This window comes from Adiantum capillus-veneris, chromosome 27 (assembly GCF_014529385.1).
Source record: "Adiantum capillus-veneris isolate H3 chromosome 27, ASM1452938v2, whole genome shotgun sequence".
Classification (NCBI taxonomy): Eukaryota; Viridiplantae; Streptophyta; class Polypodiopsida; order Polypodiales; family Pteridaceae; genus Adiantum; species Adiantum capillus-veneris.
This window is the reverse complement of record NC_140957.1, coordinates 94,324,112-94,612,469: the sequence shown is the minus strand read 5'-3', so window position 1 is coordinate 94,612,469 and position 288,358 is coordinate 94,324,112. Positions and strand designations below refer to the sequence as shown.

At 44.3% G+C, this 288,358-nt stretch overlaps 1 protein-coding gene across 5 annotated transcripts; it reads right to left on the bottom strand.

Moving 5' to 3' along the window:
* Positions 1–68,843: 68,843 nt before the first annotated feature.
* Positions 68,844–188,069, bottom strand: LOC147422422 (ARM repeat superfamily protein). 5 transcript variants are annotated; one of them, XM_086502868.1, is made up of 25 exons: positions 187,609–188,063; positions 187,277–187,526; positions 136,486–136,553; positions 136,342–136,411; positions 135,627–135,962; positions 135,352–135,431; positions 135,213–135,264; positions 134,973–135,126; positions 134,816–134,903; positions 134,621–134,726; positions 134,450–134,534; positions 134,249–134,337; positions 73,222–73,395; positions 72,903–73,142; positions 72,602–72,697; positions 72,375–72,469; positions 72,206–72,269; positions 72,039–72,111; positions 71,884–71,954; positions 70,904–71,110; positions 70,747–70,820; positions 70,407–70,513; positions 70,219–70,337; positions 70,046–70,123; positions 68,844–69,492 (listed from the first exon to the last, which is right to left on the bottom strand). In XM_086502868.1, the coding sequence occupies exons 1-25, from the start codon at positions 187,797–187,799 to the stop codon at positions 69,157–69,159; spliced, it is 3,303 nt and encodes a 1,100-aa protein (XP_086358994.1). In that variant the 5' UTR covers positions 187,800–188,063; the 3' UTR covers positions 68,844–69,156. The 5 variants fall into 5 exon arrangements, 3 of the variants coding, with proteins under 3 accessions (XP_086358994.1, XP_086358996.1, XP_086358995.1); XM_086502870.1 differs by having other exon boundaries at positions 136,486–136,560; positions 187,277–187,522; positions 187,609–187,743; XM_086502869.1 differs by having other exon boundaries at positions 187,277–187,522; positions 187,609–187,743.
* Between the last annotated feature and the right edge of the window lie 100,289 nt (positions 188,070–288,358).

Genomic DNA, 288,358 nt, shown 5'->3' with positions numbered 1-288,358 from the left:
TATCTTGTCAAAGGGTTGTCACTTTTGTATGCGCCACATTGACGGGCGTAGAATCACCATGGATTGTGGCATCATGGGCAACTTTGACACAAGTGGTGATGAAGCCAGGTACTGTGGAACTATTGAAAGGATACTAAAGGTTAATTTTAAAACCTTTCATACCTTCACCTTCGAGTGCAAGTGGTTTGCAAATGTGTCTAGACGGCATGAGAATGGCCTCTACATGGTGGAGTCTAGTGTGCATCACACAGAAAGGTATGAGAATTTAGTTTTGGCACGCAATTGTGAGCAGGTGAGTGACTACCTTTTTATTCTTGTTTGCTTGTAACATTAGTTGTACCAATTTTACTCACTTTGAACTTCTCTTCTATAAATCATCTATATCCCAGCAATCCCATAATTCTCATAACACCTCGAGGAAGAACCATTTTTGCCACTAATGAAGTGGAGAACATCTTTGACTCTCTTTCACCTCCTACTTTGGATGACGGGGATAGAGGAGAGGGAGATCAATGATTCAAGTCTGACGGTCGCAAGTCTTAGCGAGGATGATTTTCATGATGATGATGATGATGATGAGATAGAGGATGATGATTTTGAAGATGATGAAGCCAATGCATTCACAAATGGAAATTCTATTTCTCTCTTTATTAATTTAAGAGCCATGGGCTTGGAATTTGTAATGCATGGGGTGACTAGAGCCTAGAATCCACCTCCCAACCTCCCAATATATAGGCAATGCTCCTAGCCTTTTGCCCTAGCCGGATTCCCTTGTCCACACTGCCTAGTCCGGCCCTTGACCCAGTCCATGACTCCCTAGCCTTGCCCTTGTCCTGACATTACTCCCCCCTTAAGGAAGAGTTTTGTCCTTAAAAACAAAAGTGGGAAACTTCTTCTTAAGAACACTAATGTTTTTCCAAGTGGAACATTCCTTAGGTCAATCTTTCCTCTTGATTAAAGCTTGTCGACGTACATGATGACGCGTACATAAATCATGATAGTCAAGAATTTGTTCAGGTTCATGCGGTAAGGTAGGAGGTTCAACAAAATCGACCAGAATCTATTGGCCAATGACATTGTCATCCCCATGTAACCGCTTACGCAAACGGCTTACATGAACACCGGATGAATACGAGAATGTGTAGGTAGCGATAGTTTGTAGGCACGATCACCCACTCTCTTGAGTATTTTGAAAGGCCCACAATATCGTGGAGATAATTTAGGTGTTGGCCCAGTTTTCAGAGTTTCTAAATGCTCTGGCACACGTAAAAATACTTCCTCCCCTTCCTCAAAGGTAACTTGCCGACGTTTCTCATCAGCGTACTTCTTATACCTATCCTGCGCTTGTCGGACGTTCTGACGAGCGAGTTTCAGCATATCCATGTGGTCTTGGAGAAAATCCTTAACCTGTTTGGAGTTTTTTGATTGCCAATCCCACCATAATAGGTGACCTAGGTTGAAAACCATACATGAGCATGAAAGGACTAAATCCAGTCGTGACATGCTTAGCACTATTGTAGCAAACTCAAGAAGAGGTAGATATTCTTCTTATTCTGTTTGTTTCTTGCTAACGTATGCACATAGAATATCCTCTAGCACTTGGTTAACTCGTTCAGTTTGACCATCCATTTCTGGATGATCGGCTGTACTGAGGTTGAGTTGTGTACCCAATCGTTTACACATAGCCCTCCAAAAATGTCTGTTAAACTTGGGATCACGATCATTGACAATGTCACAAATAACTTGACTAGTTTTGGAGTCTTAATTGTTGATTTGGTTGGAATAAACTTACATAGTTTAGTCAACCGGTCTACAACCACCCATACTGAGTCACAACCTCGTACAGTGGTTGGTAAACCCACAATAAAATCCATAGAGATACTTTCCTATTTACCATTGGGATTCTCCAAAGGATGTAAGAGTCCTCCTGCTTTCATGCGCTCTGCTTTGTTAACCTAACATTTTTGGCAATGCAAGACATAATCTTGGACAAAGCGATGTAAACCTGGCCAGTAAAACCATCGTCATACGAGAGCATAAGTCTTTTTAATACTTCGGCACCCTGCACTTGGACTCTCATGACATTCATAAAGAATTTGGTGCCGAATGTATGTGTCCGTTGGTACACAAACTTTCCCCTTGTGGAGTAGGTACCGATTGTCGGTGGTAAAATTCTTCCATCATTGTACTTCATCACTCGATAGAAGAGAACTGTGTGTGGAGGTTAATGATACACTACCATCAATGGAGTGAGAAGGATCCCTCATTTGTACATGGCTCCACACTTTGGAATATGCATCATCCTACTCATATTTTCCCTTTAGAGAATCCAAAAATTCACTACAAAGTTTCGTGAACTAGAGAGAATTTATCTCTGGCATACGACTAAGAGCGACAGCCACCACATTGTATCGTCCTTTACGATACCGGAGCTTGGCGTCATATTCCTGAAGAATCTCCGTCCACCTGGCTTTTCAAACCTTTAAATTGGTTTGTTGTGTAAACCATTTAATGCTTTCATGGTCAAACACAATCTCAAACTGAGAACCATACAAATAATGTCTCCATGTTTTCAAGGCAGGCACTATTGCATAGAGTTTGCGTTCATAAGCAAAGTAATTCTGTTGTGCTGAATCAAGCTTCTTGCTTTCAAATGCAATTGGCCGCCCTTCTTGTAGCAGGACTGCTCCAATAGCACGGTCACTGGCATCCGTTTCCAAAACGAATGGTTTCAAAGGATCTACAATAGCTAGTATTGGAGTTGTAGCTAATGCATCCTTGAGCGTATTAAAACTACGTTGTTGAGCGGGTCCCCACTAAAAAGCTTTGCCTTTGCCTTTCAGTTTGTCCGTCATGGGAGCAGCAATATTAGCATAGTTTTTAACGAACCTTCGATAAAAACCTGCAAATCTTAAAAAAGTATGTAACTCTTCTAGATTTTTAGGAGAAGGCCACTGCCAAATGGTATCCACTTTGGATTGATCCATGTGTAGCCCAATAGCCGAAATAACATGCCCAAGATAGTGAATTTCCTCCTTCAAAAAATCACACTTAGATTCCTTGGCATATAATTGATTTGTTCGTAACAATTCAAACACTTGCCTCAGATGCTATAAGTGTTCTTCTTCAGAAGCACTGTATACTAGAATGTCATCAAGAAAAATGATGACAAATTTGCCCAAGTACGGCTTCAAGACACCATCCATAAGTGTCATGAATGTTGTGGGCGCATTGGTTAACCCAAAAGGCATAACCAAAAACTCGTAGTGTCCAAACCTTGTTCGGAATGCAGTTTTGGGTATATCAGTAAGTCGAATACTTGGTGATAACTTGACCGCAAGTCTATTTTCGTAAAAATATGAGCATGAGTGAGCTTGTTGAACAACTCATCCACGCATGGCAATGGGTACTTGCTCTTAACAGTAACCTCATTTAAGCCACAATAGTCTATGCACATGCGCATACTATCGTAGTTTTTCTTCACTAATAGGATAGGAGAAACCCATGGTGAAGAACTGGGTTGGATAAACCCTTTGCTAAGATAGTCAGCAATCTAACGTTCCACCTCAGCAGCTTTAGAGTAACTCATGCGATAGGGTGGTTTACTGATTCGTTTACTGCCTGCAACCACATCGATGCTATGTTGCACCGATCGTGTCGGCGGTAGTCTTGATGGCAAATCATTAGGAAAAACATCATGAAATTCCTTCAATAAATTTTTTTAATCACTAGGAACCTTTGCTTGATGAGAAGTAGCCATTGGTGGAAGAGATGAGAGAAAAGCATGCGGCGTTGAGGAATTTTCAACAGATTCAATGTTAGAGAGAAAATGGGGCAATGAGTGACCCAAGAAAATTTGATCTATTTCATTATCAAAAAGGAGCTGCATAAGCTCAACTGTAGATATCAGTGGTGGTGAAGAAGGCACATCCTTCTCTCCTAACAACAATACATGTGCGCCATGGGATTCAAACATCAAGTTGTTGTGCTCATAGCTACGCTTCAGTGATGGTCCTAGGCTATGCAACCATTCCCTACCAAGCACCATGGCTGCCCTCTCCATGTTCATAACCTGAAAATCCAAGGATGTGGAGTAGCCTTGTACTTCCAACGGTACAACTCGGACTTGAGTAACCCAGATTTTGGCATCATATCCATTCATCGTTTCTACCTTGTAGCGGTGGGAACTCAGAGTTTGAGGCAATTTGAGTTTTTTCACCAATCCATAATTAAATGAAATTGTGAGTAGCACTGTCATCTACCAAGATGCACACCTTTGTGCCCTTGCAGAGATCCGTGCATATGTACTAACTCATGTGGTCCGAAGGTCTATTGCCACATGAAGGCTGTGAGACAGTATTCATACACCACCTCGATGTGTGTTACTTCAACTGTACATAGAATTGTGAGGAAGACTCAAGAGGCAGCAGTTGCACTATGTGCACTGCTTTCTCCTTTCCATGAGCAATAAATTTCCCCTTAGGACAATCCTTTTTGCCATGGCCGTTTCCCAAGAATTGAAAACATAACTTTTCCTTTTTTGCCTTATCAAAGTCCTCAGGAGAGAGAGGACCACGGGACCCCTTGAGTTTTTTAGCTGCTTCAGAATTGGCTACTATAAATTTCCTTTTATTATGCCCATACTGTGTGCGTGTATTACCATGTGTATTAGCAGGCACGTGATTATTATGTTATTTCTTTTCATCTGGATCATCATGATTGTGTGCTTTCACTATGGCCTCCTCAAGTGTTTTAGGGTCTTGAGTCTTGACGTGCTTCTTAAGCTCTGGCGTCAGACTGCGGATAAACCCACGTACTTGCTGAAAGGTGTCTAGTCCTTCCAACTTGAGGATAACATCTCGATAGTGAGAGATATATTCAAGTAATGATGGGTGTTGGTGCATGGAACACGTGTCCCAAGCCGTCCAATTCCGATCTGCCTCATTTGTAGGCAAGAATTCTTTGTGAAAAATAGCCTCAAAGGCTTCCTAACTATGTGGTACGATATTCTTCTCCTTGAGAGACATCCACCACTTGTAGGCCTTGCCTTCCAGAGTTAAGCTTGTTTGCAGTGCTCTGACTGCGTACGGGGTATGTCGTAAGGCGTGAATTCCATCCCACTTCACTGCATCCTTATTGAGATCTCGTTCTTCTCCCGTAAAAGTCGATGGTTTGGTGTCTTTCAACAACTCATCCACCTCCTTTGCAGTGAGAGTGTGCAAAGAATCTAGAGAATCTGAGGGACCTTGTCCATGATCAGAAGGGCCTTGCCCCTGAGTAGCAGTTTGCACATGCATGTGTGTGTCAACAGGGCCCTTGGCTTGCTGATGTGTAAGTTGTATCACTAATGTAGATAATTTAGTGACGTTTTCATTTAGAGATGCAAAATTTCCTTCCATTACTGATATTCATGTCTGAAGTGCACGAAATTCTTGAATATCAAGCAACTCATAAGCGTCATCACCTCTCGTAGCATCGCGGGCACCCTCCGTGAGAGCATCCGACCGCAAGCCATCATGGGAAGGATCAGGCGTATGATGCTCAAAATCAAAAGTCATGTTGATATCTATATCCATGGCAACACCATGCAATGGAAGGAATAGAAGGAAAAATACCTGGAATCGAAAAATAATCCCGTAGTCGTATGATGCACCACAACAGGTAATTAGCCGTGATAATTACGTTAGTGGTCCAAGCTTTAAGCAACCGGTATATTTGTTGGTAGTCCAAGCTTTAGTGAACCAGTAAATTCACCCGTTCAAGGGTACCGAGTAGATTTGTCGCAGGCGGCTTAAGGTTCCAAAGTATCTATTGATTTTGGACACTGAGGGGAAAATCATAATTTTTTTCACTTTAAGACTATTTTCAGCAAATAGACTACTTGTCCATGAATGTCGCGGCTTGTCGGATGAGATGTGATTTTGCTTGTACTCTCAAGTGAGGTCGACTGCATGTCGGGTGGGCATCGGCTGCATGTCAGGTGGGCAAGCACCCTAAGTCCAAAAAATTTGTCCAATTTTTGGAACTTAGGGCAAGCCAGTGTGAAAAAAAAACTCACTGTGCATAGCTATGGCGCTACAAGCTGCCGTCGACTGGACAAGGAGGATCTTAGCACCCGATGTGGTGCGCCACCGGGGTCGCCCAAGAGACGTGAAGTGGCCGTCGGGGCAGCGCGAGCCCATCAAGCTCAACAACAGCAGAGATGGTGGAGGTGAAGCTTGCTCCCTCTCTCAGCACAATCCCGCCTACACACGCTGCTTTGATGCAATTTTTTTGTTACTTAGCAGGCGACCATTCCCACCTCCAATTTCCTTCCCCCTCTAAGCTTGCATGTGCATGCTAAAAAAAGTAGAGGTCCACGACCCAGCCCACTTGCCTAGAATAGACCTTGCTCTTGATACCAGTGTAATGCATGGGGTGACCGCAGCCTAGAATCCACCTCCCAACCTCCCACTATATAGGCAATGCTCCGAGCCTTTTGCCCAAGCCGGATTCCCTTGTCCACACTGCCTAGTCCGGCCCTCGGCCCAGTCCATGACTCCCTGACCTTGCCCTTGTCCTGACAAAATTGTATGAGGATTCTTGTAGGGATCTTTTGGAAGATGAGTATACTTTAAGTTATGATTTTTTTTGGTCGTGTCATCCATTCATCTCTCTGGGCCCCCTCTTCCTCTCTCTAATTTTGTGAAGCATGCTAAATTATGTTAATCAAGTGATAGTGATTAGTTTAGTTGTAATCAAGTGTAATCCCACATAGCTAACTATTGTTCCATGTTTTCGTATCTTTTTTTTTTATAATACAAAAATTTCATATAGTGTTCTTTAATTTTTATTAAGAGGGAGGGAAACATCAAAATTTGAGGGGAAGGGAATGTGTAAGCCAAAATTTCAATGTTTATGCACTAAATTGGGCTTCAAAAGAAACGCGATAATTTTTTCGGCAATAACAGAGGTAACTTGCGTGGTAATAAGCACAGAAATAAACACGGTAATATTTGAAATGAACCCCCCTCCCCTCCGCGCCCTCCTCTCTCTTCCCTCTCCAATTGATTTTGGACCTTCTCTCTACAAAACGCGATAAAAGGTCGCGGGTAAACAAAAAGAGATTTTCATAGTGTCAGTATGCCAAAAGTGGTACACTTTAGAAAGCACTAAGAGTGCCTTGGGAGTTTATTTACCAAAATATTGTCTCTCAATGTAATAGTGGCAAGGAAATTTTGGATGCTTTAATGACGTGCTTGGCACTACTATGCTTAGCATTGCCTAGGTTGATATGCATGCCTAATGTGGTACCCAGATTAAGTTAAAGGTGGGTTTTCCCATCTGGAATACCTTCACTTCGAATATGTTGATGATGGATATTGCCAAGAGGTTATGGGATAGATATGTTATTCTATGAAAAGCTTTGGTCAATATATATGTTTAATGTGGTTCTTTTCATCCAAAATGTTATCACTTGGACTGCCTTGAATTTGGTACAAACTGGATGCAAAGGGAGGACCTCATTAGGAAGAGAATGGGGTCTAGGAGGCCTCTTTATTTGGCAGTTTAAGGAAGTTAAACCTTTAGTATTAAGAAACTAATCAAAGGACAAATTTTGAATTCAAATAGGCAAAACGGATAGTTTATTTGAATTCGAAGTTTCCCTTGAAATGGAATTTAAAATCTAGCAGGTAAAACCATATTCTGTAGCATATCTATGGACAGAGCTTGATGTGTAGATTGCAGATTTATGATCTCTGCTCAAATTGGAGATCATATGTGGAAGTTATGGAAGGTCAAAAATCATAAAATTGTCCACCTCCTTTTTGGGGGAAAAAGTGCATCCTTTGACCACTCTTACGCATCTCTTACACACCCACCCTTTTTGCACACATGGCGTGCACCTATTTGTCAAATTCTTTAATCAACTCCATAAGCTCGTGGCAAATAAAGAGGCCCTCCTACACCCCATTCTCTTCCTAATGTCTTCATGGTTTTGTTTATGCTTGCACCATGAAGGAGTATCGAGGAGATGGCTGGGCAATAGATTTTGGCAAAACATGTTGATCATACTATGCGTTGGTTGATCTATAAGTCAAGAAATTGTTTTTCCAAGTCACGACAATTGGGGCGTGTGAAGCAGGGCCAATCAAGGATTTCTTTTACTTGGTGAGTCAAAGGCTCTTTTTGCAGTATCTCAATGCAGAAGCCACCACGTGGCATTATATTCAAATTTTAAAAAAATAAAGCATTGATGCCATGAAAATCTATCAAAAAAACTTGATCGTGAAAAGCTACCAAGTGAATTAAATAAAAAAGCACTCTGCATAATTTTCTATTCGCAGATCATCAAGCTGGAGGGTACTTCGGATGCTTACTGACGTGATGAACACTCTCAAAGATTAGATATTTTGTGCGATCAGCCTAATGGCAGAGGTCTGTTCTAGTGCTACTGAAATAGAAGATATCAAATTTCAATCAATGATCAGTTGGCCTGATCTAGAGTCGAATCACAAAACTCATTGCTTTCATAGACCGTTCATCACATTTTTTTGTTGATGCTATTAGGCTGTTGGCAATGTAGATGATAGAAGGCAAAGAAATGAAACGAGTAAATGTCAAAGTCAACATGAGGATATAAAAGCTTAGGATCGATCACACTGAAGCTTAGGATGCAAAAACATACCATAGAGACCATGATCAACAACCACCTTGAGTCTGACAAACTCGAATATGCAAGTTGCATGCCTGCACAAACATGATCCTCGCTACAAATATCCCAAATGGGTACAACAAGGGAGGCTAATGGGGAACCACCAAAGGGAAGATCCAAAAAAATAAAATCAGCAGCCCATGCGACTGTTCTCCCACCACGCACGCACAAGGTCCCATCGAGGCGTGCACATCCCATGTGCTCATGAACACGAATCCATGCTGGATGTCAAACACCGGCCCTAAAATCAGCAGCAATGGCTATGTAGTCCCCATAAATGGCCATGCATCATGAGTCAGGCAATGAGGATAGAGAAGACAAGGGAATATCAACGATGTAGACAAAAGAAATGGTTTTCTTTGCAACAATCCTTCCAAGAGGTACTGCGATAGAAGAGGCTAAACAAAGTGACTTAACTCCAATAAATGAACGAAACAAACAATTGCATCACAAGTGAAAGCTCACCATGCTCTCGCTCCATGTTTTCATCCACCCTAGTCTCAACAATCACCTCATTTCCCTTGCGAGAAGTATTTGTAGCTTACAAAAAGCAAAAAAAACACAATATTACCAATACGTAAAACAAATAATTTTAGAAAAAAGAGAACCATACATCCACAATATTCTTAAGTCCTCCACAAAATTTGTGGCCCTATCAAAAATCCTTTGTAGAAGGCCCTCTCTACGAATCCAACTACATAACAAGGAAGATGAGAAAAAACTAAAATAATCACAAAAAACTAGCAACTCTACATCAAAGATTCTTGAAAGTCAAAAGAAACTTTACTCACATGCGATACACATGATCTCTTTTCTTTAAACCATAAGATGATCTAGTAATCTTGTCTGCCTCAAGCAAGGAAACCCATAACAATTTGCTCAAGGCAGGAGCATCATGCATAGCAATCAAGTTCAGTTTCTCAAGCGTAGCCCCACTATCAGGACCCACCCCATTTGAGTGTAAGAACTCAAACCATCCAATCCGGTCCAAGATTCGGATCAACAATATTTAGCAACTGCAGTTTTTTAGCAATGAATAGAAAACCAATTTTGAACAGCTATTACACTATGTGCAAAACACCCAAAACAAAAATAATTCAACCACCTTCCCAACGCGCTCTCCATATTTGAGTGCTAAATCATTCAATATTTTCTCCTCCTCTTTTATAAGTTCTTCATTTGTCATTGTGTGCCTAGCTTGCTCTATTCTTTGGCTCAATTCCTTGGACATTTGAACCTTCAACATATACTTAAAAATAAATAATTTGCAAAAACAAACACATACTCTTTGGCTCAATTACTTGGATATTTTATCCTTCAACACACAATTTAAAATATGTAATTTTCACAAAAAGAAAATATGAGATCGTTTCAAAAAATCAATCAAAAGACACTTACATCGTATAAGAGCTTTCCCAAGTATCGACGAGTAAGTGGATACCAAGGCTCCACACCCTTCGAGTATTTCTTACAGACTGCAACAATCAACTTTTGATCTTTTTCTAGTAGGCCCGTTACATAGGCTTCATGATCTGCTGCACAAATGTGGGAGCAGTTGACAAGCTCATCCCTAAGATGCATGACTACAAGAGCATGTGTATTCATGCTATTCCAAGGTCATATACAATATATACAAAGTCAATAACACAACATAGAAATTTTCAGCTAAAATATATAGAAAGTCATGAAACTTACAAATTCATTCTTTGCAAGCTACTAAGCAGAGCTATCTCTGGCACTCGAGTAGGATCAATAATTGTACAAAGCACACTACAATGTTTCTCTCAATCAATGGAGAATTTGTCTTTAATAGCAGCCATCCAAGCGACTGTTCTATGATTACCCTCCCAAACGTAGAACATTTTATTAGAGAGAACTTCAAGATTTGGTCTTGTAGAAAGCTCAATTTCAAACTCTTTATGTATATCAACCCATATTGGGTCCCATGAAGTAAGAAGGTCCTCTGCAAAAAAGATAAGCATAGGCAGAAAACCACACTCAACTACTATTTATGAGAACAACAAAAAACACCATAGAAACAGACAGTAGTAAAGACCAAAGCATAGAAATGAAATACCTGTCACATAAGATTCCTCCTTCTTGCAATTCCAAATTGAAACAATAAAAGCTTCTTTTTCTTGCATGTAGCCCTCCTTTGCAAAAGCAGCTTTCAATCCACGAACATCATCTCGTAAGCCTCTCACCCTTGCATAAGGGATCAATCGACATAAAGGAATTGGTGGATAATCAAAACAACTAAACATGCGAGTACATTGAAGAATATATTGTCCTCTATGCATGTAAAGTTTGTGCTCTTCCCCTATCTCAGTCTCTACCGCTACTTCATCTCTTACGACATTGATAGCCGTTTTTCGGCTTTCCATAATTGCCATAGTAAGCTACCTCACCCTATCAAATCACTCAGACATTTTGGTTATCCCTACCATTTCACTGTACATAGGCGTGTATAGTTAGGGGACTTTTCCCATATCTTCTTAAAAACCTCAGCTAGCTAGTCACTGAGCTAGTTGAGCCAAAAAAATAAATAAAATCAAAAAATAAAAAATATTATGGCCCATTTGTGTATAAATATTTCATTGTATATAGGGCCTAAATAAAATTATTTTTCATAATTATTTTGGTATTGATTTAAATATTTCTACCTATGGTGTGTTATTTATGCTATGTACATTGACTCACCATTACCATATTTTTTCTTGCCATTTTGCATACTCTTTATTCCATATAAAAATAATTTCATGCAAGCTTCTCTTATTTTTGGTGTAACTCCATCTCAACAAAAATCCAAAAAAACTAGTTTTATTTATGTGTATATTTTTTCACTATTGTGATTTTTCCTTCCTACATCTATTCTCTTTTACTCTCATAAATTAGAACACCAAAAATATTCATCTTTTTATGGTAGACTTATAATTAGAGAGATTTATTTTTCCCCCTTTATATTTTTTCCACCTATATTATTTATATTTGACATGTACATATTTTTTTAGACCTCTCAATATTTGATTTTCTTAGTTTTACTATTCACTTATATCATGATCTCAACAATATCTTCAATTATAGACCTACCAAATAAGGTCAAGGGTATGTGGCATGCATGTATGCACCATGGAGAGCTCACTCTTGGAGGTATTCAAAAGAATCATCCAAAGAAGAGCAACAAGGTCAAGTTTTGTGTTGTCTCTCTATTTCTCATCAAGCTTTGTGTGTATCTAGTCTTTAAGGCTAAGACTAAGTTGCTCAAGTTGATTTGTGCTCTTTACCTCTCTCTGGTGTGGTGAATGTTTGTGTTTGGTGTGTTTGGCTATCTTGCATTCCCCTCTCTTTGTGCGTTTGAGTACAAGGAGATATCACGTGCGTCCTAGTTCGCATCTACAACTAGGTGGTGTCCCTTTTCTTGTTTGGTTTCTGGCTGTGGATTGTTGTTGTCTCTGATTGTGCTTGTCCCAGCCCCAATTGAGCAGCACGGGAGCCTCGAAGGGTGTTTAGAGGCCGCTCTTCTTGTTGTACACCCCGGACCGCCTCAAATTGGTACCCCCACTGAGGATCCAACTTGTGTTTTTTTGTGAAGGCTCAACCTTTAGCATAATCAAGTAGCTTGCATGAATCACGAGAATTTGTATGATCCCTTCATTCCCATTGCAAGGCAAAAGGTACACATAATTGTTAGTACTAAGTTGCAATTTCAACGTGTAATTCGTAGAATTTTAGGTCCTCTTAGGTTGGCAGAGATAAACGCATCAGTAAATCCTTTTATTTTGCCTCTCATTAGGTACTACCTTAGTTTGGACCTCTATATTTTTGTTTTGTTTAAAGAATTAGGTCATGCATAGACCATGGATAATGGCCCAAGAATAGAGGTTTTCCCCTTTCATTTCACTCCACACATTAGAATAAACATTGCAATTAGTAGAAAAATTCATTTTCAACAACGTATAGTGTTCATGTTTGGTGCCCAAAGAGTAGGAGAAATTCTCGCATCACCAAACCCTGTCATCCTCCCTCTTATTGATTATCATAGGTCATTTGATGTGAATATTTTTATTTTGTTGTAGAATAGATTGCAATTTAGAAAACATTATTATGTAAATTTTTTAAGAAAGAAAAACAAAAACGTGTTGTCACTTTGAAACCGATTCAATGGAGGCCCAATGCCAAATGTCCGGATATCCTCTTTTCTTTGGAGAACCTGGAGAGGATGCAGAATTATTTTTAGCAAATTTCAAGATGTCTTGTCGTATCAATAGGATAGTAACTGATCAAGAATGTGTAGAGATGTTTGAGGTGGTCCTTAGGAAAGATGCTAGCACTTGGTTTGACTCTTTGCCTGAGGAAGTTAAAGGGAATTACACGGAAGTTGTGAATCATTTCAAGAGATATTTCTTTGATCCCCAAAACACTCAAAAGCTATGGCAAGACATTGTTTCTCATAAGCAAAAAGACTTAGATGACTACTACTTGTACAAGCAAGAGTTTCTAAGTCTTTGGGCTCTATGGATACGAAATGTTGCTAACCCTGGTGATGGTGCAGAGTTCCTAAAGAAGGAAAGGTTCATAGCCGGACTCTTTCCTGACCTTAAGATAAAAATTGAGGCGGGTGCACCTGCTACCTTTGATGTAGCTGAAACTAGGGCTGCTGAGAAATATAGGAAACTCAAGTGCTTAAGGGGGGAGGTTCCAATAGAAGCTCTTAGACCCAAAGGTAAGTCACAAGCATCAACATCTAGGAAAATTCCTGAGGTAACGGTGGAAGTGATTGAGAAGTTAAATGAATCTTTAAGCAGCTTGTCAATTCACCTTGCACAAGTTGTAGGTCCAAAGGGACAAGCAAAGAAGTCTGAAGAGCAAGATTCACGACCTAGGAGAGTCTTGCAATGTTGGAATTGCGGTGAGTCTGGACATGGGATGTATAATTGTCCTTGGCCCCGTGGGGAGCCAGGGAGACTAAACTTGAATTACCCAGTGATGAATGCAGGAGAAGCAACTAGTCAGCAACCACAGCTTCTACAAAGGCCAAACGGAGCAAGACCACCTCCACAAGGAGTGTAAGGAGTTCCACCTTTGCCAGACCCAAATGTGCATGTAGTAGAGGTGACAAACTCAAATGAAGTTGACATGGAAGAAAATGGCATTAAGCGTGGCCGAGGAAAAGGTAAAGAGAAAGAAGGTGTCACATCACAAAGTGACCATGGACGAGAAAAGAAGGCAAAGGAGACCAAGGAAGCTAAGAGGACTCGACGTCGTATCAATCTCCAAGACTTCCCTCTTGGACATGGTATGGCTCCATACAACCTATTGGAAGACATGAGAGGTAAGGGTCTTGATATCTCATGGCCTCAGTTTCTTGCATTATGCCCACAAGTTAGGAGGGATTTAACGAAGGCAGTTAGCACTAGGAGAAAGATAAAAGAGAGTGTTCCTGTTGTAAAAATTTCACATGCTGAAATGAATGAGGATATCACACATGTGCTAGATTGTTACATCAAAGGAAGATTGGTTAGGAAAGGTCTAGTGGATGGGGGTGCACAAATTTGCATCATGACAGAAGGACTCATGCAAAGACTAGGCATGCACATCCATGAGACACCTGAAATTAAAGTCAAAATGCCAAACAATAGCAAGGCTAGGTGCGTAGGCATTTGTAAAAATGTCTCTGTGGAGGCCTTTGGCATTAAGAAGGCAATGGATTTCTATGTCATGTCTACCAAAGGAAATGGTTACCCATTTATCCTAGGGAGACCATGGCTAATGAAAATGCGAGCTTTGCAGGATTGGGAGAGTGGAAAGCTAATTTGCAGAAATGACAATTATAAGAAGGTTGTCTTTGACATGAAGGAGCAACGCCAAGAGGAGCCCCATGAAGAATCATCTTAAAGTGAGACGGAGGAAGGCTGGACCGATAGCACTTCAGAAGGAGAAAGTAGCGGCAGCATTACTGAAGAGGAGTCTTCCATCGAAGTCATGGGGGTAAGGTTTAATCCAAACAACCAAGAGACCTCTTGCCCAGGTTTGGAAGAGGTAGGTTCCCAAGAGAACCAAAATGTGCAAGATGAAGGAATGTTAGAAGGTATGTTGTCTACAACACTTACAAAGGACAAAACAGAGGAGTTCAAATGTGTGCTAAGGAAATTTCCTAGGCTTTTTGCTAAAGACTACACCGATGTGCGTGGAATAGATGCTGTTCAACACAAAATTGAGTTGAAGCCAGAGGCCACACCTAAGGCTCAGAAGCTACGAAGGCTAGGAGTCATCAAGGAGCAGGCTTTACTCAAGGAGGTAAGAAAGCTTCTAGCAGCAGGTTTCATTTATCCAGTGGAGAATTCAGAGTGGGTCTCTCCCGTTGTTGTCACTCCTAAGAAAAATGGCAAGTGGAGGGTGTGTGTGGATTACCGTCCACTCAATGAGGCAACAAAAAGATATCACTTTCCCCTCCCATTTCAGGATGAGATACTAAATGAGGTAGCTGATCATGAGAAGTACACTGTGTGTGATGGCTACTCGGGTTACTTTCAAATAGGTATCGCATTAGAAGATCAGTTGAAAATAACCTTCATCACTCCTTGGGGTTGTTATGCTTTTAAAGTCATGCCATTTGGACTGACAAATGCTCTGCAACTTTCCAATGCTTCATGAACATGGTGTTTCAAGCATTCTTTGGAAAGTCCATTAGGGTTTTTATTGATGATTTTTGCATTTATAGCTCAAAATCATTGCATCTACAAAGGGTAGAAGAAGGTTTAAAGAAGCTCTACGACATGGGAGGTCAACTCAACCCCGACAAGTGTCACATAGGTGAGGATGAAGTGATCTTGCTTGGTCACAAGGTTTCCTATAAAGGCATTGAGGTGGATCCTTCAAAGGCAAAGGCTCTTATTGAGCTTCCATCACCCAAGAATCTCAAAGAGGTCATCTCATTCATTCAAAAGGTGAAGTATATGTCACGCTTTATTCACTTAGCTTCGGAGTTGCTTCATCCTTTGCAAAAGTTGACACAACAAGTAGAATTTGCATGGTCTTATGAGCTTGAAGAGTACTTTTGTAACATTAAAGTCATTTTGTCAGAGCTACCAATACTCATGCCTCCTTGTTGGGAGTACACATTCTTTGTTAGCTCTAGTGTTGGGAAGGAAACAATTGGTGCAGATTTATTACAACAAGATCCCCACAATACCAGGATGCGACCCATCTACTTTGCTAGTAGGGTCATGAATGCTTTGGAGAGGCTACACGGAGGCAGAACTCATGATGCTTTCTCTCATGTTTGCGGTGAGAAAGTTTAAATCCTACTTGCTACCAAAACCTTTTGTAATTCTCACTGCAAAAAATTTGTTTCCTTGGGTGTCATCTCAAATGAATCTTAGCACTAGGATCTCAAAGTAGGTTATGGAATTGCAAGAGTTCCAATACTCTTTCAAGGTAGAAGATAGTGTGCGTGCATAATTGGCAGGGATCCTTACTTATAGGGTACATGAGAAGGAGACTAAGTTGCCTGAAGTAAATACCCTACCATTGCCACCACCTAAAAGTATTCCTAATGCTTTTATCTTGTTCTTTGATGGAGCTTTTCGACGAGTCACAGGAAAAGCAGGGGGAGGGCTAGTATTGCTCAACCCAAGTGGAGAGGTGGTCATGAAAGAGAAGGTCAATCTACCAGGTTCAACTAGCAACAATGAAGCAGAATATGACACACTACTTCATGGTTTAAAGATATGCATTGGCCAAGGTATACAACGTCTCATGGTAAAAGGGGATGCACTTCTCATCGTGAAGCAAATTTTAGGCATTTGGGCATGCAAGAATGAAATCCTAAGGACAAAAGTTCATGTCATTCGTAGATTGTTTAATCAATTTGAAGAAGTGCAACTATATCATATTCCTAAGAAACAGAATGAAGATGCCGATTTACTTGCACAACAAGTAGTTACATGTGTTGAGAAAGAAGTGCAGGTCATCATGGTGGCAACAACTGTCAAGCAACCAAGATACCAGGGATTGGAGTCATTGACTCCCATTATTAGCTACATTTTGGAGGGTGAGTTTCCATAAGACTTCACGAAGGCTCAGAAGAGGAGACTCATGAAGAAGGCAAGCACGTATCTCTTCCTAGAAGGATCCCTCTACCAAAGAGGGACGGATCAAGTGTGCAGAAGAGTACCAACTATCAAGGAGATTCCAACCATTCTAAAAGGTTTGCATGAAGAGGCATGTGGTGGTCATTTTGCCCAAGAGTTAACTGTGAAGAAGATTTTGCTTGCGGGGTATGTTTGGCCAAGTCTGCATGTGGATGTCCAACATTGGTGTAAAAGTTGTCACAATTGTCAGGTAAATGGGAATAGAAGATTGGTGTATGGTCCAAAGCAAATCGTGCTTGCAAATGGACCCTTTGAAAAATGGGGCATTGATGCTATGGGTCCATTGCCTAGGACTAAAAATGGGAAATCGTATATCTTGGTGGCCATAGACTACATGAGGAGATGGGTAGAAGCACAAAGTGTGGCAAAGGTAAATGAGAGGACAGTGAGAAAATTTGTCTACATTCACATTTTTGTAGATTTGGCACACCTTTGCAGATTGTTTCTGATAATGGTCCAGGGTTTAGAAAGGGCTTGCTTACAGAAGTCTGTGAAGAACTTCACATTCTACATCGTCATAGTACACCCTACTATCCCCAATCCAATGGTCTGGTAGAAAAAGCTAATGGTGTCATTGCAGGCATCATTAGAAAGATGGTGAAAAACAAGACAAAGTTGTGGGATGACTTCTTGGATGGTGTCTTGTGGGCATATCGAACCACATATAGGGAAGCCACGGAGTTCACACCATTTCACTTGGTCTATGGTCAAGAGGCTTTACAACCAATTGAGCTCAACATTCCAACAATGCGACTTCATGGCAAAGCAGCACAAGATGATCAAGAAGCATGGATGGATCGACTTCTTACCTTAGCTGAGCTTGAGTGGAAAAGAGAAGCAACATACGAGTGCTACAAGAGGAAATCCACACAGACAAAGGAAAAGCTTGATAAGAAAATGAAGGACAAGGGCATCAATGAAGGAGATCTTGTGCTAAAGTATGACAATCGACTCGACAATCGTTTTGATGCCAAATTTGAAACTAGATGGCAAGGGCCATACATAGTTAAAAAGGCTTTCAATTCAAGTTACTATCAACTTATGGACTTGAATGGGAAAGAGCACTCCAGGAAGGTAAACGGGTATTGCTTGAAGCCTTATTTGAGTCGCCTTCTACCAAAGGATCTACCCATGATCTGTCAAAAGGCAGCTATCTCATGTAGGTATTGTTCCGTGAAGCATAAGTGTAACTCCAGCCAAAATTCTGAGGGGCTTTCCATAATTGCCATAGTAAGATACCTCACCCTATCAAATCACTCAGACATTTTGGTTATCCCTACCATTTCACTGTACATAGGCGTGTGTGAGTTAGGGGACTTTTCCCATATCTTCTTAAAAACCTCAGCTAGCTAGGCACTGAGCTAGTTGAGCCAAAAAAATAAATAAAATCAAAAAATAAAAAATATTATAGCCCATTTGTGTATAAATATTTCATTGTATATAGGGCCTAAATAAAAGTATTTTTCATAATTATTTTGGTATTTACTTAAATATTTCTACTTATGGTGTGTTATTTATGCTATGTACATTGACTCACCATTACCATATTTTTTCTTACCATTTTGCATACTTTTTATTCCATATAAAAAAAAATTCATGCAAGCTTCTCTAATTTTTTGTGTAACTCCATCTCAACAAAAATCCAAAAAAACTAGTTTTATTTATGTGTATATTTTTTTACTATTGTGATTTTTCCTTCCTACATCTATTCTCTTTTACTCTCATAAATTAGAACACCAAAAATATTCATCTTTTTATGGTAGACTTATAATTAGAGAGATTTATTTTGCCCCCTTTATATTTTTTCCACCTATATTATTTATATTTGACATGTACATATTTTTTTAGACCCCTCAATATTTGATTTTCTTAGTTTTACTATTCACTTATATCATGATCTCAACAATATCTTCAATTATAGACCTACCAAATAAGGTCAAGGGTATGTGGCATGCATGTATGCACCATGGAGAGCTCACTCTTGGAGGTATTCAAAAGAATCATCCAAAGAAGGACCTCACAAGGACCTTGTGCAGTGGAAAAAACAGTCGGTTTTGCTGAATTTTTAAAGATCACATGCTCCCCGAATTTGAAGAGGTGATACAAACAAAAGTTGTAGCTCGTGAGCTAAAATTTCACCTCAAATTTTTTTCATATTTTTTTGAGCTATGAGATGTGAGCTATGATTTTATTGGTGGACCCCAGTTTGCCCATGCTATGCAACCACACTCTCTCTTCCACTTTATCATTTTCCTCTTTCACACACACTCCTCCCTCTCCTTCCCACTCCCAAACCTGCAACTCCCATGTCCTAATTCACCCTCTTCACCATTGCCACATCTCTCACACCCCCATAGCCTTCATCCTCCATTTCTACACCCTATGTGTCCCCCTTTCTCTCTACATATATGTCCATATTACCATACTCTCTTCACCTTTGTAAAGAACTTCAAAAAATCAGCAAAAATCCAAAGATAGCCTCTGCAAATGAAGTCTTTTATCATGAATTTTCCAAGGTTTGAAATAACATAGCTTCATGGACACGCGGTGCTTCGCCATGCTGACTGCTTCTTCTTCCGGTGTTGTAAAGAGGTGAATGTCAACTTCTCCAAAGCTTCAACCTGTCTTTACAAGCTCATCCCTTCTCTAACTTTTCTCATCATATATCTCACCATTTGGTGAATGATTTTGTAAATATTTTTTTAGTGATAATTACTAACTACTAACCACTAACCTTATTGTAAAATGCACCCTCTACTAGAGTAGGCACTCCCAAATTATTCACTCAATCCCTCTCTCCTTTCATCCTCAATAATTCTCTTCCCTTGAGCCCACATCCATGTGACTCAAAGGACAAGAGAGACCCACCCTCATCAAAAATAAATAAAAATTTGCATAATCTTTTATTCCTTCAAATAAACTTGATTAGGCCTAATCCTAATCGGGGCTTCTAAAACCTATAAATAGAGCCCTTCTCTCCCTTGTAAATCATCACATGATCACACTACACCACACCATTCTCAACACATAACACACCACTCTTCAAGCCTAGTTGTGTAGAGTGTGTGCATTGTGAGGGCTCTATTCCATCACTACACATAGGTGCATGGAGAAGCTTGAAGTTAGTTATGCCATCTAGAGGAGTGGAGTGATATTATACTCTGCAATCACACTTGTAGCCTACTCTTGTCCATAAATAAGATTCATAGTTCTGGGTGCAATTGTATGCTGCAACTACGACTCTTCTCTCCAAATTGACTTGATAAGTTGGCTCATCAGGTGGTTGAAGGTATATTGTCCTTGAATTTGTTGTGCCATTTCATGCTTTGTGGTTTGAGGGCTTGTTGAATTGTTTGCCTAAAAGGTGAATTGTAAGAGGGTGCTCGGTGAGAGGGCTCCCATGACCCTAAGACAATTTGTGTATTGGCAACAAGGTCAAGTTTTGTGTTGTCTCTCTATTTCTCATCAAGCTTTGTGATTATCTAGTTTTTAAGGCTAAGACTGAGTTGCTCAAGGTTATTTGTGCTCTTTACCTCTCTCTGGCGTGGTGAATGTTTGTGTTTGGTGTGTGTGGCTATCTTGCATTCCCCTCTCTTTGTGCGTTTGAGTACAAGGAGATATCACGTGCGTCCTAGTTCGCATCTACAACTAGGTGGTGCCCCTTTTCTTGTTTGGTTTCTGGCTGTGGATTGTTGTTGTCTCTAATTGTGCTTTCCCCAGCCCTAATTGAGCAGCACAGGAGCCTCGAAGGGTGTTTAGAGGCCGCTCTTCTTGTTGCCCGCCCTGAACCGCCTCAACATAAGGCACTATTTGTAAACATGCCTCTTGTGGGGCAAGAGATTCATCAACTTTAATTATGGAGCCAAGCCCCAAGTCTTGACTTTGCATCTCCTCCTCCTATGTCTCCAAACCATCTGTCATATCTGTGACAGAGACTGCACCTATTTGATCACTGCTTTCTAAGATACTGGAATCTTGAGTTGAAGATTGTCGTCTCCCTCTGCAACCTCATCCACGAATTGAAGGACTTGCAAAACAAAACCAAAAACAATTTATTTACTTCACTAAAATTCCCTCTAGGCGTACATGCCGACGCGGATGCCTAGAGGAAATTCAAAAAATCAAAACTTATCTTATTGATCTCCACCTAAGCATCCATGTCGGCGTGGATTCCTAGAGGGGAGCTAACAATTTTAAAAAAAGCATGACCAATTCTAAAATTTATCTTGAGAAATTCCCTCTAGACATCCATGTCGGTGTGGATAGCTTGAGGTAGCTACCTGTAGACATTGTTGATATTCCCTTGTCTTCCCTTGTCTACAGGTAGTAAGACGACATGACTCCTTGTAGCCATCCACGCCGGTGTGGATAGCTACAGGTAGTTTACAAAGGTACCTAGTGGGAGGTTTTCGGGCCGAGGTAGACTCCCTTCTCCCCATGGTAGAGGCAATATCAAAGAATCCAAGCTTGGTTCTATTTGTGCTAATCGAACGGTGAGGTCTTGAGTGAGATTAATGAAGTTAGACAAGGATTAACTCATTCAGAGAGATCTTGAGAGAGATTACCTAATATTAACTAACACAGTAGGCCGGCCTCAGATGTCGCCATGTCAAGAAGCCTCAGTTGGCGCAAGTATGCCTCATATGGCAAGCAAGCATGAAAGGACGCAAGCAAGGAGCACAGGCGCGCAAGGAGCTCTGGCAAGTCAGACCGCAGGATTGCGCAACTGTTTGAAACGGCCTGAGAGAGGCACAGGAGATGCATTAAAAAAATACAGTAGGGGCCTATAGAGGGCCCCTTTCACATAATGAGACGATGTCTCAAATTTCCCACCACCACTAGACGGCCAATTGCAAATCACGTCGACTACAGTGCTGCCTCTGTTTCTGGCGCTAGTTTCTACCCCTACTATTTTCACCTTGTCACACTTGTTGGTTTCCATATCATCAGACCTCAACATGAATGCCTATTCCAATGGTGCAGATGGCCGCCATGAACTGACACACCCCCATCCCTCAAAGCTAATCTCTTGTTGCATGCTCTGTCTATCAATCCCCCCACAGTACTGTGGTGTAGCTCCTTTTAATTTCATTGGTGACCTCTCTAAAAACTCATTAGGCAACCACTCTTTTCAGCACACAAAAACTTGTCTTAGAATTTAATAAAGCAAAAACACTCAGCAGTGTGTAAACATTCTTAAATCTGGCATGGGATATTTAACTGGGTAGGTGAAGTTCGGTTGTCATTAATATGCTCGATTGACTGAAAATCGTAAAACTCAAAGAACTAAAAGCAGGCTCGTTTTTTCAGTGTTTTAAAAATTAAAAGCAAGCTCGTTTTTTTAGTGTTTTTAAAACTAAAAACATGTTCTTTTTTAGTGGTTTTAAAACTAAAAGCAGGCTCTTTTTTAAGCACTTTATATTTCATGTTGTGACTATATTATATAGTGAATTATTATTTCTAATATATATTTTATAAAACAGTAATTGTTGTTCTTGGAAACACAAACGTGCAATCCTCCTGGTGTCTTGTGGTTATGGCTATAATTTTAAGGATATCAATCTATTCTATTTACACCCACTGTATCAATCAGAACCATGCCACTACTTTTTGATATTCTTACCTTTTGCTAAACACACTATTAACCCATGGGGAGATGCATTACAGTTTTTGGTCCAGGGCATGGACAGAAGCTAGTGCTTATGTTTGATGCCAGAATTTATTCTTTGACAGTTGCTTCTTTGCAAGAACATTTTGAACTTCGTGATGCTAATTTCTGTCTCCGTCTACTAATATTATCTGGACCGCAAGTCAAGGTAGAAGCTACTATATCATCAGATGGTGAGCAAACTTTTATGCTTGATCATGAGCAACACCAGTTCTGCAAGGTGGATATGAGAAGTGAGGATCAGATTGATGCTGGCATTGGTAGAGTTTCTCAAGACATGAAAGACTAGAAAGTACCTCTCTCTGAGATCAATGCAAGTGTGATTGACATGATTAAGTGCATGCAATTGCAAAGCAATTTATATATTTCGCTCCATCAAGCCAAGAAAGTGGTCTGTATTGATGAGCTCCCAGCTCATTATGATGGGTATATTGCTTTTGAATTACCTCCAGCTAGTAATTCTTCAGGTATGAGTGGTATGGAGCAAAGACATGATAGTCACATGTGGGAAGAGTATGTCACTTGTAGCAGTGATAGTTTTAATGGCATTGTCAGATTTAGTAGATGCTCTAGGCATTTGCGCTGCATCAACATTGATTGTCCATTTTATTTGCACTCAAATATGTTCAATGAGTCTCAATGGCAAGGTCGGCTTGTTAAATCTAGTCCTAAAGGATTGATCTCTTCTCAGTATGGCACACTGGTATGCACTCATTGTGGACAAATTCCCAAATGTATCTATATGTCCTGCAGTTATTTACTAGTGCTTGCCTAGAGATAAGCATAATTGTACTAGTTGTGCTTTGCATCTTGGAGAACATAATCATCCATGTGTAGAAGGGAGGAGTCGGATGGTTGAAAGTCACATAGATGAAATGTTGCTTGATAATGCAAGTCGGGACCCTTTGGTGACTGCAAAACAATTGGAGCGGGCCACCACTCATGACCTTATCATGGAAAAGCTTATTGGAGCAGGTTCAACTGCAAGTGATATGATTGAAGATTTGGAATTTGTTGAATTCCTTGACAGTATGACTCCCCTTTCAAATAAAAGCAGAGTCGAACGAAGTTTGGAGTCTGCAAAAATATCAAAGAATATCACTTCAAAAGGTCTTGAGGCAGTACTTGACTAAAAGCAAGTGCAAATATCCTTTTTTCCATAGTATCCTTTTTCTAGGCTAATTGGGTGATAAAGTACAACCTCATGTATTTAAAATGTCAATTAAGGGACCGGACAGTGGAGTTGATTTGGTGAATTGCATGCGTCCTGGAGGTAATTTGGAGCAAATGTGGTCAGCGCATGTCTATGACCCTTATGTACGAGAGCTACTCACCATTGCAACTGCTGAGTTTAGCGTGGAAAATAAATATGCTCAGATCGAATTTTGGAAGATGCTGAACAATGTGGTTAAGCAACAGGGTTTTGATAATCCAGAGTTCAGGGGATTTATGGCAGATGAAGCCAGTGCCAATTGGATTGCTATGCCTAGTGTTTATTTTGGAGGAGCAAAGAAGTCTACTCCAAACAAAGAGAGATCATTTTTGTTTCATTGGGAGCAAAGTATGGTTTGACATACTGTCAAGTGCATCCATCCAGCATTTCAAGAGGAGCACAAGATTTTGTGTCGCAAGTGGAGAACTGCACCTACAGAGAATGCGGCTGAGCATTGTAAGGGAGAGCTTAGAATATTTTGGAAAACAGGAATGGCCATTGAAGGGGATATTGCTTCATTGTAAACATGGTTGGCTTGGTGGGATGTATGAGTGCCTCATTGGGGGGGAAGATTTGTATCACAAGATGCTACAGGTATCTTTTTCCCTAACACAAGCTTGTCTGAGTCAAAACATGCTAGTATGCGTGCCTCGGTTGGTTACAAGGATCACATAATTTTGTATGAGGCAGCATGTGCAGATATGGCTTTAGTTGTGCTTCAAAGTGTGAAATATAATGCCTACTTAAAAGGTGTTGGGAGCTCCACCGGTCTTGGCATTAAAGATTTGGCGGATCGCTTCATGAACCGACCTTCATCTACTTCCATGGCAACTGGAAAGAAACTAGTTAACCTCACACATTCTTCAATGCATGAAATGGATGTCAATAGTCTTGAAATGAATAGAAATATACTCCAAGAAAAGAGTATTAGAAAAAAGAGGCCAATTTTTGTTGATGCAAATACTGTCTTGGAGGAGGATAGCCACAGGCTAGAGTATGTTACAATGATAGTTTCAATTGGTGAGCTTCAGCACAAAAAAAAAAAGCTTCAAGGGATGTCCCATATCTCGAAGTAAATGTAGCAAAGTCTGTTTGGTCAATAAGGAGAACAGAACCTGGGCAAAAGATGACTTGTTTTGGTGTGGTGTCAAAAGATGGAGATCGATGTGGGCGTTTATTAATGAATGTTCAACGGATGCCAAAACAGGGGTGTCAGCTCCTTGTTTTTGGGGTCGCTCGAAATATCCTCCATCTGGTTCACAATTGGGAGGCCTTGTGGAAGGGTTCATTTAGTTTTGTAACTCCAATAATATGCACACCTGGAAGGTTCACAACATAGTTGAAGGGCCACCAGGTCCAGCTCCCAATGTTTGGGTGGTCACAGAGGGCACAAATTTGCAACCTGAAGAGGTAACACAATTGCAAGCCAATGGTTTTGTTTTGCAAGCATGAGTTACATCAGCATCAAGAATGCATGAAACAGTTCCATTGAACCAAAGAGTTGCTAGCAGCATCCGTCCCAAATTTAGAGATGAAAAGATCGTGAAATGGAGATCATGATTAACAAAGGAGTTTCATGGCAAGATTGAAGTGGGTAGAACCATGGCAGCAGAGTTGGTGCGAGAGGTCACTGTGGTTTGCAATAAAACACACGTTTTCTATGTTAATATTGTGGGGTCAAATGCAAAGGGAGTGACATACTTTGTGACAATGTCAGATTTTCGTGAATATACTTGCGAGGATTTTCAAAACCGAGAAAGCAAGCGCCTTGTGTATATGCCATGTAAGCACATTTATTTCATATTTCTGCAAGTACTTGGCCTTGACCCTCATGCTCATGAGTTCATGCATCAGGCGGCTTCAATGAAATTGGAGTTAGTCCAAGCACTTGGAGGTTCACGGGTGCTGATGCAGCCTTAAAGGCTTGTGGACCTTGCTATGGTTTTATAGAAGTAGTTTTTTCGGTGATATGTGCTTATGGCTATTAACTTTTGCCCCAAATATTCTAGTGCGGCAGTATTTTGTTTGTTGCACTCTCCATTTTGATTTGTAGATGCAATACACCTTTTTGGTTAATTTCAATGTTGATGGAAGGTTTTTGGCATGTGTTAGAGATACAACAATTTAAAATTATTTTTATAGTTAAAGAACCTAAGTAGGGAGTAAGTCTAACCACCAAGAATCCAAGATATTGTGGTGTTTTGTCGTGTAGGTAGCCGTGGTCGACTCTGCCTACGCGATCAAACCAATTGTGCCTCTCTCTCATCCGGCACCTCCTTATATTACCATCAAGCAGTTACAACCATAACATGTCTAACCACACTAGGTGGTCGGACTCTACCTACACAACCACACACCACAATATATACAACTAATATATTGCACAAGGATATAAAAAAACATTGTAAGTTTTGCAAAGTTTATGGTTTGCTTAATTTTGTGTTAAAAAAATTGTTAGTTTTGCTCGGTTTATGGTTTGCTAGATTTTATTGCCTCGGATTTTGGGATTCCCCTTCTTTCTCTCTCTCTCTCTCTCTCTCTCTCTCTCTCTCTCTCTCTCATCTCCTAGGCTACCATAAGTGAAATCTATCTCTCTCTTGCCCTTGCCCCCTCGAAATCAAACTCATTAAGCCATATGTGATATCCCTCTCTACTCGAACTCAAGATACGATAACCCAATCCGTAATCTGAGATCTCTCAGTTAGCTTGGTTTTCATGAATAAGCCAAAATTAATCATATCCTTCATATCTCTCTCTTGTCTACGTCAAGCAAACTCATTAGTTTGATTATAATTAAGCAATATTAAATTAGTCTCTTTCACCCTTGTCAAGCTCGAGCTCCATATCTAGATTCTCTTTCATCCTTGCCACTATTTTCAAAGTCTACATACATATTATGTTAATATCTCTAATAATGTTATGTTCTACTTTGTTATATCTTGATGACGTTATAGCAAGGATGATCCACGGCTAAATTCTCTTTCATCCTTGTCATTATTTTCAAAGTCTACATACATATTATGTTAATACCTCTGATAACATTATGCTCTACTTTGTTATATCTTGATGACGCCATAGCAAGGATGATCACCGCGGATATAGGTGTATTCAAGGACTTCGGAAAAAGTAGGTGAGATCATCAGCGCAAATAAATATTTACTGTTGTTTGAAGCCATAGCCAATCTCCGTTCATTGAGGGGCTCGAGCGCATATATGAGAGCTTATATATGCTTTGAGAAGACTCCAATATTATGATATGATTGGGAGTGAAACAATGGTTCCAAGTTGATATCACTACTGGAGCTAATAACCTTACCCATTGTTGTTTATAATCTAGGTAATTTCTAGTAATTGAGTTGACCAAACCTTGTACTAATTATATCAATTTTTGATGATATAGAGCGTATCTAGGTCTATATGGGCTTTCATCTCTTTGTTTTTTCTCCTTTTCCTCTACCACCTCTCACAGCTAGCTAGAGGCATTGTACCTTCCCAGTCCACCTTACGAACACATATCCCACATGAATGAATGCTAGCGATTAGATTGCTTAGGGGACGTAGGTCAGAACCAAGCAAAACGAAGCCTTGAACAATTCATGAGGGTCTCTATTCGCTTGGTTTTGGACCTCACTGCTGTGAGAACATGGGCTAATACCAAGCGAATTGGGGACTTGAAAAATTCATCAGGATCTCCATTCGCTTGGTTTTGACCGTCGCATGGTTATGACCGTCACTGCAGCAAACACTTGGGTCAATACCAAGCAAATCGAGGCTTGACAAATTCATGAGGGTCCCCATTGGCTTGGTTCTAACCCTCACTACCGCCAAGACATGGGTCAATACCAAGCAAACTAGGGACTTGGAAAATTCATCAAGGTCCCCATTCGCTTGGTTATGACCCTCACTGCCACAAAGACATGGGTCAATACCAAGCAAATAGGGGCCATCCAAATTTCATAAACCCCTATTCGCTCGTTTCTAACCCCAACAACATGACTAATAATGAACTTTAGATGAAGCACATAGCAATGTTGACAACCGAATCCATTGTGTTGACGTTAGAAAAATCGCGCAAGCATAAGAATCTTGTTGATCAAGGGTGAAAATGATGACCTCCTCTAACCTTTCGGACATATGAATTTGTGCACGGAGAGGTGCTGAACTGGTCAGAACTTGCAATTCCTCTTCGTTTTCTTTGTTGATTTTCTCTATAATATTCCAGTCTTCTAGGAGAGGATCTTGATCTGTGTTGGCTGGCCCTCGTGAAAAAGAGGCCCCTTGCTTTTCTTGAGCTATCTCTGGCTTTACTTGTGCTGGCTCCTTCTTGACTGCATCACGCTCCTCCCGGACTGGCTTAGTCTCCTCCCTAACTGAGGCTGGCTCCTCCCTTACCGGCCAAGGCCCCTTCTTGGCTGGCTCTTGGTCCTCCCTAACTGGCTCAATCTCCTCCCTAACCGGCTCAATCTCCTCCCTGACTGGCTTCGGCTCCTCCCTGGCTGGATCAGACTGTTGGAGTGGAGTTGTACCTGGCTCAGGTACTCGCTCAGGCTTGATATTTGCCGACCCATCTGTCTGGGCTGAGGAACGATAGTTCCTCTCGACCCGTGATCCGGTTCTTCTACTGCTTTCAGTCCTTCAAGGCTCTATCTGTCACGCACAAGGATGGAGAGGGGAGATGTTAAGAATATCCATGGTTCTACTGTCTCAGATAGATATGGGCTGAAGCAGTCCATCGTAGCAGAAATGTAGCCTCCATAGTATGTCAAAATCCTGCGGCATAATTGTGACGTGATGGGCATGGGCAACCAGGATATATCCATCATTGAATAATGCAACGAGGTAGTCTTATGCAATCTCCTGCATGGGTAGAAATGTATTGAGGGCCCATCGCATGACCACTCTCCAGTGCTCGCAAATCTCTCACACTACTTGCTGAAATGAAAGCCGTAGGATGGTCGGTTGCATGTGCCTTTGGATCCTTTGCAGCTCCTGTAGGACGCATCTGTGTCCCTCGTATCAACGTCTTCTTGCTTGGGCATGCAAGGACTCACATGTCTCTCTTCTAGGCATGGAACTTTCATGATCCATCCCTACGAATAGCATAAAAGAAAACTACACCACATTCTGAGCGCATGTCCCTTTCGTACAAGGGTCCCCAAGCAATGATGGTCAGTACCAAGCAAAAAAGAGCACCAAACACTGTTCTCCCACCCCTATTTGCTTGGGACTGAGCTCACAAAATAACACTGGACAAAAGTAGAATAGCATACCTCTTTAGTGTGTGTAGAGATGTGCATCACGAGGTCTTCTAGTTTGCTCTCTCTTGCTCTCCTAGGCATGTTCTTTTCACGAGCTATCTCTACAAACAACATAACTAAAAACAGCACCATATTTTGTGAGTGAATGTATCTTGCACAGAAGGGGCTCCAAGCGATGATGGTCAGTACCAAGCAAAGAGGAACCGAACACAGCTCTCTTGCTCCTAGTCGCTTGGTACTGACCTCACAAAAAGGAACTACACAAAAGTATAATGGCATACCTTAGCACTGTGTGAAAAGCTTTGCATCAACAAAGCGCTGCAGAACAGGACACCAAAAGAGGGATGGGAGCACTAGAGGCAAAAGAGGATGCGAAAAGTGGGTTGGGAGCACAAGCGGGGGTTTGCTCAATGCGTAGCACCGACGTAGGTATAGTTAAAATGGTAGGCAGGATGGGAGCAGTAGAGAGGCAGAAGAGGATGCGGAAAGAGGCAAAGGAGCACTCGTGCTTCTACTCTTTTCTCACTGCATGAACGCTCAATTCTTGCGGAAATAGAGTTAAAATGTTCGACAGAGGGTAACTACCTCTAAACTTAGAACCATGCACCTCTTTCATGAGAATCATTACTAATTTGATTGTGGTTGGTCGATCATATTGCATGAATATCTGAGCCCGTTTATTGCTCCCAAATTGGTTGTTCTTGTGAGCACAACCTACGTAATTTTTTGAGTTATCGTTTCGCATCAGAAACTCATCACTGTTGTAGTCGTAATCTCCATCTCTAGGAGAAACATATCGCCCTTGCATTTGCCTTTTCGATCTTGCACTGAGCGACCTCCAAAGATTTGAGTCTGTTCATCGCCCCCTTGTCTTTTCCTTTTCATGATCTTGCTCTCGATGACCTCCAAAGCTTTGAGGTTGTTACCTTCCGCATCACAATCCACCTCACACGATCTTGCTCTCGATCACCTCCAAAGCTTTGAGGATGTTACCTTTTGCATCACCATCCACCTCGGTGCCATTTGGTATTGCAAAGATGGGTTCTCTCTCTCTCTCTCTCTCTCTCTCTCTCTCTCTCTCTCTCTCTCCCCCCCCCGGTGGGTATAGGGCACCAAAGCCATTGCAACACCTCATGTGCTTGTGTTTCACCTATGTGCACATCAAAGCCACTGTGTCACGGGGTTAGGGCACAAGGGAAACAACACTTGAAGGGCCAAGAGGTGTTGTTAGGGTTAAATTAGAAGTTGCAACACCAAAATTGGCATAGTTACAAATCGTACCAATTATTTGAGACTCTCCATGCAAAGTTATGAGGTTCAAGGCATAGTTGGAATAATAACTCCTAGTGTGACCGTGCAAGGCTATGGTTGCTCATTTAATGCTATGTTTGGACATAGTGGTGAGTGGGCCTAGATGTCTGTTGCTGATAACCTTTAATACTATGTTTTGACCCATCTGTGCCGAATGGACATGGGTAGCGTGAGTTCTATTGACGTTATCACTTGGGGTCAGAACCAAGCAAATACGGGCCTTGGGGGATTCCTCAATCCCTTATCCGCTTGGTTTTGGCCCTCATAATGTGACGTGTGTTGAAAGGACATGGATAGAGTGTGAATTGTACTCACATAATCACATGGGTTAGAAGCAAGCCAATAGGGGCCATGGGGGATTATTTAGGCCCCTATTCGCCTGGTTCTAACACTCATCACATGACCTGTTATGACCTCCATACACGGGTTAGAACCAATTGAATAGGAGCCTTCGGGATTCCTCAAGTCCTTATTCGCCAGGTTCTGACCCATGTGATTATGTCGATACAATTTACGCTATATCCATGTCCTTTCAACACAAGTCATCATGAATTGTACTGACATAATCACATGGGTCAAAAGCAAGCGAGTAGGGTCCATGGGAAACTCGACACTCGACTATTCGATTGGTTCTGACACCAAATACTATTCAATGTATAATAGTAGTTTTGGCTTGCTTTTTCTTTCAAACATGTGAAACATAGTCCTACAAACAGATCATGTAGGGGAGGATACACATGAAGAAAAATTGTTCACGTTCTTATACAGCACCCGTGCTCATCACCGTTCACCAGAGCTATCAAGAATGTTTAATGCGTAGTTTTCTATCCAACGGATCATTGATTTCTCAATTGAGTATCTAAAAATGCATTTGCAAAAGTATGAAGAAGTCATTTGTGACAATTCCCTGACAATTGATGACATGAGATATGTGCACCCGACCAATCTTGACCCTAAGAAGCGTGCGACAAGGAGATTGAATCGTTGTCTAAAAATGTGTCTCTCCAATGCACTCCTTGTCCAAGACAGATGTCTAAGGCACTCTAAAAAGTGTCGCCTAGCGAAATTCAACCACGGGTTTGTCTGTTACTTGTACTTGTTGACGGATGGTGAGTTAGAGACTTCCCAGCATCAAATTTTGGTAGTTTCCCATTGGTGCCGGAGGATGCTTTTTTTCTTTGCAGATGTGTTGTGAAGAACGTGTAATTTCTGAACTCTTAAGAAGCTCCTTTTGCCTTGCTCTATGAATAAGTCATCTATAAGTCCATTGGTGTGACTCTAATAGCCTATTTGCTTTATCCTTTCCTCCCCCATGTCTGACATACTTAAGTAACTTCCTCTTGCCATGTAGTGGGTCTTTTCCATGCCTTGTGTGGACCATATTGACAATGAGCCGTATGTCTTGGCAAAATATGGACCATGGTTGAACAATATGTTATGCATTGGAATAAAACAAAATGGTGAGTAGAGTAGAGTTATAAATGGTGTGTGCATATGGAGCCCCCTGCCAGGTATGTCCACCCCACCCTGCCAGGTATGCCTTCTTCCATCCCACCAAGTCTGCTTGAAATGATGTGAGCTTACTTTCGTCCCAAGAATGCTGCTCAACATAGTGGAAACTTTTATCAAGTGATTTCCATACGTTTTGCCTTGTGATTTTGGATTGCCTCACCACCAACATTGTCTTTAACCACTGTGTAACGGGATAAGTGATGACTCATGAGGAGGAAAGGATGATGACGAAATTGAACTGCACAGACACCATATATGCTTCTACAACTAGGAGGTGTTGCACACCAACAATCAAGACCATGTATAGGACGTGCCTACCCAACACTATCGAATCCTCAAAAAGACCCATCAAGCTCTTTAGCAACTTCTAGTTCGTAGCCAGTATAAATATCTCCACCTTCTCGAGAGATTGAGTTCTTTTTGCTGAACTGTAGATAGCTGTCAAACTTCTCCAATTTTCCGATGCAAAGAGTCCCTTCTTGCAATGATACACCCACTTCATGGATCTTTTCTTTGTAGCATGCTCCATGTTCTTGATAATATACTCTTTTATATAGGAAACTCCGTCTATGTGGATCTACGCGTAATCCAAATCTTATCAACTTGTGCCTACAATTTTGGCACCACAACCAACACAAAATTCTTGATTGGAGCTTGTTTATCCACCCCCTCATCTTCCATAACCTACTCATATACTTTGGCAAATTGGATACATCTAGACCTTCAAACCACCCCAACTGCCTGGCTTCTCAAATTTGCACACCCATCCCTTTTAATGTGCCCTAATTCATCATCTTTTGATGGTATAAATTTTGTCGGTGCATAAGTGCAAAAAACTGTTGCAACACTTGCTGCATCCCATCAACTTGGACCGTAGACATGGCTGACTTCACCCACCTTGATTGGACTCATGCGTCTGGTTCACCATATTTGTCAAAGCTGTCTACTTTCCTAGGGAGACCATGTAGGCATTGGGCTTGTAGCTGTGGATGGAGATTAGCTTAGAACTAGGAACCAAGCATTTAGGTTGTAGATAGGGATAATTTAGTGCTAGTAATTGAGTATAATAAAGATTAGAGATTGATTGCAAGAGACGAGATAGCAATAGCAAGCAAGAAATTGAAATAGAAATTAGGCTTGTAATCACTACAAACTTTGGATTAATGATCTTACTAACCCAAATTACATTTCAATAGCAGATGCCAATGTTGGTATGCACCTTGATTTCAAACCCCCAAATCAAAGTTCTCTAACCCTTTTGGAAGTGACTGCTTGTAAATTCAGTTACATGTTTCATTTGCACATGCCAATGTTGGTATGCACCTTGATTTGAAACCCCCAAGTCAAACCCTTTTGGAAGTGATCGCTTGTGAATGAGGCCTTGCCTCTAGTTTATTTCTTGGGCTTCCTTGTTATTGATGATAAAAGTTTTAAATAAAACACGTAAATGAAAAACATGTCTCAATGAGGCTACAATGATGGTATCTGATTCTAAAATTGTAATGTGAGACAAATTGATCAATAGAATCATAAGGTATATATTGTACATACAATATGGAAACCAGGAGTTAGGCACACATGATGCAACCATTCCCCACACGGACATATGATGCAACCACTTCCCACACGAATTTACCAAACTGTAGTCCTCCATGATAGAAGCAGTAAGGTAAGCATTCAAAAACTTCTCATTTTAGTCACCAAGGCTTTTTGAAGGATACATCACTAATTGATACCAAGAAAAGAGAATCTTTTACTCCAAGAGGGGAGTCAAGTAATTTTTTCCAAAAGCACTCTTGAAGTATGACCAAGTCTTGGGAGCATAAGGTTTTGCTATAAGGGGAATCCGCCATTGCAAAGCATTTCTTTAAGAATCCTACAACTCGAGAGTGATGCCCGTTGTTAAGAACAACATCAAACTAGGGGAGAAACTACAATGGTCTCTCTTGAAAACCATTGCGTGTTGCACTTTACCGTTTTGGGGCGTGGCAACATGGGAGGTGGATAATTGGGAACGTAACCCAAATGCATGGGATCGGGCCCCAGAATAGGAGAATAAAATGGTTCAGGTGGTGGCTGGGGTGGGGGCGCCAAAGAAGAAGAAACTACTCCTTCAAAGTTATAGCCCTTTGTAATTCTCAAACAATGTCCACCAAATACTCTCAATCAAAGGAAATTGTTGCAAGAGTCTAAAAGAAAAAACCAAGACGGTTCTATGAAGTTCCATTGGTTGCCACTTCCTCAATCAAAGTTGGATTCATATTAACTTTTCCACTGAAAGTTATTGTTCCTCTTGTAAGAACAAGAAGATAGTTCAACTCTGATACCATTGTAATCATCTAACAATTAGATGACTCATCAAAACACATAAACCTGCAATCAAAAGACTCTAATAGAACAAAGATTATCTCACTGCAATCTGTACACTTCCATTTTGTAGACGACATGGGAGAGGCGTAGTTCCCCTCTAGAGAGGGTTGGCCATTAAGTTAAGTGGTATTTATTTACTTCTATCAAAAGAATTTTTATAGCTATGAGCAACCATAGAATGGTGATCTGTTTTACAAACGAGGCCCCGTCCTTAATTTTGGGCCATGAAAAGAAACTTACTCGTTAAAACAGTGCACACAAAACCTTTTGCTTTCAATAACTATACCCAGTAGGTGAAAGGTCATCTACTTTAGAAAACCAACACCCAAAATCAGCCCCAACATGAAATCTGCCACGTGTTGTACAATCCCACATTTTGCACCGTGATTTGCGACGCATTTCACATTGTCCAAAACTGAGACTTGAGTCCAATTTTCAATTGCATTTACTCACGAGGTATTGACCATCGAAACCTTACCGTACCTCATAAGTGTGCGAAAAGCCAAGGTTTTAAAAGGATAGATAAGCATAAAAGTTATCAATAGACCCCAATAATTTCCCCTTCTAAAATTATAAGAAGGCAAAGTGAAATATCCACCTCGCTATAAAGGGGAGGAAAGGAAAGGAGAGGGAGAGGAGCATAATTCTCTCTATGAAGACTTTCCATAACATATATCTCCATTAACATATATCAAAAGACAATATGATGAATACATTAGCAGACGTTGACCTTACTAGCACATTTTTTAAAATTTTCATGTTATGTCAATTGAAACTTAGTCTTTGATATTACAAGATCTATACCCTTTTCACATAAATCAACTCAAGTTTAGACATACACACATGCTACCGTGGCATTGAGAATGACCTCATAATACTTCTTGATCTATTTTTCTCTTATGGTGTTAGGATTATTTGAGGCTTAGGACTAAGGAGAATCCCATCAAGGTTTTCAAAACACTGCACAATGTGAAGACACACCAATGCATCAGTCTCAAGTTGTTGTACATTCTTGGTTTCAAGTAGGAAAGTACACGCTGATGCAGCCTAGAATCCAAGAGGTACAAGGGGATATGGCGATACTATTTGGTTCAGAGTGGGACTCAAAGACATAATAAGTAATGCAAGCAAGACACATGTGAATTGAATAAGAGTGCAAAACCTCAAGATATCTATTGCACTATGTTACTTCCCTCCAATGTATTTTGAGTTTGCCACTCGAGAGGGGGCTCCATATGCTCTGTTGTATGAGGATACCATGAAATATTTGAGCATTGGGGATGTATTGTTGAAAAGGGATCTTAATGCTCACACACGTGGTCGCCAATCAACGTTCTCCCGATACATAAAATTCAATGCTCCATGAGTTGCTCCAGATTACTTCGATTAGCCCAAGATAGAGAGGTAACGAATATGGCATGTATGTACTATCACTAGGTAGCGCATATGGGTTAGCTATTCTTCCTGGACTACCACAATGGCCAAGGACAAATGATTACACATGCTAGAATACTAAAAAGGGGGAGCAAGCATAGCGGACTATTTGTTTGTATTATCGAGCTTGATATTAGACATTCAAAGGCTTGAGATTTCATGCAAGCCAATTGGTATAGACAATGTAGATCATGCTATTTTGGCATTCATAGTGGCGTGCAAACTTTGACAACGGACAGAAATCACATTTACCTCGGTTCCCTTGATATGAATTACGGAGGGAACTTCACATGTATACAATGATATTGTTAGGGATGGGTTGACTCGAGTGGATTTACATGTACCATAAGATCACCAAAAACTTGGCAGAAATTTTGCATTGTTCACCAGCTTATGCTTTCTCCAACAGTGTGCCATCTACTACACAGCCACAATGTACCACCCACAAAATGGTTGGTATAATGATGAGTGTAGAGAGATACAACCATCCTCTTGACATGTATCTATGTTCTATGATGGCTAGAAGCATATGGAGACACCGTTGATCATGATGATATCATGTAGGATACGGGCAAAGACCTCAATTCGACACGAGCTTATTAGAGCAAAGATGGGTCCAAGGGCTATGGTGGTCCAGGCCTTGTTTCAGGAAATTCATTCCTCCACAAACTAAGGGAACTTCCTCGTGATGGATATCTGATATTCACGACTACCGCTAGCATCCTCCATGCAGCTAGTGGCATGGAGGATGACAGACACTGCTGGTATGTCCACAAGAAGACTTGGGTGAGCTTGCATTATATACATATTGATAGATTAGCCCCCTTTTGAGTACAATTTGGATTGCCCAACATATAGACCTAGTAGGTCGACATATGTGCCAAGCGCATGGAGTACTCCAAGGACCTGAAAATGAAACCTTCTTGAGAGCTTGCTGTTGCTATCCTCTTGACACACATAGACATCCTCTTGACACTTTTTGCTGACTTGCACAAAAGAAGAAGTGAAAGCGATTGGCTAAATGATAGGCAAAGATGTATAAGTTGTTCCTTGGGTAGGACAGTAAGGATGCGGATGAGGTTTCATGAAAGCAAACCACCAATACAAATTACCTCTCTTGATACACTTTATGATGTTCCAAACCAAGAGCTAATGTCCTCTTCATCAATCTCTAGGCCGACCCACTGAACTTTTTGCAGAAAACAGACGCCAAGCATGCTATATGGAGGCTAAACCATGGGAGAGCCCATGATCAGGGTGGTTTGGCGGTAGCGCGTTTTGCAGAGACCTGCGAGATATTGGCACAAGTCTTGCTCGCATATTCAACAGAACACTTTGTAAGGGATTTCGAATCAATAACAGGACATATCATATCATAATTGGCCATCTCTTTGACAAAATATATGACTCTATCATGGAGAAGGCATTGAGTAGTTGGGCAGAGATGTATGACGTAAGATTAGCTGGTCGGGCTGCTTTTAGAGTAAGTAAATCACATTACAGTATTTCATTACATTGAGGGCAATCATTGAGGAGAATCAAGCACGGAAGTTCTTGCTGCTTTGTAGACCTTCGCAAAGCATTTAGAGGAGAACCAATGGAGTCTGTCAGACAATATGTATATTTGGGGGTCACTTTCAAAGTGCCAAAGCTTTCTTGGGTAGAGACATTAGAGACTTGACTTGCACGAGCACACGCAGCACTCAGGTATTGGAGAGGCAATGTCACATATACAGTTCCATCAGCCACGCACCAAATTGAGGCTCTTTGATACGTTAGTTTTACCAACGCTCCTTTAGTGGGCACCTATTTGAAAACCAGGCCTATATCATACATGGAGGCAGCTGTTAGTTCTATGATGGCTAGAAGCATATGGAGACACCGCTGATCATGATGATATCATGTAGGATACGGGCAAACACCTCAATTCGACACAAGCTTATTAGAGCAAAGATGGGTCCAAGGGCTATGGTGGTCCAGGCCTTGTTTCAGGAAATTCATTCCTCCACAAACTAAGGGAACTTCCTCGTGATGGATATCTGATATTCACGACTACCGCTAGCATCCTCCATGCAGCGAGTGGCATGGAGGATGACAGACACTGCTGGTATGTCCACAAGAAGACTTGGGTGAGCTTGCATTATATACATATTGATAGATTAGCCCCCTTTTGAGTACAATTTGGATTGCCCAACATATAGACCTAGTAGGTCGACATCTGTGCCAAGCGCATGGAGTACTCCAAGGACCTGAAAATGAAACCTTCTTGAGAGCTTGCTGTTGCTATCCTCCCCCAACCCCCGATTCGGGCTGGTCCGTCTTCAACTCTCCTCCTTCGCCTTTGTTCCGTCTTCCTTTTCTTCCACAAGAGCAGACACACAGATGGAGGCTCCTAGTCCGCCCCAAAGGGACTCAAACAAAGCTCCCTCACCCGACCCTGCAGAGGCCACGTTCCAACTTGCTCTATCACCGACAAAGAAAGCGAGCCTTGCAACAGAGGCAGAGCACCTCCAAGCCACCTCTTATCATCTGCAAGATTATCGACACCCGGCCTAGCAGAGGAGAGATGCGCAATTTCCTTCACCCCACCTTGTTGCGGGGGTGGGAAAGATCATTGACGTACATCTCCTTGAGCGTGGTTACTATCAAATCAAATTCCAGGGACTGACCCAAAAGGAGAAGTCTGCACCAAAAGTGGCGTGCTCAGATAGGGCTGTCCCTCCCAAGGGAGATGGCTCATGGAAAAAGAACTGCCAAGGGATCTCCGAGCTGCTGAGGAGTGTCTTGTCTCCTGTGAGGGACATTCACAGATGATGGGAATTTTCCAACTACAGCTTCACATGTTTTCTTGGTATCACAAAGTGATGTCGTGGCATGCCCAACTAGAAAGAACTCGACAAGAAGACGAGGAACTGAACCCAGAAGATGTTCGAGGGGCCTAACGGGTTAGAGATTAGAAATCCCAACCATACCAACTTATGGAGCACCAGCCAAGGAGCCTAAAACATAAATAATCAAAAGCTCGAACCCTCACTAGGATTTCAAAAATTGCACTGACATGCTCACGTGGTAGGCTGTACAAATTTGTGTTTTGTGCTGGCTGGTTTGGACAGATTTTGGGGCAAGCTTTTGGGTGCAGATGCTTTTGGATTCAAGTGCTTTTAAAACTGAAGCTTTTGGGAATTCCTTGTACGGTAGTCTACTCTATTCTCACGCAGAGAAGCACCTAAGAAGTGGGTAAAATTCAAGAGAGTTTTCACGTTTGTCTCGATAACGGAAGAATATGAAGAACATGTCATCACGGCTTGGCATCATCTGAGAATGACTAAGAAAGACACTTTGGATGACTATTGCTAGAGGTTTTGGGATACCTATTTGCCAGTGTCCTCGTTTCAAAGGGTTTAGGGTTTAGGACCAGATTGAGCATTTTTGTTGTGGATTACAAAAAAGAGATTCGGCGTTATTGTCTGCAACAAAAATTTGACTCCATTTAGAGACTTACAAGACATGCCAAGCAAGGTTTTGGTATGCATGTCGATTCATTGACCTATCCTACGAACAAGCCAGTGTCCACTTGAACAGGACAAGAGTCTTCCAAGGAAGAGAAAGAACCAAGGGAACCGAACGAAAGTTCATCAAAAAATTCCAAAGAAGCAAGGGAATCAGCTGATAGTGCATCCAAGGGCTCTAACGAAGCAAGGGAATCAATTAATGGTTCATCAGAGCATTTCGAAGATTTAAATTGAGTTGCCAATGGACAAAGGAGGCCAGCAGGGCTACCAACAAGTCATAGGGCACAAGGAAAGAACAAAGGTAAGCTAGGTCCACCGGAAAAATTTGTTCAAGGGCACATTTTGGCTCTCCATGCAAAGTGGATGGGGGAGGAGAACATTGCAAATTCTCTTCAGTTTGAGCTATACCTCGAAGCTTTGGATTATTGGCAATGTCGATTCCGAAGTTATCATTAAATCAACAGGTTGAATTTGGTGCAGTGTGGACTACACAAGTGGGGAGCCACTCCACTCCTTTGTCACGGATCGCCTAGATTGAATAAAGCCACTAATTTCTCCTTGAGATTTTAAAGATACTGACAGGTTAACAATATTTCACCAAATGAATGTATAAAAAATTGTACATTGCATTGGAAATTTCCTTGATTGAATTGATGACACGTGCTCTTTCATGTGTGTATTGTTAGAGACATGTAGAGAAAGATGAAAGGTCTCCAGCATTTTATTTGATGAATGATTTGAACTTAATGCATCTAGACATCTCTTACAGGCCGGCAAGATCTGGATGTGATGGCTAAGTGAATGTGAAATGAATGAGATTCTAGTGCATCAAGGGTTCGATCTGGATGAGATGACTAGCTACTGTTGTGAGTGCATCAAGAGTTCCGAAAGGATAAGATGACTCCATAGGGATCTAGGTGCATCAAGAGTTCTCCACTGGATGAGATGGCTAGATTGAATGATTGAAACACTCTGTCTAAAGTAAACTAAGCGTTTGATTTTGTGAACGACATGCTCTATGAATGTATCGCCTTGCATGGATAGTCATGGTCATAGTTTGCTTGAAATGCGAAAAGAAAGGATATGAATCTGATAGTAGCAAGATTTAGAAGATCAAGATATCCGTGAAAAGATCAACACCGTCTGAATGTGATTGCTAAATGGTTACAATGATAATCATTTGTATTTGTATATGAGACCCTTGATAGAAATATGATTGATCAACGACTGATGTCTTTCTAGTAGTGTTGAATTTGTGAAAGTCTAGTGCATGGGTACATAGAGTCAGTGTCTATTGAAGATAGTTTGGCTATTGCAAGTGTAATTGAGGGTGATTACAATTCTTTCAAGAGGGGGAATGTCACAAAGTGATGACGTGTCGTGCCCAACTGGCAAGAAGTAGGCAAGAGGACAAGAGGAACTGAACCCAAAAGATGAGTTGAGGGGCCTAAGGGGTTAGGGCTTAAAATCCTATTCAACTTATGGAGCACCGCTCAAGGGGCTAAAACTTAATTAATCAAAAGCTTGGACCTCCATGTTTGTCTGCTTTAAATGGATTGGTAGCACAATATTCGGCACATTTGCTTAGATTAAATATAACATTCTATATAATTTTCTGTCATAATCCCTTCTCTTTGGGATTTCCGGAAACTGCGTTGGCATGCCACCGTGGCAGGCTGTACGGATTTCCGCGGTTTTCACTAGCTGTTTTGGGGTAGTTTTTGGCGCCAGCTTCTAGGTGCAGATGCTTTTGGATTCAGTGATTTTAGAATTGAAGCTTTTGGCCCTCAGCTTTTGGGCATCCCTTGTACGTTTATGTGTGCCCAGAGGGCCCCTCTTCTAGAGAGAATCAGGAAGCAAAGTCTCGGAGAGAGTTGGACCCTTGGGAGTTGAACTTTGCAAAGAGTAACAATAAAGAAATACCAAAAGGGGCACCAGTCTTTAGGGCCAATGTGTCTTGGTTCAGAGCTCCATCATGCCATGTTGACTCTCCTTTTCTCTCTTTCTCATCTTCAAGTTCAGTAATTTTGCAAGTTCTATTCGTGTGTTTCTAGTGATTTCTCGCTTGCAGTGTCCAAGCCTGTAACACTTGGCGACCCATCTCTCTCTCTCTCTCTCTCTCTCTCTCTCTCTCTCTCTCTCTCTCTCTCTCTCTCTCTCTCTGTGTGTGTGTGTGTGTGTGTGTGTGTGTGTGTGTGTGTGTGTGTGTGAGACTAAAGACGGAAGGGTAAACTGACTTTTAAATGCAATTCAAATACTCAAGAGAATTGGGGAGATAAGAGAGAAAGCTTGACACATCATTGGGACCAAAAGATGGGTTGGTCACCCCCATAAAGAGATTATGTTTATTACTAAGGGAGAATCTTTACAAGCACAAGAACGGGGCTAACGCCAGTCCTCTATTCTTTCTTGTTGTTTTGTTGCTTCTGACTGAGAGAGAGAAAGAACTACTCTCTAACTGCTAAGGGGATTTTTCCCGTCTCTTGTGAGATTTTGGAAGCTCTCACAAGCGAGAAACTATCTTCCACAAACCTTCTCGGAAGCTCTCAATTAAGAAAGTCTATCTTCCGCTAATTGGTCACCTTCGTACTTAGCCATTCTTGCAATAAACGCAAAGGAGAAACACGCAAAACGCACACATATGCTTGCTGTAATTTTCTGCACATAACTTGAAATTGTTACCTATGCACGTTCCAAGCCGAAAAGGAGATCTTTTTCACGATGTAATTGCACCAAACGTTACGTATACGTAGGGTAGGTAGAGAAGAATGAGATTCTATGAATACTTTGCTGAATTTCACCCTAATAGAGGTTATTAGAGGCTGAAAACAGAGAAAGTACAGCAGCTAGGCGTGAGAGAATGAGCGTCTCCTTCCACTTTTCGCGATGAATCTTCTTCCACAACAGCCTATGATCAAGAGAAACCTTGTTCTAGGTAATGGGAGCTCAAGGACTCCAAATACACCACAAGGGCTGATCCTCAAGCTTCACTAGAGAGCTTTGGTGCGTAGAGCACGCTCACAATAGGGGGGATAGGTGCACTGCTAACCTCCAAAACGGGAGAGGGGCTGCTCTTAAATAGATCGCATGAAGAGGGGGCACTAGGAATGAGAGAGAGAGAGAGAGAGAGAGAGAGAGAGAGAGAGAGAGAGAGAGAGAGAGAGATGAAATGTTAGATTAACGTCTTCGAAAGGCCAAAATGACCTATGAGACCAAAAAGTTACAATTGGTGAATTTGATACCATGTCTGAGTACAAAAAATATAAAGAACTAAAACTAAAACACTAAAACACTAAGGAAATGAATCTGAAGCTGATCCGGAACTGAAACGAGATAGAGGGAGGGGGGTGGTGGGTTCAAAGGAAATCTTTCATCGGTCGTTGTCGAATCTCATCGAGAGAGAGAGTGACTTTGCATGCGTAAGTGTGCCAAGTGGCACACACTTTATAAGTAAAAAACCATTTAGCTTTTGACTTTAAAAGTTCACTAGGCCATTGATAAATTGTGCAATTCACTCACAACTGGACATATGTATCCTACTTATGAAAACATCAGCTACTCCCCGACACAAAACTGTACCAGCATTGCCCCCGGCACAAATAGTTGAACTTAGTTTAATTAGGTTATCCTAAGGCCTTATTAAAAATAATATCGGCACTATTCTAAGGACCCCATCTCATTTCTGTGCCTGCACTTACGTGCGTAATTTTCTGAGCCTGAAATCTCAGGCTACTGTCTACCCCTTATTGAAGGCCCGATTTCCCAATCACTAGGGCTTCATGATTTTTTTCTACTAGGGTCCCCCTAAGGTGTTCTATGCCTCATTTCGAGCACACTTGAGACCCAAACTACTAGTTCTATTCTGATGTGCACACAACTAATTAAATAATTATTTTCTAGTAAATAAATTAATTATTTACAAAAACGAACATTCTCTCTCTCTCTCTCTCTCTCTCTCTCTCTCTCTCTCTCTCTCTCTCTCTCTCTCTCTCTCGGACAAAAGAGTGGGGCTTGGTATCCTCTTGTATTCTGTAATCAAAAGTACAAGCCCCAAGGCATTACATCAAACCGTAAGCATACACACATAACAGAACTGATAGTGAAAAAACCCCTAAGATATTCAATTATAGCAAACCATAGAGGAAACTATCAATGATGCAAAGTTACAAAAGATAGGTGATACAACAAGAGCTAGAAGCAAGGGAGTGAGGAAGAAAGTAGCAAAGAGTTGAAGCAAAAAAAGGCCACCGTGACATCGAGATGAGACTGAAAAATTCACCAAAGAATCTCCCATAGCCAACTCTAGATCTCTAAGGCCATAGACAACGATGCAACCCAGCAGAAGAGACATCACCGCCGCAAGAAATTACACCAAAAATCTGGGAGAGAGATAGCCTCTAACCATCCCTAGCAATGATCAACAGGGCTATAACATTCTTCAGCCTACAAGCAGAAGCCGTATTTGGTGCAAATCTTAAGGCGAGGCAAGAGCTGCCCAACACACCCACCAAACCAATTCCAAACCTAAATCACCCATCAAACAAGAGAAAAAAAACAAAAAGACCAAGCACTAAACAGGCATAACATTCAAACATACACGTGCACACACCTCGACCACAAGCACTCATGCAGAACGCAATCAAACCAAGCACATGCAAATCCACAAGCACAAGCGTCACACACAAAAGAAACAAGGGGCATAAAAGCAAGCGAGCTAAACAAACAGAAACCATGAGAAACAAAAAAAAAATACCTGCATAAGAACAACAAACAAAACGAAAGGAAAGAATCAATTGCAAGCGACATAGGTGACATAAGAGGGGAACAAATATCTCATGAAGGCGGCCAAGTAAGCACAAGCAGTTATGTAAACCTTCAGCGACCACCGTAGTTAAAAGTACGGTGGTTGCTTAAGGTAGGGATGCTTACACTTACCTTCTTGCAATGGCTTTTAGTGGGCCAGCATTTTCATTGAGGAGGGGAGCAGAGACTAGATTGACCAAAGCCCATGCAGCACTGGGTAGATTGGAAAGGATGTGTTCACAGGTTCAGTTTCAGGAGCCTCGGACGAAGCTCTAGCTCTTTGAGACTTTGGTGGCTTCTGCATTGCTTTATGGAGCTGAGATTTGGGGACCTTCATTGGATCATCACGGGAGGACAGACCGCAGTGATGGATGGGCGGACATGGAGAAGCCTCTGGTCTCTATGATCTCGCGGCTCATTAGAGCCAAGGCTTCAGACTTCAATACCACGTGCTATTGTCCGAGCAGAGCTAGCTGCCCCCCACTAGTGGTTGAGGCGCAAACAAGATTTGTCTCCTTCATACACCGCATGTGGGAACTTCCCAGAGACAGACATGCCCGCCTTGCACTGGAGTCCTCTCGACAGTTAGCCATGCAAGGAGATACAGCATGCTGGTATGGGGAGATGACATCATGGTTCTAGGCGCATGGGTTCAGCATAGACAAATTGCCTCCCTTTGTCACAAAAGTGATGACGTGGCTAAGGACAACAGAAACCCTAATTTCTGCCAGATACCGTAATTTCCGAAAATTTCAAAGGCGAAAAAAAAATTTAATATAAAAATGTTACAGTGGTATCAGAACACGGCCGATTTCTCTTCTACGGGAAATCCGATCCCCAATTTTTTTTCTACGGCACCTATGGCTTCACGGAAGGATCAATCGACTCCCTCTGCATCTGGAGATGCGGGCAGGGATCACAACGAAGATTCTGACAGAGAGTATGGCCCGCCTCGGCCTACTCAGGCGGAGCAAAGAGAGATGAAGCGTCGTCAATTAATCGGCGATGCAACAAAGATCATGCTCAGTTTTGCGAAGGATCCGAAATTGGCAAAATATATGAGCGAGACTTCTTTTCAGGAAGTGAGGGGACAGTGGCAGAAAACCACTACACCACCACTGAAACCATTCAGAGAAGGAATTACAAGAGGTGGTTGATGCACGGATTGCTCAGCTTTTGACACGCAAAAGAACGCCCAAAAGCACGGCAAAAAGCAGAAGAAAAGCATTGACTTCCCGGGATATTTGGGTCGTCAGTCGACATTTGACAAGGCAAAGAAACAGAAGAAGCGTGTTTGATTTGGAGTACCCAATTCTTCTTCTTCTTCTTCTTCTGACAATTCTTCTAGCTCTTCAGATTCGAACGAAGAAGACAGAAAAGGTAAAAAGAGAAGCAAGAAATGAAGCTTCGGAAAGGGCAAGAAAAAAGCAAAGAAGACTAAATCTAGCCCAGAGACTGACAGTTCTACTGAGGAATCGTCTATAAACAGCTCAAATTCCAATGATGGAAACTTCTATGCGAACAAGAAGAATTTTGACAAAGCCAACCAGTGTGACTTTCTCGAAGATAAAAGCAAGAAAGTCCGAGAGTTTAAAGAAGGTGGCCACTCGATCAAGTTTGATACTTTTCCAGGATACTTAGATGCTTCGAAGGCTTTGTCTTTTATACAGCAGTTTGACATTGCTTTCGCGGGAGGACGCTATTCAGAGCACTCCAAGATTCGGAGAGCTACCTCTTACCTTAAGGGGAATGCTCGTACTTGATGGTCCACGCTTCTTTTAAACAAGACTGCGCCAGTTAAATGGCTGAAATTCAAAAAGCTTTTTATTTCTTCTTGGTTGATGCAAGAATATGAATGAGATATACGAGCTGCTTGGAACCATCTTCGGATGACTAAGAAAGATACAATCAATACTTTTTGTGAAAGATTTTGGAACTCTTTTCTACCCGCCTCTTCATTCAAGAAGATCACGTTTAGAGAACAGATTGAGCGGTTCACCTTGGGTCTACCTACAGAGATCCGAGATCACTGCTTGGAGCAGAAGTCAGCTTCTATTTAGGAGTTGATGAGTCATGCAAAGCGGGGCTTTGCCATTCACTCTGGCAGTCTGACTTACCCACAGATGAGAACATAACACAACAAGCTGAATAGACTTCTGGGAATGAAAGTAGAAAGAAAAAGAGCAACCCAGAGAAAAAGGATGCATTACTCCTCAGGAGCGAGCTCGATTCATCAAAGAGGGGAAGTGCTTTGGACGCGGGGAGCCGAGACACATCTCCGCGAAGTGCCCTAAAAAGGCACAGAAAGAACAAAATGATAAGGACGATGACAAGCCTCAGAGTTCGAGAGTAGCTGAGGAACGTTGCAGAAAAGGCAGATAGAAAAGCAGAACTGGTACCAGATGGCGTGGGACCTGCACCGAATCTAATGAATGAAAGTACAAACTTTGCCGCTTTTCGGGCAAAGTGAAGGATCAAGAAGCTCTTTTGAGGCAGCCAAGGAAAAATTTCTTTTCACTTGGAATTGACCGCTCGATTTGGAATTACGCCCGACAGACTAACGCCACAGGCGGAGGTAGTTCGACTGGCACCCGGATGAGATGTTGCCATTACACCAAGCATTGGCAAACAATGATAGGGTTGTTCAGGACATGTGAGTGACGTTCTACTCAGGATCCCTTGGTACCACAAGAACTACGCTGTGGTTGACTACCGGGCCGAGAAAGCGACTTTGGTAAATGAAGGGCTCAGAGATTGTACTTGATGAACTTCAGTTTCTTACTCATTCTTTTGGGAGAGAACTGAACGATGGATAAAGGTTGAATATGTTTTGACCTGATCAAAAGAACGCCAAGATTTTTCTCCACACTCATGCCGATTGCTTTTCAGAGCGCATGAAGATCAGACCATTGACCTGATACCTGGAAGCACGCCACCGAACCGGCCACCTTACTGTGTGAACCGAGTACAGAATGAAAAGATTATGAACCCAATGGAAGACCTCTTGGAAAAGGGTCTTGTCCAACATAGTACTTCACCGTATTGCTCTCCACTGTTGTCGGATTTGAAGAAAGACGGATCTTGGAGAATGTGCATCGATTATAGCGCTCTCAACAAAATCACCATCAAGAACAGATTTCCGATTCCTAGGATCGATGATATACTCGACAAGTTACAAGGATCCTCCTCCTTTAGCACCATTGACTTGAACAGTGGATATCATCAGAGCCGAATCGCACCGGGAGATGTCTACAAGACAGCCTTTCAGAGGACTTTTGGGTTATTTGAGTTTTTGGTGATGCCTTTTGGCTTAACCAATGCTCCTGCGACATTTAACCGGATGATGGACAGGATTTTCCAAGAGCACAGGCTATTTGTTGGCACTTTCTTTGATGATATCATTGTTTTCTCCAAAAATGAAGCAGAACACAGAGATCATATGCTTTAGAGATACTTTTTTTTTGGGACACATTGTCTCAGCAAACAGGAGTGCAAATGGATCCGGCCAACGTAGACACTACCCGTGATTGGGCCGATTTGAAGAATGTCCATGAAGTTGAAAGCTTCTTGGGACTGTGTTCGTACTACAGACGGTTCATTCGAAAGTTTGACGAGGTTGCTTCCCCTTTGCATATCTTGATACAAAAAGGAGTCCCTTTCTCGTGGGGATCCACAGAGGTGACTGTCTTTCAAACATTGAAAGAGAAATTGACTACAGGACCAGATTTGACTTTGCTGGACTTGCACAAGTCATTTGAAGTATTTTGTGATGCTTATGGTCGTAGTCTGGGTGCCGTCTTGATGCAAAAAGGCCATGTCATTGCTTACGAGAGCCGATTGTTCTCTAGGCCGGAGATGACAGCACAGATTTATGAGAAAGAGCTTTTGGTGGTTATCCATGCTCTTACTCAGTGGCGGCGTTACCTAGTCGGAGCAGATTTTACTGTCTTTACAGACCATCACAGTTTGCGCTACTTCTTGCCACAGAAGCAGCTTTCGGAAAAGCAGATGCGGTGGGCGAATATCTTGTCACGGTTTCACTTCCAGATTGTCCATGTGCAAGGACAAAAGAATGTGGTGGCAGATGCTTTGTCTCGGAAGCCATTGGTTCTGGCTATTTCCGTGATACATCGTAGGACCTTCGAGGATATGGTCGATCAGTATGCCACAGATACAAATTTTGCAGATATTTTCACACGGATATGGGATGGGGAGACAGTAGCTGGATACTCCCTTCGGGAAGGCTACTTGATGAAAAAGACTATGTTGTGCGTTACACAGCTGTTGAGGAAAAAGGTTATGACTGAATGCCACTGTCCACCTTTTACGGGTCACCGCGGCATTGCTACCACCATGAAAGGGGTAGAGAGATACTTCTTTTGGCCAAGACTCAAAAAGGATGTGGAAGAGTTTGTGCGCAGTTGCTTAGTATGCCAGAAGATCAAGTTTGACAGGCATAAGGCACAGGAATTGTCACAACCTTTACCCATACCCGCCCGCCCTTAGGAAAATATTGAAATGGATTTCACTTTTTATCTCCCGACAACAGAGAATGATCACGATGATTTTCCGATTACATGGCACGTCTGAGACGATTGTCGCCGACAGAGACCCCATATTTATGAGTTTGTTTTGGAAGGCAATTTGGGAGAACATTGGCACGCAGTTGCAGTTCTCGTCATCGTTCCACTTGCAGACTGACGGACAATTTGAGATTGCCAATTCGGTGATTTTAGATTGATTGAAGTCTTATGTGTCGGATCAGAAGACTCAATGGGAAAAGAACTTACCTTTGGTGGAATTTGCCTACAGTAACACGATACACTCTTCGACGGGGAAGACGCCATGTGAGATTGTTGAAAGTGCTGCGAAGGTTCCATCCTTCTCGAGGACGAAAGATTAGATATTTGAAGCGGATGAATATTCGCGAGATTTGGATACGGCTTTTGCCAAGATTCCCGAGACTTTGCAGGAGTCTCAAGAACGACAGAAAAAGGCATCGGATCGCCATCGTCGCGACTTGAAACTGAAGGAGGATGATTGGGTGCTCTTACTTTTGAGAAGGCACGCCTAAGAAAGAAAAAGGGAAAGGAGAAGCTCTTTCCAAAGTTTAGTATGTGATACTACGGACCTTTCCAGATTACTGAAAAGATAAATGATGTCTCCTTCTGATTGAAACTGCCAGATACTTGGAGGATTCACAATGCATTCCATGTGAGTCTCTTGAAACCTGTTAAGGGTGATGTGCCTGATGATGGGGAGCCTGATGAGCAACCCGAAGTGGAAGAAAACGAGGAGATCCTTGTTTCTAAACAGATTTTGGCACATAAGGATACGAAGACTAAAGGTAAAGTCCGAAGGCGGTTCTTGGTTAAGTTCACGAACTTTCCTGCATTTAATGTGTGGATGGAGAAGGAGGACCTAGCAGACACTCCTCGGATCGTGAAACTTTACCTCGATGTTTTAGTTTAGCATAGTCTACTCCAAACGGAACCCAGAAATTCAGCTTGGCCGAAGATCTGGTGCAGTGGGATGCACAAGAGGGGAGTTACTCCGCTCCTTTGTCAACAGATGCCTTGATTTTGATACTAAAGTTACTGATGTCTCTTTGAGCTTCAGGGATACTGAGAGCTGACAGTATTCTGCTCGATGACTTTATGAAATGGAATCCCCGATAATGATACTGATTTGTTTCTTCACTTCTTTTGAGTGCAGGAACTGATAGACGAAATGACTGCAGCATTTTGGTCTGCTTGATCTCGAATAGACATGGTTGCAATAGGGGTTAGTCAATCGGACATCGATGAGGTCCCGATTGGACCTAGATGTGATTGTTAGCTACATTGCCGATAAATCATGGTCTAAGATCCGAATGAATGTTGAATGTCATGTGATGTCCTATGATGTCTGGTGATGTCCTGTGATGTCGTGTGATGTGACTGTCAATTTTGTACATGAGCTAGATGTGTGTTCCTAGTACGTAGGTACTAACAGTCAGTGTCTGCTAAGACGGTTTATGGCTTTTGTCGGTTTTGCAGGCGTAATCGCGGTCGATTACAATGCTTTCAAGAGGATGATATGTCACAAAGTGATGACGTGGCTACGGACAGCAGAAACCCTAATTTATGCCAGAAACCCTAAAATTCCTGCAAGCCCTAATTTCTGCCAGAGACCCTAATTTCCGGAAATCGCAAAGGCGGAAAAAAAAAATTTATAATATAAAATGTTACACCCTTCCAGTACTCACTGGATGCACCCTCTTTGACTCTTACACAATCCGAGATCACCAAGCTTTCTACAGAGAGCATCTTCTCCAGCTTATGGAGGATGGTTTTATGACAAGGCCCAAATACATGGACACCCACTCGTCTCATGGAATACGATGTGCTATTGGCCAGATATGCACATCTTCACACCAACCACGGATCGAGACTAGGAGATACAACGGAGTACCAACAGAGGCCAGGACATGCCCTCTGTGTGACATCAAGCCTGAGATAGAGTAGCACTACACATGCCATTGCCTCGTCTACTACGAGATACGAGCCCGCTTACACTGCTTGTTCGAGAGGTCTTTGGACAACTCTCCAAAGTCATGCGGTACGAGGATCAGACATGCTTTCGTTTGTCTTTGTTCGAGTTGCACAGACACAGAGCGAGCCTGATGAGAGGAGAGGCTAGCCAGTTTCAGAGACAGATCACACACTTCTTTAGAGCTGCCACTAGACACCCGGAGGAGTTACTACCACAGCAGAGCTCATCGCCTCACACTAGAGGCACACTCTTCAGGAGGGGTTATTCCACTTTAGATCATATTCTTACACTCAGAGCCATTATTGAGGAAAGAAGAGCAAGCGGGAGAAGAATGTAATGTTCCTTTATGGAATTTCGGAAAGCTTTTGATACAGTACCAAGAACCAGATTGATGCGCAGGATGCAAGAGTTAGGGGTCCCCAAAGAGATTATTTGGGGGATCATGGCCTTATACGGGTCACTGGTTATGTACGTACTCCAGAAGGGGATTCCGACATTGTTCATTCCACCGTTGGAGTAAAGCAGGGATGCCCACTGTCCCCTACTTTATTTGGTATGTACATAGATGAGGTATCAGATTACATTGATAGAGAGGGTGACAGAGGTGCTCAACTTGCAGGGTCATGGATCCCTTTGTTGTTGTATGTAGATGATATTGTATTGATAGCAGAATCACCAGATGGAAAGCAAAGGCAGCTAGATGCATTACATAAATTCGCGGAGGACAGTGGACTGTCGGTAAACTTGGGTAAAACCAAAGTTATGGTGTTTAGCACCACACCGCAGTGGGTTAGGAGATCGGCACCTACATTTGCATATGGCCAGGATATAGTAGAGTACACAGATGCACACACATACCTTGGTGTGGTATTTGCAGGACCGAAGTTTACTCTTAAGAAAGCAACGGATGCTAGATTATCCAGAGCCTCTGTGGCCTTGGGAGGGTTGGAGAGGATGTGTTCCACAAGTGCAGTTTCAGGGACCACGATACACTTTGGCTCTTTGATACTGTGGTGGCTTCGGCTATGCTTTATGGGGACCATCTGTGGATCAGGATAATTGGAAGTCAATGGAGAGACCTTTGGTATCTATGATTTCCCGAATGATTAGAGCCAAGGCCTCCGTACCACACGCGATTACCTGAGCGGAACTAGTTGCCCCTCCGATAGAAATTAAAGCTCTTACCAGATCAGTGTCCTTTATACATGGTTTGTGGGATACAAATAATTGCCGATATACTAGACTGGCCCTCGAATCCTCTCGACAATTAGCAATGAAAGGGGATACATCATGCTGGTATGCGCAACTGTCTTCGTGGTTTCAGAGACACGGGTTCAGTATGGAAAGATTACCCCCCTTCCAATACTCTCTTGAGGCTCCATCACTGGCGATTACACGAACGGAGATAAATATAATCATCCGTCAGGATCTTATACAGTTGGATACTAAGAGGACATGGGTAGACCCTACACAAGAATTGGGCACGAAAATGGCCGACTACAAAGAAAACTTCCTACACTATCTGAAGATGGATTTGTGATTCGCCCGAGCTACATAGATACCCACCTGTCTCATGGTTTGAGATGTGCTATTGGTCAGATTCGTACATCCTCACACCAGTTGGAAATTGAATTTGGCAGATTTAGGGGAATCCCACCTGAGAGCAAAATTTGCAAGTTATGCGGAATGGAGCCGGAGACAGAATTACACTACATATGCCACTGCACAGTATACTATCACATACGTGGGCATTTCCATTGCCTATTTAAAGAAGGCTTTGGACCCCTATATAGAGTCATGCAATACCAAGATCAAAGATCCTTAGGCTTGTACCTACTGGAACTACATCGGCACAAGGATAATCTAATGAGAAGACAAAGAGCACTACAACCTCAGAGGCAGATCACAGATTTCTTCGGATCGAGAGAAGTAGGAGTGGAAGGAGAAGCAAGAGGGCAGCAGCCAGCACAAATGCGTACCCACATTCATACCAAAGGCACCCTCACAGATAGGGCGATTGAGCTTAGGAAATCGAGACGACCACGATCGAGATGCAGAAGCACACTTCACCGGAGGAGACTACAACAAAGGACTAGAAGCATTCTAACTACACACCCAGAATGCTCCTAAGAAGTTTATTTAATACTTTCTATTTAGTTTTTTCACATTTATTTTCACACTTAGTACTTTAGTACTAAGGTACCCAGACATTGTAATAGATTCACCACTTTTGTATTAGTTTGGTCTCATAGGTCATTCTGGCCTTTTGAAGACGTTAATATAACATTTTATTTCATTTCATCATCTCTCTCTCTCTCTCTCTCTCTCTCTCTCTCTCTCTCTCTCTCTCTCTCTCTCTCTCTCTCTCTCTCTCTCTCTCTCTCTCTCTCTCTCTCTCTCTCTCTCTCTCTCTCTCTCTCTCTCTCTCTCTCTCTCTCTCTCATGGTGCAGCAGCGCGCGCTGCCTGAGCAGGTCATGTAGGGCTCGCGCAGGAAGTGCAGAGGCAGCAGAGCTAAAGGCTGAGGGCAGAGAGCGCGCAGGTCTGGTGCAACCATCACGTAAGGTGGGAAACTCTCTCTCAGCGCATGGGCAGCCCAGCAGGTCTGCACGTTTGGCACATGTAGATTCTCAACGCGTGGGCAACCAACTCAATAAGGCAAATTAAAGCAGCACGCAATATGTCTGGTGCAGCACCAGATACACAGGAGGAGGGTGACCTTTTCACCACTCCACCAAAAGCAAAGCATACCTTCCAACGAACAAGGCAACGAGAAGGTATCCTGTCACCAAGTCTGCTGAGAGCAAAAAAGGCCGCCAAGTTCAAAGACGAACACATGTACGAGAAGGTTCAGATCATGATTAGAGCGGAGATGAGTGCTCTGCGAGCAAATTTCGAGAAGGAGGTTTATAGTGTAATGGAAGCACACAAGGTCGACTTGTCCATAGCGTTTTTGGATTTCAGCAGCAAATTAAGACCGGCATTATTCACCTACAGTGTAGCAGATTCAGTCCGTAAAGACCATCAGTTTTCAGCCCTAAGAAACCTCATTTTTCAGCCAAGAAAACGCAGCCAAAACAGTCATTTTCAGCCACCGAAACAGTCCCGAAATTCAGCGATTAGAAGATCTCAGGTTTCAGCCATCGTCGTCGTCGTCGTCGTCGTCGTCGTCACCGTCATCCTCATCGGCATAGACCAAGTTGCATAGTCCATTGCATACGCATTGTACACCTTTGTGCAATCAAGACGTAGACCACTCTCAACCTCTCGGTGTCGTATCTCTTCTCTCTCCTTCTCTCAGTCTCATTCACTTGCACGCACAATATCCACTCACTTTGTTCGTGATCATAGCACTCTCCATAAGACGAAAATCTCTCTTTCCCTAAGAACTAAAAGGAACCTTGAGCAATAAAGATCACTAATCTTGAGAAAATACAACATTCATTCCGCTGCACCTACCATTGGTATCAGAGCTTTGGAAGTGTTCTGTATTACTCAAGGAAAGAACCACAAGAAGCACACTAATTTTTTTTTCCTTGTTGCGATCGCACGAACCCAAGTTTACTTGGGCGTGGTGATTCCTAATCGTGTTTTGTTGAAGAGTGACAGGAATCCCAAGAAAAAAGGGCTTGTCCAACCTCCCCTTGTGTCTCTTTTCACTCATTGAGAGCGGACCGTGCACTTAGCAGCCGGCCAATCGACGTGAGGTGGGAAAAAGCAACCTTGGTGTGAGCGCAAGGACGCCAAGGGGTGCGCCCACAGAAAAGGGTAGAACTCGGGTGAAGAGAAGATCCTTCTCCAACGCGATTTGCAAGCGAAAGAACACCTCAAGAACATCAAGAACTCAAGATTCTCACGAATCAAGGACCTCAAGAACCGCAAGAACCCAAGTTCCTCGTGGACTTAAGAACCCACAAAAACCCACGATTGCAGAATCATCATCACTCGAAGCGGAATGGATACTTCGCTTGGAGGTGATGAGCATCAAAGAGGCGAAGAAGACTTTTCCCCACCAGGAGGTTTTTCCGACCCTTCCCCATCTACGACACCGATTGCACTAACTCCTATGGAGGCTTTTGACAAGAGGATGATTGACAAGAAGTTAGAAGACAAAGCAAGAGAAGCCAAACGAAAATCAGAAATAGAGCGTGACCATGAAGAAAAGATGGCAGCCATAGAGCGTCAGTACCAAGAAAGAATGGCAGCCATAGCGCGTAAGAGCGAGCAAGCACGCTTGAAAGCCAAAGCAAGAGAAGCAGAAATGGATCGCAGACACGCAAAAGACAAAGCAGAAAGAAAAGCAATACAAGAACAGAGCGACCGACAAAACACAGAGTTTTGGCGACTCTATTCTCAAGTTCAGGCACAGATGCAAGAGATTTGGGGAAAGGAGACTGTCTCAGTCTCTTCTTCTCCCAAGCATGACACACAGGATTTGCATGATTGTGTGAAGCATGATGATGATTTGATTGACCATGATAAGCATGATGATTTGCATGACAAGCATGATGATTTGAATGATATTACTAAGCATGATGATTTGGATGTCAATGACAAGCATGATGATTTGCATGATCAAGATGTGATTTCTCACAAGCATGATGAGTTGCATGAAGATGATGTGATTGTTCACAAGGATGATGTGTTAGTGGATGCTTTTTCTAGCGAAGCTAACCTCGTTGTAGATTCGATAAATCACGAAGAATCGATCTTGGCTTTCGAGTCGGGGTCCACAGATCCCCCACAAGAAGATTCGATAGATCATGAAGGATCGATCTTGGCTCTCGAGCCTAGGTCAACAGAACCCCCTCAAAAAGAACCCACTCAAGAAGAACCCCTTTAGGAAGCACAGATCTTGGCTCTTGTGCCTAGGTCTCAAGAACCATCACAGGAAGTATTATATGTTCGCATGATTGATACGCACGCATTGTTCGAGTGTTTCATTCGTGACGGATTCCTGTATTTTAGTCAGCATCGTTATGTGATCCCTTTTTTTAGGCATGACATACTGTATGTTGAGCACGTTTCTCTCATGGATGAGCATGAATGTATGCGAATTGTTCATTAAAAGTCAAAAAGTATGTATGTCAGGAAATCACATTCCATGTTTCTTCCGTGGCATGACACAATTTCCGAAAGAGCACATGATACTGTGAGCACCAAGCATGGGCATTTCCATTGTGATTTGCCACAGTTGATTGATTTCGATCAAACAGAAAAGATTCGATCGCATTGTTTGCATGTGTTTGATGAACGGGTGGTCACTCCGTCTATTTGTTCATCTACATTGCATACAGAGTCTTTAGAGAAGACAAGATTTTTTTCCTTCACTTTACATGGAATGGGTATGTTCATGGTTTTGTGTTGAAGATGGTTTCAGGAATTTTCAGCCATGGAGATTCTTGAAGACGAAACAACCAGGACTCTAGACGAAGTTGAAGCAAGAAAAGAGATTCACAAGACTTTGTGTCGCTTTCGGCGGGCCCAAAGAAGCAAGCGTTGCAGACCTTTATGAAGTTCAAGTACCGCACGACCCACACAACAAAGTGGGCCGACGAAGAGTCCCTTCACGATTCCGAATGCTGTTGGCGATCTCCCTCGACGCCATACAATTCGGTACCAATACCTCACTTTGAAAAGGAGGGGACGTCACCTCACACATCCCAACCCTATGTGTCCGTGGCATAGTTACCAGGAACGGGAAACCGGAACGGGAACGCGGAACGGGAACACCGAACAAAATGCCATTCCCTGTTCTTTCCTTTCTACTCATTTTCATTGGCTATCCATCTTCGTTTTATTGAGTTATATCTATCTAAATAGATATAGATAGAATAGATATAGATAGATTTTTCTGTATATTTGTATATGTGTATGTATTGGACTATTCGACAACTAACTCTTCAAACCCAAATTTTTAAAGGAATTGAAGTTTCTTTGAGTTCTAATAAATGAAACGAGCTTTCTTTTTTTTTTCATTAGTTATCGCAACACTTCGGGAGCTAACGAGACTACTCTGGCAAAATTACATTCCCTCAATTCCCTTGCTACTGGACCAAAAATCCTAGATCCTCTAGGATTTCCTTCCTGGTTGATAATGACGGCCAAAGAGGCTTTCGACTTATTAACGTGGATGCCACGATTGAGAAACGGGGAACTTTGACTCTGTCAACGAATGCTTAGTTGTATTGTTGACATTATATAAAACCAATGAACCTTAATGATAACATTACCAATCTACCACTTATTCTTCATTTGGGTCAGGGCTCTGCTTACTATGTTTTTTCTTTGGATTCATCCGGAAATAATATTGTTATCCGTTAAATTGTTACAATTAAATGGGCTTGCTTGCAAAGAGACAACAAGACTATTTACCAAATGTCTTGGTTTTCCGACGACATCCAACGTGTTTGGTAAGGTAGGCATGCAAACTCTATCTTTCTTCTTCAAAGGCGTAAGCTTTCTTTGCCAGCCAACCGCTCTACTTCGTTTAAAGTGTGCTAACTACACTTTTTTATTATTATTACACAGACACTTAAGAATTAGTTACGCTAGAAGGTGCAAAATTAATTGGAGTAGGAGCGGCTACAATAGCCCTAGCAGGAGCAGCAGTAGGTATTGGAAACGTATTTAGTTCTTTGACAAGCCCTGTGGCATGAAATCTATCGTTAGCTAAATAATCATTTGGTTATGTTACTTTAGGCTTTGCCTTAACAGAAGCTATTGCCTTGTTTGCTTTGACGATGGCTTTTTCAATCTTATTTGTATCTTAAAAAAAGAAAACAAGATAAACATGAATAACCTCACTAAAAAAAGAAATCTTTTGAATAACCTCACCAGAAATCTCTCCTTTCTTTTGAATAACCTCACCATATATCTCTCCTTTATTTCTAAGAACCTCAACATATATCTCTCCTTTCTTTTTAATAACCTCACCATATATCTCTCCTTTCTTTCGTTGAGAAAGGTATTCTTGTTTGTTGCTCTTTTTTTAATTTTATTAAATCTAATTGGGCTTGGGTTTGCTGAAACAGCATACTATATGAATATGGGCGCTAGTAGTTCTTCAATAGTAACTCAAGCGTCTTCACAGTCACAGTTTATGCAACTAAAGGAGGAGGATTGCCGTTCAATCTTATTTGAAACTTGGCAAGATTGTGATAAAATACTAAAAACCTGCCAACAAGGCAGATTGCCCAGCGCTGAGAACGGTTATGAATTCGTTTCACAACTGCAGCCTGCGCAAATAAACAATCTAGTAAACTCTATCTCTGCCAAGTTAAACCCCTCCATAGTCAACGAAGCCACAATGCAGGAATGGGCTCAGATTTCGGTACAGTTTAAGGAGGCAAACTTCCGTCTGTTCACGTCGTTCCATAAGGACCTTATTCCTGGCTTGATGCTCATCTCTGGGGTATCTCTCCCTTTAAGCATGTCCCCGGAAGAGGGCATAGAACTCCTCTTGAAGGTCCCCTTCTCCCAGGAAGTGATAGCGCATTATGCCGCGCAAATAGTCTCCCAGGCGCAACCTTTGATTGACGTGTATAAAGCCCTGTTTGAGCTCTTGCCTTCGACTCCAGAAGTAGTTTTTGTTGAGCAAGACATGCCGCTGAATCCAGAAACAGAAATAACTGTTTCACAAGAGGAGGCGGATAAAATCCAAGCCGTTCATAATAAAGCCAGGGAGGCTGTCCAGATTTTCGTTAAGTTCCATAGGCTTAGAAGCCGGATTCGTAAAGGGACTGCCTTTAAACTTAAACGTAAACGTCGTGGTTAAAAAACCGTCTCACGGGCAGAGCGGACACCTTGGGGAGGGTAAAAACGTTTGAAACACGGAACGGGGATAGGGAACGGGAGCTTGGAATGGGAACGGGGAACGGAGACCTGAAAACGGCCATTCCCTGTTACTATAGTCCGTGGACAAGCTACACCACAGCAGGGTTCAGTCAGTTTAGATTAGCAGTGATCTGGCACTTTTGTGAGTCTATTCGTAGAGCGTGCATGCCCAGTCACTTACCATAGATGCATATCCTCCGGTTGCACACAGCATGATCATCGGAATTCCCATCAGAATCCATTAGCATCAGTTAAGGGAATTTTCCAGTGCATTTAGCCTATTTTCCTATTTTTGGTTATTTTAACTTATTATTTTTAAGTGACTTTCCTACAAAAGTAGGTAGGGCAATTTTGCTAAGTTAATATATAAGCAAACCCAAGTTAACACTTTCTGGCAGAAGAGGCAGCAGGAGCACCTTGCTCCACAGGCAAGCAACTTCTTAGCAAGACCAACTGCCACGACTACTCTGGTGTTTTCTCCACAGAAGACCTAGCGTTTTTGCATCAGATCAGCCTTGGCGATTTGTGCACAGGCCACCGAAACAGTCCCGAAATCCAGCGATTAGAAGATCTCAGATTTCAGCCATTGTCGTCGTCGTCGTCGTCGTCATCGTCATCGTCATCGTCATCGGCATAGACCAAGTTGCATAGTCCATTGCATACGCATTGTACACCTTTGTGCAATCAAGACATAGACCACTCTCGCCGACGAGAGTGGGGCCTTCGGAGGAGGGTTTTACAAACCATTGGGTGCCGTATCTCTTCTCTCCCCTTCTCTCAGTCTCATTCACTTGCACGCACAATATCCACTCACTTTGTTCATGATCATAGCACTCTCCATAAGACGGAAAGCTCTCTCTTTCCCTAAGAACTAAAAGGAACCTTGAGCAATAAAGATCACTAATCTTGAGAAAATACAACATTCAATCCACTGCACCTTACATGATTGGACACACTTTGGCGAGGTTGCATGCATCTATTATCGAGCATCACATCAGTAGATGGGCAGAGAGACAAGGCATACGGGCTTTAGGACAGGCAGGCTTCAGGAAGGGACTCTCTACTCTTGATCATATACTGACGCTCAGACCTATCATCGAGGAAGGTAGAGCACACGGCAGGAGGATCTACTGTAGCTTTGTGGATTTCCGCAAAGCCTTTGACACGGTCCCTAGAGCCAGGTTGATGCACAGATTACATGAGCTGGGTGTGCCCACAGAGCTGATTTGGGGGATTATGGCCCTGTACACGACAGTAGTGGGACAGGTACGCACTCCAGAGGGTATGTCTGGTCTAGTTCACTCCACCATTGGGGTGAAACAGGGATGCCCACTCTCCCCTACTCTCTTTGCGATGTACATTGATGAGGTTTCAGACTACATAGAGAGGGACGGTAGAAGCGGAGCACAGTTGGCGGGCAAATGGATTTCCTTGCTGTTATATGCGGATGATATTGTCTTGATTTCTGATTCTCCAGAGGGGATGCAGCGTCATCTGGATGCTTTACATAATTTTGCTCACGATAGTGGTATGTTTGTAAACCTTAGCAAGACTAAGGTTATGGTGTTTAACACCACACCACAGCGGGTCAGACGGTCAGCTCCTACATTTACTTATGGCCATCAACCAGTGGAGTATACAGATGCATACACATACCTGGGGGTGGTCTTTAGCGGCCCAGGGTTTTCTTTGAGGAGAGTAGCGGAGATGAGACTGACAAGAGCACATACAACTTTGGGGAGATTAGAGAGGATGTGTTCATAGATCCAATTTCAAGAACCTCGTACAAAGCTTTGGCTCTTCGATACCTTAGTGACCTCAACAATGCTATATGGAGTTCAGATATGGGGCCCTTATGTGGCTCATAGCAATCGCCCTAGTAGTACTGATGGGTGGAGATGCATGGAGAGACCTCTAGTTTCCATGATTTCGCGGATGATTAGAGCCAAAGCCTCAGTACCACATGAAATTATCCGCGCAGAGCTGGCTGCCCCCCCGCTAGTGGTAGAGGCACTCACTAGATTAGTCTCCTTTTTACATAGCATCTGGGAGCTCCCTAGAGACAAGTATGCACGTTTAGCACTGGAGTCTTCTCGGCAGCTAGCTTCACAGGGAGATACAACATGTTGGTATGCACATATGACCTCTTGGTTCCAGACTCATGGTTTTAGCATAGACAGGTACCACCCTTCCAGTATTCGCTGGATGCACCCTCCTTGTCCCTTACTCGGACAGAGGTTAGCAGACTCATCAGACAGGATGTGACTCAGCTGGATACCAGGAGGACTTGGATAGAGCCGACCCATGAGCTAGGCACGAAGATGTCTTTCTACAGGGAGCATCTTCTCCAGCTCACAGAGGACGGTTTTGTGACTAGACCTAGCTACATGGACACACACCTGTCATATGGCTTAGGATGTGCCATTAGTCAGATATGCACATCTTCTCATCAACTGGAGATTGAGGTGGGTAGATTTAGCAGAGTACCAACAGAGGCCAGGATCTGTCAGTTATGCCATTTGGAGCCAGAGACAGAGCTGCACTAAATATGCCATTGCCCAGTTTACTATGAGATACGAGGCCGTTTTCATTGCCTCTTTAGGGATGGTTTTGGGCCACTGTCTGGAGTTATGAGGTACCAGGCTCAGAGATGCCTTGGGCTATTCTTGCTAGAGCTGCGCGGACACAGAGAGAGCCTCTTGAGGAGATCAGATAGGGGGAGACAGTCCCAGAGGGAGATCGCTGATTTCTTTCGTGTAGAGATGCACCAGTCAGAGGAGCAGGATCCAGAGCAGCCTCCAAGACCTACCTGCACTAGAGGTATACTGATTGACAGGGCCATGGAGCTTGGGAGATCTAGACGCCCGCGATTGCGAGGATCATTACTGCATCGACGGAGGATTCATCAGAGGATCAGGATCCTTCTAGCACGATATGGGAGACGCCCAGCCAGAGTGCTTACAGGACATTGATGAGATTCGCCAGCGGCCGATGCTGGACATCTTGGGACCCTGATGTGCAGATGCTCCCTCACCCTCAGCTTCTTCATGTGCATGAGTTTGTAGCATTGGATTGTTGTACTGGCTAGAGAGTCTCTAGTCAATGCCCCCCCCCCCCCCCCCCCCCCCCCCCTTGTCATTACAGCTTTCACTCTAGTTTTTCTTTCATAGTTATCTCATCTTTTCAGTTCTACAGATAGTGTATCAGATACACCACTTTGTAACCGTGATGGTCTCATAGGTCATTTCGGCCTTTTGTAGACGTAAATATATCATTTCATTTCATCTCTCTCTCTCTCTCTCTCTCTCTCTCTCTCTCTCTCTCTCTCTCTCTCTCTCATGTCTATCCCCCCCCCCCCCCCCCCCCCTCTCCCCCTCATGCCGCTCGCTGCGTACCTGCCCTGCACCTGTTGCCACCCCTGCTCTCCTGCTTCCGCTACCCCCCCTGCTCCCACACGCTCCCTGCCCTGCCCTGCTCTCTCTCTCTCTCTCTCTCTCTCTCTCTCTCTCTCTCTCTCTCTCTCTCTCTGCCCCCCCCCCCCCCCTGTCTATCGCGCCCCCCCTCCTGCCTATCGCCCCCCCCTGTCGCGGGTTATTAATTTTTTCATTTATTTATTTTCAGCATTTAAAAAATCCTATCTATCGTCTATCGCTCCCCCCCCCCCCCCCCCCCCCCCCCCCCCCCCCTTCCCCCTTTAAATTTTCAAATCTCTCGCCTCCCCCTCCTAACTCTATCGCTCATCGCCCCCCCCCCCCCCCCCCCCCCCCCCCCCCCTCTCTCTCTCTCTCTCTCTCTCTCTCTCTCTCTCTCTCTCTCGCGGGACTGTAGCAGCAGCCCAGCCTCCCTCTTTTGGCGCGGCACCACAGCAAGAGCATCGACAGGACTTTAATCTCTCTCAGCGCGCCCATCTTTGAACACATGGCGGATTGCAATGACCGAGGAAGAGAAATTCAGTGTGGCAAAGACATCTTCACGGGCGGAGATGATAACAAGGACACAGAAAAAGGCAGACGAGGCTGAAAAATGGATTGAGGTCGCCAAGAAAGGGAATGGTCAAGAAACTCCTTGTACACCGACGCTTATCAACATGACTCTCGAAGAGGAACAAAGAAGGCGGATGCGAACATTGCATCTGAGAGTGACCGGTCTCAAGGACATAAACAATGTAGAGAAAGAGCCTAGAGGTCACAAGCCTTACATCCATGATGGGGATGGAGAAGCCTTTGCACACAAAGGCATGGAGGGTAGGTAATAAAAGTGATGGCATGGGAGAGTCTTCAAAGGGGAGAGCTCTCATACTACGCTTCCCCTCGTTGGAAGAGAAGAAGGAATTCTTGAGGAAGAGGCCTACTCTCAAAAAGACAGGTATTTTCCTCGGTGATGATCTGACTCTCTCACAGCTCGCACATATGAGAGAGGTAATGCCAGAGATTACAGCGGCAAGGGAGAAGGGAAAGATAGCCTTCTACAGAGATGGAAGGGTGGTGATTTTAGAGCGGCGTACTGCATGACAGTGCGAGACATATGGGACCACACTGAAGATGGCTACCTGGAATTGTAATGGGTCTATGAGATTGGACGTGGGTGCATTTGAGGAGAGTTTCAAAGACAAGGATATTGTGTTCTTCTCAGAGACTCATCAGGCCCCTGGACAGATAATGCCACATGTGGTGGGATACAGATGGGAAACAGCTCACAGGACAAATGCGAGATGAGCATGGGAGTAGAGGCTCAAGAGGAGTAGCACTGCTATTCAGAGAGGAACTACAACCATTACTGCATATTGTACGAAGAGATGATCATGCTAGATATATGTGGGTGAGACTGAGAGCTGACACAGGCCGGTTCCTATATATTGCCATATGTTACTTTCCTCCCAGTACATCAATGTATGCCACATCCAGAGGGCAGTCGCCTTTCTCTATCCTAGATGATGACATTTGGGAGTTCTCTAGGGAGGGTGATATCATTCTCCTAGGGGACTTCAATGCCCGAACGGGCAACTCGCAGACAGTCTTCTACGACACTTCAGATGAGATGCTTAAAGAGCTGGATGTGGGTGAGTTGGGACTTGACAGATGCTCAGATGACAGAGAGCAAACGGAGTATGGGAGATACCTCATGGAAATGACGACTACACATGGATTAGCCATACTTAATGGCTTACAGCGATTTCCTAGAGCAGCGGGTTTCACATGCTTTCCACATAGACATGGGGCCAGTACAGTGGATTATGTTATGACACAACCGAGCTTTGTCCCCTGCATTCAGGATTTCACAGTGGGAGCCAGGCCATTGGGCATAGCAGTAGATCATGCTCTCTTGACACTATCCATTAAATTTCAGTATAGTACAACCCAGACATCAGGAGGCAGGTCACACACCCGCTATACATTCACACCAGAGACTGATTTCGTTTATTCAGAGGAGATCTGGGACCGTCTATTGGAAGGCACGACTGGCACAAAGGGTACATGCCTCTCAGTGGAGGAGTGCACCACTCTATTGACTGAGACACTGCATGGGGCTACATCAGTGGCGTACCCACACACTCAGCCGGGCAAGAGACGACATTCTGGGAGCATGCCCCAGAATAGTTCGTATGATAAGGAGTGCAGAGAGATGAGAGCCCAACTTCAGAAGGATCTTCTTTTAGGAGTCATCATTTACAGACAGTCTCGGATTGCTTTCCGACGCCTTATGGGACGGAAGAAGCGAGCTTACCTAGCTCAGATGGAGCGAGACTTGTATCAGATGTTCTTGAGTAGGGACTCAGCAAAGGCATGGCGACTCTTCCATGAACACTCCCCTCCCCCAGTGATTACTTCACTTGAGGTGTGGGGCCAATATGCGACATCATTATATACGGTTCCTGGACAGGAACCCCTTCCAGACCCTACCAAGCCTTGCCCAGCTACAAGCACTTTCTTTACACCTGAGATGGTACAAAGGGCCATCGACAGGATGAAGACCAGGAAGGCATATGATCATGACGGTCTAGTAGCGGAGCACTTTATACATGTCAGGGATATGCTGATGGAGGTTCTCGCAGTGTTGTTCAATCGTGCCATGTGTGAGGAATTACCTCAGACTTGGAGGCTGTCTAATATTGTGCCTATCTTCAAGGTTGGTGACCCTACTGAGCCTGGGAACTACCGCACTATTATGGTTGGACACACATTGGCACAGTTGTATGCATCTATCCTGGAGCAACACTTGAGTAATTGGGCAGAGGGCGAGGGTGTACGAGCGAAGGGTCAAGCTGGCTTCAGGAGGGGTTTCTCCACTCTTGATCATATTCTGACACTTAGGGCCATCATTGAGGAGGGCAGAGCACATGGGAGACGGATCTATTGTAGCTTTGTGGATTTTCGTAAAGCATTTGACATGGTACCAAGAGCTCGATTGATGCGCAGATTACAGGAGATGGGGGTGCCCATAGAGGTGATTTGGGGGATTATGGCTTTGTACAGATCAGTGATGGGACATGTACGCACTCCGGAAGGGGTATCTGATTTAATTCACTCTACTATTGGAGTGAAACAGGGCTGCCCATTGTCTCCTACGCTATTTGGTATGTATGTTGATGAGGTGTCTGATTACATCGACAGAGAGGGTGACAAAGGTGCACAGCTGGCAGGGACGTGGATCCCATTGTTGCTTTATGCTGATGATATTGTGCTGATATCTGATTCACCAGAAGGTATGCAATGACAGTTGGATGCACTACACAGTTTTGCACAGGATAGTGGATTGTGTGTAAACCTAGGTAAAACCAAGGTTATGGTGTTTAACACCACACCCCAATGGGTCAAGAGATCAGTACCTACTTTCAAGTATGGTCAAAAGACTGTGGAGTATACAGATGCATACACTTACCTGGGGGTAGTCTTTACTGGGCCGAGATTTTCCTTGAAAAGAGCGGCAAAGACTAGACTAACCAGAGCTGGTGCAGCTCTGGGAGGAATGGAGAGGATGTGTTCGCAAGTTCAGTTCCAAGAACCCAGGACAAAGTTATGGCTCTTTGATACTCTGGTTGCCTCTACTATGTTATATGGGGTGCAGGTTTGGGGACCTTCGGTAGGCCAGGACGGTTGGAGGCATATGGAGAAGCCCCTGGTATCTACGATCTCTCGGCTGATTAGAGCCAAGGCTTCCATACCGCATGATATCATTCGAGCGGAATTAGCTGCTCCCCTTATAGTGATTGAGGCACTTCCTAGATTAGTCTCCTTTGTTCACAGTCTGTGGGATACTACCAGAGACAGATATGCTAGGGTGGCTTTAGAATCCTCCAGACAATTAGCTCTTAATGGGGATACATCATGCTAGTATGCACAGATGGCATCATGGTTTCATACACATGGTTTCACCATGGACAAGTTGCCTCCTTTTCAATACTCTCTACAGGCACCCTTGAGGTCTTTGACGCGGGTAGAGATTAATAGACTCATTCGTCAGGATCTGATTCAGCTGGACACGAGGACATAGATAGAGCCGATACAGGAGTTGGACACAAAGATAGCTTTCTATAGAGAGCATTTTCTCCACCTCACGGAGGATGGGTTTGTGATTGGACCTAGCTATATGGATAGGCATCTTTCTCATGGGGTCCGATGTGCCATTGGCCAGATACGCACGTCCTCACATCAGCTCGAGATTGAGACTGGCAGATTCAGAGGGACACCAGCAGATAGTAGGATATGCCGCTTATGCCATCTAGAGCCAGAGACAGAGGTACACTACATATGTCATTGCACAGTGTACTATGAGATACGAGGCCGTTTTCATTGTCTATTCAGAGAAGGTTTCGGGCCACTATCTAGGGTCATGAGTTATGAGGATCAGAGATGTCTTGGGCTATATCTACTTGAGCTACACAGACATAGAGAAACTTTACTGAGGAGAGCTTAAGAGAGACAACCCCAGAGACAGATCACAGATTTCTTTACACTAGATACTATACACCCAGAAGAACAGACAGAGGAGCAACCAACAGTAGAGAGGTCTACCCGCACTACTGGCATTCTAATAGACCGTGCATTGGAGCTAGGGAGATCTAAACGACCCCGATGGAAAAGAGGAGTTACACAGTTTCGAAGGAGGCTACAGCAAAGGATTCGAGCCATACTTTTTCGTCGTCCAGAGTGCAGATGAAGATGGATCTCTATGCAGATAGATTTCTACTTCCCTCCCAAATTGTCTACACATTGTATAGCTCAGTTCACACGATTCACGCCTTTCGCCTTTCACACCTATCTGCTTAGTTTAGGATTCCGCAGTATTTATATCTTGTTATCCCTAGTTTAATTTATTTTGTTAATCTGACTTGATATCAGATACACCGCATTGTAACTTCCTGGTCTCATAGGTCACTTTGGCCTTTTGAAGACGTTAATATAACATTTCATTTCATAACATCTCTCTCTCTCTCTCTCTCTCTCTCTCTCTCTCTCTCTCTCTCTCTCTCTCTCTCTCTCTCTCTCTCTCTCTCTCTCTCTCTCTCACACACACACACACACACACACACACACACACACACACACACACACACAATCCGAGATCACCAGGCTCATTCGCCAGGACTTGACTCAACTAGACACCAAGAGGACATGGATACAGCCAGTACAAGAGCTAGGCACGAAGATGGCTTTCTACAGAGAGCATCTCCTCCAGCTTATGGAGGATTCTTTTGTGACGAGGCCCAGATACATGGACACTCACCTGTCTCATGGGATACGATGTGCTATTGGCCAGATACGCACATCTTCACACCGGCTGCGGATCAAGACTGGGAGATACAGCGGAGTACTAGCAGAGGCCAGGACATGCCCCCTATGTGACATCAAGCCTGAGATAGAGTTGCACTACACATGCCACTGCCCCCTCTACTACCAGATACGAGACCGCTTCCATTGCTTGTTCAGAGAGGGCTTTGGACCATTCTCTTGAGTCATGAGGCACGAGGATCAGAGATGCGTGGGTTTGTTTTTGCTCGAGTTGCGCAGACACAGAGAGAGAGCCTGATGAGAGGAGACACTAGCCAGTCTCAGAGAGAGATCACAGACTTCTCTCTCTCAGCTGGCTTATATTATTGGAAGGCAATACAAAGATTATGATTGGGCTCGAAGGGCACAAGCGTGCTCACAAGCTAAAAGCTTGAAAACTGTGAAAAAGTATGGCAAGGGGAGGGTGAGTCCCGGCAGCCTCTCAAAGATCTACTCCTCTAAACAAGTAAATTCATCACTGCCAACAAAGGCCCATTAAGGCCCGCCATTAACAATCCGCGAGGGCAACTAGGTAGAAAATAAATGTGCAACTTTAGACAAGGATGAGTACCAAGAGACCAGGAGAGACCCAAGAACCCCATTGAGTAGATTCAACATGCCAAAGGAGCTCAAATCTGGAGCACACCCAAGAGGAACACTCATATTAGGGTTTCAAATTTGGGGTTTAGAGTTTCAGGTTTATGGTTTAGGGTTTAGGTATCCACTTTCTCAAGGTGGCTACTACACAACTAGAAGAGGAGTAAGTTCAATAAGGATAGAGAAGACAACAATGGAGCCATGCCAAGAGGACGTTTGTAGCAATGGACCCAAGAGAGACAAGACCATTGCAAAGAGAAAGACAAACAAACAAGAAAAACAAAGGAAACTGAAAACCAGAAATAAAGGAAAGGGAGCTGGCTATGCCACGCAAGGAATGTCAGTGTCCCCCAGGCCCAATCTGTCACACCCCACAAACCGAGATCCGCCCAACAAATAAAACAAAAAATTGTAAGCGATGGCAAAACAACACACAAGACATGGGAGCCCAGTCCCACGATGAATGGCATACACCTACAGGCAAGAGGCAGATTATAAGAAAAAAAAAGACCAAGAAATACTCATTCATCACAGCCCCACACACACACACACATCCAATATTCTCAAGAAGAGATTTTCAAAAAAAAAAAAAAGAGGATAAAAACACTTGGTGCAGGCGGCGGGGTGGGGGGGGGGGGGGGGGGGCGCTATAAATGGGACAAACTTATATAGGACAGTTGGAAGGTGATTTGCTAGACTCTACCCGATAGGGTTTAGGGACAAGGACTTGAGGGAGCCGCTTGGGAGATCTTAAGCCATATAGATGCCGGTAGTTTCACACTAGTTGATTAGAATCGTGCAAATATTTATCTTCAAAACATAGAATAATTTGTTGTATTGCTCACTAGTCTTGATTAAAAGATATCTCGATCAAATCTCACACCCTGGCTTAGATGTTTGAATATTATTCCCCTCTTACCAAAGTAACAACATATCAATCTGGCCCAATTGGGTCAGAATAAACTCCTTAATAGTGAATAGTTAGGGTAATCTAAAACTAAAGGCCAATATACTTCTTACACCCATGTCAGTATGGGGTAAAGTTGGCAATTAATAGAGGATACTTGACAATTAATAGTTCCGGAATTGTGAGGACCTACTCGCTTCACAAATAAATAAATTCAGTACATATTTAATGCAAAGAAACTCTAAAGAGAAGAAAATGCAAAAGGGAAGGTAAAGAAACAGAAGAACGCACATGCAATATGACAACCTAAACTCATGGCCAAATGTATCTGTTGCACCCATGTCAGTTTTGGGGTAAAATTTGACAATAAATTGGGTGTGCACGTACACATAGGAACATGCATGACACGGATGCACAATTTTTCTCAAAATGCTATTCTTTTACAGGTATACATGATATTGAGTGACCTCAAAGTGGAGTCATCCATAAGAAGAATGCTACAGACAGAGAGAGAAGAGTCAAGACCTTCTCCTGGGTGTGCATCCACCAGTCCTCACGTTTTTGCCCAGAGAAGGGCACCCATTAAGCTAACCAGATTGCTTCAGGAGTTGTTGAAATGGCCCTGCATGCTTCATTTGTTTCCCATATGTGTACATCTCTATAAGCTTCTCACAGACCCTACTTACAGATTCCTTTCTTTTGTGTAAAGTCTTCTCATTGGAAACCTGACTGTCTCTATCATTCAGAGCATACCATATCCTCTCTCGAGGCGGCCTTTCCTTGTGAATCCAGCATCTTGCTAAATGGCTGCTAGACGTCCCTTCATTCCCTTCATTTTCAATGCACTGACAACCACCATCGGCAACATTCTGTGAGGCCGACACTTGCGTCAACCTTAACCAATTCTCCAGAAAAGATTCCCGCTGTTTTTGCCAGAAATTAAAAGAGGTCAGCCCTTGAATACTTAGAATATGTATACCCCCCCTTGAATACTTGGAATATATAAACCCTCCCCCACCCCCCCCCCCCACCCCTCTCCCCCCCCAAAGAGAAACAAAAACAGAAATAACAAAAAATACCAAAAAACTCCTGAAATTTGTGGAGAATCCCGAAATACCCATCAAATTTCAAAAAAAAAAATCAAAATACCCTTCTATTGGATGGATTGCTCCAAGTTTTTGCACAGTTTATTCTTTTTGATAATAAAGATCTAACTTCAAGTGTCTTAGACGAATATTTTCACCAAGGTGCTTAAAAAACAAATAATGAAATTTTTCATCTTGAGAGCCCACAAAAACATTTGAATTCCTAGTTCTATAATCTTCTCTTGAGAGAGGACCAATCTTCCTATGAAGAATTGGAAAAAATAAATATTCGGAGATGTTTACAACATTAACATGGGGTATTTTGGGAATTTCCACAAAATTCAGGGGTACTTTGGCAATTTTTTATCAAAAAATAAAGAGCATAGAAGACCTTGATCAGAAAATCTTGAAGCAGTTCATAATCTCGGCACTCTGTCAATCCAAGTACATGAAGGCACGTGGTGGTGAGCTGCGATATGGTTGCTCACAGGTGAGAGTCCAAACATTTGAGCTATTTTCATACATGGCAAGGTTGAAGGTGTTCAGGATCATGATAGTAAATACCTGCTCACTTAACGCACTAGCGTATTTGAAAGTCGATGGATCAAACGCTTCACTTGAATTTGAAGCGTCAAGCGCAAGCACGAGGGCTTGAACCACATCAGAAAATGATTCGCCGTAGTCTGAAAGAAGGAAAACTATCAAAATTAACATTTTTGTAACGTGAAGCTCCACATTGGTACTGCTAATACCTCCTCGCATTTCTGGAACAGCTAATGCTGACGCTGCCTGTATACGAATTTTGAAGTTCTTCGAGTCTCTTAATAGTAGCAACAAAATGCTGTACACTGATGTTGACCTGCATGAATATCACCTATTCACACAAAAGGTCTCTTGGTTGCAAGTATTTGTAACTTTCATATATACGTGTGTATATGTATATATGTGTATATATATACGTGCGTGCGTGCGTGCGTGCGTGCGTGCGTGCGTGCGTGGGCGCGTGTGCGCGTGTGCGCGTGTGTGCGTGTGTGTGTGTGTGTGTGTGTGTGTGATGAGCCAACCAGTACATCCTATTGAGTGCAAGCTTACCAACCCATGTCAGATAAAAGGATAGATTTGTTTAGGAAGAGGTTACCCAGAGCATGGCAAACATTCCACTGAACCTGCAGGGGTAACAATTGCCTGTAAATATAAAACAACTGGTAGTGTACTTACATTTCAACAGTAAGAATATCCACTTCTAAACCTTAACATTTCCTGTTGTCACACAAGAAACCAAAGTCTGCACCACCCTTTCAAGCCAGGAGTATTTCTCAGAAGCTTTGAGATGCAGTTGTTCAGGATGGTGTGGGTTGATATCATGTGCCAGCCTTGTCAAGGTGCTTGTATTGTCTGAGTCAAACTTGATTACTCGGATGAGATTCCCAAGGGCTCTCACAGCATTTGCTCGAACCTGTAGAGATTTCAATTAAGGAAACAAGAGGCCAATGACTATCCAGTAGAGCTAGCAACAAAAAATAAAACTATCACAAGCCTACTAGTAGTTAGATTCAGACTAGGCAAAAACGGAGAAGTTGAACTGCTTTCCAGAAGCCCATGTTACTTCAAAGGCTGTCCTGCTCTTTAACACACAACAGAGTAAAAAAGTTTCTGCTAAGAAATACTTATCATGATTTGGGCACTTGCAATGGGAGAATTTCAGCTTCAGCAGACGTGTGGGTCAAAAGTGAACCTTTGAAGCTCTGGAGGGTTATAACTGACATTATGCATAGAACGACGCTCCCAACAGTCGACATAATGAGAAACAATCTCTAGTCATCTCACACCGACTGTTATGATAATGCGAAAGTTGGCATATATAATTGTCAACATGATTATAATTGAGCATGGATTTCTGGTCTGTCATGTCCATAGTTTCCTCCATAGCTGGATGATATAAGCACAGACCCGGATGATTATTCCACCCAAATCCAAATCTAGAAAATTGGGAAGTTTCACAGCACTTGAGAAACTGTGTGTGGAGCGCTACACAGTTTCAGCAATGTAAATCATTGCGAATGATAGTTTCAACAGTCTAACAAATCTCCCGAGTGTTGCATGTAGGAAAAGCAAGGAGAGCATGATTATTCATGTGAAGAGTACCAGGAAAACACACCCTCGAATACACCTTCGTTTTTTTACCTTAATAAGTTATGTCCAGAAGACACTCATTCATTTTCCACACACCTTATCATTATCTTTTGAAAGCCTCATCGCACATTCTGCCAAAGCTTTAAATGACAATGATATGGACACTCCTGTAGCACATAATGAAGAACATTAAGGTTTGTACAGTTTTGTTTTCTACAATAAGAAATCTTTGTTGAGTTTCATAAACTAACCATTGTTGCCCTCTGATGCACACCGCAATGCATCACACAAGTTTGCAAGCGCCCAGGAAGCAGTAATTCGTACCTAGAAGGGTATGGTAAGGACCTTGGTAGCATAAAAACTTTACATTGGGGATTTAGGGTAAAAAGGGTATTAATTGTGACTCCGACTGACATACCACAAGTGCTGAATCCCTCGTTGAGAACAGGATGAGATCCATAGCTGATGTCAAAAATTCAGTCCTGCAATTATACACAAGACTGAGGGAACAGAAACCTTGCAAAGTAGACCTAGAGTTTGAAACTGAGATAAAGAGAGTACAAGTGTCTCAGATTTGCTGCGGCTACCTAGTTGTCAATTTTGGAAAATTTACAAGAACGCCCAATGCTCGACATGATGTAGAACGAACAACCGAACTTTCATCTCTTCTAGCCACTTCAAGCTGCAAAGAGACGAAAGTAATGTATGGAAAAATCTCATGCTTCCTCAGAAAACTAAATGTTTCAAGACTTGACAGAAATAAATCGTACATAGCATTACTCTCAAGCGTTTTACAAGTAAAGATCAGGCTTACTACTGTAGAAATGATATAGCTTCTTTGTGACTCAGCCAAGTCACAAAATACAGAAAAAGTTAATCCTGCAAAGCACGTCATGGCCTCTGCACGGACCTGCTCAAAAGAAAAAGGTGTGTAAATTCCCAAACAGGACACGACAAAGAACAAGTTTTCTTGTCATGTTTCATTACATAGTAACCAATATAAAGGCGAACTTATTAAAGAGGAGGTCTTGATTGTAAACTTAACAATCCTATATGATTCGCAAGTCAACGAGAAAGTTGATGGAATACATGATATGCTTCAGATGATTCTTTACCAGTGCTGAAGAGTGTTGCAACAAAAGTGGCAAGTAATCTCGCAAGGATTCATGCCAACAAGTAACTTCCAACAGCTTCATTCTTGTGTCCAGTGCTTGTGCATTTTGACCAGCTACAGTTGGAGCCATATCGAGAATGTGCATTGCCTGTGATGCAAACAATGAATGATGGAACACATCATCCTGGGCATCATCTGTGAAGCTAGCCCCCGAAACTATTCGAAGAGACTCATTCAGTAACTGCAATAAAAAGTCACTCCAGCTATGAGGTGCTGATGCACCAAGAAACTGCAGGTGTATGGAAAAAAGTCCTGCATACCTTTGTGGCTGCAAGCACCACTTTTTCATCTGACTGATGAAAACCTTCACACCTTGGGTCACCTCCTATATATGGCATGGCGCTTGATTTCAATATCCCTTGTTTAATGGGGGAAATAAAACTCCAAAATCCCATCGCAATACATGGGTAATTATGTATAGCAAACTTTAGCGCCTGTCAAGAAAACCAACAGATGATAAGAACTATGTACTTGAGAGGACGGTAACCTGTGTCTCTTTCTGTATCATTTCTTGGTCTTCTATGCAAATTTTGTTAAGGCAAGTACAGCATTTATATGGCTTTATATGGCATGAGGCATATAGATTTCGTAGTTTCTTATGAATCACGTGAACTTAGTAATATTGAACTTAGCTAGATGGTTGCGAGTCATTGAAGAAAGTAGTAACGTAGTATCAAGGACAATAGACCATTAACGACTGTGTTTATGACTAGAATTTCACAATACACATACTTGACACCCTGACTTGCATGCCGTACCAACTTGCACTTATTCAGTTGCCATGATGCACCAGGCAAGATAGTTTTTATGATGCTCTACATAAAGTCTCCTTTAACTTAACAACTGCTGACCACTTGATCCACAAATTCATATTTTCACATTTGTTTCAATGATCAACCTTTTTATGAGGGATCATAATGGCTAGATTTATCTGCAGTTTGGAGCGTCAATGATGAAATATTTCAGCTGTCAGGCACACCTGATGCGAAACAAAATTTAAAAATCTGACACAAAGTGATGACGTGGCATGGCCTACAAGACAATAGGGCCACCAACTTATGGAGCTTGTTAATAAAGTTGTTCCCAACTTATGGTACCCAGGCCAAAGGGCCTAAAACTTATACAAACAAAGCTACAGAACCTCAATTGCGTGCGTAGGCTGGTGTGGAAAGCTGTACAGACTGGCCTGCGTTTATGAAGACTGCTGACATGGCATTGTACGGACGCCCGTGTCTTACAGAGGCAGCCAGCAGTGCCTGATTTTGGGCCTTGGAGCTTTTGGTGTACTGTGTTTTTCATGTATTGCTTTTGGCCAGGGGCCTTTATAAGAATTGCCAGGGCCTCTCTTCCGACAGATTAGCTTGGAAGCACTGCAGAGAGCGGACCTTCGGACATTGTACTTGTTGAAGCATGACGCCAATTTCTGGGGCCAGCACTTTTGGGCATGGAACTTCGAGCGTAGAGAGAGAAAGAGCCTGCACGCGTAGAGAGAGAGAGAGAGAGAGAGAGAGAGAGAGAGAGAATGATATGAAATGAAATGTTATATTAACGTCTTCAAAAAGGCCAGAATGACCTATGAGTGACAAAAGTGGTAAATCTGTACTAAGTGTGAAAAGTGTGTGAGTGTGAAAATAGATGTGAAAAACTAAATACAAAGTATTAAATAAATTTCTTAGGAGCATTCTGGGTGTCTGGTTAGAATGCTTCTAATCCTTTGTTGTAGTCTCCTCCCGTGAAGTGTGCTTCTGCATCTTGGTCGTGGTAGTCTCGATTTCCTAAGCTCGATCGCATTTGGTATGGATGTGGGTACTCCTTTGTGCTGGCTGCTGGTCTCTTGCTTCTCCTTCCCCTCCTGCTTCTCTCGATCCGAAGAAATCTGCGATCTGCCTCTGAGGCTGTAGTGCTCTTTGTCTTCTCATTAGATTATCCCTGTGCCGATGTAGTTCCAGTAGGTACAAGCCTAAGCATCTTTGATATTGGTATTGCATGGCTCTTTCTAGAGGTCCAAAGCCTTCTTTAAATAGGCAATGGAAACGCCCACAAATCTCATAGTATACGATGCAGTGGCATATGTACTGTAATTCTGTCTCCGGCTCCATTCCGCATAACTTGCAAATTCTGCTCTCAGGTGGGATTCCCCTCAATCTCCCAAATTCAATTTCCAGCTGGTGTGAGGATGTACGAGTCTGACCAATAGCACATCTCAAACCCTGAGACAGGTGGGTATCCATGTAGCTCGGGCGAATCACAAATCCATCTTCAGATAGCTGTAGGAAGTTTTTTTTGTAGTCGGCCATCTTCGTGCCCAATTCTTGTGTAGGGTCTACCCATGTCCTCTTAGTATCCAATTGTATAAGATCCTAACGGATGATTTTATTAATCTCCGTTCGTGTAATTGCCAGTGATGGAGCCTGAAGAGAGTATTGGTAGGGGGGTAATCTTTCCATACTGAACCCGTGTCTCTGAAACCACGAAGACAGTTGCGCATACCAGCATGATGTATCCCCTTTCATTGCTAACTGTCGAGAGGATTCGAGGGCCAATCTAGTATAGCGGCAATTATTTGTATCCCACAAACCATGTATAAAGGACACTGATCTGGTAAGAGCTTCAATTTCTATCGGAGGGGCAGCTAGTTCCGCTCGGATAATCACGTTGTCAGGAGTTTTTTGGAGCAAGGGATTGCGCATATGTACATATACATGCATGGTGCATCAAATAAAGGATTGCCCATTTTCCTTACCCAGGTGGTTACGTGGGGCCCACACGTTTACAGGTAGGACAGCATGTACATAGTGCATCGATTTTCACTATCACCAGTACCAGTATGTTTTTTCTACAATAATGAGGAGTTTATAGCACGTAAAACTTCTCGAGGAAGCTATCCGCGGGCCGACGACATGAGGTCAGATGGCATCTAGTGGCGTCAGGAGGGCGAACGAGGTCAATATTTGCACGCGGATGAGGACGGACACAACGTGGGTGTTTTCTTGTGAGAGTTATGCAGAAAGGTCATCATTAGGACCACTTTTTGGGGCCACTTCACGTGGTGGCGAGATGCATTATTAGAAAAAAGTTGAGTGCCAAGTGTGCGAATGATGCAAAAAGGTGACAACTACGCACTGGGAGGTCAGTTTTTGGCCTGTTCGAGGTCCGTTTGAGATCATCTAAAAGGCCAAGGGTGCCCAAGTAATAAAGCTAAGTGTGGAAACTGAAAAAACTGAGAGAAGACCAGAAAAAACGTGGAGAAGAGAGGAGGAACAGCCGCAACTGTGTTTTTGCTCATTTTGGAGCCTGTTTTGGCCGTAAACTACTCATCCAAGGTCGGATTTGAGCACTTTGACATTGTAGACTGGGGTTTTGGGCCGTTCCCAACGCGATGGCGCTGTCCATTTTGCCAAATTCCTCACTCTTTTCCTGCTGTTTTTCTGTGTAAGTTTCTCCTATGAGCGAAGTTTCTGCTCTAGTTTGTGATTGTATCTGGCTTATTTTACCCATATTGTGTGAGCTATTTGCGCCATTGGTGTTGGCCCAAGCTCAATTGTATCTAAACATCAGAAATTCTCCTCTTTTGAGCTGAGTGTTTTGGGTGTGTGTGTGTGTGTGTGTGTGTCTGTGTGGAGTGGGCAAGTGGATAGTCTCTCTCCTCTCACTCCAAAGGTGTGTTCCCTGTCTCGGCCAGGTGTGTTGTGTAAGCCATGTGGTGCCCCATAGTGTGTGTGTGTATCTTCCCAAGAGTGTGTGTCGGGTCGTTATAGAGGCGCTGTATGTGTTTTCATCCCGCTCACAACGTGTGGTACGGAGGCCTTGGCTCTAAATATTCGGGAAATCATAGATACCAAAGGTCTCTCCATTGGCTTCCAACTATCCTGATCCACAGATGGTCCCCAAATGTGGACCCCATAAAGCATAGCCGAAGCCACCACAGTATCAAAGAGCCAATGTTTTGTTCGTGGTTCCTGAAATTGCACTTGTGAACACATCCTCTCCAAACCTCCCAAGGCCGCAGAGGCTCTAGACAATCTAGCCTCCGCTGCTTTCTTAAGAGTAAACTTCAGTCCTGCAAATACCACACCAAGGTATGTGTATGCATCTGTGTACTCTACTGTATCCTGGCCATATGCAAATGTAGGTGCCGATCTCCTAACCCACTGCGGTGTGGTGTTAAACACCATAACTTTGGTTTTACCCAAATTCACCGACAGTCCGCTAATCTCCGCGAATTTATGTAATGCATCTAACTGCCTCTGCATTCCCTCTGGTGATTCTGCTATCAATACAATATCATCTACATACAACAACAAAGGGATCTATGACCCTGCAAGTTAAGCACCTCTGTCACCCTCTCTATCAATGTAATCTAATACCTCATCTATATACATAACAAATAAAGTAGGGGACAGTGGGCATCCCTGCTTTACTCCAACGGTGGAATGAACAATGTCGGAATCCCCTTCTGGAGTACGTACATAACCAGTTACTGACCCATATAAGGCCATGATCCCGCAGATAATCTCTTTGGGGACCCCTAACTCTTGCATTCTGGGTATCAATCTGGCCCTTGGTACTGTATCAAAAGCTTTCCGAAAATCCACAAAGCAACAATACATTCTTCTCCCGTTTGCTCTTCCTTCTTCAATAATGGCTCTAAGCGTAAGAATATGATCTAGAGTGGAATAACCCCTCTTGAATCCAGCTTGTCCTGTTGCCCTTATGCCCTCATTCTCTACCCATCTACTCAGTTTTTGTTCTAGAATGGATGCGTACAGTCGGGTCAATGTGTGACCCACCATAATGAGAGAGAGAGAGAGAGAAAGAGAGAGAGAACAAAAAAAAAAACTGCTTCGCCTCTGTCCCTTTCCCCCACCTCCCCCCCTCTCTTGCTGAGGCCTCTCAATCATGAGAAAGCAAAATAGCAAGGATGACCCGGTGGAGGATGCCATCCAAAAGTGCAAAGAAGAATTGAGCGAGTCCATCAACCAGATCAACCGCCACCTCTTAGGTACTATTAACGAACATGATGCAAGAGTGGCATTACAGGAAAGCACGATACAGACTCTCAAGGATCGCATGAAGGTCCAAGATGAGGAAATTGCAATACTCAAAAAAGAGCTTGCAGAGGTGCGATCGTAGAATGCCCTCCAAGAAGGAGAGCTTCAACCCTCTGTCATCGAAGAGCTTAACACGATTAAGGAAAAAGTGCGAGCCATCAAAGAAGGTGGGGAGCAACAAAAAGAAATGATGTCCTCATGGGTAGATGTCATCACAAAGACCCAACAAAAAGCAGAAAAGGCCAAAAAATGGATCGAGATTGTCAAGAAAGGGAAAGGCAAGGAAATAACCCCCACTTCCACGCCAACCATCATCAACTTGACACTAGAAGAGGAGCAAAGGAGATGTGTACGGGCCTTACACGTAAGGGTATGTGGCCTCAGAGACCAAGACAATGTGGATAAAGACGTGAAACAACTCATGACTCTGGTGGGAGTCAACGAGCAGACGCATACGAGGGCTTGGAGAGTGGACACTAAGAAAAGTGGGAGCAACGGAGAAACCTCGAAGGCAAGGGCACTCATTCTCCGCTTCCCCTCCATGGAAGCAAAGAAAGACTTCTTGAAGAAGAGACCGACTCTAAAGAAGACTGGCATCTTTCTTGGAGATGACCTCACCCTCTCAAAGATTGCTCATATGCAAGAAGTAATGCCGGAAATAAGAGCAGCAAGGGAAAAGGGGAAGATCGCTTTTTACAGGGATGGAAAGGTGGTGATTTTGGAGCGACGCCCCGCATGACAGTGCGAGACCTATGGGACCACACTAAAGATGGCAACCTGGAATTGTATTGGGTCACTCCGTCTTGATGTAGGGGCCTTTGAGGATAGCTTCACGGGGAGAGACATCATTTTCTACTCTGAGACGCATCAAGCACCGGGACAATCCATGCCACAGGTGAGCGGATATAGGTGGGAGATAGCATGCAGATAGGAGACCAGATCGGAGCATCGAGGACGGGGCTCAGGGGGAGCGGCAGTTCTATTCGGAGAGGAACTGCAGCCAATGATATATATAGCACGCAAGGATGAACAGGCTAGGTACATGTGGGTGAGGCTCAGGGCAGAGACCAGCAGATACCTCTACATTTCTATTCGTTACTTTCCTCATAGTACGTCAGTATATGCATCACCTAGAGGACAATCCCCCTTTGCTATTTTGGATATGACATATGGGAGTTTTCCAAGGATGGAGACATTATCATACTAGGGAATTTCAATGCTAGGACTGCCCACCACCAGACAATATTTTATGATACTTCCGAAGAGATGCTTAGGGAGCTGAACGTCACAGAGATGGGTCTATCCAGACTATCACAAGATGAGGAATACGCTGAATATGGCAGATACTTGATAGATATGGGAGCCGCACACAGATTGGCCATTGTGAATGGCCAACAACGATTTTCGACAGCTAGAGGTTTTACTTGCTTTCCACACCGACATGGTGCCAGCACAGTGGATTATGTTATGGCCCAGCCGGGTCTCATTCCTTTCTTTCAGGATTTCATGGTGGGCACTAGGCCAGTTGGAGTAGCAGTTGATCATGCTATCGTGTCTTTCACCCTGACCTTTCAGTTCAGCACAACTCCATTAGGAGAGGTCCCCAAACACATTCAGTATACCTTCATGAGCGAGACGAATTCTGTGTATATGGATGAGATATACAGGCAGCTATGCACCCAAGAGCCGGGACAGCCACTAGATGAACTCACTCAGATATTGACAGAGACGCTCCATGATGCAGCATCGGAGGCATACCCCCACAGCCAGCCAACACGGAGACGATCTGGGAACATGCCCCAAAACAGTTGGTATGATGAGGAGTGCAGAGAGACGAGGATCAAACTACAGAGGGAAGTGCTCACGGGTAATACCACACATAGACAGTCACAGATTATCTTTCGCCGCCTAGTGCGACGAAAGAAAAGGGCCTATCTATCTCAGCTAGAGCGGGATCTATATCAGCTGAGGCTATTCCACGAGCATTCACCACCGCCCGCGGTCACCTCCACTGAGACATGGGGGGAATATGCCACATCTCTCTACACAGCCTCAGGGCAACCACCCCTGCTGGACCCACTAGAGACATGCCCAGAGACATGTTCTTTCTTTACTGCCGAGAGGGTAAGGAAAGCCATTGACAGGATGAAGACAAGGAGGGCACATGATCATGATGGTTTGGTAGCAAAGCACTTTATCCATGCCAGGGATATGCTTGCAGAGCTCCTGGCTATGATGTTTAATCGAGCCATGTATGAAGGCTTCCCAGAGACTTGGAGTATGTCTACGATTGTGCCTATTTTCAAGTCAGGAGATCCCATGATTCCCGCGAATTATCGCACCATCATGGTTGGCCACACATTAGCTAGGTTGTATGCATCCGTTCTTGAGCAAGAGCTGAGTAGATGGGCAGAGCGAGAGGGAATAAGAGCACCAGGGCAAGCAGGTTCTCAGCTAGAAGGGACATGGATTCCGATGTTACTATATGCTAATGATATTGTGCTGATTTCAGACTCCCGAGAGGGGATGCAACGTCATTTGGATGCTCTGCATACATTTGCTCGTGATAGTGGACTGTCGGTCAATCTGGGGAAAGCCAAGGTTATGGTGTTCAACACCACACCGCAGTCGTTCAAGAGGTCGGCACCCACACTTATGTATGGCCAGGAGACTCTAGAGTACACAGATGCATATACCTATCTTGGGGTAGTATTCAGTGGACCAGTGTTTTCACTAAGAAGAGCATCTGAGACTAGACTTACGAGAGCATATGCAGCTTTGGGAGGACTGGAGAGGATGTTTCCGCACGTTCAATTTCAGGAACCGCGAACAAAGCTTTGGCTTTTTGACACGCTAGTAACTCCAGCTATGCTCTATGGAGTTCAGGTATGGGGACCCTCAGTAGACCACCATGGGAGATCTGGCAATACAATGGATGGAGATGTATGGAGAGGCCTCTGGTCTCTATGATCGCTCGGATAATTCGGGCTAAGGCCTCACTACCACATGAGATTATTCGAGCCGAGCTAGCCACACCCCCCCCCCGTGGTAGAGGCACTGACAAGATCAGTTTCCTTTATGCACGGTCTGTGGGATCTCCCCAGAGACAAATACGCTAGGCTTGCCCTGGAGTCATCTCGACAACTAGCTCTACAAGGCGATACAGCATGTTGGTATGGACAGATGACATGATGGTTTCAGTCGCATGGTCTCAAAATGGATAGATTACCTCCGCTTCAATACTCCTTGGATGCACCCTCCTTGTCTCTCACACGGATAGAGATCACCGGGCTCATACGTCAGGATCTGATTCAGCTAAATACCAGGAGCACATGGATACAGCCGACACAAGAGTTGGGCACGAAGATGGCCTTCTACAGAGAGCATCTTCTCCAACTCACGGAGGACGGCTTTGTGACTAGGCCAGCATACATGGATACACACTTATCTCATGGGATAAGATGCGCAATTGGACAGATACGCACATGCTCACATCAGCTACAGATCGAGACTGGCCGATTTCGAGGGGTGCCGGCAAGAGCCAGGATATGTCACTTATGTAACTTAGAGCCAAAGACAGAGCTGCACTACACATGTCACTGCCCGGCATACTATGAGATACGTGGCTGCTTCCACTGCCTGTTCAGAGAAGGGTTCGGACCTTTTTCTAGAGTCATGAGATACAAGGATGAGAAGTGTCTCGGATTGTTTCTGCTAGAGCTGCGCAGACTTAGGGAGAGCTTGTTGAGGACATCAGGGGAAAGACAGTCTCAAAGACGAATCACAGAGTTCTTTACACCAGACGGAGGAGGGCCAACAGAGCAGTCATTAAAGCAAATCTCAGAGCCTACTCATACTAGAGGTACACTGCTTGACAAAGCCACTGAACTTGGCAGATCCAGACGTCCACGACCTCGGGGGGTCTCCCATTACCGACGAAGGTTGCATTAGAAGATACAGATCACTCTAGCTCGACATGCAAGACGCCCAACCAGAGTTCTGACCATGTAGGAGGTCGATGCGATCCAATAGCGACCGACGAGAGATTTCATATGAACCCACGAGCCCCAGGGCCCTACCCCCCCTTCTCCCCCTTATTTCCTTTCTCCTTAGTGTTTTAGTGTTAGTTCTTTGTTAACTTGGCAACTTTGTAACTTTGTAATTTCAGTACTCAAACATGGTATCAAATTCACCAATTGTAACTTTTTGGTCTCATAGGTCATTTTGGCCTTTTGAAGACGTTATTATAACATTTCATTTCATTTCATCTCTCTCTCTCTCTCTCTCTCTCTCTCTCTCTCTCTCTCTCTCTCTCTCTCTCTCTCTCTCTCTCTCTCTCTCTCTCTGCCCTGTCGAGCGCTGCCCACGCCACCAACTGCTTTGTTGAGCGCCGCCCACGCAGCCCACTCAGCCCCACGCGCTCTCTCTCAGCAGGACAGCAGCGCACTTACTATCTCACCAGCTTGGACTGCGCCTGTTGTGACAGTACGTCGCCCCCTCCTCGTGGCTGGACAACGCCCCCTCCCCCCCCCCCCCCTAAAGCCCGCAGGTGCACGGGCAGTCACACCTGAAAAATTTTCCGAAAATTTTTTCATACGTGCAAAATTTACTCATTTACTCAGACCTACAGAATTAGAAAATACATAATTTACATTTACATTTTTCACGAGTTGCAGACCTGCAGGGAAATTTCAAAATTGCAAAATTTCAGAATTACATAAATTTCAGTATTGACAGAAATTTGCTTCAGATATGGGGGCCTTCATTGGACCATCATGGGAGGTCAGGTCGCACTAATGGATGGGGAGACATGGAGAAGCCTCTAGTCTCTATGATCTCGCGGCTTATTAGAGCCAAGGCTTCAATATCACTTGCCATTATTCGAGTAGAGCTAGCTGCCCCCCATGAGTGGTTGAGGCACTCACCAAATCAGTCTCCTTTATACACCGCTTATGGGACCTCCCCAGAGATGGATATGCCCGTCTAGCACTTGAGTCCTCTCGACAGTTAGCTATGTAGGGAGATGTAGCATGCTGGTATGGGGACATCATGGTTTTTGGTACATGGGTTCAGCATAGACAGATTGCCCCCCTTCCAGTACTCATTGGATGCACCCTTTCTGACTCTTACACAATCTGAGAGCAGCTTCTCCAGCCTACTGAGGATGGTTTTGTGACGAGGCCCAAATAACTGGACACCCACTTATCTCATGGGATACAATGTGCTATTGGCCAGATATGCACATCTTCACACCAGCTTCGGGTTGAGATTGGTAGATACAGCGGAGTGCCAACAGAGGCTAGGACATGTCCCCTATGTCACATGGAGCCTGAGATAGAGTTGCACTACACATGCCATTGCCCTGTTTACTATGAGATAGGAGGCCGCTTTCACTGCCTGTTCATAGAGGGCTTTGGACCACTCTCTAGAGTCATTCGGTATGAGGACCAGAGATGTCTGGGACTGGTTTTGCTCGAGTTGTGCAGACACAGAGAGAGACTAGTGAGAGGAGAGGCTAGCCAGTCTCAGAGACGGATCAGACTTCTTTAGAGCGGACATTGGGCAGCCAGAGGAGCAGCTACCACAACAAAGCTCACATTCTCCTCACACCAGAGGCACGACACTGATCGATTGAGCGATCGAGCTACGGAGATCCAGACGCCCACGACTACGGAGGACTACACAGCATCGACGGAGGTTGCATCAGAGGATTCGAATCACTTTGGCCCGACATGCAGAACGCTCGGTTAGACTACTAACCATGGAGGAGATTGACGAGATCCGCCAGTGATCTATGATGAATCTCTTGTGATTTAGCTTATTTTGAGGATACACCCACATTGTGTTCTATTAGCCCTCATTCACTACTTTCACCCCCCTACTCATATCCTACACAATTCTAGCTAGCTGCCTAGTTTGCATCTAGTAGTTTAGGATTCCATAATACCCTTTTTTCAGTACCTGTTTTATTTTTGGTACTCAGACATTGTATTAGATTCACCGTGTTGTAACTTTTTGGTCTCATAGGTCATTTTGGCCTTATGAAGACGTTAATATAACATGAGAGAGAGAGAGAGAGAGAGAGAGAGAGAGAGAGAGAGACTTTACTGGGGAGAGCTAGAGAGAGACAGTCCCAGAGATGAATTACAAATTTCTTTTCACTAGATGCCAGAGGAGCAGCCATCATTGTAGAGCTCAGCCCACACTCATTCGACCACTATCGACACTCTCATCGACCGAGCAATGGAGCTACGGAGATCTAGACGGCCACGATTGAGGAGAGAGGCTACACAACATCGACGGAGACTACAACAGAGGATTGGAGCCATACTCTCTCAACATCCAGAGTGCAGATGACGATGGATTCTAGTAGTTGTAGTATTTTTGTTCGAGTCTTTTTGTCCCCAGACATGGTATCAGATTCACAATTTGGTCTCATAGGTCATTTTGGCCTTTTGAAGACGTTAATGGAACATTTCATTTCATTTCTCCCCCCCCCCCCCCCCCCCCCCCCCTCTCTCTCTCTCTCTCTCTCTCTCTCTCTCTCTCTCTCTCTCTCTCTCTCTCTCTCTCAAGGAACATTTTCTAAGAAAGAATCAAAGAACATAGTAGAATAGATGAGCAAGAAAGGGTATTATGTTAGTGTGATTTTGTAATAGACTTGGACACCCCAAGCGAGAGATCTAGTGCTACACACGTGAGAGAAACTAACAGAACTGAAAGAGAGAGAGAGAGAGAGAGAGAGAGAGAGATGAAATGAAATGTTATATTAACGTCTTCGAAAGGCCAAAATGACCTATGAGACCAAAAAGTTACAATTGGTGAATCTAATATTATGTATGAGTACGGAAATTACAAAGTTATAAAGAACTAACACTAAAACACTAAGGAGAAAGGAAATAAATATAAGGTTGATTCGGCATTGAGACGAGATACGAGGGGTGGGGGGAGGGATGGTGGGTTCATATGAAATCTCTCATCGGGGTCGCTGTCGGATCTCATCAACCTCTTCCATGCTCAGTACTCTGGTTGGGTGTCTTGCATGTCGAGCTAGATTGAACTATATCTTTTGTTGCAGCTTTCGTCGGTGGTGGAAGACCCCTGGAGGTCGTGGGTGTCTAGATCTGCCTAGCTCAGTGGCTCGGTCAAGCAGCGTACCTCTAGTATGGGTGGACTTTGAGATCTGCTGTATTGACAGCTCCTCTGGCTCTCCCCTGGTTGGTGTAAAGAAATTTGTGATTCGTCTCTGAGACTGGCTTTCTCCTGATGTCCTCAGCAAGCTCTCCCTAAGTCTGCACAGCTCTAGCAGGAACAATCCGAGACATCTCTGATACTTGTATCTCATGACTCGAACAAGGTCCGAAACCTTCTCTAAACAGGTAGTGAAAGCGGCCGTGTTTCTCATAGTACGCCGGGCAATGACATTGTCACGTGACACATCCAACCCATGTGTCCGTGGACAAGCTACAGATTGACCAGTGTTCAGTTCAGTCAAGTCAGTCTAGAATAGGAAGTGATCTTGCACATTTGTGAATCTGTTCGCAGACCGTGCATGTCCAGACACTTAGATTAGATGCATATCCTCTGGTTGCACACAGCATGACCGTCAGATTCCAGTCAGATCTCATTAGTAGCATTTTTACAGTGCATAGGCCTATTTTCCCTATTTTTGACATTTTTCACTTATTATTTTTAAGTGACTTTTGTTGGAAAGTAGGTAGGGCAAATTTACTAAGTTTGTATAAGTAGAAACTTAGCGCTAGCACTTTCTGGCAGAAGAGGTAGCAGGAGCACCTTGCTCAACAGGCAACTTCTCAGCAAGATCGACCCGGCGACGACTCTAGCGTTTTCAGCATTGCAGAAGGCCTAGCGTTTTTACATGAGATCAGCTAGTGTTTTTGCACTTGCAGATTCACGGCAACAGTAGACAATAGATCAGCCCTAGCGTTAGCAGATTCCCCCACAACAACAGATCAGCCCTAGCGTTACCAGATTTCCACGGCAGAACCCCATGAGCAATGCGGAAGCCACCAAGTGTCAAAAGGCCAAAAGTTCGTCCAAGGCTCCTGAAACTAAATCTATGAACACATCCTCTTCAATCCACCCAATGATGCATAGGCTCTGGTCGGTCTAGTCTCTGCTACTCTCCTCAATGAAAATGTTGGTCCACTAAAGACCACCCCAAGGTAGGTGTAAGCATCTATATACTTCACAGTCTCATGGCCATATGTGAATGCGGGTGCTGATCTCTTGATCCATTGTGAGGTGGTGTTAAAACACCATAACCTTGGTTTTACCAAGGTTCACAGACAAACCACTGTCGTGAGCAAACCTATGCAAAGCATCCAAGTGATGTCGCATCCCCTCCGGAGAGTCAAGGATCAACACAATATCATCAGCATATAACAATAGTGGAATCCATGTCCCTGCCTATTGTGCACCTCTATCACCGTCTCTCTCAATATAGTCAAAAACCTCATCCACATACAAATACTAAATAGAGTAGGAGAGAGCGGGCAGCCTTGCTTCACCCCAATAGTGGAGTGAACTAATGTAGATAGCCCCTTTAGAGTGCGTATGTGCCCCACTATTGACCTCTATAATGTCATGATCCCCAAATCAGCTCTATGGGTACTCTTATCTCCTGTAGTCTATACATCAATCCAGCTCTGGGCATTGTCTCAAATGCTTTGCGGAAGTCCACCAAGCTACAATAGATCCATCTCCCATGTGATCTTCCCTCCTTAATAATGGCTCTGAGTGTCAGAATGTGGTCAAGAGTAGAAAAACCTCTCCTGAACCCTCTACCCTGCTACGCGTATACCCTCCTTCTCTGGCCATCTGCTCATCTGCTGCTCAAGAATGGATGCATACAACTGTCTCAATGTGTGTCCAATCATGATAGTGCCATAATTCCCAAGCTCCATAGGGTCTCTTGACTCGATGATAGGTACAATAGTAGATAAACTGCAAGTATCAGGCAGGCCCTCACATATGGCACGGTTGAACATCACTCCTAGAAGCTCTGCGAGCACATCCCTGGCATGCATAAAATGCTCATCCACTAAGCCATCATGTTCATATGCTCTCCCAGTCCTCATCCTATCGATGACCTACTTCACCATCTCAACGGTGAAAAAAGCGATGCGTACAACTGTGCCAATGTGTGTCAAATCATGATAGTGCGATAATTCCCAAGCTCCATAGGGTCTCCTGACTCGAAAATAGGTACAATAGTAGATAAACTCCAAGTATCAGGCAAGCCCTCACACATGGCACGGTTGAATATCACTTCTAGAAGCTCTGCGAGCACATCCCTAACATGCATAAAATACTCATCCACTGAGCCATCATGTTCATATGCTCTCCCAATCCTCATCCTATCGATGGCCTACTTCACCATCTCACTTGTGAAAAAAGCACGTGTGTGTGGGCATGGCTCGGTGGGATCGGGAAGAGGCGGCTGTCCAAGAATTGTGTACAAAGATGATGCATACGGGCCCCAAGCCTCTGTAGAAGTAATGGCAGGAGGGGGGGAGTGCTCATGAAAGAGTCCCCATGCCTCACCTAAATCCTGACTCACGAATAGCTGATATAGATCTTGCTCTAGTCGAGCCAAAAATGCCCTCTTCTTCCGCCACACTAGGCATCGAAAGGCAATTTGTGACTGTCTGTGTGTGAGTGATGTCCCCCAAAAGCACCTCCCTTGCAGTCTGGCTCTTGTCTCCCGGCACTCCTCATCATAGCTGTTGCTAAATGGACTATTTTCTTATTTTTATGAGTAATTTGTTTTTATTGAAATTAGGATATTTAAATGTGTGCACTTGAATCGTAAGGTTAGAAACTGTAGATCTACGGGAATTATCAAAAGCCATCAAGAACGGACAACTTGATGTGTCATATGATGAGTGACGTTAAGCATTGGGAAAAGGTTGTACCGTTAGTTCGGTGGGAGAGACCGGGAAACCGATAGTCCTGATGCGTCACGTGATGGGTGACAAGAGCATCGAAGAGAGAATATTTCGTTGGTCTGGCACGAAATCCGAACTAGAAAATAAATACGCACAAAGACGCAAGCACAAGAATAAAGATGGGTTCTGAGAAGCTTTTCCTAAAAAGCGGAATATTTTTAAGTGTTTTTCGGGAAAAGCAGACGCTTTCCCGCGAGGAATCTGTGTTTGCATTGCATTTGTGCTTGAGAACTGCACCCGGGGACGCTTGGAATGTGATTGCATAGCATCGATTTTCAGCTCACTAAGTATTTTTTAGTTTGAACATGTTCACACCTTTTTAAAAGACTGGCTGGCTGCCCATGTAATAAGTGGACATCCCATAAAGAAGCAAGGCTTATAAAAATTCAGCGCTAGTAAAATAAATTAAATAAAGCGCTGGCTGCTGGCTGAATCGTACTACCCTCTCTCTCTCTCTCTCTCTCTCTCTCTCTCTCTCTCTCTCTCTCTCTCTCTCTCTCTCTCTCTCTCTCTCTCTCTCTCTCTCTCTCTCTCTCTCTCTCGTCTCCTACGCGAGCTGCACACCCTCTCCCCCGGCCTGCTGTGACAGCGCGCCTAGCCCCTACGCATTCTCTTGCAGCTGCTGCCGCACTAAGAGAAGAAGCGAGGCCAGCAAAGGGGCAGAAATGGGTGGCCGGCTATTGTAATGGCACACGCTAGAGCCGGGCAACTCAGACGCGACAAACAGCCGTTGGCGGCAGCAAGGGAGAACGTGGACGTGGGCGTGCACTAGGGGACGAAGCAAAGGAAGCAGAGGGATGCGAGCCTGTGTGTAGGCTAGGGTTGGTTGCAAGCTCCTCTACGCGTAGAAAGACTTTCTATGCGTAGAAGGTCTTGTCCTACGCACGCCCCTGCATTTATCTACGCCAAGTACCTCCTACATTAAAGTTTAAAGACTTTTTAAGTTTTAAGTTTAACTCTTTAGTTTTGACCTATTCTCAGTCCCTCACCCTAGTACCCTAGTACCCTACCCCACATTTGTGTCTCGGTTTCGATGGATCCTCCTACCGAAGGGGAAGGGCCAGGTGTAGACAGCTACACCAACCCAAAAAAAACAACAGCTACATTTAAACGGAGAAACCGAGACACTGTACTATCACCAGCATCCTTACGAGTTGGGAAAACCTCCAGGATACATGATGAGCTAATGATGGAGAAGGTCCAGGTGATGCTCAAATCAGAGCTAAACTATTTGAGGGATGACATCAGGAAGGAAATGCACGCGAGCGCTGAGAGCTACAGGAACTCCATGTATGGAGACATGATGAGAGAACTAAGGAGAGAGATCCGGGGGATACAGAATGAGGAAAATCAGATCTTGAAAACGGAATTACGAAACCTAATCAAGGCCGAAGTAAATGTAACAGAATGCGTTATGCAAAAGAAACTCGTTGAGGCAGTAGCAAGTTTTGAAGCATGGAGAACAAATATGGAAAAGCACATGGGGGAAAAAAATGCAATAATCGAGGAGCTAAAAGGAGCTTGCAAATCTGCAACTAAGGAGAAGGGAGAAGACCAATCTTCGGTGTTGAAGGAGCTCGAGGACATGAAGGATCAGATGAAAGCTCTACGGGAAGGAGATGACAGAAACCGAAAACGGCATCTTCATGGGCGGAAGGTCTTTTTAAGACACACGAAAAGGTTGATGAAGCAGAAAAATGGATTGAGGATGCGAAGAAAGGGAAGGCCCAGATGCCCGAGACCACACCTACCTCCACCATTATTAATATGACCATTGAGGAAGAGCAGAAAAGGAAGAATCTGGCTCTGCATGTGCGGGTCACAGGAGTCAAAGACAAAGATAATGTAGATGAAGAAGTGAAGGAACTGCTACAACGCATGGGCATCACAGAGCCTACTCACACAAGTGCATGGAGAGTGGGCAAGAAAGGAATCGATGAGAAGGGAAACGTAAAGGATAGGGCACTTATTCTCCGCTTCCCAAATATAGAAATAAGGAAAGAATTTCTAAAGAAGAGGCCAACTCTTAAGAAAACCGGTATTTTCTTGGGAGATGACCTTACATTGGCACAAGTGGCACACATGCAAGAGTTGATGCCAGAGATCAGGGCAGCAAGAGAAAAGGGGAAAATCGCCTTTTATAGAGGAGGGAAAGTAGTGGTTCTGGAAAAGCGCTCATCATGACGGTGCGAGACCTATGGGGCGACGCTCCGGATAGCGGCGTGGAATTATAATGGATCATATAGACTAGATGCAGGTGCCCTTGAAGATAGCTTTAGGGACAGAGACATAGTTTTCTACTCAAAGACACACCACATACCGGGACAGCTTATGCCACATGTGAAGGGTTATTTATGGGAAACAGCTGGTCGACCAGACAAGAGATCTCTACGGGGTAGCCGGGGTTCAGAAGGAGTAGCAGTCTTATTTAAAGAGGAGCTGAAACCACTACTACAGATTATCAGGAAAGATGAGCAAGCAAGGTATATGTGGGTGAGAATGAGAGTCGAGATAGGTAGATTTCTATATATCACTATATGCTACTTCCCTCCAAGTACATCAGTCTACTCCTCACCTAAGGACAGTCCCCTTTCTCCATATTGAATAATGACATCTGGGAGTTCTCTAGAGATGGAGACATCGTTCTCTTAGGAGACTTTAATGCCAGAACGGCCAACTCTCAAACAGTATTCTATGATACTTCTGAGGAAATGCTCAGAGAAGTGGATTTATCATAGAGGGGGCTCACTAGAAACTCAAAGGATAAAGAACACACTGAATATGGGAGACATCTCATGGAGATGGCAGCTATACATGGTTTGGCCATACTTAATGGTCTAGAGAATTTCCCTTTATCTGGGGGATTCACATGCTTCCCGCACAAGCATGGGGCCAGTACAGTGGATTATGTCATGGCTTCACCAAGCTTTATTTCTAGTATCGAGGACTTTAAGGTGGGACCCAGACCGGTTGGGATTGCAGTGGATCATGCTCTCTTGACCCTATCAGTCTCCTTCCAATAAAATGCCTCTCAAGCACAAAGGAAGAAGACACACAAGATATACTTTCACGCCAGAGACTGATTCAGTCTATGTGGAAAAGATCTATAATAGGATGTGGGCAGCCGAGCCAGTATATACTGTAGAGGAGATTACTTCTCGATTAACAAAGATACTACATGGAGCAGCACAAGAGGCATACCCACATACTCAACCTGATCAGAAGAGAGGATCTGGGAACATGCCTCAAAACAGTTGGTATGACATGGAATGCAGAGAGACGAGAACCCAGGTCCAAAAAGAGCTTACACTTGGGATCATCACATATAAACAGTCACGGATTGCTCTTCGGCGTATAGTACGTCACAAGAAAAGGGCATTCTTAGCCAAACTGGAGAAGGATTTATATCAGCTCTTCTTGAGTCAGCACTCACATGAGGCCTGGCGTATATTTCACGAGCACTCACCGCCTCCGACGATTACTTCTCCTGAGATTTGGGGTCAATATGTAACATCATTATATATGGTATTTGGACAGCCTCCATGACTAGATCCGCTAGAGCCATGCCCTGCTACTAGTACTTTCTTTACTACGGAAATGGTGAAAAAAGCCATTGATAAGATGAAGACAAGAAGAGCATATGATCATGATGGTTTAGTAGCAAAACATCTAATACATGCCAGGGATCTACTTTCAGAAGTCCTTGCTCGTCTGTTTAATCGGGTCATCTGTGAAGGATTACCTGAATCTTGGAAATTATCTACTATCGTACCTACTTTCAAATCAGGGGATCCTATGATACCCGGGAACTACTGTACCATTACGGTAGGTCACACATTGACCCGACTGTACGCAGTCATTCTTGAACAAAAATTGAGTAGATGGGCAGAGAATGAGGGCATAAGGGCAACCGGACAAGCTGGATTCAAGAGGGGTTATTCCACTTTAGATCATATTCTTACGCTCAGAGCCATTATTGAGGAAGGAAGAGCAAGCGGGAGAAGGATGTAATGTTGCTTTGTGGATTTTCAGAAAACTTTTGATACAGTACCAAGGGCCAGATTGATGCGCAGGATGCAAGAGTTAGGGGTCCCCAAAGAGATTATTTGGGGGATCATGGCCTTATACGGGTCAGTAACTGGTTATGTACGTACTCCAGAAGGGGATTCCAACATTGTTCATTCCACCGTTGGAGTAAAGCAGGGATGCCCACTGTCCCCTACTTTATTTGGTATGTACATAGATGAGGTATCAGATTACATTGATAGAGAAGGTGACAGAGGTGCTCAACTTGCAGGGTCATGGATCCCTTTGTTGTTGTATGTAGATGATATTGTATTGATAGCAGAATCACCAGATGGAATGCAGAGGCAGCTACATGCATTACATAAATTCGCGGAGGAAAGTGGACTGTCGGTAAACTTGGGTAAAACCAAAGTTATGGTGTTTAACACCACACCGCAGTGGGTTAGGAGATCGGAACCTACATTTCATATGGCCAGGATACAGTAGAGTACACAGATGCATCCACATACCTTGGTGTGGTATTTGCAGGACCGAAGTTTACTCTTAAAAAAGCAGCAGAGGCTAGATTGTCCAGAGCCTCTACGGCCTTGGGAGGGTTGGAGAGGATGTGTTCACAAGTGCAGTTTCAGGAACCACGAACAAAACTTTGGCTCTTTGATACTGTGGTGGCTTCGGCTATGCTTTATGGGGTCCAGATTTGGGGACTATCTGTGGATCAGGATAATTGGAAGTCAATGAAGAGACCTTTGGTATCTATGATTTCCCGAATGATTAGAGCCAAGGCCTCCGTACCACACGCGATTACCCGAGTGGAACTAGCTGCCCCTCCGATAGAAATTGAAGCTCTTACCAGATCAGTGTTTTTTATACATGGTTTGTGGGATACAAATAATTGCCGATATACTAGACTGGCCCTCGAATCCTCTCGACAATTAGCAATGAAAGGGGATACATCATGCTGGTATGCGCAACTGTCCTCGTGGTTTCAGCGACACGGGTTCAGTATGGAAAGATTACCCCCCTGCCAATATTCTCTTGAGGCTCCATCACTCGCAATTACACGAACGGAGATTAATAAAATCATCCGTCAGGATCTTATACATTTGGATACTAGAGGACATGGGTAGACCCTACACAAGAATTGGGCACGAAGATGGCCGACTACAAAGAAAACTTCCTACAGCTATCTGAAGATGGATTTGTGATTCGCCCGAGCTACATGGATACCCACCTATCTCATGGTTTGAGATGTGCTATTGGTCAGATTCGTACATCCTCACACCAACTGGAAATTGAATTTGGCAGATTTAAGGGAAACCCACCTGAGAGCAGAATTTGCAAATTATCGGAAGAGATACGTGGGCGTTTCCATTGCCTATTTAAAGAAGGCTTTGGACCTCTAGAAAGAGCCATGCAATACCAAGATCAAAGATGCTTAGGCTTGTACCTACTGGAACTACATCGGCACATGGATAATCTAATGAGAAGACAGAGCACTGCAGCCTCAGAGGCAGATCACAGATTTTTTCGGATCAAGAGAAGCAGGAGTGGAAGGAGAAGCAAGGGGCCAGCAGCCAGCACAAAGGAGTACCCAGATTCATACCAAAGGCACCCTCATTGACAGGGCGATTGACCTTAGAAAATCGAGACGACCACGACCGAGATGCAGAAGCACACTTCACCGGAGGAGACTACAACAAAGGATTAGAAGCATTCTAGCCAGACACCCAGAATGCTCCTAAGAAGTTTATTTAATACTTTGTATTTAGTTTTTCACATTTATTTTCACACTTTCACACTTTTCACACTTAGTACGTTAGTACTAAGGTACCCAGACATTGTAAGAGATTCACCACTTTTGTATCCGTTTGGTCTCGTAGGTCATTCTGGCCTTTTGAAGACGTTAATATAACATTTCATTTCATTTCATTTCTCTCTTTCCTTCCTATCGCCAGAAACAGCCCGTAACATCCACCTATCACCAAAGCTACTCTCTCTCCTCTATTCCGGTTGGCTCTACACTGGCATACTCCTGCCGGGTGCGGGAGTCTATAAAAGCAACACACGCTCTCTCACCTACACAGAGATCCCAGTGCTAGTGTAGGTCGACCCTCCTGCATCACTATCATCCTACTGGTGGAAGATAGCTCAAACTGAAGTGTCGGGCCTGTGAGGGTGGACCAAGCCGCTGCCCCCCAAGTGTACTGTTGAGCCGTGGAGAGAGCAGGCATCAGCCGAAGAACTCGTAGCCATACCTGCTAGGCCGAGGGATGGTCCCATAGAGAGTGACGCTGACTCTCCACCAAATGGTCACAAGCTGCACATGCGGCCGAGAGACCACTATGCACTAGCCAGCTTCCTACTGCTGTAGCTCTCTGTGCGACCAGCCACTGAAACAAGGTGACTCGCCTCGGTTGTCTAGAGTTCCACAACCTCTCCCAAAAGGCTGCCAAGAACTTGACTGTGAGACCCTCCTCCTGCCAATGACGTGCTGCAACGGGGCGGGCCTCTCTCTGTGTTGCTAGTATATGACGTCCCAGTCGAAGAGAAGGGGTCCCTCCATAGCCACTCACCAAGATCCCACTGTACTCGTGCCAATGGACAACACTCCCAAGCCCACAGCCTCCAGTGTCCAGTCTGAAGAGCTGTTGGGTCAGGGTCTATGACGCAAGTCCTCCCACAGATGCCCACTACTCGGATCCTCTTAAAATAGCACTCTGCTACCTGCGGGGCCTCTACTGCAACTCGCTATAGTCGTCCCCCACCCTGAAGCTCGAAGAACAGGGCTAGCATAGTCTCTGAGCAGGCCCTGACTGAGATGAGAACCTCCAGTCGTGTGAAGGCTCCCATCCACCGGGGTGCTACTGGCTCGAGAGGCGTGAGCCACTCAGCTGGAACCGACTCTGAGATGTCCTGACACATACTCTGCACCCCTCTCATGCCTTGTAGCTGGAGTCCCTGCACCTCCTCTGACAAACCTGTGAACTCTAGCCAGTCACATAGAGATCGCACTGGACCTGCTGCCATGGGACCCCAGGAAACATGAGGCCGACTACCAACCAAGTGGCTTCTTTGAGTGCTAGCCATGGGGTTCCAAACGAGGGGCTGCCGTAGGCGCTCCTCCGTGCACGTCGGCTGTCTCTGCTCCAGGCCACGCCGTAAGAGCTCCCAAGATCGAAGCAAACTCACAGCGAAGCGATCCTCCAGTCTCCTGCTCAAACCAACTCTGCATATCTCTGTAAAGATCCATCTGGTCAAAGGTTGCCAAGGGCCTCCTGACTGAGGCACCCTGGCACGAAGCCGTTGTAGCAAGAACTCCTTCCACGGCTCCTCACCTGGAAGAAGTCCTCTTGACAATAAACTTCCCAAGAAGGGCTCTGCTCTGCTATGTTGGATCAATGATCCCAAGCCCTCCCTGAGAACAAGGAAGTGTGATGACCTGCCAAGCCACCTTGGCTCGGGCTATCTGAGTGTTAGGTCCTTACCAAAGGAAGTTCCTGATCAGCCTCTCTACCTGGCTGATACAAGAACTCGAGAAGATCCTGCAGAAAGTGATGTACCACATAGTCGCCAACAACACCCGGTTGGCAACTACTACTCTACCAGCCAGAGAAAGTCGTGCTGAGCTCCAATGTAACAACTTTCTCCTGATAGACAGGAGAAGGGGAGCAATCTGCTGCTCGGGAGACAAGTCCAAACCAACCTGTCCAAACCAACCTGACAACCCAAGTACCGAACTGGAGTCCCTGGACCCTGGCGGAATCCACCTGAAACCCTCTCCTGGCATCCAATTTGGCACAGGAACACTACCAACCGAGAAAGCCACTGTCTTTCTCCAGTTGATCAGTGCGCCCGATGCACAACAGAAGGTCTCCAAAGCCTGCTCACATCTGTGAAGGTTGGCCTCCTGGCCATCTAAGTACAAGGCTGAGTCGTCGGCAAACTCAGCGTCCAGTAGCTCATCTCCCCGAATAGGGAGTGCTAAGCCCCGTAGACCAACCTGCTGTGACACCAAAAACCTGCTCATCGCCTCCGCATAGAACAGAGAGAGGAAGGGGGCAAGAGGACAGTCCTGTCTGACCGAGCGTGTAAGCATGAAGCAATCACCTCTACCTCCTGTCAAAAGTACCTGACTGTGAGCCTATCTGTACAAGGCTGACACCCCTCTGATCCAAGCATCTGAGAAGCCCATCCTGCGTAGAGTGCCCTATAGAAAGTCCCAGTCAACTCTGCCGTATGCCTTCTCAAAATCGAGAAGAAGAATCACGAGGTCCTCACCACAGAGCCGTGCCATGGCAGAAGCCTCCCAAAAAGTAAAGATGTTGTCAAGGATACTCCGTTCCTTGACAAAACCTGTCTGGTCCCGTGTATAAGGCTCTCTAAAACTGGCTGAATCCTCAAACTCAGAGCCTTGACAAGAATTTTGTAGGCTAAGTTGAGGATGGTGATGGGGTGCCACTATCGAATCTCATCCAAGGAGCCACCCTCCTTGGGAATGAGGTAGATCAGGCCCTCACTCATGCTGTCAGGCATCACTCCTGTGTGCAAAATGTACTGAAAAGCACTACAGAGATCTGGGCCAAGCAGGTCCCAATACTCCAAGAAAAAGCTGGGAGTCAACCCATCCTCACCTGGACAACTACCACGGGGGAGGGCCCTAAGAGCCGTGTGCAGCTGCTCAAGTTGAAGTGGCATCTCTAGCCTCTGACGCATCTCCCCAGTCACAAGACAAGGCATCTGTGCCCAAACCTGCTCCCTGCATGCATCCTGCCGCTCTGACTGGGGCTCTGCAGACAGTAACTCACGGTAGAAGTCAGTAGCAACTGCACGCATATCCTCGGGCTCACAAGCAACTGACCCGTCGGGCCTCCTCAACTGACTGACCTTGGCATGCGAGTGCCGAGGTCCCACTGTGTCAAAGAAAGCAACAGTCACTCTGTCACCCACCTGAGTCCATTGAGATGCTTGTCGGTGGAAAGCAAACTCATGTCGCCTCTCCTCTGTGCTAGCAAGCTCCTGTCGAGCCTGCTGTAACTCCTCCTCCAACCAAGGACTGTCTGGATGCTGCTCCTGCATCCTCTATAATGAAGCAATGCCCCGTCTGAGACGCTGCTCCGCCTCTCTCGCTGCAGCTTGGCGAGCCAGGGACTCCTAAAGACAAAAATGGCTAATCTGAGCTAGGCCTGAGGCCACTCTGTCAGTAGGAGAATCCTGCATGTCCATGCCCTCTGTCCAGAGAGCCTCTATCCTCTCTCTGAGTGCCGAGTCCAACAAGACCCTCTCTCGGATGCGAAGCATCGTGCTCCCACTCCTCTACATGTCTGCCACTGTGAGGATCACTGGTGCATGGTCCGAGAAGGAGGTCCCTACCAGAATGCCCACTGATCCTCCCAAGTCACTGAAGTGGTCACTAGTGTAGAAGCGATCTATCCGCGATAGATTCACTCCTCCCACTCTGCGGTCCGATCGAGAGAAGGCAAGACTGTCTGGGGGCCTCACAAAACCAGAGTGCTGCCATGTATCCGAGACCCTCAGATTCATACAAAACCTCTCCCAAGCTGCCAACTCGACTCCATGCACAGTAGCATGGCTGCCACCAATCCTGTCAGAAGGTTCTCCAACATGTTGAAGTCCCCTCCTATGCACCAATGATCTGCCTGCGGCAGAGACTCAACAATCTATGACCAAAACTCTGCAGAGCACTCGCCACATTGGGCGCATAGATGTTCAGGAAACCCACTAGGCCACCCTGAACCTGCATAGTAATCCACTGAGCCCTGCCTGGCACAATAATCCCTCTGCCCACAATGGCCTGCTGCAATGAGTCTGCAATAGTCATACATACCCCACCCTGGATGCTTCCACGTCCAAAAGCAGCTGACCAAAAAGTATCTTATCGTCCACGCAAAAGCTGACCACATCGCCGAATGCGGCTCTCACATAGATGGTGCTCTGAAGCATAAGGAGATCAATCTCTCCTCCCACAAGGCAACGCCGAAGCTCCTGACGCAATGGGCCCCGTTGACGCTGAAACTGGGGCCCACCTAGTCCCTGCATGTTCCATGAGACGATCCTCATGGGAAGCGAGAGAACAGATGTTGCCGCAGCAGCTAGACGGGCTATCTTCGAGGCTGGCTTGGATGGGGAGTAACCCATATCCGAGCGTCCTCTAGATAGGCGTGATTGCAATGAGTGCCTAGCCCAAGCCCAAGCAGAGCGAGCCGTGCGTAAAGCAACCTCCTCTGTCCAGGAGTCCTCATGAATGTATACATAGCATGGCAAACACTGTGTATCAACAAAGAAGTAAACCACAATGTGCCTACATCCTGCAGAGTCTGGGGGTGTCACCGCAAACTTGGCCAATGGCCACAAAGTCTGTAGCATGTCTGTAACTCCTAGTTCTCCCATGTGGTGAGAGAACTGTAGGACCTGTGTATGCAACCATCCCAACACTGAGTCGAGAGTCCATTCTGTCTGGGCCCTGCCGCAAAGCGGGAAGGAGAAACCAACTGCTGAGTCCAAGGCCTCTGTCCCCCTAGCAGCAAGGAACAGAGCATGGACCCTGAAGCAGGCTGCCTCATGGTCTGTTGAGGGATCGCCGAGAAAACGAGTGAAGCCGTAGTCGAAGAAGTCTCAGCGGCGCCGGATGTCAATGCTCGTCAGACCACGAGGGATAGCTGCAAGGAAAGATGTCTGTACGTGCAAAGGGGGCCATAAGAAAGGCTGATCCTCTCTCGCTAGGCGACTCGTGGCAAAGGCGCTGCCAAGAGATCTCCTAGCCGCCGGAGAAGGCCCTGCCCCCTGGGTCAACTGTGGAACTCGAGTAGGAGGGGGGGGAGAAGGAGATGGGGGAAGCGATGGAGAAGAGGGGCGGGAGGGGGCGACAGAGGTAGAGGGGCGAGGTGAAGAGGTGGCGGGAGCAGAAGGCGGGGGGGAGGATGAGGAAGAGGGGGGAAACTCTTGGGGGGGGGGGGGAGAGGCTGTCGAGGGTGAAGTTGAGGTGGGGGCTGGAGCAGGGACCTCCTCCTGCTCAAGAGGACCAAAGCGGTTCCCGGTGGGAACCCACTGCTGTTGAGTAGGCGCCTAAGAGCCACTCTGAGTGCCAGGCTGACGCTGTGGCCTGTCGTCCTCTACCACGGGCCTGCTGCCATCCCTCCTCCGCTAGAGCCCCAGGCTTGGAGGGTGGCTCTGCATGTGTACGCTGTGTCTCTGTCTGTGGCTGCGGGCCAGCCCTGGCAGGCTGGGGACTTTGGTGTAGGTCGAGGCCTCCTCCGTGGACAGGCCTTCGCTAGATGGCCCATCTGTCGACAAATGAAGCATTAGTTCAAGAGGCCGAATACTCCACACTCTGTCTAAACCAACCCCCACTCACGAGGCAAAAGAATAACCTTCGGGAGCATGTGAGTGTCTCTGACCAAAACTCGAACTTAGGGAATGCCAGACGTCTTGGCAGCTACTGATGCTGCCGTACGAGGTGTCTCCAGGACAGTCCCAATGGCTGAGCCGATCCTGGATAGAAGTGGTAAGTACTCCCTCTGCAAACCCGGGAAGCAGACCGAGACGGGGATGTCTGCCTCCTCTACTAGAACATCCGAAGCAGGGTCGAAACCATGCCTCCACTGTAGAAAGTGGGCACGTGCTGCTCAGATGGTCAGTGGACTCATGGCGATGACCTTGGACGCCATCTCGGAGGTCTCAAACTCGATCTGGTAGTAGCCTCTTCCGAGTATCTACACGTCCAGGATCTTGCCCACCTCTATGAGAAGGCGGGCCTAGAGAAGGTCACGCAGCTCTCCTCTGCTAGGTCGGGTGCCGAGAACCTTGCAGATGACAGAAGTCGCCTGCAATCGCTCTACCTCTGCGGAAAGCCTCGCTTGTTTTGTCGGCGAAAGAGTAAGTCCGATGGTGGGCTCAGCGGGGTCGGGCGAGGGGGCTTCGGGCAAGTCCCTCTGGGGCGGAGCTGGAGCCTCCATCCGTCTCTACTGCTGTGGCGAAACGAACGAGCGGTGGAGAAGGTCTGCAAACGAGCACCAAGCACTTGCCCAAAAGGACAAATGCTACACGAGCCAATATGCAGGAAAAAAAGGGGGGGGGGCGGAGGCGCAACGTGATACCAAGAGGGGGCAGCGCAAAGGAGCGGCGGGAATGGGGGGGTAGCGCGCTAGGGTAGGCGAGAGTGGAGGCAACGCAGGGGCAGCGGGCGGGGGTCAACGATGGCGCGAGGGGGGGGGGGGGGTAGTAGCAGTAGCGAGCGCGTAGATTCAAGAAATCAGTAGCAAGGAGAATTACCAACGGAGAATCTGCAAGTGATCAAGAGGCACCAGTACACGAAAATTGCTTTCGCCTACCCGGATCAATAGGTATCAATCGTGAATTCGCGATTCGCGTTCTTGTTTCGTGTTTGTGCTTGTGCAGGTACTCCATCGCAGAGGAGGAACGAGGCCTCGGCCTATACTAAGAGATTCCGAGAACGGAATCAAGAATAGTCTGTAGAGCTTCATGCTCTGGGAACAGAGGGAAACAGATTTGAGAGCTCGTCTCTCGAGAAATTCCCGCACGGGAAGAAAATTTGCCATCGAGTCAAAAGATCTAGAACGAAGGGGTCACCCCGGTTCTTGTGCTTGTAAAAAAATTCTCCCCAATAAAGATTCTCTTTGGGGGGGGAGAAGGGGGGGGGAGGGGTGGGCCAGCCCATCTTTTGGTCCCATATACTGTGTCGATCTTCCCCTTCGACTCTTTTAGGTAACAGATTATTTAATTTCAGCTTGTTGATTATTCATGTGCCCTCCTATTTGTGACAGTGGTATCAGAGCTCAAATTCCTCTCTTTCTCTTCTAGAGGAGGACGATTCCGAGAAGAAACGGGAAGAACCATGACGAGCCACAAAAGAACCGTTAAAGACGAACTTCAGCAAGTGCGAGCTCAACTCGCGGAATTGCAACAGCTTATTTCGTTGCCAACTATCCAAAAGGTTTTGAGCAGAATCAAGAAGCCACAAGGAACAGATGCCGATGGGCGTCAGGTAAATCTTGTTGGTGGAAGCAACCCGAAGGAGGATGGTGCGGAAAGAGGTGTTCGGCCGAAGCACACAAGGGATCTTCGGATCAAGACAAACGGCCTTTCAAGGGCAAGGGCCAGAAAAAAGAACTTTCTCTGCTTAAGGAAAGCAAGGATGTCTCTATCTCTTCTCCATCTTACTCTCCTGACTATACTACTACATCTACTTATCAATGCTCATATAGTATCTAAATCTTCTCCAAGAAGAAAACTCCTACTACTTCCCTACGTGATACTAAAGAAAAGCCCTAGTTCAAGAAGGATAACCGCAGGCGTCACCGCAAGATGCGGGTTTTCAAATCCGGTGACAAGTCTATAAAATTTGACTACACAGGACGGAGAGATATCTCCAATGCATTTTCTTTCATCGGGCACTTTCAAGTTGCTTTTGCCAACGATAACTTCACCGAAAAATCCAAGTTGCACACTGTTGGGATGCATCTCAAGGAAACATCAAGCAACTGGTGGTTAGCCAAAATTCTGGAAGGTACACAATCCAGAACATGGCTCAATTCAAAGCTGAATTTTATGAACAATTTCTTCCGCCTGATTTTGAGAAGGACATTCGGAAGGAAAGGGACTCGCTCACCAAGAAGCAACATGAGAAAGTCACAGTTTATGTTGACAAGTTTTGATCGGTTCTTCTCAAAGTTACGCCTTTCATGGAGATTTCTGACGAGGAAAAGATGCGAAAGTTTGAAGCAAGCCTTCCACCACTTCGGAAGAGCACACGACTGTTGGAATTAGGGTTGCAGAGAAACACACACAGCTTGGAGAAGACGAAGGAAGCTCAAGCCACACAATAGAGAGTGTATTACTTAGTGTGCAATGGAAAGATGGATAGCCCTAGAGTGATGGGCGTATTTACAATGCACGGGGGAAAAAACCTCCTAAAGAGGGAAAAAATGCCCCGGCGGTCCTAGTGTGTTCACACACATCACTACCACATGTATATGGTAACAAATCCCCCCTGGAGTGATGCGGTGAACGAGAGCTGGCACATGAGTAAACGGAAGTGCCATGCCTTGAGGACAGGATCAGTCCACAAAGGGGAGTAAGCCCAAAGCTTTGCGGAAAGCTTCAAGCTTCTCATGAGACAATGCATTTGTGAAAAGATCTACAAGGTTGTCCTGTGTTGGCACATAAGCCAAGCTGATCTCTCCTGCTCAGAGCCTCTCCCTGACATAGTGGTAATGCACCTCAATGTGCTTTGTGCGAGCATGAAAAACTAGGTTCCTCGCAGCTGCCAATGTGCTCTGACTGTTAGTGTATATAGTGTTGGCAGTGTCCTGTCCAACACCCAAATCAGCCATAAGGCGTCTGAGCCATACACACTCAACCGTAGCTGTGAAGACTGCCCTGTACTCAGCCTCACAACTCGAAGTGGCCACAATAGGTTGCTTCTTGCTCAACCATGATATACATGAATTGCCAAGCATGAAACAAAAACCACTTGTGGACACTCACGTGTCAAAACAACCAGCCCAATCTGAGTCCGAAAAAGCCTGTAAGTTTGGCGGCAATGATCCCCCGTTCGAGGTCATGGGTGAGATAATTTCTCTCATGAATCTTGAGCTGTCGTGATTCATAGGCTATGGGATTGCCTTCTTGCTGTAGGATTCCACCTATACCTTGTATGTAAGCATCCACTATCACCTCAAAGGTTTTTTGAAAATTTCGAAATTTGAGAACAGGTTCACTGGCCAAGATCTCTTTTAATTTGTTGAAGGCTCTATCTCTCTTGTCAGACCAGATAAAGGGTTCCTCTTTCTTAGCGAGTTCAGTGAGAGGACCTGTGATGAGTGCATGGTTTTTGATAAATACTCTACACCATCCTGTGAGGCCAAGGAATCCCCGTACCTTTGAAATAAAACAAGTCAAGATGTAAAGTGCCACTGAGGTAGCGGAAAATCCTCTTGACAGCCTGCCAATGCTTAGACCCTGGGCTATGCATAAATCTGCTAACCTGTGAGACTGCAAACTGAATATCTGGCCTCGTGTTGCATACATAAATGAGGCAGCCAACAGTAGTTTGGTAAAGAGTGACATCAACAGGACCACCAGCATCATGTAGACTCAACTTCAAACCTATTTCCATGGGAGTGGCAATAGGTTTGCAATCCTCAAGTCCAAACTTACATAGCAATGTCTCTATGTAACTTTTCTGACACAAGGCAATACCACCATCACACTGCTTAAACTGTATACCCAAGTAATGATGCAACAGCCCCAAATCTTTCATCTTGAAAGTAGCATTCAAATCAGCCTTAAATTCACCAATATGTCTCTCATTTGGTCCAGTGATCAGCAAATCATCCACATAAAGAACCACGATGAGAAATACATCACCCTCACGCTTTACATACAATGTGCTTTCGGTTGGATTGTTACGAAAGCCTTGTTTGACCAAATGAGTGTCAGCTTTCTCATACCAAGCACGAGGAGATTGCTTCAACCCATACAAAGCCTTGTTACATTTGCACACTTTGTCCTCTTGTCCTTTTATGACAAAACCGCGAGGCTGCATTACATAAACTTCCTCAAATATGTCACCATTCAAGAAAGCAATAACAATGTCTGATTGATGTACATCCCAACCAAAATGAGCTGCCAATGCACATAGAAAACGCACAGTAGTCATACGACAAGTGGGAGCAAAAGTCTCTTCATAATCTATGCCTTTTTGCTGTGCATAACCCTTTGCAACAGGTCGAGCCTTATCGCGATCGATCTCACCATCTGGCTTGCGTTTCAACTTGTAAACCCACTTCGTACCAATGGCCTTTTTGCCAGGAGGCAAATCACATAAAGTCCATGCGTCATTTTCTATAAGTGCATCATATTCTACTTGCATGGCAGCCATCCAATTTTCTGAATTCTCTGCTTCATCAAAAGACAGAGGCTCCTCAACATCATGTAAACTAGACACAACCAAAGCATAACAATCTGATGCATAAGATGCATGGCGAGACCCTGAACGAGTACGACTAGACAAAGGTGCATCCAATTTACTGTCACGCAAAGTGTGCACAAGCCATTTTGGCATACCTCTAGCCTGCTCATTTTCAGCCCTTTCCTCATCAAGTACATCATGTACATCTGCATCAGTAATAGGCTGATCTAAAACATTTTCAGAAACCCCCATAGGCTGTACATTTGCCTCATTGGAACTTACATTCATATTTCCACCACTGAAAAGAGGCAACAAAGTGTCATAAATGTCCTCTGAGCTTACATTATTGTCTCTAGTACATGACAGCAAGGACTGAACAGAATCTTCCACACACACTACATCCCGAGAAACCAGAATACGTTTTGTTCGCGGATGATACAACCTGTAACCTTTGCTTTCAGCACTATAACCAAGAAAAATACATTTGACAGCCTTATCATCCAATTTTCTGCGTTGCACTTGTGGCACCAAGCATATGCCAAACAGCCAAAAACACGCATGTGCTCAATAGAAGGTTTTCTATCATGCCATGCTTCATATGGAGTAATAGACTGCAAAGCTTTCATAGGACACCTGTTAAGTACATAAGTGGCACACATGATGGCCTCAAGCCAAAAAGAATGCGGTAAAGCTTGACTTTTGACCATACATCGTGCCATTTCCGTCAGTGACCTGTTTTTCCTCTTAGCAACACCATTTTGCTGAGGCGTATAAGGCACTGTACATTAGTGTTTTATCCCACGACTAACCAAAAATGCATTAAATTCATGAGACATATACTCCCCCCCTCGATCAGAACGGAGGGTGCTCATAGTACATTTCGAGACATTTTCAGCCATAGCACATAAAAACTTCGGACTTCGCTTTAAGCGGAAATACCCATGCATGCATGGAGTAAACATCAATGAAAGTCACGAAGTACAGGTAATTGCCCAAGGACGGAGTTTGCATGGGCCCACAACATCACTATGCACAAGCTGCAACCTGCATGTGGTCCGAACTGAACCATCCTTTGGAACTTTAGAACGCTGCATCTTACCCAAAATACAGCCTTCACAAACATGTTTGACAGGTGCTTCAAGAGGCGGCAAAGAAGCAACCATATCAGATTTTTGCAAACGCAGCAAACTGGCAAAATTCAGATGACCAAAACGTGCATGCCAAAGTTTTGCATCTGAAATAGCCCTTGAATCTGCAACAGCATTTGCAAAATTTTGTCCACACTTGTCATACAAAGTGAGCTTATACAGCCCACGACACAAAAGCCCAGATGCAACAATTTCATCACCAAAACTGAGATCATGAACTGTACATCTGTCATCCACAAATTTGACTACAAGTCCAAGTCTAGCAAGTGCGAATACAGACAAGAGATTCTTCTTGATCCCAGGTACATAAAGTGCATCAACAAGTGTGAAGGAACTGCCATTAGCAGCAGTGAGCACAATCTTTCCAACTCCCTGAACTGGATAAGAGGCGTTGTTGGCACAAGTGACTGAATTCCCATGAGGGACAGACTCGAGAGAGGTAAACAATTCACGATGTGAGGTAATGTGCTTTGTAGCACCACTGTCGAAATACCACACATGTGAATCTGCAGCAACTGACAAGCATGCATCATGGACAGCAGGATTGTAAGTGCACTCTGCGCTAAAAGCCCATTCTGCATCAACATCAACATCACAATCTCCTTTCACAGAAGACTCAACAATGGCTGCATTTGTAGTGGAACCAGCATTTGCAGTGGAACCACCCTCTTTCTTCTTAGCCTCTTTGGCCTTCAACTTAGGACACGACTTGATCAAGTGATCATTGGCTTTACAATAATGGCAACGCATCTTCTTTTTGCCCTTATCACCAGAATTGCCAGACGAAGTGCTGCCAGCAGAAGCATTAGGAACATAATTTTTGCCAATCGCAGCAGAACCATAAGAAGTGGCTGCATTGCTGTTACCACCCTTTCTTTGAGAAGCAATAAAAGCCTGTTCAACTGCACGCTGTCTAGTCCTGTTCTTTCTGGACAGTGACTCTTGCAACAGCAATGTGCATAATGCATCAAACTTGACAACTTCTGGATTTCCTTGGGTCATCAGTCTCCAAGTACTAGCAAAAGTCTGGTAGGAATCTGGTAAGGCATCGAGAACAGTCTGCACAAGGGAACTGTCCGAAATGACTTCACCTGCAGAAATAAGCTACTCATTGATATCCTTGACACTAGCAAGGAAAGTGTCCATATCATCCTCCTCATGCATAATCTTCGACTCCAGCTCTTTACGCAGCAAAGCAATTTTAGCCTCATTGCGGCTTGCATAAAGACTTGCTAGAATATCCCAAGCCTGTTTTGCAGATTTTGTTGAACGGATGTGAGGAACAATGGTGCGCTTCACAGACAACGCAATCAATGCATGAGCCTGCGCATCCTTAGCATCCCAACAAGCTTGTTCTGCCGTAGGCAAAACAACTCGAACAGCTGCAATCCTTGCAGCAAGACCTGCAACATCCTCAACATCGCCTACATCCTCAGAACCAGGACGTACATGAATGCCCTGCACAATGTTCCAGACACCTTTTGACACAAGAACATGTTGCATCATATAAGCCCACATAGGGTAGTTGTCCCCATCCAACCTGTCCTCAGTAGCAAACATCTTGAACACATCTGTGTTGTTGTTGTTAGCCATGGTAAATGCTGCACCTCATGTGAAAACTGCACGAAAATAGGAGAAATGGAGCGGGAACAACCTGTGCTATATAGCACAAACCGTAGAAGACTATAAGGCACCTGTTATGCAGAAAACGGTCCTGACAAAAATTCTGCACAAAATGACGAAATAGCTTGTGCAGTACTGCCTATGGTGGAAACGGAGGCCGAAATGAGCCCAAATCAAAATTTTGAGCAGACCAAGCTGTTCGAGCTTTCCCAAAAAATTTGTCGACCTGCGAACGCTCGCCAAAGCTCACTGAAATCAGAGAAAGAGAGCAGGCGTGTGCTGGAGCAGCTGGCGACTAAGCCCGGGAGGACGTGACCTGCTCTGATACCAATTGTTGGAATTAGGGTTGCAGAGAAACACACATAGCTTGGAGAAGACGAAGGAAGCTCAAGGCACACAATAGAGAGTGTATTACTTAGTGTGCAATGGAAAGATGGATAGCCCTAGAGTGATGGGCGTACTTACAATGCACGGGGGAAAAAACCTCCTAAAGAGGGGAAAAATGACCCGGCAGTCCTAGTGTGTTCACACACATCACTACCACATGTATATGGTAACAACGACTCCCTTCAGCGGATGATGGAGTCGGCAATCATTGCCGCGGATCTACATTCCACTAGTACCCCCACACGGATGGAACATAGCATGTACCATGCAAGGCAAAGAGCGGTTTATGATGACCATGGCAACCAAGGCAAAAAGCGTCCCCCATAGGACCCGGATCAGCCTAAGAAGCTAGAGGGTACAGAAAAACGGCTCAAGTATCTTACACCGAACCAAGTACAGACCTTCAAAGAGCAAGGAAGGTGCTTCTATCAGAAGACGGGCACCACGTGCCAATAGAAAAGAACAGACTAAACAAACTTTTAGCACTTCAATAACAACTGAACTGAGAGAGGGAAACGACACGCGACACGGAGTGGAGGAATTCCACCCCAGAGAGAATTGGCCCCAAACCTTGACGCCCCTTTCGGTATTTCTTTATATTGCATCAACACAGTACAAGCCGGTACTCGAGACTCTGCACCTTCTCCAGGAAGCATGCCAAAGAATGAGCCCTAACCTCATATTTAAAGGCCCTTGGCCTAAAAAGCAATTACAGTGAAAAGCCTTCAAACTTAAAATCATCTGGAAGCAAAGCCAAAAAGCTGCCAACGTAAATCACAGAAATCCGTACACCCTGCCACATTATCAGCCAGCGCAATTTTCGAAAATCTCCCTGCTATCGTTAGGGTTAGGGTTAGGGTTAAGGTTTGTAGATTTTAGGGTTAGGGTTTCCAGAATTAGGGTTTTTGGCAAAAATTAGGGTTAAGGTTTCTGCTCTCGGGTAGCCACGTCATCACTTTGTGACAATTTAGGCCCCTCGGCCACATCTATAAGTTGACTCCATTCTTTAGGCTTTGACACGTCAGTAGTTTGTTGCATCTCCCCTTCTTGAAAGAGAGTAATCGTCCGCTATTACAGCATATCTACAAAACAACTCAAATTAGCTCAAAAATTTCCAAGGGACAATCAATTAGCTCTTTTTATTAAGGAGTTAGCTTCTCCTTTCTGCTCTTTTGATCAAGGAGTTAGCTTCGCCTTTTGGCTATTTTGATCAAGAAGTTAGCTTCTCCTTTCTGCTCTTTTGATCAAGGAGTTAGCTTCTCCTTTCGTCGAGAATGGAACTCTTGATATTCTGGCGTAGTAAAATTAGCCATCACACCCAGACCGTACTAATCTTCCATGGGTATCTTGATGCACTAAAATTACATAACCAGGCAATCTCATCCAATTAGGAATATTCAGTAATTGGCACATCACAATGCAACACAAATGCTTATATATGCATGTTACAAGACACAACAAACACCGCACTGAGCACTCCCCCGAAACAAACGGTCTGCGGTATGAAGCTACTCAACTACTACCTCGGCACTCCCCTCGCAAATAACCTAAAAAGGTCCGAGCCATGAGCTCAGAGGACTGTACAACCAAACGCCCCCCAGACCGCAATCTACGTCGCTTGGAGGTTCAAGCATACAACCAAATGCTCCCCAAGCATCGGCCTCCATCGTCGGAGGTTTTCTAGCATACAACGAAACGCTCCCCAGGCATTGGCTACGTCAATCCGAGGTTCAAACAATACCGAAACAGTATTTCTCATTTCTCCACTCGGGAGTAAAAATCACCAATCAATGAAGCCAGTATTGAAACGAGTCAAACATTTCAAATCGGCACCAAGACAGGTTAAAAAACAGATAGCATCCATTTCAAACAATGTTCAAAAGTATCTAACTAGAAAACAACTAGAGAGGTCATTCAGGGTTTTGTTCGGACAATCGAACTTTGAGGACAACGAGCTTGCCCTTCTGCATCACGTGATGGTTCGGTTCCGGACCTAGAGAGTTGCATCATTCTTCTCGTGCCAGGGCATGCCCAAGAGAACGTCGCAATTGCCCAACTTCATAATGTGGAAATCGGCTTTTCCATGATAATCTTGTATAGTCACTGGAAGTGCACCAATAAGCGGTACCACTTTCTGAGTTTGCCCCGTGGCTAGCTCAGCTTCAATTTCTCCACTCTCTGCATCATAATCAAAGTGCATCTGCTTCCAGAATTTTGGATGGATGAAGTTCTCCATAGCTCCAGGGTCAAAAAAAATAAGGGCTTGCAAGCCGTTGACTTTTCCATAAGCTCCGCATAATTCATTAAAACTCTCGAGGTGTATACCATAAATATCGGGTACTAGTCCAATAGGAGGTCTAGCCTTCTTGGCCGGAGGTGGCCGCGGGGATCTGTCTCTCGTGGGAGCGGAAGATGGCTCGCTCACGACATGTATTGAACATATGCCCTTTTTGGAAACATTCAAAGCATTGGCCTTCTTGTAACAAGGCGTCTCGTTGACATTGTGTCAAACGAGGCCGTTGAGGTTGGTTTTCACGGGATTCCCGAGAATTTGTTCGTTGTTGCCGGGAGTTCTGGTTAGTGGCCGAAGGTTCTTCTATGGTAAACTCTAACTTTCCTTTCATGAGCTTGTAACCGACAGCGGCATGGTCCATAAGCTCTTGCATGGTAGAGACTTGCTTGGAGAGACAATATTCCTGCAATGGTGATGGTAGTCCAATGGTGTAGCGCTCGCACTGGTCCTCCAAGGGAATGAACTTAAAGAAGGACATCAGAAGGTACACGTCGAGAAACCTTTGGTTATAGGCGTCCATGGTTTCGGTAGCAATCATTTTCAAGTTGCCCCACTCTGCCAAAATTCAGACTTCAAACATCGAAGTCGTGTAACTACGTACAGAAACTATCTTGAAAGCTTGCCAGGTACTTGGAGCATGCGGTTGCGTCGCGATTGAATTCCACCATTGCATAGCAATCTCTTTAAGAAATCCCACTGCTCGAGAAATATTGGATTCTTCTGTATAGTTCCCCAAAGCATAGATGTTGTCCAATTGCTGTAGCAACTGCAATGTTTTCTTGCGATCTTTCACCCCGGAAAAAGTGAAAAATTTGACTGTCGTGCCACCATCTTTGAAATCTTTGGGTTGGTTAGGCACATGTCTGGGTATGGAGAATAAGGGTATCCATATGGGCTCCAAACATTGTAGCCTGGTGGCGGTGGTGGTGGAGGTGGGGACAATGGCGGTGGCATGGGCGGTTGCAGTGGATCAGGGTCAGATGGCTGAATCATATTCCTGAAGACTCCCCCGATTGGAACAGATGGCTAAAAAGGTTGCCGGTTGGAAGCTCTCGTACTTTCTAGTGCCGGAAGAGGAGGTACCACCTGGGGCATCAGAGGGGGTAACATGTAGTTCAAAAATTGTTGAAAACTTTGCAGCATCGGAAGATTCTGTTGAGGATGCCGCGAAAGAATGTCGTGAAGCTCGTTGAGCAGAAACTGCAAATATTCTGCTGAATCCATGAATTCCAAGTGTTGGGTTCTTAATTGGCTTATGCCCTGTAAGACACTGCGGTGAAGACGGGAGCGCGCCCGATGCGCAATGAAGTAAGGGTGGGAGTGCCTAATAAGTCTGGGTTGGAGGGCGAAGATCCCTCTAATAAAATTCCAAAAAGCTTTGTTTGCTCTTTTGTGGTATGCTCTCAAAAAAGCACACGCCTCATGCTCTGATAACTGAACTGAGAGAGAGAGAGAAACGACACGTGACACGGAGTGGCGGAATTCCACCCCACGCCCCTTTCGGTATTTCTTTATATTGCATCAACACAGTACAAGCCGGTACTCGAGATTGCACCTTCTCCAAGAAGCATGCCAGAGAATGAGCCCTAACCTCATATTTAAACGCCCTTGGCCTAAAAAGAAATTACAGTGAAAAGCCTTCAAACTTAAAAAGCATCTGGTCCAAAAGCAAAGCCAAAAAGCTGCCAGCATAAATCACGGAAATACGTACAACCTACCACGTCATCAGCAAGCGCAATTTTCAAAAATCTCCCTGCTGCCCTTAGGGTTAGGGTTAGGTTTTTGCGGTTTTAGGGTTAGGGTTTCCTGAATTAGGGTTTAAGCAGTTAGGGTTTTTGGAAAAAATTAGGGTTAGGGTTTCTGCTCTCGGGCAGCCACGTAATCACTTTGTGACAGTTTAGGCCCCTCGGCCACATTTGTAAGTTGGTTCATTCTTTAGGCTTTGACATGTCAACAGTTTGTTACAGCTTCTACTGTGGTGAGAAAGGACACATGAAGCCCGACAGCCCTGGTCGACAACAACAGCAGGAACAAGCATCTTCGAAGAAGGAACCCGCTCCACCGAGCTTGAATTCCATTCTTGATGTGCAAGGGAATACTAAAACCGAAAAGGGAAGCATCAGCTCCTTAAAGGCTGGGGATCCATGAATAACCAACGAGTGTTGATACTCTACGATCCTGGATCGACGGACAAATTCATCTCATTGGAAACTGCACAACGCTTGGGCCTCACACTGGCTAACCTTAGAACTCCAATCACTTACGGATAGGCATTTCAGGAGTTGACCACCAATGCAACTCCCGTGCAAGGACAGCTCAATCTTCGGATTGGCAAGTACAAGGACCGCGAATGCTTCTTGATGACACCCATCGAGGGATGTGATATCATTTTGGGTATGCCACGACACTACCATATGCAACCGGTCCCAGATTGTGTAGAAAAGACCCTTGCTTTTGAGCATGAGAGCAAGAACATTAAAATTTTTGCTGATGCAGGGTATTGGCTATTCCCTATTGTAAGCGCTATCTCCATTAAGAAGGAAATAAAGAAGTGCATTTTTGCTTACTTGATTTTTGTAGGTGAAAAAGATAAAACTAATGAGGGTTCGCTCTCTAATTTGGAAATTAAATGTTTTCAATTTCTTGAAAAGTAAAAAGATTGTTTCACCGATACGCTACCAAACAAGCTGCCTGTAGAACGTCCGGAAGATCATCGTATTGATCTTGTACCAGGAAGCTCTCCCCCAAACCAAACCCCTTACAGGGTAAGTCTTGCTCAGCAAAAGGAAATTTTGAAGCAAGTCAACCAGCTTCTAGAAAAGGGTCTTGTACGACCGAGTACTTCGCCTGATTGCTCTCCAGTCTTACTAGTACAGAACAAGGATGGCACGTTTCGAATGTGCATAGACTATCGATCTTTAAACAAGATCACTATCAATAATCGCTTTCAATTCCTCGGATTGATGATAAGTTGCAGGGTGCAAGCATCTTTACTCGCGTTGACTTAAAGAACGGGTATCATCAGATACGCATAGCCCCTGAGGATGTTCATAAGATTGCCTTCCGCACAACATTTGGACTTTCTGGATTTTTGGTAATGCCATTCGGCTTGACCAATGCTCCTGCCACATTCAATCGAATGATGGATCTAATTTTCAGCCCACACCGAGCTTTTACAGAAGTGTTCTTTAATGAAATACGCGTCTTTTCAAAGACTGAGGAGGAACATTGGAAGCACTTGGACATAGTGTTTCAGGGATTGCGAAAGCATGAGTTGCATGTGAAGGAAAAGAAGAGTGAGTTCTTTCTCACTGAGATACACTATCTCAGCCATATAGTCTCACACAACCAAGTGAGTATGGATCCCGCAAAGATCCAAGTCGTGCACGATTGGCCAACTCCCACTACGGTACATAATGTACGTAGCTTTTTGGGATTGTGTTCCTACTATCCGAGGCTTTGTTCAAGTAGAGAAGCATTATCTTCTAGGAGCAGATTTTGTGATCAAAACAAATCACCACAGTTTGCGGTATTTTCTCACACAATGGAAACTATCTGAGAAGCAGATGAGATGGGCCAACTTTTTGTCCATGTTTCACTTCCAGATTCTTTATACGTTTGGGAGTAAGAATGTGGCTGCATACGCATTGTCTAGACGGCTTAGGGTGAATGCAGTTACTTTTGTATATCATCAAGAATTGGAATCACTTCCAGAGTTGTATCCAAATGACCCAAACTTTTCCTCTATTTGGAGTAAGTTGCAAAACGGAGAGAATTAATATCCCTATTCCATTCGGGATGGTTACCTCTATCACCACCAAGCAATTTGCGTGGCAGAACCGTTAAGGAAGAAAATCGTGGAAGAAGCACATGCTTCGCCCTATGCAGGTCATCGAGGAATTCTCCCTACGACTTTAGCATTAGAACGATATTTCTTTTGACCAAGCCTTAGAGCAGACATTGATCAATATGTCAAGGAATGCTTGGTTTGCCAAAAGGTAAAGTACGATCGGCATAAGATGCCTGGGTTACTCCAACCTTTGCATGTGCCTGATCAACCCTGGGAGAGAATTTCCATGGATTTTATTATGGATCTCCCAAAAACTCAGACTGGAAATGATGTGATTTGGACAGATTTAGCAAGCAAGCTCACTTTATTCCAATCAAGAAAATGATCAAAGCGGATCATATGGCTAGGAGTTTTCTAGCACAGATCTTTAAGCATCGTGGGATGCTCGAGTCTATTGTGAGTGATCGAGATCCTTGCATGACAGGAAACTTTTGGCGTGCCTTGTTTGATAACCTTGGCACGAGGTTGAACTTTTCTTCTGCATATCATCCTCAAAAGGATGGGCAGAGTGAGATTGCTAATTCAACAGTAGTGGATATGCTGAAATCTTATGTGCCAAAAAGACAGTCTGATCGAGAGAAGTATTTGCCCCTTGTCAGTACGCGTATAACAATACCCCACATTCGTCTACGGGGAGCACCTTTCCAATCATCAAACTTACGAGCTATATAAGAACTCGTCATTCACGTCTTTCCAAGAGATCGGAAGTTTCCTTATCCGAAAATCTGCTAAGTCACTTTCTCCTTCTCAACCTCCAGAAGAATAATCCTCCTAGAAATCAATCTAGGAATCTGTCCTTGCGCATAATCTTGCGTTGTTAGTCCAGAGGGCATTAAACCTCTTGTGTCCTCCCACATAGGGAATGCCCAAGTTATAGAGCATTAATCTCGATGTCTTGTGAAAATCTTTCACAAATAGAGTCTGCGATTACCTTAAAGAATGTTCTTGTTACGGGCCGTCGCTCAACGTCGTAGGCAGACAGTTCCAATCCGAAGATTTATTGTGCACCGCGGCACTTCCTTCCAATCTTTTCCTCCTGCGAGTTATCATCACACCAGTAGTGTTTTTCTCACGCCCATTAGCGTTTTTTCCTTGAGGAGGCCATAAAAAACGTTTCACCTTGCAAGCATCTAGGACTACTCGCACAATCTTAGGCAGATAAAAATTCTAGCCATACCATTCTGTGAACAAAACTTCAAACTCGGCCCACTTAAGAGCGAACCCGCTTTAGATCTCAAGGATGTTCTCCCATATGTGGTTAAGGTAATTCTTACCATTTTAAAACGGTTGGCGAATTATACTTTTACGAACATAATAGTTCGAATCTATTCCAGCAGCTGCTATGGAGAAACATATACCACAACCAAAAGTTGCTACTGTTATGGTAAAAGCACATAACGTACCCAATGATCAACGACCATCAGAAAACCTCTTCTCCGTAGAAACTCAAATTCCTTCTACCAAATACATCTCAAATAGAGATTTTCGTGTCGAAATATCCCTGCACGCAAAAGACGCTCAAGAGAGTATAGCAAACTCCCATCCAGTTCCTGAAAAGGAAGTTGGTTCATCTCATTCCGTTCCACAAGAAAAAAAATTCAACAGATAGATGACCCACCTTGGCATAGGTCTGCATCTTCGTGTGTTATCCATGTACCCAAAGGTGTACATAATTCTTAAGCGAGTTTCTGTGAACCTGGGAAATCACCTTCCCTTCGTAAGATCCTTAGAGCGAAGACGCTCAACCTGACGATTCCTTGGCTCGATCTTAGAGCAAAATCCACTCGTCAAAAAAACTAGGATTTCAATCCTTGGATTCGTCGAGCACAGGCCGTAGCCGGCTCTTGCTCCTTCTCTTATAAAAAGAGCGTTCATTCACTTGTGCGAAAAGCACTACCATATCTTCCCTTACCGGGTAAAGGGTGTAGGCTCATAGGATACTCAAGCTTGATAAAAGCTTTTCTTTTCTTGAAAACTCGGAATGGTTCCTTCATAATATCCTACCCGCAATAGCAGGTAATCTATTAGGAAAATATCGGATACTAAATCAATCAATAACCTTCCGGATGGTTGAGCAAACCAATTCATCGCATAAAGCAATGTTTCAACTCAACTCTACTCTCATAAACACTCGAGAGTGATCGGTCTCGGTGACATATTTATATAACCTGTGCATAAAAGGAATACACAGTTTTCGAATCCCTCAAAGATTTCACTTTGATCAAAGACATGCCCTCTCACCTAAAGTTTGAGGGTCTTCTATTCAAAAAAATCAAGAGTTAGATTGAATTCATTTACTCCAAACTTTCTCCGGATAGCAACGTATCCTTGGAGAGGTAACAAAAATTCGTTGTTTCTATGTTTAATGGTTCCCGTCTGTCACCAGCATGAGACTACTATCTATCCTTTTTGTTGATTTCTTTCTTATTATTTATTTATTTGGAAACACCCCTCTAGAAATCTAACTGCCCTGCATTGCATAGCTAGTGTGGAACTGTTCAGAGGGAGTCCAGGCCTGAGGGCAAGAGAGCACTAAGGTTGGACAAGGACTATGGTTAGCCAAAGTGGAATCCTTTGCTACATAGGCTACATTTCAGTTCTTGGTGTGGCTCCAGTGTACAAAGAGGGTCAGATGACCTAGAATGATACAATGGCAACATCTCCTAAAATTTAGGAAACTGCTATTTTGGACCTGAAAATGTGTTCCCGTCATTAGCTCTGGAATAACAAGAGGAACATTTTATTGCTCTGCTACAAAGTCAAGTGATGCACCAGTTGAGATATTTTTAGCCGGGAATGCCCAAAGTCGGAAAGTGTGCCATGTGGCACTCCGTGAGCATTCTCCTACTCCTGGCCAGAGAGAGGGCGCCTAAAATGAGAGAGGAGGCTCATTTGCAGTTTTGTCACAGGTTGAGAGCTATGGAGTGCTTCCTTTCCCTCTTATGTACAGTGCGGTGCCAGGAGTGATGCCCTGCACGTTACGCACTGCTCTCTCTCTCCCCTATGAGCAGTATGTTATGCCCCTCTAGTGGGCTTTTCATTTGACCAATGTACAGTTATGTGGGTTCATGCGCGATTGCCGAGGCAAGAGCCTCTTGCACGGGTACTGGATTAGCTAGCGGCTAATCCCCCGTAGGTGTAGGTGAATTCGGAGAGGTTTCACGTGCGAAATCCAGTCTGATTCATAGGGAAAGAAGCCCTACAGGTGCGGGAGCTCAAGGACTTGCTACGGATGCGACCGGCACGTGAAACGGAGCCCGAAACAGTGATTTACAGCCTGCTGTGTATTTTTGCAGGTTTAGGGTTTCGGCCCTTAACGGACCCTAATACCCCCAAGAGGTTCAGGGACATGAGGGGACTGCTGTACAGGTGATCTCACACATTTTCGGGGCAGAAAACAGAGAATTCAGCATGCTGCAAATTCTCGCCAGGTTTTGCAAAGTGTCCGTATGCGTCGGGTAAGTCATCTAATGCGTGAGGATACTGACTGTGAAGGGTCCTAGTACAGTTATGCTGCCAAAATCGGGCCAGGACAGATGAAATTCAGCCCGGATTGTGCGGGGCAGCTTGTAGGGAACCACAGCTTTTATTCCCTCTTTTAAAGAGTAAAGAAATACCGAAAGGGGCGCCTATTTAGGGGCCAATCTGGTGTCGGTCTTCTCATACAGGTGCAATCTAGCAACCTGTATCCCTTTCCCCTTTGTTGTGTCTTCGAAGTACAAGAAAAATGAGCGACAAATTAAATGGGTGAAAGCAAATAAAGTTTAGGTCTAAGGTTTACCGCCCTTTTTGGATAAAACAGGCCGGTTTCATGGTTCCATCGCCGGGATTAAATCACTTTTTCCCATAGAAGTGAGCCTTGGTCAGTTTGGGTTTGAAGACACAAGGGATCATAGACCAGACACGGGGAATTGCAATTATGGTTGACAAACCAGATGATGTGACTGAAGAGGTTTCCTCTTCACAGGGTCAACAGACACATGAAGTGGGTGAGTCTTCAAGACCACCACAGACGGATGATGATATATTCAGGACCCAGTTGGTTATTGTTGTGACTATGTTCTCACAGGTAATGCAAAACCCGAGGTTCTTAGCCTTTCTGCAACCTCCTCTTCCGTCTCAGCAAGTTGGGTCACTCGATCATATTTAAAACCCTGTTAAGGCTCAAGCACAGGTGATTCATACTGCAGAATCAATGGAAACACCTGTACACTTGACGAAGACCATGCAATCTCCAAAACCTGTGCCTAAGGTGCAAGAACAGGTGGCTGAAACACCAGTCTTTCAAGCTGTACCAGTTCAGCCAGCCACCTTTCAACAGCCCAGAGCTGGTTCTAATGGGCAGGGAAGCAACGTACAGCCTATGCAACAAGTCTTCCCACCACCTTCAATGCACCCTGGCTATTTTGGAGGTGGATCAGTATTCCAGAGCATGGCTGGTCATGCACCTGGAAATCAGTTTTACATGCCAGGAACAGTGTTCGGGGATGCTCAAACAATGATGCCTAACCCCATGTATGGTGTCATGGGCATGCAACCAGGGTTTCAAAGCACTCAGGGCCAATTTGGGATGCCACATGCAAATTTTGGTATGGCTAGAATTACAAATGAACTACCAAATATGGCATATCCAGGTCAACTTAATAGCGGCCAAGGAACACAGATGAACCCTAACAGTGTTCCCATGTTTCAGTCACTTCCATATAACAACTTAACGCCGCTGGAGAAGCCAACTCCGTACACAGAAGGTGGCAAAGGTGTGACATTCACGACCTTTACAGGGTTTGATGACAGGAAGAAGGCTCTCTCATTCCTCCAACAGTTTGACAAGGCCTATGCAGGAGGAAACTTTACAGAGGCTTCAAAGGTCCGCAAGGCAGCCACCTTCTTGACAGGGAATGCAGGACAATGGTGGACAACTTTATTGCTTCAAGGGCAAGCTCCGTCCACATGGATTTACTTCAAGCAGATTTTTGCATCAGCATGGTTATCTGATGACTTTGAAGCAGATGTCATGACAGAATGGCACCAGCTTAATGCTACTACTTGCAAGAATCTGGATGACTTCAATCGGAACTTTTGAAAAGCTCTACTTCCAGTAACTTCCGATAGGTTTGTGCCATCGACAGAACAGATTGAAAAATATTGTTGTGGCCTACCCAAAGGATTGAGAAGAGATGGGGTATACAGCAGAGGCATGTTTGGCATGTCCTCGCCATACAGAGGCTGTGACACACATCATCGGAAAGTTGCGCCTACATATCCAGTCCTATGTAGATGCTGAAGAATTTTACATCATGCCACTGGATGGATGTGATGTGTTGCTAGGCATTCCTTGGTTGTTTCGTGTACAAGGAATCATGGATGCCTACAACAAAAAGATCACTGTACAGAGCACTGGAAAGATTCACATTCTGGATGTAAAGCTTAAAGGGGAGTCTATTACCACTGTATCATCTTCTGCTATTACTTCTGTAATGAAAAAGCATCTTTCTGCGTACTTGGTTTTTGCACGTGAAGTGTCAAATTGTGATGAATCAAATTTATCTGTGTTAGATAAACAAAGGTCAATGTTTTTACAACAGTATAGTGACTGTTTTTTCGATTCATTACCGTCTCAATTACCGCCCGCCAGAGAGACCCGAGGACCATGCGATAGATTTGGTGCCAAGCAGTAGCCCACCGAATAGGCCTCAGTACAAGGTTAGTGCGGCTCAGCAAAAAGAGATAATGAGCCATGTACAGGAGCTGTTAGAAAAGGGGCTAATTCGCCCCAGTTCATTTCCATTTTGTTCTCCAGTGTTGTTGGTGCAGAAAAAGAATGGCTCATGGCGTATGTGCATCGACTACCGTGCACTAAACAAGAATACCATCAAGAATAGGTTCCCTATACCTAGAATTGATAATATTCTGGACAAATTAGAAGAAGCAGCTATGTTTAGCAGGATAGATCTAAAGAGTGGGTACCATCAAATCCGCATCAGATCAGAGGATGTGCACAAGACTGCTTTTACAACGACGTTTGGCCTATACGAATTTTTAGTGATGCCCTTTGGTCTAAGAAATGTTCTTGCTACCTTCAATAGGATAATGGACAGAATTTTCCGTCCACACCAACAGTTTGTTGGTACATTCTTTGACGACATGATAGTCTACTCAAAGAATGAAGAGGAGCATAGGCATAACTTGGCCATTGTGTTCAAAGAGCTACGCAGCCATAAGTTCCTCATCAATGCAAAGAAAAGTGAATTTTTTCTGAAAGAGATTCACTTTCTGGGACACATTGTCTCAAAGGATGGTGTCAGAATGGATCCTGCAAGAGTTGAATCGATCAAGTCATGGCCAGATATGAAGACGGTGCATGATGTCCGAAGCTTCTTGGGACTATGCTCCTATTACAGAAGGTTTCTCCGAAATTTCGTTGAGATTGCTTCACCTTTACATGCTCTTCAGTAGAAGGCAGTCACCTTCAGATGGATACAAAAAGAGATTTCAGCTTTTAATCTCTTAAGGAAAAGATGACTTCAGATCCTGTCATTGTGTTGCCAGATCTTAGGAAGTCATTTGTGGTCCAGTGTGACGCCTACGGTAGTAGCATTGGTGCAGTGCTAATGCAAGATAACAGGCTATTAGCTTATGAGAGTAGAATCTTGCAAGGGCCAGAAAAGACTATGCAAGTCTATGAAAAAGAACTACAGGCCGTGATTCATGCGCTCTTAAGTTGGAAACACTACCTGCTGGGTGCAGATTTCGTTGTCCAAACGGATCATCAGACCTTCCGATACTTCTTGACACAGGCAAAGTTATCTGAGAAGCATATGCGATGGGCAAATATCTTGTCTATGTTCCATTTTCAGATTGTGCATGTGGAAGGCAAGAAGAACGTTGTGGCTGATGCCTTGTCAAGGAAGCCACAAATTTCAGCTCTGTCAATTCCTTATCATCACGAGCTTGATGATATGAGGGAACAATATGCAAATAATGAAGATTTTGCAAGGGTCTTCGAGCAACTAATGGATGGACAACGGCATGGACATTATCTTCTCAAAGATGCCTTTATGATGATGCATGGCAGATTGTGTGTCACAAAGCCATTGCGACGCAAAGTTATAAAAGAGACTCATGCCCCACCGTATGCAGGGCATCATGGTATCGATGCTACAGTTAAAGCGGTTGAGACATTCTTCTACTGGCTTACACTGAGAAGAGATGTGGATGCCTTTGTGCGAGAATGCCAATTATGCCAGAAGGTATGGGAAAGTATTGCTATGGATTTTATCTTTGATCTTCCGAGAACGCAGACAGGAAAGTATTGCTATGGATTTTATCTTTGCTATGGATTTTATCTTTGTTATGGATTTTATCTTTGATCTTCCGAGAACACAAGCAAGAAACGATGGTATTTGGACCATCATTTGCAGATTTCAGCAAGCAAGCTCATTTTATTTCTCTCAGGAAGAAGATCAAGCCAGATCAGATGGCACGCTTGTTTATGAGCAATATTTTCAACTATCATGGCATGCCACAGTCGATTGTTAGCGACCGTGATCCACGCATGACAAGGTTGTTCTGGAGAGGCTTGTTTGAGAATATGGACACAACGCTTAAATTCTCCTCGTCATTTCATCCTCAAATAGATGGGCAGTCAGAAGAGGCAAATTCTACTGTCCTAGATCTGCTGAAGTGCTATGTGTCAGAGCATAAAGGTAAGTGGGAGCAGTATTTTCCATTGGTGGAGTATGCATACAATAATACAGTGCATTCATCAACAGGCAAGGCACCTTTTGAGATAGTTGAAGGTGGCAAGAAAGTTCCTCCCATACTGCATACAAAGGACAAGATATTTGAAGCAGATAAGTATGTTCAGGACATGGATGAAATGTACAGAAAGGTCAAAGTGGCCTTGGAAAAGACTCAGGCAAAGCAAAAGAAAGCAGCTGATCGTCACCGTTGTGAAGTGGTATATTCACTTGGTGATTAGGTGCTTTTACGCTTTGAAAAGGCAACGTTAATGAAGATGAAGGGCAAGGAAAGACTGTTTCCAAAGCTCAGCATGCGTTACTATGGGCCTTTTCAAGTGTGCGACATAATCAGTGATGTTGCATATAGGCTGAAATTGCCTGACAGTTGGAAGATTCACAATGCGTTTCATGTGAGTCTTCTCAGACCCTATGTGGGTGATGTGCCAGAAGATATGCCAGCTGAAGATCAGCCGGAAGTCGAGGAACTTGACGAGATCTTGGTCGCAGAACAGATTTTGGCACATAAAGAAAGGAAAGTGAAAGGCAAGGTTGCTAGGCGTTACTTGGTAAAGTTCAGAAACTATCCACCAATGGATGCTAAGTGGATGGAAGAAGGTGAACTTGCAGAGTCACCAACTGTGTTATCACTTTACCTTGAAGCCTTCGATTTGCAACCTACCTTGACCCCTTGACTTTCAAAGCTACATGGATTGTCAGTGTGACAATGGCTTCTGAAAGAAATGATGTACATGGTATTTAAAGTGAGCTCAAATCACATACATGTTACATGAATGTTAGAGCTGTACAGATTGTCAGTTTGGCAATTGCTCTTACGGAATGTCCAAAAGTGTGGTTAGTGCTATAGAAGTGAGTATTTCTTGTCAGTTTGACAAGGATACAGTAATTGCTTCTATTAAAGGGTACATTTGTAACTGCATTCTTAAACTGCCGGTTTGGGTATGCTCGAAAGTGTTACTGGATCCAAGGTGTACTAAAAAGACAGTGGCAAAATGTGTGCCTACCATTTTGTCATTGGAAAGTTAGTGACTCAAAGCAATGGCACAGTGCGAAGCTACCACTATGTCATTGGGACAGGGTTCACACGCAGGCAATACATGTGTCGACGAGGTGTTGAATACACCAAGGTTGACAATAAGCATGTATGCGTCGTACATGTGTCGACAAGTGTGCGCACACCCGAGTGTTGACTGTGAGCATGTACGACATAGATGCAAACGAGGACGTTTGAGATTTCAAGAGGGGGGTATGTCACCAGCATGTGACTACTATCTATCCTTTTTGTTGATTTCTTTCTTATCATTTATTTATTTGGAAACACCCCTCTAGAAATCTAATTGCCTTGCATTGCATAGCTAGTGTGGAACTGTTCAGAGGGAGTCCGATCCTGAGGGCAAGAGAGCACTAAGGTTGGACAAGGACTATGGTTAGCCAAAGTGGGATCATTTTCTAGCCAAAGTGGAATCCTTTACTACATAGGCTACATTTCAGTTCTTGGTGTGGCTGCAGTGTATAAAGAGGGTCAGATGACCTAGAAAGATACAATGGCAACATCTCCTAAAATTTAGGGTACTGCTATTTTGGACCTGAAAATGTGTTCGCGTCATTAGCTTTGGAATGACAAGAGGAACATTTTATTGCTGTGCTGCAAAGTGAACTGATGTACGAGTTGAGATATTTTTAGCCGGGAATGCCCAAAGTCGGAAAGTGTGCCATGTGGCACTCCGTGAGCATTCTGCTACTCTTGGCCAGAGAGGGGGCGCCTAAAATGAGAGGAGGCTCATTTGCAGTTTTGTCACAGGTTGAGAGCTATGGAGTGCTTCCTTTCCCTCTTATGTACAGTGCGGTGCCAGGAGTGATGCCCTGCACGCTACGCAGTGCTCTACCTCTCCCCTATGAGCAGTATGTTATGCCCCTCTAGTGGGCTTTTCATTTGACCAATGTACAGTTATGTGGGTTCATGCACGATTGCCGAGGCAAGAGCCTCTTGCACAACTGGATTAGCTAGCGGCTAATCCACCACAGGTGCAGGTGAATTCGGAAATCCCGTCCGATTCAAAGGGCAAGTAGCCCTACAGGTCCGGGAGCTCGAGGACTTGCTACGGATGCGACCGGCACGCGAAACGGAGCTCGAAACAGTGATTTATAGCCTGTTGTGTGTTTTTGCAAGTTTAGGGTTTCGGCCCTAAACGGACCCTAATACCCCCAGGAGGTTCGGGGCCGCGAGGGGACCGCTGTACAGGTGATCTGACACATTTTCGGGGCAGAAAACAGAGAGTTCAGCATGCTGCAGATTCTCGCCAGGTTTTGCAAAGTGTCTGTATGCGTCGGGAAAGTCATCTAATGCGTGCGGATACTGACTGTGAAGGATCCTAGTACAATTATGCTGCCAAAATTGGGCCAGAACAAATGAAATTCAGCCCAAATTGTGCGGGGCAGCTTGTAGGGAACCACAGCTTTTATTCCCTCTTTTAAAGAGTAAAGAAATACAGCAAGGGGCGCCTATTTAGGGGCCAATCTGGTGTCGGTCTTCTCATACAGGTGCAATCTAGCAACTTGTATCCCTTTCCCGTTTGTTGTGTCTTGAAAGTAAAGGCAAAATGGGCGACAAATTAAATGGATGAAGGCAAATAAAGTTTAAGTCTAAGGTTTACCGCCCTTTTTGGATAAAACAGGCCGGTTTCACCGTCCCACTGCGGGGATTAGAGTCGATGTACACTAAGGTGTACACTTTCAGCTTTTATCGCTAACTTCCCCATCTACTGCAAAGTCTGTTGCAGATGCATCTACAAAATTTGGGCAAAAGTCCTTCGTTGAATTTCTTCATCTTTCCTTCCTCAAAGAGGATCAAGAGTGGAGCTACCTTGGCAGGAGTAAACCAATACTTGCTTTGACTCGCTCGTGTTTCTCATGGGCAAACCGATCCCAATCTTCTTGGATGCCCTTTTTAAAGCGTACAGGAAAAAAATTTGTCAAAAAATTTAGCCTTGAATTGAATCCAAGTCTTGGTGTAAGTTCTTGATAGAGCTTTGGTATACCACCAAGTACTTGCAATCCCTTGAGGTGTTTGGTGTTGCTAAATTGGCTTTATGTGACAAAAAATAATTCTAAATGAATTATTGGATTTATAAGTTAGAGCGTTTTCTCGCTTGGAACACCAAGGAAAAATAATTCTATATGAATTATTGGAATTTTAAGTGAGAGGGTTTCTCTCACTGGAGACATCCGAGTACGGAGTATTCCTAGTGCGTCATTCAAAGTAATGACGGGAGCACTGTGAAAGGGAATATCTGTAAGGCCACCAGGAACGGGTGCTTCTCATGCGTCACATTGGATGGGTGACAGATAGCATCGGAAAGAAGTATCCGACCATCCGAGAACGGACATCTCTGATGCGTCATAGGATCGGTGACATAGAGCATCGCGAAGAAGATTGTATTGTAAGTTCGATAGGAAACGACAAGGTGTGCGTCACAAGGTGGGTGACAGGTGCATCGGAAAGGGGATATTCATAGTCAAGACGAAATTCCGAATTGTGTTAAAATTGTGCACAAGGAAAAGCAAGCACTTGAATGAAGATGGGTTTAGAGGAAACTTTGAGGAAAAACGGATGCTTTTTGAGAAAGCGGAATTGCTTTTCGGGAAAGCAGATGCTTTCCCGCGAGGAAGTCGAGGAAATCTATGTTTGCATTGCAACTGTGCATGTGATTGCATCCAGGGACGCCTAGGAAGTGCTGTGAAAGCATTGTTGTAACTTATAAGGTTTTATTGAGTTTCTGGAAAGATTCAAACTATTTTTTTAAATACTTCGGCCGCCCACTTAATAAGTGGGTAGCCATCTGATAAATAAGGCAAGAGATCATGATGCCAACGTTTTTTTCTCTCTTTTTCTAGCAGAACAGCGGAAAAAAAAAACGAAAAAACGGCCGCGATCTCAACGGGAGAGCGAACGTTCTGCTATTCGTACCGTGGCTAGGAGCTAGAAAAGCATCACATGCCCTCACTCAAAGGAGGGGATCAGTTTTCACAAGGAGGAGATGTTGCTGCAGATTTCAGTCGTAAAGAAGACGTTGCCGGTGATGCCCATGGCTGCCCCAAGTGTACCCGATGTCGCCATGACCCAATGCGCGAGTTCCCTCGCGAAGAAGTGCCTACGGAGCGTGCTTCGATCGCGACAAGCTGCTGTTTTTCTCTGTTTTCATCCCATAAACGTCGTCGACGGGACTGATTTACGAGAAGGAACCCGAGAACACACCTCTTTTGTGTGTAGGATTGGAAGAGAGGATTTTCTATGTAGAGATCTCTTCCGGGAATTGCTTTTCAAGAACCGAGTTACGTTTCGAGCGTCGACACTTTGAAGGTAACGATTTCATGTTATGATCTCTGAGTATTTGATTGCAGGTGTACTTCCTCTTCGTGAGATAGTAGGAGCAGAGGAAGGTATGAGCCTCTGCAGGAGAAAAGCGCTCTGAGGAACTAGAGCCAAATCAGCCCAAGGGTTTCGTACCCGAGTTTGGGAAGTAGACCCACGGATCAGAGAGAGGTAGTCTCTAAAGTTCTGATCCGGAAGTTGGGATTCCCAAGTAAGAAGTTCCTGTCCCGGAAAGCAGAGTTGTTCTGCGAAAAGAGGACTCTGGAAAAAGAGTTGGAAAAGAGAGTTGCAGGGATGTCATGCCCCGAGTCTGGAAGGTGAGATCCAGAGGCGAGAACCTTGGTTCTCAAGGATTTGGAATAAGGAACGGAAGTTCCTTAGAATAGGCTTTTGCCCTAGGAATCGGAAGCTGAGGCTTCCGGGAACCATCAAGTCTTATTCTAGAATGAACGTGGTAATACGTTCGGTTCAAGTGCTTGTATAGACTTCTCCTTAGTAATAAAGATACTATTTACGGGGGGAGACTAGCCCATCTTCTGGTCCCCAGTACTGTGTCGATCTTCTCACTCTCTATCTCTCTCTCTATCTATTTCTCTCTATATCCTTTGGCTTCAGTAATAAGTGATAAATTCTATTTATCCGAATGTATTTTATATTGTTATGCGCTCCCGTTTGTGACAGTGGTATCAGAGCATGGTCTCCTCTCTTTCTCTTAAAAGGAGAACGACTCTGGGAAGATACGAGAAGAAGCCATGACAAGCCAAGAGAGAAGTACGCAGGCGGAAACCTAAGTCCTGCAGGAAAAGCTCGCAGAATTGAAAAAAAAAATTCTCTCTGCAAGAAGTCGACACAAAACTTGGGATTCTCTGAGAAGGCGACAAGAGCATGATGCTCAAGAACCTAGAGAATCCAAGGAGCGGAATGCTCGAGATCCTTCAGAATCCAGAAAATATCCATGAACGTCAATCCAGAACCATAGCCATGAAATCCCGTCATTCCGGGAAGGATATGAAGAAGGTCTCTAGACCTCGGAACACTCCGGTCAAGTCTGATACTTTTGAAGGAATGGAAGATGCCCCGAAAGCTACCACTTTCATTCGACAGTTTGAAGTTGCCTTTGCAAACGGCAATTTCTAAGAAGCGTCGAAGGTGAGGCATGTGACCAAACACCTCAAGGGGATTGCAAGTACTTGGTGGTATACCAAAGCTCTGCAAGGAACTTACAACAAGACTTGGATTCAATTCAAGGCTGAATTTTTGGACAAATTTTTTTCCTCTACACTTTGAGGAAGGCATTCAAGTAGATTGGGATTGGTTTGCCCAATAGGAACACGAGCGAGTCAAAGCAACTAGTGGTTCACTCTTGCCAAGGTAGCTCCATTCTTGATCCTCTCTGAAGAAGGAAAGATGAAGAAATTCAATGAAGGACGTTTGCCCGAATTTTGTAGACGCATCTACAAAATACTTTGCTCAGATGGTGGAGTCGGCAATAAAAGTTGAAAGTGTACACCTCAGTGTACATAGAATCTTATCCCCACAGTGAGACGGGAACCATTGAACACAGAAACAATGAATTTTTGTTATCTCTCCTCGAAGGATACGTGCTATCCGGAGAAAGAGTAAGGGAATTCAATCTAACTCCTGAGTTTTTGAATAGAAGACCCTCAAACTTCAAGTGAGAGGGCAGGTCTGATCAAAGTTACATCTTTGAGCAAGTTACAAAGTGCGTTTTCTTTTTCGCACGAGGAATACATAAGTCTAACAAGGACTGATTACTCTTGAGTGCTTATGAGAGTAGGGTTGAGTCGGAACATTGTTTTATACGATGAACTACTTTGCTTAACCATCCAGAAGGTCCATGATTGATCTGGTATCCGGTAATTCTCGAACAGCTTACCTGCTACTGCGGGTAGGAAATTATGAAGGAACCATTCTGAGCTTACAAGCAAAAAAAAGCTTTCATTAACCTTGAGTACCCTTTAAGCCTACACCCCTTACCCGGTAAGGGAAGATATGGTAGTGCTTTTCGCACAAGTGAAGGAATACTCTCTAGGAACAAGCGACAACTACGGCCTATGATCGAAGAATCCAAGGATTAAAATCCTAGTTTATTTGATGAGCGGGTTTTGCTCTAAGATTGAGCCAAGGGATCGTCAGGTTGAGCTTCTTCGCTCTAAGGATCTTACAAAGGGAAGGTAATTTCCCACGCTCACTAAAACTTATGTACACCTTTGGGTACATGGATAACACACGAAGATGCAGACCTATGCTATGGTGGGTCATCTACCAATCGAAATTTTTTTCTGCTAAACGGAATGAGATGAACCAACTTCCTTTCCAGAACTAATTCGAACTATTATGTTCGTAAGAATATAATTCGCCAACCATTTCAAAAACGGTAAGAATTACATATGGGAGAACATCCCTAGGAATCAAAGAGGGTTCGCTCTATTGTGAACTGGGTTTGAACGTACGTTCAAAAAATGCTATGGCTAGAATTCTATCTGCCTGAGATTTTGCAAGTCGTCATTGATGCTCGCAAGGTGAATTTTTTTATGATTTTGTTAGGAAGAGACGCTAATGAGCGTCGGGAAAACACTACTGGTGGTAATAACTCGCAGGAGGAAAAGATTGGAAGGAAATGCCAATGTGCACAAAGAATCTTCGGATTGGAACCGTCCGCCTACGTTGAGCGACGGCCCGGAACAAGAACCTTCTTTAAGGTGATCGCAAACTTTGTTTGTAAAAGAAAGACATCGAGCTTAATGCTCTATGACTTGGGCATTCCCTATGTGGGAAGACACAAGAGGTTTAATACCCTCTGGACTAACAGCGCAGGATTATGCGCAAGGACAGATACCTAGATTGATATCTAGGAAGATTATTCTTCTCAAATTTGAGAAGACGGAATCAAGTTAACAAAGTTTCGGATAAGGAAACTCTGGATCAGAACAATTGGCCTACCCAAAGCAAAGGCTCCGGAATAAGAACTTACTTTGGTAAGATGACACACTTTGTCTGCTGCAGGAAGATTCACATGAGCTTAATGCTCTCGACATGCCCTATGCGGGAGGACACAAGAGGTTTACTATCCTCAAGACTAATACCGCAAGGTTGTGCGCAAGGACATAGATCTAGATTGATTTCTAGGAGGATTATTCTTCTCAGAATTGAGAAGGTGGAATTGAGTTAACAGATTCTCGGATGAGGAAACTTCCAATCTGTCGGAAAGATGCGAATGACGAGTTCTTACATGGCTCGTAAGTTTGATGAATGGTGAGGGATATCCTCGAGGTACTAGAGGAACGACATAACCCACTAAGGTAAGTATTGAATTATTGAATTTTTGTTTAATTTAATTTTTAAGTTCTCTTTTGAGAAAGGACTAGCTCAACTCACTATTGAGCAAGGTTTGGAATCTTTCCGGTTTCTCCCCGGCAGTTCAGTTGGACCTCTACAATTGAGGACCGTTTATAAGTGAGAGGGATGTTGCTAAATTGGCTTTATCTGACAGAAAAATAATTCTAAATGAATTATTGGATTTATAAGTGAGAGGGTTTTCTCGCTTGGAACACAAAGGAGAAATAATTCTATATGAATTATTGGAATTTTAAGTGAGAGGGTTTTTCTCACTGGAGACATCCGAGTACGGAGTATTCCTAGTGCCTCATTCAAAGTAATGACGGGAGCACTGTGAAAGGGAATATCTGTAAGGCCACCAGGAACGGGTGCTTCTGATGCGTCACATTGGATGGGTGACAGATAGCATCGGAAAGAAGTATCCGACCATCCGCGAACGAACATCTCTGATGCGTCATAGGATCGGTGACAGAGAGCATCGTGAAGGAGATTGTACGGTAAGTTCGGTACGAAAGGACTAGGTGTGCGTCACAAGCTGGATGACGGGTGCATAGAAAGGGGATATTCATAGTCAAGAGGCAATTCCGAACAGTGTTGGAATTGTGCACAAGGAAAAGCAAGCACTTGAATGAAGATGGGTTCAGAGGGAACTTTGAGGAAAAACAAATGCTTTTTGAGAAAGCGGAATTGCTTTTCGGGAAAGCAGATGCTTTTTCGCGAGGAAGTCGAGGAAATATATGTTTGCATTGCAACTGTGCATGTGATTGCATCCAAGGACGCCTAGGCAGTGCTGTGAAAGCATTGTTTTAACTTATAAGGTTTTATTGAGTTTTCTGACAGATTCAAACTATTTTTTTAAATACTTCGGCCGCCAACTTAATAAGTGGGTAGCCATCTGATAAATAAGGCAAGAGATCAACAAGCGTTTTTTTCTCTCTTTTTCTAGCAGAACAGCGGAAAAAAAAAAGCGAAAAAACGGCCGCGATCTCTACGCGAGCAGCGAATGCTCTGCTATTCGTGTCGTGGCCAGGAGCTAGAAAAGCATCACATGCCCTCACTCAAAGGAGGGGATCAGTTTTCACAAGGAGGAGATGTTGCTGCAAATTTCAGCCGTAAAGAAGACGTTGCCGATGATGCCCATGGCTGCCCCAAGTGTACCCGATGTCGCCAAGACCCAGTGCGCGAGTTCCCTCACGAAGAAGTGCCTACGGAGCGTGCTTCGATCGCGACAAGCTGCTGTTTTTCTCTGTTTTCAGCCCATAAACATCGTAGACGGGGCTGATTTACGAGAAGGAACCCGAGAACACGCCTCTTTTGTGTCTAGGATTGGAAGAGAGGACTTTCTATGTAGAGATCTCTTCCGAGGAATTGCTTTTCGAGAACCGAGTTGCGTTTCGAGCGTCGAAACTTTCAAAGTAACGATTTTCATGTCATGATCTCTGAGTATTTGATTGCAGGTGTACTTCCTCTTCGTGAGGGAGTAGGAGCAGAGGAAGGTATGAGCCTCTGCAGGAGAAAAGCGCTCTGAGGAACTAGAGCCAAATCAGCCCAAGGGTTTCGTACCCTAGTTTGGGAAGTAGACCCACGGATCAAAGAGAGGTAGTCTCTCAAGTTGTGATCCGGAAGTTGGGATTCCCAAGTAAGGAGTTCGTGTCTGCGAAAGCAGAGTTGTTCTGCGGGAAGAGGACTCTGGAAAAAGAGTTGGAAAAGAGAGTTGCATGGATGTCATGCCCTGAGTCTGGAAGGTGAGATCCAGAGGCGAGAACCTTGGTTCTCAAGGATTTGGAATAAGGAACGGAAGTTCCTTGGAATAGGGTTTTGCCCTAGGAATCGGAAGCCGAGGCTTCCGGGAACCATCAAGTCTTATTCTAGAACGAACGTGGTAATACGTTCGGTTCAAGTGCTTGTATAGACTTCTCCTTAGTAATAAAGATACTATTACGGGGGGGACCAACCCATCTTCTGGTCCCCAGTACTGTGTCGATCTTCTCACTCTCTATCTATTTCTCTCTATATCCTTTGGCTTCAGTAATAAGTGATAAATTCTATTTATCCGAATGTATTTTATATTGTTATGCGCTCCCGTTTGTGACATTTGGTCACATGCCTCACCTTCGACGCTTCTGAGAAATTGCCGTTTGCAAAGGCAACGTCGAATTGTCGAATTAAAGCGGTAGCTTTTGGGCATCTTTCCCTCCGTCAAAAGTATCAAACTTAACTGGAGCGTTCCCAAATCTAGAGACCTTCATATCCTTCTCGAAATGACGGGATTTCTTGCGTATGGTTCTGGATTGATGTTCTTGAATATTTTCTAGGTTCTGAAGTATCTTGAGCATTCCGCTCCTTGGATTCTCTAGGTTCTTGAGCATCATGCTCGTCGCCTTCTCAGAGAATCCCAAGTCTTGTGTCGACTTCTGCAAAGAGAGAATTTCCAAGCTCTGCGAGCTTTTCCTTCAGGGCTTAGGGTTCTGCCTACTTACTTCTCTCTTGGCTTGTCATGGCTTCTTCCCGTATCTTCTCAGAGTCGTCCTCCTTTTCATAGAAAGAGAGAAGACCATGATCCGATACCACTGTCACAAACGGGAGCACATAGCAATAAAGAATTTATGACTTAATACTGAAGCAAGAGAATATAGAGAGAAATAGAGAGGAAGAGGGGGAGAGAGAGAGAGAGAGAGAGAGAGAGAGAGAGAGAGAAATGAAATGATATATTTACGTCTACAAAAGGCCAAAATGACCTATGAGACCATCACGGTTACAAAATGGTGTATCTGATACACTGTCTGTAGAACTGAAAAGATGAAAAAACTAGGAAAGAAAAACTAGACTGAAAGCTGTAGTGACAAGCTGGGGGGGGGGGGGGGGGGGGGCATTGACTAGAGAATCTCTAGCCAGTACAACAATCCAATGATACAAACTCATGCAAATGAAGAAGCTGAGGGTGAGGGAGCATCTGCACATCAGGGTCCCAAGATGTCCAGCATCGACCGCTGGCGAATCTCATCAATGTCCTCCATAGTAAGCACTCTGGCTGGGCGTCTCCCATATCGTGCTAGAATGGTCCTGATCCTCTGATGAATCCTCCGTCAATGCAGTGATGATCCTCACAATCGCGGGCATCTAGATCTCGATGGCCCTGTCAATCAGTATACCTCTAGTGCAGGTAGGTCCTGGAGGCTGCGAGAGAGAGAGAGAGAGAGAGAGAGAGAGAGAGAGAGAGAGAGAGAGAGAAGATCGACACAGTACTGGGGACCAAAAGATGGGTTGGTCCCCCATCGTAATAGTATCTTTATTACTGAGGAGAAGTCTATACAAGCACTTGAACCGAACGTAATACCACGTTCCTGACGATGGTTCTCGGAAGCCTCGGCTTCCTATCCCTAGGGAAAAACCCTATTCCAAGTGACTCATGTTCCTTATTCCAAACCCTCGAGAACCAAGGTTCTCGCCTCTGGATCTCACCTTCCAGACTCAGGGCATGGCATCCCTGCAAGTCTTTTTCCGACTCGGTTTCCAGAGTGCTCTTCCTACAGAATAACTCAGAGTGCTCTTCCTGCGCCATCGATCAAGAGCAAGTTACGCTGCGTGCATCCATTTTCAGTAAAATCCACCTCCATTGCTAGAGCATCTTGAGACGAGAGAATAGAATGCACCATAGATAACACAAGTTGGCGTGCATGAAGAATTTCAGCACAAGTCGGAGGAGCAACAACGATGACATTCCCAAAGTCGAAAGCCATAGCATCAGTAAGCTCATGTTTTGAGGTTGTCCAAGAGCCTAATCGGAGCATAACCCTCTTGATGGATTGAGAAGCCCTTGAATGGTGTATGTGCTTAAAAAATTGTTTCAAGATACATCCCTTATCCACAAATGCTCGATGTCGAGTGCGAGTCTGCCATTTATCTAGTTTGCATTTATCATTATGTTGCAGACATACACGAGCCTGGCAAAGCGCTGTCGATTCACATTCAGACGAAAAACGCGTCAGCCAAGAGTTGGAGCTCTTTATAAACATGTTTGGCATCCTCAATATCCCCACGTAATTGAAGCATGTAGTGCTTGCCATAATCTTGAATCACACATTGCACACCCACCATGAAGCAATACCAAGCAATATCTAGATCAAGGTGCATTTGGGTGACCAATGGTGGAATAACATCATAAATCATGTCACAAAATGCCTCAAGATAGGCATTATTGGTGTGCAACAAACGTTTCTTAGAGAGAGTTGATCACAGTACAATCGCCCAAAGCGCAATGTCATCACAACAGGGGCATGATTAGACAACAACAAGGTGTGATATATGCTCGTCTCGCAGACAAACTCATCATATTTTTGCATGTTGAGGACATACTACTGATCTAATCTTGCACGATATGAGGAGTGAGCATTATGCTGAAAAGTGTACCAAGAAACATTCGGATGCAAAAGGCTCCACAAATCCAACAACCGTGTGATGCAATAAGATCTGTCCAAGCCTGCAATTCCACACTCAACATGTGTGAATGTTCTGTGGTGTTATCAAATAAAGCGGACCCATTGTTAAAATCACCACAAAGTAGAGCATTGGAGAGCCATGGATAAGAAGACATTGCATTCCATAAAGCAGCTAATTGCCTGTGGCTGTATGCGCATAGACATCAACAAATTCATAAATCTGACCATTGGTTATACATTGAACCACTTGTGAGAGTTGGCAATGGGCGTGGCGAAATCCGTCATACACTGAAGGGAGATTCTCTGTAAACTTAGGACGCTGATTTTCTAATTATTTGGAATCGAAACACCGACACACAAACACACCCTCTTCTCTATATACACACACTCCCTAATGAACACACAGGAAATTCACACTCAAAATGAAAACAAGCTCGTAAAAAACTGTACAGACCTCACACACATGCGCACACACGAAGACCCACTACACATAGGCCTACGCACTTGCGCCAGCTACTCTAAAACTAACGAAGAAAGTCTGCAGCAGGCGGAGGAGGGCTCACGTGAGAGGCTGAGGGCAGGAGACTCACGCGGCAGACAGGGGGCTGGAGACTGGCACGGCAGCCTGCGGGCAGGAGAGGACTCTCGCAGCAGCACTAGGTCGTTTCACCATTTACCACACACACAAACACTCATCCACACACACACGCACGCACACTATACAACCTAAGCCCATTCTTAATAAAGAAAGCCATATGTACGTCTGCTAGAGGCCGACATGAGATGGATCAATGTGTCCTTTGTCTATCCAAAGAAAGGACAAACGTACAAAATAGAAGTACTACAACATAAACTGAAAGCTGAAAAGACAAGATGGGTAGATTGGTATGTAGATGATGGGGAATGGAGCTGTGAATCTGAGGGTGAGAACCAGTATGCTCAAAGCATACAATCATGATATGCTATCCTGTGCCAAAATCAGGGTGTAGGTTTCATGCATGGGTGGCCAAATGAGGCTAAAAGGTTTCACATCTTTAAAAGAAATTATGATGCTTACTTGTAAAGCCTCCACACGAACTAATGTTGGCATGTGTGCATTTGTACAATCCAAAAGATCTCGTAGAAGTTGGCTTTCCAGTATTGTTTCTAATGGCATAAACATAACTTTAAAATCAGCACTTTGAATAAGCCACTCCACACTTAGCAAAGAAAGAAAAACAATATTCTCTCAATACACAGACTTTGCAGAATTACAAACCAGAGCCCTTCTCTGAAAGCATACGAGCAACTTGATCAGATGGAGTAGTGTTCAGTGCACAACCAATACAGTTAAGAGCCATACACTGAGGAAAATGGCAAGCTTCAGATCAGAAACAAGGATGAGAACACAATTTGCTACATTCAATATCAAATGAACAAATGCACTTACCACAGCATTCACTTGATCATTTGTTGACAGGGAAAGGAGACATTTTATCCTCTTCTGTATAGCTTCGATAATATTGGGAAGCATCTCATTTGGAAGACGAGAAAAACTGCTTGATACAAAATAAGCGGACATTCTAAGCATAGAAACAATTGGCTGACGCAAGAGAACAATGTCAGAAGGCTAATAATGACATACGGAGCTGATCCTACAAACAGAGAAAGTGCCTTCAAGATCGCAACAAGAAGCCCGAGATTTGTTTCATTGAGAGCCAGGTGACTGAGACCTGAAATCCATAAAACCTTACTGATTTTTTTTCCTGTTTGTCTTCAAGGACCCTATTGATTATGCTGACCTCTCTGCAGTTGCAAAAGAACTTGGCCCAGTGAGAATGATAGAGTCATGAAAGACCCAGTCTTGCCAATGTCTCTAAACTCTGCCATCCTTATGAAAGCTCGTGACGGTCCCTCCAGCATTAGAGATATTGTTGCAGCAGCAGCTACACGAACCTAATCTTAAAGGGTTATAAGTAGAGAAGTTACTTATTAGCAAATAAATTATCATAAAGGTTCCAAAAAGGGTAGAAAAAGGACACCTTTAAAATGGGATCATACAGCAATGTCTTCAGTAAGGAATTCTGCAAGCGTCTGAGTTCATTCATGTGTTTAAGGTAGTCAGTGAGAGCAGAATCTGTGAGTGTCAGCTTCAATTATTTGGCACGCCTACAACTTTACCTGGTATTCAGTATATCATACATTGGAAACAGCAAAGTCCAATGTGCATGGAGAGACTTGGGTTCAGCACGAGCCAGAGCCTTTACACAAAACACATTGACTGACTTAGAGGATTGGAAACAATGTAAGCCTGCATGGCCAATCTAGAGAGAGGGAATGTCAGCCAGGGTTGAAGTCCAAATTCTAGGGTGCATTTCACACGTTACACTTGTTAAATTTACCCAGTACATTTAATACAATTAAGATTGACAATAAAGCAAAATTGTGTTTCTCACTTGAATATTAAGAATTGCCAGAGTCCTGGTCTTCGAACATTTGAACCTGTCTAGATTTCCAATTGCTCCATCACTATCACTTTGATCCGAATCAGACAGCAACGCTCGTCTTTCCACTTCAGATTTGGATTGCTGATTCTCTCTTGAAGTCTCGAGCTTTTGACTCCAAGTTTTAGCCGACATCCGTCGTAAATGAGGAGGTTTATAGACTGCTTTGTTTGTAGGTGTTTCCTTCTTTTGGGCATCCGAGAATGCTTCATCAGTTTTTAAACTGAAATGACTGGCACTCCAGCCGTATCCAAGGAAAGACGCTAAAGAAGCCACCAGTCCAGCAACCTTGTTGTGATACGCACCATAAAAACATTTAATAATTATGTTACTAGTGAGACATAAATCTCCTTAATGTTCATGGAAAGGTGCATCAGATTTTTACAACATTCGCACCTCACTCCACTTCACTTTCCTTTTATCAATCTTTTACACATTTAAAAGACGGAAAACTACACAAGCCATCAGAAAACAAAGGATGTGAATAATGCAACACACATGCTAAGTTTTCAGAATACAGATGTGCTTAAAAGAGATCAACAAAATGTTTTGGATAGAACCTTTTGGTATCTAAAGTTCAATGCATTTCACATCTCCAAAAGGAATACAATTTAAGATGTGGCTTTCTCCAAGCATTCAATTCAACAGATATTTGGTTAAGACTCACATGGTCTCCTATTGATGCCTTGAAATCTGACAAGGCAAGCTGAAAACATCGCAACAATCCAGAATAAATCCTGAAATAACAAAGAGCAGATTAATGAATCCATTGAATAATCAGAAGTAAAAATGCTTCAGAAATAGTAAGTACCTCGAATATTTCCAATCAACAACCAGTTCACATTCATTTGTAAGCATCTCCAGAACATCCCGCATGGTCTGATTGCTTCCAGCAAATGAAGCAAAACAAGTCAAGGAACAATCTACCAAGAGTACGACTCTGTAAATGAATCAGCTAACCACAAAAAAGTACTTTCCTATAACCATAAGAATGGAGCCGGAGACAGAATTACACTACATATGACATTGCACCGTATACTATGAGATACGTGGGCGTTTCCATTGCCTATTTAAAGAAGGCTTTGCACCTCTAGATAGAGTCATGCAATACCAAGATCAAAGATGCTTAGGCTTGTACCTACTGGAAATACATCGGCATCAGGATAATCTAATGAGAAGACAAAGAGCACTACAGCCTCAGAGGCAGATCACAGATTTCTTCGGATCGAGAGAAGCAGGAGGGGAAGGAGAAGCAAGAGACCAGCAGCCAGCACAAAGGAGTACCCACATCCATACCAAAGGCACCCTCATTGACAGGGCGATTGAGCTTAGGAAATCGAGACGACCACGACCGAGATGCAGAAGCACACTTCACCGGAGGAGACTACGACAAAGGATTAGAAGCATTCTAGCCAGACACCCAAAATGCTCCTAAGAAGTTTATTTAGTACTTTGTATTTAGTTTTTCACATTTATTTTCACACTTTCACACTTTTCACACTTAGTACTTTAGTACTAAGGTACCCAGACTTTGTAACAGATTCACCACTTTTGTATCAGTTTGGTCTCATAGGTCATTCTGGCCTTTTTGAAGACGTTAATATAACATTTCATTTCATTTCATTTCTCTCTCATGGGTCTATCACTGTTTTTAGGGTTTCGCCACTTCTTCTTTGCTGTTTTTAGGGTTTCGAAACTGCCTTTTGGCTGTTTTTTAAGGTTTCGTCACTGTTTTTTGCTGTTTTTTAGGGTTTCTTCACCGTTTCTTGCTGTTTTTTAGGGTTTCGCCACAGTTTTTTGTTGTTTTTTAGGTTTCAAATCTGTGTTTTGCTGTTTTCTAAGGTTTCATAAGTGTTTCATGCTATTTTTTAGTGTTTCTTACCTTTTTTTTGTTTAAGACTCTTCTTCTTCTTCTTCTCTCTCTCTCTCCTTCATACACCGCATGTGCGAACTTCCCAGAGACACATATGCCCACCTTGCACTTGAGTCCTCTCGACAGTTAACCATGCAGGGAGATACAGCATGCTGGTATGGGGAGATGACATCATGGTTTCAGGCGCATGGGTTCAGCATAGACAGATTGCCTCCCTTCCAGTACTCACTGGATGCACCCTCTCTGACTCTTACACAGTCCGAGATCACCAGGCTCATCCGCCAAGACTTGACTTAGCTAGACACCAAGAGGACATGGATACAGCCAGCACAGGAGCTGAGCACGAAGATCGCTTTCTACAGAGAGCATCTTCTCCAGCTTACGGAGGATGGTTTTGTGACGAGGCTCAGATATATGGACACCCACTTGTCTCATGGGATATGATGTGCTATTGGCCAGATACGCACATCTTCACACCAGCTATTGCAGATCGAGACTGGGAGATACAGCAGAGTAGGCCAGGACATGCCCCCTGTGTGACATCGAGCCTGAGACACAGTTGCACTACACATGCCACTGCCCCGTCTACTACGAGATACGAGGCCGCTTCCATTGCTTGTTCAGAGAGGGCTTTGGACCACTCTCCAGAGTCATGCGGTACGAGGATCAGAGATGCCTGGGTTTGTTTTTTCTCGAGCTGCACAGACACAGAGAGAGCCTGATGAGAGGAGAGGCTAGCCAGTCTCAGAGACAGATCACAGACTTCTTTAGAGCTGCCACTGGACACCCGGAGGAGTTACTACCACAGCAAAGCTTGTCGCCTCACACCAGAGCTGGGGAGATCCAGACACCCACGACTGCGGAGGACTACACAGCATCTGCATCAGAGGATTCGGATCACTTTGGCCCGACGTGCACGACGCCCGGTCAGACTACTGACCACGAAGGAGATTGATGCGATCCACTAGCAACCGATGTTGGATCTCTTGTGATCTAGCTATCCTAGCTAGCTGCTTAGTTCACACCTAGTAGTTCAAGATTCCATAGTATTTTACTTTATCATTCTATCATTTTGTCATCTTGTTACTCTGATTTTGTAAAAGATCCACCACATTGTAACTTTCTGGTCTCATAGGCCACTTTGGCCTTTTGAAGACGTTAATATAACATTTCATTTCATTTCATTTTCATTTCTCTCTCAATCATGGGAAGCGTGGAAGAAGTGTCAACAGCTTCCCCCACGTGTTAGAAGACGCATCCCTCACCGGCCGCCCACAAAGCCTCTTTCATGCGGACAGGGAAAAGGATGTCGGCAATAGAGAAGGAAATGAGAGAATGGGGAAACGAAGTTGAAGAGTGGAGGAAGGAGAGGAGCACTATTCTTCAAAGATGGACCGAAGAAAGAGATGGCATGTGTAGGAGGATCGCTTTGCTCGAGGAGAAAGTGGTCATCCAAGATTCCATCATCCGAAATCTACAAGCAAAAAATGGGCAGCTCAAAGAAGGCGAAATTCAGCCATCCATGATGGAAGAATTGAATACCATGAGAGAAGAAAAACGAGTTATCAAGGAAGGTGAGGAGAAGAAGTCATGGGCCACAGTCATCTCCGCAACACAAAAGAAAGTAGAGGAGGCCGAAAAATGGATTGAGGTTGCCAAGAAAGGGGAAGGTAAGGAAGCTCCTTGTACACCCACTCTTATTAACATGACCCTCGAAGAGGAACAAAGGAGGAGGATGCGGGCTCTACATGTGAGGGTAACCGGCCTCAAGGACATAAACAATGTGGAAAAAGAGGTCACAAGTCTCACATCCATGATGAGGGTGGACAAGCCTTCACGCACAAAGGCATGGAGAGTGGGCAAGAAGAGTGATGGCCCGGGAGAATCTTCGAAAGGGAGAGCCCTCATACTACGCTTCCCCTCCTTGGAAGAGAAGAAGGAATTCTTGAGAAAGAGACCTACTCTCAAGAAGACAGGTATTTTTCTCGGTGATGATCTCACTCTCTCACATCTTGCGCATATGAGAGAGGTAATGCCAGAGATTACGGCGGCAAGGGAGAAGGGAAAGATGACCTTTTACAGAGATGGTTGGGTAGTGATTGTAGAGCGGCACTCTACATGACGGTGTGAGACCTATGGGACCACATTGAAGATGGCTACTTGGAATTGTAATGGATCTATGACGTTGGACGTTGGTGCCTTTGAGGACAGTTTCAGAGACAAGGACATTGTTTTCTTCTTAGAAACGCATCAAGCCCCCAGACAGCTTATGCCACATGTGGTGGGATACAGATGGGAGACAGCCCACAGGACAGTCGCGAGATCTAAGCATGGGAGTAGAGGTTCAAGAGGAGTAGCAGTGCGATTTAGGGAGGAGTTACAGTCACTACTACATATTGTACAGAGAGATGATCATGCTAGATACATGTGGGTGAGGCTGAGAGCTGACACAGGCCGATTTCTATACATTGCCATATGTTACTTTCCCCCCCCCGGTACATCAGTATATGCTGCATCCAGAGGACAGTCGCCTTTCTCTAAACTAGATCATGATATATGGGAGTTTTCTAGGGATGGTAACATCATCCTCCTAGGGGACTTCAATGCCCGAACGGGCAACTCTCAGACAATCTTCTACGACACTTAAGATGAGATGCTTAGAGAGCTAGATGTGGGTGAGTTGGGGCTTGACAGATGCTCACATGACAAAGAGCAGACAGAGTATGGGAGATACCTCACAGAGATGACGACTGCACATGGGTTAGCCATACTTAATGGCTTACAGCGATTTCCTGGAGCGGCCGATTTCACATGCTTTCCACACAGACACGGGGCCAGTAGAGTGGACTGTGTTATGGCACAACCGAGCTTTATTACTTGTATTCAAGATTTCATAGTGGGAGCCAGACCAGTGGGCTTAGCAGTGAATCATGCACTTTTGACATTTTCTGTTTCATTTCAGTATAGTACATCCCAGACATCAGGAGGTAGCCGGTAGGTCACATACCCGTTATACATTTACACCAGCGACTGACTCAGTTTATACAGAGGAGATCTATAGCCGTCTATGCACAGCTGGTCCTGGCCTCTCAGTGGAGGAGTGCATCACTTTACTGACTAAGACACTGCATGGTGCAGCATCAGAGGCATACCCACACACTCAGCCGGTCGGAGGCGGTATTCTGGGAGCATGCCCCAGAATAGTTGGTATGATGAGGAGTGCAGAGAGATGAGAGCCCAGCTTCAGAGGGATCATTTTTTAGGAGTCATCACTTACAGACAATCTCAAATTGCTTCCCGACGCCTTGCGCGACGGAAGAAACGAGCTTACTTGGCCCAGATGGAGCGAGACTTGTATCGGCTGTTCTTGAGTAGAGACTCAAGAGAGGCATGGCGATTCTTTCAGATCCTACAGACCTACAGATCCTACAGAGCCATGCCCACCTACCAGCACCTTCTTTACCACTGAGATGGTAAAGAGAGCCATTGACAGGATGAGGACCAGCAAGGCACATGATCATGATGGTCTAGTAGCAGAGCACTTTACACATGCTAGAGATATGTTGGTAGAGGTTCTTGCAGTGTTGTTCAATCATGCCATGTGTGAGGGGTTACCTGAGACTTGGAGATTGTAACAAACTGCTGACGTGTCAAAGCCCTAAAGAATGGAGCCAACTTGCAGATGCTAGCCGAGGGGGCCTAAACCCTAAGTGAAGCGACAGAGCAACAGGAAATAAAGCAAGACCCACACACACACACACAGGAAAAGCTGGCGGAGCAGTGGATGACATGGCAGATTTCCGAAAATCGCGCTGGCATGATGACGTGGCAGGCTGTACGGATTTCCGCGTTTTGCGCTGACTGCTATACGGAAATTCCATGATATACGCTGGCAGCTTTTTGGCATTGCTTTTGCACCAGATGCTTTGAGTTTAAAGGCTTTTCACTGTAAACTGCTTTTGGGGCATAGGGCCTTTAAATATGAGGCTAGGGCTCATTCTCTGGCATGCTTCCTGGAGAAGGTGCAGAATTTGGAGTACCGGCTTGTACTGTGTTGATGCAATATAAAGAAATATCGAAAGAGGCGCCAAGGTTTGGGGCCAATACTCTCCGGGGTGGAATTCCGCCACTTCGTGGCGCGTGTCGTCTCTCTCTTTCAATTCAGTTGTTATTCAAGTGCTAAAAGTCTGCTCAGTCTATTCTTTTCTATTGGCACATGGTGCCCATCTTGTGACAGAGATTGTCTACTATTGTGCCCATCTTCAAAGCAGGTGATCCTACAGAGCCTGCGAATTACCACACTATTATGGTTGGGCACACATTGGCACGGTTGTATGCATCCATTCTTGAGCAGCAGTTCAGTAATTGGGTAGAGGGTGAGGGTGTACGAGCAAAGGGCCAGGCCGGTTTCAGGAGGGGTTTCTCCACTCTTGATCATATTCTGACACTCAGAGCCATCATTGAGGAGGGCAAGTCACATGGGAGACGGATTTATTGTAGCTTTGTGGATTTCCGCAAAGCATTTGACATGATACCGAGAGCTCGATTGATGCGCAGACTGCAGGAGATGGGGGTGCCCATAGTGTTGATTTGGGGGATTATGGCTCTATACAGACCAGTGATGGAACATGTACGCACTCCGGAGGGGATATCTGATTTAGTTCACTCCACCATTGGGGTGAAACAGGGTTGCCCATTGTCTCCTACTCTATTTGGTATGTATGTTGATGAGGTGTCTGATTACATTGACAAAGAGGGTGATAGAGGTGCCCATCTGGCAGGGACGTGGATCCCGTTGTTGTTATATGCTGATGATATTGTGTTGATCTCTGACTCACCAAAGGGTATGCAGCGACAATTGGATGCATTACACAAATTTGCAGAGGATAGTGGATTGTCTGTAAACCTTGGTAAAACCAAGGTTATGGTGTTTAACACCACACCACAGTGGATCAGGAGATCAGCACCGACTTTCACATATGGTCAAGAGATTGTAGAGTATACAGATGCATACACTTACCTTGGGGTTGTCTTCACTGGGCCGAGGTTTTCTTTGGGGAGAGCAGCATACGAGCTTTTGCGGCCTTGGGAGGCTTGGAGAGGATGTGTTCGCAGGTTTAGTTCCAGGAACCTCGGACAAAGTTATGGCTCTTTGATACCTTAGTAGCCTTAGCTATGTTGTATGGGGTGCAGATATGGGGACCTTCTGTAGGCCAGGAAGGTTGGAGACGTATGGAGAGGCCCTTGGTATCTATGATCTCTCGACTGATCAAAGCCAAGGCCTCCGTACCCCACGCTATCATTCGAGCAGAGCTAGCTACCCCTCCTATGGAGATTGAGGCGCTTACCAGATCAGTCTCCTTTGTGCACAGCTTGTGGGATACTACTAGAGACAGATATGCTAGACTGGCCCTTGAGTCTTCCAGACAGTTAGCTCTTCAGGGGGACACTTCATGCTGGTATGCACAGATGATATCATGGTTTCAGCCACATGGTTTCACCATGGACAAGCTTCCCCCTTTCCAGTACTCTCTTCAAGCACCCTCGCTGTCTCTTACAGCGGGTGGAGATTACTAGACTCATTCGTTAGGAACTGATCCCGTTGGATACCAAGAGGACATGGATAGAGCCACCACAGGAGTTGGGCACGAAGATGGCTTTCTATAGAGAGCATCTTCTCCACCTCACAGGAGATGGGTTTGTGATTCGACCCAACTACATGGACACATATTCTCATGGCCTGTAGTGTGCCATTGGTCAGATACGCACATCCTCACATCAGCTTGAGATTGAGACTGGTAGATTTAGAGGGATACCAGCAGACAGCAGGATATGCCGCTTATGCCAGTTAGAGCCAGAGACAGAGCTACATTACATATGTCATTGCAAAGCTTACTATGAGATATGGGGCCGTTTCCATTGCTTATTCAGAGAGGTTTCGGTCCTTTCTCTAGGGTCATGAGTTATGAGGATCATAGATGTCTTGGGCTATATCTACTTGAGTTACACAGATATAGAGACACTTTACTGAGGAGAGATAGAGAGAAACAGTCCCAGAGAGATTACAGATTTCTTTTCACTAGATATGGGACACCTCAGAGGAGCAGTCATCATTGCAAAGCTCAGCCCACACTCATTCAGCCACTACTGGCACCCTCATCGACCGAGCAGTGGAACTACAAAGATCCAGACGGCCACGATTGAGGAGAGGGGCTACACAGCATCGATGGAGACTCCAGCAGAGGATTCGAACCATACTCTCTCGATATCCAGAGTGCAGATGAGGATGGATTCTAGTGGTAGTATCTCGTTCTTTTGTACCCAGACATGGTATTAGATTCACCATTTTGTAACAGATTGGTCTCATAGGTCATTTTGGCCTTTTGAAGACGTTAATATAACATTTCATTTCATTTCCTCTCTCTCTCTCTCTCTCTCTCTCTCTCTCTCTCTCTCTCTCTCTCTCTCTCTCTCTCTCTCTCTCTCTCTCTCTCTCTCTCTCTCTCTCTCTCTCTATGAAAAAGTCAGGGCTGTATATTACTGAGTACAATATAATCCCCAGCGGATGCCAAAATAGCCTATCACGTGGGGTGTACAAGCTGAATGTAAGGAGGAGAGCCACTATAGTGACAACTCGACTAGAACAATCTCATGGTGGTCGGTGTGATGAGTGGAGGAGAAACCATCGAGGAGGGGAATAATGCCACGTAATTTGGCCACCTGTAAGTGTGAAGAAGAGTGGGGATCGGGCCCAACGCCGAAGGAAGGCAAATCGGCGAGCCTCGGCTGCTCGAGATGTACCTGAGGAAGAATCCCACTGCCAAATCGGGGTGTGAATGATGTCCAGCCAAATGGCAGTGAGGGTATCCTGAAGGAGCTGTGGAGCCGCACTTAGAATGTGGAGACAACGAGCTCTCCAAACATTCCATAGTGTAATACTAGTGATGATTGAAAAAACTTCATCACGTGTCTGAGAATCCCCCTGCCAAGCAATCTGTGGTAGCATAGCCAAAGTCCCTTGCCGATAACCAGTCGAGGTAAGCATAAAGGCGGGATCTGTGTCTGAGCCCTCGTAGAAAAGATGCGGGCCGGGCATCGGCATCAACCATGAGACAGATCCCCAAGTAAGAAATCCATGCTGAGCACCTGCTTTGCTAAGTAGAAAGCAAACTGCAGGCCACACTACATGGGAAGCTGAGCATGACCAAAGGCAGTGTGCAGGTGACTCAAGTAGTCGCAAAGGGCAGTGAGTACATAACGGATCATGACCCATAGTAGCTAGCGAAGTCCCAACTGGAAGTCCTGCATGTGCAATCATCCACATGAAAAAAGAAATACGACGAGCCGCATGTAAATCCCAGATGGCGGACCAAAACTGCTGCAGATAGGCATGGGAGAGGCCTGAATGTAACCAGAAACACATACGAGTGGGCTGCTCTGGTTGCTGTCTCATCAATGCTAACCTTCCAATCCTGACAGTGTACTCAAAGAAGGATACAGGTGCACCGGTGGGGTCAGAGTGAGGCCAATGCCACTCTCCTGGGTCCCAATAAAGCTCAGATAGGGCACGACCCTCCCACACCCAAAGCCTCCAAAGTGCAACATCAGCGAAAGCGAAACGGGGGTCAACACAACGACGCTTCCCGCGGGAGCCAACTACTCGGATGGCCTCCCATCGAGCGCCGAGGAAGACAAGGTGCGGAGAGGTGGCATCATATGTCAGTCTACCATGAATCCCCTGAGAGTAGTCAATATCAACTGTGAACAGCATGGTGTCTAAAAGAACTAATAAGAGAGTGCTCTGAGCAAAGAGGCCTTCCCAGCCACAATGGGGAGGCATCTAAACCGTGCCTCGCATGACTGCATCTCACTGTGAAGGAACGGTGGAATCAATCTCAAGCAGTCTGTCTGTCACCCCGCGACCAATGTCATAATGTTCTGCCACAAAATCTGCATCCAGCATACGTGTCTCATGAAACAACCGCATAGAGGCAGCAGGGCCAGTGTCCCAAGCAGCCCAATCAATGTGAGTCCTCTCTCCAAGCTGACAGGGTGGATTAACCGAAGAATCAAGAACTGCAGCATTCCAAATGAGAGGCTGGCGCTCAATCTCCTCACGACATGAGGGAGGTGAGCGTATGATAGCCCGTCGCATGGAAACCCAAATCTGAAGGAGCGATCAGATGAAGGGTGAGAGGGTGGTGGTGGACAAGGGGGCATCCGTAAAGAGAAAACGATACCCTGTATGCCAAGTATGACCATCTCTAGAGCCGAGTCGTGGAGTCACTCTGCAAAGAGCGGCCTGAAGAAGCATCTTCCAAGGTTCTTGGCCCGGGAAAAGACCCCAAACAATAAGCTTGGTAAGAAAGGAGCGGCTCTGTAACTCTAGATCAATAATGCCAAGGCCTCCCTCTGACCTAGGGCGTATAATCGTGGACCATCGAACTCGAGCACGAGTATCAGTAGTCCCATCTATGCCACTTCATAAAAAATTCCGCACTAGTCGGCGGAGCTGAGCTATCACACCAGCATGTAACATCCAACAAGAGGTCGTATACCATACTGTAGCCAGAATGACTTGGTTGGCGACCAATGCACCGCCAGCCAACGACAAATGACGTGAAGACCAATGGCATAGCTTCCTGCGAATAGATTGTAGTACGGGTGCAAATTGCTGCTGTGAGTAAACATCAAATCCAACCTAAAAGCCCAGATATCTGCATGTCTGACACGGCTGAAGCCATGTGAAACCATCAGCTACCCCCCAAGTAGGTATGTCATCACTGCCAACCAGTAACCCATAGGATTTATGCCAATTAATGCGTGCACCACTGGCAATGCAAAAAACCTCTAGGGCCTCCCGCATGGCGTCAAGAGCAACTAGCAAATAGCGCAACATGAGCATAGTGTCATCAACAAACTCCTCATCAATAAGGTCTGGAGCTGTAGGTACTGGCATGGTCAAGCCACGAAATGCATGACTCTGAGCACGAAGAAAGTCGGACATAGTCTCTCCTACAAACAGATACAGATATGCTGCTAAAGGACATCCCTGACAGACAGATCGAGAAAGCTCAAAACTGCGATTGACATGGCCACCAATAGTAATAGCACTGTTGGCAGTCCTGAAGAGAGCGGAAATGCTTGAGATCCATCTCGAAGGGAAACCCATCCTGGCTAAAGATCCTTCGAGAAAGTCCCACTCAACACGATCGTATGCTTTCTCGAAGTCAAGGATGAAAAAAGCAAGAGGTTCAGAAGATGATCTGGCCCACTCTACTGCCTCATAAAAAGTGAAGATATTATCCAGGATGCATCGATCCATGACAAAGCCTGTCTGAGAAGTATGAATAATATCTGGTAAGAACGGCTGTAAGCGATGGCTGATCAGTAACGCTAATATCTTATAGACCGAAGGTAGTAGGGCATAGTAACAGGGAATGGCCGTTTTCAGGTCTCCGTTCCCCGTTTCCATTCCAAGCTCCCGTTCCGAATCCCCGTTCCGTGTTTCAAACGTGAGCACCTGTAACAGGGAATGGCATTTTGTTCGGTGTTCCCGTTCCACATTCCCGTTCCGGTTTCCCGTTCCTGGTAACTATGTAGTAGGGTAATAGGTCTCCACTGTCAAAGCTGAGTGGTGTCACCCCCCTTCGGAATAAGGGATATGAGACCTGAACAAAGATCCGGATGCATATATCCTGATGCAAAGATGTCCTGACAACCACGAAGCAGTGGTATATGCAATACATCCCAATATGTCAAAAAGAAAGCTCTAGTGAGGCCATCCTCTCCTGGACAGGAGGATGGATCAAGACTCTCTATAGCAGCATGGAGCTCTGCAAGTGTGAAGGGTGCCAACAAGATCTCTGCCATAGTGTCTGTACAACGGTGTCGAGTGTGATGCCAGATCTGCTCACGGGCAAGTAAAACCTCAGTAGTGCATACATCAGCAGTGAACAATGTCTCAAAATAATCTACAGACATATCAAGTATAACATCAGGATGCATATGTAGTGTCCCCTGAGCATCACACAAAGTCCGAAGGGTGGTGCCAGGAGGGCGCTCTTTATGCACAACGAAGAAGTCTTTATTCATTCGATCAGCTTTAGCTATCCAATGAGATACTGAGTGACTGAAGCATGATGAGTGAACTCAGACCTAGCCTCCTGTACGCGACGAATCTCCTCTGTGAGCTCTGTCTGTCTAGCAGCGAGATAAGCATCCTGAGGCCACTCCTCAAGCAAGCGCTGAGTGGAACCAAGAGGGATGTGAAGATCAGACTCGCGTACTCTCAACTGACGATGAATAATAGCAGTCTGATCACGGCAGTAAATACTAGACTGAGTAATGCAATGAGCAAGAAACTCTCCAGGGGGTCCACAATAAGAAGCATCCGTGGACCATAAGTCACGAATCTGCTGCTGCAATACTGGAGTGGTGAGAACACTGTCAGGGATGCGGCAGCCTCGTCTCTGTGCAGAGGATCTAGTGAAGGAGATAAACAATGAGATGGGTAAATGATCTGAGAGGTTGGTCCCTCTCCATATAGTAGTAAATCCGCCTAGAGCTGCTGCCCAAGGGCCAATGTAAAAACGATCAGGTCGCTCTAATAATCTCCCCTGCTGTCTCTGAAACCCCCAAGAGTAATGAAGTGTAGCAGGGTGGTGACCAAAAGAGGGTATGTGCCATGCGTCAACACCTTGAATAGCTAGAAGAACCGATCCCAAGCTGGCTGCTCATCGGGAGAAATGGATGATAGAACTGGAGGTGTGATGGCTCGCCAATCAGAATCGCTCTCAACGTTGTTGAAGTCATCTCCAACAACCCAAGAGTCTACATCAGGTAGAACAGCAGCCAAAGAGGACCAAAAAGTAGCCCTCTCCCGAGGAGTAGTGGGTGCATAGACTGACATAAAACCAATGATAGATTCCCGAATCCGAATAGAAACATAAACTGCTCTGCCAGCGACAAGGGTGCCATGCTGCTGAACTGAGGCCAAGCAACGTGGCCCCACTGAGATGCATACACCGCAACTCTGTCCATGAAGGCCCAGAGGAGGCTCCCAAAAAGTGAGGGGCCCGAGGGCATGAGATTGCCAAAGGGAGTGGCAATCTTATGCTCCTATACTAGTAATATATCCACAGTGCTCACTACATGAGCGTGTAAATCTCTGCGAAGTAAAAGCTTACGGGAACCTTTTACCCAAGAAGTCTGTAAACCGTTAGCATTCCAAGAAACTACATGTAAATTCATAGACTGCATAAAAGAGTTTGTATAGCATCTGACTAACTGCGCATCTTCTTGGAGGCAGCTGGGCCATCCAAGGGGTGAGCTTCAGGCAGTAGGAAAGCAACCCGCAACCCCTCTCTAAGATATGGTGTCTCATTGCACCAATTGCGGACCTCAGCTTGTTTACATTGCATTACCGATGCTGTAGCTTTGACACCCCAAATGCGCATAGACATAGGAAGCACCACATCTGAGGATACATGAATGACCATAGGCAATGAATAGCAAGCATAAACATCACTCCACTCCATAGCACCAATACATGAAGGGTAGTGAGGAGACAAAACATCAGGAGCGGAAGTAGACAACCATAAATGAAGCTGAGCCATAGTCTGGGCGTGCACAAAATGTAGAACCTGATCCTCGGACAAGTCCTGAGCAGCGTGGAATGGAAGGAAAAAGGAATGGGTAGGCTGAGAGCGACTGCCTATTAAAGAGGGAACACAACCTGTCTTGTGATGCATAAGGTAGAGCTGCACCCGCAATGGCCCTTCTGAGTCACCGCACATCTCAGCCCGATGAGTGCCCCAAGAAAGAGGGCAAGAGCTGAGAAAACTGCGTGGGACGTAAGTATGAGCTGTTGAGGGAGGGGGAAGACCAGAAGGCGGAGGGGGGAGAGTAAGGGCGAGAGGAAGAGGAGGAGAAGGGAGAGGTAGTAGCGGTGAATGATCCATCTGCATGGGAACAAGGACCTCGGGTAGAGGGGAAGGAGCGGGCGGGGGAACTGCAGGTGAAGGGGGAGCTGGTAGCAGAGGTAAGTGATCTTGTGGCGAAGAAGAAGAATGGCGAGGAGATGCAGGGGGTAAGGGGGTGGTGGAAACTTGAGAGGTACTGTCAAACTCCTCAGTGGAAAACTCGGGATACCACCTCGTCAAGTATATCATCTTGCGATCAGAGAGTATCGGAGAGCGAGCCAGGAGAGCTGAGGCAGTGGCGGGATCTGAAAGACGTACCATGAATATGCCCCTGCCAAGGAATGTAAGCTTCGAGATCCGTCCTTGAGTAGTGCCCAATGCAGTCTGACACCAATCACGTATAGAAGATCGAGGTGGAGACTGTCCAATCATCCGGCCAACCAAGGCATGCCGAGCCAAGTGTTGTACTTTGGAGTCAATGCGTGTCAATAGGTCGCCAGTGCAGTCCACGCGACAGGCAAGTAGTGATGGAGCGTCGTGTGTAGCACTCGAGACCGGTAAAGCCGCCATGAAGAATGGGCGAGACTGGCAACCGGTAAAAGCAAGACCCGAAGTGAAGCTTGGACTCTCTCTCTCTCCTGCGTGGCTCCCTCCTGCACGCTCTCTCTCTCCTGCGTGGCTCCCTCCTGCGCGCTGCCTCCTCTCTCTCTCTCTCTCTCTCTCTCTCTCTCTCTCTCTCTCTCTCTCTCTCTCTCTCTCTCTCTCTCTCTCTCTCTCTCTCTCTCTCTCTCTCTCTCTCTCTCTCTCTCTCTCTCTCTCTCTCTCTCTCTCTCTCTCTCTCTCTCTCCTGCGTGGCTCCCTCCTGCGCGCTGCCTCCTCTGCGCGCTGCCTCCCCTGCGCGCTGCTCCCTCCTGCGCGCTGCCTCCCCTACGCGCTGCCCCACCCCTGTGTGTTGCTCCCTCCTGCGCGCTGCCCCCCCCCCCTGTGCGCTGCTCCCTGCATGCCAAGACGACCAGCCCATCCACTGAACACACACACCCCATCCCCATCCCCTGCCCGCTGCCCCCTGCATACACACAAGCTGAGTGTTCTCTTCCCCTTCTCCCCTCTTCTTCACAATATGAAGAGAGGGTAGCTACGAAGCCAACCATGTCTTCCCCCATCATCAAGACGCCGACACCGACAACGAAGACAGCTCACGAATAAGAGGCTTGCACAATTGGAGAAGGACATGAAGGAATGGCGGATGGAGAGAGAAATATGGAAGGAGGAGAAAGCCAACTTCATCAAGCTATGGAACGAAGAGAAGGAAGACATGAGAGCGGAAATCCAAAATCTCAAAGAGGAGAAGGAGAGAAGGGAACGGGAGAACGAGAAGGAGAGGGAGAGATGGAGGAAAGAGCAAGAAGAGATGAAGGCACAAATCGATCTCCTTCATGCTTCCCTCACATCCCTCACCCCCGAGGAAGGAGAGATTAAAGGGGAGGCTAAGGAAGCCCTCAAGGAGGAGATCACCAAAGCCCTCACCGCAAGCATTGAGGACAAATTAGAGGCCACCAAAGAAGGATGGGTCGAAGTGGTCAAAAAGAACATCAAGAAGGTAGCAAGAGAGGAAGCCCAAAAAGATGAGGTACTCATCGTACACACAACCATCGAAGAGGAGAAGATGCGACAAGCTCGCCGTCTCAATGTGCGAGTGACCGGCATCAAAGAAGAAGAAGGGTCTACACCCGAAAGCGATGGGAAAGCTTTATGCAAGAAAGTGGGATACAAGGAAGAAGAGATCCCTTTCTCCAAAGTTTGGAGAGCCGGCAAAGATCCAAAGAAAAGAGCTCTCATCCTCCAATTCGCCTCCGAGGAGTCTCGAACTTCCTTCCTCCGAAAGAGGGTCATCTTGAGAGGGATAGACGGCCCCCCGATTTATCTTGATGATGACCTCACAAAGATGCAACAAGATCACCGTCGCGCGTGCATGCCTCGAGTCCACCAAGCCCGCAAAGAAGGGAAGAAGGCAGTATATCGGGATGGTAGGGTTATCATTGATGGCAAGACCATCACATAGGGACTCGCGGCCTGTGGGACACACGAGGAGATTCATGTCACGGTTTGGAATTGCAATGGAGACCTATGGACACACCCAGAGAGACTTGAGGAGGTGATGAGAGGTCGAGACATCATTCTACTTACAGAGACACACGAGAGCCCGAAGAGAGGGTTACCACGGATACATGGATTCCAGTGGGAGTCTCTACATCGAGGATGTATGCGCCAGCACACCACTCGCGGCTCAGGAGGAGTGGCCATACTCTTTAGACAGGGGCTTCACAGCAGACTACAGATTGTTGCCCGGGACCCACAGGCCCGCTACATGTGGATTCGCCTCGAGCTCTCACGAGACAGGATCGTCTACATTGCCCTTTGCTACTTTGCTCCCACAGGCTCCAGATTCGCCCCTATTGAGCAGGAGTCACCGTACGCATGCCTCACGGAGGAGATTATGGAGTACTCCACACTGGGTGAAGTCTTCCTTATGGGAGACTTCAATGCTCGTACACGCAGTGAGCAGTGTGAGACATATGACCATGAGGACCCAGAGACACTACACACTCTAGATGAGGAGGCTACTATGAGAGACACAGCAGACAGAGCTCCAGTCACAGCTTACGGATGACATCTACTTCGACTTGGCTCCCAGCACCGTCTCGTTATTTATAACGGGATGGTCCAGTGGCCCACCTCAGGGGGCCTGACTTGTATGCCACATGGAGTTGCAGAAGGAGGGGGGAGTACAGTCGACTATATTCTGGGACCCAGGGAGGCTACACACCTTATCACATCCTTCACCATTCCACCCATACCCATCGGAGCCGACCACACATACCTCTCTTTCTCCATCACCGGAGATACCATCACACACAGCTCCACAACACACACTCCACACACCACCATCCATTTCACACATGAGTTAGCCTCTATTTACTCGGCCAAGGTCGAACATGGCCTATGTCTGCTCCACCCATCCACACCACTCTCAGTTCTCACATCACATATCTCTTCCGTTCTCCACACTTCAGCTATTAGCTCTTTTCCACACACCACTCACACAAGACGCACTCCCCCCCCCGGGGCTATGCCTCAAAACCGCTGGTATGATGATGAGTGTAGAGAGCTATACCGACGCCTCCATGCACGGCGAGCCTTAGGAGAGATCACAGAGAGAGAGGCCAGACGGCATATGAAGACGCTGACACGCCAAAAGCGGCGAGCATTCGAAGAGGCACAGGAGCTTGAGCTATACCGCCTATTCATGAGCATGGATAGCGCGATGGCATGGCGCACCCTGCGCGAGCCACGTCCGACTACAGCTATTGAGGACCCACAGATATGGCATGATTATGCAGAGCGACTTTATGAAGTGCCAGGGCAGCCTCCTATTCCACAACCACACGAGCCTCGCCCCACGTGCTCCTCCTTCTTTACAGCAGAGATGGTAGAGAGGGCCATACGCCGCATGCAGCACAGACGATCAGCTGACCATACTGGATTACAGAGTGAGCACATCATTTATGCGGCCTCCACTATAGCCCCGTTGATTGCACATGTCTTCAACCGGGCTATAGGGGAGGGCTTCCCAGAGGAGTGGACACAGCACACCATAGTGCCTATCCACAAATCTGGCGACACCCTGGACCCAGGGAACTACAGGACTATCATGATTGGCCACACGATGGCCAAGCTATATGGAGCAGTACTTGAGGCACAGCTCAGCTGCTACGCAGAGATCGAGGGTTTACGAGCTCCAGGCCAGGCTGGTTTCAGACGAGCTTTCTCCACCATTGACCACATCTTCGTTCTGCGCTGCCTCATTGATGGGGCAAAGGCGCGGAAGAAGAGGCTTTACTGCTGCTTTGTGGACTTCCGCAAGGCCTTTGACACAGTCCCACGCGAGACTCTTCCAGCGCCTTCACAGCATTGGGGTACCGACAGAGATAATTTGGGCCATATATGCTCTCTATGAGAGGGTGACGGGTCGGGTTCGTTGCCCAGGCGGTTTTTCAGAGACCATTGCTAGCACCATTGGTGTTAAGCAAGGATGCCCACTCTCCCCAACACTCTTTGGGCTATACATCGACGAGATCTCCGACTACATACTGCGAACAGGGGGAGAGGGGAGCGACTTGGCAGGTACTCCGGTCCACATCATGTTATATGCTGATGATATTGTGTTGATTTCAGAGTCACCCGAGGGCTTGCAACGCCATCTTGAGGCCTTGGACGAATTCAACACACACAAGGGGTTGACTGTGAACCTTGGCAAAACCAAGGTTATGATCTTTCACACATCCAGTGCAGTGAGGAGCGCCGCCACCTTCACAGCAGCAGGAGGACAGGTTGATGTAGTCACCTCCTATGTCTACCTTGGCATCACATTCACCAGCCTACCAGGACCCTTCACTATGAGGCAGGCTGCTGTTGACAGGCTCACCCGAGGATATGCAGCTCTGGCCATGCTAGAGCGGAGGTGCCACCAGGCACACTTTCAGGAGCCCCGCACGAAGGGGTGGCTTTTCGACACCTTAGTCACCCCGGCCTTGATGTACTCGGCGGCAGTATGGGCACCAGGATTGACAGCTGACCAGTGGACACAACTTGAGAGACCACAGGTATATATGATCTCACGCTTGCTCCGCAGCAAGAAGACAGTGCCACGCGACATTATTAGAGCCGAGCTCGCCACACCACCTATGGTTGTAGAGGCACTATTCCAGACAGTTTGCTTCATCCAGAGGATGAGAGAGCTACCTCCTGACAGACTTACCCGTAGAGCATTTGAGGCAGCTATACAGCTATCAGAGAGTGGGCATGAGAGAGCATGGTACTCACAGGTCAGAGCATGGTTTGAGGGACACGGTCTTGACATGGAGAGCCTACCACCATTCCAGTACGACCCCCACTCACCATATGTTCACCTCTCTCGCAGTGAGAGGAACTTGGTATTGAGACAGGATCTGTGGCAGCTATACACTAGGAGAATCTGGGAGGCACCTAGCTTGGGGACGAGGATGTCAGATTACAGAGACCAGTTTCTCACCATATTGTCTGGGGGGTTCATACAGAGACCACGCTACATGGACACATATATGCCACATAGCTCACGGGTGGCGATTGGTCAGCTGAGAGTGGCTTCACACAGGTTAGAGATTGAGATCGGGAGACATACTGGTGTTCCCAGGGGGGAGCGAATCTGCAGAGCCTGCACAGAGGAGGTGGGGAGTGAGGAGCACTTTGTATGTAGATGCAGAGCATACACTGAGATCAGAGGCAGGTATGAGGCCCTATTTAGAGGACAGCCCACTCTCCGAGAGATCATGGAATCTCGAGATCAGAGACAGCTCGGACGTTTCTTACTAGAGATACAGAGCCATCGGGACACACTACTACAGCCACACACAGCTACACAGACAGAGGGGAGACAGTCGAAGCTCACAGACTTCTTTCAGAGGATTTCCGCCCCCCCCTCACCAGACACTCAGAGGGGAGTGACACTCCCACAGGCGGAGGTGAACCGAGCTAGACGACGACCACGAGTCACAGGCTACAGGGGCGCGAGCTCCCACCACCGACAGATCGAGGAGATCCGAGCCCGGGAGCGCCGTGCCACTGAGGAGCGAGTGGCTCAGATGAGGGCTGACCCGACAGCTTTCATCCGGGTAGCCTTGGCACCAGACCCACCCATGTACCACATCTTACATCCCCCCATTAGTACAGGATGGAGCTAGATAGCTTGATGCATTCTCATGATTGTACTACCTTGAGCATACAGACATGCATATACCCCTAGAGATAGAGCTCCATCCCTCCTCAGATACTCCACTACCTACATTCAGTTCAGTTTTGTATCAATTTTGTTTCATTTGTCTTTCCGATAGACGGATGACATACACACAATGTACATTTGATTTGTCTCATAGGCCGATTTCGGCCTGACATAGACGTTAAAAATCTTTCTTTCTCTCTCTCTCTCTCTCTCTCTCTCTCTCTCTCTCTCTCTCTCTCTCTCTCTCTCTCTCTCGCAAGCAGTAGATAGATGCGCGCAAACCACAGTTAGGGTTTCGCACAGTTAGGGTTTCGAGCAGTTAGCGTTATCGGACTGTTAGGGTTTCGCGCAGTTAGGGTTTCGCACTGTTCAGTTTTCGCACAGTTAGGGTTCGCACAAGCAACAGCAGGTACGCGCAGGCTACAGGCGACATTTAGGGTTCGCGCAAGCAAGCAGGTTCGCGCAGGCAGGCAGCTGCAGGGTCACGCATGGCAACAGAGCAGAATCGCGCAGCACAAGGTAGATGTTGTTTCGCGCACAAGCAGGGCAGATGCAGGTCGCGGTAGGGCAGCAAGCAGGTCGCGCGCCTCTCTCTCTCTCTCTCTCTCTCTCTCTCTCTCTCTCTCTCTCTCTCTCTCTCTCTCTCTCTCTCTCTCTCTCTCTCTCTCTCTCTCGCGGGTGGACCTAGACCTGTTGGTGTGGCAGTGGATCATGCTCTTGTGTCATTGACCATTTCTTTCCAGTTTAGTGTAGCACACAGGCTACGAGCAACAGCCCCTACTCGCTACACCTTCATGCGGGAGATGGACTTCATATACATAGAAGGGATCTACAGACTCCTGTGCGCAGAGGAGCCAGGGTGACCTCTGGAGGAGCTTACTACTATACTGACACAGACATTACATGATGCAGCAGCAGAGGCATACCCACACACCCAGCCTGAGCAGAGACGCCGGGAGCATGCCCCAGAACACCTAGTATGATGAGGAATGCCGCGAGACTAGAGCTAGACTTCAGAGGGAGGTGCTTTTGGGGGACATCACTCACAGACAGTCACAGATTGACTTCCGACGCCTAGTGCGGCAGAAGAAGAGGGCATTATTGGCTCGCCTAGAGCAGGATCTATACCAGCTATTTCTGAGTCGGGATTCACGTGAGGCATGGCGGCTCTTTCATGAGCATTCCCCCCCTTTCCATTACCTCTACAGAGGCCTCGGGCCAATACGCATGTCACGAGGACGTGAAAGTTATTAACCATGTCACAGAGATGTGGCAACTGCTAACCTTGGTTGTTGGTTTCTTTCCAATGGGGTTTATTTTATTTGTTTTGACTTTTGAGACCCTCTTTTTGAAGTAGCAAAACGATCGGACATTGTATGGTCAATGTGAACGGTAGTTTCACATTGTATGGTCAATGTAAACGGTAGTTTCACCCGCAGACGGGAAGTGGTCGGCACTGGAATTCGTATGGTAAGAGGATGTCTAGACTCAGAGCAAGATCATATAGGTCTCCCCGTCGCACTTAGCAAGTTGGTGGATACTAGGAAGTGAACTCAATTAAGGCGTAAAGTCAAGGTGGGACTACCAACAAAAAGTATCCGACAGTTGGGCCACATTGCACTTTTGGATGCGGTCTCAATGAGGATAGATGGTAAGAAGACCAGTGGGAGCCCAACGGAAGCATCTCCTAAAATTTAGGGAACTGCTATTTTGGGCCGTGAAATGTGTTCGCGTCATTACCTCCGGTATGACTAGGGGAACACTTTATAACTCTGCCGCGAAGTCAACTGACGCGTCGGTTGGGATATTTTTAAGCGGCAAACCCGAAACGGGAAAATGCTTGTAAATGCGCCAAGTGTCACATTTTCATGCACTTGCCTCTTCCAAAAAAATGGGCGCTGAATTTTGAAGCTGGGAAGGCCTCATTATGCAGTCTATCACAGGTTAACAGCTATGGAGTGCTTCCTTTCCCTCTCATGTACAGTGTGGTGCTAGGAGTGATGCCCTGCACACTACACACTGCTCTCTCTCCCCCCTACGTGCAGTTATGTGATGCCCCACAAGAGGGCTCCTCATTTGACTGATGTACAGCTGTGTGGGTTCATGCTTACGTGCTGAGGCAAGAGCCTCCTTGAGCAGGAACAGGGGTAGCTAACTGCTACTCCAAAGCAGGCACTGGTGAGGGTCATAACCTCACCATACAGGTGCAAAATCAGCGCTGTGTATTCGCTGTAATTTGACTGTTTTTCAGCCATACGGACGCCAGGACACTTGGGAATCGTGCCCCACTGGCAAAGGACAATAAGGGGACTGTCTGGGGCTGGAAACAGAGCAAAAACCAGTAAATACAGCGTGCTGAATTTACTGTTTTTGGGCAAGAATCAGAGGATATACGCCAGTGCAAGTGAGTTCTAGCAGGGGAATTGGTTTCGCGCAAGTTTTGGGGCTGTTATGCTGCCGAAATTTGGCCAAATCAAATGGTATCTAGGTGGATACACGTGAAGGATTCCCAGGACCTTACCTTGTAATTTACCCTCCTAAAGAATAAAGAAATACCGAAAGGGGCGCCAATTTTGGGGCCTACAGGTTGTCAGCATCTGCTCTGAGCATTCTAGCTTTTGAGCCGTGTGTGTGATTAAGTGTTAATTCCCGTTACAGGTCTCCTTTGCAAAGTGCTCTGTGTGTGTGTTTAAAGTAAAGAATTTCGGGTGAAAGCCAACGCCTACCGCCCTACGGGCCGGTTTCAACGCATCATCTCTGTACACAGTTCTTGAACAGCCGCCCCTTCCCGATGTAACTATGTCAGACTTTGTAAATAATTAATTTATTTACGAGAAAAGAATTATCTAATTAGTTGTGTGCACATCAGAATAGATTTAGCAGTTCTGGGGCCTCAGGTGCGCCCAAGTTTGGGCCAGTGCACCTCAGGGAGACCCTAGCAGAAAATACCATGAAGCCCTAGCGATTGGGAAATCGGGTCTTCAATAAAGGGGTAGATAGTAGCCTCAGATTTCAGGCTCAAAAAATTATGTGCGCTAGTGCAAGCACAGGAATGAGATGGGGTCCTTAGAACAATAAACCTAAGGGCTGAATTATTTTACGGCCTTAAGATAAGTCAGTTAAGGTATTTCTAAATTGTCTATGCCGGACCAAATGACCGGACAAGTGCGAACAGGTAATGCCAGAGCAGTGTCGGTACGGCATTGCGTTGGGGAGCAGCTAACAATTTCATTAGTAGCATCTGTGTGTGCAATTGTGAGGTTATTTGCACATTTCATTAATAGCCTAAGGATTTTTAAAAAGTGAAAGTTGAAGGGTTTTTAAATTATTAAGTAAGTGTGCCAAGTGGCACACTTACCAATGCAAACTAACTCTCTCTCACTCTCACTCTCACCCTCTCTCTCTTCCTAGCGGCCCCTCTCCCTGATGGCTATTTAGGAGCCTCCCCTCCCCCATTTTCAGTGTTGGCAGTGCTCCTACCCCCCCTATTGTGAGTATGCTCTATGCATTGGAGCCCTCCATGGAAGCTTGAGAGCAGCCCCTTGCGACATATGTGGTAGCCTCGTGCTCCCATTGTCTAGAACAAGGGTTCTCATAGCCATAGCCAGCTTTTGGTGAAGTTTCATCGCGAGAAGTTGCAGCAGGCACTCTCTTCATAGAGTGTGGTGGCTGTAAATTCTCTATTTTCAGCCTTTAATCACCTCCTTTAGGCTGAATTTCAGCAAAATACATATAGAATCTGGTTCTTCTTTACATACACTACGTGTACACAAAGTTTCGTGCAATTCCATCGCGGAAAAGGTCTCTATTTCGGCTCTGGAAGGTGCTCAGGTAACATTTTCAGGTTATGTGCAGAAAATTACAGCAAGCATGTGTGCGTGCATTTTGCGTGTTTCTCCCCTGTTTTTGTTGCAAGAATAACTACGCATAAAGGGACTTAGTCAGCGGAAGGTAGACTCTCATTTTCGAGAGCTTCCGTTGAGTTTTGTGGAAGATAGACTCTCGTTTTCGAGAGCTTCCCAAAAATCTCATAGTAGAGGGAAGATCCTCTCAGCATTCAGAGAGTAGCTTTCGCACTCTCTCAATCAAAAGCAGAAAAGAAAGAATAGAGGACGGGCTATTGCCCCATTCTTGTGCTAGTAAAGATTCTCCCTTAGTAATAAAGATAATCTCTTTATGGAGGGGGACAGCCCATCTTCTGGTCCCCAATGAAGTGTCAAGCTTTCTCTCTTTCTCTCTCTAATTCTCTTGAGTATTTGAAGTACAATTAAAAGTCAATTTACGCTTCCGTATTTTTGTGACAGTGGTATCAGAGCAAGGTCATCTCTCTCTTCCTTAAGGGATTGACGACTCTTGGCAGACTGCAGAAATGGGAGGACGCGAGATAGAGTTCTCTCTCCTTCAACAACAGGTGGAAGAGTTGCAAAAAGCTCTCTCCCATCCAGAAGTCCAAAAGATTCTCCATACTCTTGAGAAAGGAAAGGAGAAAATGCTGATGGGGTCGGGAGAAATCCCGCAGAACCCAAAGGCGCCAGAACCAAGGAAAGATCCTTTGATTGGAACCTCCCGCATGCACGAGAGGCACAGGAAACCTCCAGAACGTCATGTGCGGTTTAACCCAAAGATTCAAGAGCAGGATCCCCCTGATGCCCCTCAGTTCTCTTTCATGAAGGATCTGGATGACATCGTTGCTCCGGAAGACATGTTTCTTGACGATCCGTCGCAGCAAGAAGTGCATTCTAGGGAAAAGACTCCTGTCCATAAGGTGTCTAAGCATAGAAAGAAGGAGCACCATAAGAAGAAGCACCACAGGCAGAAAACATTCAAGTCGGGAGACAAAGATGTGAAATTCGACACCTACAATGGGCGGCGTGACAATGACAAAGCGTTGGCTTTCATCCGCCAATTCGAAGTTGCATTTGCTGAAGGGAATTTTAAAGAAAGATCCAAGCTTTGCCATGTTCGTATGTACCTGAAAGGCACCGCCAGCAGTTGGTGGTTAACCCTTATCCTGGAAGATCCCAAACCCCAAGATTGGACTGCTTTCAAGAAGGAGTTCTACGCACAGTTCCTTCCTCCAGACTATGAGGAAGAGGTAAAGAAAAAATGGGATCGACTTTCACAGTCGGAGAACGAAACTGTTCCACGCTATGTGGATAGGTTTTGGGACGTTCTCTTGAAAGTCACTCCATTCAAGAAGATTGACGATTCGGAAAAGATGCGCAAGTTTGAAGCAGGATTGTATGAAGCCTTGCAAAAGGCTATGAAGCTTTACCCTCGAGGTAACTTGCAGATACTTATGGAATCAGCCCGCATAGCTGATGGAATACATGACAAGGGTACTCCCAGGAAGATGGAGAAAAGCACTTACCATGCCAGGCAGAAGGCTCTCCATGAGCAGCCTACCTCTACTTCTTCTTCTCAAAAGAAGAAAAGATCCGCCTCCGAAGCAGAAGCAAAGCCAAATCAGCCCAAGAAAGGGAGATATCTCTCTTCTGCTGAGTTGCGAACCTACATTAGTGAAGGAAGATGCTTCAAGTGTGGACAAGTTGGTCATATGAAGGGTGACTGTCCTACCAAACCTCCACAACCACCCTCTTCCAATGCAATCCCAGATGTACAGGGAAATACAACCAAGGATGGAAAAGAAAGAGCTATTCTTAAAGCATGGGGTAGCATCAACAACCAACGGGCTCTCATTTTGTTTGACCCTGGCAATACAGACAACTTGATCTCTACCAAGCTAGCTGATGATCTGAACTTGCAACCCAACCGTTTTGGAGTTTCTATTCAAGCACAATCCACTTTCAAAGGGCAGAACTCAAACTCTACTCCAATCTTAGGGAAGTTGAATCTAAAGGTCGACGACTACAAAGATGAAGAGTCTTGCCACTGCCCCGTCTACTACGAGATACGAGGCCGCTTCCACTGCTTGTTCAGAGAGGGATGTGGACCACTCTCCAGAGTCATGCGGTACGAGGATCAAAGATGCCTGGGTTTGTTTTTGCTCGAGCTGCACAAACACAGAGAGCCTGACGAGAGGACATGCTAGGCAGTCTCAGAGACAGATCACAGACTTCTTTAGAGCACACACTGGACACCCGAAGGAGCTACGAGCACAACAAAGCTCGTCGCCTTACACCAAAGGCACATTGATCGATCGAGCATAGTATTTTTATTTTGTCATTTTGTTACTTTTGCTACTTTGACTTTATATCAGATCCACCGCATTGTAACTTCGTGGTCTCGAAGGTCACTTTGGCCTTTTGAAGACGTTAATATAACATTTCATTTCATTTCATCTCTCTCTCTCTCTCTCTCTCTCTCTCTCTCTCTCTCTCTCTCTCTCTCTCTCTCTCTCTCTCTCTCAGTGCAGCCGTTTTTTGACCTAGTAGACAGCAATCCACTCTTTTGATCATAACTTCTTCATCCGAACTCCGATTTGGGTGATCTATAGCCTCAATCGAAGAGCACGAAGTCCTCTACGCATTGATGTAAAGACAGAAATTTTCAGAGTTATGGAAGGCGTTTCTGTAGCAGCATTTCCGAAGTGAACAGGTTCAACAAAATTGATTCTCATCTTCTATTTTACATACAATGTCTTCCGGCACTCGCAAGGGTTCTTCTTCTTCAACAAGGTCCACAACCATTGTGGAAAATGATCCAAAATCTCCTAAGTGTGGAGATAGCAACACAACCACCCAGCCAACGACATCGGAAACCATGATCATGGCGTACTTGGTATCATTGCAAGAGACCGTAAACAAACAAGGCGAATACTTACGAGCACTTGCAATGGAGAATGGCACACTAAGGGTACTTGTGGTTGAGAATGAGAATCTCAAGAGGACACTTGAGATGCAAACAACACGTTTAATGCAACTTGAAGAGGAAGTCAAGGAATGTAAACGCTCTCTTGTGGACTTGAATGCTTTGAAGGAGCGGATGAGCAAAGTAGAGCATGACCATGTATTGAAAGAGGAGAAATTTGACACTATGAGCCGGGATGTATGCGACATGAAAAATGTATGCACAAACAAATCTTGGGCTGATGTATGTGGTAGCAATGTGGTTTCTAATTCTTCACTCATGCAAGCTATGGTTCAAACAAAGAATGTTGAGAATGTAGATGTGGAGGAGTTGAAGGAACGGGAGCGACGTTCCAAGAACATTGTTATTCGTGGAATTCCCGAAGAGAAGTTAGAGACACCTCCTTCTCTTGCCATTGTTATTGAAGATTTCTTCAAAACCCACTTTGGCATGTCCGGAGTTATGGTCTATGGAGCACATAGAGTGGGGAAGAAAGGAGCTCCTCGCTCGGGAGAACGGCCAATTGTATGCACCATGCCGGATGAGCCCAAGCGAAAGATTATCCTTGATAATAGTTGGATCTATTTGAGGAATACAAAATGTTTTGTATGTGAAGATCGCACTATTAAGCAACAAAATATGCGTCGCAATGCATATGAGAAAAAGAATAATAAAAACAAGGAAATCTCTCATGAAGAAAATATGCCCAAGGAGGAGGCAAGTCTCTCAAGCAAATAGGGATGCGTGGCCTATGAGACCGAGTTACAATTGAAAATATGCTTTTGGAATTGTAATGGATACCCATGGAATGCGGGGGTTGGCATTGATGAACTAACAAGCAAAGCCGATGTTGTACTTCTTGTTGAAACTTGGGAGCATGATACACAAAGGATTAACGGCTTGGAGGATTACAATGTACATTCATTGATGTAGTCAAAGAATCTCAAGCAACGAAGAGGACAAGGAGGGTTAGCATGTATGGTTAAGAAAGGATTGGAAGATTTTGTATCAATTGTGAAAGATGACAAGTACAAACGTTATGTATGGCTGAAAATTATGACACCAAAAAGAGCACCCATTTTTGTAGCCGGTTGCTACATTCCTCATCATGATTCTCCCTTTTATGCTTGCATGGATAGAGATCAACCATTTTCTGATTTGGAAGAAGACATTGCTTATTTCAAAGGTGAAGGTGATGTTATTGTATTTGGGGATATGAATGCTCGCACAAAAACATTGCAACATGATACTCAACAATTTGATATGCCATACATTTCAAGGGAGTTGGAGGAAGTTCACTTGTATGATCGTACTTCAATGGATGAGAAAGAGCCGGATCACTATGGAAAGTTACTTTTACACATGTGTAATAGCACGGGTATGCTCATTGCCAATGGTGTATCTTTGTGGAGTGGAACCAATGGATTTACATGTAGAAGACATAATGGGGATAGTGTGATTGACTATATGCTACTCTCTGAAGCCATCATGTATTGCATAAAGAGTTTTATGTTTGGTCAATGGACCCCGGAATCCGACCATCGCACCTTATGTATTGACCTTTCATGTGGAGAAGCAACTAAGCATGATAATCTCAGCCAAAGGAAAGAGAAGTTATCACTATGTATGGATTTCAAACGGGCACCAATGTACATTGAAATGGTTGAGCAAAAATTATGGATGACAAAGCTTCAATGTGATGCACCATTGGAAACTAAATGGGAAGCTTTCAAGAAAGCTATTTGTTCTTGTGCGGAAGAATGCTTTGCCATAAAGCATCTCCATGGTATCAACAAAGATAGATCACGCAAAAGGTGGTTTGATCAAGAATGTCAAGATGCTCGAAAGTCCTTGATAAAGCTTGATGCAACTATGGACAAAGACAACTATCAAAGTCATTTGCATACATACAAGGCATTGATTCAAAAGAAGAGAAGATGGGAAGTAAAGCAACAAGAATTTCAAGTCCAAGAAAAGGCACATGCATGTAGAAGATTTTCGAGAAACTTGAGAGGCAAGCGGGTTGAGAATTTTGGTAACTTGAGTCTAGTGGATATATACACACATTGTAGGCAATTATATGACCAAGAAAATACTGAAAAAATGCCATTTTATGGTTCACTCCCATGTATGCCGTCTTTTTTTACTATTGAGGATGTATGCGGTGGGCTTGAAAAGTTGGCCACTCGCAAAGCGGGAGATCTTCAAGGTATCAAGCCGGAGATGATCAAATGGATGGGAGATTTTACCCATGAGTGGATGTGTGATATGTTCAACCTTGCACTTCAACATGGTATGCCTTATGATTGGAGTACTAATTGGGTTAAGCCTTTGCATAAAGGAGGGGATGTAAAGAATGTAAGCAACTACCGGACTATAATGATTGGGTATCTTATGGCAAAGTTATTTGGGTGCATAATGGAGATGAAATTGAGTGATTGGGCTGAAGAGAATGACAAGCGTGCAAAGGGACAAGCGGGTTTTCGTCGATGCCATAGCACCATTGATCATCTTGTCACTCTTCGTGTTCTCATGGAGGAAAGTCGGTTGAAAGGCAAGCGATTGTATTGTTGTTTTGTAGACTTTAAGAAAGCCTTTGATATGATTCCACATAACATTTTGTGGAGAAGGATGGAAGAACTCCAAGTGCCAAGTGAGTTTATGCTTACGGTTTCTCGAATCTATGAGAAGGTGATTTGTCAATTGCGCATGGGAAGAGAAATTTCAGAAATTTTTGTAAGCACTATTGGGGTTAAACAAGGATGTCCATTGTCACCAACTCTCTTTGGTCTATGCATCGATCAATTGGAACAAATGGTACTTGACTTTATGCAAGAAGAAGGCATTGAAGAGGTCACTATTTGCAATGCGGTAATCATGCTTTTGTTGTATGCGGATGATGTAGTGCTTCTAGCACACACTTTAGAAGATGCACAAAAGCTTATGGTTGTCCTTGAGAACTTTTGCTTGCATAGTGAACTGATTGTAAATGAATCCAAAACAAAGGTTATGCTTGTGAAAACCAACCATAAGGAGAAGCCATGCATTGTGTACAACAACGAGACACTTGAAGTTGTTGAGAGCTTTAAGTACCTTGGCCTTGAGGTTCCATCCAATCACAAGTGGCATGAATGTGCTATGCGTCGTTTGGAAGCGGGAAAGAGAGCATATTATGCATTTGAGAACATGTGTAATGCGGGAAACATCAAGTGTTGGGTTCTCAAGAAGTATCTTTTTGATGCATTGGTGACACCGGTTCTTCTTTATGGAGTTGAAGTGTGGGGTGGGAGCATCTCAAAGTCTACTTGGAAAGAGTTTGAGAATGTCCAAAAGCGTTTTCTTACAAACTTTCTCCAAGTTAAGACACAAACACCATATATGCTCCTACTTCTTGAGTCGGGATCTCTTCCAATTGAGGTTATGGGCATGGAAAGGGTTGTGGAGTACATGATAAAGATGCGTCAAAACCCCTCACATCGACTTCCTACAATTGCATGGGAAGCAAGCAAAAAAGTTCAAAAGACGCATAAAAGCAAGATCTTGAGCACGGGATGGATGCAAGACATAAAGAAGTGGTTTGGGAGATGGGATGCATTACACTTGCTACATGATGCTTCAATTGACTCTCAAGTGAATGAAGCTTTTCTACAACGCCAATGTATTACGGCTTGGGAGAAATCCGGTGGGTCACGCTTCATACATTACACCACCTATATTGCCCCCAACTACAAAACCATGTTCTTCGCTGAGAGAGGAAACCGTACTCACACTTACATGCTTGAGCCTATTCCCTTGTCCGCGATACGCACTATCGCAGCAATTCGGCTTAGCTCCCATTTCCTTCGATGCGAGATAGGGCGTTGGGGCAATGGAGAAGAGTCAAATCGATTGTGCACATTATGCTCACTGCAAGTTCGAGAGTCTGAGTACCACACACTACTAGAGTGCTCAGCTTTTGATCACATCCGAACTTGCTTCTCACATTTTCAGCCATAACTTAGACCTACACACTTTCCTCTCCCAGCCAAAGTGTGGGCTCTCCATTGCGACTCTCATCACTACAATTTTGGAGCATCGAGAGTCACTCATCAGCCGTACACATACTACATCACATGTAACTTTGGTCCCATAGGTCATATTTGACCTCCGAGGACGATAATAAAATCTATCTATCTATCTATCTCTGGGCAGCAGTCCTTACCTGATCCCCCAGAGCCTTGTCCAAACACTTGCACTTTCTTCACTGCTATGATGGTAAAGAAAGCCCTAGACAGGATGAAGACTGGGAGAGCTTATGACCATGATGGTTTGGTGGCCGAACACTTTATACATGCTAGAGATATGCTTGCGGAGCTGATTGCAGTGATGTTCAACCAAGCCATGTGTGAGGGATTTCCTAGCACTTGGAGCTTATCCACTATTGTGCCTATCTTCAAAGCAGGAGAACCTATGGAGCCAGGGAACTACCGTACCATCATGATTGGACACACTTTGGCGAGGTTGCATGCATCTATTATCGAGCATCACATCAGTAGATGGGCAGAGAGACAGGGCATACGGGCTTTAGGACAGGCAGGCTTCAGGAAGGGACTCTCTACTCTTGATCATATACTGACGCTCAGACCTATCATCGAGGAAGGTAGAGCACACGGCAGGAGGATCTACTGTAGCTTTGTGGATTTCCGCAAAGCCTTTGACACGGTCCCTAGAGCCAGGTTGATGCACAGATTACATGAGCTGGGTGTGCCCACAGAGCTGATTTGGGGGATTATGGCCCTGTACACAACAGTAGTGGGACAGGTACGCACTCCAGAGGGTATGTCTGGTCTAGTTCACTCCACCATTGGGGTGAAACAGGGATGCCTACTCTCTTTGCGATGTACATTGATGAGGTTTCAGACTACATAGAGAGGGACGGTAGAAGCGGAGCACAGTTGGCGGGCAAATGGATTTCCTTGCTGTTATATGCGGATGATATTGTCTTGATTTCTGATTCTCCAGAGGGGATGCAGCGTCATCTGGATGCTTTACATAATTTTGCTCACGATAGTGGTATGTCTGTAAACCTTAGCAAGACTAAGGTTATGGTGTTTAACACCACACCACAGTGGGTCAGACGGTCAGCTCCTACATTTACTTATGGCCATCAACCAGTGGAGTATACAGATGCATACACATACCTGGGGGTGGTCTTTAGCGGCCCAGGGTTTTCTTTGAGGAGAGTAGCGGAGATGAGACTGACAAGAGCACATACAACTTTGGGGAGATTAGAGAGGATGTGTTCATAGATCCAATTTCAAGAACCTCGTACAAAGCTTTGGCTCTTCGATACCTTAGTGACCTCAACAATGCTATATGGAGTTCAGATATGGGGCCCTTATGTGGCTCATAGCAATCGCCCTAGTAGTACTGATGGGTGGAGATGCATGGAGAGACCTCTAGTTTCCATGATTTCGCGGATGATTAGAGCCAAAGCCTCAGTACCACATGAAATTATCCGCGCAGAGCTGGCTGCCCCCCCGCTAGTGGTAGAGGCACTCACTAGATTAGTCTCCTTTTTACATAGCATCTGGGAGCTCCCTAGAGACAAGTATGCACGTTTAGCACTGGAGTCTTCTCGGCAGCTAGCTTCACAGGGAGATACAGCATGTTGGTATGCACATATGACCTCTTGGTTCCAGACTCATGGTTTTAGCATAGACAGGTACCACCCTTCCAGTATTCGCTAGATGCACCCTCCTTGTCCCTTACTCGGACAGAGGTTAGCAGACTCATCAGACAGGATGTGACTCAGCTGGATACCAGGAGGACTTGGATAGAGCCGACCCATGAGCTAGGCACGAAGATGTCTTTCTACAGGGAGCATCTTCTCCAGCTCACAGAGGACGGTTTTGTGACTAGACCTAGCTACATGGACACACACCTGTCATATGGCTTAGGATGTGCCATTAGTCAGATATGCACATCTTCTCATCAGCTGGAGATTGAGGTGGGTAGATTTAGCAGAGTACCAACAAAGGCCAGGATCTGTCAGTTATGCCATTTGGAGCCAGAGACAAAGCTACACTATATATGCCATTGCCCAGTTTACTATGAGATACGAGGCCGTTTTCATTGCCTCTTTAGGGATGGTTTTGGGCCACTGTCTGGAGTTATGAGGTACCAGGCTCATAGATGCCTTGGGCTATTCTTGCTAGAGCTGCGCGGACACAGAGAGAGCCTCTTGAGGAGATCAGATAGGGGGAGACAGTCCCAGAGGGAGATCGCTGATTTCTTTCGTGTAGAGATGCACCAGTCAGAGGAGCAGGATCCAGAGCAGCCTCCAAGACCTACCTGCACTAGAGGTATTCTGATTGACAGGGCCATGGAGCTTGGGAGATCTAGACGTCCGCGATTGCGAGGATCATCACTGCATCGACGGAGGATTCATCAGAGGATCAGGATCCTTCTAGCACGATATGGGAGACGCCCAGCCAGAGTGCTTACAGGACATTGATGAGATTCGCCAGCGGCCGATGCTGGACATCTTGGGACCCTGATGTGCAAATGCTCCCTCACCCTCAGCTTCTTCATGTGCATGAGTTTGTAGCATTGGATTGTTGTACTGGCTAGAGAGTCTCTAGTCAATGCCCCCCCCCCCCGCCCCCCCAACTTGTCATTACAGCTTTTAGTCTAGTTTTTCTTTCATAGTTTTCTCATCTTTTCAGTTCTACAGACAGTATCAGATACACCATTTTGTAACCGTGATGGTCTCATAGGTCATTTTGGCCTTTTGTAGGCGTAAATATATCATTTCTTTTTCATTCTCTCTCTCTCTCTCTCTCTCTCTCTCTCTCTCTCTCTCTCTCTCTCTCTCTCTCTCTCTCTCTCTCTCTCTCTCTCTCTCTCTCTCTCTCTCTCTCTCTCTCTCTCTCTCTCTCTCTCTCTCTCTCTCTCTCTCTCTCTCTCTCTCTCTCTCTCTCTCTCTCTCTCTCTCTCTCTCTCTCTCTCTCTCTCTCTCTCTCTCTCTCTCAAATGACCTCACGCTCTCGCAAATTGGAGGTAATGCCGGATATTAAGCGGCAAGGGAAAAAGGTAAGATTGCTTTCTAAAAAGATGGAAGGGCGGTGATATTGGAGCGACGCTCCGCATGGGACCACACTGAAGATGGCAGCATGGAATTGTAATGGGTCTCTTCGTCTTGATGTAGGGGCATTTGTGGACAGCTTTACGGGGAGAGACATCGTCTTTTACTCAGGGAAAAACAAGGCACCGGGCCGGCTTATGCAACATGTGATTGGATATAATAGGTGGGAGACAGCTTGTCGAGCAAAGATGAGATCACAGCACAAGGGTGTGAGAGTGCTCGTGTGCGCGGAGGGGAAGGGGGGGGGGGGGGGGAGAGAGAGAGAGAGAGAGAGAGAGAGATGAAATGAAATGAAAGGTTATATTAACGTCTTCAAAAGGCCAAAATGACCTATGAGACCGAAAAGTTACAACTGGTCAATCTGATACCATGTCTGAGTACGGAAATTACAAAGTTACAAAGAACTAACACAAACACTAAGGAGAAAGAAAATAGGAGACGAAGGGGGGGCACGGGTGGTTTGATGGGTCCAGATGAAATCTCTCACCGATCCTGTCGGATCTCATCGACCTCCTCCATGGTCAGTACTCTGGTTGGACGTCTTGCATGTCGAGCTAAAGTGATCTGTATCTTCTGTTGCAGCCTTCGTCGGTAGTGGGAGACCCCCCGAGGTCGTGGGCGTCTGGATCTACCAAGCTCAGTGGGTCGCTCAAGCAACGTACCTCTAGTATTAGTAGGCTTTGAGATCTGTTGTAATGACTGCTCCGTTGGCTCTCCTTTGGCTAGTGTAAAGAAACCTCTGATTCGTCTCTGAGACTGTCTTTCCCCTGATGTCCTCAGCAAACTCTCCCTAAGCCTGCGCAGCTCTAGCAGGAACAATCCGAGACATCTCTGATCCTTGTATCTCATGACTATAGAAACCTTCTCTGAACAAGCAGTGGAAGCGGCCGCATATCTCATAGTACGCCGGGCAATGACATGTGTAGTGCGGCTCTGTCTCTGGTTCTAAGTTACATAGGAGACATATCCTGACCCCTGCTGACACCCCTCGAAAACGGCCAGTCTCGATCTAGAGCTGATGTGATGATGTGCGTATCTGCCCAATAGCGCATCTTATCCCATGAGATAAGTGCATATCCATGTATGCAGGCCTAGTCACAAAGCCATCCTCCATGAGTTGGAGAATCTCTGTAGAAGGCCATCTTCGTGCCCAACTCCTATGTCGGTTGTATCCATGTGTTCCTGGTATCTAGCTGAATCAGATCCTGGCGTGTGAGTCCGGTGATCTCTGTCCATGTGAGAGACAGGGAGGGTGCATCCAAGGAGTATTGAAATGGAGGTAGTCTATCTATGTTTAGACCATGCGACTGAAACCATGCTATCATCTATCCATACCAACATGTTGTATCGTGTTGTAGAGCTAGTTGTCGAGATGACTCCAGGGCAAGCCGAGTGTATCTGTCCCTGGGGAGATCCCATAGACCGTGCATACAAGATACTGATCTAGTCAATGCCTCCATCACGAGGGGGGGGCGGCTAGCTCAACTCGGACAATCTCATGTGGCACTAAGGCCTTAGCCCGAATCCGAGCGATCATAAAGACCAAAGGCCTCTCCATACATGTCCATCCATCAATGTTGCCAGGTCTCCCATGGTGGTCTATTGAGGGTCCCCATACATGAACTCCATAGAGCATAGCCGGAGTCACTAGAGTGTCAAAAAGCCAGAGCCTTGTTCGCGGTTCTTGAAACTGAACCTGCGAATACATCCTCTCCAGTCCTCCCAAAGCTGCATATGCTCTTGTCAGTCTAGTCTCTAATGCTCTCCTTAGTGAAAACATCGGTCCCCCGAAGACTACTCCAAAATAAGTATATGCATCTGTGTACTCCACAGTCTCCTGGCCATACGTAAATGTGGGTGCCGACCTCCTGACCCATTGTGGTGTAGTGTTGAACACCATAACCTTAGTTTTCCCCAGATTGACAGACAATCCACTTTCACGAGCAAATGTATGCAGAGCATCCAAATGACGTTGCATCCCCTCTGGAGAGTCACAAATCAACACAATATCATCAGCATACAGTAACAACGGAATCCATGTCCCTGCTAGTTGAGCCCCCCTGTCTCCCTGACACTCTACATAGTCAGAAAACTCGTCCACGTACATCCCAAAAAGAGTTGGGGATAGGGGGCATCCCTGTTTTGCTCCAATAGTGGAGTGGACCATGTCAGACATACACTCAGTGGTGCGTACTGTCACGAGGACGTGGCAATTGCTAACCTTAGTTGTTGGCTTCTTTCCAATGATTTTTGTTTAATTTTTGAGACCCCCTTTTTTAACTTGCAAATGGTCGGACATTGTATGGCCAATAAGAACGGTAGTTTCACCCGCAGACGAGAAGTTGGTCGGCACTAAAATTCGTATAGTAAGAGGATGTCTAGGCTCAGTTCAAGATCATGTAGGTCCCCCCATCGCACTTAGCAAGTTGGTGGATACTAGGACGTGAACTCAATAAAGGCATAAAGTCAAGGTGGGATCACCAACAGAAAGTATCCGACAGTTGGGCCACATTGCACTTTTGGATGCGGTCCCAATGAGGATAGATGGTCAGATGACCAGTGGGAGCCCAACGGAAGCATCTCCTAAAATTTAGGAAACTGCTATTTTGGGCCATGAAATCTGTTTGCGTCATTAATAGCTTCAGAATGACAAGGAAAACATTTTATTACTCTGTTGCAAAGTCAACTGACGCACCAATTGAGAGATTTTTAAGCAGAAAGCCCAATGCAGGGAAATTGCATGTATGAGTGGCAAGTGGCACTTTTTGGTCAATTTACCAAGTTTGGGAGAACAGAACTCGTAACTGACTTTTTGGAGCAGTTTTGGAGGCTGAGAATTGTGATTTTCAAACCATTTCTCTCCATTTTTGAGCTTCCCATGACTTTACCTAGGACCAAGGAGATCATTTTCAGCATTGGAAGGCATCAAATGTGTGTTTACACAGCTGTTTTGTTGCGTTTTCAACGATACGCAAGTTTTGGCAGCCATGGAAATCTTCCCCTTTTTGCATCTATTTGTTCACAGATGCATTACAGATCAAGCGTAGAAGAGGGGGCGCTCGATTTATGCTGGGGGGATGCTTCATTGAGAACCTGTCACAAGTTAAGAGCTATGGAGTGCTTTCTTTCCCTCTCATGTACAGTGTGGTGCTAGGAGTGATGCCCTGCACACTACACACTGCTCTCTCTCCCTCCCCTACAGGCAGTTATGTGATGCCCCACAAGAGGGCTTTTCATTTGACTAATGTATAGCTGTGTGGTTTCATGCTTTTGTGTTGAGGCAAGAGCCTCCTTCAGCAGGAACAGGGGTAGCTAACTGCTACTCCAAAGCAGGCACTGGTGAGGGTAATAACCTCACCGTACAGGTGCGTTTTCAGCGCTGTGTATGCGCTGTAAATTGACTGTTTTTCAGCCATACGGACGCCAGAACCATTTGGAATAGTGCCCCACTGGCAAAGGACAGTTAGGGGACTGTTTGGGGCTGAAAACAGGGCAAAAACCAGTAAATGCAGCATGTTGAATTTACTGTTTTTGGGCAGGAATGAAAGGGTTTATGCCAGTGGAAGAGAGTTCCAGCAAGGGAATTGGTTTCGTGCAAGTTTTGGGGCTGTTATGCTGCCGAAATTTGGCCAAACAAGTCGTATCTAGCTGGATACAAGTAAAGGATTCCCAAGACTCTACTTTGTAATTTACCCTCTTAAAGTAACAAGAAATACCAAAAGGGGCGCAATTTTACCCTCTTAGAGTAACAAGAAATACCGGAAGGGCCTACAGCTCAGAGCATTCTAGCTTCCGAGCTATGTGTGTGCATAAGTGTTAATTCCCGTCACAGGTTCCCTTTGCAAAGTGCTCTGTGTGTGTGTCTAAAGTAAAGTAAAGAATTTCCGGTGAAAGCCAAGGGCTACCGCCCTACAGGCCGTTTCACGTACCCACCCCATAACTGTCTTGTATAGAGCCAGAATACCCCATATCAGCTCTGTAGGCACACCGATGTCTTGTAGTCTACGTATAAGTCTGGCTCTCGGCACTGTCAAAAGCTTTGCGGAAATCCACAAAGGTACAATAGATCCTCTTGCCATGGTGTCTACCCTCCTCAATAATAGCTCTAAGTGTTAGAATCTGCTCAAGAGTGGAGAAACCTCCTGAAACCTGCTTGCCCTGGTGCTCTTATGCCCTCTCGCTTTGCCCATCTACTCAGCTCCTGAGAGAGAGAGAGAGAGAGAGAGAGAGAGAGAGAGAGAGAGAGAGAGAGAGAGACACACAAACGCCAGAGATGGTGAAGAGGGGGCGATCAGCCCCCCATTGATTACTAGAGCAGAATACCCTATACAATTAGATGTGTGATCTCTGTGAGATGAGAGATGTGGAAGTGGGTACCCCCTTGGCACCATAAATAGGTGCCCAAGGGGAGGTAGGGCAAAGCACCACGACCCAACAAGAAAATGATATATGGAAATATATGTGGGCGCCCGGACAAAGTGGGCGGCCGGCCCCAAACTCGGACAGAATGACCTGGAGCAACCTAGGCTATGGGTGGCCAACCCAAAGACATACTAGCCGTATAAGTATGCCCTAGACCTGTGAAGCAGCAGAGTGGTGTAAGTCTAACACCCCCTCTCAGCACCAGGGCACCTGATGCTGAACAAACCGCGTGAAGCCAAAGATGTGAGGCAAATGATGAAGATGCCTGCTAAAATGTCCACGTGTAGCAGCAGTCTGGGGTGTCCCTACCTCCAAGAGATCTCCATGGTAAAGTGCCATCACGAGCAGTGTAGCAAACTACTGTACTCCGTCCATACAAGGTGAAGATACTGCGTGAAGGTCTCGAACTAAGTGTGAAAACAACTCCTTGTCGTGAAAGGAAGTGCCAATAGACCTGCGAGTATCCTGCTCAATAGGATATGTGGTGTCTCTAGTCAAACCGTCTGGAGAAAATGGACAAGCCCAGGAACCGTTGAAACCGGCCTGTACTTTCAAAAAGGGCGGTAGACTTTAGACTTAAACCTTATTAGCTTTCACCCATTTAATTTGTCGCCCACTTTACCTGTACTTTCAAGACACAACAAAGGGGAAAGGGATACAGGCTGCTAGATTGCACCTGTTTGAGTAGACCGACACAAGATTGGCCCCTAACTTAGGCGCCCCTTTGGGTATTTCTTTATTGCTTAAAAGAGGGAATAAACGTTGTGGTTCCCTACAAGCTGCCCCGCACAAGCTTGGCTGAATTTCAACTGTTCCGGCCCGATTTTGATAGCATAACTGTACTAGGACCCTTCACAGTCAATATTCCCACCCATTGAATGACTTTCCCGACGCATACGGGCACTTTGCAAAACCTGGCGAGAATCTGCAGCACGCTGAATTCTCTGTTTTCAGCCCCGAAAATGCGCCAGATCACATGTACAACAGTCCCCTCGCGTCCCCGAACCTCCTGGGGGTATTAGGGACCGTTTAGGGCCAAAACCCTAAACCTGCAAAAATACACAGCAGGCTGTAATTTACTGTTTCGGGCTCCGTTTCCCGTGCCGGTCGCATCCGTAGCAAGTCCTCGAGCTCCCGCACCTGTAGGGCTACTTGCCCTTTGAATCGGACGAGATTTCTAGCGTGAAACCTCTCCGAATTCACCTGTACCTACGGGGGATTAGCCGCTAGCTAATCCAGTACCTGTGCAAGAGGCTCTTGCCTCGGCAATCGCACATGAACCCACACAATTGTACATTGGTCAATTGAAAAGCCCACTAGTGGGGCATAACATACTGCCATAGGGGAGAGAGAGGGCACTGCGTAGCGTGCAGGGCATCACTCCTAGCACCGCACTGTACATAGGAGGGAAAGCAAGCACTCCATAGCTCTTAACCTGTGACAAAATCTGAAAATGAGCCTCTCCCAGCTTCAAATTCAGCGCCACCTTCTCCTGCATGAGGAAAATGCACCAGAATGTGCCACTTGGCGCATTGACAAGCATTTTCCCGTTTCGGGGTTGCCGCCTAAAAATCTCCCAACCGGTTGCCCAGTTGACTTCACGGCAAAGTAAGAAAATGTTCTCCTTGTCATTCCAGAGCTAATGACGCAAACACATTTTCAGTCCCAAAATAGCAGTTCCCTAAATTTTAGGAGATGCTGCCATTGTATCTTTCTAGGTCATCTGAACCCCTTTGTACACTGCAGCCACACCAAAACTGAAATGTAGCCTCTGTAGCAAAGGATTCCACTTTGGCTAGTCAATGACCCCACTTTGGCTAACCATAGTCTTTGTCCAACCTTAGTGCTCTCTTGCCCTCAGGCCTGGACTCCCTTTGGACAGTTCCACACTAGCTATGCAATGCAGGGCAGTTAGATTTCCCGAGGGGTGTTTCCAAAAGGAGAAAGTAAACAAATAATAAGAAAGAAATCAACAAAAAGGATAGATAGTAGTCACACGTTGGTGACATACCCCCCTCTTCAAATCTCAAACGTCCTCGTTTGCATCTATGTCGTTTGCATCTACGACACATACATGCTCAACCCTGGTGTATTCAACACCTCGTCGACACATGTATTGCCTGCATGTGAACCCTGTCCCAATGACATAGTGGTAGCTTCGCACTCTGCCATTGCTTTGAGCCACTAACTTTCCAATGACAAAATGGTAGGCACACATTTTGCCACTGTCTTTTTAGTACACCTTGGATCTAGTAACACTTCGAGCATACCCAAACCGGCAATTTAAGAATGCAGTTACAAATGTACCCTTTAATAGAAGCAATTACTGTATCCTTGTCAAACTGACAAGAAATACTCACTTCTATAGCACTAACCACACTTTTGGACATTCCGTAAGAGCAATTGCCAAACTGACAATCTGTACAGCTCTAGCATTCATGTAACATGTATTTGATTTGAGCTCACTTTAAATACCATGTACATCATTTCTTTCAGAAGCCATTGTCACACTGACAATCCATGTAGCTTTGAAAGTCAAGGGGTCAAGGTAGGTTGCAAATCGAAGGCTTCAAGGTAAAGTGATAACACAGTTGGTGACTCTGCAAGTTCACCTTCTTCCATCCACTTAGCATCCATTGGTGGATAGTTTCTGAACTTTACCAAGTAACGCCTAGCAACCTTGCCTTTCACTTTCCTTTCTTTATGTGCCAAAATCTGTTCCGCGACCAAGATCTCGTCAAGTTCCTCGACTTCCGGCTGATCTTCAGCTGGCATATCTTCTGGCACATCACCCACATAGGGTCTGAGAAGACTCACATGAAACGCATTGTGAATCTTCCAACTGTCAGGCAATTTCAGCCTATATGCAACATCACTGATTATGTCGCACACTTGAAAAGGCCCATAGTAACGCATGCTGAGCTTTGGAAACAGTCTTTCCTTGCCCTTCATCTTCTTTAACCTTGCCTTTTCAAAGCGTAAAAGCACCTAATCACCAAGAGAATATACCACTTCACGACGGTGACGATCAGCTGCTTTCTTTTGCTTTGCCTGAGTCTTTTCCAAGGCCACTTTGACCTTTCTGTACATTTCATCCATGTCCTGAACATACTTATCTGCTTCAAATATCTTGTCCTTTGTATGCAGTATGGGAGGAACTTTCTTGCCACCTTCAACTATCTCAAAAGGTGCCTTGCCTGTTGATGAATGCACTCCATTATTGTATGCATACTCCACCAATGGCAAATACTGCTTCCACTTTCCTTTATGCTCTGACACATAACACTTCAGTAGATCTAGGACAGTAGAAATTGCCCTCTTCTGACTGCCTATCTGTTTGAGGATAAAATGACGAAGAGAATTTGAGCGTGGTGCCCATATTCTCAAACAAGCCTCTCCAGAACAAACTTGTCATGCGTGGATCACGGTCGCTAACAATCGACTGTGGCATGCCATGAGACTTGAAAATATTGCTCATAAACAAGCGTGCCATCTGATCTGGCTTTATCTTCTTCCTGACAGGAATAAAATGAGCATGTTTGCTGAATTTGCAAATAATGGTCCAGATACCATCATTTCCTATCTGCGTTCTCGGAAGATCAAAGATAAAATCCATAGCAATACTTTCCCATGGTTTATCTGGAATAGGCAGTGGTTGCAATAACCCTGGTGCCTTTTGCCTGTCAAACTTGAGCTTCTGGCAAATTAGGCATTCTCGCACAAAGGCATCCACATCTCTTCTCAATGTAGGACAGTAGAAGAATGTCTCAACCGCTTTAACTGTAGCATCGATAGCACGATGCCCTCCATACGGTGGGACATGACTCTCTTCCATAACTTTGCGTCGCAATGGCTTTGTGACACACAATCTGCCATGCATCATCATGAGCCCATCTTTGAGAAGATAGTGTTCATGACGTTGTCCATGCATTAGCTGCTCGAAGACCCTTGCAAAATCTTCATCATTTGCATACTGTTCTCTCATATCATCAAGTTCATGATGATAAGGAATTGACACAGTTGAAATTTGTGGCTTCCTTGACAAGGCATCAGCCACAACGTTCTTCTTGCCTTCCACATGCACAATCTGAAAATGGAACATGGACAAGATATTTGCCCATCGCATATGCTTCTCAGATAACTTTGTCTGTGTCAAGAAGTATCGCAAGGTCTGATGGTCCGTTTGGACAACGAAATCTGTACCTAGCAGGTAGTGTTTCCAACTTAAGAGCGCATGAATCACAGCCAATAACTCTTTCTCATAGACCTGCATGGTCATCTCTGGCCCTTGCAAAATTCTGCGCTCATAGGCTACTACCCTGCCATCTTGCATTAGCACTGCACCAATGCTACTACCACAGGCGTCACACTGGACCACAAATGACTTCCTAAGATCTGGCAACACAATGACTGGATTCGAAGTCATCTTTTCCTTTAAGAGATTAAAAGCAGAATGCTCACGAAGTGCCACATGGCACACTTTCCGACTTTGGGCATTCCCGGCTAAAAATATCTCAACTGGTACATCAGTTCACTTTGCAGCAGAGCAATAAAATGTTCCTCTTGTCATTCCAGAGCTAATGACGCGAACACATTTTCAGGTCCAAAATAGCAGTACCCTAAACTTTAGGAGATGCTGCCATTGTATCTTTCTAGGTCATCTGACCTTCTTTGTACACTGCAGCCACACCAAGAACTGAAATGTAGCCTATGTAGTAAAGGATTCCACTTTGGCTAGTCAATGACCCCACTTTGGCTAACCATAGTCCTTGTCCAACCTTAGTGCTCTCTTGCCCTCAGGCCTGGACTCCCTCTGAACAGCTCCACACTAGCTATGCAATGCAAGGCAGTTAGATTTCTAGAGGGGTGTTTCCAAATAAATAAATGATAAGAAAGAAAGAAAACAAAAAGGATAGATAGTAGTCACATGCTGGTGACATACCCCCCTCTTGAAATCTCAAACGTCCTCGTTTGCATCTATGTCGTACATGCTCACAGTCAACACTCGGGTGTGCTAATTCCACATCATATAAGTGATATGTCTTCTGAGTTGTTAAACCAAGTTGTTGAACTATCTGAGTGCTGATGAAATTATTCGAGCATCCGCTGTCCACCAAAATATTAATGGAGCGACCATTGATTAGTCCAAGAAGGCTTAAAACTTGCTTTGAGAGAGGCTCCAAAACTGAAGAATTGCACTGAGCATGCTTCATAAGAATACTCGTATCCTCTGAGACACGAATCATATTGACCACAGATTTTCCTTTATCATGAGCAAAATCGGGTTGTTCAACATTCGATGATGTTTCCGCGTTGGAATTTCTTTTCAAATTAGACGGATTTGGTCTCTTTGGACATTGATACCATCTATGGTCACCACTGCAAATTGTACATAATCCTTCCTTCTTTGAAGTTGAAGATGCATTTGACGAAGAGCCTTGCTGAGTATTGGAATGTCAATCTTGAGAAAAATCACGTCCTTTACCACGATCTAGTGGAGGAACATGTGAAGAAGATCTACTTTGAGATTGTCGATCTTGAGAATAGAACCTTGAAGTTGAATAAGGTTGTGTTGCTTGCTGTCTGAAGTGAGATTGATGTTGCTGACTTTGGCTATAGTTGTCTTTGCGATCGCGCTGTGAAAAGCGAGCGCTATTTGAAGATCTGTTACCAGGGAGAAAATTCCGTGTAGGGCGCCGATTATCGCCAAGACGCTCCACATAGGAAATTGCAGCATCCAAGGTGGTAGGGTTGTATTTGTGCACATCATCCATCAGGTTGGGTTCGAGTTCGTCGATAAAGCTGTGAAGTTTATCAGAGGGACTAAGGGTCTCTATCTCCAGAGTTAATCTTTGGAACTCTGTGATGTACGCGGCCAAGGAACTTGTCTAGCTCAGGCGGCGAAGAGAGGACCGGGCATGAAAATCCGCATTGGCAGGTTCGAATGCCTTGCGAATAGCACGCCGGAATTTATCCCAAGAAGGTGTGTTTACCATCAGCAATCCGTCGTTGCCACCAAAGAAATGCTGTGTCCTTGAGCAGAGAACTAGCAAGTGCAACTTTTTTACTCTCGACCAAGTCTATGTTCGATAAGTAAATCTCCATTTTGAACAGCCATTGGTCCAGCACGCGCTTGTCGCGGCGACCAGTGTATGGTTCCGGCAATTTAACATCAAGCTTCTTCTTCTGTGCAACATTAAAAATTTTATAAAGTAATTGAAGTTCGCGATTGTCTACCTCTTCAGTTGGATCTGGTTCATTTGGTTCGTCCATTGAAGCTTCAGATGAAGGTGTCGAATCAGCATGTGTAGTCCGAGAAGCAGCAGGTCGACTTCGAGAAGTGTTTTTCGTGTGCATCTCATCCAAGCGAGTATGAAGTGATGCGAGGCTTATGGAAAGTGTGGCCATCTGCTCCTTAATAAGAGTAAGGGTATCGTCAGATTGACCACCTCCGTCCTGAGAATTTGGCATGGTTACGCCTTAAATGAACTCGAACAGGTGCAAGTTTTGGGTTAGGAATAGGTTCCAGGAATTGGAGCTGGAGAATCCGGAATAATAATAACCTTTGGTTCGGGTGCTGCCAATTGTCCGGGTTCTGGAGTATCGGGAATAAGTATTACTTCCGGCTCTAAGTACGGAAATTTACCCGTAAGATTTCATCGAGAAAAATCTGCGTAGTGGTTCGCGTCGGCCATGTGTACGAAATATCTTGCGCAGTAGGTGCACACAGAGCAGAGCAAGGGAGAGGCAGCGTTTTTTTTTTGTTTTTTTTTATAAAGGTAAGTTTACGTGAAGAGGCTTTCACATGGGAGTTTTTTTTTAAAATATGGGTGTTTTCCCATGGGGTTTAAAAAATTTGGGTAGTGGGCGGCCACTCAAGGCAAGTGAACTTTGGGCGGCCACTTAATGAGTTAATTTTGGGGGAGGCCGGTCAAGTGTGGCCGGCCACTTGATGTTTTAATAAATTTGGGGGATTTTAATGTAGGTACTGGCTGGGTTTTTTTACGTAAGGAAATTTCAGCCAGCATATTAGTATTCAGCGTATTATTAAGGAAGGGGCAGCCAGCGATTGGGTTTTCAGCCAGCGTTATGTCTTCTACGAAGGCAATTTTCAGCCCAGCGAATAGTTTTCAGCGCAAAAAAATTCTGCCACTTGGGAATTTTCAGCAGCCAGCGACTTGGGGGAAGGAAGGGGGCCCTCTCGCGAAGGGGTGCTGCATCAGTGAAGGGGTGCCTTCCTTGGTGCCCTCTCGCGAATAGGTGTTGTCTTTTCACATGAAGAGGTGCTAACACACGGGTGTGAAGGAGTGCAATCCGATGAAGGGTACGCAGGGTTCTCCGGGTACGCCACATCTGCATCTCTGTCCTTTATGTATATAATTGGAACAGAATAACTTTAAGTTACCTCATACGCGTAGTCGATGTGTACCATCTTTCTTCTGCTTCCATGCAACTCCGGGAAGGGGTAGAGTGTAGCGGCGAGGGTGAGAGGCTCACAACCTTCGGGTCTCGGGAAAAAATTTGCTCTGATACCACTGTGAGGATTCTAGGTGCTAATCCTTAATTAAGTACTTAAACTCATGATTAAGACTTAAGAAACTGAAACTGAATTTAGAACAAGACTTAGAAGACTCTGTGTTTGATTGATTGAAATGTGTGATACAAGGGCTCCTTATATAAGAGACGAAGAGACATAAATGAAAAGACACGTCTCTTGGTGAAGAGACACGACTTTAGACGTAAAGACACATCCTTTCGGCGAAGAGCTGCAACCATTGGGCGAAGAGTCGCACCCGTAGAGCGAAGGGGTGTGACCAGTCGTCGAAGGAGTGTGGCTTTTGGCGAAGAGACACGTCCTTTGGGTGAAGGGGTGTGACCATCCAAGCGCAGGGGTCCTCCTTGGCATGGCACTTCGCGTAACTGCAACTAGGAGTAGATGTATTGCTGTTAAAATAGTCACAATCGTGACAGGAGTTGCTACTAAGAGTAGACACTGACAGTTATAGATATCGTTATCTTTTGCCTTTCATGTTTGAGGGGAGGAATCCTTAAGTCTGTGTGACACCATGTCTGTTTGAGACCATGATTTAGTCTGTGTGACTGCCATAGTCTGTGTGACTAACCCAGTCTGTGCGACTGCTTGCCTGTGTGGCATTGAGTCTCGACCCAGCTTGCTTCAGTATAGTCCATGCCTAAGGGGAGGATTGTTAAGATAGACATGTCCTTCAACGACTATGGGAAACATCTCTACATGTGCATACCTTTTGCTATTGAAATTTAGCCTATGAGTTGTAAACTTCTAAGAAGGGCTACATGGAGAGTTATCAGCCGGATAGCCACTCCAGCTTTCTACATAAATAAAGTCCAAGCCTATGTTGTACATACTATTCTATGCTAAAGGTATTATCATCTTTTTGTGTATTGAGTCCACTCTTTTAAAAAGTGTGTACTTCTTTCTCTCTACTGTATGAAGCTATGGCTACTCTAGTTTTCAAGCCACCTTGAACTCATTGCACACACACCCTCCCAACACTCTTGTGTAAGCAAGCGATCTGATGTGTCGAGGTCAAGTGGTAAGTGTCTGTCCACCCAAGATGGTGGCGTCTTCTCTAGGAATGTCGTGATCCCATATGCCATGAGCATGGCCATATCTCGTGTGAACTCTGATGATGAGTGCATAGGTGTGTCCATAGCAAACCACAAGTCACCACCCCCTCTAGAGTGCGCAACCGCCGAATGATGGCTGAAATGAATGGATCTCCCAAGGATCGTACGCCCGGAGATGATCAAGCCGATGTCGAAGATACCGTGTACTACAATAGCACTGAGAGACCGCATGGACCACCAACGGATGGTGTCCTAGTAGGAGGTAACTTCCTCCTCTGTAAAAAACACAAACCATGTGACTGCTGTCCACCCAAAAAACACAACTGCGAGGTGATGAAAACGCTGCTGTCCAGCAATTTTCAGCGTGCTCGCACGCTCCCGGCAAGGTCCGGAGCAGTGCAGAGGGTGTAGGAAGGATGGTGAATCCCTAGCACAACCCCAGGTGGGCTGAAAACAGAGAAAACAGCAAGGGGTAATGGCAGAATCTGTAGATTTGAAGAGGAATTTCCTTGGCAATGCATCGCATGCCAAACCGGTGGGGCAAAGGCAAGATCTGTAGAGCAAGGCCCAGCGCCACTCCTTTGCCTGGCTGAAAAACGCAGGCTGCTGGACTGTCCAAAAACACAAGTGCATGGCTGCTGAAAAACGCAGCCCCTACCTGAAAACACAGATGGGCAGAAGGGGGTTTTGGCGATGGAAAAGCCTGTAGAGGCTGGTGCTGGCAGCCAAGAGGGTGATCGCCATGAGGGTGATGCAAAAACACTGCTCCAGGGTCCTTTTCGGCGATGAAAAGTAGCCCATGAGGTGGTGCCATCCCCCTTAGAATGATTGCTGGCGGATGTGATCCACAAGCAGAAACTCTGGCAGATCTGGCTCCAATTTGCAAAACGCTGCCCTGGCTGATCTTGGGAGGAGAACCTGATGCGATCTAGTGCCTCAGAATGGGCAGAGCTTGAAGCTGTTGATACCATGAGCCCTGGCGACTGATACCATGTGAGAGTGCGCGTGTGTGGAAGCGTGAGAGAGAGAGAGAGAGAGAGAGAGAGAGAGAGAGAGAGAGAGAGAGAGTAGACACAAACGCTAGAGATGGTGAAGAGGGGGCAATCAGCCCCCCATTGACTACCAGAGCAGAAGACCCAATACAATCAGATGTGTGATCTCTGTGAGATGAGAGATGTGGAAGTGGGTACCCCCCTGGCACCATAAAGAGGTGCCCAAGGGGAGGTAGGGCAAAGCTTGGAAAAATCCCCCACGACCCAGCAAGAAAATGATATATGGCAATATATGTGGGCGCCCGGACAAAGTGGACGGCCGGCCCCAAACTCGGGCAGCCGGACTAGGAGCAACCTAGGCTATGGGTGGCCAGCCCGGAGACATACTAGCCATACAAGTATGCCCTAGACCTGTGAAGCAGCAGAGTGGTGCAGATCAAAAACACTAGGGCTGTTTCCTGTCCTGCAGCAAGAACGCTAGGGAATCTGCAGAGTTTGAGGTCGCCAGGTTGGTCTGCAATGCAAAACGTTGGGGCTGATCTGCAATGGAGAAAAACGCTGGCTGTTCTTGGCTGAAAACGCTCAGTCATCCGCCCCGGGGGGGTCTTGCTGAGAAGGTGCACTGTGGATGTCAGGTCCCTACTGCCTCTTCTGCCAGAAAGTGCTAGCGCTAGGTTTTTATTTATACAAACTTAGCAAAATTTCCCTACCTACTTTCCAACAAAAGTCACTTAAAAATAATAAGTGAAAATGTCAAAAATAGGGAAAATAGGTCTATGCACTGTAAAAATGCTACTAATGGGTTCTGACTGGAATCTGATGGTCATACTGTGTGCAACCAGAGGATATGCATCTAATCTAAGTGTCTCGATATGCACGGTCTGCGAACAGACTCACAAAAGTGCCAGATCACTTCCTATTCTAGACTGACTTGACTAAACTGAACCATGGTCATGCTGTAGCTTGTCACGGACACACAAGGTTGGATGTGTCACGTGACAGTCAAAGTCGACCAAGAGGAAGCGTAGAGACCAAGGGGAGTTAGCACGAGAGAGAGAGAGAGAGAGAGAGAGAGAGAGAGAGAGAGAGTCTCCTGAACCAATCAACCTTGGCAATGAATAACTGAATGTGTATACAATGGAGGCAAGAGGTTGCTTATATAGCAATCCCAGTAAATTGCCCTATCCAAGACTTTGACAAATAAGCAAAATAAATACATAAAAGCCAAACTAAATAATGAGATCACATTGGGCAGTTCACTTGAGATGCCTAAACTTTAACACTTCTACCCCTACCCAGAGGTGATCAGGCATGAGTCATACTCTTTGCTCATTGGTTTTTGCCTTGTAGCCGCCAGTTTTGCCCCCCTTTTTGTAATGCACTACCACATGAGTGATTGAGTCTTGACATGTCACCTAGTGACTCTTACAATTGTTATTTAGCACTCTAGCCTCTACATATCTTTTTGTAGCGCCTTGGCTGGCCTTGTAAGCCATCTTTATAATCTATCATCTTTTGCTCCAAGCTTTTGTGTGGAGTTTGGACTCTATTCAACTTTGAGTTGATGTTCTTTCTATGAAGAATCAAGATGCTTTTGTGATTTGTAAAGGATAATTCCAGTTCATGTGTTGTGTCACGTGTGTAGTGGGCAATGCGTGTAAGCCTTAAGACTGAAGAATCATTGCAAAGCATGCCTAAATAGGATTCTACTTGGACTAATGGGTGTGTATGTCTCTCTACTAACATATAGTTAAATCCAATCTAAATTAAGTATATTTTAAGCTAACCGTTCCGGCCCCCATTCCTATTCCGCTTTTCCAAGAGGGAGCTGTTCCAGAAACATTCTGGAGGCCCCCGTTCCCGTTCCGGGGTACCTTTGCTTCCACCTTCTCGACCCGAGGATCATACGATTGATTTGATCCCAAAGAGTTCTCTTCCAAATCAACCCCCTTACAGAGTCAATTTAATGCAGCAAGAGGAGATCCTCAAACAGGTTCATGAACTTTTGGAGAAGGGTTTAATAAGGCCTAGTACTTCTCCATATTGTTCACCTGTTCTCTTAGTACAAAAAGAGGACGGCACATTCCGTATGTGCATAGATTATAGATCTTTAAACAAGATCACAGTCAAGAATCAATTCCCAATCCCTCAAATTGATGACATTCTTGAGAAGTTACAAGGAGCAAGTATCTTCAGTCGTATAGACTTGAAGAGCGGATATCATCAAATCCGCATTGCTCCTCAGGATGTGCATAAGACTTCATTCAAAACAACTTTTGTGTTGTATAAATTCTTAGTGATGCCTTATGGACTCACCAATGGACCAGCAACATTCAATAGAATGATGGACAGAATTTTCCATTCATATAGGAGTCTTCTTCGCCGACATCTTAATCTTCTCAGAGACGAAAGAAGAACGCTACAAACATCTCGCAACAATGTTTGAAGAATTACGCAAACACAAATTATTTGTGAATGCTAAGAAGAGTGAGTTCTTTCTAAAAGAAATTCACTATTTGGGCCATATAGTATCTCACAATGAAGTGAGAATGGATCCTACAAAGATTCAAGCAATCGTAGAATGGCCTATGCCAACTACAGGACATGAAGTTTGAAGTTTTCTGGGCCTATGTTCCTATTATCGGCGTTTCATCCGAGCTTTCGTCACCATAGCCAGTCCTCTCCATGATCTGACGAAGAAGCGGATTCTATTTCATTGGGGTCCCAAACAAAAACAAGCTTTAGAAAAGCTTAAGTATTTACTCAGTGACGGACCTATCCACACCGTCCTTGATCTTCGCAAGCCTTTCGAGGTGTATTGCGATGCGTTTGGAGATTGTGTAGAAGCAGTTTTGAACCAAGAAGGTCACACCATAGCTTATGAAGGCCGGTGCCTTAAAGATGCAAATTTGCATGCTTCCATTTATGAAAAAGAGCTAATAAAAGTAATTCATGCTCTTTCCATTTGAAAACATTATCTTTTAGGAGCTAATTTTATAATTAAAACTGATCATCAGAGTCTTCGCTACTTTCTCACGCAGAGAAAGTTATCAGAAAAGTAAATGAGATGGGCCAATTTTCTTTCAATGTTTATTTTCAAATTTTACACACTTTTATAACAAAGAATGAGGTGGCAGATGCTCTCTCCAGGCATCCAAAGGACAATCGTTGACAAATCTTTATAATGTGTTCTTGCGACAACTTGGTTCACCACATCCTACATTACTCTTCACTCTAGCATCATGTATTTACTTTCCTTTAAATTGAAAAGGGGCATGTTTCCCCTATCTATCAGCAAATCACGCCAATTGATGTTGTCATGAATGTACATAACCTTCCCCTTGGCACACTGCTTGGCAGCTGAATTTAGGCACCTTCAGCCAAATGTATTAAGTATTGGTTCTCCTATGGAGCACATAAATGGTAAATTTGATTGTACACGGTGGATGAGCATCGTGGTGGTCCCATTCAATTCCATCATCACCCACTTACTACATTTTAAGTTTCACACTTCTAATTGGCTTCCAAATCATGACAATAGTTAATGAAAACTGGCCAGCTACATGGGTCTTTATACCAAAGCAATGGATGATACCGATTTTTTTCCCTGGCTCAAATAGGAGACAATATTGTAGAAGAAGCCAAACAACTAGGACAAGTGAAGGCAGCAGATATTTTTTGTAGAAGAAGGCACCAATGTGGAGCACCTACGATGCACTTCCAAGAGAAAAGTCATTTGTAGATTGGTTATTTAGATTACCATACTGAAGAAAGAAGTACAAACATAATATTTATTTGACCCATTTTTATCATTTAAAATCTTAGCCATCATGTGCAGTAGCACATGCCAATTGTAGATAACTGCCTTCCAATGTGACCCAACCTTCGAGAAGCCAAAATTTGTACTCTAGTGCCTTACACTAAATACAAAACTCAAGACCCAATTTAAAACCTGCAAGATTGACTAGCAAACATGAATCATGATTATCTGAAAATTCTTTTTTGTGCTGCAAAAAAATAGTAGACACACCTTCACTATATAAAGCCAGTTGTCTTTTGATATTGTACTCAATGACTGGACAAGTAAAGTTGTCAGAGCATTGATTGCAAGCCTCAGTGTTTCGGTATCAACAACTTTGACTCGGGAGCCAGCATCTTGGATTGGCACTGAAGCTTTTGATCTGGGAGGACTTGGGTAACTGATTACATTTAGAAGGATAAATAAAACTCTCACAGTATCATCAGAGGACAGTTGATCACCAAAATCATGAAGAACCTGCCTGATGAGAAAAGGGAAGACTTGTGAATCAAAGGGCAACTAGTCTAATCTGCAATGATAAATACAGTGAGACAAATGAATACCCCAAAGTTTGTAAAGACTCTGGTGCAGGCTTCTGCACTCTTCTATCAACGATCGTCTGCAAAACCCCCACATCAAACTCAATGCCCCAGCAGTCTTCCACAAAGCTCTTAACAAAACACAATGCTGAAGGGGCATCAGATGGTTTCGAGTATGCTGGGGCTAGCGGCGCCAGCCCATTGGTGTCCATCATCTGTATTATCTAAGTCGGATACATCAAGTAGATTCCATTGTGGATCTCAAAAGGCTGATTTTCAATGCCTTTCTCTCTCCGCACAGTTCAAAATACTGTCAGTTTGCACGTAAGCTAAGGAATGCCGAAGTCAGAGAGAAAACTGATTCGCGAGCCTTGGCACCCGACTTCCTGCATTTGAACCGCGGGAAATTATGCGTTCCAGCTACGGTACTGGGTTGGAGTACTGGGTTGGAGAAACTCCGACTTCGTCATTACATAAGGCGGTGCCCACCAGGGTTCAAATTCCCTCCAAAACCGCCCACCGTGCAAATTAGATTGAAAGGGCAATCTTGCTTTGTGTGAGCAACGAGCTCACAAATAGTGTTCAAGATTTCTCCCTCTCTAGCTTGCATTGTTTGAACTAAACACTAAGCCGGTGTTGTAATGAGGATGGCACAAGATGGGGAGCTTTCTCTCGCAAGCTCTAGAATGAGTCCCCATGCGAGTAGCCTCTTGGGCATAGAATCTAGATGACCTCTACCTACTTAGAACAAGTCTTTGATGCTTTATTGACTACACTCACCAAAGTGCTTGGTAGGAGAAGGGGTCTTTCCATGGACCAACGGTTAGTAAGAACACACTGTCAATCCACCATAGCAAAGTTAAATCTTTTTATATGTCCACCTATTTTCAAGGAAGTTAAAAAGGAGACAAAATTATGTTGTAATACCCTTATGTTGGCTCTCTCTCTCTCTCTCTCTCTCTCTCTCTCTCTCTCTCTCTCTCTCTCTCTCTCTCTCTCTCTCTCTCTCTCTCCCCATATATATGTGTGTGTGTGTGTGTGTGTGTGTGTGTGTGTGTATTTATATTAATATATGTTGGCGTTGTGTGTGTGTGTGTAGGATGAATTCAACCATCAGAGCATAAAACAGCCAATCATCTATAGATTAAAAAGTCCAGCAATTATATATTTATCATGTAACTTGGGCAATGTACAATCAAGGAAGAAAAAACACTCCCATTACACCACTTGCATGTGAGATATGGTAAGTCCTTCAATTGTTACCTGCCACCATCACAGCCAACAACAAAAAAGGAGTTAGAAGTGGTAGGCAGGTGTCATTAATGAAGGACACTTGTTATCGATGTCCGCCATAGCTTAAGGCAAGAAATTTAACGAGGAAGTAATCCTATGATGAAAGCCCATACCTGATTGGGGAGCTCCGTATTAAATTGGTTAGGGAAGTATGGTCCAATCACAAAGTCTTGCAGACTTAAGCTCTCAACATCCCACACTGCAAACTTCATATAGATCTGTAGAGTTTCCATGTTTGAAAAAGTAGGCGGGAGTGGTTTTCTCACGCAGAGTGGGGTGGTGGGAGTAATGGGCGACGTGGGAGAGGTGATAGGGTCACCTTCTTTGATCTCGTCTTGCTTCAGTACCCGCCATGCAAGGCTGCATGTCAGCGTAGTAGTCTAAGGAAGTGTATAAAAGTGATTTGTGGTACTCTATCTGGCAGACAAATATCACCCTTATGATATTAAAACCACTCACATTAAGCCTTAGTTTCCATAGGAAAACAAATCCAAGGTGTGTGTAGAAAAAACCCTCCTCTTTACACTAGATCCAATTTTTTGTAGGAGAGTCCACTAATGGGGGCACTAGGCCCCAAATAGGGACCTAGTGCCCACCCTTTGAGGCATAAGTTGACTTTTTTGAAGTCTGTACATGATTGCAGATTTTCTGTGGTTTCTAAGTTTAAGTATTGGTAGATGATTCTCCATAGTCTAATTCTCTCAAAGCCATTCGGACGAAAGGCTTGTACAAGGGTTTTTATATCAAAGCAGGCTTGTTCTATAGAGTGGTTACAAAAGATGATGGATTTTATTTGGGATAATATGACTTTGTGAGACCAGTTAGATGGTCTATTGCTGCCTCTGTGGATAAACTTTAGAACATGGGCGGATACCACCATACTTTTGTCTATCCTGGATCTATGCAGTTCCCCATGATGTACTTCAAGCTTCATGCTAAGAAAAGTTGTGATGATACCTTTGCCTTCGAAAAAAATGGTATTGTTGTCATCTATGGATAAGCAGGGAGGATAAATGGGGTTGGTGATAGTGAAATACTTGGGTTGGTGATTGTTAACCCAAAAAATATCATCAAAGAACCTGAAGGGAGTTTTTAGATGGAGAAGGTGATGCCGATGCAGAGGATCTTTTAAGACTGAGTTAATGTAATTGTACTCCAATGCATGTAGGTAAAGGTTACACCAAATGGGAGAGCACGCCAATCGCCAATCCCATGGGGATTCCATTGATCTACCTGTAGACCTTCCCATTACATTGGATGTACATATTGTTAATCAGCCAGGAGTTTAGTTAAAGGACTTGTCTTTTGTCAAAGGATAACTGATTTTTGTAAGGTTTTTGCGACCAGCTTCCACTTGTACATTTACTTGGGAAATTCTTAAATGAGATGAAAGGTCCACACTGATCAAAGACATAGCTAATGAGGGAGTTAATAATGGTAATGATTCCGATGCTGCCTTGATGGGGAATGTTCTCATAGCACTTTTTGACATCAGCTGAAAATACAGAGTCTACTTTTCTTGGTAGATTTAGGATAACCTCATATAGTGAATCCACAACCCACCAAGATTGTAGCTTGATATTGCAACATAATAACGCTTTTTGGTTGAGTGAGTGTGCCCTAATTTTTAGGCAAGGGACGCATGTTTTGAGAATACATGCTAAGAGTAAAGAAACCTTCGAAAACAACAATTAGACCCACATGTGATCCACCTAAAGGCGTTTTTATGGGCTTTATAAATAGTTGTTTGGTAGGGTAAAGGAGAGAGGTTTTTTAACTGATACTTGGTGAGGAAATCACCAATTGCTTGCAAAATGTCAGTTTGGGGCATATGAATGGGTAGAAAATTAGATTCTGCTAGCCTCTTCTTGGCTTCTTGAGTCATGAAGGTTGAGCATATGAATATAGGGTTATTGGCAGCTTTGTCTAAGCATGTAATGAAATACTTGCTTTTGAGGGCATCAATATGTCGATCCATAGGGGCAATCACGTTTGTAGAGTGTTTGGATGGAAGTGTAGTTTCACAGTATGCCCAAAATAGGTTTTTGATCCTATCTTCTTGAAGATGGAGAGGTAGGGGTAAGATGCCAGTTTTAATTATGTTAGAAAGACACATCCATAGTTCATTTATGGCAATATGTTTGCACAACGGTTGGGAGGGAATATGATTAAGCCCTTTCAGGAGAATGTTTCTCATATTTTGATCTTCAATGTACTTGAGATCAAAAAATAGTACATGCTTTAGACTGCTCAAATAACCGGGTGTAGCATCATTGCACTAACATGGTAGAAAAACCTTCCTTAGCATTGTATATCTGTAGTTTAATGTGGTCCATAAAGGACCAGGCAAAACATAGTTTGTCCCATAGCTCATTAGTTGGAATATCTACTCCATACAAAAGGCCAAAAAAGGCATGGATAGACCTTACATTCATAAAGGCATTTATGTAGGTAAGATGCACGACGGTACGGCACTTGGGTGGTTGATTTGATACCAGACAAAATCTACCAACTTCATCCTTGATAACATCCTACAATCATTAGAAATACATCAAATTCTTAGCACTAGGGGCACATCCTGGGGTGATAGCAGAGCGAGCACGAGAAGTAGCAGTAGGGGTAGGGGTAAAGCAAGGGGTAGTAGGGGATGGTCTGGTAGCTCGTGCCACAGGGCATCTAATAGTAGAATAACTGGCAGAGGATTTAGAGGGAGAGAAGATTGGGTTCCAAGGGGGGGTAATAGGTGGTTGAGTCAAGTATCTCGGGTTTTGACCCTTCCTCGGTCTACCTCGGCCTTGGTCAACTCGTCCTCTCTTGCCATGCCTAGAGTCAGAGCTAGACTCTCGGGTAGGCAGCACAGCTTTTGAAGGAAGGCTTCCATTTCATTATTTGGAGCATCAAGAGGGGTTTGTTGGAATAAGGCAGCATGCTTGATGTATACTTTGAGTCTTTCTCTGTACATATGGTGAATGAGAAGTGCTTTGATTCCTTCTTTCCCTTCAGTGGATACCCATTTCGGGAATTTGAGGGTGGATTTCTTCAAGGAGTCAGCTGGAAAAAATGAAGCAACTTTAAACATTATTAGCCATAGAGCATGATCAAACCAAAGAACGTTGCCGTCTCTGCATTGGTCTCCTTCACCATTGAAATCACACCCACATTTGATGAAGGGGCAGTGAATGTTCCATAGCTGTGTAGTATAGCTAGGGTCCCTCCGGTTAGGGATATAACACCTTTAACTCCTAAGACACACCCGAAGTTGATGGGGCATATTTGTGTCTCAAATTGTGCCATGGTGAAGGGGCATCCAATAAGATAGGGTTCAATGATGTTTGAAGAATTTGTCATGAGCATTTGCTGCAGGCCAATTCTTGCTGCCTCTTTGTTCTTATCATTGAGAAGGGTAAGTAGGAATTTCTCATTGATGGGGGCAAGTAGGGCATAATTGCCCTACTTGGGGGCAAGTTTGGGGTTTTGGCATAATTGCCAAAACCCCAAACTTTCTGATGAGTACCATGTAACATTGGTTCCAATCGTCTATGTGGAATGAAAGGGTCACTGTATGCTTCCATAGGTTTTAAAGCTCTTTCCAAAGCTGCCCCTGTAAAAACAACAAATTCCTCCTTGACTGCTGCTTGTTCCTCCTCATCCAATTCGTCAGGTATTAGGTTGCTCATGGGGTTAGAGGGTGGTGATAGAGTGAACATGGGGGCACCCTGCAGCATGCCCTTCTTCTTTTGTCTCACCAGAGGGTCATTCCTAAGCTTCTTCCCATGCATCTCCATAACTCTTCTCATGATAGAAGGTGATCCTTCCCACCATTCCCTCCTTTCTCTGGTATCCTCATTAGTGACGTTGGGGATAATGGCACTGATTTCTCTGATTTTGTCAATAGCTAGTGCCGGGTTTTCCGTAGCTAACGCATAGACGCAAAGCCAGGCTAGTACGTCCAAAGTAGAGAGAAGCATGCTCACAAAACCTGCACCAGAATTGTGACATGCCAAATCATGCTCAATGATAGTAGTATGGAAAAGAGGGTCTCTGATACAGAGAAGGAGGCCTTGTATGAAGGATGCAACAATCAGTAATTGCTTAGAATAACCCAGCCTTATAAGATCCTCATGCCAGGAGTTAGGAACATCCTGTAATAAGAGAATTAGAGGTTATGTAAGCTCATAAATTTAACAAAGGATCTTGGTCAGCTTGGAAGGCTGCCAAGACCATTAGTGTGTGTAGGATGAATTCAACCATCAGAGCATAAAACAGCCAATCATCTATAGATAAAAAAAGTCCAGCAATTATATATTTATCATGTAACTTGGGCAATGTACAATCAAGGAAGAAAAAACACTCCCATTACACCACTTGCATGTGAGATATGGTAAGTCCTTCAATTGTTACCTGCCACCATCACAGCCAACAACAAAAAAGGAGTTAGAAGCGGTAGGCAGGTGTCATTAATGAAGGACACTTGTTATCGATTTCCACCATAGCTTAAGGCAAGAAATTTAACGAGGAAGTAATCCTATGATGAAAGCCCAGACCTGATTGGGGAGCTCCATATTGAATTGGTTAGGGAAGTATGGTCCAATCACAAAGTCTTGCAGACTTAAGCTCTCAACATCCCATACTGCAACCTTCATATAGATCTGTAGAGTTTCCATTTTTGAAAAAGTAGGGGGAGTGGTTTTCTCACGCAGAGTTGGGTGGTGGGAGTAATGGGCGACATGGGAGAGGTGGTAGGGTCACCTTCTTTGATATCGTCTTGCGCCATGCAAGGCTGCATGTCAGCGTAGTGGTCTAGTGGAAGTGTGTAAAAGTGATTTGTGGTACTTCCTATCTGGCAGACAAATATCACCCTTATGATATTAAATCCACTCACATTAAGCCTTAGTTTCCATTGGAAAACAAATCCAAGGTGTGTGTGTGTGTGTGTGTGTGTGTGTGTGTGTGTGTGTGTGTTGCTCTCTAGCTTTACATAACTTTCTTCTGTAATTATTTGATAATGTATGGATTGTCACAAACAGCCACTTCCTTGAGTGCTAATTTTCAAGGGATAAGAGCAGTGGTAACCAAAGTTTTGGAAGTGGCAAGGAAAGAGTTAGCATACACGTATAAGGAGATTTATTAATGGCCCAACATAATTATAGGACCATTTTACGGGTTAGTAACCTCATATTTTTTATTTTTTCTTTGATGCATGACACTTGCCTTCCACCATTGTCCCTCATTGGGACCTTTGTATAGAAGATCATGTTCAAGGTGTCATCCATCTTGCATACGCAACCTTGGGAAACTTTTGATGGCTATTATTCATACCCTCTCTACAAAAATTGACCCGAATATATGTTCAAGACATTGAAAAGAAATATAATAAAGCAAAACATTACGAGCATACATAGCACAACATGGGTAGATTCCATTTAGCTATTCTCTTGGGTTTTAGTTCGCTTGAGAAATCTCACTCAAGCTATAGTAAGACTCATACATTTTTGCATTATGTAGTTATGGACCTACATGGTAGGGTTTTGTTTGGTACATTTTGTCAAAGAGGAGCAACATGGTCTAGGAACTCAAGGAGTTTGGTTTAGCCAGTGTGGAGAAAAGTTGATGAGGGTCCCTCTCACTCATGTCGCTGAGTGTTGACAATTACCTGCACACACAAGTACATATTGTACTTGAAGGATGTCATTTTTTTGGACATCCTTTCCACATGTGGAGAATATGAGTCTCTAGGACTGATGTTGCCAACCGTTATTTCATTTATGTATCGTGACAGAGTCCTTGTAGATCGTTTGACTAACGTTAACCAAGTTGGTTGTTCATAACATTGCTGATTACTCATAAATGTTGTGAGGAATTGTGATCCTATTTCAATAGTCATTTGGGAGGACTGTTGTAAATGGTGGAGAAACACACCTTAATACTGCTAGTCATCTAGAGAGGATATGTAGATTACAAGTGTTAATCTTGTGCTAAAGGATATGTTTAGCATGTACGTTAGCACAAACCAATCTAATTAGAAAGGTTATCTCTCTAGTTGGAGGTTTCTTATCTCGAGGAAAAGCATGGAGGATCCAGTTTAGTCCCTTCATGCTTAGGTCAGGTTCTCAACCTAGAACACCAATTATGGTGGGGTTGTATATTGATGAGAAATGATAAAAATTTAAGGACTTAACCTTGGCTGATGAGTTATATCAGCATGTTACTTTCATGGAAAGTAAGAAGAGATATTCTTTTAAACACCTCTTAGTTGTGGTAACTCGCTTAGCATACTCTAATGAGTTATAAATAGAGTTTACAAATTATTTTGGATATAGGCGGATTACATAAAATGGTTGTAAAAGGACAACAATGTGGAATCAAGATTTTATTCTTGATTTCATTGAACCACCTATTGAACCATGTTTCGTCAAATGGAAAGTTGGATCCATGAAGGATGCCACTATCGAAAACATTAGCGTTCTTATGAAGATATCACCACTTTTGTTTTTGAGGGAAAAAACCCTTCTCTAAGGGGGGAATAATGTCAGGCCTAGGTTAAGACCAGGCAGGCCAAAGGCTAGGATGGACATGCGACGAAGGGGGTCCAATAAATAGTAGGGTCCAGGGCTTATGTAGAGCATGGTTGGGTGGATATTTGCATGTGCCAATCCCCTCTCTGTCATAGAAAGAGCTCTTTCAGTCCAAGTCCCATAAATGGCTAGGAAACTACCAAAAAATGCCAAAAAATGGCTCCACAAGATATACAGTAGGCAGTGTCTGCAACTTAGTGTGTACATGAGTAAGGAACCAAGCACAAATAGGCACCAAAAACTCATGCAAGAAGTAGATCAAATAGGTAGTGTTTGCAACTCAATGTACATGAGTAAAGAACCAAACACAAATAGGCACCAAAAACTCATGTAAGAAGTATTTCAAATCCATGCGAGGATATTTGCTCTCAAAAGAGCTCAATGTCACTCTAAGTGCTCATAAAAATCCCGTAGTGAAGTTGCTACCAAACATGCCTGTGAAACATTGTACCTATATCTAATGAATCTATAATCCTTGTGCCCAAAGTGCCTAACAATTTGGAGGAGTTCAAGGTCTATGATGTCTCTACAAGTGTAGACATGAGTGCCAACAAATGCATATGACAATATAAACCACTCTCAACATGCATAGAGAGCCCAAGACATCTGTCTATGCAAAAGTAGTTGTCCTTGGAAAATATAATCCACTTATAAAGTCATCACCAAAATCTACACCTCGACTAAGATGGAGACCTCGATCAAAACTACAACGCTAGCACCATCTGTGATGCTGATGCTAAAAACTTTGCCTTTGAGAAATGTGCTCGAGAAAATAATCTCTTGGGAAACTCTATAAGAGCAAAAAATACACTCCTATTGCAAGTGTGATGTTGATGTCATATGATGATTGTCAGAGTTAGATAGTTGATGGCAAGGACATAAGGGATCAGTGGGATACAAGGAGGTTGATTGTTTAAAACTGAATCGGTCCTAAGCCAAGAAGTGTCGAGTCAAATTTGATGCTAAAAATGCCAACTGAAAACTAGCTTATGTTGCGTTGCTCTAATGGAGATTTTGAGGGTAGAAATGGCTTTGAATGGGGGTAAAACCCCAAGACACCTGGTGAAAATACTCTTGGCATGACAAGGAAGTTGTAACAACAATTGAAATTGAAATCCGGTTTGAAAATGTGCGCACGTGATGCGGACAAGTGTTTGATCTCTCTCTCTCTCTCACCTGCTCTGAGCTCTCCACAAGGCCTCTTCTCTCTCTACTTTGATCACTGTGTTCTATTGTGTGCGTTTATCACTCTTGTCAATGAAAAAGACTTTCCGTACATTGTGTGTGAGCCACAAATGACTGCAAGCACACAACCCTAATCTAGCAAGCTCAAAAGAGCAAGGGTGTGTCACTCACCGCCCTACGCTTGCCTTTGTGGAGAATTCCTCGCCGCGTAGAAGAAGGAGCTACCGCCGTGCCGTGCTCAACCGTTTCGCCGCCGTCGTGCCATCGTTGCAATGCTCGATGACACACTCTCTCTCTCTCTCTCTGTCTCTTTCTCTCTCTCACGCATACACACACACACACACACACAAGGAGATGATGAAGAAGAAGATGGAGATGGAGTAAGAGCACTCTTCAATTGCACAAATAAAAGAATGCGTGATTTTTAGGTTTAGGTGACTTTTATATGAGCTCGCCCATTCACACTTGGGTACCCATGCTTAGCCAACTAACCCTTGAATGTTCCAGTTAGAGTGCACCTCTCATCGGTGATCACTCTACACTTTTCCTATTGGACCGACAAGCCTGGCCCATGACTACTAGAAGTGGACGTTGGTGGGTTAACATTCCCCCCTTCCTGATGTAGATTCCGCCCTCGGAATATAACAACACAACATCGGGATCCACGATAGGAGTACCTGTGTTAGAAGAAAAGCAACATTGTGAAAGCTCAAAGGCAGCATGTGCAGGCATGCAATAAGTGAGATGCATACATGATATTCTAGGAAATGCGAAAAAAATCATGAATTGTAACTTTGCCAACTAGAACGAGTGTAGTACATGAATAAAATGAAATTGAGTTAAGGTATATTAGGTTGACTCTAAATAAGTACACAAGAGCTAGGGCTAAAGTAAGTACTAGATTGACCAATGTTAATTAAAAAATTGTTGACTAAAGAGTAGCTAACCATAGGAATGCTCGTCGGGGTCTAAAGACTAGTGATCTTGTAACTTATACCACTTAAGTGTGATCAACATAAAATACAAAGAAGTTTGTCTATTTTCTTTCTCTTTTGTTCTTTTTCTCTTTTTTCTTGTTTCCTTTTTTGTTGTTGTCATAGTTGCTACAAGTAACTAGGGGACTTGAGGTCTCAAATACTAGCAGCTCGGAGACTCGAGGTCTCAAATACCAGCTTGAGCATAAACTAGCCGAAAGACTCAAGGTCTCAAATACCAGCTTAACACATGAACTTCCACAACACAAGTCACATTAGGTGTAATAAGCTAGAGAGAACTATATCCTCATAACCTAAAACATTATTAAAGTTACTACAATTAATAGACTATTTAGGAATTAAAGTCAGTAATTAAGTGGCCTAGTTTAGCTTAAGGTCCTGATACCTACTTAAAGCCAACTAATAGACCAAACTCAAAGAGAAGAACAAGGTACTAGAAGTTTGAAAAAATTATAGCATCTAAATTGGCAATGTCACAACTTCATAAATTTTATGCATTGTTAGAAACTTAAATGACAAGATGCAAACATGTAACTGTGGAAAGCATAGATAAAAAGAAGTAGTACACATGATATAATGGAGAATTCATTGTAACATGTAAACATCCATTGCCGTTGCCCTTTGAAGGCATCCTTATGTAGTCACAAATTGCACAATAGTCACCACCAAACATCCACCTTCCAGAGGCACATTAGTGGGAAAAGGTACCAACACTTATTGAATACAATTCAAAAACATAAGGAACCCTAACATGATTATTTGCACTCCCCCTAGAGAGTCAAGGGAATAGGATATTGCAGAGATTGGGGGGGAACCCTAAAGCTAAACCCCTTTTCCTCATCGTCGAGAAAAACAAAGTCATCATCCGTGAGACCATATGTGCCATCCGTGTAATCATGTAAATCTTCTTCTTCATCAGAGGCACCAATGTTTACTAAGAAGGTCACTAGACACCTATAGTCATCTTGGTCAAAAGGGTAGGCTTGTGCAATGGGAGAAACGCTCTCTACTAAGTATGGATCAATCGTGGTCAAGAGACATATCAACCATTCGAACTCCTCCAAATTCCTCTCACATGCTAGCGTACCTACCAAATCCCATTCATAGGCAAGCACCGGAAAGACCATGTGAAACACTTGTGAAAAGTAACGAGGATACCTCTCACCCAAGGCAGGAGTGGATGACTCTAAGCGTACTAGCCATATCTCTACACATAGATAGATGATGGTTAGAGTGCAAATATTGCAAGGGTCGTGTTCTTGTGCGTAATGTGTTTTCATGATTTTGTGTTATGTATAGAACTTGTAAGTTTCCACATTATTGTTTAGTGACTCTTGCTCTTTTACTTTTTTATCTTGTTTTTGTGAGTATAACACTTTATATATACATTCCCTAGGATCGGAGATTGAGAGGTCAGGGAGGAAGGTTGAGAGGGAAGCAAGTGAATGATGGATGTCAGCAAACACTCCCCCCTTCCTTGGGTAGATCATATCTTTTGGAATGATGTCGTCACCTTTTGAAACCAATTGTTCTAAGTTGTCATAGGTGAAGGCTTTAACCAATAGTTTTTGACCGCCCTATGCATTTCATCTAGTTGCAAGGGTGGTAAGGTACTCTCCCATGATTTTATTTGCAACGTTGTTGTAGGTAGTGAATTTACAACGGAAGGTGCAAACTCTTCCTTGTTTGTATGGATATGTACAAAGGTAGGTGTAGGTTGTGTCGAAGCTTCTATTTCCGTATAGGAACTACATGAAGAGAAAGAAGCTTCATTTGACTTCCCTGTTCCTGAGCTAGGTGGAACAAATTGTTCTTTCTTAGGTACCCAAACTAGCTCTGGAGTGGGTGTGTAGCATTCCTTGATTTTTTCCTTTCTGCGATCTTTAATTCGTTTCAGAGCCACATGATTGGGCTCACATGGGCCAGGTGACAAGTAAGAGCACAATTTACGTTTTGGCACCCAGATTGATCATTTCCTTCACAGTAGCCTTGGGCTTCCAATAGTTTTTTAGGAATCCAACGCAACATTTCTTTACATTTCTTGGGACGAGTGGGACATCTCTTACCAGGCTCCTGTCTTTTAGCACTAGCTATGGTCGCTAAAGAAGGTTTCAGGCCCCACTTGTATGTTTTCTTTGCTATATTGGGATGGGTCTTGTGTGTCACAAGCTTTATTTCAACTACATCGATTGAAGCTCTAGAGAGTTGGGCTATGGGGACATATGGTTCAACCTCTTGGACATGCAATGTTTTGGGTTTTATTTCCTTAAGAGGCAATATCTCAGGGACTATGGCTTGAGTGGTAGGGCTAAGAGTTTGTTTCTGCGTTGTGACACTCCCAGTACCCCAATCAATAGTGCATTTGGTGGCTATCATCCACTTGCATCCTAGGTTTATATTACCCTCCATAGTTCTAGTAGGCATGGCAAAAAAGTCTTGAGCTACAACCCCATTGTCATAACTGACAGAAGTGTGCCATATTCCAAAAACCGTAGTTTTTTCTTGTTGACACCCTTGACTTGGATAATACTCTCAGATAGAGGTGGCTTTCCCAACTGACGCCACACCCCATATGATAATAGATTATACTTAGCACCCGTGTCTAATAAGGCGTTATATAGCACTTTTCCATAGACACTATTTAGCTCAATAGGGTATCATAGAAGTGTCGGCTCGATCGAAGTGCTATCTGAGAATTTTTGAGCTTTATCTAGGTTTTGGAATGCAAGGATTGCGGGAAGTGCCCAACACGGATGCGGTAAGAAGCTTCGGGCTATTTTCAACAAGTGCGAAGGGAGTGGTCTCAGGCCAAAGTAATCACCTATGCTTGCATCTTGGAGGCGTAATTGCACTAAGAAACTGGTAAGGGCATTACATTCTCGACAATATTGTTAGTCAAGGACTGCTGAAGGAAGTTTTTGTGCTTGGCAATGCTTTGCCAATATGAGAGCCAAATGTGATGCCCTTCTAGCCATGGCCAAGGGCCCATTTAACCTAAGGCTGCCCACTATGAAGCGTTAAGAGGCTGCCCAATACATTTAATTAAAGGGCGCCCGCCCAATAAGGGCAAAAAGGGTTTTTTTAGTGTGTAAGCAAAAGAAAACCAAGGAGGTCATGGCGGGCTGCGGCAATTGACGAACGCAGGAAATGAAGGGAAGCTCGCGTCGGGCTGCAGAAGGGTCGAACGAGCAAGATGAAGAAGGAAGAAATGATGGCGAGCTCGGGACGACCCCATTCGGCACCACCTGCGTGGGTGTTCATGCTTGTTGGAATTAGGGTTGCAGAGAAACACACACAGCTTGGAGAAGACGAAGGAAGCTCAAGGTACACAATAGAGAGTGTATTCCTTAGTGTGCAATGGAAAGATAGATAGCCCTAGAGTGATGGGCGTATATACAATGCACGGGGGAAAAAACCTCCTAAAGAGGGAAAAAATGCCCCGGCGGTCCTAGTGTGTTCACACACATCACTACCACATGTATATGGTAACAAATCCCCCCTGGAGTGATGCGGTGAACGAGAGCTGGCACATGAGTAAAGGGAAGTGCCATGCCCTGAGGACAGGATCAGTCCACAAAGGGGAGTAAGCCCAAAGCTTTGCGGAAAGCTTCAAGCTTCTCACGAGACAATGCCTTTGTGAAAAGATCTGCAAGGTTGTCCTGTGTTGGCACATAAGCCAAGCTGATCTCTCCTGCTGAGAGACTCTCCCTGACATAGTGGTAATGCACCTCAATGTGCTTTGTGCGAGCATGAAAAACTGGGTTCCTCGCAACTGCCAATGCGCTCTGACTGTCAGTGTAGATAGTGTTGGCAGTGTCCTGTCCAACACCCAAGTCAGCCATAAGGCGTCTGAGCCATACACACTCAACCGTAGCTGTGAAGACTGCCCTGTACTCAGCCTCACAACTCGAAGTGGCCACAGTAGGTTGCTTCTTGCTCAACCATGATATACATGAACTGCCAAGCATGAAACAAAAACCACTTGTGGACACTCGCGTGTCAAAACAACCAGCCCAATCTGAGTCCGAAAAAGCATGTAAGTCTGGCGGCAATGATCCCCCCTTGGGATAAAACAAGCCAAGATGTAAAGTGCCACTAAGGTAGCGGAAAATCCTCTTGACAGCCTGCCAATGCTTAGACCCTGGGCTATGCATAAATCTGCTGACCTGCGAGACTGCAAACTGAATATCTGGCCTCGTGTTGCATACATAAATGAGGCAGCCAACAGCAGTTTGGTAAAGAGTGACATCAGCAGGATCGCCAGCATCATGTAGACTCAACTTCAAACCTGTTTCCATGGGAGTGGCAATAGGTTTGCAATCCTCAAGTCCAAACTTACATAGCAATGTCTCTATGTAACTTTTCTGACACAAGGCAATACCACCATCACACTGCTTAAACTGTATACCCAAGTAATGATGCAACAGCCCCAAATCTTTCATCTTGAAAGTAGCATTCAAATCAGCCTTAAATTCAGCAATATGTCTCTCATTTGGTCCAGTGATCAGCAAATCATCAACATAAAGAACCACAATGAGAAATACATCATCCTCACGCTTTACATACAATGTGCTTTCTGTTGGACTGTTACGAAAGCCTCGTTTAACCAAATGAGTGTCAGCTTTCTCATACCAAGCACGAGGAGATTGCTTCAACCCATACAAAGCCTTCTTACATTTGCACACTTTGTCCTCTTGTCCTTTTATGACAAAACCGCGAGGCTGCGTTACATAAACTTCCTCAAATATGTCACCATTCAAGAAAGCAGTAACAATGTCTGATTGATGTACATCCCAACCAAAATGAGCTGCCAATGCACATAGAAAACGCACAGTAGTCATACGACAAGTGGGAGCAAAAGTCTCTTCATAATCTATGCCTTTTTGTTGTGCATAACCCTTTGCAACAAGTCGAGCCTTATGGCGATCGATCTCACCATCCGGCTTGCGTTTCAACTTGTAAACCCACTTGGTACCAATGGCCTTTTTGCCAGGAGGCAAATCACATAAAGTCCATGTGTCATTCTCTATAAGTGCATCATATTCTGATTTCATGGCAGCAATCCAATTTTCTGAATTCTGTGCTTCATCAAAAGACAGAGGCTCCTCAACATCATGTAAACTAGACACAGCCAAAGCATAACAATCTGATGCATAAGATGCATGGCGAGAGCCTGAACGAGTACGACTAGATAAAGGTGCATCCAATTTACTGTCACGCAAAGTGTGCACCAGCCATTTTGGCATACCTCTAGCCTGCTCATTTTCAGCCCTTTCCTCATCAAGTACATCATGTACATCTGCATCAGTAATAGGCTGTTCTAAAACATTTTCAGAAACCCCCATAGGCTGTACATTTGCCTCATTGGAACTTACATTCGTATTTCCACCACTGAAAAGAGGCAACAAAGTGTCATAAATGTCCTGTGAGCTTACATTACTGTCTCTAGTACATGACAGCAAGGGCTGAACATAATCTTCCACAAACACTACATCCCGTGAAACCAAAATACGTTTTGTTTGCGGATGATACAACCTGTAACCTTTGCTTTCAGCACTATAACCAACAAAAATACATTTGACAGCCTTATCATCCAATTTTCTGCGCTGCACTTGTGGCACTAAAGCATATGCCAAACAGCCAAAAACACGCATGTGCTCAATAGAAGGTTTTCTATCATGCCATGCTTCATATGGAGTAATAGACTGCAAAGCTTTCGTAGGACACCTGTTAAGTACATAAGTGGCACACATGATGGCCTCAAGCCAAAAAGAATGCGGCAAAGCTTGACTTTTGACCATACATCGTGCCATTTCCGTTAGTGACCTGTTTTTCCTCTCAGCAACACCATTTTACTGAGGTGTATAAGGCACTGTACATTGGTGTTTTATCCCACGACTAGCCAGAAATGCATTAAATTCATGAGACATATACTCCCCCCCTCGATCGGAACGGAGGGTGCCCATAGTACATTTTGAGACATTTTCAGCCATAGCCAAAAATTGTTTGAAGCACATAAAAACTTCGGACTTCGCTTTAAGCGGAAATACCCACGCATGCCTGGAGTAATCATCAATGAAAGTCACGAAGTACAGGTAATTGCCCAAGGACGGAGTTTGCATGGGCCCACAAACGTCACTATGCACAAGCTGCAACCTGCATGTGGCCCTAACTGAACCATCCTTTGGAAACTTAGAACGCTGCATTTTACCCAGAATACAGCCTTCACAAACATGTTTGATAGGTGCTTCAAGAGGCGGCAAAGAAGCAACCATATCAGATTTCTGCAAACGCAGCAAACTGGCAAAATTCAGATGACCAAAACGTGCATGCCAAAGTTTTGCATCTGAAATAGCCCTTGAATCTACAACAGCATTTGCAAAATTTTGTCCACACTTGTCATACAAGGTGAGCTTATACAGCCCACGGCACAAAAGCCCAGATGCAACAATTTCATCACCAAAACTGAGATCATGAACTGCACATCTGTCATCCACAAATTTGACTACAAGTCCAAGTCTAGCAAGTGCGGATACAGACAAGAGATTCTTCTTGATCCCAGGTACATAAAGTGCATCAACAAGTGTGAAGGAACTGCCATTAGCAGCAGTGAGCACAATCTTTCCAACTCCCTGAACTGGATAAGAGGCGTTGTTGGCACAAGTGACTGAATTCCCATGAGGGACAGACTCGAGAGAGGTAAACAATTCACGATGTGAGGTAATGTGCTTTGTAGCACCACTGTCGAAATACCACACATGTGAATCTGCAGCAACTGACAAGCATGCATCATGGACAGCAGGATTGTAAGTGCACTCTGCGCTAAAAGCCCATTCTGCATCAACATCAGCATCACAATCTCCTTTCACAGAAGACTCAACAATGGCTGCATTTGTAGTGGAACCAGCATTTGCAGTGGAACCACCCTCTTTCTTCTTAGCCTCTTTGGCCTTCAACTTAGGACACGACTTGATCAAGTGATCATTGGGTTTACAATAATGGCAACGCATCTTCTTTTTGCCCTTATCACCAGAATTGCCAGACGAAGTGCTGCCAGCAGAAGCATTAGGAACAGAATTTTTGCCACTCGCAGCAGAACCATAAGAAGTGGCTGCATTACTGTTACCACCCTTTCTTTGAGAAGCAATAAAAGCCTGTTCAACTGCACGCTGCCTAGTCCTGTTTTTTCTAGAAAGTGACTCTTGCAACAGCAATATGCATAATGCATCAAACTTGACAACTTCAGGATTTCCTTGGGTCATCAGTCTCCAATTACTAGCAAAAGTCTGGTAGGAATCTGGTAAGGCATCAAGAACAGTCTGCACAAGGGAACTGTCAGAAATGACTTCACCTGCAGAAATGAGTTGCTCATTGATATCCTTGACACTAGCAAGGAAAGTGTTCATATCATCTTCCTCATGCATAATCTTCGACTCTAGCTCTTTACGCAGCAAAGCAATTTTAGCCTCATTGCGGCTTGCATAAAGACCTGCTAGAATATCCCAAGCCTGTTTTGCAGATTTTGCTGAACGGATGTGAGGAATAATGGTGCGCTTCACAGACAATGCAATCAATGCATGAGCCTGCGCATTCTTAACATCCCAACGAGCTTGTTCTGCTGTAGGCAAAACAACTCTAACAGCTGCAATCCTTGCAGCAAGACCTGCAACAACCTCAATATCGCCTACATCTTCAGAACCAGGACGTACATCAATGCCCTGCACAATGTTCCAGACACCTTTTGACACAAGAACGTGTTGCATCATATAAGCCCACATAGGGTAGTTGTCCCCATCCAACCTGTCCTCAGCAGCAAACATCTTGAACACATCTGTGTTGTTGTTGTCAGCCATGGTAAATGCTGCACCTGATGTGAAAACTGCCCGAAAATAGGAGAAATGGAGCGGGAGCAACTTGTGCTATATAGCACAAACCGTAGAAGACTATAAGGCACCTGTTATGCAGAAAACGGCACTGACAGAAAATCTGCACAAAATGACGAAATAACCTGTGCAGTACTGCCCGTAGTGGAAACGGAGGCCGAAATGAGCCCAAATCAAAATTCTGAGCAGACCGAGCTCTTTGAGCCTTCCCAAAATATTTGTCGACCTGCGAACGCTTGCCAAAGCTCACTGAAATCGGAGAAAGTGAGCAGGCGTATGCTGGAGCAGCTGGCGACTAAGCCCGGGAGGACGTGACCTGCTCTGATACCAATTGTTGGAATTAGGGTTGCAGAGAAACACACACAGCTTGGAGAAGACGAAGGAAGCTCAAGGTACACAATAGAGAGTGTATTCCTTAGTGTGCAATGGAAAGATAGATAGCCCTAGAGTGATGGGCGTATATACAATGCACGGGGGAAAAAACCTCCTAAAGAGGGAAAAAATGCCCCGGCGGTCCTAGTGTGTTCACACACATCACTACCACATGTATATGGTAACAATGCTGGTCCAAAATCGCACCTGCCACGTCATAGGGTGGCTACCCATTAGCGACGTCGCTAATGGGTAGGCTATTTTTAAAATGAGAGATGCCCATGCAGCCAAAAGGGCTATTATAAAAGAAAAAGGGGAAGCTCTCTAGCGATCTCGTGTGATTTCTTGTGCTTTCTCCTCATCATCTTGTTGAACTTCCTTTCTCCGGGGAGAAGAGGCCAAAGATCCTAAGCTCTCATAAGCCGGGCTAATCTTAAGTTCCCTAAACCAAGCCAAAGCTCTTGAACACTCATTAACCGATCCTAAGCTCTCATAAGCCGAGCTAATCTTAATATCCCTAAGCCAAGCCAAAGCTTCTAACCCTCATTAGCCATTCAAATCGGGAAGCAAACCATCCATAACCCGTGATAATCCTAAAGTAAACCTCCCTAGTGATTCGAATCTCATTGAAGCCCAATAATCCTAAACCGATTCATCCTAATCCTAAGCTGATTCATTCTAATCTTAAGCCAAATCAGACGGCCATTGGAAGAAGAAACTCCCATGCCTTTGCGGGAAGAAGCAGAAGGCAGTACAAATCAGGTCATTGATAATTTTCTTGATTAGCACGTGGATTAAGCCAGGTTCACCCTTGTAAGGAGCATAAAGCCTCCATTAGTGATTGATTAGTCATGGATACTGTTGATTAACTGGTATTAAGCGAATTGTTTGTTTTGAGCTCTGTTTCTGCTAATTGTGTCTGCTGCACCTCTTTTACCCCCACCTCTCACAGCCAGGGGCCCGGTGCCTTCCCGGCTCACCTTTCGCACACTTATCCCCGACATTCTTGGTGAAGTCGACGTGAAACGAGCCGGGGTGGGAGGTAAAGATGGAGATTCCAGCAAAGTTGAAGCAGTTTATTGAAGATTACAACCTCAATAGATTTGATAAAAATCTAGCAGCAACAAATCTGTCAAAAATGATGGGCTTAGTTCAGCGATGTTTGCAAGAAGTAAAAGCTATGAAGATTAAAGAGCAGATTGATGATGTAGTGGAGATGGCACTTGATGCCGTACATGAACAATATGGAATTTTTCAAGGACATGATCTAGATGGACTCCTTGCATGCTATCAAGCGGAGAGGAAGAGCCGAGGAATTCTAGAAGATCGGATGATTTCAACATTTGAAGAAGTGGTAACCTCTGAGTTTAAAAATACGGTCCGAGAACTGGCAGAGACATACCCCACACAGTGGGGCTATTTTGCAGATGGTTTTGTTCATGAAAGCTCAAGAATTATCGAGTTAGCAATGAAGGAGATTAATGAAAGAAGCCATGCTGTTCCTTAATTATGATCAATTTTGGGACCATATTTCTGCAAGAAGTAAAGCCAAGGCAAATACAGCTTTGGAAGTAGCAGATTCAACGACAAAGGACCATATTTTGAGCAACCAAGCAAAGGTCCATAATGAATTTACTACTGAAACGCAAATATATCATTTTTTTTCAAAGATTACTGGCATGGAAGTCACCTGGAATAATGGTTCTAGTGAAGAGCCAGACTGTACAACAAGATTTTTTCAAGCTACTGTCCTTGGCATGGGATGCTCTCAACAAGTCTATCAAGAAGGTGAGCCACTACAGGCTTCTAATGGATCTATCGGCACTGTAGCTGAGCAGGGTAGCAAATTTACTACAGATGATTGCATAAATAAGGCCATTATATACACGATAGTTGATGAAGTGGCTCAGGTTGCAGACCTAACACGGATGTACCTGATAATGCCAATGAACCTATAATTTCTTCTGGCAATATGTTTGCCGATTCTATTATCACAGAAGCAGATTCCCTAATTGATGGTTTTTTGGCCCAAACTGAAGAAGAAGGTTACAGAAGTATAGAAGAGCTTTGTAATGCATGTACCCCTTTAGAGGGGATGCCTGATGAACCTTTTCAAAGTTTTAATGGTTTGTTAAGTAGCATGGATGCAGATGAGGAAGCAGAGGATGATTGAAGATTGCCTACATCATGCTGATTATGAGCAGGATATTGACATGGATTTTACATCTATGCTTATATATGGGCTGGAAGAGGAGCCAACTCCTATAGCTTTGAAGAATGCTGAGACTTCCAAGAGTGATTTTCCCAAGGATGCTATGGATGAAGATCTTCAGGATAAAGTTATTATTCATTATCAACCTCAAAAACCAGGTAAAAATCTCTCTGATGATACAAGTCTAGAAAGTCCTAAGGTTTTTCGTGATGGCTATGAAGCCAGAGGGGGTGACGCTGCTAAATCATCCTTGATACAACAGAAAGTGCACAAGATGTTTCATTTTCTTGGACAATGTGCCAAATGTGGCTGGATTTGGATACTATTCTTAGTAATTCTTATGTCAATGATGTCCTGGCTACTAGTAAAAGGGAGTCAGAATTCTTTGATTCTTGCTGATAATGACCTTAAGTTACCAAAAGGTTATGAGATGTGGGTGCTGCAATATGCTTCAGGTGAAGCTCTAGTATATTGCAGAGCCCATAAATGCTATGTGATCTTAATGGTATTTGATCCAGGAGATTTGATAGATCTTTAAAAGCACGTTCACTATGGATGGGTATTCTTGGGTATATATTGTGGTTTCTTTCTGCTAGATCCAGGAATAGCATATTTGGAGCAAAAATTCTTGAAGGTGATTGATACAAGATGTGTGTGCTTATGTGGACATTATGATGCTCCACTATTGGGGCAATTCCTTATTATCCCATTTGATCCTGGGAGCTATTGAAGAGCAACTTGCAGGTTTAAGAATATCATTTATTTTCCTGTAGCAGATTACTTGGCAGTAGATTTTGTTTTTGGATGTATGATAAGGCAGGAGTGTTTTTGGTTATATGATCAATAAGCTTACATGGCTAGCTTCCAGTTGACATCTTTGGATAATTGTTACAATATCTTCACATCTTTTGAGATGGTTCTACTACCAGAACTTGAAGTAAAGGACTTGACAACCATTCTGTGTGCATAATTAACTGGAGCACTTGAGTCTGGCGGGGTTCACTAAATTTTTTTTCATAATTGAATGCTGTGGAGATACGACCACTACAGTTCAAAGATTTGTGATGGGACAACTACCAAATAATTGAGTTAGATTATTGATGCTATGATTTAAACCTTCTGTTGTTCTACATGTCTTTACCAACTACATGAGCTTGATGACAAGTAACTTAAGGTATTTATAGAAGATGCACCTTGAAGACCGGTTGGCACAGACCGGAGGCTGTGCAGGTTCAGAGGGGGCGGATGTCCTGCCACTCCGCTCCCATGACAAGAAAATGAGAAAAGGAAAGCCAATTAGGTGTATTTGAATCCTACATGATTAAGAAGCAGTTAATGACTTGCTAACAAGCCATTATAACTGGCTTGCTAACAAGCCAATTGTAAGCTAAAAGTATGCCAGATGCGGCTCTAAGGGCCAAAACATGACTTGGTAATGCTGAACAGTGAGTATGATTGAAGTGGTCATAGCTCGGGTTTTATTAATCAAAGTCAAAGTACTTGAAGGGCTCTACGTGCCTGTCTTTACGGCTCGTTAATCGGAGCTACGGATAAGAAGTTATGACAGTTTTAAGTTGAGTCTATTGCAAATCTGTACCGGATTGGACAACTGCAGCTAAGGTGACAGAATTGAAATGAATGTACGGGCCTAAAGTGCTCACTCTGAGGAGCGCGTCGGTCTTTTCAGATCAGTGATCGGATTTACGGTTGTCAAGTTATTGATTGTTTAAGATGCATCGGGGGCCGGTTTTGTACCAGTCTGGTCGGCTCGGTCGGAGTGCTATCTGAGAATTTTTGAGCTTTATCCAGGTTTTGAAATGCAATGATTGCGAAAAGTGCCCAACACGGATGCTGTAAGAACCTTCGGGCTATTTTCAACAAGTGCGAAGGGAGTGGTCTCAGCCAAAGCAATCACCTATGCCTGCATTTTGGAGGCGTAATTGCACTAAGAAATTGGTAAGGGCATTAAAATTCTCGACAATATTGTTAATCAAGGAATGCTGAAGTAAGTTGTCGTGCTTGGCAATGCTTTGCCAATATGAGAGCCAAATGTGATGCCCTTCTAGCCATGGCCAAGGGCCCATTTAACCTAAGGCCGCCCACTATGAAGCATTAAGAGGCCGCCCAATACATATAATTAAAGGGCGCCCGCCCAATAAGGGCAAAAAGGGCTTTTTTAGTGTGTAAGCAAAAGAAAACCAAGGAGGTCATGGCGGGCTGCGGCAGTTGACGAACACAGGAAACGAAGGGAAGCTCGCGCCGGGGGCTGCAGAAGGCTCGAACGAGTAAGATAAAGAAGGAAGAAATGATGGCGAGCTCGGGGCGACCCCATTTGGAACCACCTGCGTGGGTGTTCGTGCTGGTCCAAAATCGCACCTGCCACATCATAGGGTGGCTACCCACTAGCGACGTCGCTAATGGGTAGGCTATTTTTAGAATGAGAGATGCCCATGCAGCCAAAAGGGCTATTATAAAAGAAAAAGGGGAAGCTCTCTAGAGATCTCGCGTGATTTCTTGGGCTTTCTCCTCATCATCTTGTTGAAATTTCTTTCTCTGAGGAGAAGAGGCCAAAGATCCTAAGCTCTCATAAGCCGAGCTAATCTTAAGATCCTTAAACCAAGCCAAAGCTCTTAAACACTCATTATCCGATCCTAAATTCTCATAAGCCGAGCTAATCTTAATATCCCTAAGCCAAACCAAAGCTTCTAAGCCTCATTAGCCATTCAAATCGGGAAGCAAACCATCCATAACCCGTGATAATCCTAAAGTAAACCTCCCTAGTGATTCGAATCTCATTGAAGCCCAATAATCCTAAACCGATTCATCCTAATCCTAAGCCAATTCATCCCAATCTTAAGCCAAATCAGACGGCCATTGGAAGAAGAAACTCCTATGCCTTTGCGGGAAGAAGCAGAAGGCATTACAAACAGGTCATTGATAATTTTCTTGATTAGCACGTGGATTAAGCCAGGTTCACCCTTGTAAGGAGAATAAAGCCTCCATTAGTGATTGATTAGTCATGGATACTGTTGATTAACTGGTATTAAGAGAATTGTTTGTTTTGAGCTCTGTTTTTGCTAGTTGTGTCTACTGCACCTCTTTTCCCCGCACCTCTCACAGCCGGGGGCCAGGTGCCTTCTCGGCTCACCTTTCGCACACTTATCCCCCGACACCGGGTTTGTTAGTCCCGTGAGTGCATGATGAGGGATTGGGTGATCACTAATGAGAGACACACCACAAACTTATTTAGATAAAATATCGATGTTGATTGGCCGAGTGTGGGTGTCCATTTTGAAAGGGATGACCCACATAAAAGGCTTGTAACTTAGTTTTTTCTTCATTCTGAAAGTCTAATGCATTGCTCTCGCTCTCCTTCTCTTCCACATCTTCTTGCTGCTCGTAAGCTCGAGTGTGTGTGAGCATTGTCGTAGAGTGGTATGCGTGTAATGTGAAACTAAGATATCTACCTTAATCTTAATGCAATTGATATATAAGACCAAATGCTACAATGTACATAGTGTGATATATGCAGAAATGGATGCCACGGTTGTAATTATGTACATACCCTATCAGGGAGGTGAGGCCCTAGACGTGGCACTATGGAATGTCTTCACTTAATAAAATATGCCTAATTTTCTTGAAAATGTACAAATGTCAAGTTTTTTGAAGTGGCACCCTTGTTTTGCCTAGAACGTTCAATGCGTGCGATCTCGATCATAAATAGCAAGTTCCATGCATGGTCATAAAGATGTGTCCAAAGTCCTTTCCAAGTGGAAAAATGAGGTTCAACAAGAAATTTGAACCTAAGAAGATCTCTCCATAAATTTAGGGATTTTTCCCAGTTGCATTGGCTTTTTACGATTAAAAAAAGGGATTTGTGCTAAAAAAAAAGGAAAAAAATGGTCACAAATATCCCAAAACTAGCATGAAATAGCTCAAATTCCACATAAAAAATGGTTCATCCTTGTCCAATTTGAGGGTGATTTTATAGAGCCAAAAAGAAGCTCTTCTGGACATCTAACAAGGGAGATACTATTGTTCCAAGTCAGGGTGCTAGTCCAACCCCATGTTGTTTCCACTACATGTTCGAGGTTGTGAGGCCATGAATTAGGGTTTCCCCTCTTCAAATAATCACTTGGGTTTCTCTAATGAATTTTTGAAGCTTCCATGAAATGTTAACGACGAAGAATTGAAGCGTAAATTTAAGCTTTTTGTTAGGGCGAAAGAGCACTGTATCTGTGCGATTGGGAGCGAGGCTACACTAAATCATCATGCATACAAGAGTTTTAAGTTGATATTGGTTGTTTCCTAGAATTATGACTTCATGACTGTAGTTTTTTTTAAGAGTGTCTTTAGCTTCAAAGGTTCTACAAATCACTTGATTTTGCTTTGAACCTTCGCAGTTAGAGGCCTCACACTTTCCTAGCCGCATTGCGCACTTCTTTACACATTTTTAGTGAATCAATGTGAAGTAGGCTAGGATGAGGGTTCAAATTCTTCATTGAAGTTCTTAGCATAAATCTTTGAAGCTATGGACCAACAAGAGCAATAGGGGATGCGGCTTGATTCCGTTAAAATGAAAATGTTTCAAGCCTTTGCTATGTTTATGCGATAGTGGCAAGTTGCAGAAAGAAGGGATATTTCATCAACCAAATCCCTTCAATCAGTGGGGAAGATAATGGACCAATTTGATGGTAAATATGTAACAAAGTATCTTTGTGGGTTTGTAAAGAAGATGGAGCTACATCAATGTTACCATATACATGTGGTAGTGATGTGTGTGAACACACTAGGACCGTCGGGGCATTTTTTCCCTCTTTAGGAGGTTTTTTCCCCCGTGCATTGTATATACGCCCATCACTCTAGGGCTAAGCATCTTTCCATAGCACACTAAGTAACACACTCTCTATTGTGTGCCTTGAGATTCCTTCATCTTCTCCAAGCTGTGTGTGTTTCTCTGCAACCCTAATTCCAACAATTGGTATCAGAGCAGGTCACGTCCTCCCGGGCTTAGTCGCCAGTTGCTCCAGCACACGCCTGCTCACTTTCTCCGATTTCAGTGAGCTTTGGCGAGCGTTCGCAGGTCGACAAATATTTTGGGAAGGCTCAAAGAGCTCGGTCTGCTCAGAATTTCGATTTGGGCTCATTTCGGCCTCCGTTTCCACTACAGGCAGTACTGCACAGGCTATTTCGTCATTTTGTGCAGATTTTCTGTCAGTGCCGTTTTCTGCATAACAGGTGCCTTATAGTCTTCTACGGTTTGTGCTATATAGCACAAGTTGTTCCCGCTCCATTTCTCCTATTTTCGGGCAGTTTTCACATCAGGTGCAGCATTTACCATGGCTAACAACAACAACACAGATGTGTTCAAGATGTTTGCTGCTGAGGACAGGTTGGATGGGGACAACTACCCTATGTGGGCTTATATGATGCAACATGTTTTTGTGTCAAAAGGTGTCTGGAACATTGTGCAGGGCATTGATGTACGTCCTGGTTCTGAAGATGTAGGCGATGTTGAGGATGTTGCAGGTCTTGCTGCAAGGATAGCAGCTGTTAGAGTTGTTTTGCCTACGGCAGAACAAGCTCGTTGGGATGTTAAGGATGCGCAGGCTCATGCATTGATTGCGTTGTCTGTGAAGCGCACCATTATTCCTCACATCCGTTCAACAAAATCTGCAAAACAGGCTTGGGATATTCTAGCAGGTCTTTATGCAAGCCGCAATGAGGCTAAAATTGCTTTGCTGCGTAAAGAGCTAGAGTCGAAGATTATGCATGAGGAAGATGATATGGACACTTTCCTTGCTAGTGTCAAGGATATCAATGAGCAACTCATTTCTGCGGGTGAAGTCATTTCGGACAGTTCCCTTGTGCAGACTGTTCTTGATGCCTTACCAGATTCCTACCAGACTTTTGCTAGTACTTGGAGACTGATGACCCAAGGAAATCCTGAAGTTGTCAAGTTTGATGCATTATGCACATTGCTGTTGCAAGAGTTACTTTCTAGAAAAAACAGGACTAGGCAGCGTGCAGTTGAACAGGCTTTTATTGCTTCTCAAAGAAAGGGTGGTAACAGTAATGCAGCCACTTCTTATGGTTCTGCTGCGAGTGGCAAAAATTCTGTTCCTAATGCTTCTGCTGGCAGCACTTCGTCTGGCAATTCTGGTGATAAGGGCAAAAAGAAGATGCGTTGCCATTATTGTAAAGCCAATGATCACTTGATCAAGTCGTGTCCTAAGTTGAAGGCCAAAGAGGGTAAGAAGAAAGAGGGTGGTTCCATTGCAAATGCTGGTTCCACTACAAATGCAGCCATTGTTGAGTCTTCTGTGAAAGGAGATTGTGATGTTGATGTTGATGCAGAATGGGCTTTTAGCGCAGAGTGCACTTACAATCCTGCTGTCCATGATGCATGCTTGTCAGTTGCTGCAGATTCACATGTGTGGTATTTCGACAGTGGTGCTACAAAGCACATTACCTCACATCGTGAATTGTTTACCTCTCTCGAGTCTGTCCCTCATGGGAATTCAGTCACTTGTGCCAACAACGCCTCTTATCTAGTTCAGGGAGTTGGAAAGATTGTGCTCACTGCTGCTAATGGCAGTTCCTTCACACTTGTTGATGCACTTTATGTACCTGGGATCAAGAAGAATCTCTTGTCTGTATTCGCACTTGCTAGACTTGGACTTGTAGTCAAATTTGTGGATGACAGATGTACAGTTCATGATCTCAGTTTTGGTGATGAAATTGTTGCATCTGGGCTTTTGTGCAGTGGGCTGTATAAGCTCACTTTGTATGACAAGTGTGGACAAAATTTTGCAAATGCTGTTGCAGATTCAAGGGCTATTTCAGATGCAAAACTTTGGCATGCACGTTTTGGTCATCTGAATTTTGCAAGTTTGCTGCGTTTGCAGAAATCTGATATGGTTGCTTCTTTGCCGCCTCTTGAAGCACCTGTCAAACATGTTTGTGAAGGCTGTATTATGGGTAAAATGCAGCGTTCTAAGTTTCCAAAGGATGGTTCAGTTAGGGCCACATGCAGGTTGCAGCTTGTGCATAGTGATGTTTGTGGGCCCATGCAAACTCCGTCCTTGGGCAATTACCTGTACTTCGTGACTTTCATTGATGATTACTCCAGGCATGCATGGGTATTTCCGCTTAAAGCGAAGTCCGAAGTTTTTATGTGCTTCAAACAATTTTTGGCTATGGCTGAAAATGTCTCAAAATGTACTATGGGCACCCTCCGTTCCGATCGAGGGGGGGAGTATATGTCTCATGAATTTAATGCATTTCTGGCTAGTCGTGGGATAAAACACCAATGTACAGTGCCTTATACACCTAAGCAAAATGGTGTTGCTGAGAGGAAAAACAGGTCACTAACGGAAATGGCACGATGTATGGTCAAAAGTCAAGCTTTGCCGCATTCTTTTTGGCTTGAGGCCATCATGTGTGCCACTTATGTACTTAACAGGTGTCCTACGAAAGCTTTGCAGTCTATTACTCCATATGAAGCATGGCATGATAGAAAACCTTCTATTGAGCACATGCGTGTGTTTGGCTGTTTGGCATGTGCTTTGGTGCCACAAGTGCAGCGCAGAAAATTGGATGATAAGGCTGTCAAATGTATTTTTGTTGGTTATAGTGCTGAAAGCAAAGGTTACAGGTTGTATCATCCGCAAACAAAACGTATTCTGGTTTCACGGGATGTAGTGTTAGTGGAAGACTCTGTTCAGCCCTTGCTGTCATGTACTAGAGACAGTAATGTAAGCTCACAGGACATTTATGACACTTTGTTGCCTCTTTTCAGTGGTGGAAATATGAATGTAAGTGCCAATGAGGCAAATGTACAGCCTATGGGGGTTTCTGAAAATGTTTTAGAACAGCCTATTACTGATGCAGATGTACATGATGTACTTGATGAGGAAAGGGCTGAAAATGAGCAGGCTAGAGGTATGCCAAAATGGCTGGTGCACACTTTGCGTGACAGTAAATTGGATGCACCTTTATCTAGTCGTACTCGTTCAGGCTCTCGCCATGCATCTTATGCATCAGATTGTTATGCTTTGGCTGTGTCTAGTTTACATGATGTTGAGGAGCCTCTGTCTTTTGATGAAGCACAGAATTCAGAAAATTGGATTGCTGCCATGAAATCAGAATATGATGCACTTATAGAGAATGACACATGGACTTTATGTGATTTGCCTCCTGGCAAAAAGGCCATTGGTACGAAGTGGGTTTACAAGTTGAAACGCAAGCCGGATGGTGAGATCGATCGCCATAAGGCTCGACTTGTTGCAAAAGGATATGCACAACAAAAAGGCCTAGATTATGAAGAGACTTTTGCTCCCACTTGTCGTATGACTACTGTGCGTTTTCTATGTGCATTGGCAGCTCATTTTGGTTGGGATGTACATCAATCAGACATTGTTACTGCTTTCTTGAATGGTGACATATTTGAGGAAGTTTATGTAACGCAGCCTCGCGGTTTTGTCATAAAAGGACAAGAGGACAAAGTGTGCAAATGTAACAAGGCTTTGTATGGGTTGAAGCAATCTCCTCGTGCTTGGTATGAGAAAGCTGACACTCATTTGGTTAAACGAGGCTTTCGTAACAGTCCAACAGAAAGCACATTGTATGTAAAGCGTGAGGATGATGTATTTCTCATTGTGGTTCTTTATGTTGATGATTTGCTGATCACTGGACCAAATGAGAGACATATTGCTGAATTTAAGGCTGATTTGAATGCCACTTTCAAGATGAAAGATTTGGGGCTGTTGCATCATTACTTGGGTATACAGTTTAAGCAGTGTGATGGTGGTATTGCCTTGTGTCAGAAAAGTTACATAGAGACATTGCTATGTAAGTTTGGACTTGAGGATTGCAAACCTATTGCCACTCCCATGGAAACAGGTTTGAAGTTGAGTCTACATGATGCTGGCAATCCTGCTGATGTCACTCTTTACCAAACTGCTGTTGGCTGCCTCATTTATGTATGCAACACGAGGCCAGATATTCAGTTTGCAGTCTCGCAGGTCAGCAGATTTATGCATAGCCCAGGGTCTAAGCATTGGCAGGCTGTCAAGAGGATTTTCCGCTACCTTAGTGGCACTTTACATCTTGGCTTGTTTTATCCCAAGGGGGGATCATTGCCGCCAGACTTACATGCTTTTTCGGACTCAGATTGGGCTGGTTGTTTTGACACGCGAGTGTCCACAAGTGGTTTTTGTTTCATGCTTGGCAGTTCATGTATATCATGGTTGAGCAAGAAGCAACCTACTGTGGCCACTTCGAGTTGTGAGGCTGAGTACAGGGCAGTCTTCACAGCTACGGTTGAGTGTGTATGGCTCAGACGCCTTATGGCTGACTTGGGTGTTGGACAGGACACTGCCAACACTATCTACACTGACAGTTAGAGCGCATTGGCAGTTGCGAGGAACCCAGTTTTTCATGCTCGCACAAAGCACATTGAGGTGCATTACCACTATGTCAGGGAGAGTCTCTCAGCAGGAGAGATCAGCTTGGCTTATGTGCCAACACAGGACAACCTTGCAGATCTTTTCACAAAGGCATTGTCTCGTGAGAAGCTTGAAGCTTTCCGCAAAGCTTTGGGCTTACTCCCCTTTGTGGACTGATCCTGTCCTCAGGGCATGGCACTTCCCTTTACTCATGTGCCAGCTCTCGTTCACCGCATCACTCCAGGGGGGATTTGTTACCATATACATGTGGTAGTGATGTGTGTGAACACACTAGGACCGCCGGGGCATTTTTTCTCTCTTTAGGAGGTTTTTTCCCCCGTGCATTGTATATACGCCCATCACTCTAGGGCTAAGCATCTTTCCATAGCACACTAAGTAACACACTCTCTATTGTGTGCCTTGAGCTTCCTTCATCTTCTCCAAGCTGTGTGTGTTTCTCTGCAACCCTAATTCCAACAATCAAATACCTGAAGAAGAGATGGTACAAAGTTTTGAGTAAGTTGTGGTTCTTGAGATCAGAAAGAATGTAAGGGGAATTAGAAATGAACATGGAGGAACTTGGGAAGCATTCGAATTAGTCTTGAAGGAATATTATTTTATGGAGGACTTTGAAATGTGACAAAGAGAACTTTTTTGAAGTGCGTAGTTCAGCCAAAAGAGGGACTTTCACCTACCGAACTTCTTCGCGAATTTGTAAGGCGCTATCATCAACTGTCTAGAACTAAATAGGATAAAAAAGGCTACCCTAAACTTAAAGAAAATAGAGCTCTTTTTACAGGCTATAGGGAAAGATATTCAAGAGAAGTTGAAGCTACTACTTGAGGACAAAGCATAGATACATATGGTGTGATAGTATAGACCATGCAAGGAGGGATTGTGAAAGCTTTTAAAATGCTTTGGTGAAAGAGCTTGTTGTTTTTAAAGATGGCAGGATTCACTTAGAACAAGTATGCCCTTGAGGACAAAATTTGGAAAAGGAGGGATCAAAAAGCTAGTTGATGCCATGGCTACTAGCCATGCCATCTCAATGGCCAATGAGATAGCCACATATGGGTTAGAGGTGGATTCTATTATCCATAAGGGAGTCAAGGTTCGAGAAGAAGCATCTAATGATATTGGAGATTTGTGGCCATGCATAATATAACCTTCTATATTTTTTGTATGAAGCTAGAGATTGCATTCAGCTAGAAACAAGTTGGGATGACCCCATAGACTCTTTGTCAATGTATGCACCCCATAGACTCTTTGACAATGCATGCATACATTGCCAAATTTCAAGCCAATGAGGAGGTTGTTGAAGAGAAATGTAGGCATGATAATGGAGATGAAGGACCTTCAAAAAGGGCCACAAGGTTTGCAGGAAGAAATGACACAGTGTCTCCTAGATCAACTTCTCCACAAGGGATTCCTATCCCTAAAACGCCTATGCAGGAAGCTTCTAAAGAAAAGAAGTAGGAAGCAACAAAAGCTAAAGCAAAGTGTCTAGCATACAAGCTCCAATCCGATATAGATAGAGCAAGAAATCTCAAAAAGGTTTTAGATATTGACCAGTAGTGGAGTCCCACAAAGAAATCATTATCAAGAGAAAGTGACAATCTCTTACTGAGGCTATCCATGTACACAGTGAAGAAGAAACATTAAGTGCACAAGGAGTACATGCTTATGGTAAGCAAGGTGATGAAACCCTTGTTGGATGCTACAAGTCTAGAGGAGGAGTAAAATAGGTTCACTTCTTGGATGATGAAGATGAAATTGAGACCGCACACAAGAGTAATTACTCCAAGAGTCACTGGGCAAGAGCAACGAATGAGATTCTAGTAAAAGTGAAAGACTTAGAAGAGCCATACATTGCACTAATAGATCATGGTGTAGAGATTAACCTCACGCCCGAGAGTCTTTACCTAAAAGGAAATTGGCCAATCGATATAAATCATGGATGGATGATTTATGCATCAAATAACTCATCAAGGGAGCTATATGGAGCTTGTCAAAATGTAAAGGGTGACTATAGGGGATGTGAAAGATGACAAAAACTTCTTTGTACAAGAGATGTCTACATAGCCTTTTATCCTTGGGAAGTTGTACATCACTACTACTCACATGGAAAAAAAGGTGATGGATGACGGATTAGCTTATCTTAGGATAAGAAGTAGGGATGGGAAGCGTGAGGTCCAATTCCTTATTGTTTGTGTTGACCATGAAAGGAATTGTGACAATCTCAGAGAGAAACTCTTGCCAAAGACAAACAAATAATTCAAGGACTATAGGGATATGAGGGGGTTTGGGCATGTACCATTGTAGAGCGGGATTGCAGTGGTACACGAAGAGAAAAGTTCTCACATGTTGTATATGCAAAGGAGGTGTTTTCAGCAGGATTTATAGGATCAACAGACTATGGATTCGTCTCTTTACAAAATGTCAGGACTTGAAGAGGGGACATGTAGATAGTGTGTAGAAAGGTTTGAGGAGCAATGGTTGCTAGAAGATGATGAATGCGTTTTGATGAGTGTTCATTTTTGGATAATATGCAAGATTTGAAGTCTTTGGTGGACTGCAATTTGTATATTGAAAATGCGGTTGTGAAAGTAGGATATATAGAAATGTACAAAGTCATTGAGGATTTAAAAAATGGTCAAGGTGTTAATGTACGAGTGGAGACTAAGTATAAGTCTGTGGCAAAGAAATTGAAACTAGTGGCATTACCTCTACCAAAAGACTACAAGGATAAGATGGAGCAAGCTTATTGCAACCAATTCTTTGTGACCCGAGTAAGATTGGGCATAGTTTACACATGACTCATTGAAGGAGCTAAAGGTTGGTTACAAGGACAATTCGATAGAAGCTAAAAATACATGCTTTGAAGAGATGCTCTCCAAACATGGAAAGTCTTTTGCATTTGAGCCGCATGAGATAGGGTGTGTTGATGTTGATCCTTTCATTGTTTCTCCTATCATAACCTTCACTATCCCTCAGGTACTTGCGGCCCATTCCATGAGAGCTTGAAAAATGGTTCTTTATGTTTTATCAAGGATTTGCAACCTATCAATAAGGTAAAAATAAAATATGTGGGTACAAGGCCAATTGTAGATAAGTTTTCAGAGGCATTTACAAGAAGGGCAATATATTCTATGGGGGATTTGTACTCATGGTATGATCATCTCCAACTAGTAATAGAAAACAAGGACTTGACTACCATGAGGACACCTTTGGGTTTAGTAAGGATGTGCACCTTATCATAGAGAGCAACTAATTGAGTTGCACCTATGATGAATGGTATGAACAAAGTTTTACAAGGCTTCATACCTCAAATTATGATGTCCTTTCTTGTTGATGTGACAATTGTTAGTGATATAGAAAATCATATCACTGATTGTGATAAGATCTTGTCAAGATTGCAAGAAGTGAACCTTACCTTGCATAGGAAAAAGTCAGTGTTTGGTGTGAATGAAATGTATCAATGTGGTTGAGGTTCAAAGGTTCTTGGGTGCATCTGTGTTTTATGTTATTTGGATTCCACATTATGCGCATGTGGTAGAGCCTTTGTATTAGCTCTTCAGAAAGAACCAAAAATTTCAATGGAAAGAAATGCATACATATGCCATGAGGAAATCAAAGAAATTTTTGTTTACGTCTCCAAATTTGAGGAAAGTAATATATGAATGTGGAAGACATGTGATTGTGACATTGGATACTTCTTCAACTACCCTTCTCACCACCTCTTTTTTAACAAGGAGGGGATTCTCCTTGTAAGTCAACAAATCAACTAGGGTAGCTCTTGTACTGTCTTCCACTAAAAAAAAGAACTCAAACTCTTGCAGCTCAATTATCCATTTCTTGACCACATTTGACATGTTATGCCATTAACTACCTGTGGCAAAAAGGCATAACTCATCAAGAAAACAAAAGGTCGTGGTAGCAAATAATGACGAAATTGTTGACAAGCAAATATTACACTGGCCATCACTAGCTCTACTTCCGAGAATTTTCTCTCTGCTACCAACTTCATTCCGCTTGCACAATACACTAGCCTCATAATGGTTGCCCTTCCCCTTTTGCAATAGCATGGCTCCAATGGCATCATCCCCTACTGATGGATTTACATAAAACCCTTGCTCCCAATCAGGAGCATGCATGGGTGACATCCCCCCTAACACCTCTTTCACCTCTTGAAACACTTCTTTACACTTGTCATCCCATTGCAATGGATCATGCTTTTCCACTTGTCGTAATGGATAAAGGAGCTGCAAAGACAATGGAATAAACCGCGCCATGTACTTCACTTTTTGTATAAAGGTTGCCAATTGCTTTGTACTCATAGGTGATGGAAGAAGAATAATAGAAATGGCAATACCGTGTAGCAATAGCAGCCCCATGGCGTAATGAAAGTTTTCTTTGTTCGGTCTTTAAGAGATCTTCAATTGAAAATAGCCTGAAAAACCATCACACACACTGTACCTCTCATAACCTGCCATTGAATCCAAGATCTGATCGATGTATGGGAGAGGATATGGGTTCTTCTTAGTGGCTGCATTTAAGGGTTTAAAATCTACAAAAATCCTCTACTTTCCATCCTTCTTTGGGCTGACTACTATAGGACTCACCCATTCTGTGGTTTCCTTTGGGACTATGAACCTTGCCTTCAATAACTTGTCCACCTCTTCCCGCAAGGCTTCCATTTGCTCTTGACCCATCCTTCTTAGCCTTTGCCGCACTAGCTTAGCACCTTCTTTTGGCTCTATATGCATCTCTTCTCCTTTGAACCCTCTAATCTCTTCATATAGAGTAATGAACAAATCAGGAAAACTAGCTAGTATGTGCAATTATATCTCCTTCTCCATAGCTAAGAGGTCTCCACTGATCATTTGTGTCATCAATTCCTGCTTCTTTGACAATTCAACCTTGGTTTGCATCAGCCCTTCAATCACTTCATAAGGCGCTTCACTTTCATCTTCGACCTCATTTGCAAATGCAACTAAACCAGCCTCCTGGATTTCTTTTTCCATCAAAATAAATGCAACATCAACATCCTCATCACTGCTGGTAGTACTATCACTGTCCTCATCAGTCACACTGTGGAATAGTCTTCATCACTAGACTCATCCTCATCTTCATAAAGCTCTTCCAATACCTTGTGTCCATATTATATAGCTTCTTGGCAATTGTCTTTCCATAGAGGCTAATTGTACCATGCCGCCAATCTTGAACAGCTCCCACTGCACGTAACCATGGTCTGCCTAGTATAATAGGATATGCTCCCAACCCCGCTAGCATCACATGAAAATCAACCACCGCCCTTGCATCATACGCCTCCACTTCTAAGCTCTTTACAACACCCAAACATTTTACTTTTTGATGGTTTGCCAATCTGATCCAGACGCCTGACACCCCAGTCACTGTAAGACCCATCTTCTCAAAGCATGAGTGTGTTATGACACATATTTGGGCTCCGCGATCAACATAACCTTGTCCCAGATTTTTTCTTTTGTGCTACACATCTACAATTGGACAAATGTATCCATCGCCAACACCTTCACTATGCCTCTCTCTGGCTCTTTCTCCATTGGGTTAACCATCCTCTTCCATTGGCTCTTTAGCTTAGGCACCATCTCTATAAGTTGCCCAAAAGTAACATCGGCCTTCCTGCTCGTCACATCCTCCTTCAAGTCATAGCTTAATTGCCCATCCCCTAGTGGAAAATCTGAAACATGAAACTTGCGACGATCTCATCCTTTCCTCTTGGCCTTGACATCCTTGCCTTCATGGCTCTTTCGCTTCTTCTTACTAAGACCTGGGGCACTTCTTCCTTCCTTGTCCTCTATGGTCCTCTTCTCAATAGGCATCACTAGTGTATCCTCCAGCTTTGCTTTGCTGCCTTCTCCAAGGTGACTACACTTATCACTTTTGTCTTTCCCTTTTCCTCTTGGGTTAATCCACTGGTTCCTTCTTTTCACTTAATTCAATGCCATAATCATTTGACCTAGTTAGCACCTGTCTTGGCAATGGATACATGTCTCCCCCCATCCCTGGTGGATTATCACATTGCGGGCTAATGTGTCCCAACTCTCCACAATTATAACATGTGGGCGTCTGCCCCCAGACTCTACCATTGCTTTGTCCAACACCATTCTTGGGTGTTTCTTCACCTCCTGGCTGATTTGCAAACCTCCCCTGACCTCGATTATTTCCCACATTACCTAGCATACTTAGGCTAAGATTCTTCATTAAATCTACCACTTGCCTCATGTCTTGCCTTAGCCCATCATCTTGCACTGCGATAGTGACCACTGCTGGCATAACTTGAGGAGTAATAGAAACCACTGGTTCATGATGAACCCCTAGCATGCGACCTTGTAAAGAGTCCATAGGCTAAAACTCAGGCCTCCTGGACAAAGACTCCACCCCTAGTTGGCTTATTTTCCTCAGCTTCCACTCTTTGTTCCTTGCCACCTCCAATGCATCTTCATATGTTCTAGGCTTGTTTAGCTCCACTCTCCAACATATATTCTCCCAAAGACCAGCCAAGAATTTGTCCTTCTTCATCATGTCAGGTGGGGGTACTTGTGGTGCTAAGGCCTTGCACATCCGCCCCCATGCCAATGAAAACTCACGTATGTACGCATCTACTAGCTCACCTTCCTTTTGCACCAAACCTTGTACTTCTTGCCACACTTTGTCAGGATCTTTTGTCTTCACAAACTCCACTTCCAATCCATGCCTTAATTTGTCCCCACTCAATCTTATAGATGGATTAGCCACACGCAACTCCTCTTCAAATGCTTTGGACCAAACTCGTGCATCACTCTTCCAAAAAATCTGGAGAAGACGTAACATCTACGGCGGGTCATGAATCTGGTTGCTAATGCAGGAAACCTCCATCTTTCCCAAAAAGCCTTCCACATCTTCATCACTTCTTCCATGAAATTCCGGATAAGAGAAAGCCATGGCTACCCAAGTTTCAATGCTTTGAGAACCCCTTCTAACACAGGTGCAAGAACCCAAACCTTTTTCTGACTCAATCCCCAAAAACCTCAATGGAGCTCGTCTTTAGATAAGGACAAACACATGCACATCAAATGAGTTTTCATAGTTAATCATCAGAATCACAACAGGAAATGGGCATTCCGATATCTCTCTTAATCTTCTTGGCCCGAACATAAAGACTATGTGCTGTTGGAAAAAAATCTTCTTGGACACATGAACATTTATCTGGATTCTTTGTGTTAAATGAAAAGGAGTGAAGTGAGGTCCGTTTTGATTATCCATTAAAGCCAACCCTGCAGATCCCAGGAAGGCACACCTGACTTATCCCCTGATTTTGCCAGAATTTCAGCAGCATAACAGCATAAATGGCTCAAAAGACCAAAAAACCAGCCATCACAACCTGGAAAAATTTTGGCAGAGTTCCCCCAGAAGTAGAGCAGTAAGACCCCAAAATATAGACTGTATATGTATGCATAACCTGCCAACAATATAACCCGAGCATCAAGTAGGAATCACTAGTACATAGCCTATGGCGAGGTCACGAAAAGGGTGCTCCAACCACCTGTATCATCGAAAGGATATCTCATGTGAGAATCCCCGAGCTCAATAAAACCTCACGCTATCGACCCGCCCACAAAAGCTTATGCAAATCTTATATAATCAAGTCTCAAAAATGACTATCTCCAGACCAAGTCTCAGAAATGGCTGGGACTGCCAAATAAAAGTAAGTATGGATCCACAAAGACGTACAATGGCAGTATCCACAAGTAACGTACCATACAAGACAATGCGCTCAAACAGGCATCAAATGATGCATACTCATGGAAACTGCAAGTGACTTCCACTGAAAGTGTATCACTCTACTCCAGCTACTTGTACTTGTGTGAATCACATGTACCTGTACTTGTCCCTGTAACCTGTAATCTACAACCTATAATCCCGAAGTTGAAGGTGCTTGAAGAAGATCCTCCGTGGGGGCACAAAAGAATGTGAGCTGTTTGGAAACACACACAAAGCCTCTATAATAAGCCGACACACACACTTGGAATAACACACACACATACACATTATGGGCACCACTCGGCTTACACAACCCGCCTGGCCGAGACAGGAAACACACAGATGGAGTGAGAAGAGAGAGATTTTTCACTTGCCCACTCAACACTCATACATACACACTCACACACGCACTATCAATTTAGCTCAAAGGAGGTAAATTGTTGTTGTTTAAACTCAATGAAGCTGAGCCCAACACCAATGGGACAAATAGTTTATACAATATTGAGGAAATACACCAGATACAACCACAAAGTTAAGTAGAGGCTTCACTCATCACCAGAGAAGATTACACAGAAAAACAACAAAGAATTTGTGAGGAATTTGGCAAAATGGACAACGCCATTGCGTTCGAACAGCCAAAAATCCCACCCTACAATGTCACAGTGCTCAAATCGGACCTCAGATGATCTGTTTAGGGCCAAAAAAGGCTCCAAGATGAGCAAAAATTGAGATGCGGATATTGCTCCTCTTCTCCACGTTTTTTCTAGTCTTTTTCTATAGTATTTCAGTTTCCACACTTAGCTTTATTACTTGGGCACCTTTGGCCTTTTAGTTGACCTCAAACGGACCCCGAACATGCCAAAAACTGACCACGCAGTGCATTTTTGTCACCTTTTTGCATCATCCGCACACTTGGCACTCAACTTTTTCCAATAATGCATTCCACAACCATGTGAAGTGGCCCCCAAATATAGTCCTCATGATGACCTTTTTGCATAATCATCACAAGAAAACACCCACGTTGTGTCCTCGCTTACCCACGTGCAAGTATTGACCCCATTCGACCTCTTGATGCCACTAGATGGCATCTGCCGCACCTGCTTACCTCACGTCGTCGACCCGCGGATAGCTTCCTCGAGAAGTTTTACGTGCTACTAACTCCTCATTATTATAGAAAAAACACAATGGTACTGGTGATAGTGAAAATCGATGCACTATGTACACCCTGCCCTACTTGTACACATGTGGGCCCCACGTAACCACCTGGCTTTGAAGAATGGGCAATTCTTTATTTTATGCACCATGCATGTGTATATACATATGCACAATCCCTTGCTCCAAAAAACTCCTAACAACATTCTTTCAAGAGTTGCTTTTGAAGTTAATGGAGTAGTCTTTTGAATGCTCTTTGTGGTCTTTAGAGCTCGAAGCAGGTGAGAAACATTGCAAGAGAAGGTAAGATGCATGTGGGAAAGCCTCTCAAAGTGGGGCTATACCGAGTTAAGATGCATGCAAGAACTTTTCTTAAGAGGGAATAAATTAAAACCTCTTTTTTTGTATTGCTTAAAGAAAAAAAAAAGAAAGAGGAGGACGAGTTTGATGAGTTCTCAGCTGGGCCAGGGCACCCGATGCAGATGGCAGTTGAATTGAAGGCTTTCCTTGTGCAGCTCTTCGAGCGAGTGCTAGAGAACAATGGTTGCTTTGCTACAGGCGAGGGAGCTTCGTAAACTCCTTTGACTTGCTTGACGAGATGCAAGTCGCTTCTCGGTGCTTTGCTCAAAATTTTGCAATCCTTCGATTCTTTACACTCGATTTGCGTCAATATGACACTCGCTCGAGGTTGCCCAAAAAGGTTCAATTTTCTAGCGTTGCAACTCGCTTTCTTCCAAGCCCGCAAGCTTGTTCTTTTGCTCCCGAAGCACACTCAGTATTGAGTGCATTGTTCAATTTCTTCCAATGCTTGACCTGCTCAACTTGGCTTTCCCGATTCCTCCTTGATTCAATTCACCTGCTTCAAAAATCCTTTTGCTTGGACTTGGAGGGCTGCACACTCGAGATGGAAGCGAGAAGCATGAAGCCAACCGAGCTCTGATACCAATTGTTGGGGATAGTGTGTGTATGTGTTCAAGGAGGTTCAGATACAGTCAGAGACATGGTTTATACAGAGAGAGAGAGAGAGAGAGAGAGAGAGAGAGAGAGAGAGAGAGAGAGAGGAGTGCTTGTAATTTAGGCTCAAGATATCATTGCAAAATACACACTAACATAAAATATGTATAGAGTGCTTTATTTATAAGCCTTTAATAAATATCCGAGTGGCACTCCTCAACTTGGCTTACACATAGCCATATAGAAAACCTAATAGCTCAGAGGCCAAATGCCAAAACTCTAAGCTATACATGTGTAGAGGTGTTTCCCATGCCCACCTTTCAACATGCACACAACAAAAATAGCATACATGAGGGGAAATTAGAAAGGCTGATTGGAATCTAAACGAAATTGCATAAATGTTTTTCTTTTTCCAAAATTGAGAGGACCTACTGGTCCTTTTCAGAGACCTATAACTCAAAAACAAAAGAGATTTACCTCAAGCTTGTGAGATATCAAAATGTTCATCTCTAGAAACTCAACAACTACTGTGAGATACTCCACAGGCAAAATCATGATCCCTTTCTCAGACACCACCCTAGAATTTTAAAATAGCTCTAAAGAGGCTTAAAAACACTTCAATCTACACAACCACTCATTTTTAGAGTACCAAACCATCAACTATTTGAGTTATAAAATGCTCAAAGAGACAAACTTTTCCTACATAACAAAGCAAATATGTCACTCATACAAAACTTCTTCAAATTCTAACTTTGAAAGTGCGCAAAATAGGTGCTCAACAAAGTGAAAAAACCTAGGATTTTTTTTTTTTCATCAAACATGACTCAAAACACTAATTCCATGAAAAAATCTTTAAAAATGAATTATGATACTGGCCTATTACAAAAGAATGTATAATAGTTCAAAAGACAGGTGGGTCCACTCTCTATTATTAGGTGGAATTTTCTCCAGATTCCAACTCTAAAACAAGGGGAACTCCAAAACCTTGGAGTCATTCACCACATCACCCCCACAAAAGAGCTCAATTAAACCATCACCTACATCCTACTCTCCCTCACCTCATCAGCACATACCGGATTGCAACACAGCCGGCTCAATTTCACCTTGCTTCTCCACCTAAAGCATCGCGCAAAAGATGTTCGTCTTCCTCTAACGGCCAAGCTAGAGGCATGCCAAACTCCCACTCAGAGAGAGAGAGAGAGAGAGAGTCCCTCTTTGTCTTGACTTGTGACTCTTATCCATGTTCCTCTCTCCTTGCGTCCCTCTTGGAAGCATGTTAGCCCCCATTGCTCATTGCAGTTCAATCCGAATGGGATGCACTCCTCTCTTTGCGCTGCTTGTGATGCCCAACATCCCATCTCTTTTGGTCCTGCATACAAAAATATATCCCTGTCTCTCTGCGCAGACCGTGACAGTGGACACACAATATTAAAAAAACAAATTTTCTCTCCTCGCCTCCCAACTGGTTACTGCAGTCATTTAGGGTAGCCTACCTCCCCCATGACCTTACCAAAATTGTACGCGCGCATGGACACACTGGCATAAACGCTTCTGCAACAGTACATCTTCTCGCTACAAGAGGAGCGAAGTTGGAGATCAAGAGAGAGGTACTGTCGCAAATCTACAAAGCATGCAGATTTAATGCCTTGAAAAAAGAGCGAGTTGTCTACGTCTGGCTCAATCAATGCAACACTCTATCTGCAAACGAATCTCTCTTTCTCTTTCTCTTTCTCTCTCCCCTCCAACTTCTTAGTGGCCTCCTTCCCATTTTTTTACTCAAAAGCCATCCTTTTCCTTTCCCTTCCACTCCATCGCAAAGCTGCATATTCTGAGATAACTTTTAACAAAACATTGTGACCCACCTGGTAGTTCAAAAGACAACTGGCTTTAAACAAGTGACAAGAGGTTGTACTAAAACAACTCAATCTTTGAATTATTTTAGCACCTAACATGTTCTGGTTGTGGGGGTTGTATGTGTGTGGAGAGAGAGAGATTTCTTCACTATACATGGCTTTGAATGCTTTCCTGCCTTCATTTATAAGGACTCTCCGTCATGTGATAAGGTTTTCATGATAAGTGCTTTATAATACAATCACTCCCAATTGTGAGTTTTGGAAAAAAAAAAGTTTTCATAGGAAGTACCTTGATCATCTTTGAACATCTTGACGACAGGCAAGGTAAATACTTATTCTCACGAAAAGAATGAGAGTAGTGCTCTGGCCATTGCAAAAACTTTAGGATGTAAGGCTACTTTGGATCAAATGTAGAAGGGCATGGGACTAGGAGAGAAAAATTTAGAGAGATTATCAATTGTTGACATAGGAAGTGCCAATTTTGGATTTCATTAGTTTTGATAGAATCCAAGGAGATACCTTTGTTTCAAGGGATGTAAAAGTAAAGCTAATTATTTTAGTTTGAATAGAAAATCAGGCATCCATCCACGTGCATGTTTGTGAGTAGGGGAGGATTGTTCAAGATTTTCGGGGAAGCCTGGCAAGTAGGGCGTGTCATGATGACAGGTGTTATGCAAGGGGGTGTGTCACAGGTGGCACAGGAGGTCGTGGCCAAGAGCAACAGGCCAAACTCTTGCAAGCAAGAGGTCAACAGGCAAGGCAACGAAGCCATCATGGATGAGATCGAACCAAGGAAGCTGGAGTGGTTAGGCGACGACCAAACCAAGGGACAACCAACAAGGCAGGTGGATTGGCGGCATGGAACGAAGGACGCAATGATAAGAGAAAGGAAGGTCATGACATGGCGGGTCAGACAATGGTCTCACCTTGCCCCCCTAATGTTACATTTAATGGCGTAGTAACTTGTGTGTAGTGGAAAATAACATGAACATAGTGAGCATTTCATTAGAATAGATTCCTAATGAGCATAACAAGAGTGCTTGGGTGGAGAGAGCAACAAAAAGCATAACACGTAGTTAGATAGGCATGAAAAATACTTCAAAAGAGAGAGAAATTAAGCTATTGACAATAGTTGAGGACCGGATTTACATGGAGCCGGTCCCCCCTCCAAAAGGCTTTGTATTATAGGTTTACCCCATCAAGAGAGACATTTTACGATACAATTTTGTGTGTTCCTTCAATAACTAGCTAGTGCAATAAGGATGGAAGCTTCAAGCACTAAGCAAAACCTTTATAAAACACAACATCAATTCCCTCACGGTCTCAGACCCAAAACCTCACATACCTTCGAAGATGGTGAGAGCTAGCGGGGTATGAGACTAGATTGAGAGGAAGAAGGAGTAGTCTTACAAGAAAGAAATATACTCCTCACATAATCACTCATAAAAGCTTAGCATAGCTTAGTAATTAGCATGGTAGAGGAGATGTGCATGCATTGAAGCTTGGCTCTTGGTTGGATTTGCATCACAAAGCCAAGAGTCGTTGGTGTAGGCCTCCCTTCTCACAAGCTGGGAGTAGGTGATAAGCTTTTTATTAAAGCTTGAGAAGGAGAGAGAGAGTCTTCTTGCTTCACACATGAGCTTGTGTGAGTGTGAGTGTGATAATGCCTTCACAAATCAGCCCCCTCTCTCATCTTGGTCGACCCCTCTTGCTAATTCGTCCTGCTGGCTTCCCACTGGACCTTTCCAAGCTTAGCCAATAGGAATTAAGAGGCATAAGTGATAGTCTTGCGACATGTGACCCCTTTCCCCTTTTTTGAGAGCTTTAGGTAATTAATTAATGCAACTAAACTCTCATTGGACCCCTTTGTCTTCTGACCAATTGGAAGGAATCAGGCAAGCCATTGGGCTGTTGAATGCTCATTGGACCCCTTGGGAGACTGTCCAATAGTTTTCTAGAGAGCTCAATTCTTATTGGTTCTTTATCAAGTGTTTTTTAATGAATTAAACTAGATTTACTCTAGCCTAATTCTCATTGGTCCACCTCCATGGCCATACAATAGGATTTGAGTGCACCTTGTGGGCATCTGGGCTAGGGAGTTGACATGTGTCCCTCGTTCCCTTTGTGTAAAGGAAGCTTGTGAGTGTGTGTGTGTGTGTGTGTGTGTGATTCTCTCTCATCTCCTACTAAAAGGGCTTGCCCCCATCAATCTAGGACCACTTGAAGACTTTTTGTACACTCACAAAGCATCCAATTCCACTAAGCTTGACCATTTGGACTTACCTTTGAATTTTGGAACCTTAGCATTTTGGAAGTATAAATGGGCTAAATCCTAAGGTCTTTGGAGCCCATTGTTGCACATTGCTCTTTTGAAGATGCCCCCCCCTTGGATCCCTATTTTCCCTCCTTTGGATCCCTACTGTGGCCGGTCTGCCAGCTTAACCAATATACTAGCTTTTTCTCCCCTGGCACTTTCCCATATTAAATGATCAATTTAACTTGAGAAAATCATTTAGGAGAATTAGATTTAGTCATGATGACATTACCTCTCTCTTGAAATCATAGTCGTCCTCGACCAAGTAGAGCTTGTCACTCTAGTATGGAAGATTGATAGGACTAATGTGCATACTAGAGTGACAAGCTCTACTTGGTGTTTGGGAGACATCATGTCCACAAACTTGATTCTAAGCATGCATACTAATTCACATTCGTGCACAATAAGAAAAAGAGAGTTTTATAAGACAAAAACTTTGCTCATTTTAAACATTTGTACATTTTCTTTCTCTAGGAAAGCATTATAAGCATTGACAAGGTTTATGTTATCCTTTAATTGTATACCTTGTATCCATCTAGCATCTTCAAAAGGATAATTTTTAAACTTGATAAGATACCGTTCGATAGTCTTACCACCTCTTAATACCTTGTCTTCATGTCGGAGAATGGACTCGGGCTGCAACACCTCTTCTTGGTCTTCGATTCCTGTGGGTCTTTAATAGTTGGTTTTCAAGGTGGCTCTCCTTTGTAAGGCTTTAGTAGACTCACATAAAAAGCATTGTGTATGAGCTAATGGTTGGGCAACTTGAGTTGATAGGCCATCTTATTGATTGGTCTAAGAATCTGGAAGGAACCATAGTACCTTTTTGCTAACTTAGCATAGTACTTTTGGTGTCCAGTAGGATTCTTGCCTGTCGTGTGCCTTAATCGAGCCTTGGGAAATTTATGTAAGACCCAATCATTTTCTTTAAAGGCTTGGGCTCTTCTGTGTTTATCAGCAGCAGCCTTTTGCCTTTGTTGTGAGATAGAGATAGCATCCTTAATCTTTTGGAAAGATTCTTGTAGGTCTCGGCTATACTCATCTGCAGCGAAGATCTCCCAGTGTACCTTAACTAGCAGGGGACTTTTTGATCTTCCCTCTATTACCTCAAAAGGTGATTTTCCCGTGGAAGTATGTACAGTGTTATTGTAGGCATACTCCACTAAGGGTAAGTACTTCTCCCATTGGGATCTTTGATCTACTTCCGTTACATAGGCTTTTAGTAGATCAAGAATTGTTAGGTTAGCTTTTTCACTTTGGCCATCTGTTTGTGGGTGATAGGCCGAAGAGAAATTTAGCCTTGTCCCTAAGTTCTCAAAGAGACCCTTCCAAAAATTACTGGTCATTTTTGGATCTCTATCCGACAATATGGACATTGGCAAGCCATGGTACTTGAAGATTTGTGATATGAAGAGGGTTGCCATTTGATGGGCTTTGATAGTCTTTTTGACAGGTATAAAAATGAGCTTGTTTACTAAATGTATCTACTATTGTCCATATTCCCGTATTCCCATGGATAGACTTAGGCAATCCAAAGATAAAATCCATGGATATGCTCTCCCATGGTAATTAGGGATTGGCAATGGTTGAAGAAATCCAGGTTGCTTCTCTCTATCAAACTTCGGCTTTTGGCATACCACACATTTAGAAACATACTCTTGTATGTTTTCTTTCATGGTAGGCCAATAGAAATATGTTTCAATCCCTTTTAGGGTAGATTGAATCCCTCTATGCCCCGCATAAGGAGGAGCATGAGATTCATACATTACTTTCTCACATTGTGAGCTGGTAATGCATAGCCTATTGCCATAGAGAAGATAACCTCTTGTAAAGTAAATGGTTCCTCTTTCTTCTCTAGTGCAAGGGCTGAAATCATATCTCTAAAATCGGGATCGATAGCATACTCATCTATCATAGAAGATAGATCATTGTGAGTTGCTATGGAAATTGCATTCACTCTCGGCCGTCTTGAGAGTGCATCGGCTACTTGATTATGCTTGCCAGCAATGTGAGCAATATGAAAATGAAATTGCAAAAGGAAATTTTCCCACCTCATTTGTTTGTCACAGAGCTTGGTATGCGTCATGAAGTACTTAAGGCATTGGTGATCCGTTCGCAGAATGAAAGGAGTCCCCAATAGATAGTGCTTCCATGAGTCTAAGGCATGTAGAACTGCGAGGAGTTCCTTTTCAAATATGCCCAGAGCTTGCTCAACAGGGTCGATCCTTCGACTTTCATAGGCTATGGCGTGCCCTTCTTGGAGCAAAACAACTCCAATGCAATCACAAGCATCACATTGGACCTCAAATGGGTTTATGAGATCAGGCAGTGCAAGCACAGGTTGAGAGATAAGCTTTTCTTTAAGGTTTTTGAAAGCATTGTTCTCCTTGGTAGACCATGTATATGTAATGTTTTTCTTTGTTAGGTCATGCAATGGTCCCGCGATTTGTGAGAACTTTTCTATGAAGCGTCTATTGTATGCACACCTACCTACAAAGCTTCTTAGTTCATGAAGATTCCTTGGTTTAGGCCATCCTTTTATTACCTCTAACTTTGATGGATCCATAGTTCATGAAGATTCCTTGGTTTAGGCCATCCTTTTATTACCTCTAACTTTGATGGATCCATTCGTATGTCATCTTGAGAGATAACGTGACCTAAATATTGAATTTCTTGTAAGAAAAGTTGACTTTTCTTTCGATTAACATAAAGTTTATTCTCTCTTAAGACTTGAAATTTTACCTGGAGTTGTTGCTTGTATTCATCTAGTGAATTAGAGTAGATGATAATATCATCAAAGAACTCTTCATTAAAGGTTCAATGACGCCTGGATAGCTTCTCAATCAAGCGGTTGAAATGTGGCTGGTGCATTGGTCAAGTCAAAAGCATGACAATGTATTTGTAAAGACATGTCCGCGTCTGTCGCACGTGTCAATGCAAGGAACTTGCCAATAGACTGTGTGCGAGCCACAAATGGCTCCAAGCACGCAACTAGCCTAAACTAGTAAGCTCAAAGATGACGATGGTGTGTCACTCACCACTCTACGCTTGCTGTCGTGGAGGATTCCTCACCGTGAAGAAGAAGGAGCCACCGCTGCGCTGCGCTCAACCGCTTCATCGCCGTGCCGTCGTCGCAATGCTCAATCGCACACTCTCTCCCTCTCTCTCTCTCTCACGTATACACACACACACACACACAAGGAGATGAAGAAGAAGAAGATGGAGATGGAGCAAGAGCACTCGTCCTTGGAACAGCTTTTCAAGGAAAAGCGCCCACACTGGGAACCTCTAAGGCTCTAGTACCATAGGTGATACATGTAAGTGGAGTACCAAATCAAGCTGAGGTTTCTCTTCCAGCTTAAGATTTTACATTGTGGCACTTTGATTTTTTGTTTATTCGTTTTTAGCATTTTAATTTTGTAACTTTGGGGGGAAATATAACATTGTTACCCTCCCCAGGCTCATTAATTTTGTAACTTTGGGGGGAAATATAACACTGTTACCCTCCCCAGGCTCATCCCACTAGTAAACTCCCTTTATAATACTTAAGCTAAAGGTCAATAGGGACTAAGCCCAGGGACTAAGCCCACTAGAAAGCCCTAGTACATTTCACACAATGCTGCCTAAATTGGATTAAGAACCTAAGTAACCATTGATAATTAGGAAGGCATTCCCCATGGTATTAAGAGAAGATCTCTAACGCCTAGCTTGGTCAAACTAGATTAATCGGGCTGCTTGATTTTTAAACCTAGACAAGTGATTATGATAAAAAATTACATTGAATTTAATGTTTGATACTAAGCAAATGTGCTGGATATTATGCTGCCAATCACAATTAGAGCAGAAAATCATGGATGCAAAAAGATAAGGGGCAATGCTAATGGACAAGAAACACCTATTTGTGTTGATGGTCGTGCTTGATTTGAAGTGTGAACGAGAGAAAGATTCCATGAAGGTCCAAATCCTAACAACAACAACACGTTCTTGTACATACGAGGAAACACAAAGAATACCTCTAGGAGGCACATCAGTGGGAAGAAAGAACTTTGCTAATCAACTCTAAAACAGAAACACTCCTATCGTACTAATCCTACCTACCCTCCATCACCCGAGTGATGAGGATCAAAGGTGTTTTATGACATAGGTTTCTGTTTCAGTGTACCGGATGTGAATGTGTAGGTCTGGGTCAATGTTTTGACTTTTATTGTGCATACTCGTTTGCTAATTGCTCTTGCTCTTTATTATTTTTGTTTTTGTGAGTATAAGGCTTTATATATACATTCCCTAAGATTGGAGATTGAGAGGTCAGGGAGGAAGGTTGAGAGGGAAGCAAGTGAATGATGGATGTCAGCAAACACTCCCCCCTTTCTTGGGTAAATCATACTTTTTGGAATGATGTCGTCACCTTTTGAAACCAATTGTTTCAAGTTGTTATGGGTGAATGCTTTAACCAATAGTTTTCGACCGCCCTATGCGTTTCATCTAGTTGCAAGGGTGGTAAGGTACTCTCTTAGGATCGAACTTGAAGTGGTTCATCAGGTGATTCTTGAATACTGAGAGGTGTGGATTCTTGTAGTTGTGGAGAAGCTTTTACCTCTATGGATGCATTACATGAGGAGCTAGAAGCTTCATGGGACTCCCCCCTTCTTGAGCTAGGTGGAACAAATTGTTCTTTCTTTGGTACCCAAACTAGCTCTGGAGCGGGTGTGTAGCATTCAATGATTTTTTTCTTTCCACGATCGTCAGTTTGTGTTGGAGCTACAGGATTGGGCGCACATGGGTCAGGTGACAGGTAAGAACACAATATATGCTTTGGCACCCAGATTTGATCATTTCCTTGATAGTAGTTTTGGGCTTCCAATAGTCGTTTAGGAATCCACCACCACGTTTCCTTACATTTTTTGGAGCGAGTGAGACGTTTCTTACAAGGCTTCTATTTTTTAGCACTAGCTATGGTCGCTAAAGAAGCTTTAGAGACCCACTTGTATGTTTTCTTCGTTATATTAGGACGAGTCTTGTCAGAAGCTATATGTAGTGCTTCTAGCATATTTAAGGGTACGAGTGGTGGCATTTCATCCCCCTCAGGTGTTACCCAGGTTGTCCCCCTATTTCCCCAAGTGTCTATGGTTGCTGCTAGGTGGACCCAATCCACATTGTTAGACTCAATCATCCCAGGTAGTACATCCATATAAGGAGTATATTCCCCAACATCAGTGTCTGCTTTACATGTGTAACAATACTACAATGGGGCCAAGTGAAATGTGGTGTCAGATCTATGATCAATTATAAACCTGTTTCCTAGAGGATGTGCTTGACCAATTACAAGATCCACTCGAATGACAGAATCTTGGAACTGCAAGTAGACATGGTTTTTAGACCAGTCATGCACCATTTTTGCTTCCCTCATGAAAGGACGTCCTAAGATCATCTCCGATGCCATAGTGTGTTTGGAGAAATCCATAACAATGAAGGTTTATGTCCAAAGACCTTGATCTTAAGATCTTCTAGCATCCAATAGGTTTAACAATAGACCCATTGGCCATCTTCACTACTATGGTTGTGGTCGCAAGGTGAGGTCTTCCCATAATTTCCTAGCAATTTTTAGTCACAATGCTAACCCCAATGCCACCATCAAGGATTCCCTTCACAGTTAATCCCTTAGTAGTGATTGGTATGGTCGCATTGGATTCATGACCCTTAAAGTATTGTCCCAACTTGTTAACATGTATTTCTATAACAAGGTTCTCATCTAGGTTGGGTTGTGGATCTAAGTGTTCCTCCTCTATTGGCATCTCCCCAGCTCCATCCATCTGTGCAAATTGTGGTAGCCCAAACTTCAGTTCTCCATTGAGGAAGGCTCGAAGAGCTAAGACTAGCTCAGGGTCTTTATATAGTTTGGACATGATGGTGGTTCTAACTTCTGAAGACATGAAATCCATCAATTTGGCAATGTTTACCGGAACCTTTTGGGCTTCACTCCCTTGACATGGGAAAGATGGGATCTCCATTTCTTCGATAGGATCAGGTAGTCCCTCTGTAAACAATCTTTCCATCAAGAAGTGAGTACACCCACTTTCCCATGACTTTAAGTCACTTTCTTCTTGGATGACACTAGGTATGGCTAAGGGTCTATGGACTTGGTGAGTTTGTTGTTGCGTAGGGAACACGGTGTCTGTAATCTTGATCTGCCTAGGTGCTGGTTCTAGATCCCTTTGGGTATCTTCTACCAAACTCCTTAATTGCTTGACTCGCTCGATCTCCTCTGTAGGGTTTGTATAAGGTCCTATCTTCTTCTTGGATCCCTGCCATTGTGGCTCATGAAGATCTTCCTTCTTGGTTTCTATCTTAGTGGTTGTTTTGGTTTCCATGGTTTCACCTGAATCAAAATATTCTTCAGCATCCTTCATATATACGGGGTCGTCACCAGTCCCTATGTTGGTCTTTGAACTGGGGTTGACTTCGCTGCTTTTTGCGATCTCTTCCTTCGTGTTTTCTTCTTTTTCTGAGATTGGGCAATTGATGCCGTGTCTCTTTCCTCAAGAATATGATTTGGTTTTTGGAGCAGTGATCGTGTGAGTACGTTTACCGGTACCACATGTGTACTTTGTGATGGCTCCTCGGTAACCTCAATCAAGTTTAATGGCGTGATCTTTGATGCATTTGGATTATTTGGACATTGGGCAATCAAATGATCTATGCCACATCGATTACGCATGAGTATCAGCATTGTAGACGTACTCGCTTGATTGGTTTGCATTAGTGTGGCGTTCTTTTGTAGCCGAATAGGACACTCAGCCACACGATGTGGACCTCCACACTCATAGCATTGAAGAGGTGGTCTCTTAGCAGTGTAATTGATATTTTGGCCTCTTGCAGCAAGAGCAGCTACTTGATAAACAGGTTTGACTTGTCCTCCATGAAGTACTTGGGACTTTTTTCAAGCATATCCATCCCATAGGCAATATTAGGATCTATATCCTCCTCACACCCTTCCAAACAAGCAATAGATGACTCACAACCCACTTGATTCATTGAAGTGATTCTCAAATGTGGTGGTTGCGGTCCTAGCATTGGAGGTGGTAAGGGTGTTGTTTGAACAACATTTTGGGCCCTAGGGACCATGTGTTGTGCTGTTTGTTCAAGAGGTGGGGCCGGCATCAATGCAGGCACTCAAGGTGTATCTGTCCATGCTAAGGTTGGTCTATTTGCCATCGCACGCTTAAATACTATGCAATCCTTAGCTTGATGACCATACCTCCCGCAGGCATTACAGTTCCCATTGAATTTTACTCTAAAAGTAGGGCATTCACTGGTACCATGCGGTCCATAGCATACTGAGCACCATTGTTGCTCCCTTCTTGGATACATATGGTTGTTTTGCGGAGCACTATTGTCTCTAAGAATCTCTTGAATAGCCTTGGTGAGATCTGCTAAAGTCATCTCAAATATTTTTGGCTCCTTAGCAATAGGCTTTAGGGTCATTGGCTGATGCCTTGATGCTTGCGACCTAATAGATTTAGGCTCAACAGACACTCTTTCTCCTTGAATCATTAAATTATCCTCCAATTGGATCGCATTGGTGGGGACTGCTTCCCAAGTGGAGATACCTCTAATGACTAGAACATTGTAGATATCCTCATGTCGTAATCCCCTAATGAACCTATCAAGAAATTGATTATTATTGAAGCGCTCATTTGGATTACAACGAGAATTCAAATGCTTCAAGTGACTAATAAAGTCTCTTACGGACTCTCCTTCCTCTCGTTGGGCTTTCTAGAGCTGAGAGACTACACCCCAAAGCACTCCCTCTCGTATGTATTCTTTCAAGAACAGTCTCCTAAGAGTAGGGTGAATCATTTTTTCTTCCATCCTTAGGGTTCTATACCAATCCCCAGCCTTTCCAGTTAAGGTTAGGCTTAAAGAATTACTCTTATGCAGGTCATTGTGTTCTCCTATAGAATCGCATATTTGTTCAAACACTTCGATATGCTTTCTCACATCCCCGTCTCCACTAAATTTTTGTGTGAGCTTGGCTATTTGTACTGCCTTACTTCTAGGCTCTCTATCAGGCGTGGTACGCATATTCTCAGCAGTAGATCGACCAATAGCTTGAGCAAATGTTGCCAAGTCAGCTAAGTGAGTAGGCACCGTGGGTGAAGGCGCTCCAGAGACTGCATGTGGAGTAGGTATTGGCATTGGGCTTGGCGCATAGGAAGCCCTTGGGTTCCATGTTGGGTACGATGTTGTGCATGACCTTATGGGTGACCTCACAAACTCTTTGTTGTTGATCCTCCACATTAGTAGCACCCATTGTGGATTGTATGACATCTAACCAACCCACGTGATAGGTGTGACCTGTGTATAGATTGATTAGAGTTTCCGTTTGTAGTTCGTACTCCCAGTTCTCATTTAGGAACGTCCATCTAAGCTTGAGGTGCTAGGGGTGTCCTTTGAACTAGATGCAATGTTGCTTTCTAGGTGTTGGCCCTTAGCGGCTGCTAAGTCAGGAGCACTTGATTGCTCTCCTAGCAAGGATATTGACATAGGGGATTTCGATTTTAACTCTCTTCATTCCACCTTGCGTAAGCTCTCAATTTCCTTTTCCCTTGCTGCAAGGATATACCACTCAATCTCTTGCACTTCGGCAAGGCTTCTACCATTAGGTAATATAACCTCAGAGAGGAATAGTTCTGAAGAGTCAAGGGGTGTAGTGAATGGAGTATTCACGTGCACATTCTCTAAGGGGATAGGGTCTACGTTGTTCATAAAGGGAGAATTTACTTCCCCACCCCTCTCATTTACATCATTAGCTCCATGTTCGGAGCGAGTGGCTCGATCTACTAAAGGTTTCCTTCAAGCGGCTAAGCACGCTCGGCCGGACAGCAGGCCCATGGCATGCATGCCTTGGCTTGAGCTATTGGTATTAGGCATTGGGAAATCCTCTATGATGTCGTAGTCAGAGGAAGAGTCACTAGCCGCTATGTTCTGGTCTTGGTTTGTACTACCTTGGGTCCCCGCCTAGGCTCGGAACCTAAGGTAGGTGGATAATGAGAACTTGCGTAAGTCGAAATTCTCTCTAGTTGCTCCGTCTCTAGCACACAACCAGAGCGCAGATGCATGTGCCTTTGGCACCCCACAAGCGTGGGCGAATAACCTCGAAGGTTAATTGCTTACTTTTTTACGCGCTCGTTTTCACTAGTTTTTTGATGTTTTTAAATATTTTTTAATGATCAGTTTTTTGATTAAAGTGTATGATAGCTTGAAACGAGCGTATCACTGAGAGGGTCGCGGTGTGATTTATAGCACAACGTTCGGTCACCTGAAGCTCCAATGGTCCTCAAAAAGGTCAATTTTTAGCTACGTGTGAGGCTAAAATACATAATTTTAAAGGGCGGCTGAGCCTGAGCGTGAGCTTGGGCTTGGGTCTAGGAGATATTCTCGATCTTGGTCCTACCTTAAATTTTTTTTTTTGGGAGAAGGTCGCCGCGGCCTGCGCGCGAGCGTAGAGACACTCTACCTACCTACTTACAACTAATACACCTACTCTTACACACTAACACACTTCATTAGCTCTAACAGATCTACTTCCTACTTACCGTACTTTACAACTAACATTATGGTCTACAATCTTAATACTAACACCTTATCACAGAGAAAACACAGTACCTTTCAAAACCTCAATAGCAAAACAAACTCTTTCTCAACACACACACCTTCCTTCCCTACCTTTCCTACAATTGAAATTGCACCACAAAGAAGCACAGAGTGCCATTCAAGCTTAGTGTATGGAATTTCCCCGGAAACGGAGCCAAAGATGCGCGCGTCTATCGCATGTGTCAATGCAAGGAACTTGCCAATACATTGTGTGCGAGCCACAAATTGCTGCAAGCAAGCTACTAGCCTAAACTAGTTAGCTCAAAGATGACGATGGTGTGCCACTCACCGCTCCACGCTTGCTGTCGTGGAGGATTCCTCGTCGTGAAGAAGAAGGAGCCGTCGCTGCGCCGCGCTCAACCACTTCGTCGCCCCTGTGCTATCGTCACAATGGTCGATCGCACACACACACACACTCTCTCTCTCTCACGCATACACACACACACACACACAAGGAGATGAAGAAGAAGAAGATGGAGATGGAGCAAGAGCACTCTTCCATTGCACAAATGAGAGAATAAGTGAATTTTGAATTTAGTTGACTTTTATATGAGCTCGCCCCATTCACACTTGGGCACCCATGCTTAGCCAACTAATTTCTTGAATGTTCCAGTTAGAGTACGCCTCTCATTGGCGATCACTCTTACCCTTTTCCTATTGAACCGACAGGCCCGATACCTGACACTACCAAATAAATAATACAGTGCCCATTGTAGGTGATAGAAATGTGTGTGAGGGTTAACAAGACCAAACGTAGTGAGAAATACGGTCTTTACAATGTCTTGATCAACTATCCTTATTTGATGGTAGCCACTTTTTAGGTCAATCCTACTGAAGTATCTTGACCCTTGTAGCTTATCAAATAGGTCTTCTACCCGTGGAACAGGAAACCTATTCTTGATAGTGATCCTATTTAGTGCTCTATAATCGACATACATACGATATGTGCTGTCTTTCTTTTGCACTAATGACATAGGTGAGCAAAATGGAGATGAGCTAGGCCTAACCATGCCCTTCTCAACTAACTCATGCACTTGCCACCTAATCTCCTCTTGTTGAGCTTGAGAAACTCTATAAGCAGGTTTATTAGGTGGTGAGCTTCCTCAAAGAAGTTCAATTGCATGGTCATCATTGCCTTGTTTAGGAGGTAGTTCACAAGGGATGTCATCAATAAAGATATCTTGAAACCCCTTGAGAAAATTGGATAACTCTAATTCTTTGTAATTGTTTATATTTTCTTTTGCTAAAGCATTAGAATCTTTAACAAAAATCATGTACACAAAAATAGAGCTCTTTATTGACTTATTGAAAGCTTGCGTATGTACAATGGATATGGTGTTACCCATGTCTTTGGCATTTATGTACATATTTTTTTCCCGGTACTTAAAGTAGATTTTCCTTTCAGGGAATTTAACATTGGCAGCCATGCAATCAAACCATGGTGCCCCTAGGATTACATCCTTGTGCTTGAGAGGAGAGATGAATAAGTCCTCTTTGTCCACATAGCTTTGGACATGGAGCCTCAATTTCCCAATTAAGGGAGTGACTGAAGCTTCTTGCCCCTTGAAAGCACCATCTACGGGTAAGACATCTCCCATCTCATAAGCTTGAATGCCTAGCTTGGTGGCCAACTCTATGGATATGAAATTGTGAGTAGAACCAGGGTCAAAGAGAATAAAAGCATCATGTTCTCTTACCTTTCCCCAAGCATGGCATAGAGGAGATCCTTTGCGGTGAGCTTCCTCTTCTTGGATTTCGACCATGGTAGCTCTAGGAGGCTCATGATGGGTGTACTTTTGGGGACAAGCACGGTACACATGCCCTTGCTCGCCGCACTCAAAACAACGGTTATCCTTACGATAACGCTCAAGATTTTCAGGAGAGAGTTTCCTTTGTAAACTCCCTTCTCCTTAGCTTTGTTGTTATTGGAATTGCCCTTAGGAGACTTTTGGACATTGTCCTTCCCCTTAGACTCATTAGAACCTTTGTTTTCTGTGGGCTTAATATTTCTCTTAGCCCCTATTTGGAAATCGATTCGAGAAGCCACCATAGTATGGTGTATAACCACAGATATGGTGCGTGGCCTTTGGGAGTTGACATACTCCGCCATTTTTTCAGTTAACCCCGTACAAAATTGTTGTTTTTGCTCTCCAAAATCCATCTTTTTTAAAGACAATGGCTTTGAGATGTAAGTCCCAAAACGTGTTTATATATTTATGAATGGATTTGTAGGGAGAGAGCTCAAGCTTCTCCATTCGGTGAGTACTTTGTCTTTGGCATCGGTAACCAAAAACTGCTTCATTATTGGAAGCTCTTAAAACTTTCCATGTTCATGGAGCTTCATCGTTGGCCCGTAGGCTAGACCACCATTGCTTGGCGGACATTTGAAAATGCATAGCTACATGATGTAGCTTAGAGGACTCCATGAAGCCCTCATCTCCAAACGCCACATCGAATTGTTGGATGAAAGCCAAGACTTTGTCCGTAGCAGCAAAGGTGCCATCGTAGGTAAGGAAAGAGATGCTCTTTCCTCCCTCTTTGAACTTCTTGAGCTTGGACAACCTCTTCCACGCGGCATAGGATTTCCTATGGCCTCTTCTTTTTGATGGTTCAAAAGTTGCACCATCGCTTTCTTCAAAAGATGAAGAATTTGAGGAAGATGGAGAAGAGGGTGACCTCTTTCTTGCCTTGGTTCTCTTTGTCCGCACAATCACTTTCTTTCATAAGAGTAAGAGGATGAAGAAGATGGAGAAGAGGGTGACCTCTTTCTTGCCTTTTTCTTCTCTTGCTTTTTATCGTCTCTCTTTGAATCATGGTGTGAAGAGGTGTGCAATGGTCTTCTCCGTTTAGGAGGTGACGGAGAGCGTTTTGCCCGTCGTCTTCACGGAGCCATCTCCGCCGAGGTGGCAGGAGACTCACTTCTTTCTTGTCCCGTCAGTGGGGACTCTTGAATTCTCCTTTGGGAAGGAGATGCGTCATCAAGAAGCAAATTTTTGAGCCCTTTGTATGGATCCTCTTCTTCTTCCCGAATCGGAGAGAGGCCTCTTTTGGGAGTCTCACAACGAGGCTTCCTAGGTACTCTCTCGTCATGGTGGGGAGTTTGGAGAATCCCATGAGCATGAAGTTGCCGTTGCACTTAAATTTGGAGGGATGGATTGCCCATGGCTTGTTGAAGCCTAGAAACAGGGTAATTAATAAGCATAGGGGCATCATTAGTAGCCTGCTCATTAGCAAAATCAAAGCCATCAACATTAATTTCACTCTCTTTATTATTGTCAGCCGTTCTAACAACTTTTAGGTGTAAAATTTTTTAGGTATACTTTGGCACTTCAAGCCCTAGTTGCTACTCCTCTTTACCCCTTCAGAAAAGCACTCAAGCTACTGTACCTGTGGCTTGAATATCATTAATTGTAAGGAATAGAAGAGAGGGTCTTTTCACACCAAAACAGCCCCGGCTCCAGTCAAGCTTCTAATATCTCAATCGTGGTTAAGCCGTTGTTATGAGTTTTTTGGAGCAAGGGATTGCCCATATGTACATACACATGCATGGTGCATCAAATAAAGAATTGCCCATTTTCCAGAGCTAGGGGGGTACGTGGGGCCCACATGTATACATGTAGGACAGGGTGTACATAGTGCATCGATTTTCATTATTACCAGTACTAGTGTGTTTTTTCTATCATAATGAGGAGTTGGTAGCACGTAAAAATTCTCGAGGAAGCTATCCACGGGCCGACGACATGAGGTAAGCAAGTGCGTCAGATGGCATCTAGTGGCGTCAGGAGGTCGTATGGGGTCAATATTTGCACGTGGATAAGTACGGACACAGCATGGGTGTTTTCTTGTGATAATTATGCAGAAAGATCATCATGAGGACCATATTTTGGGGCCACTTCACGTGGTTGCGGGATGCATTATTGAAAAAAGTTCAGTGCCAAGTGTGCGGATGGATGCAACAGGGTGACAACTATGCACTGCGAGGTCAATTTTTGGCATGTTCGGGGTCCGTTTGAGGTCAACTAAAAGTCCAAGGGTGCCCAAGTAATAAAGCTAAGTGTGGGAACTGAAAAAAAAGAGAGAAGACTAGAAAAAACGTGGAGAGAAGAGGAGGAACAGCAGCAACTTTGTCTTTGCTGTTTTTGGAGCCTGTTTTGGCCGTAAAGTGCTCATCCGAGGTCGGATTTGAGCACTTTGACATTGTAGACTGAGGTTTTGGGCCATTCCGGACGCGATGGTGTTGTCCATTTTTCCAAATTCCTCACTATTTTTCTGCTGTTTGGGTTGTGTAAGTTTCTCTTATGAACGAAGCTTTTGCTTCAATTTGTGATTGTATCTCGCATATTTTACCCATATTGTGTGAGCTATTTGTCCCATTACCGTTGGCCCAAGCTCAATTGTATCTAAATATCACAAATTCTCCTCTTTTGAGCTGAGTTTTTTGGGTGTGTGTGTGTGTGTCTCTGTGTGGAGTGGTAATTGGGTAGTCTCTCTCCTCTCACTCCATCGGTGTGTTCCCTGTCTCGGCCAGGTGGGTTATGTAAGCCGAGTGGTGCCCCATAGTGTGTGTGTGTATCATCCCAAGAGTATGTGTCGGGTCATTATAGAGGCGTTGTGTGTGTTTCCATCCCGCTCACATTCTTTTGGCGCCCCCACGGAGGATCTTCTTCGAGTACGTTCTGCTTCGAGCTTCAAGCTTCGAGATTCGGGATTACAGGTTACAGGTTACAGGGACAGGAACAGGTGATTCACATAGGTACATGTAGCTGGAGTAGAGTGATATGAAGGAGTACGAGCGGAAGTGCGACGCGAGAGAGAGTGCGAGAAGAAGAGCACGAGGATATGGTGAACTCGCTCTACTGTAATGTGTAGAGCATAGTGAGTTCTTATTAGGTTTTTACAAAAGAATATGTGTACATACTTGGCGGCCCGCCCACTTACCTGGGCGACCACATTGGGCTTTATACCCCAACAACCTCCCACTTAAAGTCCAATGTGGTACTTTAAGTGTGAGAGAAGCTACTATACAAGCTAATATACAAGAGATGTAGAGAAGTGATGTACTACCCTACACCTAACTGCTTGCGAAAATGCGCAAAGCTCTCTGAGGGAAGTCCTTTTGTAAGTAGATCAGCAGGATTTTCTGTGGTGTGAACTTTGACAAGATGAAGCTGCTTATCCTCGAGCATTTCCCTGATGAAATGATACTTCACATCCACATGCTTTGTCTTTGAGTGATAAACTGGATTGCGAGCGAATTGTATAGCACTTTGACTATCACAATATAACACAGGCATCTCTTCTTTGATTCCCAAATTTGTTACTAGTCGATTAAGCCAAATTGATTCTTTGCATGCCTCTGATGCTGCAACATATTCAGCCTCTGTAGTAGACTGAGTAACACAATCTTGTAATCTAGAACGCCATGATACTTCTCCACCAGCCAATGTAAAGACATACCCTGACGTAGACCTTCGGTTGTCTAAGTCACCTGCATAATCTGAGTCTGTAAAACCCTTTACACTTAGCTCCTAACTCCCATAGCATATACGCATACTCTTTGTATCTTTCAGGTATCTCAATATTCCTTTCACTACCTCCCAATGTTTCTTGCCTGGGTTTGACATGTATCAACTTACTACTCCCACTGCAGATGCAATGTCTGGGCGGGTAGCAATCATTGCATACATCAAACTACCCACTGCAGACGCATATGGAATCTTATCCATTTCAGCCTGTTCTTCCTCAGACACAGGACAATCTTGTTTGCTAAGTTTCACATATGGTGGCAATGGAACACTCAATGCCTTTCCCTTCTCCATATTGAAACGTTGCAAAACCTTGTCAATATACTCTGTTTAAGATAACCAAATCAACTGCTTTGATCTGTCTCTCTCAATGAGCATACCAAGTATATGACTTGCCTCACCCATGTCTTTCATGTCAAATGATTTTGCCATCTTTGACTTCAAAGCTGAAATTTCTTCCAAGTGCTTGCCAGCAATCAACATGTCATCCACATACAAAATAAGGATCAGCCAACTGCCATCCTTAGCCTTCTTTGTATATATACAGTGATCGAACTCATTACGTTTGTAGCCTTGAGAAAGCATAAACTTGTGGAATTTATGGTACCATGCCCTCGGTGATTGTTTTAAGCCATAAAGACTCTTTAACAACTGGCATACCCAATCTTCCTTGCCTTTCTCAACAAACCCTTCTAGCTGCTGCATGTAAATTTCCACATCTAAATCACCATGCAAGAACGCTGTCTTGACATCCATTTGGTGCAACACCAAATCTAATATGGCAACCAATGCAAGAAAGCATCTCAATGTAGTCATCTTGACCACCGGAGAGAAGACTTCATCAAAGTCAATGCCTTGTTCTTGCTTAAAGCCCTTGGCAACAAGCCTTGCTTTGTACTTTGGCTGACTATCATGAGCGGTGATCTTATACCTGTAAACCCATTTACAAGGTATAGCCTTTTTGCCCTGTGGTAATTTAACTAGCTTCCATGTCTGGTTTTTATGCAGAGCTGTCATCTCTGACTGCATGGCCAATTGCCAATTCCCGGAGTCCTTCATTTGCACTGCTTCCTTGTAACATGAAGGCTCATTGCAATCAGTCAACATGACTTAATTCATAGATGGAACAAACCTATCAGGAGGTCACGTGACACGTCCAGATCTACACACAATAGGTGGCTCAGGCTCAGACACAACCTGTGGTTCCACTCTATCCTGTCCTTGCTCCTCTTGAGCTGTGACATTTTGTCTTGCACGTGCAGGTCCATCTTCTTGGAAGACAACTCTTCTAATCTCCTCAACCCTCTCTGGTTTAGAATGATATTTGGATTCATTAAAGTGAACATCATTGCTGCGGACAACCTTTCTGGATTCGGGATCCCAAAGTCTGTACCCCATCTCACCAGAATTACCATAGCCTAGAAAGATGCACTTTCTACTCTTTGGCTCAAGTTTGTTCCTAAATTCCTTTGGAACGTGAGTATATGCCTCACAGCCAAAGACTCTGAGATGCTTGTATGAGGGCATTTTGCGTGACCATACCATCTCTGGCACTTAATCCTTCTGCAAAACCTTGCTAGGAGATCTATTTACAAGATGAACAGCTGTTGATACAGCTTCAGCCCAAAACCCATTTGGCAGCTGTGCATTAGACAACATACTTCTGACCTTCTCTTGTATGGTCCTATTCATCCTCTCAGCAACACCATTTTGAGGAGGATTGTAAGGAGCAGTAAGTTCACGTTTTATACCTTTTGACTCACAAAAGTCCTGAAAGGCCTTTGAAACATACTCTCCACCATTGTCAGTGCGTAAGCATTTAAGCTTCTTGCCACTCTGATTCTCCACAAGTGTCACAAACGTTTTGAAAACACTAAACACTTCATCCTTGTGCTTGAGAAAGTAAACCCATACTTTCCTCGAGTAATCATCTATAAATGTCATAAAGTAAGAAGCTCCCCCTAGAGATAGGTTAGGCATAGGTCCACACAAATCACTATGAACAAGTGCCAACTGTGTATCTCTTCTACTGCTTCTATGCTTATGTGGCTGCTGTGTTTGCTTACCATACAGACAATGTTCACAGAATTCAAAATCATTAAATGAAAAGCCAGGCAAATAACCAGAACGAGACAAGATTTCCATTCGCTTCTTGGACATATGTCCTAACCGGCTATGCCACAAAGAAACGTTCGGCTGCTCGGTTACATTGATTACATTTTTAGAGACATTTGATACATAAATTATGTAAAGTCCTCCAGACTTTACTACATGTGCTACTGTCATAGAACCCTTGGATATCTTCCACATGTTCTGTCCAAAAGTGGTGACGTAGCCAGCATCATCAAGTAAACCTGTGCTGATTAAGCTCTTTGTAATTGCAGGAACATGTCTCACATTCTTCAGCGTGAAAGAAGAGCCATTCTGAAACTTCAATTGAACATCTCCAACACCTAAGATCTCACATGTCTGCCCATTGCCTAGCCAAACATGATCTTTAGTGGTCACATAAGAGGTAAACCACCCTTTTTTTGGAGACACATGAAGTGATGCCCCTGAGTCTATAATCCACACTCAGTGCATTTTCATCAGATGCTGTAAGAAGAGCTGAGTCCATTGTATTCTTCAAGAAGTAGATGTCTCCTGACACTAGACTGTCATCCTCTGCAACAATGTTTGTCACATTTATTTCTTGAATCTTCACTGAGGACTTGTTCTTCTCACTATGGTCTTCAGCTTTCTCTTTGCCTTTTTCTGCTTTCCATTCTCTGCAGTCTCTTTTCATGTGACCCTTCTTGCCACAATGGTAGCATTCTATGTCACTCTTTCCTTTAGCACTGCGGGACTTGCTACGAGAGTGATTCCTCTTTCCACCTTTGTACTTTTCTTTGGTCCTTCCCCTGACAATGAAGGCTGTTCCTTTGCCTTTGTCCATTGTCTTTCTATTGGTTTCTTCAGTAAGCAGACTTCCTTCTACACCTGCTATGTTCAAACCATCTTGAGGTGCAGAATTACTCAAAGCTGTGCGAAAAGTGTCCCAACTTTTCGGAAATGTGATCAACAGGAACATAGCTCTAACAGGTTCATCAAACTTGACACCTTGAGCTGACAACTGACTATAGATTGTGTTGAATTCATTCAAATGATTGGACATAGGTGTCCCTTCGTTCATCTTCAAGTCAACAAGATTCTTAAGCCAGTATACTTGTGAAGCTACACTCTGCTTCTCATAAAGATCACTCAGCTTTAACCATGCTTGATAAACCGACATCTCATCTGCTACATTGAAGTAAATGATTTCTGCCAAAGTCAGCATAATGGTAGAAAGTGCCAATTGATCCATTTCGCTCCATTCATCTTCGTCCATATCTTCTGGTTTTATCCCCTTGAGCTTTATAGGTTTTATCTGCTTCTTTTGTACCAACACGTGCCAAATCTGCTTCTTCCACAATGGAAAATTGGTTCCATCCAGCTTCTTGATATTGTAAAGAGCAGTGTCCTGTGATCCAGCCATAGCTACGCTTCACAGTAGTTTACTTTCCAGGGAAAAATTCGGCAGAGTTCCCCTGTAAACTGAACTTTGAACCAATATCAACCTGTCAAATGAACCAAGAAAGCTTCAGATTCTGCAGAAATTTTGGCAGAGTCTCCTTTGTAAAATGGCTTTGGTGTACTAAAAACAGACCAAAAAACAGCTCCAAAAACCACTGTCTCTCTAACACTGTAAGCTGTGGGTAAACCTGTCCTGCACCTGTACTGTCTCTGACTGTCCTGTCATTGTCCTGTAAGCATAGACTGCGACAATGCCTCAACGGCAGTAAAGCAAAGATGCAATCCCAACTGTCTAACTCACAGTCAATACATCCTAGCTGCCTATCTAAGGGTGCTCGAGGGATTGCTCCAAGACCTGTATCACCGAAAGGATCTCAACATTCGAGAATCCCCAAGCTCAATAAAACCTCACTCGACCCTCAACAAAGGCTGCAATAAATCTGACAGTACATAGACTTCCCACAAAGTCATACATCCACAAATTTCCCACTATATGCTGTAACCGCTGCGGCGGTTGTTTGCTGCGTGACTCACAGCCAGCAAACCCTCAACAAACATACATCATCTCTGACAATACATCCCATGTGGAATTACCTGCAATGTCAGGATGAAATCTGGAATATCAAGCAGCAAACACAAGCTACCTGATGAACTAGTGGATGTCGCCTACAGTCTGGGTGTAGATACGTCCGTGTCGTATGTGACACGTCTCCAAGAACTGTGAGCCGTCCTTCGATGTGTAGACAACCACAAATCAACACTCTGGGAGTGTCGATATCCTCAGCACCTGCAGTCGTAGGCCAAAAACCCCAAATTTGCAGAGTCGGATCTGCACCCGTCAAGACCACGTAGTCAAAAATGGCCTACGCAGACCTTTGTCGAAGCCGAACGGTGGCCGAGATGACCTCAGAATGAAATTCTGACAACACCTCGCCCCTTGGGCTCGCCCACGAGATTTGGGGCCGTGTCTTCGCCTTTCGAATTTCACTCCAATCTGAGTTGGTGACTCTAGCCTCCTGCAGTGGTTCCCCTAGCCTCGATCTGAGCTCTGATACCAGTTGAAGGAGTACGAGCGGAAGTGCGACACGAGAGAGAGTGCGAGAAGAAGAGCACGACGATATGGTGAACTCGCTCTACTGTAATGTGTAGAGCATAGTGAGTTCTCATTAGGTTTTTACAAAAGAATATGTGTACATACCTGGCGGCCCGCCCACTTACCTGGGCGACCACATTGGGCTTTATACCCCAACATGATACACTGGCAAGTGGGAGTCACTTGCAGTTGCCATGGGTATGCATCATTTGGCGCCTGCTTGAGCGCATTGTCTGCTGGTATTGTACGTTACTTGTGGAAACTGCCATTGTATGCCTTTGTGGAGCCATACTTGGTTTTATTTGGCAGTCCCATCCATTTTTGAGACTTGGTCTGGAAGATAGTCATTTCTGAGACTTGACTTTACGATATTTGCATAAGCTTTTGTGAGAGGGTCGATAGCGTGAGGTTTTATTGAATTGGGGGATTCTCAAATGTGAGATCCTTTCTGTGATATAGGTAGCTGGAGCACCCTTTTCGTGACCTCGCCATAGGCTATGTACTAGTGATTCCTATTTGATGCTCAGGTTCTATTGTTGGCAGTTTATGTATACATATACAGTCTATATTTTGGGTTCTTACTGCTCTACTTCTAGGGAAACTTTGTAAAAAATTTTCCAAGTTATGATGGTTGTTCTTTAGTCTTTTAAGCCATTTATGCTATTATGCTGCTGAAATTTTGGCAAAATCAGAGGATAAGACAGGTGTGCTTTCTTGGAAGCTACATGGATGGCTTTTAATGGATAATCACGATGGACCTCAGTTCACTCCTTTTCATTTAACACAAAGAATCCAAATAAATGTTCATGTGTTCAGGAAGAATTTTTTCCAGCAACCCAGAGTCTTTATGTTTGGGCCAAGAAGATTAAGAGAGATATTGGAATGTCCTTTGCCTGTTGTAGTTCCGATGATTAACTATGAAAACTCATTTGATGTGCATGTGTTTGTCCTTATCTAAAGTTGAGCTCCATTGAAGTTTCTGGGAATCGAGTCAGTCAAAAGTTTTGGGTTCTTGCACGTGTGTTCAAAGGGGTTCTCAAAGCATCGTAACTTGGGTAGCCATGGATTTATCTTATCCGGAGTTTCATGGAAGAAGTGATGAAGATGTGGAAGACTTTTTGGAAAAGATGGAGGTTGCCTGCATTAGCAACCATATTCATGACCCTGCGCAGATGTTACGTCTTCTCCAAATCTGTTTGAAGAGTGATGCACAAGTTTCGTCCAAAGCATTTGAAGAGGAGTTGCCTTGGGCTGATCCACCCGTAAGGTTGACTTGGGAGAATCTACGGCATGGGTTGGAAGTGGAGTTTCTGAAGATAGAAGATCCTGACAAAGTGTGGCAAGAAGTACAAGGTTTGGTGCAGAAGGAAGGTGAGCCAGTAGATGCGTACATACGTAAGTTTTCATTGGCATGGGAGAGGATGTGCAAGGCCTTAGCACCCAAGTACACCCACCTGACATGATGAAGAAGGACAGGTTCTTGGCTGGTCTTTGGGAGAATATACATTGGAGAGTGGAGCTAAAGAAGCCTAGGACATATGAAGATGCACTAGAGGTAGCAAGGAACAAAGAGTGGAAGTTGAGGGCAATGAGCCAGCTAGGAGTAGAGACTTTGCCCATGATGTTTGAATTTCAGCCTATGGATTCTTCGCAAGGTCACATGCCAGGGGTTCATCATGAACCAGTGGTTGCTGTTACTCCTCAGGTTATGCAAGCATTGGTCACTACAGCAGTGCAAGATGATGGGTTAAGGCAAGACATGAGGCAAGTGGTAGATTTAATGAAGAATCTCAACCTAAACATGCTAGGTCAAGTGGAAAATAATCGAGGTCGAGGGAGGTTTGCAAATCAGCCAGGAGGTGAAGAAAGACCTAGGAATGGTGTTGGACAAAGCAATGGTAGGTTCTGGAGGCAGACGCCCACATATTATAATTGTAGAGAGTTGGGCCACATCAGCCCGCAATGTGATAAGCCACCAAGGATGAGAGGAAACATGTATCCATTGCCAAGATAGGTGCTAACTAGGTCAAATGATTATGGCATTGAAATTAAGGGAGAAGAAGGAACCAATGGATTAACCCACGAGGAAAAGGGAAAGACAAAAGTGTTAAGTGTGGTTACCTTGGGGAAGGCATCAAAGCTAGAGGATACATTAGTGATGCCTATTGGGAAGAGGACCACAGAGGACAAGGAAGGAAGAAGTGCCCCAGGTCCTAGTAAGAAGAAGGGAATGAGCCATGAAGGCGAGGATGTCAAGGCCAAGAGGAAAAGAGGGGCTCCTCGCAAGTTTCATGTTTCAAATTTTCCACTAGGGGATGGGCAATTAAGTTATGACTTGAAGGATGATCTGACAAGCAGAAAGACATATGTTACTTTTGGGCAGCTTATAGAGATGGTGCCTAAGCTAAAGTGACAATGGAAGAGGATGGTTAACCCAAGAGCCAGAGAGAGGTTCAGTAAAGGTGTTGGCAATGGATGAGCTACCATACATTTGCCCAATAGTAGATGTGTGGCACAAAAGAAAAAATTTGGGACAAGGTTATGTTGATGTCGAAGCCCAAATATGTGTCATAACACACTCATGCGTTGAGAAGATGGGTCTCACAGTGACTAAAGTGTCAGGGTTTCGGATCAGTTTGGCAAACCATCAGAAAGTAAAATGTTTGGGTGTTGTAAAGAGCTTAGAAGTGGAGGTGTATGATGAAAAGGCAGTGGTTGATTTTCATGTGATGCCAGCGGGGTTGGGAGCAGATCCTATTATATTGGGTAGACCATGGTTACGTGCAGTGGGAGCTGTTCAAGATTGGAGATGTGGTACGATTAGCCTCGATGGAAAGATAGGTGCCAAGAAGCTATACAATATGGACACAAGGAAACGATTGGAAGAGATTTATGAAGATGAAGATGAGTCTAGTGATGAAGACTATTCCACAATGACTGATGAGGACAATGATAGTATTACCAGCAGTGATGAGGATGTTGATGTTGCATTTCTTTTGATGGACAAAGAAATCCAGGAGTCTGGTTTAGTTGCATTTACAAATTATTGGAATTAGGGTTGCAGAGAAACACACACAGCTTGGAGAAGACGAAGGAATCTCAAGGCACACAATAGAGAGTGCGTTACTTAGTGTGCAATGGAAAGATTGATAGCCCTAGAGTGATGGGCGTATATACAATGCACGAGGGAGAAAACCTCCTAAAGAGGGAAAAAATGCCCCGGTGGTCCTAGTGTGTTCACACACATCACTACCACATGTATATGGTAACAAATCCCCCCTAGAGTGATGAGGTGAACGAGAGCTCGCACATGAGTAAAGGGAAGTGCCATGCCCTGAGGACAGGATCAGTCCACAAAGGGGAGTAAGCCCAAAGCTTTGTGGAAAGCTTCAAGCTTCTCACGAGACAATGCCTTTGTGAAAAGATCTGCAAGGTTGTCCTGTGTTGGCACATAAGCCAAGCTGATCTCTCCTGCTGAGAGCCTCTCCCTAATATAGTGGTAATGCACCTCAATGTGCTTTGTGCGAGCATGAAAAACTGGGTTTGTTGCAACTGCCAATGTGCTCTGACTGACAGTGTAGATAGTGTTGGCAATGTCCTGTCCAACACCCAAATCAGCCATAAGGCGTCTGAGCCATACACACTCAACCGTATGTGTGAAGACTGCCCTGTACTCAGCCTCACAACTCGAAGTGGCCACAATAGGTTTCTTCTTGCTCAACCATGATATACATGAACTTCCAAGCATGAAACAAAAACCACTTGTGGACACTCGCGTGTCAAAACAACCAGCCCAATATGAGTCCGAAAAAGCATGTAAGTCTGGCAGCAATGATCCTCCCTTGGGATAAAACAAGCCAAGATGTAAAGTGCCACTAAGGTAGCGAAAAATCCTCTTGACAGCCTGCCAATGCTTAGACCCTGGGCTATGCATAAATCTGCTGACTTGTGAGACTGCAAACTGAATATCTGGCCTCATGTTGCATACATAAATGAGGCAGCCAACAACAGTTTGGTAAAGAGTGACATCAGCAGGATCACCAGCATCATGTAGACTCAACTTCAAACCTGTTTCCATGGCAGTGGCAATAGGTTTGCAATCCTCAAGTCCAAACTTACATAGCAATGTCTCTATGTAACTTTTTTGACACAAGGCAATACCACCATTACACTGCTTAAACTGTATACCCAAATAATGATGCAATAGTCCCAAATCTTTCATCTTGAAAGTAGCATTCAAATCAGCCTTAAAGTCTGCAATATGTCTCTCATTTGGTCCAGTGATCAACAAATCATCAACATAAAGAACCACGATGAGAAATACATCACCCTCACGCTTTACATACAATGTGCTTTCTGTTGGACTGTTACGAAAGCCTTGTTTGACCAAATGAGTGTCAGCTTTCTCATACCAAGCACGAGGAGATTGCTTCAACCCATACAAAGCCTTGTTACATTTGCACACTTTGTCCTCTTGTCTTTTTATGACAAAACCGCGAGGCTGCGTTACATAAACTTCCTCAAATATGTCACCATTCAAGAAAGCAGTAACAATGTCTGATTGATGTACATCCCAACCAAAATGAGCTGCCAATGCACATAGAAAACGCACAGTAGTCATACGACAAGTGGGAGCAAAAGTCTCTTCATAATCTATGCCTTTTTGCTGTGCATAACCCTTTGCAACAAGTCGAGCCTTATGGCGATCGATCTCACCATCCGGTTTGTGTTTCAACTTGTAAACCCACTTCGTACCAATGGCCTTTTTGCCAGGAGGCAAATCACATAAAGTCCATGTGTCATTTTCTATAAGTGCATCATATTCTGATTGCATGGTAGCCATCCAATTTTTTGAATTTTGTGCTTCATCAAAATTCAGAGGCTCCTCAACATCATGTAAGCTAGACACAGCCAAAGCATAACAATCTGATGCATAAGATGCATGGCGAGAGCCTGAACGAGTACGACTAGACAAAGGTGCATCCAATTTACTGTCACGCAAAGTGTGCACCAGCCATTTTGGCATACCTCTAGCCTGCTCATTTTCAGCCCTTTCCTCATCAAGTACATCTGCATTAGTAATAGGCTGATATAAAACATTTTTAGAAACCCCCATAGGCTGTACATTTGCCTCATTGGAACTTACATTCGTATTTCCACCACTGAAAAGAGGCAACAAAGTGTCATAAATGTCCTGTGAGCTTACATTACTGTCTCTAGTACATGACAGCAAGGGCTGAACATAATCTTCCACAAACACTACATCCCGAGAAACCAGAATACGTTTTGTTTGCGGATGATACAACCTGTAAGCTTTGCTTTCAGCACTATAACCAACAAAAATACATTTGAAAGCCTTATCATCCAATTTTCTGCGTTGCACTTGTGGCACCAAAGCATATGCCAAACAACCAAAAACACGCATGTGCTCAATAGAAGGTTTTCTTTCATGCCATGCTTCATATGGAGTAATAGACTGCAAAGCTTTCGTAGGACACCTGTTAAGTACATAAGTGGCACACATGATGGCCTCAAGCCAAAAAGAATGCAGAAAAGCTTGACTTTTGACCATACATCGTGCCATTTCCGTCAGTGACCTGTTTTTCCTCTCAGAAACACCATTTTGCTGAGGTGTATAAGGCATTGTACATTGGTGTTTTATCCCACGACTAGCCAGAAATGCATTAAATTCATGAGACATATACTCCCCCCCTCGATCGGAATGGAGGGTGCCCATAGTACATTTCGAGACATTTTTAGCGATAGCCAGAAATTGTTTGAAGCACATAAAAACTTCGGAGTTCACTTTAAGAAGAAATACCCATGCATGCCTGGAGTAATCATCAATGAAAGTCACGAAGTACAGGTAATTGCCCAAGGATGGAGTTTGCATGGGCCCACAAACATCACTATGTACAAGTTGCAACCTGCATGTGGCCCGAACTGAACCATCCTTTGGAAATTTAGAACGCTGCATCTTACCCAAAATACAGCCTTCACAAACATGTTTGACAGGTGCTTCAAGAGGTGGCAAAGAAGCAACCTTATCAGATTTCTGCAAACGCAGCAAACTGGCAAAATTCAGATAACCAAAACGTGCATGCCAAAGTTTTCCATCTGAAATAGCCCTTGAATCTGCAACAGCATTTGCAAAATTTTGTCCACACTTGTCATACAAAGTGAGCTTATGCAGCCTACGGCACAAAAGGCCAGATGCAACAATTTCATCACCAAAACTGAGATCATGAACTGTACATCTGTCATCCACAAATTTGACTACAAGTCCAAGTCTAGCAAGTGCGGATACAGACAAGAGATTCTTCGTGATCCCAGGTACATAAAGTGCATCAACAAGTGTGAAGGAACTGCCATTAGCAGCAGTGAGCACAATATTTCCAACTCCCTGAACTGGATAAGAGGCGTTGTTGGCACAAGTGACTGAATTCCCATGAGGGACAGACTCAAGAGAGGTAAACAATTCACGATGTGAGGTAATGTGCTTTGTAGCACCACTGTCAAAATACCAGACATGTGAATCTGCAGCAACTGACAAGCATGCATCATGGACAGCAAGATTGTAAGTGCACTCTACGCTAAAAGCCCATTCTGTATCAACATCAGCAACACAGTCTCCTTTCACAGAAGACTCAACAATGGCTGCATTTGTAGTGGAACCAGCATTTGCAGTGGAACCACTCTCTTTCTTCTTACCCTCTTTGGCCTTCAACTTAGGACACGACTTGATCAAGTGATCATTAGCTTTACAATAATGGCAACGCATCTTCTTTTTGCCCTTATCACCAGAATTGCCAGACGAAGTGCTGCCAGCAGAAGCATTGGGAACAAAATTTTTGCCACTCGTAGCAGAACCATAAGAAGTGGCTGCATTACTGTTACCACCCTTTCTTTGAGAAGCAATAAAAGCCTGTTCAAGTGCACGCTGCCTAGTCTTGTTTTTTCTGGAAAGTGACTGTTGCAACAACAATGTGCATAATGCATCAAACTTGACAACTTCTGTATTTCCTTGGGTCATCAGTCTCCAAGTACTAGCAAAAGTCTGGTAGGAATCTGGTAAGGCATCAAGAACAGTCTGCACAAGGAGACTGTCTCAAATGACTTCACCTGCAGAAATAAGCTGCTCATTGATATCCTTGACACTAGCAAGGAAAGTGTCCATATCATCTTCCTCATGCATAATCTTCGACTCCAGCTCTTTACGCAGCAAAGCAATTTTAGCCTCACTGCGGCTTGCATAAAGACCTGCTAAAATATCCCAAGCCTGTTTTGTAGATTTTGCTAAACGGATGTGAGGAACAATGGTGCGCTTCACAGACAACGCAATCTATGCATGAGTCTGCGCATCCTTAACATCCCAACGAGCTTGTTCTGCCGTAGGCAAAACAACTCTAACAGCTGCAATCCTTGCAGCAAGACCTACAACATCCTCAACATCCCTTACATCCTCAGAACCTGGACGTACATCAATGCCCTGCACAATGTTCCAGACACCCTTTGACACAAGAACATGTTGCATCATATAAGCCCACATAGGGTAGTTGTCCCCATCCAACCTGTCCTCAGCAGCAAACATCTTGAACACTTCTGTGTTATTGTTGTCAGCCATGGTAAATGCTGCACCTGATGTGAAAACTGCCGGAAAATAGGAGAAACGGATCGGGAACAACCTGTGCTATATAGCACAAACCGTAGAAGACTATAAGGCACATGTTATGTAGAAAACGTCACTGACAGAAATTCTACACAAAATGATGAAATAGCCTGTGCAGTACTGCCTGTAGTGGAAACGGAGGCCGAAATGAGCCCAAATCAAAATTCTGAGCAAACCAAGCTCTTCGAGCTTACCCAAAATTTTTGTCAACCTGCGAACGCTCGCCAAAGCTCACTGAAATCGGAGAAAGTGAGCAGGCGTGTGATGGAGCAGCTGGCGACTAAGCCCGAGAGGACGTGAACTGCTCTGATACCAATTGTTGGAATTAGGGTTGCAGAGAAACACACACAGCTTGGAGAAGACGAAGGAGGCTCAAGGCACACAATAGAGAGTGTGTTACTTAGAGTGCAATGGAAAGATTGATAGCCCTAGAGTGATGGGCGTATATACAATGCACGGGGGAAAAAACCTCCTAAAGAGGGAAAAAATGCCCCGGTGGTCCTAGTGTGTTCACACACATCACTACCACATGTATATGGTAACACAAATGCCTTATGAAGTGATTGAAGGGCTGATGCAAACCAAGGTTGAATCGTCAAAGAAGCAAGAAGTGATGACACAAATGATCAGTGGAGACCTCTCAACTATGGAGAAGGAGATATATTTGCACATGCTGGCTAGTTTTCCTGATTTGTTCATTACTTCATATGAGGGTTCAAAGGAGAAGAGATGCATATAGAGTTGAAAGAGGGTGCTAAGCCAGTGCGGAAAAGGCTAAGAAGGATGGGTCAAGAGCAAATGGAAGCCTTGCGGGAAGAGGTGGACAAGTTATTGAAGGCAGGGTTCATAGTTCAGTGGAAACCACAGAATGGGTGAGTCTAGTAGTAGTAAGTCCAAAGAAGGATGGGAAGTGGAGGATTTGTGTAGATTTTAAACCCTTAAACGCAGCCACTAAGAAGAACCCATATCCTCTTCCATTCATTGATCAAATCTTGGATTCAGTGGGGGTGGCAGGTTATGAGAGGTACAGTGTGTGTGATGGTTTTTCAGGCTATTTTCAATTGAAGATTGCTCTTAAAGACCGCACAAAGACAACTTTTATTACGCCATGGGGCTGTTATTGCTACACAATATTGCCATTTGGGTTGACAAATGGACCATCTTTCTATCAAGAGAGAGAAAATTGGGTATTGGCACCATTCATTGGTAGTTGTGTTAAAGCTTTTGTGTCTACAGCAGTAGGGCTGAACACCATGAGAAGTTGCAGATGGTATTGGCTCGATATGATGAATGTGGAGGACAACTAAATCCAAAGAAATGTCATCTAGCACAGCCAAGGGTGAAGTTATTGAGCCATATGGTGTCAGAAAATGGCATTGCGGCTGATCCAGACAAGGTTAAGTCTATTATTCTTCTTCCATCACCTACGAGTACAGAGCAATTGGAAACTTTTATACACAAAGTGAAATACATGGCGCGGTTTATTCCATTGTCTTCTCAGCTTCTTTATGAATTACAACAAGTGGCAAAGCATGATCCATTGCAATGGGATGACAAGTGTGAAGAAGTGTTTCAAGAGGTGAAAGAGGTGTTAGGGGGTTGTCAGCCATGCAGGCTCCTAATTGGGAGAAAGTTTTTTATGTAAATCCATCAGTACAGGACGATGCCATTGGAGCCATGCTATTGCAAAAGGGGAAGGGCAGCCATTATATGAGACCAGTGTATTGTGCAAGCCGAGTGAAGTTGGTAGCAGAGAGAAAGTTCTCGGAAGTAGAGCTAGTGATGGCCAGTGTAATATTTTCTTGTCGACATTTTGGTCATTACTTGCTACTGATGGCCGATTTTTGAAAATCAAAGAAAAGAAAGAAAAAAAAACTTATTTTTCCTCTGCTGGAGCTTTGGCGACACTGTTGGAAGGCTCGGCACCGCCTGGTAAACCCCACGACACCTCTACGAGCATGGCACACCGCCCCCCCTTCGATTGGCCGGCCTTATCACCCTTAGGCCCCCGCTTGTCTATACCCCAGCCTAACCGGCTACCCTTGGTTTGAGATGCCTCTTCTCTCTTCCCCCGTAGTGTATTCTCCCCCCCCGACGAGCATCAGATGAAATAACCCCCCCCTCTCTCTCTCTCTCTCTCTCATTTTCCCTACATACCTCTCTCTAATATCCTCTCTCTCTCACCCCCCCCCCCCCCCCCCCCCCCTCCCCTTACTGGCCACCCTCGGCCAGGCGCAAGCCTCGAGCACTCACTCTGACCCCTCTCTCGTTTTCCCTCTCGTGCTCCCTCTGTGTCGAGCCGCATGTGAGCTCCCGCTCTCCCGTATTCTCCCCCCCCCCCCCCCCCCCCCCCTCCCCTTGGCCCGCTATCTCCACCCTCTATTCCCCCCACACCATTGACTGCTCCCCCCTCCTCTCATCCTTGAAACACCGTGCAAGACAGAGAATAGGACAACCCCCCCGCCCCCTCAGTCACACACTCTCTTCCCCGCCATGGTGGGCACCCGCCACAGAGCCCCCCCTCTCTCCTATCCACACCACCTCATCCCCTTCTCTCTCTCTCTCTCTCTCTCTCTCTCTCTCTCTCTCTCTCTCTCTCTCTCTCTCTCTCTCTCTCTCTCTCTCTCTCTCTCTCTCTCTCTCTCTCTCTCTCTCTCTCTCTCTCTCTCTCTCTCTCTCTCTCTCTCTCGTTCTTGTCAGCGCGAAGGCCCAGCGCAAGGAGCCGGAGCCCACTCTCTCTTGACCACACACACACACACCCTCATCCTCTCCCTCACTCACCACCCCCCAATCCCCTCTCCCTCTCTCGCGCTCTGTTTCGGCTCCACCCTGTCCACAATCTCTCTCTCTCTCTCTCTCTCCCTCTCGGCCCGAAGGCGTAGCGCAGAGCTCTTCTCTCTCTCTCCCTCTCGGCCCGAAGGCGTAGCGCAGAGCTCTTCTCTCTCTCTCTCTCTCTCTCTCTCTCTCTCTCTCTCTCTCTCTCTCTCTCTCTCTCTCTCTCTCTCTCTCATACACACGCACGCGCGCACACACACACACACACACACACACACACACACACACACACACACACACACACACACACACACACACACACACACACACACACACACCATCCCCCCCCCACCCCCAAGCATGCGTAGCTGGGCGCCAACACACAGAGAAAAGAAAAAAAAAACATATATATAATATATATAGATAAGCCCTGTTCCCACCGTACGCTTGCGCACACATACAAATACACACATATGCACTCATGCATGCACACCCATATACATACACACACACACACACACACACAGATATATATATATATATATATATACGTCCACACGCACATACGTACACACACACACGCATATACGCACATAAATACAAGGAAAAACGAAGGATTCCACGAATACAACGACAATGAAAAGGAAGGAGAACCCAAAGCACGCGCCGCCAACAACAAAAAGAGGAAATGCGTCGAAGGCATGCCCCGGTCGACCCCGAAAAGAAGTACGCTCGACAACGACGTACCGACAACACACCATTCGCCGGAAACACACAACCACGCGGCCAATTTCACCCAAGCCATTGTAAAATACCACTTTGTAAATTTCCTCTCTCTAGGTGATGGTCACAAAGGCCCACCTAGAGATTCTCATCTTTTAATAACCTCCCCAAAACAAAGCAAGGGTCAACCACACCGGGCCCACCACTTGCTTTGTCTCCCCGATTAAGCTTACCCTAATCACACTTGGATTACCATAATCCAAGCAGCCAACACCTATAAATTGGCACTGAGAGGTCACTATCGAGGGGGGGGGGGCAGCTCATGAGAAGTCAGCACTTGGTAGAGTGTAGTGGGAAGAGTTGACACTATCACCATCACCAGCACGGGGAGGAGGGGGCTTGTGTGTTGGGTTTGTCTTGGGAATTGCACCATGCAAAGGGAGGCACGTCCATCTCTCGACTCCAATGGTCGATGCACACACGTATACATGCTCTTGGTAGCAAGCTTCACAATCATTGAGTCGTCTTAAAGAACGCACCAAGTAGCTTGCACCACCTCCTCTCCCTACCTCTCTACCACCACGACGTACCATTTGTAAATACTGCAGAAATGATTCTCCCTCACACCCCCGAGGGTTTTCATCATTTGTAAAAAATCTCCTTCTGTGTGTGTGTGTGTGTAAGTTTGCGGTGTTCATATCATCGTGGTTTGCGTCCTAGACGCTTAAAGCTAGGTGGTGCCCCGTGTTCGCTTTACCGTGACAGGCTCGAGGCGCGCCATTCGGCCCCCGGCATTTTAGAGACCGTCGGGGTTCGGGGTCCGCTTTGCTCCCGTCATTTGGTGCCCCCACGGAGGAGGGCTTTCTAAGACCCTTCGGTTTACAATGCTGAAAGTGACGCCCACCATCAATCACGGACGAATGGCTGAAGGAATTTTCTAACTGGCTAGCCAAATTCAAAACAGGGCCTTAGCATGGATACAGGGTGAAGAATGCCGAGCCCTCCTTGGTCTATCGGGCGAGCAACTACCTCCCATCTAGCCCACTGCCATGGCCGGGAGGTTTTCGTGTTGTTCTTCCAAAGAAACCTTTTCACCGGTTTTAAAAATTCTTTCCAGCTACACTTAGCCATCTTGAGCATGGGGCTGAGGAAAGCAATATACGGGATCATAAAACCATTAATCACTCTAATCCGGCTTTGGAAGGGGAGGAGAACAAAATCCCATCTTCTCATTTTTGAGCTTATTTTTTCAAGGTCCCATTGAAATCTTTGCCTGTGGGTTACGTCCACTTCTACGGGGATCCCAGGTGTCTGAATACACTCCCTTTTGAGATAATCTCTCCTGTTTACACTGTAGGGCCAAAAGAGTCGTTCTTCGACAGGGAGATAAGTCTTGACTTCTCTATATTGCACTTGGATCCTAAGGCCACAACAAATGTGAAGAACATGAGAGAATCATCTGCGAACATTTTGGCCACTAGCTGGTTGTTGCCTGGTAATGCCAGACCTTGAATCTCTCCCCGCGCAGCACTGGCTTCAAGGATCATAATGAGAGGATGCGACCCGATGGAGAAAAGCAAGGGGGCCAGGGCACATCCTTGCTTATTAGACCTGTTAACCTCAAAAAAGCCCACAATTCTGTCATTAAATAGGAGCTCTGATTGGCTACCAACACCTAGTGTGCGTATGAGGCGACAAAGGCGAGGCCCAAAGCCCAGAGCTCCCATGACTTCTTCTATATAGGACCATTCTATTCTATCATAGGCTTTGTTGAGGTCCAGCTGCAGCAAGATGCACTCTTGCTTAGAGAAGGATGCATACTCTATTCCTACCATTGCTGCCAAGATATTGTCATATATAGGATCTCTTTTTAATGAACCCGTGTTGATGGGCAGAGATGATCTGACTCAGGAGGGGGGCAAGTCTGAGAGCTATCGCCTTGGCAATAACTAGTGTGTTGCTACATACGTTACATTTTCTCACCCACTTATTGTAAATTTGTAAAGTTTATAGTTGAGATGCAACATAACTCCAATTGTGCTTCTCCTGATGCTGGCCGCCATTGCAATAGTCATTGTCAATATAAGATGCAAGTTGGAACTATTGGTATAGGGCTACCCACGCCGTTGTGGCAAATTGCAATAAGTAAAAGCTTCTTATTTTAGTACACCTACTTCGTTCTTGGTAGCCTTGGGGAGAGGATAAATGTGTAGTCTTCAATACCTCAAGGTTCGGCTTGAGCTTGAGGCCGTTTTGTAAATTTTTTGAGATTTAAATACAATTGTGAGTAAGTTGTATTAGAAAGCCACCAAAAATTTACAAATCAGCCTGCGCATGTTGAGCCTTGAAGGCCAGATGGTTACATCAGAGAAGTATCTACTGACGTACTATTATCGAAAGCCCATTCCTTCACACCGCAAGGTTTGAGCGAATGGCAAAGGTCACTCTAAGCCACTCATCCGAGCTTTGCCTTTTTTCTAACACAAATATGAACTCCTTGCTTCCTTGCACTATCTCGGAGAAGCTAGCCACACAGAGGACACTATCAAAGACATGGAAATTCCTAGCCTTCCATTTATTATTTAAGAAACAATATATGATAATTTGCTTGTAGATTAGAAGTGCAAGGCTTTGAAATTGTTTCCCACCAAGGCACAGATCCTTCTCGAAAAATCTTATCGTTGTTAGGAGTTTCTTGGAAGAAGTGATTGCGCATATGTACACACAGATGCATGGTGCATCGAATAAAGGATTGCCCATTTTCCAGAGCCAGGCGGTTACGTGGGGCCCACATGTGTACATGTAGGACACTGTGTACATAGTACATCGATTTTCATTATCACCAGTACTAGTGTATTTTTTCTATAATAATGAGGAGTTGGTAGCGCATAAAACTTCTCAAGGAAGCTATCCCACAGGTTGATGACATGAGGTAAGCAGGTGCATTAGATGGCATCTAGTGGCGTCAGGAGGTCGAATCGGGTCAATACTTGCACGTGGGTAAGCGAGGACACAACGTGGGTATTTTCTTGTGATGATTATGCAGAAAGGTCATCATGAGGACTATATTTGGGGGCCACTTCACGTGGTTGCGAGATGCATTATTGGAAAAAGTTGAGTGCCAGGTGTGCGAATAAATGTAGAAGGGTGACAAAAATGCACTGTGTGGCCAGTTTTTGGCCCATTCGGGGTTCGTTTGAGGTCAACTAAAAGGCCAAAGGTGCCTAATGGATAAAGTGAAGTGTGGACACTGAAAAACCTGAGAAAAAGATAAGAAAAACGGGGAGAAAAGAGGAGGAACTTCCGCGACTCAGTTTTTGTTGTTTTTGGAGCCTGTTTTGGCCATAAACTGCTCATCCGAGGTCGGATTTGAGCACTTTGATATTGTAGACTATGGTTTTTGGCCGCTCCGGATGCAACGGCTTTGTCCACTTTGCCAAATTCCTCACTTTTTCTTGCTGTTTTTGGCTGTGTAAGTTTCTCCTGTGAGCGAAGCTTCTGTTCAAATTTGTAAGTTTCTCCTATGAGCGAAGCTTCTGTTCAAATTTGTAATTGTATCTGGCATATTTCATCCATATTGTGTGAGCTATTTGCCCCATTGGTGTTGGCCCAAGATCAATTGTATCTAAACATTAGGTGTCTTTCTCTTTTGAGCTGAGTTTTTGGGTATGTGTCTTTGTGTTTAGTGAGCAAATGGATAGTCTCTCTCCTCTCACTCCATTGGTGTGTTCCCTATTTCGGCCAGGTGGGTTGTGTATGCTGAGTGGTGCCCCATAGTGTGTGTGTGTGTGTGTATCATCCCAAGAGTGTGCGTCGGGTGATTATAGAGGCATTGTGTGTGTTTCCATCCCGCTCACATTCTTTTGGCACCCCCCACGGAGGATCTTCTTTGAGTACTTGTAGCTTTGGCATTACAGGTTATAGGTTATAGGGACAGGTACAGGTGATTCAGACAGAGTCAGGTAGCTGGAGTAGAGTGATACACTCGCAAGTGGAAGTCACTTGCAGTTTCCATGGGTATGCATCATTTGAAACCTGTTTGAGCATATTGTCTTGTATTGTACATTATTTGTGGCTACTGCCATTGTACGCCTTTGTGGAGCCATACTTGGTTTTATTTGGCAGCATTTCTGAGACTTGGTCTGGAAGATAGTCATTCTGAGACTTGACTATACGAAATTTGCATAAGCTTTCGTGCGAGGGTCGATAGCGTGAGGTTTTATTGAGCTGGGGGATTTTCAAATGTGAGATCCTTTCGGTGATACAGTTGGATGGAGCACCCTTTTCGTGACCTTGTCATAGGCTATGTACTAGTGATTCCTACTTGATGCTCGGGTTCTATTGTTGGCAGGTTATGCATACATATACATTCTATATTTTGGGTTCTTATTGCTCTACTTTTGGGGAAACTCTACCAAAATTTTTCCAAGTTGTGATGGCTGGTTTTTTGGTCTTTTGAGCCATTTATGCTGTTATGCTGCTGAAATTCCGGCAAAATTAGAGGATAAGTTAGGTGTGCCTTCTTGGAAGCTACATGGATGGATTTTAATGGATAATCACGACGGACCTCAATTGAATCCTTTTCATTAAATACAAAGAATCTAGATAAATGTTCATGTGTCCAGGAAGAGTTTTTTCCAACAGCGCATAGTCTTTATGTTTGGGCCAAGAAGATTATGAGAGATACTGGAATCCCCTTTGCATGTTGTAATTCCAATGATTAATTATGAAAACTCATTTTATGTACATGTGTTTGTCCTTATCTAAAGAGGAGCACCATTGAAGTTTTTGGAATTGAGTCAGTCCAAAGTTTTGGGTTCTTGCACGTGTATTCAAAGGGGTTCTCAAAGCATCGAAACTTGGGTAGCCATGGCTTTCTCTTATTTGGAAGAAGTGATGAAGATGTGAAAGACTTTTTGGAAAAGATGGAGGTTGCCTGCATTAGCAATCAAATTCACGATCCTGCACAGATGTTATGTCTTCTCCAAATTTGTTTGAAGAGTGATGCACGAGTTTGGTCCAAATCATTTGAAGAGGAGTTGCGTGTGGCCGATCCACTTGTCAGATTAAGTTGGGATAATTTACGGCATGGATTGGAAGTGGAGTTTGTGAAGACAGAATATCCTGACAAAGTGTGGCAAGAAGTACAGGGTTTGGTACAAAGGGAAGGTGAGCCAGTAGATGTGTACATACGTAAGTTTTCAATGGCATGGGGAGGATGTGCAAGGCCTTAGCACCACAGGTACCCCCACCTGACATGATGAAGAAGGACAGGTTCTTGGCTGGTCTCTGGGAGAATATACGTTGGAGAGTGGAGCTAAAGAAGCCTAGGACATATGAAGATGCACTAGAGGTAGCAAGGAACAAAGAGTGGAAGCTGAGAAGAATGAGTGAGCTAGGAACAGAGTCTTTTCCCAGGAGGTCTGAGTTTGCGCCTATGGATTCTTCGCAAGGTCGCATGCCAGGGGTTCATCATGAATCAATGGTTTCTGTTACTCCTCAGGTTATGCCAGCAGTGGTCACTACAGTAGTGCAAGATGATGGGCTAAGGCAAGACATGAGGCAAGTGGTAGATTTAATGAAGAATCTCAACCTAAACATGCTAGGTAATGTGGGAAATAATTGAGGTCCGGGGAGGTGTGAAAATTATCTAGGAGGTGAAGAAAGACCCAGGAATGGTGTTGGACAAAGCAATGGTAGAGCTTGGAGGCAGACACCCATGCGTTATAATTGGAGAGAGTTGGGCCACATCAGCCCGCAATGTGATAAGCCACCAAGGATGGGGGGAGACATGTATCCATTGCCAAGGCAGGTGCTAACTAGGTCAAATGATTATGGCATTGAAATTAAGGGAGAAGAAGGAACCAATGGATTAACCCAAGAGGAAAAGGGAAAGACAAAAGTGATAAGCGTGGTCACCTTGGAGAAGGCAACAAAGCTGCAGGTTACATTAGTGATGCCTATTGGGAAGAGGACCACACAGGATAAGGAAGGAAGAAGTACCCCAGGTCCTAGTAAGAAGAAGGGAAAGAGCCATGAAGACGAGGATGTCAAGGACAAGAGGAAAAGAAGGGCTTGTCGCAAGTTTCATGTTTCAGATTTTCCACTAGGGGATCCAAGCAATTAAGCTATGACTTGAAGGACGATCTGATGAGCAGGAAAGTAGATGTTACTTTTGGTCAACTTATAGAGATGGTTCCTAAGCTAAAGCGACAATGAAAGAGGATGGTTAACCCACTAGAGAAAGAACCAAAGAGAGGTTCAGTGAAGTATTGGCAATGGATGAGATACCAGACATTTGCCCAATAGTAGATGTGTGGCACAAAAGAAAAAATCTGGGACAAGGTTATGTTGATGTCGGAGCCCATATATGTGTCATAACGGACTCCTGTGTTGAGAAGATGGGTCTTACAGTGACTGGGGTGTCAGGCTTTCGGATCAAATTGGCAACCATCAGAAAGTAAAATGTTTGGGTGTTGTAAAGAGCTTAGAAGTGGAGGCGTATGATGCAAAGGTGGTGGTTGATTTTCATGTGATGCCAGTGGGTTGGGAGCATAACCTATTATACTGGGCAAACCATGGTTATGTGCAGTGGGAGCTGTTCAAGATTGGCGATGTGGTACGATTAGCCTCTATGGAAAGACATGTGCCAAGAAGCTATATAATATGGACACAAGGAAAGTATTGAGGAACTTTATGAAGATGAGGATGCGTCTAGTGATGAAGACTATTCCACAATGACTGATGAGGACAATGATAGTACTACCAGCAGTGATGAGAATGTTGATGTTTCATTTCTTGTGATGGACAAAGAAATCCATGAGTCTGGTTTAGTTGCATTTGCAAATGAGATTGAAGATGAAAGTGAAAGGCCTTATGAAGTGGTCAATAGGTTGATGCAAACCAAGGTTGAATTTTCAAAGAAGCAGGAACTGATCACACAAAATGATCCTCTCAACCATGGAGAAGGAGATATATTTGCACATGCTGGCTAGTTTTCCTGATTTTTTTTCATTACTTCATATGAAGAGATTAGAGGGTTCAAAGGAGAAGAGGTGCATATAGAGCTGAAAGAAGGTGTTAAGACAGTGCAGCAAAGGCTAAGAAGGATGGGTCAAAAGCAGATGGAAGCCTTGTGGGAAAAGGTGGATAAGTTATTGAAGGTAGGGTTCATAGTCCTAGTGGAAACCACAGAATGGGTGAGTCCAGTAGTAGTCAGCGCAAAGAAGGATGAAAAGTGGAGAATTTGTGTAGATTTTAAACCCTTAAATGCAGCCTATAAGAAGAACCCATATCCTCTTCCATTCATCGATCCTATCTTGGATTCAGTGGTGGCAGGTTATGAGAGGTACAATGTGTGTGATGGTTTTTCAGGCTATTTTCAATTGAAGATTGTTCTTAAAGACCGAACAAAGACAACTTTCATTACGCCATGGGGTTGTTATTGCTACACGGTATTGCCATTTGGGTTGACAAATGGACGTTCCTTCTATCAAGAGAGAGCAAATTGGGTATTGGCACCATTCATTGGTAGTTGTGTTAAAGCTTTTATGGACGACTTCTGTGTCTACAACAGTAGGTCTAAACACCATGAGAAGCTCCAGATGGTATTGGCTTGATATGATGAATGTGGAGGACAACTAAATTCAAGAAATTTCATCTAGCATAGCCAAGGGTGAAGTTATTGGGCCATATGGTGTCAGAAAATGGAATTGAGGCTGATCAGACAAGGTTAAGTCTATTATTCTTCTTCCATCACCTACCAGTACAAAGCAATTGGCAACCTTTATACTGGCAAAGTGAAGTACATGGCATGGTTTATTCCATTTTCTTCACAACTCCTTTATCCATTACAACAAGTGACAAAGCATGACCCATTGCAATGGGATGACAAGTGTGAAGAAGTGTTTCAAGAGGTGAAAGAGGTGTTAGGGGGGTTGTAAGCCATGCAGGCTGGAGATTGCGAGCAAGTGTTTTATGTAAATCCATCAGTAGGGGACGATGCGATTGGAGCCATGCTATTGCAAAATGGAAAGGGCAGCCATTATATGAGGCCAGTGTAATATTTGCTTACCGACGATTTTGTCATTACTTGCTACCACGACCTTTTGTTTTCTTAACGAGTTACGCCTTTTTGCCACAGTTAATTAACGGCACTAACATGTCAATGTGATCATGAAATGGGTAATTGAGCTGCAAGAGTTTGAGTTCTCTTTTTTAGTGGAAGACAGTACAAGAGCTACCCTAGCTGATTTGTTGACTTACAAGGAGAATCCCCTTCCTGTTAAGGAAGAGGTGGTGAGAAGGGTAGTTGAAGAAGTGCCATAGATCATCAATGCACATTTTTTGTTATTTGATGGTCCATACAGAAAGAGCCATGATGCGGCTTCAGGGGGTATAGCACTTTATGATCCAGAGGGGAAGCTAGAATGCAAGAGGGGGTTCAAATTGGATGCGCATAGTAACAATGAGTCTGAATATGCTACTTTGGAAGCCGGATTACACATTTGTTTGAAGCATGGGATTAGAAGGTTGATCATAAAAGGCGATTCCTTGCTAGTTGCGAAGCGTGTGTTGGGTGTGTGGAAGAGCAAGAACATGTCATTGAAGGAAATGTGTTTCAAAATTAAAGGCCTATTAAAAAAGTTCAAAGCATGGAGAATCGGAAACATTGAACGTGCTCTAGATGGAGAGGCACATGAAGCAGCTCAAAGCATGATCGGGGAGCTATTTGTGTTGAGGACCAATGTACATCTTTATCATGTCCGAGAAATTTTGGATCTAGAAGAGGAGTTTTTGCTAACAGGAATCATTCCGAAGGACATTCAGAAGTCTAAGAAGTATGATTTTGTGTGTAGAGCATATAGGTACAAATTGATTGGTGATATCTTATACATGAAAGGGGCTGATCTCGTGTTGAGACGTGTACCGTGGAGGGAGGAGCTTTATAGAGTGTTGGAAGAGAATCATGAAGGCGCATGTGGCGGCCATTTTTCTCTAAAGATCACCTTGCATAAGATCTTGCAAGAGGGGTATGTATGGCCTAGTTTGCACAAGGATGTTCACCATTGGTGTAGGTCTTGCAATAGGTGTCAAGCATTTGGGAAGAGAGTGTTGACGCCAGAGCTACAAAAACCATTATGGCGTTTGATGTGTTTGAAAGTGGGGGATTGATGCAATAGGCCCGTTACCATCACAAGCAGGGGCGAAAGCTATATTTTGACTGCAATGGACTATATCTCTAAATGGGCAGAGGCTATAGCAATAAAAAAAATCACTTCAAAGGATGTAGCAAAATTTGTGTATGATGAAATATGTTGCAAGTTTGGGGTGCCACTGGAGCTACTTTCGGATAAGGGGCCAGTAAGTAGAAAGAAACTGCTATACTTTTTATGCGCAAAGATGAAGATTAGGCACCAACATACCACTCCTTAATATTATCCACGATGTAATGGCTTAAATGAAAGATTCAATGGTGAGTTGGTACAAATTCTTTGGAAAGTGATAGAGCACCAAGGAAAGAATTGGGATTTGGAATTGCCTAGTGCATTATGGGCTTACCGTACTTCGGTAAAGACAAGTACAAGGTTTACTCCATTTCATTTGGTATATGGAAATGAAGCACTATTGCCTATGGAAGTAGAGTTTCCTGCGGTCAAGATGTTAGAGAAGTTGCTTGGGCAGTCTAGTGATGCACATAAAGAGAGGGTCTTACAATTACAAGAGGCTCAGCTGGTTAGAATGAGCGCATTGGAACAATATGGACAGATGCAAGATAAGGATTTAGCAAAGATAAATGAAAAAGTCAAAAGTAAGGGTATCAAGCTTGGTTTTGCACTACAATAGTAAGTTGGACAAGGCATTCCAAACGAAGTTTCAAATTAAGTGGGAAGGCTCTTTCAAGGTAGTGGAGTGTTTTCCGAATGGTACATATTAATTGGCTAACCTGGATGGGATTCTACATAAGGGTACATGGACTGCATCTTAAATTGCATCATGCTAGATTGATGATGGTGGAGCAAGATGAGCTATCTATAGAACAAGTAATGTCTGTGAGGGATAAGGAGACCTGTGACGCAGCGAGTCTCATACCTCTGTTTGCTGTTGTTGATCATGAATGATCTAGCAGGCTAGGGGATAAGCAAATTATGTTAGGATTTTTTTGGAAGAAGTGATTGCACATATGTACACACACATCCATCGTGCATTGAATAAAGGATTGCCCATTTTCCAGAGCCAGGTGGTTACATGGGACCCACATGTGTACAAGTAGGACAGCCTGTACATAGTACATCGATTTTCATTATCACCAGTACCCGTGTGTTATTTGTATAGTAATAAGGAGTTGGTAGCATGTAAAACTTCTCGAGGAAGCTATCCGCGGGCCGACGACATGAGGTAAGCAGGTGCGTCAGATGGCATCTATTGGCGGCAGGAGGTCGAATGGGGTCAATACTTGTACGTGGGTAAACGAGGACACAATGTGGGTGTTTTCTTGTGATGATTATGCAAAAAGGTCATCATGAGGATTATATTTGGGGTCCACTTCACGTGGTTGCGGGATGCAGTATTGGAAAAAGTTGAGTGCGAGGTGTGCAGATGGATGTAGAAGGGTGACAAAAATGCACTGCGTGGCTAGTTTTTGGCCTGTTTGGGGTCTGTTTGAGGTCAACTAAAAGGCCAAAGGTGCCCAAGGGATAAAGTGAAGTGTGGCCACTGAAAAACCTGAGAAAAAGACCAGCACAACATGGAGAGAAGAGGACGAATAGCCGCGACTCAGTTTTTGTTGTTTTTGGAGCTTGTTTTGGCCATAAACTACTCATCCGAGGTCGGATTTGAGCACTTTGATATTGCCGACTGTGGTTTTTGGCCGCTCTGGACACAATGGTGCTGCCCATTTTGCCAAATTCCTCACTTTTTTGTGCTGTTTTTGTCTGTGTAAGTTTCTCCTATATATGAACGAAGCCTCTGTTCAAATTTGTGATTGTATCTAGCGTATTTCATCCATATTGTGTGAGCTATTTGCCCCATTGGTGTTTGCCCAAGCTCAATTGTATCTAAACATCAATTTTTTTTCTCTTTTGAGCTGAGTTTTTGGGTGTGTGTCTGTGTGCGTGTCTTTGTGTTGAGTGGGCAAATGGATAGTCTCTCTCCTCTCACTCCATTGGTGTGTTCCCTGTCTCGGCCAGTTGGGTTGTGTAAGCCGAGTGGTGCCCCATAGTGTGTGTGTGTGTGTGTGTGTATCATCCCAAGAGTGTGTGTTGGGTGATTATAGAGGCATTGTGTGTGTTTTCATCCCGCTCACATCATACACGTTCTTTGTACCCATGTCCTGCCAGGCCTCTAATTGCCAAGCATTCCATGGAAAGGTGGGTGAGGTCTTCGCTAGCCGATCTGCACCCTGAAAATCTATCCAATCCAATACCAGATGCCTGAATCTTGATTTTTGTTGTGGCACAGCCTCCCACAACACCTTCCACAAAAATACCTTCATAAAATACGACCATTGTAGACTCCAAGTGTCCATTGTTTCTTTCATTGTTTGTTCAAAGGGCCGAACCAAACAACCTCGTGCATTAACGCGTGATAAATGACCTTGATAATATGAGGTTTAAAGAAATGGCCACACATGGGCCATTTCCAAGCTTTCCACTCAAAAGTAGATTCCCAGAGGCATCAAAATGTTTTCTAGGCCTTCTACCACTTTGTTGGCAAGCAGCTTCTCCATGCCATTGAGTTGAAATTAGACAGCCAAGTGGTGAGACAATTTCCAGCACTTGTTGTTATTATCCAAAAGTGGATCAACCACTGGAGTCCTTTATTGTTCATCCTTTTCGCAATTTTACTCCAATAAGGGTTCAAAATTACACTAGCGGCTTTAGACAGTCAACGGGACCATTGCAAGATGGATTTCTCGAAGTACATGGTCAGTTCACCCCATTCCAAAACCCTTGTTGCCCTATTACACTTTCGCACCAATTCACATGTGATGCCACCCAGTCTCAAGCTGGACCACCTCGATCTCTTTCCACTTCCCACCTTTAGAGAAAACTTTTGCCTTGTCAATCATACCTTGGATCATGATAGACCAAGATTGATCTTGTTTTGCAATTGAGACCACAAATTTGGCACAGAGTGTTGGGTTCAAGCCCTTGTCTGTATGCTTGTGGGAAACTCCCATTATGAAGCATGCAGAAGGCTCATCTAAAATTGGATCTTGCATGGTTACAATCCTTTATATATTGTAAAAGCTTTTGAACTAAATAGAATGTCGTGAGTTGTTTTTGATCGTGCAGTATCGAATCTCTCTCTCTCTCTCTCTCTCTCTCTCTCTGCATGATGACTGCAGTGCGCGGTATCAGAGCTTGCGGTTGCATACGGTGGCGCTTCAAACCTCGCATCTCGAAAGGCTGGCACACAAAGCGTCAGGCTCTCAGGCGGGCAGGAAGGTGCAACTACAAGAGCTTGCTAGGATGAAGGGTAAGTTGGTTACTGCATAAGAACCGGTTGGCGATGCCATCCTCCTTGCTCGCGGTGCTTCAGAGAGCCCTCGCTACTCGCAGTTCTTCAAAGAGCCGGCCGACTGCCTGTAGATCATTATTTTTTTATAAAAAAACAAAACAAAGTTTTGATTTAGATGTCTCCTATTGAAGCTAGGGTTCACACAGTGTGATTATTTATCGGCCAAAATTTGTGAAGTCCATTCATGAGATGCAGCTATTGGCAGTTGTTTGGGCATTATCTCCCATAGTGGCTAGCAATTGTGTTTCTACCAACATTGTCAAAACATGATTTCCTTGACTTTATATGCTACGCATCCAATTTTTGTTAAAAATCAATTCAAAATTCTATTAGCCAAGGTATACTTGTCTTTGCAAGCATAGCAAATAGGACCAAGCTATCATTGGCATATCAAATATGGCATTAAAGGTGGATAAATTCAACGGATCCGTCTTCTAAACTTGGAAAATCAAAGTGAAGGGATATCTGATGCGCAAGAATTTGTGGAGCATCGTGAAGCCGCTATCAGTCAACGAAGCAGGCACATCCGCTGCAGTTACCCGAGCGTTATTTGTCGAGCAACAAGCATTAGGTATTATTCTGACATCTCTCGAAGATGATTTTATTCATTATCTGGATGACATGCAATCTACCAACACTGCCTGGATGCATCTAGATAAGGTTTTTGGTGCTAAAGCTAAGTATTCAATGATGAGTCAGAAGATGGAGTTGTACTCTCTTGCTATGCGTTGATACCGGGTTAGCCACACCACCCTCTAGCCCGGCCTGAGAGTTAAAGTTCTCAATTTTCGAAACCCAAACCGCAAGAATAAGCCACATTCAAGAGCATGAGGTAACACAAATAAAAAAACAGTTTTTTACTCTTATTACTTCCACCAGTTTCCCCTTCCTTGCTCACACGCTTGCAATAGGCTACCGCGTTTTCCCTTTTAAACCACCATCTCTCTATCTCTTACCCTGATTCTCTACCATCTAGCCAATAAAACAAGCCTACATGGTTCTTTTCCATTGGAAGGCCGCCATGCATGAACCAAAGTCAGTCTCTCTCTCTCTCTCTCTCTCTCTCTCTCTCTCTCTCTCTCTCTCTCTCTCTCTCTTGCGTTATTTATACACAAACACCCTTCACATTTTTTTATTTCCTCTCTCTCTTACCTCACTCCCTCGACCTCACTCTCCCCTCCTATCTTCCTTCCACCGGCGGGCCACGTAGCATATTCTCTCTCTCTCTCTCTCTCTCTCTCTCTCTCTCTCTTTCATTCTCTCTCTCTCTCTCTCTCTCTCTCTCTCTCTCTCTCTCTCTCTCTCTCTCTCTCTCTCTCTCTCTCATTAACCCACCCCGTTGACACACAAAACCCCCCCTCTCTCGCTCGTTGTCAGCAAAGCAAGGAGCCCGCACTCTATCTCTCTCTCGCGCCCTCTTTCAACAAGACCGAAGGCGCCAGATACACTACCTTCCTCTCTCTCTCTCTCTCTCTCTCTCTCTCTTATCCACACACACATACACACACCCTCACACACTCCCTGTCGACAAGCTTGCTCTCTCTCTCTCTCTCTCTCTCTCTCTCTCTCTCTCTCTCTCTCTCTCTCTCTCTCTCTCTCTCTCTCTCTCTCTCTCTCTCTCTCTCTCTCGCCTGTGCAGGCGTAGATACGAAGCCACTCTCTCTCTCTCTCTCTCTCTCTCTCTCTCTCTCTCTCTCTCTCTCTCTCTCTCTCTCTCTCTCTCTCTCTCTCTCTCTCATCCACCACACCCACACACCTTCTCCCTCCCTCACCATCTCACCCCCCCCCGCCCCGTCTCTCCCTCGCTCTCTGTGTCGTGAAGCCCGAAGGCGCGCAATATACAGGACCGGAGTCTCTGTCTCTCTCTCTAATTACACACACACACCCACTACACACCTACATACACACACACACACACACTCTCCCACCCCCCCTTTCTCCCCAGCGGCTGCGTTCTCTCTCCCCCCTCAATCTCGTTCTCCCTCTCTGATTCCCTGCGCATCAAGCATATATATATATATATATATATATATATATATATATATATATATATATATATATATAAATATTACACACATGTTTTATAAAAATTACCCCCCCCTCTCTCGTTCCCACACACACACCCCTACACATCCACAACCCTGTACATATGCACACATACACTCAAGCGCACATATATAAACACATCCACACACACACACACACACACGCACACACACACACACATACACATACACACTTACAATGGACACGCTTACACACTCACTCATACACACAATACACGCATGCATATATGCACACACCAGAGAATAATAAAAAAAAGCAAAGGAATCAATGCCAACAACAAAAATAAGACGGCCAATTCGCGCGTCGCCAACACCAAAACAAGAAGAGGCATCGAAGGCATGCCCCGGCCAGCACCGAGAGGAAGCAACACGTAGCATCTCGGCTTCCCGCAACAACTACCAATTCTAGCAGCTTTAAACCTCACACGACCACCCGAACCATCAACAAAATTCCCCGAACTCCACTCTTCCCTAATAACCTAGCCAATGGCTAGTAGATTGTAAAAAAACTCTCCCCACCCCTCTGTTTCCTCTCTCTCTCTCTCTCTCTATGTCTACCTTCTCTCTCTCTCTCTCTCTCTATCTCTACCTTCTCTCTCTCTCTATCTCTCTTACTAGAGAGACATCTAGACCTTCTACAGCGACCAATGGATATTTGCAAGGACCATTAAGTAAGGACCACCTCTCAAGCCTATATAAAGAGGACTCCGCTAAGCACAAAGCAGGCACAAGTGAAGGATGAACACACTAGCTCCATGCACTCTACATTTTAAGCACCACTAAGCACATAATGCACCCTCCCAAGCTAGAGAGCTCATGGCATCATGTTTGGTTGCAAGCTTGGGCATTTTAGCATTGGCAACATCACCATTTTCCCCATTATCCACCACACCATGGTAGAGTTACTAGTCATGACCACTCCATGCACATAAGGCAGTCATTACTCCCCCGCAAGGCAACATGAGCTTGGTAGGATTGAATGCATCCACACCATGCTACCTTGGGCCGCTCTCGATGTTGGTGATTGATGTCGTCGGTGGCTGCATCATCTTGATGTTTTCCCTCAACTAACCCTCCCGCTAACTTTAACTTTTCCATGCACCGTATGGTGCTTGCATTCCATCATGCATCCCTAGTGCGGAGAGCCAGGTTTGTAACAGTCAAGACCACCATTTGTAAGTATCATCATGGCCAATAAAAGGGTGCAATGTTGTCTTGATCTTTGGAGTCCATTCTCTATTCTTCTTAGTTTTGTTTTCCCACATTCGCGGGATATTTTGTCTCTTGTATATCACTCTGCTTGTGCCATTAGGAAAAATATGGACTCTCCTTGGGCCTTTTTGATTAGTGAAGGCTTAAGGGAGAACCAATGAGAAGGCTCTTGGGATATCACCTAGAGGGGGAGGAATGGTAGGGGTGCAGCCTAATTGTCTCCCTCTTCAATGCTTGGTTCTTAGAGAGAGGTGGGAGGTAGGCTGGGGGGGGGGGGGTAAATAGGAGGAGAGAGGTGTCATAAAAGAGGGAGGGAACCCCCAAAAAAAAACGCGCATGCTTAAAAACCCAAAATATTGAAAATTTTTCAAAAGTTCCAAAGTTGACCCATTTGCCTCCAAAACTGTCCCAAAACATAAACTAACTTAAAAAAGTCAAATTTTCCCCCCAAAATTCACTTTTCTCTCTCTCCCTCATTACTTTCTCTCTCCCACACGCTCCCTCTTCTCCCTCCTCCCATTCTCTCTCTACAGTCAAGGCAGCCATAGCCAAAAGCTTTCCACCACTCTCTTCCTCTCTCTCCATAGCTCCCCCTTCTCTCACACCTCCATCAACCCTCTACAGTCCCGCACTCCATAGCCCACAGCTCCACTATCCTCTCTACCTCTCTACCTCTCACTCCTCTCTTTCTCTATCTCCACTGTCAAAGCCACCATAGCCACCATAGGCAACTCACCTCACCCTCCCCTCAGCTCCTCATTCTCTCTCCACAGTACTCAACTCTTTCAAATCCCTTCCTAAGCCCAATTTCCCAAGCATGTCCACGCATAGACGGCCCAAACCAGAGATAGAGGAGATTGTGTTGCACAACACAAAAGACTCAGAGGGGGTATGGATCCCACAAGTGTTCAAGAAGGGTGCATGGATCTACATGCAACTGTCACGTGCTGGACCTCATCGCGTACGGTGTCGAGGCGTATTGGAATGTCATTGGAAGGGCCGGCTATTGACATTCAAAGAAACAAAGTCCGGAATGGTGGCCATCGTGCAACGCGTCTACAGTGCAGCTCAGCTCCACCTCAAGAGAGCTTCTACTCAATTTGCACCTCATTGTAAGTTTTCATGGTTTAGCTAACCCATGCATATGTCATGTTTACGTTTATGTGATCATTATGTTTAACTAAGGACATTTGTAAAGATGTTTTTCTCCATCCAACTTAGTTGAGGAGCATCCGCTTGAGTGCCTCTCAAGCACGTTCATGGTTGTGCATGCTCACATTGGGGAGCTTATGTTTCCTAATGTTTCATCGAAAAAACTTACCGACCAGCGAATATTCATGTACTCCCACAAGTACGTGGTGCCGAAGTCAAGCCAAAGCTATGGTAGGTTAGAAGCCGTGGAGACACCCTCATTGCAGAGTGCAGAATGGCCAACTCCACACCATTGGGCTTTGCTTTCTTTCAAGCGCAAGGTGCTGCAAGATTTCCAAGGGTCCCTAAAGTTTGGTAAGGCAACCAGATCGGTGGGTCTCAGTTGGCATTGTCCCATTCATTTGTTTGTGCATGCATTCCGCTCTCTACCGATTGTAGAAACACCAACAATGTTTGTTTGCAAAGAAGTTGACATAGATGCAATGGACACCATTCTAGGTGTCAATTGGGTCTATGTTGACGATTTGCATGATGGTGACCGTTATAAGTGCAATGTGTCTCCCACACAGCTTTGCCTTTGGTATTTGAAAGCAAGGTGCACCTTGTATGCACGGTTTAGCTATGAGTGGTGGATGCACAAACGTGGCAAATGGATACCCTTGCAGCTGACAGCCGAAGAGATTCAATCCTTTGAAATTCGTATCCGCATGCCCAATAACGAGGTGGAGGTGGTTGCAGTGAATCCGCATTGGACTCTTGCCAATCTTCGGGAACACTTTGTCATAATGGGATTCGAGGATGTCGGTAATGCCAGTTTCAAACTAGAACAACGCAAGGTCTGCTTTGTGCTTCCTTAGCTACCTTTTCTTATTTTCTGTGGTTTTTTTGTATTTTGATTGCCCATTTTGGTTGTATAGATTGGAAGGCGGATGGAGGCCACTATGCTTTTTACAAAGATTGGGCTACAGACGAAATCATCTTGTCTAAGTGAATTGGCTTGTAACTTTAATCGTTTATATATTGGATATTTTATTAAGGATTTTGAAAAGTTTTAAGGTGTTGTAATTGATTTTGTACTTGAGTTTTAAGGTGGTGTAAATTTATTTTTTAAATCCATATTTTTTATTTTTTTCGAGATAGAATATGTCTATATAAGGAGGACCACCTCCTCATTTCACCATTTTCATCCCAGCATTGCAGAGAGACCTAGCATACCCAATCATGCAAAGAGAAGACATGGCTGCTACTAGTGCTTTAGATGCATTCCTTACTGAGGTTGGGCATGCAAATCGCCCTGAGCTTCAAGCATTTTTCACAACCCAACCCGATTTGGAAACCACTTGACCCTCCACTCTCAATCTCTTGAGCACATTACTTCATACATTTCCACGTGCATGGGGAGATTCATTGTTGAGTTACCAAACCGACCAGGGCAATGGGTCCCTGAAGGCCTTCTCCACCACATCTACCAAGGGGACAGGCCATTTCATCAGCGGCTTGCACGCTTTGCCACCATAGCACAACCCGCCGGACAATATGTGCGGCTTAAAGCTGATGATGTGCGAGCAATGCGTAAGGGAAGGATCGGAAACACTTTTTTCTCTGTTCAGGCCATAATGATCTTCCTCCTTCACGAGTGCCCAGCAGGCCCTGACGTAGTGCTACCTCACTTGCAGATCGGCGGGGTATTGGCTGATGTGAAGGACCCCAAGCCCGCGGCCATTGACTCATCCGCAGAGGAGAGGAAGCTTGCCTTGACCTACCCTGTAGGGATTCAAGGCCTCTTGGAGGCCTCTCCATCAGTCGGTTCATCCTCAGGACCGGTAGAAGGAACCACCACTCGGGATGCCATCCCTGAGGTAGAGATTACCCGCTTCTCCTCCATTGTGGTGGGTGGGAGGAGTTTGTGTTTATGCACGATCTGGAGAAATCCTTTGAGCTTCGCATGGATGAGTGTTTCGCAATCCTCAATGCCCATGGAAAGTTTGATCTTGATACCACCACCTCCCATGATGATGATCTCCTACTGCCCATGGGGAATACTTTGGCGGACACAGTAGCGATCGCACAAGCCGAGGTGGCAGCGGCCGAGCAGGCCAAGGTCTCTGAGGAGGAGTTTGTTGCCGTGCAAGCCATGTGTTTGGCTAAACGCGCAAGAGTGGATTCACCACCACCTGCTGCAACACCTGTTTTGCTTGATCCAAAGGGAAAGTCAAGCGTGGATCTTTACTTGCACCCGGATGCCGATGAGGAGGATCGTAGACAAGAGGTATAGATGCTCACTTACATTTGATTGTTACAAATGATTTTGTTAATGTTATATCATAATTCTGTGCCATATCTCAGAAAACCTATGTTCTGCAGGATGTTCTAGAGGTTGACGCCTGGGCGCAACGGTCGGGGGGGAGAGGAGGACGCCGTTCGGACCTCAAGCGGCACTTGCTCACTACCTCGGCACACTTCCCACTGGTGTCGTGGTTGTTGTCCATGCCGACTACTCTCCCAATGGTCGCTACAACATTTTTGCTCTCCGTTCACTCTCCAAGGCGTTGTGTTTAACAACACTTGCCCAAACGGCCAACCTTGTAGTGCTTGTAAAGAAAGATTTTGCAATATCCACTTTCAGTGTAAACTTTCGCGGGCGCCTTATTGGCCATGTCGGCATGAACCAAGCTGTAGGGGTTAATGACACCCAAGAAATCACAACCACTTTACTTAACAGGGAGCCACCCCAAAAGGCCAAGCGCCAAAAAATTGTAATTAGAAAGATCCTAAATCAAAAGCCGGATATCATGTAAAGCATTGATTTCTTTAATGAAACTACTTTTCGCTGTCTATGACTCTCTTTCTTGCAAGGTTTTGAATTTCTTATATGTTGGTCTTCCATTGTGTATGAGAAGCACCATAATTTTTGCTATGACTACTAAAGGGTTTGGCAAGCATTAAAATTTAAAAAATGTATACTTTGTTATTGGAGATTGGAGATGTGGTACGATTAGCCTCGATGGAAAGATAGGTGCCAAGAAGCTATACAATATGGACACAAGGAAACGATTGGAAGAGATTTATGAAGATGAAGATGAGTCTAGTGATGAAGACTATTCCACAATGACTGATGAGGACAATGATAGTATTACCAGCAGTGATGAGGATGTTGATGTTGCATTTCTTTTGATGGACAAAGAAATCCAGGAGTCTGGTTTAGTTGCATTTACAAAATTATTGGAATTAGGGTTGCAGAGAAACACACACAGCTTGGAGAAGACGAAGATCTCAAGGCACACAATAGAGAGTGCGTTACTTAGTGTGCAATGGAAAGATTGATAGCCCTAGAGTGATGGCGTAATACAATGCACGAGGGAGAAAACCTCCTAAAGAGGGAAAAAATGCCCCGGTGGTCCTAGTGTGTTCACACACATCACTACCACATGTATATGGTAACAAATCCCCCCTAGAGTGATGAGGTGAACGAGAGCTCGCACATGAGTAAAGGGAAGTGCCATGCCCTGAGGACAGGATCAGTCCACAAAGGGAGTAAGCCCAAAGCTTTGTGGAAAGCTTCAAGCTTCTCACGAGACAATGCCTTTGTGAAAAGATCTGCAAGGTTGTCCTGTGTTGGCACATAAGCCAAGCTGATCTCTCCTGCTGAGAGCCTCTCCCTAATATAGTGGTAATGCACCTCAATGTGCTTTGTGCGAGCATGAAAAACTGGGTTTGTTGCAACTGCCAATGTGCTCTGACTGACAGTGTAGATAGTGTTGGCAATGTCCTGTCCAACACCCAAATCAGCCATAAGGCGTCTGAGCCATACACACTCAACCGTATGTGTGAAGACTGCCCTGTACTCAGCCTCACAACTCGAAGTGGCCACAATAGGTTTCTTCTTGCTCAACCATGATATACATGAACTTCCAAGCATGAAACAAAAACCACTTGTGGACACTCGCGTGTCAAAACAACCAGCCCAATATGAGTCCGAAAAAGCATGTAAGTCTGGCAGCAATGATCCTCCCTTGGATAAAACAAGCCAGATGTAAAGTGCCACTAAGGTAGCGAAAAATCCTCTTGACAGCCTGCCAATGCTTAGACCCTGGGCTATGCATAAATCTGCTGACCTGTGAGACTGCAAACTGAATATCTGGCCTCATGTTGCATACATAAATGAGGCCCAGCAACAACAGTTTGGTAAAGAGTGACATCAGCAGATCACCAGCATCATGTCGACTCAACTTCAAACCTGTTTCCATGGCAGTGGCAATAGGTTTGCAATCCTCAAGTCCAAACTTACATAGCAATGTCTCTATGTAACTTTTTTGACACAAGGCAATACCACCATTACACGCTTAAACTGTATACCCAAATAATGACAATAGTCCCAAATCTTTCATCTTGAAAGTAGCATTCAAATCAGCCTTAAAGTCTGCAATATGTCTCTCATTTGTCCAGTGAATCAACAAATCATCAACATAAAGAACCACGATGAGAAATACATCACCCTCACGCTTTACATACAATGTGCTTTCTGTTGGGACTGTTACGAAAGCCTTGTTTGACCAAAAGAGTGTCAGCTTTCCTCATACCAAGCACGAGGAGATTGCTTCAACCCATACAAAGCCTTGTTACATTTGCACACTTTGTCCTCTTGTCTTTTTATGACAAAACCGCGAGGCTGCGTTACATAAACTTCCTCAAATATGTCACCATTCAAGAAAGCAGTAACAATGTCTGATTGATGTACATCCCAACCAAAATGAGCTGCCAATGCACATAGAAAACGCACAGTAGTCATACGACAAGTGGGAGCAAAAGTCTCTTCATAATCTATGCCTTTTGCTGTGCATAACCCTTTGCAACAAGTCGAAGCCTTATGGCGATCGATCTCACCATCCGGTTTGTGTTTCAACTTGTAAACCCACTTCGTACCAATGGCCTTTTTGCCAGGAGGCAAATCACATAAAGTCCATGTGTCATTTCTATAAGTGCATCATATTCTGATTGCATGGTAGCCATCCAATTTTTTGAATTTTGTGTGCTTCATCAAATTCAGAGGCTCCTCAACATCATGTAAGCTAACACAGCCAAAGCATAACAATCTGATGCATAAGATGCATGGCGAGAGCCTGAACGAGTACGACTAGACAAAGGTGCATCCAATTTACTGTCACGCAAAGTGTGCACCAGCCATTTGGCATACCTCTAGCCTGCTCATTTTCAGCCCTTTCCTCATCAAGTACATCTGCATTAGTAATAGGCTGATATAAAACATTTTAGAAACCCCCATAGGCTGTACATTTGCCTCATTGGAACTTACATTCGTATTTCCACCACTGAAAAGAGGCAACAAAGTGGTCATAAATGTCCTGTGAGCTTACATTACTGTCTCTAGTACATGACAGCAAGGGCTGAACATAATCTTCCACAAACACTACATCCCGAGAAACCAGAATACGTTTTGTTTGCGGATGATACAAACCTGTAAGCTTTGCTTTCAGCACTATAACCAACAAAAATACATTTGAAAGCCTTATCATCCAATTTTCTGCGTTGCACTTGTGGCACCAAAGCATATGCCAAACAACCAAAAACACGCATGTGCTCAATAGAAGGTTTTCTTTCATGCCATGCTTCATATGAGTAATAGACTGCAAGCTTTCGTAGGACACCCTGTTAAGTACATAAGTGGCACACATGATGGCCTCAAGCCAAAAAGAATGCAGAAAAGCTTGACTTTTGACCATACATCGTGCCATTTCCGTCAGTGACCTGTTTTTTCTCTCAGAAACACCATTTTTGCTGAGGTGTATAAGGCATTGTACATTGGTGTTTTTCCCACGACTAGCCAGAAAAGCATTAAATTCATGAGACATAAACTCCCCCCCCTCGATCGAATGGAGGGTGCCCATAGTACATTTCGAGACATTTTAGCGATAGCCAGAAATAGTTTGAAGCACATAAAAACTCGGATTCACTTTAAGAAGAATACCCCATGCATGCCTGAGTAGATCAACCATGAAAGTCACGAAGTACAGGTAATTGCCCAAGGATGGAGTTTGCATGGGCCCACAAACATCACTATGTACAAGTTGCAACCTGCATGCTGTGGCCCGAACTGAACCATCCTTTGGAAACTTTAGAACGCTGCATTTACCCCAAAAACATCCTTCACAAACATGTTTGACAGGTGCTTCAAGAGGTGCAAAGAAGCAACCGTAACAGATTTCTGCAAACGCAGCAAACTGGCAAAATTCAGATAACAAAACGTGCATGCCAAAGTTTTCCATCTGAAATAGCCCTTGAAATCTGCAACGCATTTGCAAAATTTTGTCCACACTTGTCATACAAAGTGAGCTTATGCTGCCCTACGGCACAAAAGGCCAGATGCAACAATTTCATCACCAAAACTGAGATCATGAACTGTACATCTGTCATCCACAAATTTGACTACAAGTCCAAGTCTAGCAAGTGCGGATACAGACAAGAGATTCTTCGTGATCCCAGGTACATAAAGTGCATCAACAAGTGTGAAGGAACTGCCATTAGCAGCAGTGAGCACAATATTTCCAACTCCCTGACTGGATAAGAGGCTGTTGTTGGCACAAGTGACTGAATTCCCATGAGGACAGACTCAAGAGAGGTAAACAATTCACGATGTGAGGTAATGTGCTTTGTAGCACCACTGTCAAAATACCAGACATGTGAATCTGCGCAACTGACAAGCATGCATCAGGACAGCAAGATTGTAAGTGCACTCTACTCTAAAAAGCCCATTCTGTATCAACATCAGCAACACAGTCTCCTTTCACAGAAGACTCAACAATGGCTGCATTTGTAGTGAACCACGCATTTGGCACCACTGTCAAAATACCAGACATGTGAATCTGCAGCAACTGACAAGCATGCATCATGGACAGCAAGATTGTAAGTGCACTCTAACGCTAAAAGCCCATTCTGTATCAACATCAGCAAACAGTCTCCTTTCACAGAAGACTCAACAATGGCTGCATTTGTAGTGGAACCAGCATTTGCAGTGGAACCACTCTCTTTCTTCTTACCCTCTTTGGCCTTCAACTTAGGACACGACTTGATCAAGTGATCATTAGCTTTACAATAATGGCAACGCATCTTCTTTTTGCCCTTATCACCAGAATTGCCAGACGAAGTGCTGCCAGCAGAAGCATTGGGAACAAAATTTTTGCCACTCGTAGCAGAACCATAAGAGAGTGGCTGCATTACTGTTACCACCCTTTCTTTGAGAAGCAATAAAAGCCTGTTCAAGTGCAACGCTGCCTAGTCTTGTTTTTTCTGGAAAGTGACTGTTGCACACAGCAATGTGCATAATGCATCAAACTTGACAACTTCTGTATTTCCTTGGGTCATCAGTCTCCAAGTACTAGCAAAAGTCTGGTAGGAATCTGGTAAGGCATCAAGAACAGTCTGCACAAGGAGACTGTCTCAAATGACTTCACCTGCAGAAATAAGCTGCTCATTGATATCCTTGACACTAGCAAGGAAAGTGTCCATATCATCTTCCTCATGCATAATCTTCGACTCCAGCTCTTTACGCAGCAAAGCAATTTTAGCCTCACTGCGGCTTGCATAAAGACCTGCTAAAATATCCCAAGCCTGTTTTGTAGATTTTGCTAAACGGATGTGAGGAACAATGGTGCGCTTCACAGACAACGCAATCAATGCATGAGTCTGCGCATCCTTAACATCCCAACGAGCTTGTTCTGCCGTAGGCAAAACAACTCTAACAGCTGCAATCCTTGCAGCAAGACCTACAACATCCTCAACATCCCTTACATCCTCAGAACCTGGACGTACATCAATGCCCTGCACAATGTTCCAGACACCCTTTGACACAAGAACATGTTGCATCATATAAGCCCACATAGGGTAGTTGTCCCCATCCAACCTGTCCTCAGCAGCAAACATCTTGAACACTTCTGTGTTATTGTTGTCAGCCATGGTAAATGCTGCACCTGATGTGAAAACTGCCGGAAAATAGGAGAAACGGATCGGGAACAACCTGTGCTATATAGCACAAACCGTAGAAGACTATAAGGCACATGTTATGTAGAAAACGTCACTGACAGAAATTCTACACAAAAATGAAATAGCCTGCTGTGCAGTACTGCCTGTAGTGGAAACGGAGGCCGAAATGAGCCCAAATCAAAATTCTGAGCAAACCAAGCTCTTCGAGCTTACCCAAAATTTTTGTCAACCTGCGAACGCTCGCCAAAGCTCACTGAAATCGAGAAAGTGAGCAGGCGTGTGATGGAGCAGCTGGCGACTAAGCCCGAGAGGACGACTGAACTGCTCTGATACCAATTGTTGGAATTAGGGTTGCAGAGAAACACACACAGCTTGGAGAAGACGAAGGAGGCTCAAGGCACACAATAGAGAGTGTTGTTACTTAGAGTGCAATGGAAAGATTGATAGCCCTAGAGTGATGGGCGTATATACAATGCACGGGGGAAAAAACCTCCTAAAGAGGGAAAAAATGCCCGTTCGGTGGTCCTAGTGTGTTCACACACATCACTACCACATGTATATGGTAACACAAATGCCTTATGAAGTGATTGAAGTGCTGATGCAAACCAAGGTTGAATCGTCAAAAAGCAAGAAGTGATGACACAAATGATCAGTGGAGACCTCTCAACTATGGAGAAGGAGATATATTTGCACATGCTGGCTAGTTTTCCTGATTTGTTCATTACTTCATATGAGGGTTCAAAGAGAGAAGAGATGCATATAGAGTTGAAAGAGGGTGCTAAGCCAGTGCGGAAAAGGCTAAGAAGGATGGGTCAAG

What these genes read in the sequence shown, in the direction of transcription:
- LOC147422422 (XM_086502868.1), bottom strand. Translation starts at nt 187,799, where the DNA reads ATGATGGACACCAATGGGCTGGCGCCGCTAGCCCCAGCATACTCGAAA. An exon ending in ATGATCAAGTGAATGCTGTG is followed by an intron (nt 134,535 to 134,620) that starts GTAAGTGCATTT and finishes CATTTTCCTCAG; the next exon opens with TGTATGGCTCTTAACTGTAT. An exon ending in CTAGTGCGTTAAGTGAGCAG is followed by an intron (nt 70,124 to 70,218) that starts GTATTTACTATC and finishes ACCATATCGCAG; the next exon opens with CTCACCACCACGTGCCTTCA.